The sequence below is a fragment of the Heteronotia binoei genome, chromosome 11, assembly GCF_032191835.1.
Source record: "Heteronotia binoei isolate CCM8104 ecotype False Entrance Well chromosome 11, APGP_CSIRO_Hbin_v1, whole genome shotgun sequence".
Lineage (NCBI taxonomy): Eukaryota > Metazoa > Chordata > Lepidosauria > Squamata > Gekkonidae > Heteronotia > Heteronotia binoei.
Genome location: NC_083233.1, coordinates 25,112,198 through 25,400,555, shown reverse-complemented (window position 1 = coordinate 25,400,555; position 288,358 = coordinate 25,112,198). Strand labels below are relative to the sequence as shown.

Below are 288,358 nucleotides of genomic sequence, written 5' to 3'. Positions count from 1 at the left end.
ATATCCCCAAGTCCCTTAGTCTTTCCTCATTGGGTTTGCTCTCCATGGTTTCTCAGAAGTAATCTACAGTGAGCACTGTGGCACTTACTCTCTACACATGCACAGGATTGCTGTTTTAGTTTAAAGAAAGAAGATGATATTGGATTTATATCCCGCCCTTCACTCTAAATCTCAGGGTCTCAGAGCAGCTCACAATCTCCTTTATCTTCCTCCCCCACAACATAACCCTGTGAGGTAGGTGGGGCTAAGAGAAGCTTTCCCAGAAGCTGCCCTTTCAAGGACAGCTCTGTGATAGCTATGGCTGACACAAGGCCATTCTAGCAGCTGAAAGTGGAGGAGTGGGGAATCAAACCCGGTTCTCCCAGATAAGAGTCCACGCACTTAACCTCTACACCAAACTGGCCTTCCTTTCTCACATAAGACTTTCTATTTAATCATGGAATCATAGAGTTGAAAGGGACCTCCAGGGTCATCTAATCCAACCCCCTGCACAATACAGGAAACTCACAAACACCTCTCCCTAAAATCACAGGATCATCATTGCTGTCAGATGGCCATCTAGCTTCTGTTTAAAAACCTCCAAGGAAGGAGAGCCCACCACCTCCCGAGGAAGCCTGTTCCACTGAGGAATTGCTCTAACCGTCAGGAAGTTCTTCCTAATGTTGAGCCAGAAACTCTTTTGATTTAATTTCAACCCATTGGTTCTGGTCCGACCTTCTGGAGTCACAGAAAACAATTCCACAGCATCCTCTAGATGACAGCCCTTCAAGTACTTGATGATGGTTATCATATCACCTCTAAGCCACCTCCTCTCCAGGCTAAACATCCCCAGCTCCTTCAACCTTTCCTCATAGGACTTGGTCTCCAGACCCTTCACCATCTTCGTTGCCCTCCTCTGGACCCATTCCAGCTTGTCTATATCCTTCTTAAAATGTGGTGCCCAAAACTGAACACAATACTCTAGGTGAGGTCTTACCAGAGCAGAGTAAAGCGATACCATCACATCATGTGATCTGGACACTATACTTCTGTTGATACAGCCCAAAATTGCATTTGCCTTTTTAGCCACCACATCACATTTTTCATTCATTCATTCACATTTTATTTATATCCCGCCCTCCCCGCTGGAGCAGGCTCAGGGCGGCTCACAACAAAATTCATTAAGTTATACATTGAGTTAAAATACATTGAGTTATAACTAACAATATAAACCAACAGATAATTAAAAACTATTAAAATTCTAAAAACAATAAGTTAATATTAGTATGTTAATATGTTGGTGCTATTCAGATGGTGAATTTACTTAGCAGTTTACTCAGTGAAAGCCATTCAAAAGAGAACGGTCTTGCAGGCCCTGCGGAATGGTTCAAAGTCCCACAGGGCCTGCATTTCTTCTGGAAGCTGATTCCACAGCTGTGGAGCCATAACGGAGAAAGCCCAAGTACGGGTACGCTGAAGTTTTATGTCTTTTGGCCCGGGAATAGTCAGCAGGTTCTTCCCTGTTGACCTCAGTGCTCTCTGGGGTTCATATGGGGAGAGACGGTCCCTAAGGTATGCAGGTCCTCAGCCATATAGGGCTTTAAAGGTAATGACCAGCACTTTGTAACGAATCCAGTATATAACTGGCAGCCAGTGCAGTTCACGCAGCCCCGGCTGTATGTGCTCCCACTTTGGGAGCCCCAACAGCAATCTGGCAGCCGCATTCTGCACTAGCTGCAGCTTCCTGGTTCGGCAAAGAGGCAGCCCCATGTAGAGGGCATTACAGTAATCTAGTCTCAAGGTGACCGTTGCATGGATCACTGTTGCCAGGTCCTGATGCTCTAGGAAGGGAGCCAACTGCCTTGCCCGCCTCAGATGAAAAAAGGCAGACTTGGTAGTAGCTGCTATCTGGGCCTCCATTGATAATGAAGGCTCCAGTAGGACTCCGAGGCTTCTGACTCAGTGCGCTGCTTTCAATGGCGCCCCGTCGAAGACCGGGAGAGGTATTTCCACACACACCCCCAGAGCGCCCCGACCCAAGCAAAGGACCTCTGTCTTCGCTGGATTCAGTTTCAACCCACTCAGCCTTAACCAAGTTGCCACGGCCTGCAGTCCCAGGTCCAGATTCTCTGGGACGCAGCCAGGCCAGCCATCCATTAACAGATAGAGCTGGGTGTCATCTGCATACTGGTGACACCCAAGCCCATACCTCCTGGCAATCTGGGGAAGGGGGCGCATATAGATGTTAAATAGCATCGGCGAGAGGACTGCTCCCTGAGGCACCCGACAATGTAGTGTGCGTCTCTGGGAGAGTTCACCCCCGATTGCTACCCTATGTCCCCGATCCTCGAGGAAGGAGGAAAGCCATTGAAGGGCCGACCCCCTAACCCCAACATCGGCGAGGCGGCGGGTCAGTAGCCAATGGTCGACCGTGTCGAACGTGTCCGACAGGTCTAACAACATCAGCACCGCCACACCCCCTCGATCCAGATGCCGATGGAGGTCATCTGCTGAGGCGACCAGCACTGTCTCCGTCCCATGGCCCAGGCGAAAGCCGGACTGGCAAGGGTCTAGGACGGAAGCATCATCCAGAAAGCCCTGCAACTGCAGTGCCACTGCCCTCTCTATGATTTTACCTAAAAACGGTAAATTCAAGACCGGTCAGTAGTTTGCCAATTCGGCCGGATCTGCTGTACTTTTTTTCAGGAGGGGACGGACCAGAGCCTCTTTTAAGGACGCTGGAAAGCACCCCTCCAGGAGGAATCTATTTATGATGTCCCATAAAGGACATCTGAGCTCCCTCAGGCAAGATTTAATTAGCCAAGAGGGGCACGGGTCCAAATCACAAGTTGTTGGGCGCGCAGAGGAGAGAATTCCATCAACTTCCTCCAGGCTGAGTGGGTCGAAGTGATCCAGGACTAAACCGGAAGACAGGCACGGAGCCTCCAGTTCATGTACTGTATCCAATGTGATGGGCAGGTCCAGGCGGAGCGACGTGATTTTGTCTGCAAAAAATTTCGCAAAAGCCTCACAGCCTATTTCCAATTCTCTAACATTTGGCCTGCCCTGGGGCAGTGTGGTTAAACATCCAATTATTTTAAACAATTGTGCCGGGCACGAATTTGCAGACCCATTCTTGGCTGTGAAGTAATTTTTCTTCGCAGCCTTGACTGCCATCTCATAAGATCTCATAAACACTCTATAAGATGTTCTCGCCACTTCATCACGAGTGCACCGCCACTGCCTCTCTAGTCGTCTAAGCCCTTGTTTCACACTGTTGACTCATATTCAGCGTATGGTCCATTAAGACCCCGAGATCCTTTTCGTGCATACTACTGCTAAGAAGTCTCCCCCATCCTATATCCATGCATTGGATTTTTCCTACCTAAATGCAGAACTTCACATTTATCCCCATTAAAATTCATTTTATTGATTTTAGACCAGTTTTCCAGCCTGTCAAGGTCATCCTGTATCCTTGTTCTGTATTCTGTGTTTGCAACCCCTCCCAATTTAGCATCATCTGCAAATTTAATAAGCATTCCCTGTATTCCTTCATCCAAATCATTGATAATCATTAATACAATTCAAACCATTAATACAATTCAGACTATCCCTGAAGTTTCCAAGGGTAGCCGTGCTGGTCCATAGTAGAACAACTAGATTCAAGCCCAGGAGCACCTTAGAGACCAACAAGATTTGGGGGAAGGGGGCACAAGCTTTCCAGCATTAGAGCTCCCTCAATTAGATAAAAGGAGCTTTGACTTTCAAAAATCTTGTTCTCTAAGGTGTTGCTGGACTCAGATTTAGCTATATAAATCAGTTGACTCCTTTCATCAACTTAATTTATGAACTAACGTCATGTGTCCCCTGCCTTCCTCCCCAAAAGGACACTGAAGTGGTTTGACACACTCTCCTCTTCTCTTTTATCCTCACAACGAACCTATGAGGCGAGTTAACTCAGAGTATATTACTGGTTCAAGGTTTCCCAGCAAGCTGCCAGGGCAAAGTGGCCATATGAATCAGGACCTCCCAGATTTGATTTGGACACCCTAACCACCAGCTCCTAGTAAACACACTGTATTTTAATGTATTCTTTTTTCCTAGTGGCAAACTAGAATTATGTTTATAATGTATGTTACATGTTCAGAAGTAAATTAGGTGGACAGGAACACCTCTGGGAAAGGCATGTTCTCAGTTTAACCTAGACCTGCAAGCAACAGAGCAATGAACAGCCTCCATTTATTGCCTTATGACACTCTCACCATCATTCTTCCATTCTGACATGTTACTATTTTGTTGGTTTTCTAAGCAAATGCTATCCAAACCAAACGTTCTTTCAGTTTGTTAATTTCACTGTGAGTTGTTTTTTCTAAACTAAAACCTCAGTATTCAGGTTAAATTGCCGTGTTGGCACTTTGCAATAAATAAGTGGGTTTTGGGTTGCAGTTTGGGCGCTCAGTCTCTAAAAGGTTCGCCATCACTGGTATAGGGCCTACCGTAAGCTCCAGGAGGATTGGCTACATCAAGGGTGTGTGGCCTAATATGCAAAGGAGTTCCTGCTATAAAAAAAGCCCTGGTCATCTTCCTTCCCTGTACTGACCTTGCTTAGCTTCCAAGATCTGATGAGATCAGGCTATACCATACTGCCTCCCCTCCCTTTCACCTAGGTAAAACCAGTTGATTCTGCCAATGAGTCGTTGCTCCTCTCAAACATCAAAGCTGAGGACAACTCTTTTTGCAAATTTTCAAAATCTGACAAATTTCAATATGTTGAGGTCAAAATTTCATCTCAGGATTGAGCATTTTAATTTCAATGGGTTGGATCCTGCAACTCCCTTTTGTCAAAAGTTCGAATAGAGAAGTAGTTCCTTCTACACTGAAATTTTTCTTTCACTTGATGAAAATTTAGATGAAGACTTGGTAGAAGGTAGGATCTAATCCCCTCACCTACACTGGATATTGAAATTCTGCTGTTGGGAAAAGTGCATACCAATGCAATCCTGAACAGAATCACACCCTTCTAAACCCATGGATGGCAGTGGATTTAGAAGAGTCGAACTCTGTTTAGGATTGTACTGTGACTCCTACAGCATGTTGGTTGCCCAGTTTTGCTGGCTGCAGCATTTCTGCTTTCAGATGGTGTCAAATCTTGATAGCTGTATGGTTGACGCTGTCAAAAGTGGGCTGCTGCCATTGGCTGTCAAACCTTGTCCAATTTCCACAGCTACCTGTCAGAATCTGTCAAATACTGATTGCTAGTGCATTATTAGATATGGTCAAATGTTGACTGCGATCGCATGCCAGCTGTCAGGTTTGGTCAAATGTGCCTGGCGACTTCAAAATCAAATGCAATTGCCAAAAAAAAAAATTCCTCGCTGAATATTCGCACATTCGGCAAAACTTCACTATCAAAATTCATAAAAAGAGAAACCAGGGAGGGGCAAGATTTGATTCAAGTTGAATGTGTTCCCTTCGGCTGTTTAACACGGAACCAATTTGTAAAAGGCACGGCTGGTTCGTGTTGTTGCTTTGAAACGTTATGTTTTGACTTTTTCTCCCCTTCATCTTCACCTTGATGTAAAGCATCATCTGAGCCAGTTCACGATCAGGTGTATACATTTTTTCGGTCTGGAAACAAATACAAATTGGCCTTATTTTCCCAGAGTTGGATGAAAGAGTCTGGGATGGCGAGCAGCATTATTAATAGGCAAGCAAGCAATAGAAATATCAGGCTCATCATCCCAAATCTCCTAACATGCTCTTTTTGTCCTTCCCAATAAATCCTTGCAGTGTTCACTTCCCGGGTGGGTCAGGATCATTTTACTATCAGCGCAATCAAGGAGAAGTCTGGACAATAAGGTCCCGTTTCTATTGTATATCAGCAGTCCAACCACATTAATCTCAGACTGACAGATGATCCTAAGGGACCTGTCTCTCCCTCCCCCTGCCTCTGCCTGTGGGTCGTTTAAATGCAGGTACCTCCAGCTTTTATGTCAAGGCATTTTTCACGAGATTCACAAACCACCGCAATGCTTTTGGACAATGTCACCCGTCCTAAATTCTCATTTGCACGTAAACTTGCATACATTTTAATCCAAACCCCTACAACTGGCTGTTGTGGCACCTTTCTCTGATGAATAGGAAGTTACTAGCTATGAAAAGAAAGATTCCTTGTGGTTTGCAGACCTGCCCCGGCATGGCAATTGCAAGCAACAGGTGGCTGGTGGCTACGTTCTATCGCTCTGGGAGAGGCACGTTGGGCTGCTCTGTTGAAGACAAAGATAAGAACATAAGAGAAGCCATGTTGGATCAGTCCAATGGCCCATCCAGTCCAACACTCTATGTCACACAGTGGTCAAAAAACCCAAGTGCCATCAAGAGGTCCACAGTGGGGTCAAGACACTAGAAGCCCTCCCACTATGCCCCCCCAGCATCCAGAATACAGAGTATCACTGCCCCAGACATAGAGTTCCAATGATAAGCTGTGGCTAATAGCCACTGATGGACCTCTGCTCCATATGTTTAGGATTGCTTAAGACAGCAGTCCTAAACTAATCCACTTAGAATCCTACTCAGGTATACTCAATGGGGCTTACTCCCAAAAAAGTGTCCATAGGACTGCTTTCTATGAAGCCCAGAGGATTCCAATCAAAACAGTTTAGCAAAGGCAGAACGTACAGGCATTCTTGCTAAAGGCAGAGCCCACAAGGAAAGGCAATGTTGGAGCCCGTCTCTTGAAATCTATTAGGACCTTTTAATTAACAGCAATTACTATAATTAGATGGAAGCAAGAGAAGCAGGGAAAAACACAGGATCAACATCCCAGAGTCCCCTTGTCAACAGACTCCTCTCTTGGGCATCAATGACCAATTCATTTTCAGTCTCTTTCTGTAGTTTTAAGGAAAGTAAGAGCTCCAGCCTGCTGGTGTGGGGTTTTTCCCAATAAGATGACAAGGTTAGAAGCTAAAAAGATCATCTAACCTGACCTTGTATACCTCATAAGGGGTGTTAAATGCACAGAATTCATTTTGTTGTTGCTATTGTTTGTTTTAATTTGCATGCAGCTAGGAAAAGCCATTTTCACTCTGGCTGTGGCCAATTTCCCTCCACCAGTTTGGTGTAGTGGTTAAGTGTAGGGACTCATATCTGGGAGAACTGGGTTTAATACCCCAACTCCTCCACTTGCACCTGCTGGAATGACCTTCGGTCAGCCATAGCTCTGGCAGAGGTTGTCCTTGAAAGGGCAGCTGGTGTTAGAGTCCTCTCAGCCCCACCCATCTCACAGGGTGTCTGTTGTGGGAGGAAGATAATTTTACTTTTTATTTTTTATTTTATTTAATTTATATCCCGCCCACCCCGCCAGAGCAGGCTCAGGGCGGCTCACAACATGGAAATCCACAATAGTAAAATATACCAGCTATAAAATAATCCAGTCAATAAAATTATACATTCAGAATTAAAATCAGCATTGCATATCGTTTGGTGCTAAGATCTAAGTATTATTCCATTTTTCAGTGTGATGGCATTCCATCTGCGCTGTACTACGTTAGTTAAAGGCCAGCTTGAAGAGGATGGATAAAGGAGATTGTGAGCAACTCTGAGATTCGGAGTGGAGGGCGAGATATAAATCCAGTATCTTCTTCTTCTTCCTTTTTTGGTTTATTTCTTTAATGGATTTTTAACATCATGTTTCTATTTGTGTCTTGCATCTGCAATTGATGCAACAACAGGCATGGGTTTTATCACCAGCTATCTGTTGGATTTCAGTGATGTGGATGAGAAAGTTTGGGATTTGAACTTTTACAACTTGGTCACCAAATTCGATAACAGCCCTAAAAACCATTTGCAGATTGGACCACGGATGTGTACGCGCACGTCCAAAGCCGTATAATCCCCCTGCCTCCAAACAGTTTGCAGTATCAGTCCAGGAAGTGCCCTGAGCCCGAATCTTCCAGACACTGCCAGAATTGTCTACAGCCATGTCAATGTCACAGTGCCAAAAGGATTCTTTTTAAGAAGCGACAAATAGTTTTTATAGCTAAGCGGATGGGCCGGAGGCAGTAATAAGCATTTGGAAGCGGGGTTTCCTCGGTTGTGCACGAGCATGTGAAAATGGAATTCAGAACAGGATGACAGTTTGCTTACTATACGATAATAATTCCTGGGGACACCTGCACAGGTGCTAGAGAAAGTCCGTTCTCTTTCTCTCTTCCAGGGAAATTTTGCAATTATTTTTTAATGACTGGAGCGATACCTGAATGCCACTTTAAGGAAAACTCATAGCAATTCTAGCCCCAGTCTGCTCTTGCTTCAAGTTCTGGATCCCTGGCTGGAAGTCATTTTCAAAATCCTTCAGCCACACTAAGACGCTACAATGGGAAGAAGGAGAGGGAAAGAAATATTTCTTCCCTGACCCACACCATTGCTGATATTACTTGTGCTCTCATGCAGAAGTGAAACTAATCCTTTTAATGTGATCCTACCAAGAGGAACTGCCAAGCCTGTTCTTATCCCGCCTCATGTCTAATCCTTTATTGGATCTTGCTAAGCTGTTTGCTTCAATAATATCTTGTGGCAGCAGGTTCCACAGCTTAATTATAGGGTGCAAAAGAACACCTTGTCTCCTTTGCCGTTTAAAAATAGCACTTGTTTTAATAAGATCATTCTCTCTATCTCTCTCTTGCCGGGTTGGGGAGGGGAGTCACTTTTAGATAGGCAGCCATGAAACCACTTGGGTCTGCTATTTTATTTTCCGGCAAATGCCGCTTGAGGAGAAAGCGCAGGAGACATGGGTTCTAATTCTACTACACTCTACTTGTGAGGCTTGTCCTACTGTTCGGGGGGGGGGGGGTCAGAGTTCCTAGCTAGAGCTAGTGTTGCCAACTCCAGGGTGGGATTTCCCGGAGAATTTAGGGCTGCAGCCTATAGAGGGCAGGGTATGGGGAGCAACTGAAGAAACAAAAAGCTGTAGAACAGTACGCATGCATTGGAGCTTTGTAGACAGGTTTGGCAATAAAACAATTGTGGATAATTCCTAGTGCATTCATTCAGTTTTGGAAACAAGGCAAGGTGACTTAAAACTTCAAAGTCCAGGTCAAAATTCAGATAAGGATGATTTTTAAAGCGTCTCTTTTTAGGAAGCTCTTCTGCTGATTTCTGCCATCAGGAAGTTCTGATCATGAATTATGCATTGCCAGCTTAACATTATACGCCAAAGCGAAATAAAAGAAAAGTCTGATAACACTTTGAAGACTAATCACAACATATAAATGACATATGAATTTTCATGAGTCACAGCTAAGCTCCATTGTCCATTAAAAAAAAAAATAGCAATGTCACCACGACAAAGGTTAGCCCGGGAATCATTTTCCGTAGAATTTCCAGAAATCTCTAGAGCTACCTATTGTTGCTTCCAAGTTGCACCCAGAAGCGACACAGCAACATCACCAGCATTGCACCCAAATCTGCATGGTGGCTTAGCAGTGGAGCATCTGCTTGGCACACAGAAGGTCCCAAGTTCAATCCTTGGCATCTCCAGTTAAAAGATCTGGCAGTAGTTGATGTGAAAGACCTCAGCCTGAGACACTAGAGATCCACTGCCAGTCCAAGTAGACATTACTGACCTTGATGGATTGATGGTCTGATTCATTATCAGGCGGGTCCATATGTTCTCTGCCTCCAGCCCTCCTGCCAGTTGCCACACAATCCTAGCCACAGTCTACTTTTGATATAAGGGAAAATCGTACTGAGATATCTTATGGAGAAGGTGTGGGGGGGGGGGAGGGTGCACCAAGGCTCATGGTGTGAATTACACCATGAGTTTTTCAAGTGTACACTCACACCTAAGCTTTTTTACATCAGCTCTTCCCTTCCCACCTCCTCCCACACTGATTTACAGCTGAAAGACTCATGATGTCAGGGCTTTTTCTGTATCAGGAACTCCTTTGCATATTAGGCTACACCTCCCTGATGTAGCCAGTCCTCCAAGAGCTTACAGTAGGCCTGGTACTAAGAGCCCTGTAAGCTCTTGGAGGATTGGCTACATCAGGAGGTGTGACCTAATATGCAAAGGAGTTCCTGCTACAAAAAAAGCCCTGCATGGTGTAATTCACACCAAGCCTTGGACCCTTCTCCCTTCCTAACCTTCCCCATAAGATTTTACAGTACAACTTCCCCATTGTGTATCTGTCTGAAGAAGCAGATTGTGACTCATGAAAACTCATATTGAAGTAAATGTTTTCAGTCTTTAAGGTGCTGCTGGGCTTTTGTTTTATTGAGCTGCAACAGACTAACACAGTTACCCCTTTTCATGCATCAAACCCATTGTATATTGTACAATTGTATATTAACCGCTTCTCACATGCATGATTCTCAGTTGAGGACAGCAGTGTCAAGGGATAACTTGCATGTGTCAATGAGCTGCTGCTATTGTTATCATATAGCAGTGTGTGTAGTATAGCCAGGAGATCCTAAGATTGCCTAGCAGCTAGAGGTTCTAGCTCTTTTAACATTATGCGCCACTAGGTGGCGAGCTAAATTTGTTTCTGAGGCAAGAGACATTTCAAAGGTGGTTAGCCATTGCCTGCTTCTGCATCACAACTCTGATATTCCTTGGAGGTGGCCCTTCCAAATACTAGCCTAGGCCGACTCAGCTTAGCTTCCAAGATCTGACAAGATTGGGCTAGCCTGGGCTATCCAGCTCAGGGCAAAAGAGCTGTCATTAGATTTAACACTGCATATAGATTTTGCATATTACCCTAAACAAACTGCATTTCAATGGAATTGGGTTGCACAAACACAGCTGGGAGTCCTCAAGGGTTGCCTTATCATAGAAGGCGAACTCGATGGAGGAGCATGAATGAGCCAGATGTTTACACAATAGAGTTCAGTGTCATGCATGAAGCCAATGAGTTTAGAAAAGTGTCATTCTCCCTGGGATTGCACTGCTGTGTTGCATTTCCAAGGGCCAAAGGAAAGGTCAGCAACTTTTGCTTTTTTTGAAGTCAAGCCAGTAGCCAAGGAGGACACTTGCAGCTAGATTTGGAAAATCCATGAGAATGTCCGTTGGACTCGAATGCAAGCGCTTGAAAAACAGCTTTTACGGTCTTTACAGCAGAGAAAATATATGTCTTCATAAAAATCTGGAACAGCAGGAAGGCGCAAGGCCATGGGAAACAAAAAGTCCAGTAATGGACTTTTGAAGGCAGTTCCTTTCAAGCATAAAATCCAGTCTTGATGCAAATGATCAGGCCCACCCCAGGGCTGCCTGCTAGGGAATTAACATAAACGCTTAATGTAGCAGTGGACGTGTTTGAGATCAGCAGGAATCTGGAGAACAGCCCCAAGAGTGGTCAGAGAGGCTGTTGTGCAAAGTGCTGGTCACTTAAGAAAAGTTTTTTTATACATCAAATTAATTCAGGGTACATTGGAGGCCGAGAATGGCTCCAAGGACAGAAGCAAAAGCCCCCTAACTGGGCATCTTAATGTTTCATCGATCGCACAGGCAGTCAGCAAGCCTAATATTACTGAAAGGAAACACCAAGACCAATTTCTTGTTAGGCTTGTTCCAGTCTTGGAGCCCTTTCCCCCCCAGCACTTCTGTCCAAATTTGCACAAGCTGCCGCAGGGCTGTGACTTGCCCCGCCTCTTTCCCATGGCAAGCAGAAACTGGTTTTCAGAGGATGTTGCTTGCCCCAGGAAAGAGGCGGGGCAAGTCACAGCCCCGCGGCGTGGGCAGAAGTGCCGGGGGGAAGGGCTCTGAGACCAGAACAAGCCTAGTGAGAAATTGGTCCAAGTTATCCCTTCGATGCTCCCCAAAGAAACCTACTTTAGCTGCTGGTGTCATTGCAAAGCTATCCCTTGTTCTCATGGCTTGGTGCTAAAGCCACCACACTGCTGGCATTTCGCAAACTGTATCAAACATGGTTCCGGAGGGCATTTTAGGAAAGGAGATAGGGCTACACCATAACAGAGTGACCCAGGAAAATGCACTGTTTCTACTAATGTAATAGTAGACATTCACTATTCGACATGTCACTACTTGCTTTGTTCAGATTGCAGCTCCATTTCAAATTTCTGCAATTCCTAGTCCTATTCCATTGTTTCTTCGATGTATCATCCTACTGATTGCACTGCTATGTAATCTGCAGTTTCAGGGGGCAGCAATGTTGGTCTGTGGTAGAAAAGCCAGGTTTGAGTCCAGTAGCACCTAGGAGACAAACAAGATTTTTCAGGGTAGAAGCTATCAAGAGTTGAAGTTTCCTTGGTCAGTCATGAGACACCACATGGCATAATTATATTGTATAATCCACCTTGAGTCTCAGTAAGAAAGGCTGTCTATTAATAGCAGAGCTTTTTTTGAACAGGAACAGTTCCGGCTGGCTTGGCACCAGGGGTGTGGCCTAATATGCAAATGAATTTTTGCTGGGCTTTTTCTACAAAAAAGCTTTGTGTGGAACACTGGTGATGTCAGTGGGTGTGGCCTAATATGCAAATAAGTTCCTGTTGGGCCTTTTTCTAACAAAAAAACCCCTGATTAACAGCATAAATAAATAGAATAAATTGTGCTTCACAAGCTAACAAGACATTCTTCTTTAGAACCCAGTACATTTTAGTCAGTCAGCTTCTTGACTGACAGACAAAGGCATTCTAGCCAGAACTTCTCAATAGTGTGTGGCATTTCATTCCTTGCTTCAAGATGATGGGTATCTCTACTCTGATCATTCAAGTTCTTTTTATATCCTATCCATTGGGTGGAGGGGATTCTATGAGAAGGAACAAATAGGCATCTGTCCACTCCAGTTAGAAATCTATATCCTTACTTTTCTCCACAATGAGAAGTCAAAGCAGTTTGCAAAACTGGTCTCTCCTCTCTCATTTTATCCTTACAATGATCAGCCTATGAGTAGGTTTGCCAACCTCCATATGGGGCTTGGAGACCTTCCACTATAAAAGTTAGTCTGCAGACAACAGAGAGCAGTTCCCCTGGAAAAAATGGTTGCTTTGGAGGATAGACTAGTCTATGGCATTGTATCCTGCTGAGGTCCCTCCCCTCTCCAAACCCCACCCACTCTAAGCTCTACCTCCTCTAAATCTCCAGGTATTTTGCAGCCCCAAGCTGGCAACTCTACTTATGAGAAAGAGTAGGGCTGCCAATCCCCAGCTGGTGGCAGGGGATTCCCTAGTTTGGAGGCCCTTCCCATACTTCAGAATTAGCAGAAAGTGGGAGGGTGTTGAATGTCTGTTGGGCACTCCATTATGCCCTAGGGAAGCCTGTCCCATGGGGTATAATGGAGAATCAAGCTGTGGGTATCCAGGGCTCTTGGGGGGCTGTTTTTTTTAGGTAAAGGCACCAAATTTTCAGCATAACATCTGGTGCCTCTCCTCAAACCCGTCGCCCCCAAGTTTTAAAAAGATTGGGACCCAAAAGAAGGTGCTCCTATCCTCCATTATTTCCAATGAAGGGAAGGCATTTAAAAGGAATGCAGTCCCTTCAAATGTGGTTGCCAGAACTCCCTTCAGAGTTCAATCATGTTTTTATTATTATTATTATTATTATTATTATTATTATTATTATTATTATTAATTAAATTTATGAATCACCTCATTTGGCCAATGCCAGGCTCTAGGCGATGTACAATCAAAAGTACACATAAAATCAATAAAAACCAGTAATTTAAAAAAGTTGCAACCTTGCTCCTGGTTCCACCCCAAAGTCTCCTGGCTCCACCCCCAAAAGTTCCCAGATATTTTCTGAGTCAAACTTGGCAACCCTGAGAGAGGAAGAGGTTGAGAGAGTGTGACTGGCCTAACCAGCAATGGAAGACATTGAAGAGAGGTAACAAGGCCTGGTGGATTGGAATTCAGTATGAGGAGACCCCCGGCTATCTAATATGTGGTAGGGAAAAACTACCAGAAAACCAACTGCCCCCTAATACTGGAACTGTCCCTGCCCAGATTCCTGAATGAATGTACCTTTTGAATTTGTCCCCTCAGGCACCAAAATCTTTTGGTCCAGGCATTCTGTGGATTGCAACTGAATCACCCGAAATGATCCATTTCCATTTATGCCAGCTCAAAGCTCTGCCTCACTCAGCTTTCCACATTTTAATTGGCCCACTCTTCTTCAGAGAACTGGTGTTCTTACACCCCCTTACCTTCCCTGCCTAGGCAAACAACCTCCAGGAATGTGTTTATTCAATTGTAACCTAGACAGTGATATTTTCCTGTCCCTGGTATCTGACATCACCATGAGCTGGCACGCGAACAACGCAAGACACCCACTCGTACGAATCACTCCTGATTACAACAATCTCCCAGCAGCGCATTCTGTGTGGGAAGGCTCCTGCTAACAATACCATGAATGGGCCATTAGTGAGAAATACCAGCTTCTGACAAATGAATTTGTAAAATTGAAATGCCTTCTTAGAAAACTCATATTCCAGTCCACTGCCATACCAAACTAGGAAGATGCTATTTGGCTATTATGCCTGCTACCTGAAAGGTCAGGCTTAAATGGTCAGGCTTTTTTTAGTGTAAAAGTCACCTACGTGAATGACACATGCTACCGCTGTGAAGGGCTTGTTAAGAAATAGACAAAGGGTTGCACAGGAAGAGGATTTCCCAGAATAACAAGAAATATGCACCTCTGTTAACTAACTTCAGCATAAGGGCAGGCAGACACCACAAAGAGATATAGGTTTCATAGCCATTTCGCCACTGGCATTTCCAGAGGTGGATTGGCTTTTAAAGACACCGGGGAAAATTCAGTGGGCCAACAGTTAGGGGGATGCCTCCTACGGGGTCACTATGGGGTCACCTCCCCATTCACCTGGGCCACCCTGACCCCAATCTAGGGATGGAGGTGAAAGGCAAGGCATGGGGAAGGAGGCATCAGGCTTGGCCTAATAGTAAAGGAGCAGTGAGGGCCCAAGCCATTCCCATTCCTGCCCTCAGGGGTACATTGAAGCAAGGCCGTTTTCCAGGATCTTTTCTTTTTATATATATCCCAGTCCTTCCCTGGTCACTTCCTTCAATGAATTGTGGGAGTTGTAGTTTTGTGAACAGGGCCAGCGCATCCCAGGCAGCCAAGTAGGCAGCCGCCTAGGGCATGCCAGCATCACATGTGCACACCCCGCTGCCCCTTTCCCACTGCCACTGCTGCTCATCCTTGCTGCTGCCCACCTCTCCGCTACCCTCCTCTGCCTCACTGCCTATCAGGACTGCTGTGGATGGGTGGGCAGTGATGGTGGCGGGGAAGGGGCAGCACTGTTACCTCCATGGGTGGCGGCTGTGGCAGCAGTGGATGAGACAAGGTCCCTTCCAAATGCAGCCAGATCTGGTTCAATCCTGATGGGCAGCAGGTGAGAAGCTGAGGTGATGAGAAAGGCAACCACCCTACCACAGAGCTGCTTTCTTCCTCGACCTCGTTTTTCATTCACGCTGCGCCCGAGTGGTGGTGGCAGCTGCTGGCAGCTGGGGAGCCCGCACCATCCTTGGCATGCAGCGGCTGGAAGGAGGCAGCGAGAATGAAGAAGGCAGTTTCTCCCTGCACAGGCAGTGGGGCCCACCAGCTAGGGAGAGCTCTGTGTGGGCAGGAATACCCGCTCAGATATTTTAGACAAGAGCTGAGTCGCAGCTTTCTTTGCAAAAGGAGGTGGGGGGGAGTTATGAAATATTCATCCTTCCAGCCAGTGTTTTCTTTCTGAAAGAAGAGCAAGAGGCTCGGGTTTGGGAGGAACCAGTGGAGGGAGGGGGAGGTGCCCACAGAGTGGTGTGGAGAGAGCTGGGGTCAGGGAATGGAGGGGCCATAAAGGCCCAAGAGGAGTTTGGGTGGGGGTCCATGCCCCCCAGCCCCTCCCCTTGTGGTTACAGGCCTGTCCCCACAGAGTAAGCAACCTTACCAAACTCCCCCCTCAAATCTCCAGGATTCCCCCCCTCAACCTGCAGTTGGCAACCCTACTTGATGGTGCTGCCCTTCCAAGGGTACTACAATGCATATGGTCAGTGTGGGAAAAGAAGACAAATTGGGGTCACAGTGATCAAAATGTGCAAAAGCACAGCCCCAGGAAGGCTGAGTGGGAGGGAGGGTGGCACATGCACTCAGAGGCAGCAACCTGCCGCCACCACACTCTCCCTCACCACCAGAGGTGCAGGGCAGGGCACGTGCTTAGGGCTTCCAAAACCCTGGCACCAGCCCTGTTTGTGAATGTGCTAAGAATTCTCTGAAGATAGATCCAAGTGGGTAGCCATATTGGTCTGAAGCAATAGGACAAAGTTAGAGTCCAATGGCACCTATACGTCCAGCCAAGTTATATTCAGGGTGTAAACTTCCATATGCGTGCATGCATCAGACTGAATGAAATGAGACTTACCCATACATAAATGCAAGGCAGAGGTTGAACAGCAAATTGGCATGCAAGCATACAATTATAATGAAATATTTTAATAGGTGCAAACGAGAACAGTAAGCTAAGCTTATACAGTCATGATGCACACAAAAGCCTACATCCTGAATAAAACTTTGTTGGTCTTAAGGGTGCCATTGGACTCTTACTTTGGTCTAAGAATGCTCTGCAAGAGATTCGCTACCCTGTCACACAGCACCTCCAAGGTTCCTTGAAGAGAACACATTTTTGTTCACTTCTGTTTCTGTTATACAGCTAATGCCTGCCGAATTAGGCGCTCAGTTTTAAGGTTTAATCTCACAGTGTACTTTTGAATATCATGCTCCTTGATTAATATTTCACACTTGAGGGCTCTGCTCAAACATCCAAACAGTTCTGAAGCTTCAGTGTGGTATTGCCTTGCTTAAATTAAAATCAGAGTCTATGATGCTCAGGCAATGACGGAGGCAATGCCAGCATGTGTTGTAGTGGTCAGAGTGTTAAACTTGATGCTGAGTCTCACCATTCCTAATCTTTTTACCATGAAGGCTGCTCAGTGACGTTGGGTCTGTCATTCTGCCTTAGCCTAACCTACCTCACTAGGTTGTTGTGCGGATCAAATGAAGAAGAGGAATATGTCTAAAAATGTAATTAATACATTTTTTAAAAAATCAAAAATAAACTTTGATACCTTAAAGATTGCCTCTGAGCCTTATCATGGTTATTTACGATTGTGCAATAAAAAGAGAACTCTGTACCCAAGTGACATGAGCCCCAAATCTTGTTAAGATGCTGAGGTGCTTAAAAAATAATGTGAGAATTTTTCCCTCACTGTCCATGTATTTTAGATGACTGAACTATTACCTGAATAAATCAGAACAGTAGTTTTGGACTGCATTCATATTACAGGCTTGGTGTGATCTGGCCATGTCTCTAATTACACCATTTCATTTTGTAACAGGAAATTTTGATCAGACATTCCACCCTGAACCGGCATCACCATGTGCTTGCCTCATGGTCGGTCATTCAGATTGTTGCAGCAGCCTTTTTTCCCCCACCCATGCACATAAGCATGTATCGGGCTCCTTTTTTGACAGCTCATAAGTACATAAGAACATAAGAGAAGCCATGTTGGATCAGGCCAACAGCCCATCCAGTCCAACACTCTGTGTCACACAGTGGCAAAAATTTTTATATACACACACACACACTGTGGCTAATAGCCACTGATGGACCTGTGCTCCATATTTTTATCTAAACCCGTCTTGAAGGTGGCTATACTTGTTGCTGCCACCACCTCCTGTGGCAGTGAATTCCACATGTTAATCACCCTTTGGGTGAAGAAGTACTTCCTTTTATCCATTTTAACCTGTCTGCTCAGCAATTTCATCGAATGCCCACGAGTTCTTGTATTGTGAGAAAGGGAGAAAAGTACTTCTTTCTCTACTTTCTCCATCCCATGCATTATCTTGTAAACTTCTATCATGTCACCCCACAGTTGACGTTTCTCCAAGCTAAAGAGTCCCAAGCGTTTCAACCTTTCTTCATAGGGAAAGTGTTCCAGCCCTTTAATCATTCTAGTTGCCCTTCTCTGGACTTTCTCCAATGCTATAATATCCTTTTTGAGGTGCGGCAACCAGAACTGCACACAGTACTCCAAATGAGACCGCACCATTGATTTATACAGGGGCATTATGATACTGGCTGATTTGTTTTCAATTCCCTTCCTAATAATTCCCAGCATGGCATTGGCCTTTTTTATTGCAAACGCACACTGTCTTGACATTTTCAGTGAGTTATCTACCACGACCCCAAGATCTCTCTCTTGGTCAGTCTCTGCCAGTTCACACCCCATCAACTTGTATTTATAGCTGGGATTCTTGGCCCCAATGTGCATTACTTTGCACTTGGCCACATTGAACCGCATCTGCCACGTTGACGCCCACTCACCCAGCCTCAACAGATCCCTTTGGAGTGCCTCACAATCCTCTCTGGTTCTCACCACCCTGAACAATTTAGTGTCATCCTCAAATGTGGCCACTTCACTGCTCACTCCCAACTCTAAATCATTTATGAACAAGTTAAAGAGCATGGGACCCAGTACCGAGCCCTGCGGCACCCCACTGCTTACCGTCCTCCACTGCGAAGACTGCCCATTTATACTCACTCTCTGCTTCCTATTACTCAGCCAGTTTTTGATCCACAAGAGGACCTGTCCTTTTGCTCCATGACTCTCAAGCTTTCTAAGGAGCCTTTGATGAGAAACTCTATCAAAAGCTTTCTGGAAGTCAAGGTAAACAACGTCTATCGGGTCTCCTTTGTCCACATGTTTGTTCACCCCCTCAAAGAAATGTAACAGGTTAGTGAGGCAAGATCTTCCCTTGCAGAACCCATGCTGAGTCTTCCTCAATAACCCGTGTTCATCAATGTACCTACTCATTCTGTCCTTGATAATGGTTTCTACCAACTTTCCCGGTATTGAAGTCAGACTGACTGGCCTGTAATTTCCCGGATCTCCTCTGGAACCTTTTTTAAAGATGGGGGTGACATTTGCTACCTTCCAGTCCTCAGGAACGGAGGCAGATTTCAATGAAAGATTACAGATTTTTGTTAGAAGATCCACAAGTTCAACTTTGAGTTCTTTCAGAACTCTCGGATGTATGCCATCTGGACCCGGTGACTTATTAGTTTTTAATTTGTTTATCAGTTGTAGGACCTCCTCTTTTGTCACCTCAATCTGACTCAGGTCTTTCAACATTCCTTCCAAAATTAGTGGTTCTGGGGCGGGCAAAAAGTTCTCATCTTCCACAGTGAAGACGGAGGCAAAAAATTCATTTAGCTTCTCAGCCATTTCCCTATCCTCCTTCAGTAATCCTTTTACCCCATGGTCATCCAAGGGCCCGACTGCCTCCCTGGCTGGTTTCCTACTTCTAATATATTTGAAGAAAGTTTTATTGTTGGTCTTTATGTTTTTTGCAATATGCTCCTCATAGTCCCTTTTTGCCTGCCTGAACACAGTCTTGCATTTGATTTGCCACAGCCTGTGTTCCCTTTTACTAATCTCACTTGGACTGGTTTTCCACCGCTTAAAGGAGTCCTTCTTACCTTTTACAGCTTCCATTACTTTGTTAACCACGCAGGCCTTTTCTTACGCCTCTTTGTGCCTTTCCTAACTTGTGGTATGTATTTTATCTGAGCTTCTAGGATTATAGTTTTAAATAGCATCCAAGCTTCCCCAAGGGTTTTGACCGTATGTACCTTTCCTTTTAGTTTCCTCCTCACATGCCTCCTCATCTCAGAGAATTTACCCCTTTTAAAGTTAAATGTGGTTGTGGCGGTCTTTCTGGGCAACTCCCTATTTATACAAACGGTGACATCAATAACATTATGGTCACTGCTCCCAAGCGGCGCAATCACTTTTACATCTCTCACCAAGTCTTGGGCATTACTTAGGACCAAATCCAGGATCACCCCACCCCTGGTAGCTTCTGAGACCATCTGCTCCATAGCACAGTCATTGAGAGCATCAAGAAACTCAATCTCTTTCTCTCGACCAGAACACATATTGACCCAATCAATCTGCGGGTAGTTAAAATCACCTATTACGACACAGTTTTTACGTTTAGCCGCTATCTTTAATCCTTCCATCATATTATAATCGTCCTCTCTCTTTTGATTTGGTGGGCGATAACAAATTCCCATAGTTAAATTTCCTTTTGGGCCCTCTATTTCAACCCAAAGCATTTCTAAAAGGGAATCTAATTCTCTGACCTCAGTCTTACTGGACCGTATATCCTCTATGACATACAGAGCCACCCCATCTCCAACCCTTCCCTCCCTATCCTTCCGATATAGCTTATATCCAGGAATCACCATGTCCCACTGATTCTCCTCATTCCACCAAGTTTCTGAAATTCCCACAATGTCTATGTTTCTCCCAACACTAAACATTCCAATTCACCAATTTTACTTCGAACACTTCTAGCATTTGCATACAAACATCTATAATTTCCCAGGTGAGCTAGGCCTGCCACCTTCCTCCTGCTGCCTCGAGACTCTGGCAGACAGTCCATACTGTTTGTCACCTTCACAGTGGACAACTCTGGTCCATTACCCGGTAGAAAAATAGCAGCCAACCCTTCATCTCTTTGAGACGAGTCCTCCCAAACCAGAGACATTTCATCTCCTGTCAGCTTTCCCCCAAGATTTAGTTTAAAAACTGCTCTGCCACCTTTTTGATTTTAAGCACCAGCAGCCTGGTTCCATCCGGAGACAAGTGGAGACGGTCTCTTTTGTACAGCTCCCGCTTGTTCCAGAAAGCATCCCAGTGCCTAACAAACTTAAACCCTTCCTCCTTACACCATCGTCTCATCCACACATTGAGACTTCTAATTTGTGCCTGTCTCTCCTGCCCTGCACGTGGAACAGGTAGCACTTCTGAGAAGGCTACCTTGGAGGTCCTGGCCTTAAGTCTCCCGCCTAGCAGCCTAAATTTTTCCTCCAGGACCTCACGACTGCATTTCCCCACATCGTCGGTGCCAACATGCACCACGACCACAGGCTCCTCCACAGCACTGTATATCAGTCTATCTACTACACGCGTAATGTCCACTACCTTCGCACCAGGCAGGCAAGTCACCATACGGTCAGTACGCGGTTTCGCCACCCAGCTGTCTACTTGCCTAAGGATCGAATCACCAGCTACCAACCCCCCCCCTCCCCCTGCCCAGGGTTGGTTCCTTGGCGCGAAAGGATTTCTGCTCACCAACCGAAGAAGAGGTCCCTTCTGAGGGCGCATTCCCCTTATCCTCAGCACGGTGCCCTGTTCCCTCTCGACCCTCACGCTCTCTGGCAGCAACGGGGCTGCTATGTTCAGAGCGGGGCTCATCTAATACGCCCCCGAGAGTCTTCCCCAAGTGCCTAACTGACCGTCTCTGCTTCTCCAGGGCAGTCACCTCGGCCTCAAGGGTACGAACTCGTTCTCTGAGGACCAGGAGCTCCTTGCATCGAGCACACACCCAAGACTTCTGTCCTTTGGGCAGATAGTCATACATGTGACACTCAGTGCAAAACACTGGAAAGCCCCCAACCCCCTGCTGGCATTCTATCTTCATTATATATATTATATATTATATATATATATATATATATATATATATATATATATATATATATATATATATATATATATATATATATATATATATATATATATTTTAAATATACAGTCCTCTTTAAATGCTGTTTGTTTAAGTGGCTCCCCTTCTGGAGGGTCAACTTACCTTATTGGGAGAACAAGGAAATTAGGGATCTGGGTTCCTGGTCCTTTAGCTCTTGCCCTTTGGCAAGGCGCAGCTTAAAATGCAAAGAGGGTGGAGCAGAGGCACTCCTCAGCAATCAGCAGCAATCACTCTGAATCTCTTTTACCCTTAGCCCAGTCAACCAAACAAAGAGCAGTAAACCAAACAAAGAGCAGTTCCCCAGCTATCACACCTCAGAATTTTAGGCAGCCCCATGATTGACTCCCCAGACCCTCTTCCAAGTACTCCAGCCCCTCTCAGCCTCCTCCCCCCTCAGAAAGCCAGTTTGGTGTAGTGGTTAAGTGTGCTGACTCTTATCTGGGAAAAACAGGTTTGAATTCCGATTTCTCCAAATGCAACTTCTGGAGTTAACTTAGGCCAATCACAGTTCTCTCAGAGGTGTTCTGCTCAGGAGCAATTCTGGGAGAGAGCTCTCAGCTCCACCTAACATACAGTGTGTTGTGGGGAAGGAAAGGAGATTATACACCACTTTGAGAGGCCAAGTGAAGGGTGGGGTATAAATCCAATCTCTTCTTCTTCTTCTCCTTCCCTTCACCTGTCTTCCTTGGAATACATGGGGGGGGGGTAAAGTGCATATTTACATGAGAGTAGTCCCATTGACTGCAGTACACTTCCCCTTGTGTCAGTCATGGAGTGCTCTCCACAGCAACTCTGACTTAGAAACAGGAGAGAGGGGTCTGGGGGGTCATTAATAAAAAACCACTCCACTGGGGACTCCTGATCCAGATAGACTACTTAGGCACAGTAACTGACAATGCCAGAGGTGAATATGCACTCATATGCACATCACTTCCTGATTCAAGGGGGGGGGGGAGGAGGCAGAAATGGAAGGGAAGATTCAGTCTTTCCAAACGGCCTGACTTCACAAGAGGGGAGTTCAGACAGCTGGAAATGTGGGGTGAAAGCACTAGCATCCATGAAGACCAGACCTTCCCTGGTGTCCATTAGCTTCAAAGACAGGGCAGAACGAGGTAGCAACAAGTGGGGCATAGAAGGTAGATGTTGCAAACTGTTTATGTGACCACAGCCTTTGTCATAGGTCAGATTAGGCTCCATTACCTCAGGCATTTTAGTGGGCAACTGCCTCAAACAGCCACCTTATCAGACCTGGTTTACATAGATCAGAATGGGGTGGTAGAGTACTGGGGGGGGGGGGGAGTAGAATGTACTGCTATAGAATTGTAAGGTATATATCCCTGCTTTGAATATCCTATATATTTTAAAAGCACACTTTTATTTTGCAGTGCTCTTGCCCTCTCTTCAGGTCATCTGATTTGTATTTTCATGGAATAATGGTGATTCTATAGTTTTTTTTCAGAGTGGGAGGGGATGAGAAGTGTGTTCAGGTAAGGACTCCTGCAGTCCTGACAGTGAACATCTTCAGTGAATGATGAAGACAGAGAGACAGACTAGATAGATGATAGATAGATAGAAAGATAGATAGATAGATAGATAGATAGATAGATAGATAGATAGATAGATAGATAGATAGATAGATAGATAGATAGATAGATAGATAGATAGATAGATAGATAGATAGATAGATAGATAGATAGATAGATAGATAGAAAAAATCCAAACCATGAGCAGGGCTAAATGGTTAAAGAGCCTCTTTCATCTTCTCTTTTACAACTCTGCTGACTCAGAAACTAGTCAAACCAGTTTATTTCTTTTCTTTGTTTTAGCAAGAACAAAAAGAACCAGCAAGGGGGAATATAGAACAAAAGAGAAGCTCATCAGAATGGGGAGGGAGGGAGTTTCTACTTTTAGCCAACAGAGAAGGTAAGTATATAAATTGCCCTTCCCCCACAGGCATCCAGCTGTAATTCAGAACATTTAGTAGTATTACCTATGAATCACACAAGCATACAGCTGGTAGCAATCCTACTTCTATTTCTGCTCAGCTACTAGTTCACCTTCCCTTTTCTTGTTCTTGGTTTCTGCTTTCACAGAAGTTGTTGGAAGGATTGGATGCCATTTTGTTGATTTTCACCCTACCCTCCCTCCTCAGTATAGCAGACAAAGATCACCTCCTTTCCAACTCTTCTGGCCCTGCTGGTGGACTTCCTGATGGCAAGTGGATTTTTGGTCACTATGTGACAGAGTGTTGGACTGAATGGGCCATTGGCCTGATCCAATATGGTTTCTCTTGTTCTTATATTCTTATCTTAACCACAAAACAGTCCTGCAAGGCAGATTAGTCTGAGAGACAGTAGAACTGATCTAGGGTCATTCAGTGAGCTTTACAATAGAATTCAATTAGCATATTGGATTCAATCCCCAAATCCAATATGCTAACCCCAGAACCCAACTGATGGCACTCTTCTAGCCATGAAGTCACTAGCGGGTGTTAGGAAGCCGCTGTGTGCTTATCTGGTCAATGTTACTCAAGCTTCCATCACATCCAGCTAGACTACTGTAATGGAGTCTACATGGGGCTGCCTTGAATAGTGTTCAGAAACTGCAGCCAGTGCAGGAAGCATCTGTCAATGTACAGTAGTGGACAGCAAGCTCCCTTAGAGGCAAATACTCCCAATCTACCACAATGTGCCCAGTTAAAGACCACGTTTCCAGACAGATGGAGGAGTGGAGAAGCCACATCTGCAAGACAAGTGCTGAGGTGAGGAATGTGTCAAGGAAAAAATATTCTCACCTGCTCCTCTCCCATGCCATGTGCAGGCAAATGCTGGAACACATCTTCAATCCAATGACCCAATGAGACATCAAGCCTTGCCATGTACCCTCCATACTGGGCAGTGACAAATGCTTTACTGCCCTATATTCAAGAGAAGGTTCTGGGGGGAGGAGCATTATTATGCCTTCTCCACCTCTCCAAGTAGCATGAAGTTCCAGAGGCAGCCATTGTCTGGTTTGTCTGTCTTTGGAGGAGAGAGCATGGGAGGTTTGAGTTGTTCTTGCAATATTTACTTGATTTGCAAATATGCAAGTGGAACACAAATGAAGGAACAAGGCAGCAGATTTGATAGCCCACAACAGATCCCTAGAACAAAGATTCTGTCCCCACCAAGGGACTTACCCACGCACAATCATCTGCCTGTTCTTCTGGTCTTTGCCAATACCAGCTCTACTCTTTCTTCTCAGACACCTGCCCAACTAGGGCACTCAGGAAAGCCATGTCCTATTGAGAAAACCTTCATAGTCATTAAGGGTCCTGGTCACTCTTTGGTCATGAGCTTGAATTTCAGTTCCCTTCAAAGTTGCCAGCACAAAGATGACATCTGGAGGGAGAGACTTACCAACAGGAAGGGAGCCTTGGTGGAAATTGCCACATTGACATCACTTCCAGCATGACCCAGTAGTAATCTCATCATGTAAGTTTAGCCATAGAAGCTTGAGTGAATGCTAGAGTATCACTCTAAATGGTGACATCACTGCTGTGTCATGTCAGAAGTGATGTTGCCACAGCTCCAGCACAGATGATTCTCCTCCCCCCATAGGCCCATCAAGCAGAGGAGGGAGAAGAAGGTGGAAGGTGTCACACTAATTCAGGAGACCTGACATCCCTAGTCCCCTTAGACCAAGTCTTTCACATCACTCAAACACCAATCTCCCTCAACTATACTAAAGCAGGTTCAGTTTCTTCTTGCTGGTCCCCAACTCTACCCCCATTCCTCCGACAATCCCAGTTTTTCCCTCCTCCCTTTTATCTTCGCAACAGTCCTGTGAGGTAAAGTAGGCCGAGATCACTTCATGATTTGAGCCTGGGTCAAGGCCTACCCTGACACTCCAGCCCCTACACCACTCTAACTCTCTCAGTTCTGATATATAATCCTCCACTTGTGGGAAGGGCGGGTTATAAATTGAAAATAATAAATAAATTTAACAGTAATACTGACCTACCTTACAAGGTCACTGTAAGGTCTGCTGATATTATCTAAGCTGAATGTTTTGAGAATTCAGGGCCGTTGAGGATTATTATCTATCTTAGTTCCACCTACACCTAAATTCAAAGCAAAAACTGGTGGCATTTTGGAAGACATGCAGATCCGATACAGATTTTTACAACTCTGAGAACTTGAAACCACACCTTTCCCTTTGCTTTCTGGGGAATATCAAGGAACATGCATGACTGTAACCTTTTAATCTGCTAACAGGCCTATTAACCTGTGAATGAATCCTTTAAGGAAAGCAGCAGAAGCTCCATCATTCACAGGGATGGTACTTGAAGAAGGGGGGGGGGGGCAGAATAAATCCCACTCAGTAAGAAATAATCCCCCACACTGGCAGGCAGATGAACAAAATAGCCCTTTTCCACCTCTAATTTCAATAATCCCCAGTAATGCTGCGATGGATATGTCCTGATTTATAAGACTGTAGCTAGCAATTATTTCCAGAATCCCTTCATCTCGGTTGTAAAAATTCACTCCAGGCTGATAATTAAAGAGCGATTCCTTCACCTTGGCATCCGTTTTATATATTTTAAAAAGAGAGAGAAAGAAAGAAAAAGCTGCAATTCTCCCACTATTGAATCACGCAGATGTAAAATGTGAGTTTGATTCCTTAAATGAAGATAATTATTCAAAACCAGATCAAAAACTAGCATACCTTTTCCTTCCTTTTTAACTTTCTGAACCAAAATAGAAGCAACGGTTTCTGAAATGGTCAGGCATCTACACCCCTCCTCGCACCACCGAAGAGAGCTGTTGATGCTGCTTTCCTCTTCCACTACTAGATGTTCAAATATCGGTGCAACTGCTGCTAACTCCATGATGTGCTATTGTTCAGTAATGGTTAGATTCTCACCTGAAATCCATAAATGGCCACAGAAATGTGTTGTTGCTCTGGAAACTGCTATCAAAGCAGATCCTAGCAACTTGAGTGCCGAAATGAATTTAATATTCAGGAAACAGATTCCAATACTGGATAGGAAGGCTACACATTCATAGGCCGGTGATCCAATTTCCTTGCGGAAATTGGCATCTCAATTTCAGCAAACTCAAAACTCACTCGTCAATATCTGACTTTTAAAATCAATTCTCATTAAACTTGCTCTATCTTCTGTTTATATTAATAGTGGGACTGGGGGCAGTGTTACATGCCTTCCAGTCACAGCTGACTTCTGGTTATCCTGTGCAAGGGGCTTTCAGAGCACAAGAGCAGAGGTGGTTTGCCATGGCTTTCCTCTGCAGAGTCTTTCTTGGTGGCCTCCCATCCAAGTACTGCCCCACTTAACGCCTGAGATCTGACAGGATCAGCCTATACCATGCTGCCTTCCCTTCCCCATAGGGTGATTGGGTGGATGTTTTTTATCAGGATACAGAACGGGGAGTGGTTTTCCTGACTACTATCAAACTACATTCAAAGTAATTATAGGACTGGGATCTCAGCTTTGTTAATTGGCCTTTAAAAGCAGTTGGAAATGAGATTTATGGAATGAGGACAGGGAACTAAAAAGAAGCCTGGGATGCAATTTTTGATGGAGAAACATTAAACTCTTTTCTCTTCATTGGCATGCTGCAGAGACCAAGCATGTTATAGTCATTAGCAGGGCATTTTTTGTAGGAGGAAATCCTTTGCATATTAGGCCTCACCGCCCCCACCCCCGATGTAGCCAATCCTTCAAGAGCTTACAGTAGGCCCTGTAATAAGAACCCTGTAAACTCTTGAGATTGGCTATATAAGAGGGGTGTGGCCTAATATGCAAAGGAGTTCCTGCTACAAAAAAGCCCTGGTGGTCAGAATATTGCAGGAACTCCTTTGTATATTAGGCCTCACACACACACACACACCCGAGGCCAAATGACACATCCGCCTGTTACAGAACTCCAGCATCCCATGTAGTTTGACTCTGAGTTTGGAGAGTAAAGGTTTATATTCTAGTTTCCTATAAGGAAGAAACAGTCCTATATGAATGTGAGGTGAGTAGGTGATAGGAAGATTTATAAGTTTCAGAGGCCTGGAGAAAGCAGGGACAAGTAGACTGACCATTTGCCTACTGACAGCAGGTAATCCCCTGCCCTCAATTTCCCCACCCTTGATGATTTGAGCAATGGAAGAAAAGGAGGGCGATAGAGTGGATGGCAACACTCTAGGAAATTCCCCAGTCTCTAAGAAAAAAACAGTAGAGATTGGTGTGATTTCTAGAGTGTCATCAGGAAGTGAAGGCATGTCTTCCACCTTGAAGTGATGTCATGTCTGCAAAAATTCCACCCTTCCCTGGAATTACCCCCAAAATCTCCCAGCATTTGCCAGTGTAGGATTGGCAACTCTATGGCCAAGTGACCCTGTGTTACAAAAGTCATAGATAGCAAAGACTTCTGGGATCAGAAAATGGCGAGCTGAGCTGCTTTCCTTAACGGGGGGGCAGGCTGGTACTTCTGTTCGTGGTAGTAAAAGGAAAATTAATACCTACTGCCTACTTTTCTCAGCTAGAGAATTGTCCAAGATATGCACAGATACTTTGAGGAGACTTACCTTGGCTGAAAGGGAGTCCCAGGGGGGGCTCCTTTGAGGGATCTCCAGAGAGAAGTTGCATATTCATCATCTGCAGAAGTTTCCAGAGTCATTTATTTGACATAAGCTCGACAGGATCCGAATCTTCTTTTACAACTTTAAACGTCTAATTTACAAAAGACTGGTGTTGAGCTGGATAAACTACAAAAAAAAGGTACTGATTGCTATCTTTTTACTCCGGGACTAATTAAAGCTAAACAAAACAAAATTAAAAGGTGGGAGTTGGAAATAATGGAAGCCTGAAAAGAGGAGAAGAAAAGGGGCTAAATTTGAACTTTGTAAATTTAAAAGACAGTGCTAAAAAGAGAAAGGAATTTATTGTTTAGTCTATCTGCGGTTGAGGAGGTAGCCCCATCATCATAGATCTACAGCACTCATAGTCAAACAGGAAGTACATCAGACATCGTGAGATTTCTCTACCAGTGAAACGAGACTTGGTGGCAGGAAAAGCAGGAAGTACCAGAGGAAGAAGAAGGAAGTTGGAGAAGTAAACAGCCTACTCTAGGATTATAAGATCAGAGAGAAACATCGGCGGCCATTGCTGGGAGGACAAAGTGACTGGGACAATAAAAATTGGTGGAGTTAACTGAGTTGGCAATTATAAAATAAGGACTATTGGATAGTAGTAAAGAAGATTTGAACTGGTTAAAGGGAAAAGAAGAATTTTTTTTTAAAGTGAAGCAAAAGTTGCGATCGCCATTTTGGAAAAATAAAAACTTTAAACATTAATATCTGAGCCTGGGAGGCTCAGAGGACGGCAAAATTGGGTTCATTGGAAAGGGCAAGCTTCACTCTATTAAACTTGATGGTCCAAAATTAATTTGGTGAGATAAAAATTTTCAATCTTTTTTATATGTCAGCCAAAGCAAACTCATGCTAGGTCTGCTTCAATGGAGAAAATGCAAGCTCAATTAGAGGCAATGGAAGCCAGGATAATGAAGGGGGTGAAAGAAATGATAACTGCCTCTAAAAAAGAAATAAGAAAGAATATTGAGGACTCAAAAAAAGAATTAAAAAAAGAAATAGAGAATCTCAGAAATGAGACTGTAGTAATAACAAAAAAAGTACAAGAGGTGGAAGAGAAAGTGAAAACACATGATTCCACCTTTGTTAAAATTACAAGGAAAGGTGATAATACGTTACTACAAGTTGATGGAGACACAGATCCGTCTGAGAGGTGTACCAGAAGATGAAGAATCTGATCTGAAAGAATACATAATAAAAATAATTGCAGAATTTTTGGAGGAAGATCCTGAAGAGAATAGAAATATGTATGACTATATGTATAGAGTGAATTCACTCTATGCAAAAAAAAAACAATCTGCCAAGAGATGTGGTCATAAGATTTATGACAAAAGAAATGGTGGGAAAAATCATGAACAAAATTTTTTAAAAGACATTGACAGTGGGAGGTAGTAGAATTAGAATTATGAAAGAGTTGCCAAGACAAGTGTTAACTGAAAGGAATGCATATCAAAAACTGACAGAAAAATTACACGACAATGGAATGAGATACAGATGGATAATACCTGAAGGTTTGAGCTTTGAACTTCAAGGGAAAAGGATTACAATTACAAACACAGGAATTGTGTAGATTCTATGGAGAAAATAAAGAATTTGTACCATGATGGATTAAAAATTGATATCTTGCAATGTAAATGGACTAAACTTACCATAAAAAAGAAGGGCAACATTTCATTGGATAAAAAAACAAAATTGTAACATAGTTTGTTTACAAGAAGTGCACATTAGACAAAAGGATTATAAATTTTTATGGAATAAGCAATTGGGACTAGAATTGTATACATTGGCTGAACAGAAGAGAGGAGTAATTTTTAATATTAAAAAAGAATTAGACCCGAAATTGGTTTTTAAAGATAAAGATGGAAGATATATAGCGGTGGAAATTACATTGAATGCTAAAAATAACTTTATTGTTGGGACTTTATGCTCCAAATGGTGCAATGGACAATTTCTTTAAAAATATTACGCAACCTCTTGATGAAGTAACCTATGGGCAAATTTTGTTGATGGGGGACTTTAATGGAACAATTCAAAATACAATAGATAGATCTGGGAAGAAAAAAATTGATAAAGAAGTGAAATTGCCAAAGTCTTTTTTTTGAGCTGGTTAAACAAGAGAATTTGGAGGATATATGGAGGAAGTTCAATCCTGAACTATGCCTTTTTTTCAGCCAGACATAATTCTTTTTATAGAATTGACATGTTATGGGGTGCCAAAGATTTGGGACTTATAATAAAGAAGATAGAAATCTTACCCAAAATAGGAGCTGACCATAACCCAATAATGTGGATTACAAAATTATCTAAAAAGTCAAGAAAATGGAGATTAAATGAAGATTTACTACAAAATAAAGAAATAGTGACATCTTTAGAAAATAAAACTAAAGCTTACTTCCAAGTCAATGATAGAGAGGATATAAAATTTCAGATGGTATGGGATGCCTACAAGGCAGTAATGAGAGGAATATTAATAACATTGAATAATAAAGATAAGAGAGCAAAAGATAAACAGATTTTGGACATTCAAAATGAAATTAAGAAAAAAGGTGAATTAAGAAAAAGGCCAGGAAAAAAGAAAATTATAAGGGAGATTACAATATTACAAACACAAATGAGACATTTGTTAAATAAGGAAATGGAATGGGATTTGAAAAAATTACAACAGAAATCTTTTGAGGGATTGTGGCTGATGGAAAAGAGGTGGTAGATCAAGAAGGAATAAAGAGAGAATTTTTTAAGTATTATGCTAAATTATTTAAGGGTGTTAAAGTAAAGAAAGAAAGGATCGAAACGTATTTGCAAAAGATCAAAATAGCACCCTTAACTGAATATATGGAAAAAATTTTGAATGATTCAATTGAAAAAATAGAAATTGATGTAGCGATTAATGTAATGAAAATTGGAAAGACACCTGGACCAGATGGATATACGGCAAAAAAATTTTAAAAGCTTAAAGAAGAATTAGTACCAAAACTTCAAAAATTGATGAACGCGATAAGATTAAATGGGAAAATACCAAATACATGGAAAGAAGCTGTAATTTTGTTGATTTCAAAGGAAGAAAGAGATGTCATGAATGTAAAGAATTATAGACCAATTTCATTATTAAATAATGATTATAAGATATACACAAGAATCCTGGCAGAATGGCTTAAACGCTATTTAAGAAATTTTATAAAGGAAGATCAAGCGGGTTTTCTCCCTAAAAGGCAAATAAGAGACACTATTAGAACTGTTGTAAATATTGTAGAATATTATGAAAGACATCCAGAGAAGGAAGTTGCATTATTTTTTGCGGATGCAGAGAAAGCTTTTGATAATTTGAACTGGGACTTTATGTTTGCAGTAATAAAAAAAATAAAGTTGGGGGGAAACTTTATAAGAATGATAAAGGCAATATATACTGAACAATATGCAAGGCTATGTACAAATGCAGATCTTACAGAAGAAATGATAATCAGCAAAGGTACAAGACAAGGTTGTCCACTTTCACCATTGTTGTTTATAATGACTCTTGAAATCTTATTGATGCAAATACAAGGTTTTTAGATTTTTAAATGCTTTGACTTTTTAAATGTAATAATTCTGCACTTTGTTTTATTGTTTATCATTTGCTGTGAGCCGCCCTGAGCCATTTTATGGAAAGGGCGGGATATAAGTTATAAAATAAATAAAATAAATAAATAAATAAGACGATGAAGAAATAGAAGGAATGAGAACTAAAGGATTTACCTATAAATATAGAGCATTTGTAGATGATATAATGTTTATAAATGAAAATCCTACACTTAACTTCTTTTTTGTTAGCAAAAATACAAGATTTTGGAGAATTGGCGGGACTTTATGTTAATAAAGAAAAATCAAAACTTTTATGTAAAAATATGCAAGTAAATAAACAAAAGGAATTGCAGAAGCTAACGGGATGTTACCTCTAGAGTAAAATATTTGGGTGTGGAAATAGCAATTAAGAACATTGATTTGTTTAAAAATAATTATGAAAAGTTATGGCGTAAAATGGATGAAGATATGATAAAGTGGAACAAGCTTAATTTGTCATTGCTTGGGAGAATAGCTGCAATTAAGATGAACATTTTGCCGAGAATAATGTATTTATTTCAAACTATCCCGATTGTGAAAGACAGTAAACAATTTAATAAATGGCAAAAAAAGATTTCAGAATTTATATGGGCTGGAAAGAAACCAAGGATTAAAATGAAAGTTTTAATAGACGCTAAAGAAAGAGGAGGATTTCAATTACCAGATTTAAGATTATAGTTTGTTAGTGTGGATAAAAGACTGGGTGACGCTACTGAATAAAAAGCTTTTAACATTGGAAGGTCATGGAAATAAATTTGGCTGGCATGCTTTTATGTACTATGGGGAAAAAAAGATGGATGGTTTTTTCTCTCACCATTACATAAGAAATAATTTGCTAAATATTTGGATGAAGTATAAGAAATATGGCGATGAGAGAAAACCACTATGGATAGTGCCAGCAGAAGTAATAAAAATAACAGCTGAGTCAGGAGAGGGAAAATGGATGTCATACAATCAACTATTAAAAATACAAAGCGGTAAAATAGAGTTGAAAACTGCCGAGGAGCTGAATTATAAATATGATTGGTTCCAAATGCAACAAATAGAGAGTTTGGTGGAAACTGATCTTAAAACTGAAGGAATAAGACGAGAACAAACAGAAATGGAAAAAGTTCTGCTTGGAGATGAAAAATTAATTTCGAAAATCTATAAATTACTTTTAAAATGGCCTACGGAAGATGAAGTAGTGAAATCTCAAATGATTAAGTGGGCAATTAATGTAAATAAAGAAATACAGATGGATACATGGGAATATTTGTGGAAAAACTCTATGAAACTCTCAACATGTCAGAGTATCAAAGAAACTTGTTATAAGATGATGTACAGATGGTATATGAACTCCTAAAAATTGGCAAAGATGAATAATAAGATGCCAGACATATGTTGGAAATGTAAAAAACATTAAGGTTCTTTCTACCATATGTGGTGGACTTGTGAAAGAGTGAAAAAGTATTGGCAGATGCTTCAACAAGAGATTTCTAAGATCTTGCGATACAAATTTAACAAAGTTGCAGAGACTTTTCTGTTGGGATTACAAATGGAAAAATTTCCAAAAGAATATAGAACTTTAATCCAGTACTTGCTTTCAGCTGCTAAGACATTATATGCGCAGTTGTGGAAGCAAGAAAAAATAACAGAAAAATGGGATTGATTGTAAAAGTTATGACATGGAGTGAAATGGACAAGTTAACAAGAACCTTGAGAGACTATGATTTAGAAGTATTTAAGATGGAGTGGGAAAAGTTCAGAAGATACATAGAAAAAGAGTGGAAAATAAAAGGACATTGGACAATTTTTGATAATTATTAGGTACAAGAGGGAGGAGGATATTAATTTTGGTTCTTATTAATTAAGAGTACCTTTAATATTAATATTTTAAGTATAGAACACCGGCGGGGGTCAAGTAATGGGGGAAGGGGTGGGTAGAAAGTAATATATGGGATAGATTTTAAAAAGTAGTTATTAATGATGTAAGAAATTGAAATTTATTACCATATGTTACTAATAAAATGGTTTGAAACTGACAAAAGTCATAGACAGCAGTCACCACTTCAGAATTTTCTAACAAGAGATGTTGACTTCCGAGTTTATGTGTATTTGATGGATTTGATTGGTATGGGATATATATGGCAGAGCAAGACATAAAAATGGACCTGGTATTTCAACTATTGTAGGAGATATCTTAGCCAAGAGTTTGGCGGTTGTGGTTGGCTGGCTGAAGCAAAGTCAGCTAAAGTTAAATCCATCAAAGATGGAGGTCCTATGACTGAACTGGGAAGATTCAAGACTAGAGTACCAACTCCCAGCTCTCGACAATGTGCTCAGCAGCAATGCCAGCAGTGAAGAGTCTGGGTGTGATCTTAGATGCCTCTCTTTCAATGGAGGCTCAGATCACAAATGATGCTGGACTAGCATTTTTCCACCTGTGCCAGGTCAGACAACTGGTTCCCTTTCTGTCTTGCTTCCAATTTAGTGACAATGATCCATGCAACAGTCACCTCCAGACTAGATTACTATAACTCACTCTATACGGGGCTACCTTTGAGACTGATGAAACTTCAACTGGTCCTGAACTCAGTTGTTTGTGTCCTTACAGGAACACCATCTAGAGCCCAAATACAACCAGTGTCCCACCATCTGCACTGGCTCCAAGTGAAATACCAGAACAGGTTGTTGTTTTTGACCTGAAAGCCCTACATGGTCTGCAACCAACATATCTACAGGACCCACCATGTCCCACCAAAGAGCATTACACTCAATGGGCAGTAATCTCCTGGTGAACTCTGACCCAAAAAGCATCTGACTAGCCTCAACTCGGGCTAGCTCTCTCAGTCCCACCTCTTAGGATGTCTGTTGTGGGGAGGGAAAGGGAAAGGAGATTGTAAGCCACTCTGAGTGAAAGATCCAACAAAGAAGAAGAAGAAGAAGAAGAAGAAGAAGAAGAAGAAGAAGAAGAAGAAGAAGAAGAAGAAGAAGAAGAAGAAGAAGAAGAAGAAGAAGAAGAAGAAGAAGAAGAAGAAGAAGAAGAAGAAGAAGAAGAAGAAGAAGAAGAAGAAAATTTTATTTATATCCTGCCCTCCCCACCGAGGCAGGCTCAGGGCGGCTAACAACATGTCCATACAGTAATTTATACAAAACTTTAAAATCAACATTAGTCTTAAAACCATTCTAATTTACAATTAACATAAATTGGCAATGACAATAGGCATTTCTGGTGCTATTCTGTTGGTTAGCATGATGGCGAGAGTCACTTAGATGAACTCATCAATCCATCAATCCTTCAATCAGCAGTTCGCAAAGGCCATCCTGAAAAGGGTGGTCTTGCAGGCCCTGCGGAATTGGTCGAGGCTCCACAGGGCCCGCACCTCTTCCGGGAGCTGGTTCCATAGGTGTGGAGCTGCAATAGAGAAGGCCCATGTGCGGGTGTTCTGCAGTTTCACCTCCTTAGGCCCGGGGATAGCCAGCTTGTTCTTCCCTGCTGACCTCGGTGCTCTCTGGGGCTCATATGGGGAAAGACGGCCCCTCAGGTAGGCAGGTCCTCGACCATATAGGGCTTTAAAGGTAATAACCAGCACTTTGTAGCGAACCCGGTATGTAACTGGCAGCCAGTGCAGTCCGCGCAGCCCTGGCTGTATGTGCTCCCACTTCGGGAGCCCTAATAACAGCCTAGCCGCCGCGTTCTGCACTAGCTGCAGCTTCCAGGTTCGGCACAGAGGCAGCCCCATGTAGAGGACATTACAATAGTCCAATCTTGAGGTGACCGTCGCATGGATCACCACACAAAAGAAGATGAAGATATTGGATTTATATCCCACCCTCCACTCCGAAGAGTCTCAGAGCAGCTCACAATCTCCTTTACCTTCCTCCCCCACAACAGACACCCTGTGAAGTGGGTGGGGCTGGAGAGGGCTCTCACAGCAGCTGCCTTTTCAAGGACAACCTCTGCCAGGGCTATGGCTGACCCAAGGCCATGCTAGCAGGTTAGGCTTCCCAACCCTCCCGCCCTGGCAGGGGACCCCAGGATTTCCACCCTCTTCCCCCGCTCCCCAAAAAAATGGAAGCGGGGGGAGAGGGGGGAAACGGCGCCGAGCTGCCGGATCCTGGAGCCGGCGAGGCCGCCGCGCCGCTGCCCCCCTCCCCGCCCACCGCAGTTTCTCCTCTGAGATGGGCCCAGGCTGAGCCCATCTCAGAGGAGCAGCCAAGAGGCAGCAGCAGCGCAGGGGAGGGTGAGGCAGGCCAGGAGCATGGCGAGCCGCGAATCCGGGCCCTTCTAGGACCTGGACTTGTGGCTCGCCACGCTCCCGGCCCGCCTCCACCCCCCCCCCTCCGCTTCCACCCCAGAGGCGGAGCGGGCGAGGCGGCAGCGGCGCGGCGGCCTCTACTCTGCTCGCCGTGGCAGCCTGAGCCCATCTCAGCAGCCACGGCTGCTGAGAAGAGGCGGCAGCCTGAGCTCAGCCTGAGCCCATCGCAGCAGCCACAGCGAGCAGAGAAGAGGCGGCAGCTGCGGGGCGGCTCGCCACGCTCCCCGGCGCCGTTTCCCCCCTAGTTCCACCCCAGTGTCTCCTGGCTCCACCCCCAAAGTCTCCTGGCTCCACCCCCAAAGTCCCCAGATATTTCTGGGGTTGGATTTGGCAACCCTATAGCAGGTGCAAGTGGAGGAGTGGGGAATCAAACCCGGTTCTCCCAGAAAAGAGTCCACACACTAAACCACTACACCAAACTGGCTCTCCTGCTGCTGCTTCTTCCTCTTTTGCAGTTGTACATTATATTTTGAAAGAGAATACGTCTAAAAACAAAGTATGAAATTTCCCTTTATTCTCTGTGACCAACATAGCAGCTGCCTGCTTCCAATAGTTGCATCTTATTTCTTCACTTGAGTAGGCCTTTCTCTTTCAATTCATTTGAGAGGTATTGCTGGTTCCAAATAAAATGTGATTATAAAGCCACAAACCAATGGATTACACACACACATACACAATGCATCACTACAAAGTTATTCAATGCATGTGTCTTTGCAACTGTGATGAACTGAGAAAAGTTCATGCAGTGAGATGAAGCTGAGAGCACTGGAAAGTCTGGCCGTTTAAGAGATTTCAGTGGATTTATTGGCACAGGCTTTATCTGTCAGAGGAAGACATAAAAAGAGGCCAGGCTTTTCCTTTGCTCAGCAGAGAGTATTCCAGGAAATGAACAAAAAGTCATCGTTGGAAAAATACATATGGAGGGGTATCCACAGCAATTAATAAAGCAAAATTCCAGAAATGTGTCTGGGTGTGATACTTGATAATGTTTGCCAATCCACGGCTGGGGAACAAGGTGGGATTAAGCTAGGCTGCCCTGCCTTCATATGTCTTGTGAAACTATAATTAAAGCAAACCGTGGTTATTAACCACCTCTGGTTTCATATCCTGATTTGGCTACCCTAACTATAATTACTGGGGTGGCTTGAATTTGGCCAGTCAACAAATCACTGTTCATAAACCATGGCTTCCAATGATGTCTCCAGTGATGACGTCTGACATGAGCACTTATCCTTTAATCTAGATGCCTGTTGCTTTGCTTGCAGTCAAAGAGCTAGGTAGGAAGAAATTAAGAACAGGGATGCTGAGAACCTCAAGCCAAATGTCAAATGTGGATGTCTGATTTTCCACAAACATGACTCACACAGCTCCAAAACACCTTTTTGTCGTTCGTCTTGTTGTCGGCCACAGAGCCTTCTGTTCTCAAAATACAAATTTACATGGTATTTGCTTACAGATCACTGGCTTGCTGCAAGGTTTTGTTCATTTTGCATTTTCACAGTTGGCGTTGGATCTCTGAGGAGAACTACAACTCCCATAATTTTGGGCAAAAACATGCCGCGCAGAATGCTGCTGACTGAAACAAATAAGCAGTCCTTCGTGACAATAGCAAGGACGTAGAGAAAGTGGGTGTCATCATGCTCATCAGTACGGTTCTTGATATCGTCTTCCCCATAGCATCTTTTTCTCCAATCAAAGAGCTAGTCATGGTTTCTAGAAGAAGAAGAAGAAGAATTGCAGATTTATACCCTGCCCTTCTCTCTGAATCAGAGACTCAGAGCAGCTTACAATCTCCTATACCTTCTTCCCCCACAACAGACACACTGTGAGGTGGGGGGGGCTGAAAGGACTCTCACAGCAGCTGCCCTTTCAAGGACAACTCCTGTGAAAGCTATGGCTAACCCAAGGCCATTCCACCAGTTGTAAGTGGAGGAGTGGGGAATCAAACGCGGTTCTTCCAGATAAGAGTCCACACATTTAACCACTACACCAAATTGGCTTAGAAAAATACCAAATGTGCTTTAAAAAATGTACAGAACACACATGCATGGAATGCCACTGCACTGCTTCTCTATGCAGGAAGTCACATGCTCAACAGACTCAGACTGTTCCCAAGCAACCAAATTGCCCAATGGAAAATCAACTTCCTGTTCACAAGCAGCAAGCAAAACATGATCCAAACTGCCAGGTGCTTCAGAACATTCTAGAACAGATCACTGTTATGTCTGTAGGCCCTTTCAGGACATCCCACCTTTTTTGTAATTAGCCTCATGGAAGCCATTTTGTGACTGACCCAAAACTGCCCACAGGCTTATCAAGTTTGGGGACCCCTTACTTAGAAGAACACCAAGATTGGGGATCCCTTACTTAGAAAAACACCAAATGTGCTTTAAAAAATGTACAGAACACACATGCATGGAATGCCACTGCACTGCTTCTATATGCAGGAAGTCACATGCTCAACAGACTCAGGCTGTTTCCGAGCAACCAAATTGCCCAATGGAAAATCAGCTTCCTGTTCACAAGCAGCAAGCAAAACATGATCCAAACTGGCAGGTGCTTGATCATCCCTAATTAAGAAAGGCAGTGAGAGTATCCTCCCGAACTGGGATCCTCCCATGCAAATCGGAAGAGCTGGCTAATTGTTCCAGGGGAGAAATTCCAGATCCTCCTCTTGCCTAAGCAGGCCTCAAAACAAGACAGCTCAATCCCCCTCATTGCTGTCTCCAGTCTTCCAATATCAAACAGGTTGCACAAATTGCAGCGGCAGCTGGGAAAAACCGAGAGCAGCTAACACACTGGGTCTCTGGAGAATAAGCTACTTTAAACAGTGAGGAAGCAGCTATCATCCTATCATCTCATGTGGGTTTGGGTGTTGAAGAAAAGAATTAAGTATATAATTTCCTATAGTTTCTTTTTCAAAATACCCTTTCATTTCTACAGAAATTTAGTTTCTGTCTCCTAAAGACACACTCCGTTGTGCTTGGATTTCTTCTCATCAGAGAGGTGAATGAGACAATCTTTCTGGAAATGTTCTATTTTTACTAGTATTCCTTGCTCAGATAGGCACGCAGCAGCAGCCCCAATCAAGGCCCCACATGCCATGGGGCTGTGTGCCAGTGAGGTGCCCCAAACACTTCAAAGAAGGAGGGTTGCTTTGCATTTGCACCCCTTGAAAACTATTGAATGAATGGAGAAATGCTGGTAAGCAGGAGAGCTCAATTTGCACAATAAATGCATGAGGCAGTCCTCTTCTGAGGTACATCCTGCTGACCCAGGCTGGGACAGCAGACATGTTCTGGGAGTCTGTGATGCCAAGACCTGCATGGCTCAATCTGTGCTAACCTGGAAAGGCTTCAGGGGCACTACTTTGCCCACTGGTTAAATGTATATGTATCCCATTAGTACACATGGAGCATCCAGTGGGGCATATAGTACCCCTTGGGGCTATTTTAAGTCAGAAAAATGGGACTGTGCTGTGGTCCTGATCTAAATTGGGCCCACGTGCACCTAGAAGGCATGGACTCCAAGGGCACATCTGCTTGCCTGCTCCAGGAACAAACCTGGAAAAATTATATCATGTACTTAGGCTCTCTAGCTGTCAGATTTGCTGTATTCCTGCGGACTGCCTTCTCTCATGATTGTGTACCAGTGTAATACAGCTTGCTTCTGCCTGCCACTTGCCAATGTATATCTTACCAATCAGAAGATGCTGTGAGTTGCTATTCAGAGCTGGGAACAAGACAGGGGACCTTGCTGAATAGCATTAAGGGTACTGAACAAAGGTCCCCCCTCCCTAAAGTAAGGTGCTTTGAAGTACTATGACCATACTAGGCCGACAGGCAGACAGATAGATGATGATAGATAGATAGATAGATAGATAGATAGATAGATAGATAGATAGATAGATAGATAGATAGATAGATAGATAGATAGATAGATATCAAGTCACTGCTGACTTATGATGACCCTATGGAGTTTTCAGGGCAAGAGACATCAGAGGTGGTTTGCCATTCTCTGCTTCTGTGTGGTGACCCTGGTATTCCTTGGTGGTCTCCCATCCATATACTAACTAGGGCTGATCAAAATAATAAACAGGGCAATAGGTATTGTATGTATGTGTATATATTTGTGTGTATATATATGCATGCGCACACTCAAAGGCTGTTGCTTCTGTATCAAGAGCTGAAGGGAATGTTTGTGTCTAGAGGAGAACACCAGTTACTGGTCTATAATGTGGTTTTTGGCCCTGCAAGACAGTGATGGTCCTGGGGAACTGCTGGAAGCTTTTTTTTTTCCCCATCTGACACATTGAACTAGATGCACATCATTTCTCCCATCTAGCACATAATTGACACTTAGGCTGCCTCCTACCAGAAGCTTGGACTAAGTTGATCTTGATGGTTTCTATTGCATAATCTCCAAAACAAGTATGAATTATATCTAGGAAGATGCAAATTAGTAATGTGGAAGATGTTGTTTAGCAATCTTTTCTTTAAAAAGAACAACAGGCAAGTATCCTATACAAAGGGGACATTAAGAAAGGGAAGATGGAGTAGCTTGTAAGAGGCACTAAAAATTTTGTTCAGGCACAGCCTGATGATCTATAAACCCACAAACAACACCAAAAGGGGACTGGCTTTCCGATGTGAATTATCCAGATGGAGGGCAGCAAGCTCAATGTAGTTCAGGACCAAGGAGAGCTCCCAGGGAAGGCAGACGTTGATCCTGACAGATACCCAAGTCCTTGCTTCTGTGACCAACTATCTATACAATATGAGTATCTGCTGCTAGAATCAGGACCTTGCCTTCCAAAAGGGCTATAAACCTTTCATTTTCATCTGGCCCTTGGCATTTCCTTGTAAAGGAATGATATTATATTATATTATTTATATACCTCACTTTCCCTGTAGCTCACGGCAGCTTGCAAATTCAAATTTAAAGCACCTAGCATACAATAAAAACTCTCAAAAAACATTCCCCCAGTGCCTGCAGCCTACTCCCCATTAAAAGCCCATACAATCATTTATTTGGTTATTGTACTACATATTAATTTTACGGTTGTAGTTTTCTAAGATGGGGAGAGTTCAGGATGCGGAAGAAAGCTAGCAGCCCATAACAAAATTACTGTAAATGGAACCAACCTGCTAATTTAGAAACAGACATTAAACTTCTTTCGTCTTCCCCCTGAGTCACTGTGTGCACCCAAGTCCTGCCAGTGACCGTGGATGGGAAGCCACATAACTTTGGCCTCTAACACAAGACCATTCAAAGAAGTCAGATAAGAAAGGAGAGTGATTGTATAGTTGCAAAGGCAGCTGTGGGGAGGGGGTAAGAAGGCCTTTTGATGTCATGTTTCAAAGAAATAAGGAAGAAGGATCTTTGTGAAATGAATTTCTCAGGGGATAAAAAAGAACTAACTGCTTGCACTAGCAGATTATTGCTTTCTGGAGGGAAAATACACCTGAGAGAAAGAGAAACTTCCATAAAAACAATATTGTTTATAACTTTCTTGGGAATTGGTGGTAAGAGATGCTGTTTCTGAGCCAGCAGCACCCTAATGCTAAATACCATGATGTCCCCAAATGCTTTTGCATCATCATTGAAGTCTCTAGGAGAGTCCTTCACTTAGACAAGCATATGTTACCATATCAGAATGGATGTATCGCCTTGCTGGCTCAGGTCCTGGTCTATCTAGCCTGACATTTCCTCCAAGGAGCTACATGGTACTCTCTTCCTCCATTTGATCCTCATGACCAGCCTGAGAGGCAGACACCAGCCCCAAGCTACCTACTGACCTTCTTTAATGAACAGGGATTTGAAGCCAGGTCTCCTCAATCCTAGTCCAACATTCTAACCATCACATCATACTGGAAACAACTTTTCCCCATTGCTTTTCTTCCAGCAACCAATATTCACATATACTGTAATTCATACTTACACGGTTCAGGTTCTGAGGTTGCCCACCACAAAAGGCTCAGCTATGTAACAAACTGAGCACCATTTCCCCAAGAGGTTCTTCTCTAGATCAGAATGTCAAACTATGTTCTGCTCATGCATGTATATTACCATTCAGCCTAAACCACCTGATTTAATAATCCCATGCACAAAAGTTCTGTAGGGCTGTCTCTTTATTGTCAAGTCGGTAGATTCAATAACGAGACTTTGTTGATACAAAGTAGTTAGTTTATTGATATCATAGCTCTCGACTACAAGGAGATTGAAAGACTAAAGATCATACAGTAGAATGCAATCATATAAGGTACACTTCAAAGGGATTCTTGAGGGAGGGGTACTATGCAGGGCACATTCACACATTGATGTTACAATTTCGTTCTCAGGCCTGCTTTGGCCTTGAGCATCTCCTCCTCCGATGCCCGGCCTGAGAAGGCTCTATAATCTCTTTCACATATTCCCATTTCAAAGCACAACTACATAACAAAGCAAAGGAGGGGGGTGAGGAGAGTTCAGGCTAGCAGCATTGGCATACAGTATGGCTTTTACCCAGGATGCTTCGCTCCTGAACCAAAGATTGAGTGCAGGCTTGACCAGAGTTAAAGCAGACTTGACATTTATCCTACGTGAAAGTCTTGTTGATTGCTGGGAACTTCATGGCTAGATATCCAACCAAGCAGTGCTTTATTTGGCAAGTGTCACCTCTGTTTGGGGCAAATCACTTGGCTCTTGCATATCTTTTATATAGTTGCCAATTTTGGCCTTTAAAACACCTCTACCCAAATGTCAACATCAAAAAAGCTAAGATCATGGCATCCAGTCCCATCACACCTTGGCAAATAGAAGGGGAAGACATGGAAGTAGTGACAGACTTCATATTTCTGGGATCCAAGATCACTGCAGATGGTAGCCATGAAATTTAAAGACGTTTGCTCCTTGGGAGGACAGCTATGGCAAACCTAGGCAGTATAATAAAAAGTAGAGACATCACCCTGCCAACAAAAGTCCATATGGTCAAAGCTATGGTATTCCCAGTAGTAATGTATGGCTGTGAAAGTTGAACCATAAGGAAAGCCGCGTGCAGAAGAATAGATGCTTTTAAGCTGTGGTGCTGGAGAAAACTCTTGAGAGTCCCTTGGACTGCAAGAAGATCAAATCAGTCAGTCCTAAGGGAAATCAACCCTGACTGTTCCCTGGAAGGTCAGATGCTGAAGCTGAAGCTCAAATACTTTGGCCACCAAATGAGAATGGAGCACTCACTGGAGAAGATCCTGATGCTGGGAAAGACAGAAGGCAAAAGAAGAAGGGGATGGCATAAGATGAGATGGCTGGACAGCGTTACTGATGTAACTAACACAAATTTGAGCAGATTTCGGAGGATGGTAGAAGACAGGAGGGCCTGGCGTGACTTTGTCCATGAGGTCACAAAGAGTCGGACTCGACTGTGCAACTGAACAACAACAAAAAGTTCCCAAATGTGGGGAGTTAAAGTCACAAACACCATGGCTGATGCTTGGAATGACAATTCCCAAGGGGCAATACGATAAGGCACATGCACGAGTTACTATTAATGTGCATGGAACAATGTTATGACCTGCAAGACCACTTATAAAGCAAATGCCGAGGAATACTCATAACCACCAGACCATTTCTGAATCAAGTCAAGGGGAGTTCACTCATCTACTCAGAACTGTGCTGTTTCCACACATGAGGGTTTCGTTTAGTTAATGCTAATGGTCAATGAGAGCCACAGTCTCCTTGAATGACTCCCTTTTTTATGGTTCTTATATATACTAGTGTAGATAACTGTAGATAAGTGTAGATAACTGGGGAAGGCAATGGCAAACCACCCCGTAAAAAGTCTGCTGTGTAAAAGTTGGGAAAGCAACGTCACCCCAGAGTCAGAAACGACTGGTGCTTGCACAGGGGACCTTTCCTTTCCTTTCCTTTGACCAGATGCTGATATAAGGGAACAATGTGAGAAAGTGTGGTTGAAGATGTTCGAATCAATTCTTCCCATGGTCACATGGGCCTCATAAAACCCTGCAGCATACAAGGGGGGGGGGGGAATGTCATAAAGTGACAAGCAGTGAGAAGATGGTGAAACAGCATATCTTGTTGTCAAGGCTCAGAGCAAATTTGTATGCACTGTGAGTGACAAGGTGCTGCAATAGAAATCTCTGGCTTAGATTCCATGGGGTTTCTTCTTATATAGCTGTGGGAGGGGCAGTGACAAATCCCATTACCTTGCTCTTCTTAGAATCATTGAAACAGGTACACAAAAGGCTATGTGCATGCTGTAATTCTGTGCAATGCAGTATTGAAAGTATAGGACTCCAGTTCATTTTTCCCTTTACCTGTCTAGAGTGGATAAATGCAGACATGGGATAGAATGTGCTAATCAAATAAATAAAAAACTCCATTTCTTTTTTTTTGTTTAAGGCAACCTAGTTTTTAGTCCTTATGGTTATGAAGGTCACTTTTAAGAATGATAATTGGTGAAACCTTGAAAATTCATAGAATTGCTGAATACTCATGTTGATGCTCAGAAGGAAGAAGCTTTGTTCTCTTGTAGTTCTTTGCTCTTCTCAGAGCAAAAGCAGAACATGCATGAAAAGTGCCGTCAAGTCACAGCCAACTTGTGGTGGCCCCATAGGATTTTTCAAGGTGAGAGATGTTCAGAGGTGGTTTGCCATTGCCTGCCCCAGCAACCTTGGACATCCTTAGGGGGGCCCCCTATCCAAGTACTCGTCAGGGATAACTCTGCTGAGCTTCTTCTGACAAGATTGGCAAGCTAAAGAAAAAACAAAGCTGGATAGATGGTGCAAGGCAATAGACTCATGCAGATGGGAGCTTCTTTTGAACTCCAGCATGAGAAGACATGGAAGTCATGACAGACTTCACATTTCTAGGATCCAAGATCAGTGCAGGTGATCACTGTAGCCATGAAAGTAAAAGACATTTGCTCCTTGGGATGGCCAGCTATGGTGAACCTAAGCAGTATAATAAAAAGCAGAGACATTACCCTGCCAACAAAAGTCTGTATAGTCAAAGTGATGGCATTCCCAGTAGTAATGTATGGCTGCAAGAGTTGGACCATAAGGAAGGCCGAGCACAGAAGAATAGATGCTTTCGAGCTGTGGTGCTGGAGAAGAATCTTGAGAGTCCCTTGGATTGCAAGAAGATCAAATCAGTCAGTCCTAAGGGAAATCAACCGTGACTGTTCCCTGGAAGGTCAGATGCTGAAGCTGAAGCTCAAATACTTTGGCCACCAAATGAAAAGGGAGCACTCACTGGAGAAGACAGAAGGTAAAAGAAGGGGATGGCAAAAGATGAGATGGCTGGACAGTGTTACTGATGTAACTAACATGAATTTAAGCAGACTTCAGAGGATGAAGACAGGAGGGCCTGGCGTGACTTTGTCCATGGGGTCGCAAAGAGTCGGACTCAACTGTGCAACTGAACAACAACAACATGATGGATAGACTATTGAACTTTGACCAGGAGGCCTTTGCTGACTCATATGGGCCACTGCATGGTCTCATGGGTATTTTATGGTCTAGACTCTCATCCTCACAGGAGGATTGCAAACATATAAGAAGGAGGAGGCCATGATTGAAATGTGTAGTGAGAATCCCCATACAGAGTACAGAGAACCCAACTACTTTTGGAGAATACCATAAGCATGCTATGGTCCATCCATCTTGAACAATATGCTTGATCGGCCAGGCATATCCAGTCTATCTGGCGTGAAGGCAGACTTGGTAGAGGAGGCTAGAGGGAAGGACAGAGGCATTGCCAAGAGATAAGACAGAGTCAAATTATTTACAATCAAATACCTTTCTCCTCCCCTCCTAACAGCATAGCCTGTGGGGAGCTACAAGATGGCAGGAGGAAGCAGGGAAAGGCAAAAGCCTTCAGAAGGGCCCCCACCCAGCCCTCTGGAACATGGAGAGAATGAGAAGGATGGAGTTTTGGAGCTTGTCTATAATCTACATGGAAAAGTTGGGGGGAGGTACTTTATCTAGATATTTATATTGTACTTTTCTCCTTAATGGGAACTCAAACCAGCTTACGACTTTCTTGCTCCCATGTTATCCTCACAATAATAGCCCTGTGACATGACTGATTTCTGAGGGAGAGAGTAACTGTCCTGAAGTCCCTCACTGAGCTTCCATGGCAGAAAAGTAGGGTTGCCTGCTCCAGGTTGCGAAATACCTGGAGATTGTGGGGGTGGAGCCTGAGGAGGGCAGGGTCTGGAGAGGGGAGGGACTTCAGTGGGATATAATGCCATAGAGCAGGGGTGGCCAACGGTAGCTCTCCAGATGTTTTTTGCCTACAACTCCCATCAGCCCCAGCCATTGATCATGCTGGCTGGGACTGATGGGAGTTGTAGGCAAAAAACATCTGGAGAGCTACCGTTGGCCACCCCTGCTATAAAGCCCACCTTCCCAAGTGGCCCTGTTTATTACCAGAGGAACTGATTTGTGTCACTTGGAGATCAGCTGTAATAGTAGGAGATCTCCCACCACCACCTGGAGGTTGGCAACCCTACAGAATGGGAATTCCAGCTGGGGTCTCCCTGAAATTAGTCTGACACCTCAACTGCTAAGCCATTCCACCTCCCAGCGAGGATGCCTTCATGATGTAGCAATCATAGCAATGGAGAAAACCACCCTCAGCTTTTTGGCAGAAAGCGCTCCACTCCCCCAAACAGCTGCATGCTTAGCAAAGCACCAGCAGCTGCGGGAATCTGCTCCCCTCCCCAAAAGATTTCTTCCCCAGAAGGCAAGGCATACAGGACAGCAGAGCAGAACTGGAGGTTACGATGTGAAGCCATAGGCTTATTCAGTCCAGTGAGTTGGAACAGAGTTAGCACAGATAACTTTGTCTTCTTCCATGAAGACAGGTATTTGCTGGCTACTGGGATTCTACTTATGGCTAATTCTCAAAGCAAAACTGCTAATTCCACAAAGCCATACTGCTAGCAGCTTTCCTGGTGTCCCCCAAGTGTGCTTAGAAAGAGGGAGGGGCCGGGTGGGAGATTTGATTGGTTGTGCTGACCCACAGGAGGGTCAAAAGGTTTTGTCAGATGCCTGTTGAGTTTTGTCCAGACTTCATCCCAGTGCTGCCATCACTATGAGTGGGCTTCAAAAAACGGGAATAACACTTCATGCTCTCAGTCCATTCCTTGGCTGCATATGGGATCTGTTGCCTGTTCCACAGGCTTGTGAGACATCATCAGGTGAAAACACACAAGGAGAAAGCTTTCCACAGGGTCAAACATTTCCCCTACTTCCTTCAATTGTTTTTCACCATTGCCCAGAACAGGCTTCATTTGCCCTCCCGTTTCTGATTGGTTAGGATAGCCCATGTGGCCAGCCCAAAAAGCATTGCCCTCATTGAAAATTAATTTCATTTGCCTTCAGTGACATCATCCCAATCAACTTACAGCACAAAGACATCATATTCACTATGTGATCCCTGACTGGTTGGGATTTTTTCAGGGGCCCCTAACTGTTTTCAGTTTGTGAGCGCCGTTGGAATTTTGACATAGCAGGGTGGGCACTGCTGCAGAATGTCTACCACAAAATGGCTGCCACAAGAAGTGGAGCCAGCCACAAAATGGCTGCTGTCACAGCTTACCTTCAGTCACATTGTGAAGCTCCCTGTGCTGTAGTGGTAGTTTCTGCCAAAGCAATGTTTTTTAAAATCTGCACAGTCAGACAAATCTCCAACCTGGCCAGAGAGCCAGTTTGGTGTAGTGATTAAGAGCATGGATTCTAATCTGGGAGAACCAGATTTGACTTCCCACTCTTCCACATAAAGCAAGCTGGGAGACAGTCACAGCTCTCTCAGCACTCTCAGCCCCACCTACCTCACAGGGTGTCCCAGTCACAGGATGGCACAGCCAGTCAAATCTCCCACCTGGCCAGAGAATCAGTTTGGTGTAATGGTTAAGAGCATGGACTCTAACCTGGGAGGACCAGGTTTGATTCCCCACTCCTCCACATAAAGAAAGCTAAGAGTTAGTCATAGCTCTCTCAGTGCTCTCTCAGTTCCACTACCTCAGAGGGTGTCTATTGAGGGGAGAGGAAGAGAAAAGAGATTATAAACTGCTCTGAGACTCCAAGTGAAGGGTGGGGCATAAATCCAAGGTTGGAATTCTAGCAGGAGCTCCTTTGCATATTAGGCCACACACCCCTGATGTAGCCAATCCTCCAAGAGCTTACAAGGCTCTTTTTTGAAAGCTCTTGGAGGAATGGCTACAACACAACAGGGTGTAGCCTAATATGAAAGGAGCACCTGGTAGAATTCCACCCCTGCATAAATCCGATCTCTTTTTCTTCTTCCCACCCACTTACTAAACACATTTGGTGAGCACCAGGAAAGGTGTTGGCACACACCATGGCTCCCAAAGGGCACCACGTTGGGACCTGTGCTCTAATCAAAGGAAAAATTAGTGTCCAAGAAGAAGCAGATTAGGCAACAGGGCATGATGGCAGCCAGCATATGCTGCAAAAGCACACATTCTCAGCAGTAGGGATTTCAGGGAGAAGATATTGTTGACTCCCAAAAGCACAGCCCTAACAGAGAGCTCTTCAGATACAAATCTGATCCTGAAGTCCTCTGGGTTTGCAGTTTGAATGATCTACAAACAAACTGAGCATTGGTTCAATTGCCGTTCTCACACTTTGCACCTGCTCCAAAGCACTCATCTCTTGGGCCAGCCTCTACATATAAAAGGGAAAGCCTTTGCATATTCATAACTTTAAAAAGAACTTGCATACCAAATGCCGGTACATGAATTTTATATTTTTGTCAGTGCTTCAGTTCTCCATTTTTCATAGCTGCTTTTGCCAATTCATGAGTATTGTTTACAAACGTTACGTGGTATTTATATGCTGTATCTAGCCTACTTATACTTATGAAGTATGTCAGTTATATAAAATGCATAATGCTAATTAATCAGCGCCCGAATGATGTAAAAACACGTGCACATCTTATAGGGGAAATTCAGTGCAAGGAAATAAGAAAAAATAATGAATCATGTGTTTTAATCACACAAGGGGGGAGTGAAAGCAAAACAAGGAATCTCCCGATCAAAACAACAAAATGAGACATTCAAAATTATGTCATTTGCCAGGATTCAACCACCATGTAAACTTCCAGAACATGCTGCAGAAGATCATGAGGCTCAATGTGAAAGAAGACAAAAATTGTGGAAGGGAACATTTTGAAGCAATCATCATATATCCTTTAGGGTTGCCAACTTTCAGGTGGGACCTATCGACATGGCCATAGCATGGGAGTAGACCAGGTAGGCAGCCACCTAGGGCTCCACCTGGCCTAGGTGGCCCCTCCCCTGATGCACCTCCAAGCCGTGTGCACTCCTCGGAAGGCAGGCACTCCATGCAGTGCACTCCAAGGGAAGGCAGGCTCCATGCAGTACATGTGGCACCTGTCTGCTTTTGCATTCCCTGGGTCTGTGCTTTGAAAGCACAGACCCAGGGAATGCAAAAGCAGACAGGCGGCATGTGCACAGTGTGCTCCTCAGAGCCAGCCTTGGAAGGCAGGCTCTGAGGAGCACACTGCACATGCATTGCCCAGCAAAGCACAGACCCGAGACTTCCAAAGCACAGAACCAGGAAACTAAGCCTCCCTACCCCAACCCCGCTCAGCCTTCCCAGGTCCTGGGAAGGCTAAGCAGGGTTGGTGGGGTGCTGCGGCAGATGGCACACACTATGGAATCACAGATCCACTGAGTTCCCTCCTCTCCCCCAGATCCTGCCCTCTCCAGGCTCCGCCTCAAAATTTATTGGAATTTCCCAACCCAGATTTGGCGTCTCTTCCTTATTTTTGTTTGTAATTGAGTGATTTCAGAAACTTTGGAGTACTCAGCTTTCCACAAAGAGAAAGAAGAAATACCCTTGAAAATCTTGTCCCAAAAAAGTGTGAAGCAGGTTGGGACTTCAGAAGTTTTCGTAAGAACCGTCAGCATCTCCAAATGTCACTTTTTTCACACTGGGCAAAAACTCAACAGCAGCAGCATATATCCTGGCAACATTTGCTCATTGTGTTGGAATTCTCTTGACTACATTTAAAACTAGAGCTAAAGCAGTGCAGTAATGGACAAGATGACACTGAACTGGAGAGACCTAGCTAAATACAAATCCCTCCTGAAATCTCATGCCTTGGACCAGAGTTCCCTCTAAGCTGAGTTAGTGTGAGCTAGCTCACAGATTTTTATCCTCCAGCTCACAGATTTTTGTCTTAGCTCAGGAAGGATGACCCCAGAGCACAATAATTTATGCAGTAGCTCACATCTTTAATGCCACTAGCTCACAACTTCAGTGCCAGTGGCTCACAAAGTAGAATTCTTGCTCACGAGGTTCTGCAGCTTAGAGGGAACATTGCCTTGGACCAGGTATTATTTCCCAGCCCTGCCTACCTTAGAGGGTGTTCTGGAGATTTTTTTTTTTAAAGGAGCAAGGAAGAAAGAAGCAGATACAAATGTGCTTTTCTTACAAAAGCTATAGAGATGTTTAATAAATGATGTGGCTTTCCCTCTCAGTCTGAAGAGCAACTTTGTTCTTAACCACTTCAGGTCCATCTTTCAGCACAAGGCCTGCTGACAGAGCCATTATGCACGCTAACCAAACATTAGTCCTCCTGCCATTTAAATCCATTCCTGCTGAGGTGTCAAATCGATGTGCAAGTGATGATGTGGGCCATGGAAGCCAGAGGTGGCCAAGAAGAGGTCAAGGAGAATGTGTTAACATTCAGTCACAGTACAAGACCCTCTAAATCAAAGAGCAATATTCGTAGGTGATAGGAAAAACCAGAAGCTTGTTCCCTGGGCCACAGTATGATCCAGTAATCCTCTGTTCCCATCTGTACAGCAGATAAAGGGCAGAGGTGCAAATCTCCCAGAACATTTTGCTGTCAGTGATGGCTTTATCAGAAACACCTCCCTTCCTCTGAATTCCTCGCTGACTAGCAAGGATGATATGATATGAGTTAGCTATGATTAGAATGTGCAAAGCTCCAAGAAGAATTCCTAGTTTACAACCTGTTTCTGTGGGGCAGAACAGTCTGTGAGAATTTATGATTATAAAATGGTACCTCCATTTTAAAGGGTTGTAATATGTGTGATTGATAACACAGCTAGGGGACAACAATAGGAGACTGTATGTCCTGCTTTGTAGCCCATCTGAGGACATCCGATTAGCTATTTTGTGAAACCAAACTCTGGCCTAGATGGTCTGATTCAGCAGGGCTGCTCTTGTGTTATTGGGTACCACCAGTGGTGGGATTCAAATAAATTAACAACAGGTTCTATGTCCTAATGACCATTTTAACTATACCAAAAGATATACCGAAAGGTAGTTTAATAATTCACGCATTAAATTATGGAGTTTACTGTGCTAATCCAACGATAATTACACTAGGGTTTGTAGAATCTTTCGGGCTCAAGTGCCGTGTTCTACTGGAGAAAGTATTTCTTCCAGAAAAACTTTCTCCAGTAGAACACGGCACCTGAGCCCGAAAGATGCTACAAACCCTAATGATGATGCCAGCTGTGAAAACCTGAAATCTTTGATAATTACACTCTTTCCCCATATGTGAGTTCAAGAATGACTCGGGGATGCAAACAAAACAGAAGTGTTGTAGAACAAATGGAAGAGTGTGGAATCAAACAGGGCATGGGGCAAACACAAAAGTGTGGAACCTGTTGCCAGAGGAGGACTGTGGCTCAGCGGTAGAGCCTCAGATTGGCTTGCAGAAGGTCCCAGGTTCAATCCCTGGCATTTCCAATGAAATGGGTTGAGAAGGACATTGACCTGAGATCCTGGCTCAGTGTTAGAGCATCCGCTTCACATGCAGAAGGCCCCAGGTTCAGTCCCTGCTATCTCCAGTTCAAAGGACAGCTGGAAAAGATGTCTTTCTAGCTGGCACCCTCTCAGTAGTCACAGATGTACTGCATTAGATGGGCCAAAGTTCTGACTCTGTATCAAGAAATATTATACATTACACCCTGACATGGTGTAGCTGCTGGAATGGCCTTGGGTCACCCATAGCTCTCACATAGCTGTCCTTGAAAGGGCAGTCCTGGGAGAGCTGTCCTGGGAGAGCTCTCTCAGCCCCTCCTACCTCACAGGGTGTCTGTTGTGGTGGAGGAAGGTAAAAGAGATTGTAAGCCACTCTGAGATTCAGAGTGAAGGGCGGAGTATAAATCCAATATCTTCTCCTTCTTCTTCTGCATCTGAATCTAGTAGCATTATTTCCTTCTATTATGATTACCCAACAGGTGGGTTTCAAACCCAGACCAGCAACGATGTCCACATTTTATTCTCAGAGATTTCCCTTTTTACAGAATCCCCAAAATGTGAATGTATGCAAATTAGAGGAGCTGGAAGAGTGGATTAGTTTTTCTAAAAAGCTACGGCTGCTGTCTCACAAGATCATACATCCCTCAATTGAATCCCAACTCAAAATGACCAGAAAAAAAAATGCACAACTTGCGGTTTAATCCCTCTTGCCCTTGGGTGAGCAATGTGCACAGCCATGTGACAACCCAGTGTGCTGCCCAGGAGAGGCTTGATCACCTGTACAATACCTTTCAAACATATTTTACAAGTCTAACATCAAAGACCCTGGAATGAAGCATCTTTCCGGCAATACCCCAGTCACACAGCAGAAACAGAAAGGTTCAGAGATGTTGGAGACGAAAAGAAAAGAAAACCAATTGTTCCCCTTGGATGTGCTCAAACTTAAAAGCAAAAAAAAAAGAGAGGAAAATACCCCCTCCCTTCCCACCATAAAAAAAAAAAACTTCACCTCCTGCTTGGACAATAACAGCATCATCTAACAAGAAACAGAGAATCTTGTGAAATGACCCTACATTCTATTTACAAGTTTCAAGAAAAACCCCCAAAGGGGGAGATCAAAATTGAGCCTTTGCTTTTGATCTCTTTTTCTCTATCCTCTCGCTCAAATTAATTTAATATGTTAATTAATAAAGTTCCTTTGCACTTCTGAAATGCCTTTAATCCAAAGGTCTCAAGGCACTTCAGCAGGCGTCGATTCTCAAAATACACAATGCGGGGTAAGTTTCAGCGCAGTCTTCCAAACAGGTCAAGAGAAGCAGAGGAAAAGGTCAGCACAGCCAATTTCCTGGACGTTCTCCAAGAGCAGAAAGGAGAGAGATTCTGGGGAGGTGAAGTGGGCTTCATCAAATCTGCTTTTCATTCTGAATTCAATAGGTGATGTAATAAAAAAAATAATAATGAGAAGGAGAAGGGGAAGGGGATGGGGATGGATGGAAGCCCATGCTGATGACCCACCCCCCAACCACTTATTTGATAACTCTCCACTGTGCTTCCAGCTACGTGTACTGCCAAGAGTCACTGGGGAAAAGGCAGTGAGCGGCAGTGAGCATGGACAGTGGGAGAGTTCAGAAGCAGGCAGGGGAAGGACATACAGGACATACAGGTGGGAAGCATGTGGGAAGGACAGAGGAAAGGAGGGCTTGGGGCCTGGTGGTGGGTAGAAGGGGATAGTGACCCCAGGAACTCTCTGCCCAGGGCTCCTCAAAACTTGGGACCAGCCCTGGGCAGACAGACTGACAGACACCCTCTACATTAGCCAAACAGACCAATCCTTATGACAAAGAATAAATGGACATGAGTCTGACATTAGAAACCACAACATTAAAAAACCAGGGGGAGGGGAGCATTTTAACCTTCCAGGACATTGAGCTGCTAAACTAAGAGTAGTAGTTCTTCTACAAAGGAATTTCAAAAGGGCGATTAGAGAGACTGCTGGATTGAAACTGATAATGCAACTCAAGACAATGCATCCTCCTGGACTGAATCAAGACCTAGGTTTCCTGTTCTATTACCAATGCTGATTTCTCCACGCCTACTACCCGTCTGCATGTCATACCTAATCCAATCATGCTTGCTAGTGTCTTTCACCTGCTATTGTCATTTGGCATCTGAAATCACTCCATTCTCCAAGATGTAAGGACAGATGGGCTCACATTTTAGCTGTATCCGAAGAAGTGAGCAGTGATTTATGAAAGCTTACACCCTGCCACAAATTTTGTTAGTCTTTAAGGTGCCAGTGGACTTTTGCTCTTTTGTACTGTTACAGACTACCATGGCTGCCCATCTTGATCTAGACAGACAGATAGATAAATAATTACCTCCCCTACCAGCATATGGAAGCTACTATCAATGAGCCTGTTCTCCACAGAACCACAGAAAGGTATGGCATAAGTAAGGGATGGGGGGTGGATTTCCTGGTGGGTTTCAAATGGTCACAAAATCCCTCTGAGCCTCACCCAATTTGAAAATCACATCAGCTGCTCTTTTCTCAATAGGGGACCCTTCTGTGAATAGCCAGAAGACCCTGTAGAATAGATATCAGAGTATGCCAGGCTAACCCTAACAGGTATCATTGCTGGGATGCAGGGCTTTTTTTGTAGCAGGAACTCCTTTGCATATTAGGCCACACACCCCTGATGTAGCCAATCCTCCACGAGCTTACAAGACTCTTTTTTGTAAGCTCCAGGAGGATTGGCTACATCAGGGGTGTGTGGCCTAATATGCAAAGGAGCTGCTGCTAGAATTCCACCCCTGCCCATACCCAAAGGGTTCAATGCAGCAGAGGTCAGGCAGCACCACATGACGCATTCTATCCAATGCCTATTAAGGAATGGTCTGGCAGATCTCCTTCTTTCCACGAAAGGCAGGACACTTAGTCTGAGTCCCTATCTGCATGTCTGCTGTACAAGATCTACTGCAAACAAGTGCGACTTGGCGTGATAACGGATGGCCAGAAAATGGAAGAGAAAGCCACAGCTGAGTTATGTTCTCCTTTCTTGTTAGCACTAAAACACATCAGAAATGCCATGCACCGATGCCACAAAAGTCCAAATAAATGGAGCCCTTCTCTCCTTGTGCAGAGAGAGACTATTAAACTGCCACGGCTTCTCAGGATGGACGGTGCAAACTGAACAGCAAAACACAAATGTGTCACATCCAGCAAGGCATTCCCAAAAGCTGTGCAAACGCTGCTGGTTTTCTATTCAATCCGCCATCATGAATATTTATTAGGGGATGTTCGCGACGGCGAGGATCTCCGTTTAAAGTGTTTTGTGTCTCATGCTGTCGGCACAGGCAGTGCAACAAAGCTCAAGACAAGCATCTGGACTGTAGCGCAATGCGATGAGTTCTCCACATTGGAAGGAAAACCGATTTCCACCCGAAACATCTGCTCAGAACAAAGAGAGGAGTTTGAACAAAGAGTGAGTCAGCAAGGCTGCTAAGAGCTGGAAGAAGAAGGCAAACATCTTCTCCAGTCGCAGAGCACTGGAAACCAAAGAACCCAAACTTAAGCAGAAGCTTCGCTGATGCTTTCAGAACTACACTGCTTAAACTGTGCCGTTCAGTTCTTTGAGAGCCAGTTTGGTGTAGTGGTTAAGTGTGCAGACTCTTATCTGGGAGAACCAGGTTTGATTCCCCACTCCTCCACTTGCACCTGCTGGAATGGCCTTGGGTCAGTCATAGTTCTCGTAGGAGTTGTCCTTGAAAGGGCAGCTATTGTGAGAGCTCTCTCAGCCTCACCCACCTCACAGGGTGTCTGTTGTGGGGGAAGAAGATAAAGGAGATTGTAAACTGCTCTGAGACTCTAATTCAGAGAGAAGGATGGGGTACAAATCTGCAGACTTCTTCTTTGATCCCCAAGGAAGTCCAGAAGTAAACTCATGTGCCTCCTATTGAGAGCCTGAGTTCACAACTGATGCTCATCCAGGACCCTCCTTATCACATGAACACATAGAATCATAGAGATGGAAGGGATCTCCTGGATCAGGAAACTCACAAATACCTCCCCCTAAATTCACAGGATCTTCATTGCTGTCAGATGGCCATCTAGCCTCTGTTTAAAAACCTCCAAGGAAGAAGAGCCTACCACCTTCCGAGGTTAGGAAGATCTTCCTAATGTTGAGCCGGAAACTCTTTTGATTTAATTTCAACCCATTGGTTTCAACCCATTGTTTCTGGCCACAGAAAACAATTCCACACCATCCTCTAGAGGACAGCCTTTCAAGTACTTGAAGATGGTGATCACATCACCTCTCAGCCACCTCCTCTCCAGGCAAAACATGCCCAGCTCCTTCAACCTTTCTTCATAGGACTTGATCTCCAGACCCCTCACCATCTTCGTCGCCCTTCACTGGACCCATTCCAGCTTGTCTATATCCTTCTTAAAATGTGGTGCCCAAAACTGAACATGAAGCTGCCTTATGCTGAATCAGACCATTGGTCCATCATAGTCAGTACTATCTACTGGCAACAGGTCTCCAGGGTGTCAGGCAGAGGTCTTTCACATCACCTACTGCCAGATTCTTTAACTGGGGGTGCTGGGGGATGAACGTAGAACCTTCTGCATGCCAAGCAGATGCTCTACCATTGAGCCACAGCCCTACCCTTCATCTAAGATCTTCCATTGAGATCCAGTCCTGTGATCCCCCACTCCTCAGAGGCTAGGAGTGTAGTTATAAAAGACAGAGCCTTTTCTGTAGAGGTACCATGTTTATGGAATACCCTTCCCATTACCTTTATTAGGTCCATATATGGGGTAGGTCCATATATGTTGACGGACCTGGTTGAAGGAGCTGGCCATGTTTAGCCTGGAAAGAAGGTGACTGAGAAGTGATATGATCATCATCTTCAAGTACTTGAAGGGCTGTCCTATAGTGGATGGTGCAGAAATGTTTTCTGTGGCCCCAGAAGGTAGGACCAGGACCAACGGGTTGAAATTACTTCAAAAGAATTTTTTGGTCAACATTAGGAAGACCTTCCTGACAGTCAGAGCTGTTCGTCAGTGGAACAGGCTTCCTCGGGTGGTGGTGGGCTTTCCTTCCTTGGAGGTTTTTAAACAGAGGCGAGATGGCCATCTGACAGCAATGAAGATCCTGTGAATTTGGGGGGGAGGTATTCATGAATTTCCTGCAGGTTCTTGCAGGTATTTGTGAATTTCTTGGAGGTCCCTCCTTTCCTACTCTATGATTCTATGCTGCTGGGGACTCTGCTGGAAAATTGGTCTACAAAATACACCAGAGAACCACAAAAGGGACACCAAGGAACAGCTGAAGAGGCTGCAGGAGATCAGACCCAGCAGAAATAATCAAAGTTGGGTCATCTGGGAGGCAGGAGCATGGATACCTAGACGAGAACACAGGGCACTGTCTTACATCCACTCACAGCCATAGTCCATCAAGGGTATTCATGTCTACTCTGACTGGCAGTGGCTCCCTTGGAGGCGAGAGAGGAGAGAATCGAGTGCTCCCTTGCAGAAAGAGTGGGCAGAAAATGTGAGTGATTGCACTGCAAGTTCTTCGTCTAGATTATCTCAGCAACCTTCCGTATGAAGCTGTCAATGGGATGCATTAAAAAAATGCTAATATTACAATAATCCTGTAAGGGAGGCCTTTGTGCACTTTTGATATGGGATTGAAAAGTCTAGCAGCTTAAGCTAACCTGTGAAGTAAAATGAGGAAAGGGGGATAAAATGTGGGGGGGGGGGGTTGCTTCAAGAGGATGGGGTAGGTTATAAAGCTAATGAAAGAAAAACACTATCCCCCCCCCCCTCCATCTTGTTTTGCTGACGAAGGCACTCAGACAGATGCAACTATTGTTTATTGAAACCTCTTTTGAGAGTGTGGCTGAGGTGAAATGGGATGTGTGGATCCTCCTGCTGCTTACAGGCTGCTGCAATCCTAAGAATGCTTTCCTGGGAGTAAGCTGCATGAAATAAAACCAGGCTTCCATCTGTGGACACCTGCTTAGGTGTGCCCTCTGAGCCACAACATTAGGTCAACTGACACACATCAATAAAGAGAGAAGGAGGAAGAAGAAGAGAATAATAGAGTTGGAAGGACCTCCACGGTCATCTAGTCCAACCCCCTGCACAATGCAGGAAATTCACAAATACCTCTCCCTAGATTCAAGAGAAGAGAAGGAGGAGGAGGAAAGTTGGATTTACACCCTGCCCTTCACTTGGAGTCTCAGAACACAATCTCCTTTTCCTTCCTCTCCCCACAACAGGCACCCTGTGAGGTAGGTGGGGCTGAAAGAGCTCTGTGAGAACTGTGACTGACCCAAAATCACCCAGCGGCTGCATGCGGAGAAGTGAGGAATCAAATCCGGTTATCCCGGATAAGAGTCTGCCCTCTTAACCCGTACACCAAACTGGTTCTGGCAAGCCTAGATGTACTTCAGAATTAGAGGCAGCTTAATTTCTTTGCCCCCCAAAAGATGCACCACACTTTCCCCGTCTTTCACCACAAACATCACAAATACACCTTGCCTTTGCAGCAAATCCTTCCTCCTCCAGATTCAGGTATATTGTCTCTTTTATTATTTAATGGTTCTCTTTTGTTATAGATACTCTGGGATTTTATTGATGCTGTCAAAGCACCAAACGGGAAGAGTGTTTTTTGACAATTCTTTGTATCCGCTGCTGTGACTGGTTTTCATGATTTGTTCATGCTGTTTTGCCATCAGACAATTAGTTATAATTCCTCATATCTCCATCCATTGGATTGCTGTGTGCTGCGTCACATGTTCTCACAGAAAAGCAGAATGCATTTCTTTTCTGTGATGCTCCCTGTTGCTTGTGGGTTAGGAATGGGCTACTTACTCAGATATCTGTTTTAGGTTCATCAAAAAAAAGGTAGAAAGTAAAGGTAGTCCCTTGTGCAAGCACCGAGTCGTTAGTGACCCATGGGGTGATGTCACATCATGATGTTTTCTTGGCAGACTTGCCATTGCCTTCCCCAGTCATCTACACTTTACCCCCAGCAAGCGGAGTGCTCATTTTACTGACCTCAGAAGGACGGGAGGCTGAGTCAACCTTGAACTGGCAACCTGAACCCAGCTTCTGCCAGGATCAAACTCCGGTAATGAGCAGAGCTTGGACTGCAGTACTGCAGCTTACTGCTCTGCGCCACAGGGCTCCTTAGGCTCATGTAGCAACAATCAATTTACTAAGAAGGAGATTCAGTAGGGCTGCCAGCTCGGGACTGGGAAATACGTGGAGATTTGGGGGTAAAGCCTGGGGTGGGATCTCAGCAGGGTATAATGTCACAGAGGCCATCCTCCAAAGTAGCCATTTTCTCCAGGGGGATTGATCTTGGTTGTCTGGAGATCTGGATCAGACCCAGCGGTTCATTTAGTCCAGCATCCTGTGTCACACAGGGGCCAACTGGTTCCGTTGGAAGGTCAACAACAGGGCAAAGAACAGAGGTGTCAAAGTCAGTTGCTATGAGAGCCGAGTCTGACAGAAATGACACCTTGTTGGGCCAGGCTACATGCGCCATAAAATACAATGCCAGGTGGTGGAGATATAAACTTTATAAAGGATACAAACACAAAGCTTTTTTAAAAAAAACCCCTTAAAATAAAAAATGCTTAAAAGATTAGCACTTTTGCAATATTTTGCTTATTTGTCTCTGATAACCTCTTTCTCTGAATTATTGCATCAAAATCTGGAGGCACTGTCTGTGCTGTAGCAATCCTGAGTATGCTGTTCAGGTGTGTATCTGTAAGTTGAAAATCTGCTTTTGATTTATTGACATTCATTACAGAGATCTCATGGTCATTGCTCTGAGCCTAAGACCCAGAAGAAATCATGAAATGGCTGGGCATGACGTACATAAGGTGCTTCATGTGCTGGTCAGCCAATGGAGAAAAGAGAGACTTTGCTCTGTAGCTCCTGTGCGATTGAGCAAGCCTGGCAAAGCAAGAAGGAAGCAAGAGAGGGATAAGGAAGCAGATATCAGGTCTGATAGGAACCCTCCAGGGGCCTGATCCATCTGATGACTCACACATTTGATACCCCTGGTATAGAGGCTAAGACCTTCCCCTGATGTTGCCTCCTGGCTCTGGGATTTCAGAGATTTAGTGCATCTGAATGTGGAGGTTCCCCTCAGTCACCATGGCTAGTAGCTCCTGAGAAACTTATCCTCCATGAAGCTTTCTAATCCCCTTTTAAAGCTGCTTATCCCCTTGGCCATCATGACTGAATTCCACATTTTAATCAGTCTCTGAATCTACTGTCCATCAGCTTCATTGGATGCCCTCAAGTTCTAGTCAACCCCATGCATAATTTTATTTACCTCTATCATGCCTTAGTCTGCTTTCTAAACTGAAAAGTCCCAGACTCTTCAGCCTTTCCTCACTGGGAAGGTGCTCCAGACCCCTAATCATCTTGTTCACCCTCTTCTGTACTTTTTCCAGCCCTGCAAGGTTTTTTTTGAGATATGGTGACCAGAACTGTGCACAGGATTTCAAATGAGACCTCATCATAGCTCTGTACCAGAGTGGTCAAACTTGCTTAATTTAAGAGCCACAGAATAAATGTCAGATGTTTGAGAGCCACAAAGATGTGAATGTCAGATGTTGGTTGGTTGGAAGGAAGGAAGGAAGGAAGGAAGGAAGGAAGGAAGGAAGGAAGGAAGGAAGGAAGGAAGGAAGGAAGGAAGGAAGGAAGGAAGGAAGGAAGGAAGGAAGGAAGGAAGGAAATAGCAGAAGAGGTGGAAACAAAGCAACTTTACATGCATTTTCTAAGCCACTAGCTGGTTTGACTTGGAGAAGAAGAAGAAGAATTGCAGATTTATACCTCGCCCTTCTCTCTGAATCAGAGACTCAGAGCGGCTTACAGTCTCCTATATTTTCTTTCCCCACCCCACAACAGACACCCAGTGAGGTGGGTGGGGCTGAGAGGGCTTTCACAGCAGCTGCCCTTTTCAAGGACAACTCCTTCAAGAGAGAAATGGCTGACCCAACTCCATTCCAGCAGGTGCAAGTGGACGAGTGGGGAATCGAACCCAGTTCTCCCAGACAGAAGTTTGCACACTTAACCACTAGAAGTGATTGAAAGAGACAAATGCCTTCTCCAAGCCAGCCAACAGGGCAGTGGGGGCTTCAAGAGCCACACAATATGTGTGAAAGAGCCACATGTGGCTCCTGAGTCACAGTTTGGCCACCCCTGGTCTATATAGAAGCATTACAATACCAGCTGTTTTATTTTCAATCCTTTTCCTAATAATCCCTAACATAGAGTTTGCCTTTTTCACCACTGCAGCATACTAGGTTGACACTTCCATCGAGCTATCTACAACCCTGAGATCTTTTTCCCTCTCAGACTCAGCAAGTTCAGACCCCATTAGCTTATACTCGAATTGGGACTTTTTGTCCCAATGTGCATCACGTTACGTTTTAATAGCAGGAGATCTCCAGGTGCAACCTGGAGGTTAGCAACACTAAGATACAGTGAGGGGAGCAGGTGATTTCAAGACAAAGGAGCTCCTGCAGTCTCATTTCTAACTAACGAACAGAACTGAGCAGGGACTCCACCCCGTGAGACTAAACCAACACACACAAATATCAGAGGGGGGAAGCAGATCGTTCCATAGTAACATATTTAATAAGTAGTCTACATTTTCTAAACAACATCACACTTACAGCTTGGTGTACCGATTAAGAGCAGCAGACTTTAATCTGCTGAACCGGGTTTGATTCCCCAATTCTCTACATGCAGCCAGATGGGTGACCTTGGATAAATCACAGTCCTCAAAAGAGCTGTTGTCTCAGAGCTCTCTCAACCCCACCTACCTCACAGGGTGTCTGTTGTGGGGAGAGGAAGGGAAGGAGATTGTCTTCCCAAGAGAAGAGCTTTATTGGAAGAAGATGCCATACAGAGAAATGGGAATCATATCCTTTTGGCTTGTTCTAAGGTAGGCTGGAAAGGGAAAGTTTGAGAAACAACACACTTTTCGTCTCGGAACAGAACTTGGATGCTTCTCCCCACCTCTTATGAGTCCATTAATAAAGTTTCAGGAATGACTTCATCCCTACTTTGTTTGAAAGTAAAAGAAATGCCTATTATGGGTTGTTTTTTTCCCCCCTTACCAGATGCTATTATCCTTCGGATGGTGATATGCTGCTTTCTCCCAAAATAATAAAAGCCTTCTTGGGCTAAATTGTGAAGAAAGATCTCTAAGTCGAATCTCATTCTCCAGCAGCATGGAAGTACTGCTGCAGAGGCAAGGCCTATATTAGCAATTTGCTGTTGCATTGTATTAACATTGTATTTTACAGAGAGAGGCAGCTTCAGAGTTGCCTGGGGAGTCTTCCAAATGCTCCCCATATGTGGATTTGCAGCAGAAGAGTAGCCCATTAAGATGAGAAACCCCCCTTTTTTAAAATAAAAAAAGCTAAACTCATATATGCATTGAAAAGAGCCAGCTGAAAAATGACATGCCCTTGGAGTTTTGTTCAGATAAGAAGGAACTTTCCTTGTGTGCTTTAGGCCTGTAGAAAAACCCACCTGACCCCTCCATGAGTTGACTGAACACACAGGGAGCAAGCTTCAGCATAAGCATGATGGCCCTGCGCATTACCTCTGCATGTGCATGCTCCTTGTCAGGGCGTTTTTGTAGAAAAAGCCCTGCAGGAACTCATTTGCATATTAGGCCACACACCCTGACATCACCATTGTTTTATGCAAACCCTTTTTGTAGAAAAAGCCCAGCAGGAATTTATTTGTATATTAGGCCACACACCCTGACATCACTATTGTTTCACCCAGGGCTTTTTTGTAGAAAAAGCCCAGCAGGAACCTATTGGCATAACAGGCCACACACCCTGACATCACCATTGTTTCTTCAAAAAAGCCCAGCAGGAACTCATGGCATAATAGGCCACACCCCCGATGACAAGCCAGATGGAACTGTGTTCCTGTGCATTCCTGCTTTAAAAAAAACCTCCTGCTCCTTGTCCATGATTGGCAATGTTCAGAAAGCAGTATTTCCAATCATCAAGGGGGAGGGAGCATAGTCATGGACACTTCTTCCTTACGTTCCCACCATGCAGAAGACCTAGTGATCTTGCAGAGGCAGGGCCAGCGTGTTCATGCCCACTGCCTCTCTCCTCACCTCCAGTCTATGCATGGTGGGGTCATGCGTGCAGGGCAGAAGGGATGCTGTGGGGATGGAGAGGGCTGTCAAGCTGCAGCTGACTTATGGAGACCCCCATAAGGCAGGGGTGGCCAATGGTAGCTCTCCAGATGTTTTTTGCCTACAACTCCCATCAGCCCCAGCCATTGGCCATGCTGGCTGGGAGTTGTAGGCAAAACATCTGGAGAGCTACCGTTGGCCACCCCACCATAAGGTTCTCAAGGCAAAAGACAGTGAGAAGTGGTTTGCCATTGCCTCTGCAGAGCAGCTCCAGATTTCCTTGGTGGTCTCCCATCCAAGTATTACTCTGCTTAGCTTCCGAGATCTGAGAAGGTCAGGCTAGCCTGGTTCATCCAGGACAGGACAAAGGGATTCTAGAAGTCCTCGAATCTAACCGCTAATGCAGACAGGCAATCTTGTAATTAAAAAACACAGCAAGAAGGTGAGAACGGTGCCTATCAGCAAATACTCATTTACGACAAGAGCTTGCAGTGAACGGTCAGCTAGACACGCTGGAGCACCCTCTCGATCAGCTCATGTCCTCCTTGCCTATCGTGACTGCTCAATCACTGAGCAGGCAGCTTAGGCCAATTGCAAACAGCTTAAGCCTGCTTGCTGGGTTGTTTCCCACGCAGGCAGACAGTCATCCACGGTGCACATTAACCCCCCACCTGTCACTTATGCCTCACTACGCTCTGCAGCCAGTTGTTTAAATGAGAGGAAACAATCAGTCATATATATAAATGCTATGTAATGCTCTCTTTAAACATCTCACTGTTTGGTGTTCATCTGAGTGTGGCTGATGCGCATTGACATTAAGGGCTGCTGATCTGTCTGGGTCTGCAGCGGCTTGTGCGTGAGCATTGCTGCATAGCCCTACAGGAGTTGTAGTTCTCCACCGCCAACCCAGTGTCATCGAACTATTTGACCCAATCGTCCTCCCCAGGCTCCATCCCCAAATCTCCAAGAGTTTCCCAACCTGAATGTGACAACCTTACCCCCCCATCCCTCCACCGATGGCCGCAACCCTACATGCAACTGATTAATGCCCCTCTTCCACTTTCCACAGGCTCCGTCTCCCTAATCTCCAGGAATTTCCCAACATGGAGTTGGAACCCCTATCAAGGATGTATATTCACACTCCTCCTTTGCCGCTACAGACGGTTTGGCATGCAGGGGAAGGGTGGTGTTTTTGCTTCACACGGATAGGAAGGGAAGCCATGGAGGCTCCTGTTATGTATTGTGTCTGTTACTGCGTGTAGGCCTGAGTTTGAAGCATGCTTCCATTACTCTCCAGGATAGGGTTGCCAAGTCCAATTTAAAAAATATCTGTGGACTTTGGGGATGGAGCCAGGAGACATTAGGGGTGGAGCCAAGATCAAGGCTGTGACAAGCATAATTGAACTCCAAAGGGAGTTCTGGCCATCACATTTAAAGAGACGGCACACCTTTTCAATGCCTTCCTTCCATAGGAAATAATTAAGGATAGGGGCACCTTCTTTTGAGGCTCATAGAATTGGACCCCTGGTCCAATCTTTTTAAAAATTGGGGGGTATTTTGGGGAGAGGCACTAGATGCTATACTGAAAATTTGGTGCATCTACCTCAAAAAACAGCCCCCCTAGAGCCCCAGATACCCGCAGAACAATTCACCATTATTTTCTATGGGAATAAATCTTCCTAGGGAATAATAGAGTTCCCAGCAGACATTTCCCTCCCCTCCCCCCGCTTTCTGATGACCCTGAAGCGGGAGGAGGGCCTCCAAACCAGGCGATCCCCTGGCCCCACCTGGGGATTGGCAACCCTACTCCAGGATCCTTATTATGGGTTGCCTTGAGCCATTTTTTGAGCTGTTGCCATCATGAAAATAGCGAATTGAGACTTGGTGTTCGATTGTGAATGTACTGTGGGAAATGTGTATTGACAATAATTGGAGGAGGAAGAACTCAGAGTTGCCTTCCATTTGGAGTGTTCTTATAATTACTGAAGTTGTCTTCATTCAAGAAAAGATTGTGGCGTATACCTTTGCTGGAAGAAACTTCGAAGCAGGATATCAAGTCGACCCGGTGTATATTGGAATTGTGCTTCATTATTGGAAAAACCCTTGTGGGACTTCATTTGTATTTAAATTGTTCTTTATTGAATATGTATTTGTGAACTATATTTCATCTGTAAATGTTGTGAATTGTAGTACATTACACTTTAGTAATTTTTGGTCACAATAACCTTTTGGGTTGTTTATTGTTACATCACCTGGAGGTTGACAACCCACCTCAAATAGTTATTGTACTAATGTAGTGTTGGGGCACTATGTGCATCACCCTGAGCTCTTTAATGGAAGAGCATAATAAAAATTTAAGGTAGCCATTCCCAACATGCTGCCTGTGTGCGCCATGATAGGTTCCCCGGCCCATTTGCTTCATCGACTAGGAGGGTTGGAGTTGGTACATGGGGGCATGCTATGTCAGCAACTTCACTGACATTGCTGGAAACCCTGGAAGTGACACAGGGTAGCTCTGGGAATTGCTGGAAACTCTTGTGCTAAAACCACAGAGTTTCCACCAATTCCTAGATCTACCCTGTCACTTCCAAGTTTCCCCTGAAAGTGACATAGTGGGAGATCTGGCAGCCCTATTCACATATTGCACAGTGTCCAAGAGATTACAACTTGCCCAAAGCCACCGAGTGAGTTCATGACCATAGTGAACTTTGAACCACATACCCACAAATTCAGGCCTCAGTGTCTTCACCACTGTCTAGTGCATGTTTAGCCCACTCTCCCTTCAAAAAGCTCAGGGCAGAGTACATGGCTCTTCCTTCCCCATGTTCTCTTCACAAAACCTTTTGAGGTAGGTTAGGCTGACGGAAAGTCACTGGCTCAAAGTCACTCAGCAGGCTTCAGGTCAGCAGGAGTTTGAACTCTGTCTCCCAGATCCCAGCCTGATATTCTAGCCATACTGGTTTCCCACTATGAAGTGCCAAAGTGTACAAGTTTGCCAGATGGCAGAGTCTCTGAGCTACCTTCTGGTCAAGGCGCTGACACTTGCAGTGTGAAAACCAATATGTACCTCTCTCTTGGAGATTTCCATTAAAATTAAAACAAGGAGCTCATAACGAGTCTGCTTTTCCCTCGTTGGTATAACACTAACAAATATGGAGGCATGTTAAACCCAGCCTGAAAGTGACTGAGATGCAATAAATTTTGCAATAAAAGTCTGCTTAGAGACCTTTGATACAATAAACACTTAAGGTAGTGCTGGAAGAACCTGATTCCAATGGTCGAGAAGGGAAGGCAGAAAGGCGCATTTTAAGAATGCTACCCAACCTGTCAACACTTTTGTTTAAAATGCAATGCCACAAGGATACCAGTAGGGTATAGCTGCAGTCTTCACTAAATAACAAACACCAGGAAGGGAGGCAGTGGAATAATGAGGATGGTTAAATTTTAACATGGCAAACTTTGAATCCGTATCTACAAGTGATGTTAATTTTTCTCCCCAAAGAACTTGGGTGCTAAACAGGATCAGCCATTGGATGGGAGACCACCAAGGAAGACTGAGGTTGCTATGTGGAAGAAGGGAATGGCAAACCACCTCTGCTTGTCTCTTGTCAGGAACATCCCATGGATGGGGGTTAACATGGGTTGGTTGCAGCTCAAAGGCATGTTCTTCCACAGCCTGAAAACTGGCAATGATATATTGAAATCTCATGTTAACTTCAGCCATAACTCAATGTCTCTAGCTCAGCAAATCTGGTCTGGTCAGCCACTGGACAGAAGACTTCCTGAGAACCCTATGTCTGCCATTTTGAGAAAAGAACGTTTAAGTGTAAAAGAAATAACCAAATAAATATTGGGGGTGGTTCTGTGATCATTCCATGATTATCAGTTACCATGTCTTCATGACCAATAAAATGAACTTGAATGTGAACCTACAATACTGGGGGTTTCCAATATTAATGTGAAAGGTGGAAGAGAAGAGCCTTCATCATCTGGTCTCTTTGGGCCTCTTCATGACTTCCATGCATATACTGTCCAACTGCCCTTGCTTCCCAAGGACAATTCCTGTTTTCTCACACTTGACTCTGGTTCCTACTTTGCCTATTGGGGAGGTTAGGGTTGCAAATCTCCAGCTAGGGGTGGGGGATCCCTCCACTTTGGAGCCCCTCCCACCACTTCAGAGCTACCAGAAAGCAGGAGAAGATGGCCATGAGGCACTCATCTCCATGGCAGGAATTTCCATCCTAAAAGACAAGAAGCAGGAAATAAACACAGCATGCTTGCATAACCAGGAAGTGACAAAAGCATGTCAGTGATGTCAAGGGTGACACTCTGGTTTGGGGCCAAAATTCTGTGCCAGATTAGCTTCAAAGCATAGAGTTTTGCCTCAAAACCAGAGTGTCTCCCCCCGCCCCACATCACCGATGTATCTACATCGCTTCCTGGTGACATGAGCATGACACATTTATTTCCTGTTTCTCCCTCGTTCCCAGAAAGGTAAACCTCATCCCTCACCTGCTGATCTAGGTGAAGTCTGCTGAGGGACCATATGAAGTTGTTTTATACTACATGTACCTTTCGGTCCAGTGAGTCCAGCATTACATACAACAACCAGTGTACCCTCTAAGCTGAGTTAGTGTGAGATAGTTCACAGTTTTTTGTCCTCCAGCTCACACATTTTTGCCTTAGTTCAGGAAAGATGGCCTCAGAGCAAACTAATTTATGGAGTCGCCAAAGTTCTTGCTCACAACGTTAATGCCAGCAGCTCATGAAGTAGAATTTTTGCTCACAAGACTCCATAGCTTAGAGGGAGCATTGACAGCAACTCGAAGATACTCTGCCAAGTCTCAAAAAGGGAAAGTCTTTTCCCAGGATCTGGTATATGTGAGGCCAAGGACTGAACTTTTTGTATGCAAAGCCAGGGTTCTATTCCTAAACCACAACCTCTCTCCCCCCCCAACCCCAGTCTGTTGTAAGTTTGGACCCTGAAACCCCTACATGAGAGGATGGAACAAAAATGTGTCACTCAGGGGGAGCTAGGAGATGGGAATTGGGTTCTACTGGAAAGAGCCCATTTGAACTAAATGCCAAACAAAGGAGATGATGCAGTCATAAAAACCCAATCAGAATAGGGAGATGAGGGTTACATGACAAATGACTTGTTTCTTCAAGGTTACAAAGGCACGTTGCCCCCAGCATGCTTCTGAGTGCTGGCCCTAGGGTGCATGGTGCCCTGGCAGACTCCCTGCCCACCGCCCCCCTGCTACCGCCATTGCCTCCCGCCCTCCCTCTGCAGCGCCCCCCTCCCTCCTTCAAAGAAGCGCAACAAGGCTGGGCCCTACCAGCTTCAAGGCAGCTGACAACTGCACATTTTTCAAAGAGACCACTAGAGGAGGCTTCTCCCCCCTCCTTTCTGGAACCAGAAGTGCTCCTCCAGCACTCTCTTCAAAACACACAGATGCCGGCTGTCTCGAAGCTGGTAGGGCGCAGCCTTGTCGCAGTGAGCTTCTCGGGGGGGGGGGGACGCAGTGGAAGGGAAGGGAGGGGGCTAGCAGTGGCAGCGGCGGCAGTAGCAGGGGGGAGAGAGGCAAATTTAGGCGGTTGTCTTGGGTACTGAGAGGGGGGAGCCCAATCCGTCGCCCTAGGCAACCACCTAAGTTGCTTAGTAGGCAAGCTGGCCCTGATGCTTCTTCCTCCTCCTCTCCCAGAGAGTCTCAGTAAGTCCTCCACGGCTTGTCATTTAGCCCTGGAAACCCTAACGCCTATTGAGCTCTGTCCCCTCCCGAAACTCCCCACTCCCAATCCATTGCCCTCAAATCTCCAGGAATTTCAGAATTTGGAATTGGCAACCCTAAGTTATGACTATTTATTCTGGGACTGAAGAAAGATGATCTCCGCCAAAGGCAATGCGATGCTGTTTGCACTTCCTTCTGAGTCAAGACAAGCTGCAAGCATTCCGTGTGCTCAGCTAGTTTTAAAAATCACGGTAATGACCAACTTATTAGCACCCCTTGTTTCCAAAGCCTGTGCGAGCCTGGCTAATATGCAGGAAATGAATACAGCAGGGGAGAAAAGCCTTCAGTGATATGTAATGGAAAAGAAATGTGCCCATACAGTGATAACTGAAATAAAAAATACCCTACAGTGTCCCTGTTTCCTAAACCTTGAGGGATGCCAATCTAGCGCTCTAAAGACCAGAGAAGGACAAACCCCTCAATACCGAACCGACACAAAACCTTCCAGCTGCCCAAAATAGACAGCAAGCATGACCTAGAAGTATTTGTAAAAGGTCGGGGGGGGGGAATCACCTGACCCACTCCAGCCTATCAGTGTTCAGAATTTCTCCTGTTGGTGTTCCTGCTCTCATGGAGCTGGGGAAGGGAGAGGGTGCACCATCCCCTCCAACATTTCACAGATGAAAATAAGCAGGGCCTTTTTTGTAGCAGGGACTCCTTTGTGTATTAGGCCACACACCCCTGAGATAGCCAATCCTCCAAGAGCTTACAGTCAGCCCTGTACTAAGAGCCTACTGTCAGCTCTTGGAGGATTGGCTACATCAGGGGTGTGTGGCCTAATATGCAAAGGTGTTCCTGCTACAAAAAAAAAAAAAAAGCCCTGGAGATAAGGATGTGCTTGTGAAACTCCTGTTATCATACTGAGGTTCGCTTCATGAGCCTCAGCCACTCCGCTCCTACACATTATTGGTGGCTCTTCTCTGCCGGCTGCATTCATTTATTACGCAACATCCTGTCTACTGCTGATTTAAAAGCCAAGAGGGCGATTGTTCTTTTGGTTAAAGATAGACTTGAGAGGGAAGGAAGCATAATTGTCCTCCAAGCTGTCACCAACAGTTCAAAACTGCTGCAGCAGCTGCAATACGTGGAATGGTGACTGTAAACTATAGGGGACCTGAGCCAAACCAGTTCCAGGTTTGAAGCATTCCAAGTCCAAATCAGCTTGTGTTTCTCTGTCCGCTAAGCACCAGATCCGTTTTTGTTTATCGACAGGAAGGTATCCTCCCTCCAGGAGCTGATCAAAGGCCCAGCCACTTTGGGGACCAATCCTGCTGTTCTGGCCACCCTCCGGAGAATGGGCAGACAGGCAGCAATGTCGACAACTTGCTGCTGCTCAGCAGTGGGGCTCAACAGGCCCTGATGATACCCCAAGAATACCATTCGCTGACACCAAGCCGTGTGCCTTGGTGTTCGTTTACGTCTGTGCAGTGGAAACAAGGCACAGCCAATTTCCACTCTGCAATTCAACTTCTAGAAACTCTGGAAAAGGGGGCTGATCCCAAGAATGGAGACTCGCATTCTAAAATGTGAGCAGAGCATCTCCAGATTCCTAAACCTTCTATTCACCCCGGGGTCAGCCAGGTTTTTAAGGTGCCCTGGGCAGCAGTTCCCAAGGGCCCCCTTCCCCTCTCCACCCATCGTCAGGCATTCATGCCCTCCTTCCTTGCAACTCCCTTGTGTGCCCTTCTCTTCTCTGCTCACAAGCCTCCTGCTGCCTGCAGTCCTTTCCCCTGTGGCTCCAGGCAGGGCACGCAGCACGGAACATGCAGCGCTAGCAAGTGAGTGGGGAGGCACTGTGGCCCTCACCCCTAAGGGCAGAAATGACACCAGCACAGATTCGCATGCCCATTTCTGAAGCCTGCACAACACTGCCTTAGTGCCTTCCTAGAGAGAGAAAGCAGGGGTCGCTCCTAGTAAATGGGACCAATTCCAAATGAAATGTCTGGAGCACAGGCAGAAGGAACCACCTGCCTTTCCTAGAGTCCTCCTGTTGGGGACTTGAGTCCTATCCCTGTGAGTACGGCTTTGCACTGACCAGGCACAATTCAAAGTGCTGATTGTTACTTTTACATCTCTCAATGCTAAGGGGTTGGACCAGGGTAGCCACGCCAGTTCTGGGTTGGGAAATTAACTGGAGATTGGGGAAGTGGAGACTGGGGAGAGTGGCGTTTGGGAGGGGAAGCAGCTCAGCAGGGAGATGATTTTTTTCCCCCTAAGTAAAGCACAACAAGGTGATACTTTGGAAAACTGAACATAGTTCCCTCGCACTGTGCTAGCCAATTAGGACTGATTCGCAACATTCCGTTCTGGTCGCTCCTCTCCCATGGAGGGTTTCCAGTCACTGAGAAGGAGCGTTGGGCTCGCTCGGCATTAGCAATATCGCACACGTCCGACGAAGCAGACTGTATTATCTGAGTTTTTTAATAAGTCTCCCACATTATATCTGAACTGGACACAGGACACGTCTGGGTTATAAAACCGCACACCGTTGCTTTCATTGACTTGCATAGCAGGATGCCCATTATATTTTAACAGAGATGGGAGCGGGTGCTGACTCTGTGTAAAAACTCGTAAATGCAGATGGGCCAGAATCTTAAAAACGCCTTTGGTGCTTTCTTCTGTCATGTTGATCTACAGTTAGAATGGTCTCCGCTAGCAGCATGACAGCCTCATCTCGGGAAATGGCTCCAAGTTCCTTCCTCCCCACTCCCCACCCCAGTGAGATTTCAGAGGGGAAAAAAGAACGACTAGCTTGAGTAAGGCTAAAAATACGCACCAGGCAATGGAAACCCACTTTTCACAACCCCATCATCCAATATGCTTGGACCTCCCCCACCCCCCAAATACACAACGGCCATAACCCAGAATCACTTTGCAAGCCCAGCTTTCTCCAGTATTGCACCAGGATCGAGGATCTTCATCACTCCGTTGCATTCATTTCATCGGATTGAAATTCCAAGAGGGTGTTTGCTCTACTCAAGTCAAGTCAAGTTTATTACGATCCGAGATCAGAATTCAAAATCAAAGTTGTCAGCAAACATTTACATTGGTTCCAAGCAGGGCTTTTTGTGTAGCAGGAACTCCTTTGCACATTAGGCCACACACCCCAGATGTAGCCAGTCCTCCAAGAGCTTACAGGGCTCTTAGTGCAGGGCCTACTGTAAGCTCCAGGAGGATTGCCTACATCAGGGGTGTGTGGCCTAAAATGCAAAGGAGTTCCTGCTACAAAAAAAGCCCTGGTTCCAGGAAACAAAATTGCCACCTTATCAACCCATCGCAATTAGGTGGGGATATGAGCTCTGGGTTGAAAACCAACTGGGGATTTAGGGAAGAGAAGCCTGGGGAGGGTGGGGTTTGAGGAAAGGAGGGACCTCAGCGTGGTATAATGCCATAGGGTCCTGTGGAGAAACGCCATTTTAATCCATGTTGGTGCTTCATTGGGAGGGATTGCTAAACTGCCAAGCAGGCTTTGGCCTAGCCTTCCCCTCCTTTCCCCCCCCCTCCCTTCCAGAGCCAAACCAACAACCCTAGGGGGAAAGTCTCCTAGAGAGGCAGGAAGTTCTTTTGTTCTCTGCATGTGAGTTAGGAGGAAGAGTTTTTCAGTTCTCAGCTGCAGCTCGAAAGAAGAGGTTGCCAGTGGGAGAGCTCCTGCCTGTGCATGCGGCCTATTCAAAAGAGAATGAGGCCTCCAGGCAGTAAGACAAAGTAAGTCATCCAAAAGGGCAGGGCATGTTTAGATCAGGGCCAGCAGGATGCGTTTATAATCAACTTTTCTTTGTTATGCTGTGTGCTGTGCGGGTGCTGTGCTAACTTTTTAAATGCAACTGTTTTTGTTTTGTTTTTCTTTCCCTTTCTTTTTCTCTTGTAAATAAATATTTTTTTGCTGTTTTAAATGCTGGCAGTCAATCTCTGTACCACATAGATCCCCAACCGCTCTAGACCACGCTGTGTTGAGAAGGGGGCCCCGGGGAAGGGGAGAAGGCATGCAGTTGGATAAGGTGCCAATCCTCCAGGGGTGCCCCAAAGAAGTGCTGAGGTCTCTGTGAAACCCAAGTGCAGGGTGGCAGAGGACCTTGAGGCCTGGCCTCATAGCTGGAGAGGGGGATTGGGAGTCCTGTTCCTCTCAATCTGAACCCCTAGACTGAGCAGGTGGTGGCAGCGAGCCCAAGGGGCAGGAGGAGAAATAGCTCCCTCCAGGAGTTGGCGACTCCATAGGGAGCTGACGGGACCGGGTCTGAAGGCAGAATCGGGCCGGTTCCGTCACAGGTCCATCCTCCAAAGCAGCTGTTTTCTCCAGGGGAAGTGATCATGATTGCCTGGAGATCGATAGCAATAGCTTGAGATCTCCAGGTGCTACCTGGAGGTTGGCAATCTTAATTAGTTGCCAGCCTCCAAGTAGTATGGAAGATCTCCTGGAATTACAACTGACCTCCAGACTATAGAGACCAGTTACTGTGGAGGAAATGGATCCAAGTAAGCAGCCGTGTTAATCTGAAGTAGTAGAACAAAATAGAAGTCGATGGCATTATTCCTCTGCTGAAGTCCCTCCCCTTTCCAAACCCCATCATCCTGAGGGTCCCCCTCCAAATCTCCAGGAAGTTCTCCCAGAGTTGGCAACCATAATTGCAGGCAATCTACCACTATGAAACCACAGAATGCGTGCCATAGGGGTCATGTGTGCACATTCACATGTGTGTTCATGCATTTTCTCCCCTCCCCCACAGACTTCTACAGGCTACAGATCAATGCAGCCTCAAAGGATGATAATTCTGTTGGGATGGACCGGCCCTTGAACTTACAGGGAAACTTTCTGGTGGGATGTTGCACTGCAAGGTCACTGGCAGCTAGGAGTAAACACCACAGCACAGCAGGAGGGGGGTGGTATTCATTTTGGGTCCAACTAGCAGCAGTGACAATAGGCTCACCTGTCCCTTCCTCTTGGGCCACGCTCAGCGAAGAAGAAGAAATTGGATTTGTATCCCACCCTTCACTTTGAATCTCAGAGTCTCAGAGTGGCTCAAATTCTCCATTACCTTCCTCCCTCACAACAAATACTCTGCAAGGGTAGGTGGGGCTGAGAGAGCTCTCCCAGAAGCCCTTTTAAGGAGAGCTCTGCGAGAGCTATGGGCTGACCCAAGGCCATTCCAGCAGCTGCAACAGGAGGAGTGGGGAATCAAACCCAGTTCTCCCATATAAGAGTCTGCACACAACCACTACACCAAACTGGCTCTCAACTGGCTTCTGGGTTGGGTTTTTTTATTAAAACATAGCTCACCTTTCCTTTGGCCTCAAGGTGAATTACAAATCCCAGATTAAAAATATACAGAATAAAATAAAAGCTCAAATATCCTCTCCTCTACTCAAAGATACCCTGACAAAATAAAATGGCCTTGAAGAGCTTCCAAAATAGGGTTTCCAGCTCTGGGTTGGGAAATACTTGGAGGTGGAGAGGGGAATTCAAGGGGAAGGAGAAGGAGGGTGGGGTTTGGGGAGTGGAAGGACTTCAGTGGGCTACAGTGCCATAAAGACCACCTTCCAAAGCAGCCATTTTCTCCAGGGGGATTGATCTCTGCCACCTGGAGATCAGTTGAAATTCCAGGAGCTCACCAGCCATGCCACCACCTGGAATTTGAAACCAAAACAAAGAACCATGATGAAATTAATGAAAACAAAATATAAAGCATTCCAAAAGACTTGTTTAAATATGAACTTTCAAAATAGTGATTATCACAATACAATCTAACAATTATTACACAAGGGTGAATACATTTAGTCCTTTATAACGAAGTGCATCAAAGCAGCAGAATTCATTTGGTAACTCAATTCGCTGAAGTGCTCAGTGCAACAAAGTGCTTGTAGAACAAAGTGCCTGTGCAGTATATTGCAAAGAGTTTCTTTTCTGAAGACTCCTCAACGCCCCTCTTGACGCCCCTCTTGACGACATGACAACCACCTGGAATTTGGCATCCCTGCTCCTAAACCGTCTTGAGATAAGTCTCTCCTCACTTCCACCAGGGAACTGTTCCATAGAATGAGAGCTACAAAGGAAAAAGAATGGGTTGATGCCAGGCCAACTTATAAGAACATAAGAGAAGCCATGTTGGATCAGGCCAATGACCCATCCAGTCCAGCACTCTGTCACACAGTGACCAAAAAACCAGATGCCAGCAGGGGGTCCACCAGCTACTGGAAGCAGGGACACAGCTAGCAGATGGCAACCTGAGGGCTGTAACGGGCACACAGGGATATACTGGAAGAAACAGTCCCTTAGGTTATAACTTCCCTGTCCATCCCTGCAACTCTTCCTAAAAAAAATAAAATTAACAAGGTATCACAAGCGAAATTAGAAAGAGTGGTTTAACGAGGACAGAACTGGAACACAGGGACTGTCCCTGGTAAGTCAGGCAATTTGAGGCATCTATAACTCTACCTGAAGTTCTGTGAGTGTCGTCAAAGTCACCACCACCATCAACATCTTGTGAGGCCTGAGTATTTTCTCCTGTCACAGAGATAAAATGTATGCATTTGGCTCCCTGAGTAAGATGCCTTCCTGCTCTTAATGCAAGCGAACAGCCGTCGTGATGACTTATTTAAGAGCGGATCAAAAAAATACCTCCATGGGGGTGGGTTTTTTTTGGGGGGGGGGGAGATTTCAAGAGACAAGTAATCTAAGAATCCCTCAATAAAGCTACATTTTCTGACACATCGTTCTACACAAGCCCTCTCCTCCCCCCCTTCCCCAGAGTGCTTCCAAATCCAGGTTTTATTGGCCTTCATTGTGGTTTTCTGAGGTGGGAGGGGATTGTGAAGAGAATTTCCATGCACTTTATACTAAGAGCTGTTTCACACGTTATAGGCAAAGGTCAGTCTGTACATTTCTATGACAGATTAAACAACTCTTTTGTGGAATGATTACAGAGGAGACAAAAAAGCTACCCAGACATACCAAATCCCAACAATAGGGAGGGAAAAGACTTTCATTCTCTCCACTGTGAAGGGCAGTGACACCAGCAAAGTAGGTTTGCCAGCCCTCTCTCCAATCGAGGCAGGGGATCCCCTACCACCAGGCCACACACCCCAGTGCCAAACTTCTGGTCAGTTGGGAGCAGGGCTTTTTTAGAGCAGGAACACACAGGAACACAGTCCCAGCTGACTTGGCACCAGGGGTGTGTGGCCTAGGGTTGCCAAGTCCCCTGTGTTCTCCATATTGTACCATAGAGTTTCCCCTCCCAAATGGCTACAGCATCTGGGAAAACCATAAAGTTTTCCCAAAAACACCAAGAGTTGCCGCCATGTGCCATCGCTGGCATGATGACGTCACTTCCGGGTGATGTCATCGCACCAACAATATCGGGGGAGTCCTAGGCTATGTCTCCAGTGATGTGGTGACACCACTTCAAGTATGCACCAATTGCCATCACGTTGTCAATGTCATAGCAACACTCTGGTGTTGCAACAAATTATGTTAGAAGCCATTTTTACCATAGAGTTTTTGCCCAAATACCAGAGAGTTGCCATGATGCGAATGGGAGGCGGGGCTAGGTCAGGCCAAATCTCTCGTATGAAACCACACACACACACTTATGTCCCGTTCTCCAAATTCTCTTGCTGGTTGCCAGACACGGTCAGGCAACCCTATAACACAGAGAAGCCATGACAGCAGCCAGGAATTCAAAATAAATAGAACAAAGATAGATTTTCTATAAATAAATAAATAAGAAACTGCTTTGGAGAAAGGTACATAGGCAGATTACTGTGAACAGCACAGCAGCATGTAATGTCTGGTTGTGTGTGTGCACTTTTGTGTGTGTGTGTGAGAGTAGGGGCATAGTTGGTCCTGTAGGAGAACATTAAAGAGCAAGCGCTGGGATGCAGTGGTGCACTCAGACATTACAAAGCTGCATTTTCATAGCTCCATTGCAGAAAACCCCACTCCTGGTGTATTCCATTAATACAGATAAAAAATAGAGACACATGGCAAACAATATTAACCCCATCACCAATCAAGCTTAAAAGCTTTTCCTCTAGAAAAACATCGGGAGATTGCTGTTAAATAATTGCCGCGTGGGTTCAGAGCTCCTGGGGGCAAGAAGAAGATCATTCTGCAACAGCAGAACGCCAGCTGCCAAAATGCCTGCCTCCAACATTCTGAGTGCCCGGTGTTTCCTATAAAACTTTCCCCTCGATCTCTAGGGGAGAACCGAGCCATATGGCATGAGAAGGTCAAAGCTGTATGCTAGGCAGATTCCTCGCAAGGCCTTAAAAAAACCAAAGAATTTAAAACTCAGTGCCTCACAATTTATGGGCAAGCGAAGCCACCTTTGAAAGCAATGGAGAAGTCTGTTGTTATTGTTGTTTTAGAAAAGAAGGACAAGAAAACAGTTCTAATGACACAAAGGACATGAGACTGATTTCCAAGATCCCGTCCCCCCCCCCCTCCAAGATTTCTCATTATAAAACATAAGAGAAATCAGGGGTAAGGAACACTGATAGTCTACTTGGCAATACTGCAGAGAAACTGTGAGAGAAGGCAGCAGATACATGTGTGAGGCCTACTCAACAGTCAAGCGCATTTCAGTAGTACAAGCTTAATGCTTCTTTCCAGTTTTTAATTCCAACAAAAAGGTGTCAACATTCAAATATGGTTCCCAATATTCTCTCATCAAATGCTGGGAGCAGTGCCTAAGAAGGGTGGAGATTGGGTAATGTGATGTCACTTCTTGGTGACACTCTAGGTTACCTCCACTAGTCTCTATGATCTCTGAGTAGTTGGGTTAGAATGGATAAAAGGAAGTACTTCTTCCCCCAAAGAGTGTTTACAGTGCCCTGTACCAAGGATCGTAGAACCTCTAAGATATTCTGAGAGCTCACTGCCGACTCAGAACCTTCCCCAGTTTCTCTTCAGAAGCTGGAATCTCTGGAGCGACTCCATCCCACTCCCAGCTCCCATTGTGAAGGCAAGACACTGCTGATTCTGGTTGTCGTTGCCAAGGTTACATGATGGCCTTGAATGACCAGTAGCTGTGAGATCCTGCAGAATGCTTGCCACTGTTCTTTAACTTCACAAATACCTTGTTTTTGCTCCTGAATACCTTGGCAGTCAGTAGATTTGAAGCTGAAAGGGGTAATCTCTGGGCCCTTGCGTAGATAAATGTGCCATTAAGTCTTTGATGAGATAACAGAAATTCAGAGTCATCCCACACGATATGGATGAACACTGTGGATGGAAAGCATCACTGTCGATTTCTTCAGCTAGCAGGATACTGCACAGATGGCTGAATGTCTTTTGTGTCATCCTATGGGACATGCACAAAGGTGACAGCTTCAGGTGGGAAGCCATGTTGCGTCTGAGGCAACGGAACAAAATTTGAGTCCAGTGGGACCTTTGAAGCATGTTTAATTCTGGGTTTAAGCTTTCATATCCAAAGAAGCATGCATGCACACAAAAGTTTATACCCAGAATTAAAATTTGTTGGCCTTAAGGTCCCACTGAACAACAAAAAGGTATGTTAAGAGATACTTATTATAATTATAAAATTACATGAACCCTGTCACAGGGTAGAAAAAATGTAAAATTGAAAATTAATACTTGAGCAGGTCTGAGCTATCGGCATTTGGTTTCTTCACATTTTATGCAGAGAAAAAGCTCTGAGAATCCTGACCAGAGTTACACCTTTCTAAGCTACTGGCTTCAATGGGTTTAGAAGGGTGCCTAGGATCATACTGTCACTATGTGCTCAGTGGCAGATCAGCCAATCACAGTTCCCCGAGTCTGTCTAACTCACATGCTTGCAAACAGGGTATTATTACAATCACACCTTATACTTCGGGTGAACCATTAAAAAACACTAAATAGGAGTCAAGTGGCACATTAAAGATTAACAAAATCTATTCCAGCACAAGATGTGACTAGACTCTTGTTTAATTGTGCTACAACAGACGACCACAGTTGCTCCTCTGGAATTATTAAAAAGATTGTGCTCTGGAAAAAAAAATGGATTCTACGAAGAAGCCCTTTAGTTGTTCTTGGATAGAAAACTGTGAGAAATCGCTTAGTCTAAACTGAAGTGCTTTCCAAGTGATGTCCCATATCCAGTTCCTTAAAACTCTACATATGTCCCTTGTCTGAAACCACCAGAGTCTGACCCATAAAGATAGACTGCAGCAGGCAGACTCAAGTTGACGCCTCTTCATTGCTCCTTCATTCAGCTGCAAAAGAAGCTGTTTCGAAGTATCTGACTTGAAACAATCTTCTTTTTTTGCACAGCAGTTCTAACTCTCACCTACTCGCATCTCTGGGCCTCCAGCAGTATCGAGTTCAAGCTTTGCATTCTCCCCTTGAAGACTCTGCAGATCTTCTCTCCATTCACCTTGACAAGATGACCCGAAAGTGTTCCTTCCATCTGATGTGCAGGGTAGGTGGCCTCCTCTGCTTAACGCTGGATTTGGCAGGGAGGATCTGAGCATTTAGGATAGAGGTTCACTGCCAGTTGGTGTAAAACGGAGACTTGAGCTAAGAGATGCTCTCTAGAAAACTCATTTAATTCTCCTCGTCAGCATCCAGATATGAAAGGAGGGGGAAAATCCCCCAAAGCAGTTTCAGTTCAAAGAGGAAAAGCTCAGCATCCAGAGCCTAGGACTACTTCACAATTTGGGGCACATTGCAACCTGCGGCTCTAGTAATTAATCACATGAGTTAATCACACACTGAATTGTGGGTTCTTCGTTCCAGTTCCTGTAGCTTAAAGACCAGCACGTGGGTTAAAGTTGTGGAAAAAGGTGTCAGTGTATGGCAGGCAAACTACTGGCAATTTTAGCCACTGCCCAATCTGGACCAAATGTTGCCCAAACAGATAGAAGGGAACAAGCTTATTACAGCAGGGTTTCCCAAACTTTTCTTTCCCATGGCCCGGTTATTTTTACACTTCTCCTTCGTGGCCCACTAAAATTCGGGGGTGGAGCCAGGAGACAGGAATTATGTCATTTCTTGTGATGTCACTTCTAGGTCAAGGGCCAAGTGATGTCACTTCCAGGGCACACTGAACCAAAACTCCACCAAAACCAAAACTCCATCTTTTCCTGTGATGTCACTTCAAGGGCACTCCCCCAAACCTGCCTCTTCTTCTGAAGTAACTTCGTTTTCAGAAAAATCTCTCTGAAACTCATGCTGAGCCAAAATGGGGGTGAAAAGTGGGTGGTCTGCAACTTTTTCATACATTCTCAGGGTCCTCTCTTTCCACCCTCACACTTATATGCACGTATCTCTTTGTGTGTTCTTCTCCAGCTTGCAAGCACTCCTAATGCCCATGTTCAATTGCCTGAACCACCTATACACCCCTTCCTCAACAGCACTGGCCAGTATATGCAGTTGGGAGTGCTGTTGCCATTGCCATCAGGAAAGCCAGTGCTGTGTACCACCCGCACTGGGCCCTGGCAGCTGCTATACCTCAATATTTTATGTTGACACATTTAGTAGGCCCTTCCTTCAGCTGCTACTACTGGAACCCTTCCTCAAGCTACAACCAAGCTTGCTTGGTTTCAAGAAAATCTTTTGACAGCTATTTGTATTACTTTTCCTTGACTGAAACACTGGGAAATTGCTGTGAAAGGTAGCAGAGAATTGTACTGCAGTTAATGAATTAATTTCAAGTTATATAAAGTTCATACAAGCTTTTCTGCAGTTATTCCAAAAAGGATATTTATGAGGGGCTTGCAGCTTTTTACTGGCTGTGCTTCCCCATGCCTTTAAAAGCAACCTGTTGTGCAGATATGTAGCCAGTGAACTTCTTTCATCCTTTTTAATATCTAAAGGAGGAGTTTAATTTTGGTGTCAGACAGTTGTTAAAAGCAGGACCAGTAAAATGGTGCCAAGTTCATAGTACCATCACTTCCAGTGCTGTTGAGATATACAGCAGTAATCTCCAATAATCTCTTTCTGCCCCACACCTCTCTCACTCACACACACAGAAATCTCATAGAAAGGCCAGCTGGCTACAACTGGGGGTGCCAGTTTTTCATTGACAGAGCTCCTATGTCTGCAGCAACAGTATGATGAACAGAAAAGTTTCATCCAGTAAAAATGGAAGGAAGAAAAGAAAGGGAAAGAAGGAAAAGAAAGGAAAGGAAAGGAAAGGAAAGGAAAGGAAAGGAAAGGAAAGGAAAGACATGGAAAGGAAAGGAAAGACATGGAAAGAAAGAATATAAGAGAAGCCATGTTTGATCAGACCAGTGGACCATCCAGTCCAAAATTTTCTCATACAATGCTCAAAAAGCACCAGAATGTCCACCAGTGGGGCCAGGACAGAAATCTCATAGAAAGGCCAGCTGGCTACAACTGGGGGTGCCAGTTTTTCATTGACAGAGCTCCTGTGTCTGCAGCAACAGTATGATGAACAGAAAAGTTTCATCCAGTAAAAATGGAAGGAAGGAAAGAAAGGGAAAGAAGGAAAGGAAAGGAAAGGAAAGGAAAGGAAAGGAAAGGAAAGGAAAGGAAAGGAAAGGAAAGGAAAGGAAAGACATGGAAAGGAAAGACATGGAAAGGAAAGGAAAGACATGGAAAGAAAGAATATAAGAGAAGCCATGTTTGATCAGACCAGTGGACCATCCAGTCCAAAATTTTCTCATACAATGCTCAAAAAGCACCAGAATGTCCACCAGTGGGGCCAGGACACTAGAAGCCCTCTCACTGTTGCTTCCCCCCACCCCCAGCACCAAGAATACAGAAAGAGCATCCTTTGCAGACGGAAAAAGAAAGAAGGGAGGACAAAGGGGGGGAAAGCCTTACCCGCAATCAGATTATCCCAGCTAGCAACAATTCTGCCCAGGGGTTGTTTGGTAAAAAAAAAATAGCTACTGGAATGCCCACTCCCCACCCCTCCCAGCTGAAAAAAACACACACCCCTTCTTTGCAGCCCAAGCCTCCTGGGAAATCTCCCCAAAAGAACATACTGCAAGGCACATGAAAGCTCATACCTTGAAGAACACTTCATGGGCCTAAAGTGCCAGTGGATGCCAGCTTTTCTCTCAAACACTGGGAGAGGGGGAGAAGGAAGGAGAGGCAGCCAAGCTCCTCTTTGCACAACACAGAGACATGGGAAGGAACGAAGTCCAACAGAACTCAGGCTTTGCAGCCTGTGTCAGTCTTCAAGGCTAGCTTTTCTCTGCACAACACAGAGATGGGGGAAGGAAGAAAGCCAAATGAAGCTCAGGCTTTGCAGCCTGTGTCAGTCTTCAAGGCTAGCTTTTCTCTGCACAACACAGAGATGGGGGAAGAAAGGAAGCCAAATGGAGCTCAGGCTTTGCAGCCTGAGTCAGTCTTCAAGGCTAGCTTTTCTCTGCACAACACAGAGATGGGGGAAGGAAGAAAGCAGAGCAGAGGTCATGCTTTGCCAGGGGCGGGGCTAGCTTTGGCTTTTCTTGTGGCCTGGTAGTGAGGCTTCTGTGGCCCGGTACCGGGTCCCAACCCTGCAAATGGGAAACAGTGTATTACAGGGTTCCAGAAAGGAATAACACAGGACCTTGTAGTCTACCTAGGTGGATCTTAGTAGGGATACCCCACAACAAATTTATGAAGAAAGCTTTACTGTATACACAATAAAATAAAAAGAATTAAAATATAAAGAAACTATAGTTTTTTGTAGCAGGAACTCCTTTGCATATTAGGCCACACCCTCCTGATGTAGCCAATCCTCCAAGAGTTTACAGGAGGCCCTGTAAGAAGAACCCTGTAAGCTCTTGAAGGATTGGCTACATTAGGGGTGTGTGGCCTAACATGCAAAGAAGTTCCTGCTACAAAAAAAGCCCTGAAAGAAACTACACTAGACACCTGACAATTAATTCTCTAATCACGCATGCACATGCATGCATGCACCATCTAGAGGCCACACTTAAGAAAGAAAGAAGGGAGAACATTGGCAAGTTTTTGAAGGGACATACCATCTTAAATCCTGAGCCTGAGATCTGGAGAGGTCCAGGGACAAACACAGCTGAGGTCCAAGCAGCAGAGCAAGGAGAAAAAAGGAGAAAAAGCCTACAGTGTAGCACAGGGGTGGGGAACCTTTTTTCTGCCAAGGGCCATAAGGATATTTATAACATCAATCGCGGGCCATAAAAAATTATCAACTTAAAAAATAGTGTTCCGGCAAGGAAGAACGATTCAGGCCAGCAAAATTAATACAAATAATTGTTTTTCTATTTGAAGTCATGTGGGGAGAGCCTAATCTGGCACACACACACACACAAATGGCCTGCTGCCCTAGGCAAATACATAGGTCCAGGTTTTTTTGTAGAAAAAGCCCAGCAGGAACTCAGTAGCATATTAGACCACATCCCCTAATATTTGCATATTAGGTCACAAACTCATTAGCATATTAGGCCACACCATCTGGGATAATCAAGTGCAAACTGAACGGTGACAGTAACTTTTCCAGGTCCTGCAGCAATTCTGGTTGGCCAGCCAGGCCCCAGGGAGGCTGCCGCACAGTACATCTGGGCCCTGTGATCCCTGCCTGGCCCTGGGGAGGCTGGGCCCCACGATCCTTGCTGACCAGCCAGGCCCCAGAGAGGCTGCCACATGGCTCGGTTCTGCCCAGCAATCCCCCGAGGGCCACACCAAGTAACCTCAAGGGCCGCATACGGCCCTCAGGATAGAGGTTCCCCACCTCTAGTGTAGCAGGACTTCTCCACAGGAAACCAGAATTCTGACCAGCAGAGATCTGGCCCAGGGATCTAAGGAACCATTTGTGAGGGCATGTGGTCCTTCCAAGGGTCGTTTTGTATAAAAATAGATGGTGGAGCTCATTCAGGGATTGTTATGCAGCTGCACCTTCTATTCAAAGGACAAGGTAGGTGGGAAGGAGGAGGTGGAACTGTCAGGTTCAGGAGCTGTGCTCCTGTGAGCTCCCGCTCAATCCGAGGCCTGGGTCCTTCTTTTATGAACACAAGATGCCCAGAGAAGGTGGGGTTTGGCTGTCCCGGCTTTGGATTGTAAGAAGATGTTTGATGTTCACTGGCTGCGATCACACATACTAAATAAGTGGCCGCCCTGAGCCACTTGTGGGAAGGGCGGGGTATAAATCTTAAATAAATAAAATAAATAAATAATGCACTTTCAATCCACTTCCCAACTGGATTTTTACTGTGTGAACTGGCAAAATCCAGTTGGAAAGTGCATTGGAAGTGGATTGGAAGTGCTTTATTTAGTGTGTGTGATCACAGCCACTGGCTAGTTTAAAGTTAACTGCTCTCAAACCTTGGCAGGCAAAAGTGGAGAGAAATACCCTGATTAGGCTATTGTGAGCCAAATTTGCACAGGCACAAAGAGTCTGGCTGAGGCAACATGATTAACATATTTTAATTAGAAAAAAGTTTGAGTCCAGTGGTGCTTTGATGACCAACAAAGTTTAATTCTGGGTATACGCTTTCATGTGCGCACACACTTCATCAGTATGGTTCAGTAGCTGAAGAAGTTGGACTAGGTGACCCTGGAGGTTTTTTCCAACCCTGATTCTATGATGAAGTCTGCATGCACACAAAAACTTACATCCAGAGTTAAACTTAGTGGTCTTAAAAGTGTCACTGGACTCAAACTTCATTCTGTAGCTTCAGACCAACAGGGCTACCTGCCTGAAACTATACTTTAATTAGGTTGAAGTGAGCCAGATCTGTCTGGACACAAAAGTTTGGGTGAATCAAGATCGCTCCTGAAAAGAGGATGGAGGGCAATTTAAGTGCCCTTCTTGATTGCGTTTTTTAAAAAGGGAAAAGAGGAACCAGGCATTGGTTAATGAAATAGCAATTCCCTCTGGCTGAGCAGACACCTCTGGGGTATGTCAAGACACTGGGTGACCTCTCCACCGCTGAAAGGGTCTTTCGTTATTGAGAACGATATGCCCCTGAGCTGGAGGAGGTTGCATTTATCTATTTATTATTTTCAATTTATAGCCCCCCCTTTCCCAAATGGGCTCTGAGTGGGTAACAACAGTCAATAATACAAGGTTAAAATCAGATACATAAAATAAACAATATACAATCTAAAACAGGGGTGGCCAACGGTAGCTCTCCAGATGTTTTTTGCCTACAACTCCCATCAGCCCCAGTCATTGGCCATGCTGGCTGGGGTTGATGGGAGTTGTAGGCAAAAAACATCTGGAGAGCTACCGTTGGCCACCCCTGATCTAAACGTATCGTAACAGTTAATCCGTTTCCAACTGCAGCACACCCTTCCTCTTTTTGCCTGGGCTTTCCAGTGTCATGACTGTACCCAGGTGTCTGAGTCTCCCAAGTTTGAGATCCCCTTGACAGTTAGGATGTAAAGGGGGTGCCTATTAAAACAACCAAGTCCAAAATAACAGGAGGTCCCTATTATCCAAGGGGGTCTCAGCTGGAGGAGGGGATGGGGTCCTCACACCACGGATGCTCAGCTGGTCTTCATCATCATCATCATCATTTTTATTTATATCCTGCCCTCCCCACCGAAGCAGGGCGGCTAACAGCACAATCAATACATTCCTTATACGATATATTTAAATAAGACTAATTTAACAGTTAATTAAAATTCTATTAACATTCTAAAACGATAAAATTAATATTAATATGCTGGTGCTATTATATAGATGGTAAGTTTGCTTAGCAGTCTCTTTCTTAGTCGGTGAAGGCCATTCGAAAAAGGATGGTCTTGCAGGCCCTGCGGAACTGTTCAAAATCCTGCAGGGCCCGCATTTCTTCCGGAAGCTGGTTCCAGAGGTGTGGAGCCACAACAGAGAAGGCCCAAGCGCGGGTACTCTGTAGTTTTACCTCTTTCGGCCCGGGAATAGTCAGCAGGTTCTTCCCTGCTCACCTCAGTGCTCTTTGGGGTTCGTATGGGGAGAGACGGTCCCTAAGGTAGGCAGGTCCTCAGCCATATAGGGCTTTAAAGGTGATAACCAGCACTTTGTAGCGAATCTGGTATGTATGGTCTATGAGCAGAAACAGGCTAGCCAAATTGGGGAGGGGGGCGGGGGGAAGCAGCAATCATTACCCTCACAGTAAGTACCTGTCTCTATGGTTTCCATAGATTTTTTTTTTTTTTTTACAAGGGCTGGTGCATTGCCACAGCAAGAGGCTGGCACTCCCATTCTGCACTGCAAGTGATGCCATTGTGCGGTGACAATTATGGGTGACAACAACCAGGCAGGACCCCCACTCAAGTTGGCAACTGAGCCTGTAGTTGGCCCCTCTAGTGCTTCTGAGGTTGACAGCTTGCCGCCACTTTTGCCATCATTCGCCACACCTGACCCGGCAGCAGAGAAGGAGGAGGAGGCACAGCTGCAAGCAGGGAGTCCGCCTGACTTACCCCCACAGGTAGCTCAACTGAGGGAACAACTCCAGTGGAGGGACATACGCCTATAAGGAAGGCAGTCGCTCAGTCCTGAGTTTTAGCAGGCACTTCCCCGCTTGCTAATTCCAGCATCACCAGAGGCCCATTTAGCCCGCTGCTCAGGGCTGGGCTCTCCATGGAAGCAACAAGTCACTTTTGTGATGACATGCGTCCACCCCAGCTCTTGTGCTCTTGCTTGAACTATTCGGCTTTCTGACTCCTGGCTCCCAACGACCTCACTCTCCACCCCCTCAGCTACCTGACTCGGCTACCCAACCCAGCTTCAGTTGGAACGTCCTGGCTCGACCCCAGACTGAACTTGGACTTTGCTCTCACCTGCACCCAGCCTGCTGATCTCTTCATGGTAAGGATCTGCCTCCCCCATCACCCTACATCAGCTACCTCTGCATACTTCTTACTTAGGACTGACTCCTCACATATTCCCCACAGCATGCATACACTTGCTGGCCCCAAATCCCCAGTGAATAGATGGAGGCTACTTTTCACACACAAACACTACCTCTTTGTGCTGTATTAGTGTGCCTGCTAGGAAAAAAGTCACACATCTAAGGTTGCCAACATGAGAAGGGGGGGAAATGATGTGCCCCTTTAACAGAGGTTTAATGTGTGGGAATGGGCAGTTGAAGCTTTTCATAACATGGAGGTCAATAATACTATTTGGTAAATACCATTCCCCTAGGAGCAGGGCATCTTTTCTCCAGATTGTTGGCAACCCTAAATCATGCACTGACAGCAAATGATAATAATAATAATAACAACAATCGTAATACGCCCTGTTGCAATTTTGATTTTGCGTATTCCAGCCAAGTGGGTCAAAACCTTGCTAGGCCAGCCCTGGATAGCCCAGGCAAGTCCTTTCTTATCAGCTCTCTGAAGCTAAGCAGGGTTGACTCTGGCAAGTACTTGGATGGGAGACCTCCAAGGAATACCAGAGGTGAAGGCAGGGGCAGGCTTTATTCAGACACCTCCCTGAATATCCTCCAGGCCCCCAGTAGGGGTCAGTCACCAGAGGTCACCATGACTTCCAGGTGCAGACACACACTTACACATGTAAAAATGCAAGGAAGGAAGGAAGGAAGGAAGGAAGGAAGGAAGAAAGAAAGAAAGAAAGAAAGAAAGAAAGAAAGAAAGAAAGAAAGAAAGAAAGAAAGAAAGAAAGAAAGAAAGAAAGAAAGAAAGAAAGAAAGAAAGAAAGAAAGAAAGAAAGAAAGAAAGAAAGAAAGAAAGAAAGAAAGAAATCTTGCTAGGTCTGTAATACTCCAGCCCACTTGCAGTCCTAATAGCCTCAGCCATTCTACTGGGGCTCCTCAGTAGATACTCACACCAGCAAAGGCCGTCTCTGCAATGCTGTGAGCCTGTGAGAGAACAGAAGGTCGTTGGCCTGCAGGGATAGGGAAAGCTTGATTGGTTTGCTGGGAGCGTCTCTGAGAAATATTGAGTGATGCCCCTGAGACTGCTGATCGGCATATTCCGGTACATTGAAATGGATGAACCTCCGTCTCCCAGTGTCACAAGGTTGCCAAGCATCAGCATTTTCCAGCCATCGCAAAAGGCCCCTGACTTTCGGGGTGGTGTGCAAATGAAGCCGGCAGAGGCGTCTGCTCGGAGCATCCGTCAATTGAAACCCAGCCATGCATTTATTCCAAACTTTCTGCAGTGGGGAGAAGGTTTCTTTCCTTCTCAGCCTGGCTTATTTTCCAATTAGGCCCCCTGACCCCTTCCCTCCCCAGGCTCTAGGCCAGCTGGTTAGGAATGTGGGGCACCTGACCAGGTTGTCCCTCAGTCCCACAGGCCAGCTGCTGAGTAGAATCTGATTATAACAAGCCGCTTGCCCTCTGCTCTGTAAACCTCACCTGAAGAAGAAGAAGATGAGGGGGGGAGGGAATAAATAAGGGCCGTTTGGGTCCAGAGCGTTTTGCTGACACGTTGCATTTGCTGGAAGGAAGACGGCAAAAGAGGCTCTCTCGAAATAGACAAGCAATCGGAGTTTTCCTCACTTGCGATTGGTAGTTGGTCGGCAGGCTGTGAATTCCAATGAACCAGCAAAAGCAGATTTGCAAGTCTCGGGAGAATCAGAGAGTTGTGAGCCTCGCAGGTGAAGACTTGAGATTTTATTTTTAAAAAGCATAAACTTTATCTACAGGTTGTTTGAGGCTAAATAGTATTTTCCCCAAGCAGGCATTCAGCCATTGCTCACCCACCAAGATGCTCGTGGCATTTTGCCATCGCAAAATGAGACGCTGTCAAGTATCTAACCATCCATAGGCTGTGTGGAGCAAGGCTTTCCATCTCTCCTTTTCTTTTGTAGCCTACTGTGGCCCCTGAAGTTTTGTTCCTGGTAGGGGTGGTCAGTGGGTCCCCAGGAACAGCACAGGGAGCCAAGTGAGGTCTCCATTGGGAGGAGGTAATCATGGAAATTGCTACATCCTCTTCTGCAGGGCCATTTCATCAGAGGAACTGATACATAAGAACATAAGAGAAGCCATGTTGGATCAGGCCAGTGGCCCATGCAGTCCAACACTCTGTGTCATATAGTGGCCAAAAAAACCAAGTGCCATCAGGAGGTCCACCAGTGGGGCCAGGACACTAGAAGCCCTCCCACTGTGCCCCCCCAAGCACCAAGAATACAGAGCATCACTGCCCCAGACAGAGAGTTGCAACAATACGCTGTGGCTAATAGCCACTCATACATGACACTGTAGGGACGGTTCTAAGTTTTGAGGGGCCCTAGGCAAACAGTGCCCAGAGGCCCCCATCTGCCCAACACAAGCTCCCCCATAGCTTTACCCTCTCTCATTTTGTGCCCCCCCACCTTCTCCTACTTGTAAGCCCTTTCACTGCACACCCTCCCTGATAGCACTAGCTGGGTCAGGCAGCTGGAAGCAAGACTGCAGTGGTCATCAGCAGCATTATGCCTGTGCACCATGTACCTTTCCCCAATGGCGCTGGGCCACTGGCAGTATGAGTTATGGAGCACTTTAAGTGAACAGATGGGGAAGGGAAGGGCTTTTTTGGTAGCAGGAACTCATTTGCATATTAGGCCACACCTCCCTACGTAGTCAATCCTCCTGGAGCTTACAGCAGGCTCTGTACTAAGAGCCCTGTAAGCTCTTGGAGGATTGACTACATCAGGGGCAGGTCATTTTTCGTAGCAGGAACTCCTTTGCATATTAGGCCACACATACCTGATGTAGCCAATCCTCCTGGAGCTTACAGTAGGCCCTGTACTAAGAGCCCTGTAAGTTCTTGAAGGATTGGCTATATCAGGGGCAGGGTGTTTTTCATAGCAGGAACTCCTTTGCATATTAGGCTACCCCTTGGGGAAGGGCATGCAGACAGGGGGCATTGGAGAAGTCAGCAGCAGTGAGCCCACCAGGAGCCCTGGCAGCTGCCATCCCTGCCCCTGTACTTCAGGCGACTGAATGAGAATAGAAGTGATGTGGTTGGCCTTTCCCCCCAGTTGTATGAAGCTGTGAGAGAGAGAGTTGCAACATTCCATCCATGGAAAGCTAAACAGTGCCCTGATGGCAACTACTTGCCTCCATATGTTTAGGCTAACTACTAACCGGCCACTTGAAAGTCATGTACGTTGAAGAGCTGAGGCTTACAGGATTCTGGGATGGGAGGCAACAGACACAGCAAAAAAGAGTCCCAAGGCAGCTGAAGATTCCTCGTGATCAGTGTTCCCTCTAAGGTGAGTTAGTGTGAGCTAGCTCACAGGTTTTTAGCCTCGGGAAAAATGGCCCCAGAGCAAACTAATTTATGCAGTGGCTCACAATGTTAATGCCAGTAGCTCACAAAGCAGAGTTTTTGCTCACAAGACTCCACAGCTTAGAGGGAGTATTGCTCATGATGGGCGCTTTCAAGGACTAGAACCGACTTCCGCAGATACATGAAATTTAGTCCCAGTTGGTAGATGGACAGATGAACAGACATTAGGATATAGAATCGGCATGATGTTTTTAGAGTTTAGGACTAGGTCTGGTGAGACCTGGGTTCAAAGAAGAGCTATAAGGAAAGGCTAAAAAGTCTGTGATGTTTCAGTTTAGGGGGGAAATCTGATTCAGGGGACAATAATAGAGTTCATAATACTACGCGTATTAATTGATTATAAAATGATGCATGGATGAAGACAGTGGATAGATTTTTTTTCTCCCATGATACCAGAACACCTAAAGAAACTGAAGAACAATACATTCAGAATGGATTGAAGTCTCTGAATGGAATTCCCCTCCAGCATACAGTTGCCAGCCCTGTGTTAGCAAATGCAGGGAGATTTTTGATGGCAGTGCCTGGGGAGGGCGAGGCTTAGGGAGGAATTTCTCCTAATGGTCTTTACCATAGAGACATGGGACAATTCCTAGAGCATCAATATGAAGGCCATTGTCCAGCCATTTTCTCCCCACTCCTCAGTTTCTCAAAGGTGGGGGATTGGGGCCAAGGCTTACTTACCATGAGAAGGCAAATGGCAAGCCTCCTCATGCGAGTAATTAAATTGTGGGATTCACTGCCTGTGGACATCGTGATAGCCATAAGCATAGATGTCTTTATAGATTACAGATTTATGGAGGAGAGTCCATCACTGGCTATTAGCTATGGCTGAAACTTCCACATCTAAACTCTAAATGTCTGGATACCAGTGTTATTAGGCACCATCGGGGGTGGCTTTGGCCTCTATGCCCTGTTTGTTGGCCCTTCCGTGGAATGGTTTGCCACCGTGTGAAACAGGATGGTGAGCTAAATGGACCACTGGTCTGATCCAGAAGGACACTTCTTATGTTCTTATCCTCACTCTTGGACCATTCGTTCTCTCTCAGCCTAATTGACCTCATGGAGTGGGCAGGGGGTGGAGACCATGTAACCTACCCTGAGCTTCTTAGGAAAAGGGTTGTATGAAAATACGATAGAGAGAAGGAGGAGGGGTTAGAAAATGCTGTTTCCATGAGAGGCTGGAAGGCCAGACAATATAAATGATAGGCATGTGATGGAAAGTGCAAATGAGAGCCTGATAAAATGACAATGAGATCCAGAAAAAGCCCCAGTAGAATGAGAGGAACCCATTCTCAAATGGGTATGAATGGCAAAGCAGCATGAATAGCATCAGGGCTTTTCCCTCAGTGCCTTTCCCCAATGGCACTGGGCCACTGACAGTATGAGTTGTGGAGCACTTTAAGTGAACAGATGGGGAAGGGAAGGGCTTTTTTTTATAACAGGAACTCATTTGCATATTAGGCCGCACCTTCTGATGCCAAGCCAGCTGGGACTGCGTTCCTGCTCAAAAAAAAAGCCCTGAATAGCATTGCTGTTGCTGTTGATATTTTTGTGCCCGGCACAAGGAACTAAGTCACTCCCCTTCTCCCTGCTGCACATTCTTTAACGTTCCGTATGACCCTGTGTCTTGTAGAAGCTTGATAGATCTGAGGATGTAATTGAAAAATATGAAATCTAATGATTTCCCACTAAATATTGACTGTGTTTATACGCACTAGTGAGCTATTGGACGTGCTTTGTATACAAGGTATAGATCATGCGCCCATTAGAAGTCGCAGTCGCACTCCTCAGCTGGCATAAATTGGTGTAAGTCACTGGTTTATCATAGAATTGAGAAGTTTTGACACCAATGTCAGGCTCAGATTTTCTCTCTCTCTCTCTCTTTCTCGCTCTGTCTTTGTGGCTGTTGTCCTGGAAAGGAATAACATTTAACACATGATTGCCAGCCAGTGCAGGATTCTGGAATCCCTTTGTTGCCAAAGGCTATATAAATCGCCCGTCTCACCTAAGCTCCATCCCCAGATCTGTTGTTTATGCAAACTTCAATACCAACATAATTATCATCATAGCACACCAGTTTTAAGACCCAGCAAGCTCCCAAAGAGTGCCAGAAAAGACGCTGGCTGTTGACAGCTGGCCAGGAAACCAGGAGGGGAAAGATATCAAAGGGTTGACATTTCAGACAGCTCTCTGCTGAGGGCAAAAGGGGGCTTTTTGACAGGCCAGATGCATGGATTCTGGGCAAAGTCTCATTTGCCTGGAGATTGCCAGCCCAATCCAACTCCATCACGTTCTTCCCATTCAGTTTAAAGGAAATACAGAGGGATCTGGATATACCATACTGGTGGCTCACAATGAAAAGTCATACCCCCAGTGGCCTGACAGTTGTGGAGCAGAGAAACAGCCTCAAATGCTAAGTCCAAGTTCTCAGTGAAATATGCCTATCCCCTCCCCCACAAAAAAAAATTGGTTTTGATTGACCACTTACTTATAAACAGCCTTGGTACTAGGAAATGAGTGCTGTCAGGGCTTTTTTTTTTTTTTTAGGAAAAAGCCCAGCAGGAACTCATTTGTATATTAGGCCACACCTTCTGATATACCATTGTTTTGCGCAGGGCTTTTTTGTAGAAAAAACCCAGCAAGGACTCATTTGCATATTAGGTTACACCCCTGAAACCAAGTCAGCCGGAACTGGGTTCCTGCTCAAAAAAAGCCCTGAGTGTCGTTCGTGCAGGGCAGGGTGAGGGCCTGGCTTCTTCACCAGCAGTCTGCTGCAGCAAGGGAATGTTAGGAGCTATACAGCCATTCATAGCTCCAGTTGGATCTCCAATCACTCTGTGAAGATTGGGTAGCTTGCTGGCATTTCACTGTATGCCTCTGAAGTCAAGGGAAAGGGAGAAGTTTGAGTGGCAGGCTATTTCATAGTCTCTGCTCACCTTTCTCCCTTTGGCAGCAGCAATTTGTAAAAGCTCAGGCAAAGGTGGGGAATAAGCCGCCCAGCAAACTGTTGTGGTTAGGGAGCTGGACTTGGGAGATTCAGGTTCAAATTCCCAAACAGCAATGTAGGGATAACAACTCCCAGTTCAGAAATACCTGGAGATTTGAGAGTGGAGCCTGGAAGAGTGGGCCTTAGAGAAGAGAGGGACCTCAGTAGGGTATAATGCCATATGGTCTACCTTCCAAAGCAGCCATTTTCTCCAGGAGAAGTGGAACAAATGTTTAAAATAAATAAATAAGGTCCCTATGCTGTCTGGAAATCTGTTGAAATTCCAGGACATCTTCAGCCCCCGCCTGGAGGCTGGCAACCCTATGGAACTCATTTGGCAACCTTGGGCCACTGTTAGCTTAACCTACCTCACAGGATTGTTGTGATAATAACATGGAGGGGAGAATGGTTTGGTAAGCCACTTTGGCTCCCCACTGAGGGGCAGGAGAGGGGGAGCAGGATATAAATATTAAGCAAATAGAAAGCATTTCACCCCTGAAGCTTCGAGCCATTTCCATAGTATCACTCTTGTTATTGGGAAAGTTTGCAGCCACTATTGCCAATAATCATTTGAGGCCACTCCTCATAGTATATTCAATGAGCTGACCAAGGTGGCTAATAACAAAAAGTATTAGACAGAACTGGGCAATAGAAAAGGCCTTGTCAGCCATCTCTCTCCTTCAGCATCACTCACACCGAAGCCTGTTAAAATTCTCTATCTCTCTCCTTTCAGTAGATGTAGGGAGAATGACTGTGGATGGGCTCTGGCAGGACAGAACCAGTCTACATTTCAGTGGCTGATTGGGGAAGCACAATGAGGAGGGCATCAGTTTGGTGTTTGGGCCCTATGTGTCCTACCATAGGTGATGGTTGCAGGTAGAGGCTGCAGGCATAGACCACACTGATCCAGTTGCTCCAGACTCAAAAAGACATCTGATCTATCAAAGGCTAGTCCAGGCTGGTACTTCATCATGCCAAGATGATTCAGTTGGCTTTCTCCGCCCCCGCCCCCCCCCCCCCCCCATGGCTAGGCTAGACTACGAGGATGGCATGAAGAAGACCTTACTCCATCCTGCCGTACATCACTTTTTCCACATATTCACATTTTCCCCTGTGAATTCTGAGGGCAAATATTACATAGCTTTTCTAATATTGGGGACATATTGGGCAATTTTCTAATATTGGGCACATTTTCGAATACTGGACACATATTTCTATTCAGTAGTTACCAAGTAAAGATTTTGCACTATTTGAAGCAGTGTTTGAAGCAGTGTAAGCTGCTTTTTTCTAAAGTCTACCTCTTTCTCTGTCTGACAGTAGTGATACCATGGAACTTAGCAAAATGTGAACTAAGTTCCGGTAGTGATACCATGGAACTTAGCAAAATGTGAAGTTATTTTAATTCAAGCCGAACAAATTTCCAATTATGATTTAGACGTTTAGGTTCAGATTTTCTGTACATCAAAATTTAAATTATGAATGTTGGAAATGAACAGAATTTCAACCTTTTTTTAGGGGGTGGGAATCATGTTCCTTTTCTACTACTGTTACATAAAACTCATTCTTTAACCAGCCAAATCTTCTGTCCCCTCCCCAGTCAGGACTTTTCCACACCAGGTTTTTGATGCAGCTTAGTTTCTTAACTGCCTCAGGGTTCCTCCTGCCTCACAGACAGTATCATTTGGAGTTACTGCTCTCCCTTTTAAAAAAATGTTTTCTCTGTTATTGTTTTTTCCAGACCAAAACCCGCAGGAAAACGGAAGAAAAACTGGGACAGCGGTGACCAGCATATAATACTGTCTGTAAGGGAGCGGCAAACCTGAAAAAAGCAAAGGTACATTTTAAAAAACAGTGTGGAAAAGCCCTTATTGTATGTCATTTTGACTCCACCTTTCCTTTAAGCACCTGTTTCTTTCCCATATTGCCCTCATAACAACTGGCTAAGGTAGGTTAAGCTGACAGTGACTGGCTCAATATCATCTAGTAAGCTTCAGACTACAGTCTCCTCAGTCCTAGCCTAGCCCTTTAACTACTACACAACTCTGCCATGTAGTAATCTCTCACAAGGAAAGCAGGTATGGAACAAGGCTAAGAGCTGCAGAAGATCTGGTCCAAAGGGGATAGGCCAAGGGCCCTATGGATCCCACATCTGCCTGAGATTTGGAGTATTTTGGGGGGTAAGGGTTGTCCATTAAATCAGATTCCTGTTTCTCTCTCCTGATTCTCCAGTTGGTGAATGGGTATCCTTTTGCATTAAGCAGCCATCCCTGGGCAGGGGGGGGGGGCGGTTCTTGATAGGCAGGTAGACAGCTGGGTGGCAAGCCCACATACTGACCACATAGTGACTTGCCTGTCTGGTGCGACAGTAGCGGACATTACACATGTTCTAGATAGGCTGGTAAACAGTGGTTATGGTACATGTTGGCGCCAATGATGTGGGGAAATGCAGTCATGAGGTCCTGGAGGAAAAAATTAGGCTGCTAGGCAGGAAACTCAAGGCCAGAACCTCCAAGGCAGCCTTCTCAGAACTGCTACCTGTTCCACATGCAGGGCTAAAGAGACAGGCACAAATATAAGGACAGTGATGGTTGCCGTACTCGCACCTTTCCTCTCCACCCCCTCTTGGGGAATCCCCCCACCCCTGATGTGATGTAATGACTGAATAAGAGCACTTTAAAGATGCCATCAGGGTTTGTAATTTTTCAATGTAACTGATGTTATATATATGTATTTTAAAACGTTTTATATCGCCCTGAGCCTGGCGTTAGCCAGGATAGGACAATTCATCAAATGTAATAAATAATAATAATAATAATAATTAGGAGTCTTAATGTGTGGATGAGACAATGGTGTAGGGAGGAAAGCTTCAAGTTTGTTAGGCACTGGGATGCTTTTTGGAACAAGCGGGAGCTGTACAAAAGAGATGGTCTCCACTTGTCCTGAGAAGGAACCAGGCTGCTGGCACTTAAAATCAAAAAGGTGACAAAACAGTTTTTTAACTGAAGCTTGGGGAAAAGCTGACAGAAGATGAAATGTCTCTGCTTCAGGATGGCTCATCTCAAAGAGATGAAGGGTTAACTATTACTTTTATACAGGGCAATGGATTAGAGTTGTCCACAGAGAGGGTGACACACAATATAGACTGCCTGGCAAGGTCTCAAGGTAGCTGGAGGAAGGTTGAGGGTCTAACATACCTCAGAAATTATAGATGTTTATATACAAATTATAGAAGTGTCTAAGGTAAAATAGGGGGGTTGAAATGCTTAGTGTTGGGAAAAAACATAGACATTGTGGGCATTTCAGAAACTTGGTGGGATGAGGAAAATCAGTGGGACACAGTGATTCCTGGCTATAAATTATATTGGAAGGAAAGGACAAAGGGTTGGAGGTGGGGTGGCTCTGTATGTCAGAGAGGGCATATAGTCCAGTAAGATTGAGAAAGTAAGAGAATCAGATTCACATAGAAATGCTATGGGTTGAAATAGTGGGCCCAAAAGCAAGCTTAACTCTGGAAGTTTGTTATCACCCACCAGATCAAAAGATAGAGGATAAAATGATGAAAGAATTAAAGGAAGCAGCTAGATGAAATAACTGTGTCACACACTGATTGGGTTAATATGTGTTCAAGTTGAGAGAAAGAGATTGAGTTTCTAGACACTCTCAATGATTGTGCTATGGAGCAGGTGGTCACAGAAACTACCAGGGGAGAGGAGATCCTGGACTTGGTCCTAAGTAATGCCTAAGTTTTGGTGAGAGATGTAAAAGAGATTCACCACTTCAGAACAGTAACATAATGTTACTGGGAACAGCAATATAATGTTACTGAGTTTGTATACATAGGAAGTTGCCCAAAAAGACCAACACAACCACTTTTAACTTTAAAAGGGGTAACTTCTCTGAAAATCACCAGGCCCAGATGACATACATCCAAGAGCTCTGAAAGAATTCAAATGTGAACTTGCGGATCTCCTGACAAAAATACGTAATTTTTCATTAAAATCTGCCTCCATTCCTGAGGACTGGAAGGTAGTAAATGTCACCTACATCTTTAAAAAGGGTTCCAGAGGAGATCCGGGAAATTACAGGTCAGTCAATCTGACTTCAATACCAGGAAAGTTGGTGGAAACTGTTATTAAAGAGAGAATTATTAGGCCCACTGATGAACAAAAGCTATTGAGGAAGACTCAGCATGGTTCTGTAAGAAATCTTGCCTCACTAACCTGTTAGTGTTCTTTGAGGGGGTGAACAAACATGCGGACAAGGGGGACCCAATAGATGTTGTTTACCTTGACGTCCAGAAAGTTTTTAATGAAGTTCCTCATCAAAGGCTCCTATGTAAGCTCAATAGTCATGGGGTAAAAGAACAAGTCCTTTGGTAGATCAAAATCCAGCTAATTAATAGGAAACAGAGAATGAGTATAAATGAGCTATATTCAGTGGAGGGTGGTAAACAGTGGGGTACCACAGGGGTCAGTGCTGGGTCCAATGCTTTTTAACTAGTTGAAGTTAAAAAGTTAGTTGAAGAGGAAACTGAAAGGAAAGGTAAATACAGTCAAAACCTTTGGGGAAGCTTGGAGGCTATTTAAAACTACAATCCTAGAAGCTCAGATAAAATATATAATACAAGTTAGAAAAGGCACAAACAGGTATAAGAAAAGGCCTGCATGGTTAACAAACAAAGTAATGGAAGCTGTAAAAGGTAAGAAGGATTCCTTTAAGCGGTGGAAAACTAGTCCAAGTGAAATTCATGAAAAGGAACACAGGCTGTGGCAAATCAAATGCAAGATTGTGTTCAGGCAGACAAAAAGGGACTATCAGGAGCATATTGCAAAAAACATAAAGACCAACAATAAAAAATTCTTCAAATATATTTGAAGCAGGAAACAAGCCAGGGAGGCAGTGGGGCCCTTGGATGATCAAGGGGTAAAAGGATTACTGAAGGAAGATAGGGAAATGGCTGAGAAGCTGAATGCATTTTTTGCCTCCGTCTTCCCTGTGGAAAATGAGAAATGCTTGCCCACTCCAGAACCACTAATTTTGGAAGGGTGTTGAAAGACTTGAGTCAGATTGAGGTGACAAGAGAGGAGGTCCTACAACTGATAAACAAATTAAAAACTAATAAGTCACCAGGTTCAGATGGAATACATCCAAGGGTTCTGAAAGAACTCAAAGGTGAACTTGTGGATCTCCTGACAAAAATAGGTAATCTTTCATTGAAATCTGCCTTTGTTCCTGAGGACTGGAAGGTAGCAAATGTCACCCCCATCTTTAAAAAGGGTTCCAGAAGAGAACTGGGAAATTACAAGTCAGTCAATCTGACTTCAAAACCAGGAATGTTGGTAGAAACCATTATCAAGGACAGAATGAGTAGGCACATTGATGAACACAAGTTATTGAGGAAGACTCAGCATGGGTTCTGTAAGGGAAGATCTTGCCTCACTAACCTGTTACAGTTCTTTGTCCACGTGAACAAACACGTGGACAAAGGGGACCCAATAGATGTTGTTTACCTTGACTTCCAGAAAGCTTTTGATAAAGTTCCTCATCAAAGGCTCCTTAGTAAGCTCGAGAGTCATGGAGTAAAAGCACAGGTCCTCTTGTGGATCAAAAACTGGCTAATTAATAGGAAGCAGAGAGTGAGTATAAATGGGCAGTCTCCGCAATGGAGGATGGTAAGCAGCGAGGTGCCGCAGGGCTCAGTACTGGGTCCCATGCTCTTTAACTTGCTCTTTAACTCATTCAGAGTTGGGAGTAAGCAGTGAAGTGGCCAAGTTTGCAGATGACACTAAATTGTTCAGGGTGGTGAGAACCAGAGAGGATTGTGAAGCACTCCAAAGGGATCTGTTGAGGCTGGGTGAGTGGGCGTCAATGTGGCAGATGTGGTTCCATGTTGCCAAGTACAAAGTAATGCACATTGCGGCCAAAAATCCTAGGTACAAATACAAGTTGATGGGGTGTGAACTGGCAGAGACTGACCAAGAGAGAGATCTTGGGGTCGTGATAGATAACTCACTGAAAATGTCAAGACAGTGTGTGGTCGCAATAAAAAAGGCCAATGCCATGCTGGGAATTATTAGGAAGGGAATTGAAAACAAATCAGCCAGTATCATAATGCCCCTGTATAAATCGATGGTGCGGTCTCATTTGAAATACTGTGTACAATTCTGGTCACCACACCTCAAAAAGGATATTATATAGCACAGGAAAAAGTCCAGAAAAGGACATCTAGAATGATTAAAGGTTTGGAACACTTTCCCCATGAAGAAAGGTTAAAACGCTTGGGGCTCTTTAGCTTGGAGAAACGTTGACTGCAGGGTGACATGATAGAAGTTTACAAGATTATGCATGGGATGGAGAAAGTAGAGAAAGAAGTACTATTCTCCCTTTCTCACAATACAAGAACTCGTGGGTATTCAATGAAATTGCTGAGCAGTCAGGTTAGAATGGATAAAAGGAAGTACTTCTTCACCCAAAGGGTGATTAACATGTAGAATTCACTGCCATAGGAGGTGGTGGCAGCTACAAGCATAGACAGCTTCAAGAGGGGATTGGATAAAAATATGGAGCAGAGGTCCATCACTGGCTATTAGCCACAGTATATTATTGGAACTGTCTGGGGCAGTGATGCTCTGTATTCTTGGTGCTTGGGGGAGTGGGGGCAAAGTGGAAGGGCTTCTAGACCCACTTGTGAACCTTCTGATGGCACTTGGGGGGGGCGGGGTTTGGCCACTGTGTGACACAAAGTGTTGGACTGGATGGGCCATTGGCCTGATCCAACATGGTTTCTCTTATGTTCTTAGTTCATTAATGATTTGGAGTTGGGGGTAGTAGTGGTGTGGCTAAGTTTGCAGATGACACTAAATTGTTCATGGTGATGAGAACCAGGGAGAACTGTGAGAAGCCCCAAAGGGATCTGTTGAGGATGGCTGAGTGGGCGTCAATATGGCAAATGAGGTTCAACGTGGCCAAGTGCAAAGTAATGCACATTGGGGCCAAAAATTCTAACTATAAATACATGTTGATGGGGTCCAAACTGGCAGAGACTGATCAAGAGAGAGATCTTGGAGTCCAAAAATACATTATAGCATTGGAAACAGTGCAGAAAAGGGCAGCTAGAATGATTAAAGCAGGTGTCAAACATGCGGCCCAGGGGCCAATTCAGGCCCCCAGAGGGCTCCTATCAAGTCCGCAAACAAGTTTGCTTCCTTCTCCCTCTCTCTTGCTGCCTTTAGAGACTGTTAAATAAAATATTGCAAGAATGCTAATCTTTTAGCATGCTTAAAGTTTTTTTTTAAATTTTAATTGTGTTTGTCTGTGTCATTTATAACGTTTATGTCTCCACTACCCAGCATTACATTTGATGACACACAAGGCCCAGCCCGACAAGATCTCATTTATGTCAGATCTGGCCCTCATAACACATGAGTTTGATACCCCTGCATTAAAGGGTTGGAATACTTTCCTGATGAAGATAGGTTATAGCGCTTGGGGCTCTTTAGCTTGGAGAAATGACAACTGAGGAGTGATATGATAGAAGTTTACAAGATTATGCATGGGATAGAGAAGGTAGAGAAAGAAGTACTTTTCTCCCTTTCTCACAATACATGAACTCGTGGGCACTCAATGCAATTGCTGAGCAGTCAGACTAGAACTAATAAAAGGAAGTACTTCTTCGCTCAAAGAGTGATTAACACATGGAATTCACAGGAGTTGGTGGCAGCTACAAGCATAGATGGCTTCAAGAGGGGATTGGATAAACATGTGGAGCAGAAGTCCATCAATGGCTATTAGTCACAAGGTATAGATGGAACTCTGCCTGGGGCAAGTGATGCTCTGTATTTTTGGTGCTTGGGAGGGCAACAGTGGGAGGGCTTCTAGTGTCCTGGCCCCACTGGTGGACCTCCTGATGGCACCTGGGTTTTTTGCCACTGTATGACAAAGTGTTGGACAGGCTATTAGTCACAAGGTATAGATGGAACTCTGCCTGGGGCAAGTGATGCTCTGTATTTTTGGTGCTTGGGGGGGGCAACAGTGGGAGGGCTTCTAGTGTCCTGGCCCCACTGGTGGACCTCCTGATGGCACCTGGGTTTTTTGCCACTGTATGACAAAGTGTTGGACAGGATGGGCCATTGGCCTGATCCAACATGGCTTCTCTTATGTTCTCCCTAATATAAATCGTATTATAATTATAAACTTTCAAGCAAGGTTCTATCTCATTCTCATTACTGTAGGAGCTGGCTGGCTTGGTGTCATGGTCTTCTAAGCAAAACAGTGGGGCTAGCCCTTATCAGGGGCACAGCTTCTAGGGTAAGGACTGCTGAGAAAGAAAAAGAGCTAGATTAGAACAAGGCACAAACAGAGGATTTTTTAAAAGCATATCTTGCAGTCCCACTCATTGTGGTGTCCAAGCAGGAGCACTGATCTAGGTAACACCTAAATCATGGACTCTTCTTCATGATCAGGGCTTTTTAAATGAAGGCCTATTGTGCAAGGTTACAGCTCCATCCTCAAACACTTTCTAGCCGAGTTCACCACTACCTTTGTTTGCCAGGCTGAGACAGGATCATGGGGAGCTTCAGGAGTGAGTCCAGGAGTGCATCTGGGTCCCTAGATTCTGATGTGTCCAAGAGCAGGGTATCCTCCATAACTCCTGTATATGCCTACTTTTGACCCCATCATTTACTGGTGTGCCTATGAGTGACCATCTGAAAGGAATGCAGTAGGAGGCAATAGCAACATTGGTGCTGTTTCTCTGAGCTGAGAGATAAAAAAAAATTCCATATGGTGACTCAGACCACACACCACATATTTTCTCCTCTGGCTGGCAGCCATTCACTATGGTCTCAAGATGCCTTCTTTCCCAATGATGTTAACACAGCATAGTAACTGCACCTGGGACTTTCTTCATATAAAGGATGTGCTCTGCCATGGAGCAATTGCCAGATGGTAAGCAGGCACAAGTAATGAAAGGGGTGGTTTTCACGGAAAGTGGACAACAGAATCCTCAACCAGCTGACTCAGTTGGAAGGTCTTTCCACCTCCTCTAAGAGCCTCCCTGTTAACAGAGGAAGCAGATTTGCATATATGTTCAACAAAAGGAATCGGGTTGTGCATACAAGTGCTTCATAGGCACACTGCAAAGCACAGGAGATATGAGATCAGTGGTGTACATGGAATAAAAAGGTAAAGTCAGTCCCCTGTGCAAGCACCAGTCATTTCTGACTCTGGGGTGACGTCGCATCATGTTTTCATGGCAGACTTTCTTTACGAGGTGGTTTGCCATTGCCTTCCCCAGTCATCTACACTTTCGCTTCATTTTACCTACCTCGGAAGGATGGAAGGCTGAGTCAACCTTGAACCGGCTACCTGAACCCAGCTTCTGCCAGGAACAAACTCAGGTTGCGAGCAGAGAGCTCGGACTGCATGAAATACACCAAGGTTAATCTGAACCTCACCGAAAGGAACAGAGAAGAGTGTGTAAGCAGCAGCTGCACTTCCAAAGGTCGACTTGTTGATCAGCACACATAATTCTTTTTCAGTTGACAAGCAAACCCACACAGGCGTATTTAACCAAACACTTGTTTTTTCCATTTTTATTCAATAATTGCCTTTAATACTAAAATGCATTAGATTTTTTTGAAGCAGAGAAATAAAGTCACATCGAAGTGGGGAAAACAAAGTTTGCATCAGTTTTCTCTTTTTTTAAAAAAGAAAAAGAAAAAAAAACAACGTGGCAGGTACACCGTTCTTTTGAAACAAGAGTTGTAATAATTTAATAAAGCTGCTTTATCATCTTCATAAAATAGACAGCATGGTGATTCTTTTTTTCCCCCATTTCCCCCGTTTACAATGATTCAATCACTGTGAAAATGTACATAACATACATATCAGCATATACAACGAATTTTGTTCTTCGGACTGTCAGCAACAGAGACACCACGAGGAAGTGTAGTCAAGTACCGCTGAACTTGTTCCTCAGTTTTTGCAGGCAAAACAAGTGTCCATGGCAGCATGGTGCATCTCTTCTGTCCTTGCTGTTGCTACAGGACTCCAAACACCTCTGCAACTTTAGACCTTTGCATTTGATTTCAGCCCGGTGGCATCTGTTGCTGGAAAACACAAGCTTCCACCAGGCCAGCTCTTTGTCATAAAGATTACACGATCCCAGCTTGAATCAGCTGAACATCAGCTGATGCCAGTAACCAATCCGTTTTCACCAATGCCACTGTGAAGTTGGCCAGGTTCCTCCGCTAAAGTTAACGTACACTGGGTCAACAATTATCAAAAGCTGCAAACGCAGCCGTACCAGCACGATAATCAATTGTCTCCATTGATCGACAAATGTACTTTCATTTGTAATGAGGTTCCTATTTTTCCCCCTCCTCTCCGAGAGTAATTTCAACATATTAATTGGATAATGTGTTCTTTACAACTTGTTTCCTATTTGGAAAAAAAAGAAAGAAAAGAAAAGAAAGCAAACTAAAAGTAATTCACTTCGGCACAACGTGTGGGGTCCACGGGCCATCTCTAGCTTCGCAGTTTAACTAGAGCAATGGTGACGGCTTCACCTTGACGATACATTAAATGTTCATGTTCATTTCAGCCACAAATCATCAAGCCTTCCCAGCCCAAACCCTGCATTTTCAAAAGAGGGGAAATGTGTGATCTGACGCACAGAACAACTGGCCAGGCTATTCTAGCAAATAGGGTAAAGGGGATGGGTTTCCCTGAAGAAAGGAAGCCATAAATTCATTCACATTATGGTATATACCTTTGGAGCCAGATATCCAGAGAATAGGCATTGATTAAATTACAGCTGTGTATAAAAAGCATGACTGGAAATCAAATCCTTATTATAACTGGCAGAAAACAGAAAGCTGATTCAACAGGTTAGCAGAGCAGTTTGACAGCGGGAAACATGTAGGTTGGGGAGGGGTGCCAAACCAGCTCATTCAAATGACTTTCCTTAAACTAAAATCCCAGAGAAATGGAGTTTTAAAAGTCACTCAGAATTCTGTCTCTGAACATAAGAACTTAAGAGAAGCCCTGTTGGATCAGGCCAATGGTCCAGTCCAACACTCTGTGTCACACAGTCACCAAAAAAACCAGGTGGTACAGGCAACCAGGTGGTACAAGCAACCTTTGATGGTTCGGATGGACATGCCGATGCCCCAATTCAGAACCCAGCATGCTCTTCCGAGCACCTATGGAGCTCTTCCATTCATTTCAAAGGAATTTGGCCACAAATCTGTATCTCCACTCTGAATGAATAGAGGAGTTGATGCCAATGGAAAGAGGGGGAAATTTGCTTGTACATTCAAATCCGCCAGCATGGAGGAAAACTGTTCATCCAGGGCACAACAATTTATGCACACTGAACCAATGCTGCACTGAACCATGAACCCTGCTGCAATGGTGAGTGCCTCTCAATGTGTATGGCACCACCAGCCATTTGGAGGGCACGGAAACCAGTCCCTTCTCTCAACCTGATGAGCACCATCAGCAGCAAGTATCCTGAACGAAGGGCTAGTGCACATGGTTAGAGAGTCTGCAGCTAGGCCTGCCCTCCACTGGACCGGGGCCAATATATTTTTTATAATCGTTTCCCACCAACATTAAAACCCTAAAATCGTTTCAAAGTATATCTGAAAAAACAAAATTTAAAAGAAGAGAATAAACCTGTAGACTGTGGGTTGGATCTAGACTAAACCTCCCACTAATGGGTGAGATGTGGTAATTTCCACTGGTTCCTGCTGCAGACCTTCAATTTGCCTCTCCTGCTGTTCCTGAAAGTCTCCTAGGAGCAGCATTTGGAGAGGGACGGTGGCTCAGTGGTAGAGCATCTGCTTGGTAAGCAGAAGGTCCCAGGTTCAATCCCCGGAATCTCCGACTAAAAAGGGTCCAGGAAAGTAGGCATGAAAAACCCCAGCTTGAGACCCTGGAGAGCTGCTGCCAGTCTGAGTAGACAATACTGACTTTGATGGACCAAGGGTCTGATTCAGTAGAAGGCAGCTTCATATGTTCACATGTTCATTTTGGGGAGGTCAGTGAGCTGCTGTAAGATAGGGGGAGGCAGGAACATTCTGTACCACTGAAGCGCCACACAAGAGGACCCAGGGACAAAGGACCGCAGATTCCGAATCAGGAACAGCAGTTAATTCAAGTTAATGTCACAAGGCACGATCCGCAGGATCTTGGGAATCGACTGATCCTAAAGAGCCCATCCCTTGCTGCCTCTTTCTATACAGCAGCTAGGAGCGTCACACTCTCTCAAACTCAACATGACGTTGGGAGTTTGGAATCCTCTGCCAGTGTTCCGTCTAAGCTGTGTGCGAGAGCAGCCACTCATTGACACAGGAAGCCCCGTTCGGCAGCAATTGGAAGCCACGCAGAGTCTTGCACTGCCCATTGCCCATTTTAAGATTGCAGCAGTTCTCTTCTGCTCAGGATGTGAACAACTCTGCTCAATAGGAGAGGAAAATGAGAGGGAACATTGCTCTCTACCAGTTACCTCTTGCCTCCATCCCTTTTCCAGTTCGCTGGGTGAACTGTGCCAGCACTCAAGACTGGGACTCTTAGTGCAAATGTAAAGAATATGCAGAGCCCAAGCCATGGAAAAGCAAGGGTCAAATGAGCATGCTTCAGTGTGGTTTGGGGTCTAAGGGGTGCCCAGTCTGGGCTACAAACCTATTACCACAATAGAGACTATTTATGTCATTTTTAGGGATAAAAATTGGACTCTTTCTTTCCTGACCTATGGAATTATATGTTTAGGATGGAATCACATGGGAGATGGGGCGTGATACAAGGCATAGTCTGTATGAGACTTAGAGGGATGTGGCTCTGGCCCCCAAGGGTCTCCATATGCCATCCAACAGTATCAGTGAATCAATCTACTCAGGGGACCATGTTTCCAAGAGTTTATAATCTTGCAGCAATTAAAGTGGTGTGATTTCATTACAAATGTCTCTTCTTTTGTTAAAAAAAAAGTTTCAAATGACAGGACAAATAAAACACCCCAGTGGTGTATAAATTAGAATTCCAAATGGGAAAAGCAGGCCGTCGAGCCCTATCCATTTTCTTCACCTTTTTTCTAAAGAAAAGAAATTACTCCAGCTTATTTGATTTCCAGGGTGATAAAGACTGGAGGCTGTTTTTCCTGTAGCCATTTTTTAATTTAAATAAATCAAAAGTGACTAAAATTTTTTTTATCAAGATAGGTTAGAGCAAGGAAGATTGTTTCTCTGGAAACCATTATTTTCTGCTGATTGGCAGAGCAAGTGTTGAAATAGCAATATGTTTCCTTTTCAGTGATCTCTGGACTTGAAGGAGTATGTTATGGGGCAGAAAATTCTATCACACGTAGGGTTAATGACAACAACAGGCAGCAGGACTGATGTTTCCAGCCATCTCTGAGAAATTATCCAGTGGGGAACAAAACAAGATTCAATTCCATTCAATACAAGGTATCCCTCACTTCTATAAAACATTTCTTAGATTCAGGGGTGTCAAACATGTGGCCCGAGGGCTGAGTCAGTACCCTGGAGGGCTCCTATCAGGCCCCTGAGCCACTGGCTGTCATCTGCTTCCTTCTCCCTCTCTCTTGCTGCCTTCCACAAAACAGTTTGCTTTGCAAGGCTGCACAATTGCACAGGAGCTACAGAGCAAAGCCTGTTTTTTCCCATTGGCTGAGGCTCCTCCCTCGGGGAGGGAGAGCTTGCTTTCTCAGGCTCTCTCAATCACACAGCAGAGCTACTGCGCCAAACCTCTCTTCCTTCTATTGGCTGGGGTTTCTCCCCCTCCTGGTCCCCTGGGGAAGGAAGGAAAAAGCCAGAGCTTCCTTTGCCCAGTTCCCTGAATCCCATGAAAGAAATACCAAGAAAGCACCTTTAAGATCAACAAGTGCTAATATTTTAAGGAGCTTGACACCCCTGTCTTACATGAAGCCTAAGCAGTCTTATCTTCAGGGGAGGGGGGCGTCATAATTTCACAAACCTGTAGCCACACAAAATAAGCACTAGGTAAGCGGGGGGGAATCATTTGCTGGTTACTTTTCTCCAAACAGGAGGCACACACACTTCATCTGCAGTGCTATTACATTCAGACTGCCTGCTCTTCAATGTCTATTCTCTATTGTTTACTTGATCTACTTCCATGATACATGGAGAATACAGAAGTAATGTTGGCACTCTCCACCATATATCTTTCCCAACATGGAGGTACAAATGCGCACTTCTGGATCATTGTTTCCCAATCCTCCCTTCCCTTCTCCTAAGCTAAACAGGTTTTCTGAAAAAAAAAATCTGGAAAATCCCAGGGTGCCTGAGAGACCCACTAGTAGGTCATAAATTCTGACTCCCTTCTGACTCCCTTAAGCTCTATGCAACCACTGACAGAGGAGGCTGCCGTCTGCATCTCTGTATTATTCATTGTTCTGTGTTCCCTCCACCGCCCATTCTATCAGCTCCCACTGCTTTCCCAGGTCTCTACAGAAGATGTAACTGCACCATTCTGTTACTGCTAATGCAGAGACAAAAATAGACTATCTTTCTCTCTGCAGAGGCTGCCGACTGTGTCTCTGTATGAGCACCTGTTCTGGGTTTGCCTCCTTCCAATCAAGAGGCATGTCTAGATGAGTGATTATTATTACTGACTGAAATGGGGTGCATCCTTTGATCTTGCGCACACAAAAATAAAACTTCAGGGGGTGTGAGAGTGAAGCAAGTTTCCGATTTAATTCAGGGGAAAGAAATCTTCATCTATCATAAATTTTGGGAAACCTGAAAAAGTTAGTAATGAGCAAGAACAGCTATTTTTCGCACCACCTCCTACATGTAGAGGCAGCTAATGTTCACAGCGAAAGATACAGACAATTTGTTCACTGTGAGCATATTCCACCTCAAAAAGAGTACAGTCTTGAGGACAGCCAGCTGAAACAGTGCTCATCTGACTGCAATTAGGAATCCAACAATTTTGGAACAACAGATTTAAGGAAAATGCTAATTTGCAATGTGCAAAACTGATTGACAACCAAGAAGGGTCAAAGGTCCTCCATCATGTTTAAATGCACATATTACATGTGCACATGGCTTTTTTGGTAGAGAAGGCCCAGCAGGAACTCATTTGCATATTAAGTCACACACCCCTGATGTCACCATTGTTTCACAGAGGGATTTTCTGTAGAAAAAGCCCAGCATGAACTTATTTGCATATTAGGCCACACCCCCGATGTCACCATTGTTTCACAGAGTGGATTTTCTGTAGAAAAAGCCCAGCAGGACTAATTTGAATATTAGGCCACACACCCTGATGCCAAGCCAGTTGGAATTGCGTTCCTGTGCATTCTTGCTCAAAAAAAGTTCTGCACATGCACATATTGAAGCTCACAGGGTGACCTGGACCACTAGTTCTCTCTCTCTCTGTGTCTCTCAGCCAACCCTGTCTCACAGTTGGGTTGCTATGAATGTGGGGGAATCATTTCTTTGTCTTAAGCACTTTGAAAAAAGGGCAGGATACAAATGCGATTGATAGATCTTGCTACAGGCTAATAGGCCAATGCACAGTCAGTATGTTTAAGCACGAGAGGGCACATATGGAATGCTTACACCAATACCCATGGCTGGTATCACTTATAAATTGGACCTCAAAATCATTCTTGTCTTCTGGGTAGATCTGGAGAAACAATGCACCATCATTCCTTGAGACACCAAAAAGAAAGCAAGGAAGAAGGAAATTGATCTCATAAAAGTTTCAGTACAGCCCATCTGACAACCGCAAATGAGATGCTAGAATAACCCCTAAAAGATCTTGGGAAGAAAAAACGAACGGTGCCATGGAGGGGGAGTACGTGAGAGAATCATCGGGCCAGGCGGCAAAGAGCTGTGGCAAACTTGTATCTTCATTTTGCCGTTTCCCTAAGTTTGGGGGGAGGTTGTCTCTTTGTAGGAAAAAAAAAAAGCAAAGAAATGAATGAATACACTCGGAAGCCTTTTCCATCACTAGACAAACAGGAATTTGCAATATCAAATACAATAAGAGTACAGATAAGCAAGTGGCGGTGGAAGGGTTTCAAAAGGCAGGGGTGGTCATAGCAAAAGAGCAAGACCTTAAATGAAACAGTGGGCCTGGAGTGCCAGGCGAGGAAGAAACCTCAGTGGCTACAGTCTACAGCTCCATGGGATTTTGATGCACACATAGCAATTACGAGCCCTGAGAGCACCCAAGCCCCACTGGGCATGTAAGACCTTCCATGTCTGCACCAAAACCACTGGATCAAGGCCAATGAATTGCAAGTTCACAGTCATGCCATGAGAAATGGCTGTTCCCAGGGGGTGGAGTTCTAGCAGAAGCTCCTTTGCATATTAGGCCACACACCCCTAATATAGCCAATCCTCCTGGAGATTACAGTAGGCCCTGTACTAAGAGCCCTGTAAACTCTTGGAGGATTGGCTACATCAGGAGGGTGTGGCCTAATATGCAAAGAAGCTCCTACTAGAATTCCACCCCTGGCTGCTCCAGTGTCTAAATTAGAGGCATGTCAAGGTAAATATTCTAGTTTACCAGATACAAGATAGGGTTGTTTGTTTGGTTTTTTTAAGATCCAGTTCTTCACCGAGAATGAAATTTCACATTAGAGTGTTTTTAATACAAAAATATAAATTCAAAATACTTCATAGCTAATACTTCCCATCCGCTGAACTGCTGCTGTCCTGCCACTCCCTAGCCGCAGAAACCCGGAAGCTGCCCCGGTTTGCTTTGACAAACACCCCTGCCGCCTGTTGAACCAAGTGGGATTGTCACATTAACGATAGCTTCATTTATAAACAATACATTGAGGGAAAGCTTTTAAATACAGCAAATTTGTGAACCGTCAGTAAGCTGTTAAAAACAATACACACGTCCAGTCGTCTCGCTTCCCTTCCTCTCCGGTGTCGCTTAGAGTACTATGTCTTTTAGCCTCTTCACTCCAGGCGAGTCTTTCTCTCTACATTCTTGCAGAAGAGGGTTAATTTCATGCATTATGTTTTCACTGTCTGCGCCCCTCGGCTCTGCCTCCATGGGCCGAGAAGGGCCATTGTTTACAAACGGCTCCAGGTCGCGATTTGTCGGGCAGTGCATAATGTTGTAGGACACTGATGGTTTGCTAGACAAGGGGCTCTTCAGATGAACAGGCGACGTGACAGGGCTGATGGCCTCACAGCCATTCCCTGCCTCTCGGACTGCACCGTTGACCTTCGGGCTGCAGATGGGAGGATCCACAGTTCTTTTGCCTTTCAAGTTGACCGGGCCCCTGGGCTCCTCGGGGACAGGCTCGCTACCATCTTTGCCAAATGTTGCAAAAGTTCTCTTTGTGCTACAGTCTTCATAAAGCTCTGTATCCACAGTGCTGGCTTCTATAGAGAGAGACATGACATTCCTTCCGTGCTCGGGGGATTTCGCTCGGCTGGGGACAGGGTTCCGAGGCATCCAGCATCGGTCGGAATGGCCGAGGATCCGGCACTCTTCTCTGCAGTGGAATCCTTCACTCTGCTCTGTGGACAGAAAAGAAAAAAGGCTGATGACATCTAGAGTTTCTGCCCCATTCAAAACATTTACTTAGGAAGGCTGCCATTCCAAAACCTGTTGCCAAACCAAACGGACAGATCCAGCCCTGACCTGGATAGCCCAGGCAAGTTTGATCTCATTCTCAGAAGCTAAGCAGATCCAACTCTGGCAAATACTTGGACGACAGAATACCACCACCTGGAGGCAGGGCCAGGCTTTATTCAGCCACCTCTCTGAATATCCTCTGAATATTTAGTAGTGGCCAGTCACCAGAGGTCACCATGAAGAAAAAGACAGCAGATTTACACCCCGCCCTTCTCTCTGAATCAGTGAACCTCCTGCATCTTCTCCCCCCACAACAGACACCCTGTGAGGTGGGTGGGGCTGAGAGGGCTCTTCCAGCAGCTGCCCTTTCAAGGACAACTCCTGCGATAGCTATGGCTAACCCAAAGCCATTCCAGCAGCTGTAAGTGGAGGAGTGAGGAATCAAACCCAGTTCTCCCAGATAAGAGTCCGCACACTTAACCACTACACCAGGTGCACATACACACTCACTCTGTCTCTCACAAACACAAAATGGACAGGTCCTTCTGGTTCATTATGGGGACTAAGGCTCAGAAATCCTTAAGAGCTTCCCTCTTCTCCAAGTAATCCTAAAGCTGTATTTCTTAGTAGGCTTAGAAGAATACACCCAAGATATGAAGAGTACAGTATCTTGTATACTCTAGGACACAGCAAAATGCTTTCCGAAATAAGGCTCAAGCTACCATCAACCAATAGCATCGACACACCAAAGACTTAAAACTAGTCCAGTACTTATTCCAGGTCTATGAGTAAGCCCTGAAATTGTGATTCTGTGAGAAATGGGGTCTCCAAAACAGAATTCTCAGAAAACTTAGCTAACTACAATTCCCAGGTATCTCAAGGCAATCTGAGGAAGCCATGCTTCAGATCTGCCTAAGCATCTAGTAAGGATCTACCCAGTGAAATGGCCATTTGCCCCCTTTTTAATCCCATGGGAGCATCTCTTGCTTTCTGCAAGCAGTTGTAGGCATTTATGTTGTGACATTTTGAAGGGCCATTTTTGATTGCAAAGGCTCCTCCTCCCCACCCCCCACAGGCTTTCATTGTTATTTGCACAGGCTGAAGTTTAACCTCCAACAGGTTAGGTGTCATTTGGCATTTTCTGCTGCTGTTGCCACTGCTGTCAGAACAAAAAAGCTAAAGGAAAACAAGCTATGAAGGGAAATAAATTAAACTAGTTTTGGTCTGTGAGCCTGGCTGCCTGGAGTCAGCACTTTCCTTCCTCCCGTTGCCGGCACTAAAAGGAACAGTGCTTCAAACCATCTTGGGCGTGAGATGTCCTCCATGTCAGGCTATGATTTTTGCTGGCTCTTCTCCACCCCCACCCTGCATTTCAGTTGATCTCTTCATGATTCCCTACTGTAATGCAGAGATCCTGCCTATTCCCAGCTGCCGGTGCGCTTCCTCAGCGTCTTGTGCATGTACAGGATGGAGAGAGAGATACTCACTGATGACAGATGGTTTTGCATTGTGGCTAAAGGTGTTATCAGATAAGTTAGGAAAAATGATGCAGCCAATCCTCCAAGAGCTTACAGTAGAACCTGTAAGAAGAGCCCTGTAAGCTCTTGGAGGATTGGCTACATCAGGGGGATGTGGCCTAATATGCAAAGGAGTTCCTGCTACAAAAAAAGCCCTGATTATGATGTCACTGTACTAAAAGTTATCCCTGCTCTTCTCCTTAGCCAGCTCAAACAGGCCTTGCTTGCCCGGGGCTCTCCTGTCTTGCGTTGGGTTGCTTTTGGCTGGTGGGGGGTAGCAAATGGTAATGAGTTATGCTAATGAGCTCCACCACCTATTTTTCTACAAAACGACCCCTGCACAGAGGTGAGCAGCCGTTAAGCAAAAGCAAAACCAGCCTGTGAATGGCACCTGTCTTCCAGCAGTGAAGATGGGAATCAGCCAAGGGATCTGCCATGAAGCCTCTTTTTATATGACATCTGCCTTTGCCGTAAAACCCAGCTGAAGTCCTCTGGCATGGTGCAGGAGTGAAATTCCAGCAGGAGCTCCTTTGCATATTAGGCCACACACCCCTGATGTAGCCAATCCTTCAAGAGCTTACAAGACTCTTGGAGGATTGGCTACATCGGCGGGGTGTGGCCTAATATGCAAAGGAGCTCCTGCTAGAATTCTACCCCTGGGCATGGGCCAGGGCTCCTTCCACTGGACCATACCAGTCCTTGGCTTACAAAAGTCTTCTCTGGAATGCCGCCACACCCCTTCCTGAGCAACGTCCTCAATAAGCCCCCTCCCTGGTTCATTCTCATGGTGGTCTTTTCTCAAGCCAGGCGAGCCTGGGCCCTCGGGAGTTAATGCTAGCCACACGCAACGGAACGACTCCCTCAGGTTTGACGAACTGAACCCCCACCCCATTGCCGACTCAGCCAAGATCTGCATCCCGCCTGTCTGGGGACAGTTCATTTGGATGCTTTGTTCATCTGTGTATGTAACCTCGGCTTTTCTGCTCCATTTGTATTTCTACCACATCCTAGCGCGAAAAAAAAAAAAGAAAGAAAGAAAGTCACTGATAAAAATTCTCGGCACATAACCCAATGCAGCAAAAAATATGAGCAGCTTTAGCACTTAGAGCGAATCGGCTTGTAGAAAAGCAAACCTTAAGGAAGTTGTGGGGAGAGGCAGAGAGAGCCGAGGAGAAACCAGCCAATCGGTCGCAACCCCGCATCTCAAATGTTAGCTGCTTTCTCTGCCCGTTACAGCAGCCACTCCATTGTGTGAGTGGCAATCGTAAGTGCCTGTGTAGGGGGTCTGAGACTGGGGTGGGGGGGAGGCTGCCTGCTCTGTGAGCATGAGGCTGCAAGCTGCACACATACACACACACATAGGGGCATGCATATCCGAGCCAGCACTGTGAGCTGTCTAAATGTCGCTGCCTGTTAACATGTTGATTTTGTTCCTTTCGGCTATTTGAGCAAAGAAAAGAAGGGATTAAGTACTGCCAGTTCCTTCATCGTCCCCTGATTGAACATCATAAGTCAAGGCTGGGTGTGATATCCCATGATTCTGGACAAGCGTAAAACTTGGTTTGGCTTGTGCAAATCAGAATCACAGTTTACTGAAAATGTGATAGAAATGCGAAGTGTTACAGCAAAAGCTACAATTAAACATGTAAAATACTTTTGGAACAGACAACCACAAAATACACCACCAACAAAAAAAAACGATAAGGAAGGGTCAATCTCTGGATTTCTTTTTAGAAGGTCATAAAAAGGAAAATCAGAAACTAGCAACAATAAAGGTAAAGGTAGTCCCCTGTGCAAGCACCAGTCGTTTCCAACTCTGGGGTAACGTCGCATCACGACGTTTTCATGGCAGACTTTTTATGGGGTGGTTTGCCATTGCCTTCCCCAGTCATCTACACTTTCCCCCCAGCAAACTGGGTACTCATTTTACCAACCTCAGAAGGATGGAAGGATGAGTCAACCTTGAGCCAGCTACCTGAACCCAGCTTCCACTGGGATAGAACTCAGGTCAGACTGCAGTACTGCAGCTTTACCACTGCGCCACAGGGCTCTCTAGCAACAACAAACATATCTATGTTAGGAGTATTGTCTGTGAAAAGGGGAATTCACCTAAAGTCTGCCGACTGAAGATGCCAGTTTCTCCAGGGGAACAGATCTCTGTACTCTGGAGATCAGTTGTAATTCCAGGAGCTCTCCAGGTCCAAGGTTGGCAGCCCTATCTAAGATTTTACATGGAGTGGAACACAAGACAAGAACTTTTTCAACGTAGCCCCCCAGTTCCAGAAAGCTCTCTTGGAAACCCTTTCTACAAGCCATGAGAATGAGGTTGTTTAAGAAGGGAGACTGGAGGGACGTTTGTGTTCCTTTTATTGTTTAGCGGTGGTGATTTTGAGCACAATGCGGTTTGTAGGGCTTCAGTCTGGGGGTCTTCTATATGACAATTTGTTTATTTTGCTGTTAGCCTCCTTGAGCTCTTCGGGGAATAGTCAGATTATTTACGTTTTAAAATAAAATAAATAAAATTTGAAAAAGCATGTGGTGATCCTGTTCTCTCTTCTTCCCTTGATGCCTCTGTTTGGTTTACAAACTTAAGTTAATTTGGTTCTTTGATACTGTGCTTTGTTTTTTTTTATATTGCTTTAATATGATTTTAAGTGCCTTGAATATCTATTTATCGAAAAATGGGTTAAATATATATTTTAAGTAATCTCTGATCTTACAAAACCAGGTTTCCAGTCCCTATGATCACAAAGATAGGCTTTAAGAACTGTGGGCAAATCTCCAGTGCCACAAAGACGACAGCAGTGCTCTGGTGCAAGGGCTCTGAACTGCCCACCCCCTCCCCCATGACAAGTAGAAGCAGCATAAAGGGTTTGATATGTAAAGTGGCTATTAATGAGCAATATTTATTTGTATAACTTATGCAGGTGACAGAATTTAACCTGGGGGGCAAATAATTTGGTCTACTTCATTGCACAATTTAATGTTCTATAAGTTTTCTTAACATCTGTTAGAACATACATTGCAAACATTTTGTGCTTCCTATCCTGGATTGTAAAAGACCTCTGGGAACTGTTTTGAACTGTAGGGAAAGCAGGATAAACGTATTTTAACGAAGGGTGCATTGACGCTACACTAAGTAATGCATTTTGCAACTGGGTTTTTACTGTGTAAGAATAGCAAAAATCCAGTTGCAAAATACATTATTTAGTGTAGGGCCAATGCACCCTAATGGTGATAACAGATGGGCAGTTAGGGGTGACTCGGAGACAGAAACTGACCCTAAAAATCCTTGCAAATGTGAACATCTTCTGTCCAGCACCATCAGCACCATCCCGTACACACCCCATCCTCCGGGGGCCTCAGAGCAGCTCAAAAAGCTACCACTGTCAAAGTGGTAGCAAATTTTTGAGCCACAGGCCAGTCACCTCTTCAGCATCTGGACGGGAAAGTGCGCAAGCGAGGTGCCTTGGCGGTGTGAAACTACCAAGCCACCCTAAGATGTTTCCAGCTTTTTTTTTTTTTTGTAACAACTAGCCAGAGCACTTGAACGTATGAACGTTTGGCTCCTTGGAGGAGAAAAAGAGCAGTCCAGCTTCTGAGGTGCTCCCCGTCTGATCGTGCCAAGTCACCTCACAGATGGGATGGGGCCACCTCTCCAGGGAGCGTGTGGAGGGTTCAGAATGGCTCTTTTTGAGCTGGCCCAATTTGGGACACCTCCAATCTGCCCCTAACTGCACATCTGTTATCACCCTAAGTGTATTCAATTGACTTTTATTCCGCCCTCCCTCCAAGGCTGCATCTATGGCACTCTGGGTGAGAACAGATGGGCATTTAAAACCACCCGGGGGACGGAAGGCAGGCAGACCAAAAAAGCGCGTCCACTCATGCACATCTGCCTGCTGTCCCTGCCCCGCCCCGGTCCCATCCCAGGCTGGCCGGGAGCTGGCTTTGAAAGTGGTACCTTTTTGTTACAGCGCCTCTGAGGCGCCTCCCGGCCATCTGGAAAGCCAGGAGGCACCCGGAGAATGCCCGGGGAGCTGCGAGTGGGGCGCAGGAGTGTTCCAGATGCTCCTCAACCGCCCAAGGCCCACCCCTTCCCGCAGCGCCATCCAGAAGCTCCGGGGCGCTCTTCTTCAGGCCGGCTTTGTTCGGGGCACCTTCAAGCCGCCCCAAACCAGCCATCTGTTACCAGCCTCTGTCTTCCTCATTTTATTCTCACAACCACCTTTGAGGTAGGTCAGGCTGCAAAAGAGTGACTAGTTCAAGGGCAAGGAATTTGGCTTTTTGGTCCTGGTCCCTCACATTAACTCTTCACACTGCACTGAACATCAAATGAAATTAACTGGGAGCCAGTGCAAATGTTTTGACACAGGCAGTATAGGTATAAAAAGAACGGTACCAATCAACAGCCTGGCCACCGCATTCTGGACTCCTTGCAGAGATTCTGAACAATCTTCAAAGGCAGCCCCTACATACAGTGCATCACAGTAGCCTAACCTACCATGGCACATTAAGATTCCGAGTCCAATGTTGCTGTGAAAATCAGTCTGCCCATCACATACCACAGTAGTGAAACAAAGGTGGGTTTCTGCATGTATATCAGGTGTCCCATTGCTGAGTTCCACTCTCCTAGCAATTATGAGGCAGTCCATCTCCTTGTATCTCCGCGTGCCTGTCTGGTATTCATCATGGAGGCTCACCCAGATCCACCACGGCATCTACAGAGAATCACTTCCTTCCTGCCATTTTCACCCACTGGAAATGATGGCAAAGACAGACATTTCATAGCTCTCCCAAAGGGATCCTTTGTCACCTCAGCTCAATTTGCAACTGCCTCTGAACAACATACCTGCAGGAGTGTCTCTCCAAGTATGCCCCCTGCAGAGCATTGAGCTTGGCAGATCAACAACTGCTGGTGGTCCCCAGTCCAAAGGACATCCACTTGGTCTTGACCAGAGCCAGAGCCTTTTCGACTCTGGCTCTAGCCTGGTGGAATAGTCTCCAAAGTGAGAGAGCCAATTTGGTGTAGCAGTGGTTAAGTGTGTGGACTCTTATCTGGAAGAACCAGGGTTGATTCCCCACTTTTCCCCATGCACCTGCTGATGTGACCTTGAGTCGGTCACAAGTTCCTCTCAAGAGCAGTTTCTGCCAGAGCTCTCTCAGCTCTACCTACCTCGCAGTATGTCTGTTGTGGGGAGGGGACGGGAAAGGAGATTTTAAGTCACTCTGAGACTCCTTTGGGTACTGAAGGCCGGGGTATAAATCCAATCTCCTCCTCCTCTCTGTGGGACTTACTACAGTTCCACAGGGCCTATAAAAATGGAGATGTTCTGCCAGGCCTACAGTTGAGGCAGCAGGTGCCCAATAACATTGGCCCTCCCCTGCTTAGCATTAATTGCTATGTGTCACTATTACAGGCTGCCCATCTGCCCAGAACTTGGGTTAGCTGAGCATTAATAGAGATAGTTCTTTGAATTTCTATCAATATGAAAGACCACCACCTGGATTGTAGGTTCTATATTTGTAATTATTTTTAAACTGTTAGAATTTTTGTTGTTCATTGTTGTGGCCTACTCTGAGTTCTGCTGTGCAGGGGGAGGGCAGGATGGGAATTTAAGTAAACAAACAAACAAACCGCATTGCCATTAGGGGTAGGGTTGCCAGGTCTTACTTGGCTCTCGGTGGGGGATTTACTTTGTGTGTGTGATGATGTCACCCAGAAGTAGGGTTGCCAATCCCCAGGTAGGGGCAGGGGATCCCCCAGTTTGGAGGCCCTCCCCCCACTTCAGGGTCGTCAGAAAGCAGGGAGAGGGGATGGAAATGTCTGCTGGGAACTCTATTATTCCCTATGGAGATTTATTCCCATAGAAAATAATGGAGAATTGATCCGCTGGTATCTGGGGCTCGGGGGGGGCTGTTTTTTAAGGTAGAAGCACCAAATTTTCAGCACAGCATCTAGTGCCTCTCCCCAAAATACTCCCCAAGTTTCAAAACGATTGGACCAGGGAGTCCAATTCTATGAGTCCCAAAAGAAAGTGCCCTTATCCTTCATTATTTCCTATGGAAGGAAGGCATTGAAAAGGTGTGCGGTCCCTTTAAATGTGATGGCCAGAACTCCCTTTGGAGTTCAATTATGCTTGTCACAGCCTTGATCTTGGCTCCACCCCTAATGTCTCCTGGCTCCACCCCCAAAGTCTCTTGGCTCCACCCCCAAAGTCCCCAGATATTTCTTGAATTGGACTTGGCAACCCTACCCGGAAGTGATGTTATCAAATGCCAGGCACATTATGGGAGGATGTTCTAGCCTTTGGGAAAAACTCTATGATTGTCATAGAGTTCCGCCCCTCCAAATACTAGAGTGCCTCTCACAATGGGCCCAGTGCAATAACATCACTTCTGGGGGACAGCATTGAGCTGGGCACATCACAGCATACCAGTGCTCTTTGGGGGCAGGGCTCCCCACCACCACCACCAGTCAGTTCGATGGTAGCAGGTTGGAGGCCCCAAAATTGGGGAAAACCCCGCCCCTGGTGGATGGCTAGAAACCCTAGTTAGGGAGATGGCCACAATCCCCACTGTAAATGCGACATGAATGCAGTGCCCAAATGGGGTTTAGCTGGCCCAATGGCAGGGAACCATGTGGAGAAACAAAAGAGCAGCTCCCAACAGAGCCAATCACTCTTAGTTATGCACTACCACTAGGTTTGTCAACTTCCAGGTGGGATCTGGGGATCTCTTGGTATTACAATTCATCTCTAAGAGAAAGAGATCAGTTCCTTTGCAGAAAATGGCTATTTTGGAGAGTAGACTCAATGGTATTGCACCGGTCTCTTCCTTCCCTAAACCCCCCTCCCTCCCAAGGCTCCATCCCAAAAATCTCCAGGAATTTCTCAAACCAGAGCTGGCAACATGGTTTTTATCTGTATTAGGCCATTTTAGGCTTACATTTTGTTCTCTTTGACTACCAATTTACTGACTTTTATGATGGGTTTGCCTGACAGAATGGCAGGTTCTGTTTGATTTTGTGCTTTTCATACTGTATTGTGGTTTTATTCTGTACTAGCGCAGAGTGGTAAAGCTGCAGTACTGCAGTCGGAGCCCTCTGCTCACAACCTGAGTTCGATCCCAGCAAAAGCTGGTTCAGGTAGCCGGCTCGAGGTTGACTTAGCCTTCCATCCTTCCGAAGCCGGTAAAATGAGTACCCAGTTTGCTGGGGAGAAAGCGTAGATGACTGGGGAAGGCAATGGCAAACCACCCCATAAAAAGTCTGCCGTGAAAACGTGAAAGCAACGTCACCCCAGAGTCGGAAACGACTGGTGCTTGCACAGGGGACTGCCTTTACCTTTTATTTATCACATGTAGTTACCGAAGCTGCCTCAGGAACCCTTTTGGGTTAAAGGTCCAAAGTACAAAATCTCTGAATAAATAAATCAGTGCCATGTTTTGGTCTCTTTAAAGACAGGCAAGGTGAAAAGCAAGGGGAGCGGCATGGTAGCAGTTGAGCACAGTCCTCAACCTGAAAGAAAACACCTCAAGCCAGCCAACTCCAGAACAAATATCTTTCTTGCAGAGAAAACAATGAATAACCCTGAGCGAGCCCAAGCTTTCAAGCCACCTCTATTGCCACCTCAGGGGATTGTCACAAAGGCAGCCGGTAACAGTCCCCAATCACAGACACGTTGTGTCTGTATTGATTCGGGAAGGTCTGAGCTGTGAACCTCTCAGACAGGTGGGCAGGCAGAGCAAGCAGCAACATCACTTCAGAAAAGCCTGAGCGCAAAGAGAACGGAGCTTTGTTCATCTGCATAAAAACAGAGCTGAGCTTGAGTTATTAAAACAAGAGCTGGAAGGGCATGGGGGCAGAAGCCCAACGAGGAAGAGCCCCCAGGATGAAATGATGCCAATTCACCGAGAAGATATTGAAGCAGTAGTTAGAGGAAGCAGCAAACGGGGCCCAGCAGGAGCAAAAATCATGACAGAACTGCCCACGGTTAGGCCCACAGTGTGTGCTGGGCCTCGCTGCCTCACAAGTGCGGCGTTTATAGAAGTCTATTACAGAAGCACATTACTAACTCCCTGAGTAAACTGTAGAAGAAAAAGAGGGGAGGAAAAACAAGCCTCCTTTGCCAAGCAAACTCCACAGCAGCCTTCAGTCTTAAGTTTATTAAAATCTCTTCCTCACAGGAGCAAAGACAGATCAAGCCAGGGACAACTCCCCTGTTTTCAGTTATCAGGGTTTGCATCTCTTGCGTCACATTAAGGCCTAAGTAGATGGATTCAGATCTGTGTTCAAATGTTCCCAGCATATTTTAAAAGGCTAATCACTGCAACACAGAACTGTAATTCAGATCAAGGCAACGGTGCAGGGCCAGGAGGAGTTTAACCCTGCCAGCCTTGCACGTTTTGCCAGCTGAACCTCTCGTTATTGAGCCTCAGGAGGAGAAAACACTGGATCTGCCCCTTTTTGCTTGACATTTTTACCTTTCCAAGGCTAATAACAGGTGAGGGTAGTGTTGCCAACTCCAGCTTGGGAAATTCCTGCAGATATTGGGGGGAGACAGAACGGGGTGCCTAGGACAATGAAGTTTGAGAAGAGGGAGAGGCGGCCCTGCCGCTAGGCAAATTAGGCATTTGCCTAGGGTGCCAGGCTGGGGGGCACTAAATTGGGCCCTCCCCCCCTCCTGGTGCCCTAGGCAAATGCCATAGCTGCCCCACTTCACCCCCACAGCACTCCATCCTGCCACCCGCACCCTTCTGTTCCCCCCAGAAGGGAGATGAAGTGAAGCTAGCCGGCTGGCGCACAGCTTCTCTGCAGCGAGCACCACAGAACAGAGGCTGGGAGCCACCAAGGTGCCCTCCCCATCCACAGTGTGCCCCTGGGGGTGGAAGGGGGTGGGCCACGGGGGCAGCGGCATGGAGGAGGGCAGCAGGGGGTGGGGGCAGTAGGCTTGCCTGGAGTGCTGCATGCTCTAGGGCATTGAGAAGAAGACAGACCTCAATACTGAGAATAGGGCAGACCTCTTAAGGATGCAATGCCATAGATTCAGCCTTCCAAAGCTGCCATTTCCTCTAGAGGAAGGGATCTTTGAAGTCTAGGGTTGTCAGGTCCCCCCTGGCCACCAGTAGGGGATGAGAGTAGGGTTGGAGATCCAAATTGGAAACCTCCTAGAGATTTAGGGATAGAACCTGGGGTGGTCAGGGACTTCAGCAGGATCCAATGCCATAAAGTCAGCCCTTCAAAACATCCATTTTCTCCAGGGAAACTGATCTCTGTAGTCAGGAGTTAGTTCTGCAAGACTAGGTTGGCTGTTCACAACACCGATTGATTAGCGATATGCAGGGATAGTTTTGTAGAAAAATAGGTGGCGGAGCTCATTAGCATAATTCATTAGCATATGCCGCCCCGCCCCCACCAGTCAAAAGCAACCTGAAGCAAGAAAGGAGAGCCCTGGGTGAGCAAGGCCTGCTTGGGCTGGTTAGAGATCCAGCAAGTCCAAGCAGGCCTTCCTCTCCTAAGGCTCTCCTTGGCCACCCAACCCCATACTCAAAAAGGACAGCAAGCCACCCACTGCCCAAAATCACATCAGAAGTGGAGAAAGGGTGGCGTGGGCATCTCCAGGGGTTAAAGAGGGCTGCTGGGGGTGTGGCAAAGCCCCTGGTGACTGGCTGGCTGCCTGCTCTCCTAATCCAGGGATTGTTATGCAACTGCACCTACTATTAAATGGACAAGGTAGGTGGGGAGGAGGGGGAACCCTCAGAAAGGTTCAGGAGCTGTGCTCCTGTGTGCTCCTGCTGAATCTGAGGCCTGGCGATATGTGATGTCACACAGACACCCCCCCCCTCGATCTCCACAAGCAATTTTGTACTTGACAAATAAAAGTATGTTCTATTAACAAGGCAATTAATAAACAGAAATACGAAAATCAAACTGCCAACTATGATCAGCAAAGCCACAGATGGAGAAATGCACAGAGAAGATGCAGCCACAGACACCCTTCTTGGACTGAGACTGCACATGAAGCTACCTTATATTGCATCACCTGCTACCGGAACCATTTTACTGGAGATGCCAGGGAGAGAATCTGAGATCTTTGGCACAAAAAGCAGGTATTCTACCACTGTCACAGGCCAGGCCTAGGGTTGACATATGCTTGCTTGGGGGAGGAGAACTCTTGCCCCCAGCGGACTTTCCGGTTGCCGCTTAGCCAGGTGGTGGGAGAAGACAGGGAGAAGAAATGGGGGGCATCCACCAGGTCCCTGATGTCACTTCCTGCACAACTGGAAGTGACATCAATGTAGTGCCATCACTGATCTAGAAACTGGTAAAAATGCTATGGCTAGACATCATTACGTCATCAGCCAGGCCCCACAATTTAGAGGTGAGAACCCACCACCTCTCTCTCTGTAAAGATACTATTTTTTTTATTTTAAAAAATTACTATACATCACTTTGGAAGCCAATGTCTGTCTAGTGCTTCTAGAAAGAGTGAAAGTATAGTAAATAAGTAAATGCCCGTGCAATGCTTTAAAAAAGAATAATTTTAAAAGGTAGGCAGTCTGCCTAGGAGCAAGACTCATGGCTGAACCAGCACTTGATTCTTTATCCATCTGTCATTCACAGTGCAAAACTGAGAGGAAGCTGGGTTCTTTCTGGAACTAGGAGACATACCGTGGATTCATTTTTATGTATTATATCTATCTATCTATCTATATTATCTACCCTAAAATGGAAAGGGACAGCAGAGTGCCCCCCTCTCCACAAAATGCATCTGCTTAAATATGTATCGGCTTGAGGTTGGATGCCATGTGACCTTTTATTTCCGGCAGAACCCAAATTTACTATAGCTCGGCACAACAAGAAAACAGATTGAAAAAATGACCCGTTCAGCTCCCCGAGCCATTGAATTATCGCCAGTGGAATCTCCAGCACCAGCCACTGAGGCAAAGTTGAAACGTATTGAGGTACAAGCGCTTGGGGATTTAATATCTCTGATAAATGCTCCGATGACATGTACGGTTATGCAGCCTGGGCAATCACAATAGACCGAGAGCTTCCATTTTTCGGTGAGAAGCACAATTCATTCCAATTCATGTCAGAAGGGTTTTGGAGAGTGGTATTAAGTAGAAGTCATTTGGGCTGTTACATAGGGAGAGGAAACTGAAGCAGCAGGGTCTCTTTGAAATGGAAAAAGGGAAGAGGGAAGTGAAAAGTCTACCTAATATTGACTATCACTGAAGTAAGTAACAGACAAACCAGATTTTATTAGGAGCTTGCTTTAGGCAAAACTGAGGCTCCAAGTTCAGTAATGGGGCTCTCCTAAATCACTGGGGGATAAAATCTCCATGTGATTTCAGCCATACCCCTTTCCTGGCTGTCTCATGACTTTATACTTACAGTGAATGTTGGACTCCAACAAGCTACATATGCTCAAAATGCTGGAATCGCTAATGATCTAGAACAGAGACGGCCAAACTAATGATCTAGAACAGGGACGGCCAAACATGTGGCTCTTTCATACATATTGCGTGGCTCTCAAAGCACCCACTGCCCTGTCACCCAGCTTGGAGAAGGCATTTGTCTCTTTGAATCATTTCTCTGGAAGCTTGGAGAATGCATTTAAAGTTAAAGCTGCTTTCTTTCCACCTCTTCCTCCCTCCCCCTCCCCATCTATCTATCTATCTTCCTTCCTCCCTCCCTTCCTGTCTTGCGGCTCTTAAATATCTGATGTTCATGTCTTTCAGCTCTCAAACATCTGACGTTTATTCTATGTGGCTCTTATGTTAAGCAAGTTTGGCCACCCATGATCTAGATCATCAGTAAAAGAAAAGATAGAAGTAAAAGTAGAGAGAGAGAGATTAACCAGGGACTCCGATATTGTTTTCTCTCATTTGTTTCAGCCTTTGACTAGCACTTTCAAAAGTGAGATAAATGTGTATTAAGAGTCTGGCCCAGGACCTGATGATGACACTTTTAACACCCCTTGTCTTGGAAAACAGAAAAGCTTGGAGTGAACGAGGTGGCTGAGGAGTAAATCACGCATAGCAGTGATTAATCACAGGACAAAAATAAATCTAAGCTGACCTGAAGGTTTTTGTTTGTTTGTTCATTCTAGGGTTGCCAGGTCTGTGTGGGAAAATAACTGGAGACTTCGGGGGTGAATCTGAGTGAGGGCGGGGTTTGGAGAGGGGACGGGTCTCAGCAGGGTATAATGCCATCGAGTCCACCCTTCAAAGCACCCCTTTTCTCCAGGGCAGCTGATCTCTGCCAGCTGGAGCTCAGTTGTAAAAGCGGGAGATCTCCAGACCCCACCTGGAGCCTCTGTTCTAGAAATCGGCAGCTGCAGTGTCACATCTGGGTTTTCACTCAGACTGACAATGGCGTGGAACTAGGGCAGTGGCCCCCAACCTTTTGGGCACCAGGGGTTTTGCCACTCCAGGTTGTCCCCCCACCCACGCCACATCCTTGCCCCCCATGGGAGTCTTTAAATGGCAGGAGACTGGGGCTGTTTCTGCCTCCCCCTCCCATTTAAAGACCCTGCCGATCAGCTGATTGGTGGAGGTCTATAAATGAGGGATACGCTAAGGTCACAGCAATGCTGCCCCTTCTGCCAGCCCAGGACCCTGGCAGATGAAAGAGGTGGTGTGGTCTCACTCCAAGGCAAGGCTGTGCAGCCTCTTTAGTCCGGGGCTTCTCTCCCTCGCTCCGGGGCTCGGTTGCTAGTAGGCCATGGACTGGTACCGGTCTACAGCCTAGTGGTTGGGGACCCCTGAGCTAGGATTTCCAGCTCTGGGTTAGGAAGAACCTGAGGATTTGGGGGGGGGGGGGTAGAGCCTGTGGGAGGGGACCTCGGCAGGGTACAATGCCATACAGTCTACCATCCAAAGCTGCCATTTTCTCCAAGGGAACTGATCTTGATCATCTGGAGATCAACTGTAATGGGGGAGATCTCCAGATGCCGCCTGGAGGGTGACAACCTTACATGTAACAGAACATCATTTCTGCTCCCCATGTTCTCCCACAGGGCCCAGAAGTGAGGGCAAGAGGGAGGGCCAAAGGAAGCATATGCCATCTCTGTTCCCGGCTCAGTATTACCCTCACTGTGAAATTCTGACAATCAAATATTATTCTTATAGGGTGTAATCACAGAGATGTAGGACACAAGAGCTTCTGGGTAATGCTAGAAAAGAGCTAGATAGGTATTTATCATAAGAACCTTCTTACAAGAACACCTCAGCTCCAGTGTTCCCTCTAAGGTGAGTTAGTGTGAGCTAGCTCACAGGGTTTTTTGCCTCCAGCTCACACATTTTTCTCTTTGCTCCGGAAAAATGGCCCCAGAGCAAGCTAATTTATGCAACAGCTCAACAATTTTAATGCCAGCAGCTCACAAAGCATAACTTTTGTTCACAAGACTTCACAGCACTGACGATTTGGAAATCTGGCAACTCTATGGCACTACCATGATCTGTATGTTACCATGTATGGATGCAAGCAAATAGCACGATCATTTTAAAAATTCATTTCAAAATCTTCCTAGAAGCTAATGAATTTTACAGCGCTTTCAGCCCTTTCTCATGGCAACAAAGAAAAGCTTAGTTCCAGACAAATTAAAAGTAAATTGATTGCCCCAGGGGGATGTATTCAAATATCACTTTTCCATGTTCAAGATCTCTTTCCTTAAAACACTGAGGAAGTGGAAAGAGGGAAAACGCACCACCAAAACTATAACAGCAAATCATTAAATCCCTGTTTACAAAAACTGGGTAGCAGCAGGGGGAAAAAATATCAAACTTAAAATAAAATGCAAATATGTCACTGGGGTGCAGGCCTAACATTTGTGTCTGAATTTATGAATAATAAATATGAATAAACAGTAAACATAAAGGGATCAAATGTTGCTTTCGATTTTCACACATGTTTCCCCCTCTCTTCCAGAAAGCTTAAGGGTGGCAACTTTATATTTGGCTTGAGTGGGGGGGGGGGGTGGATTTGAGGGTGGAAGAGGAAGAAGAGAAGAAATTGGATTTATACCCCATCTTTCACTTGGGAGTCTCAGAGCAGCTTACAATCTCCTTTCCCTTCCCCTCCCTACAACAGACACCCCTGTGAGGTCGGTGGAGCTGAGAGAGCTTGTGATATATGTGGACCCAAGTGAGAACTGAATGCATGTTCCTGCCGGGCTCATTGGAGCCAGACGGCCAGAGCTTGGGGACTTGGGAACAATGGGCAGCAGGATCCAAAACCCTGCTCCAATCACAGGCCCCCTATTGGTTTGAATGGACCAATCAAACGCTTGCGTGGGAACACGGGTGTGTATATAGTTGGCCCTGTGGGCCCAGTTCAGCAGTCTTCTGCTTAGCCTTACTATATAATCAATAAAGAGCTGATGTTTCACTACCACCTCGTCTCATCGATCCATAGAACCCACTATGAGCTCTTTCAAGAACCGCTCTTGAGAAAGCAGCTCTTTCAAGAACTGTGACTGACCCAAGGCCACTCGACAGGTGCATGTGGAGGAGTGGGGAATCAAACCTGGTTCCCCCAGATTAGAGTCTGCCACTTAACCATTACACCGCACTGGCTCCACATACCCCATTGATTTCCTCAGTGAGAAGCCAAAGCACAGCCGAGGATCACTCATAAACCGAGCTCATAAACTGAGAGGCTGCCTCTCTTCCTTATCTCCGGCATGTTTAATGCCAGGAAACAAGATGCGAGGGAAATACTGCATAATATTTCTCAACTCCTGTCCTTCTCCATTTGTTAATAACAGAGTCTCAGGCTCCGCAGGAACATTATCCAACCACAGCTTCCCGTTAGAGAATACTAATAGGCGGGAACAGCGACAAAGACCTCTCGTAGTCAGAAAGAACCTTTTCCCTCATCTTCTTCAGCTCTGTTTTTAGGCTTTTAGGGAAGCCCTCTCCTCCTCCCCCCCCCACCCACCCACCACCACCAAAGGCTATTCCCCTATTAGGAGGAGATCAATAATGTCTGGACAAAACAAGCTGCACTTCACAAGGAATTCTTTTAATGAGGGGAAAGAGCATTTGAATTACCCCAATTTATTAAGCAGCCGTCGAGTAAGCCCAGGCTCTGAACCCGGCTCAGCGAGCAGAAATTTTCATTCAGCTGAACACAACAGGCCAGATCCCCGAGCTGTAGAAGTCAATGTAAGCTCATCAAAGTCAGTGGCACTTTGCTCACTTACACCAGGTCATAGATCTGTCATATTGGGCACCCCCCTCCATAGCCTAGATAACCACTACTAATGTTGTTCCCTTGTAGTTTATTGTATTCATGTAACGAATGAAAACTGACAACATAACTGATATATTGGGCCTGTAAGGAGCGAAGCAAGGGAGAAATAATAGCAACTTGGAGTTGGAAAAATCAATGAGAGAAAAGAAGAGGAGATTGGATTTATACTCCACCCTTCACTCGGAATCTCAGAGCAGCTTACAGTCTCCTTCCCTTCCTCTCCCCACAACAGGCACCTTGTTAAGTTAGTGGGGCTGAGAGAGCTCTGAAAGAACTGTGACTGGCCCAAGGTCACCCAGCAGCTGCATGTGGAGGAGTGGGGAATCAAACCCGCTTCTCCAGATTAGAATCTGCCCTCTTAACCACTATGATAAACTGGGACCAATTTTGCATGAGGCTTGTTCCAGGTGGAGAGTACTTTTGCTCCAGGGGCTTCTCTCTGTTTTCGCACAAGTTGCCCCAGAGCTGCGAGTTGGCGCGGCACTCTTCCGAAGTAAGCAGCATCCTCTTCCAAGCGGTTTCTGCTTGCTGCGGGAGAACGGCACACCAACTCGCAGCTCCGGGGCAAATTGTGCAAGAATGGAGAGAAGCGCCAGGATCAAAAGGGCTCTCCACTCGGGACAAGCCCTAGTGCAAAATCGGTCTGGCTTTCTAGGGTGTTCTAGAGATACTCTGTGAAACCTGTCCAAGTTTTCCTCCTCAGTCATGAATTTGCAGATTTCTCACTTAGTGTCTACTGCCCACCCTGAAAATGGAAACAATAATGGCCCACCATACAAAAAGTATACCCTGCTTTGGGGTAGTGGTGGAATTGCAAAGCCTCCAATTGGTTCATCAGTTCTGAGGTCATGGAAAGGCCCTCTGCTTATGCCATAACACAGCACACATCCATGGGAACAGCATGATGAATCTGGAAAAGGCAGACTCAGAGGAAGGAGGCACTTGCTATCAAAAGCATTACCATTGCAGCTACTTCATATGGAAGATAAAGATATATAAACAAAACAGCAGATCACATTGGAAAATCTTTTCTATACTATATCAAAGAGTGAAAGCGTGGGATCGGACAACTGAATGCTGCCTCATTTGGAAACAAAGCTCCCTGTCTTGAGAAAACAGGCACCATACCCAAATGGTTTGCCATTTGCCCACCAGAGGCAGGTAAACCTCCAGTGCTCGCCCCCACTCTCATGAAATTAAGGAACATTCGGAAAAAATTACTGGAAAACATCCTTCATAGTGAAGCTCTAGGAACTGCCCCATGTCTCTATGATCTCTACCACAGAGATCAGGGGGAATTCCTAGAGCATTACACAGAAGTGATTCCACATTCTCCCCAAACTCTACCGTCTCAAGGCACTGTCCCCCAAATCTCCCGGCATTTGCCAAAGCAGTACTGGAAACCCTAATCCACAAAATAAGTTGTGGGGAAAGGTTCTACGTAGCCTTCTTGCTGATATGCTACTTTTCCATGTGAAGGGACATCAAGCATTCAAATAGGCAACCTCCCTCCAGTCCTAACTTGCAGTATAAAAAGGTATACCCTAGGGAGAGTTTTGCTATGCAATTAGCTGCCTAATTGGATCAAGCCTTAGACAAACAGTGACTCTGGGATGATGAAACATTTGTTTTTCACCTCTGTGGGGCACCCAGAAAGCACTACCTGGGCCTTCATTTGGAATATTCAAAGTGATACGTCTTGGAAAAGAATGGTTTGAAAGCACAGTACAAATGTTATGTCATATCATATATGGCACGTATTTATTGTTAATTTCACCAGCACAACGCCTGGCCTCATTTCAGCAGACAGCAGTTCTAACGATCAGCTTTCATTTCTTCTCTTTTATTTATTTGATACATGCAGGGCTTTTTTTGTAGCAGGAACTCCATTGCATATTAGACCTTGCCCCTCCGATGTAGCCAATCCTTCTGGAGTTTTCAGTAGGCCCTGTACTAAGAGCCCTGTAAGCTCCAGGAGGATCGGCTGCATCAGGGGTGTTTGGCCTAATATGCAAAGGAGTTCCTGCTACAAAAAAGGTCCTGAGTACATGTATAGGCCATGCTGCCATTGATTCCAGGCAGGGTTGCCCACTGCCAGGTGGGTATCAAAGCAGGGGAGTTCCAAACACCTCACAAACCATGCACGACATAATAGTAAGAACATGCAAAGGGCTCGGAGTTCCCAGCTTCCAGGTGTGCCCTGGAGCTCTCCTGAAATTCAGACTACAGAGATCAGTTCTCCTGTAGAAAATGGCTGTTCTGAAGGGTGGTCTGTACAGCATGATATGCCACTGAGGTCCCTCCCCTCTACACGATGCACCTGAAAATTTCCAGGTATTTCCCAGCCTGGAGCTGGCAACCTGAACTCCACTGGGATTGCAATTCAGAGTTCCACTGACAATATAATAAGCACTGCACAGGAAAACAAAACAAATCCAGGAACTGGATTATTTTCACAACTGCTTCCTAAGGACCAGTCAAAATGGCTGCCTGAAGAGACACTTTCTGGGAGAAAAGAAACCAAACAGCGCAGAGGGAGGGGTCGGGAGTCGCCGCTGCAGGCTCAGTCTTCCCCACCAAATGTATGATGCCAGAAGGCCTCCTAGGGAGGAGAGGGTGTTTTTGGTCACCCAGGTCCTCATGCTCCTTCAGGCTGCCCCTGCGCTCTCTAACTGCCCAGAGTTTCAGCCTGATGTGTCTTCCTCACATCCTGGAAGCAAGGGTTTAAAATAGCTTCAGCGCCCAGCACATGGCCTGCCCAGCCTCACAAGGCTTTGCATTCTCACTCTGTTCAAGTTGCCTTGGCAACCACATCAGTACTGGACTCTGTCTCTGGTCCCTTCCCATGTCCTACACCCTCTTTTTTCTGAGGGGCTAGGATGGGATGCCATCCACTTAGCGTTCCCAGCCCCCAGGTCACAGCAAGGGTTCCCCCACTTTTGAGGGCTTTGATCAGCCTCTGGCCACCTGGCTTGGGGGGGGGGGGAGGAACCCCAACGCCAAACAGGGATAATGCCACACAATGCCCCCGACATGATGTCACCCAGAAGTGATGTCATCACATCACTGCCATCAGGGGTGGAATTCTAGCAGGAGCTCCTTTGCATATTAGACCACACACCCCTGATGTAGCCAACCCTCCAAGAGCTTGCAAGGCTCTTTTTTGTAAGCTCTTGAAGGATTGGCTACATCAGGGGAGTGTGGTCTAATATGCAAAGGAGCTCCTGCTAGAATTCCACCCCTGACTGCCATCAATGGGTGACACTGTAGAGTTTTTTGGGCCAAGATGTATGTTTTCGAAGGCAAAAACCCATACAGTTTTGCCCCCAAACTAGAGTATCACCACCCTGAAGCTGGCGACATGATGATGTCACTTCTGGGTGACATCATTGTGCTGCACACACTTTCTGTGCACGGCAAAAGATCCCAGAAAGGACCTGACAGCCCCACACTGGCTCCCAGACAGGATCTGGCATCCCTACTTCCTCAGGAAGCAGCTGGAGTTCTCCTGGAATTACAGCTGCTCTCCAGACTACAACAACAACATCTTCAGACTACAGAGATCAGTTCCCCGGGAGGAAATGGCAACTACAGATGGCAGACTCTATGGGGTCACATCCCCAGCGAGCTCCCTCCTCTCCCCCAAATTCTGCCCTTGCCAGTCTCCTCCCCCAAATCTCCAGGAATTTCCCAAGCCAGAGTTGGCAACCCTAGGCTAAAAGCCTTGGAACACTCCAGAGTGGGTGCAGTGACTCTTCCCTGCTCTCCAGCTCTCCACACACCTGCAATGATATTGCCAGGGCCAGCAGCCTTCCAAAGTGCTGGAACCAGCCCCATTCACAGCAGTTGGTTCCATCCAGGCCATTAATGGAATTCTTGCTGACTCCTCTTTAAAATGCCCACCAGAAGCTGTCAACCAGTGAAAGCCTGTGGAGGGGGGGGGGTGGACATAGGGAGCACCGCTGGTGAGTAATGTTACATCCCTCTCTGGGGAAACCAATAAATGATGTTACTCTGTTCTAGAAATCACCGGTAATCCCGTGGTGAAGCTGGAAGCAGCAGCAGGCAACTAGAGCTGTGGGGCAGGAGATCTTCCGCCCCAAGCAAAAATCCCGTCATGCAACCTGGAGAAATGGCCACTGAGGGAAACGCTGCTTAGACTCCTAGCATATCCAGGTCCAGCCAGGTTTTTTTTTTAAATGGAGGGCCAGAAGTGATGGTGGGACACCAATGTCGTCTTCTCTGCATCTTATCCACGGCAAGAGTGTTCAGCTATCTCTATGCTTAATAGGGTATTCTGTACCAAACACATTGTCGCCGAGTCTGCTTGCATTAATAAGGTGAACTTTAAGAAGGGGGATGAACTCAATAATCTGATAGGGCTTTCTCATCTCAATCCATTATGATTCTATAGTTTACATACCCAATTCCCATTAATGCTAATGGGGAGCTACTGTATCGCGTGCCAGGAGAGAAGAAATACAGGCCTTTTGACTTCATTACAGAAATTTAAAAATCATTACCATGGGATACTGAGGGATTGCCCTAAATACTCTCTCTTTGTTATATATTTCCTTGTTAATGCAACCATTTGAAAGCACCATACCCTGCTGAGTAGGAAACATTTCCGAGGCTGTTTAAAACACATTCGCCACAATTGGAAGCAACTCTTTTGTCTCCATTTATGCCTTTGACATCGGGCTGCCTTCAGCTTAATGGGGACCGAGTAGATAAAAGCAAATTAATCCAAAAGGTGACTTTTTCCCTATCCCATTGTCAAATCGCACACAGACAAATTCAAGTATTCTTTGCCTCTGTCTGATTCGACGTAAGCCAAGCATTCAAATCAGAGTTTGCAACAATGAATCCAATTATTAGAACATCCTATTCAAAATTATGCGTCGATCAGAAAATGGCTGCTTGACTGTTCTCTTCAAAAATTACAGACAACAGAAAGGGGGGGGGAGGGTTTGCACGTGTGGGTAAGATAAGCGAACAGATTCCAAGGTTAAATGAAGCAGTGACAAGCCACGCATTTAACTGGCATAAACTGGAATCAACTTGCTCAGAACATATTCCCCATGCATCCTTCCATACTTTCCCATTGGCACCTATGAAACCATTTATGCCCATTGAAGTCAGAGTGGGAAAAACGCTGCCTGTGGTTTGGCGCATGTAACAGTAGCCGGCGTGGTTCACGAGTTGGTAGATTTGTGTAGGACTCTTGGAATCACTGTGGCCCACCCAGTAGGGTTGCCAGGTCTGTGTTGGAAAATACTTGGAGATTTTGGGGGTGGATCTGGGAGAGGGCAGGGTGGGGGGAGAGGCCTCAGCATGGGACAATGCCACAGAGTCCACCCTTCAAAGCAGCCATTTTCTCCAGGGAAGCTGATCTCTTCCAGCTGGAGGTCAGTTGTAAAGAAGGAGATTTCCAGGCCCCACGTGAAAGCTGGCCACCCTAGATGCCAGTGCGCTGAAAGTGATGTGGGGCCACCGATGGTTGAATAGGGAAGCCACAGCTATGCAGGAAGACCTTCAAAAGCAAGGAAAGACAGACATGAAAGTTGGCAGGAGGCTTGTCGGCACTTTGTGTGGAGGATTTGGAGCCAAAAAGCCCAAGCTACAAGCCAAAAGGAAATTCAAGAGGACTGACTGACCCCAAGATCCTATGGAAAGACTGCAGATAGCTGTGCTTCCTTGAAGAAAACAACTGTCTGAATGGCACCTTGGCAACATGACAGGTCAGGGATCTCCAACTTTTTTGAACCTGAGAGCACCTTTGGAGTTCTGACACAGTGTAGTGGGTGTACCCACAAAATGGCTGCTGCAGGAGGTGAAGCCAGCCACAAAATGGCCACCAGAGTTTACTTTCAGTCACATAGTGAAGATCCTTGTGCTGTGGTGACAGCTGTTGCTACAAATTTTTTAAAAAAAATCTGCACAGGCTATCAAATCTCCAGTGGCCAATCAGAAACCTTGCTGGGCAAAAGCTCCACCGATTTTCTCAAAACATTTTGAGGTACCAGGAAAGGCACTGGCAGGCAGCATGGTACCCACAAACACCACGTTGAGGATCCCTGTGACAGGGATCCCTGTGACAGTTGAGTCCTTGCCATGGAGGCTCTTACCTAGGAAAAAGCTAGGGGGAAACTTACATGCAAATATTGATGCTACCATGAAGCTGATAAAAGGGGAATGACTTTATTTATGGTAGTTATGCTCCTCAGGGGAAGAACAGACATTCTTGCCTGTCTCCCAAGAAGTTCAGCTTGGAAACAGGGTCCAAAGTTTCTAGTTCTCAGACATTTTAGAGAGTGGTCTGGAATACGATGGTAGAACGTAAGAAGAAGAGTTGGTTTTTATACCATATTCACTACTTAAAGGAGTCTCAGAACGGCTTACAATCTTCTTCCCTTCTTCTCCCCACAACAGACACATTTTATGAGGTAGGTGGAGCTGAGAGGGCTCTGAGAGAACTGTGACTGACCCTAGCTGCTTTATGTGGGGGAGTAGGGAATCAAACCTGGTTCTCCAGATTAGAGTCTGCCACTCTCAACCACTACTCCACATTGTCTTTAGGGGCATAACCAGAAAATTTTGGGTGGCGAGGCAGTTGGGAACTCTGGGAGGCAGAAAGCGGGAGAGAGAGAAACCTCCCACCATGAAGCAGGAAGAAAACCTCCCATTTTGTCTCTCCAACTGTCAGAGAAGAGTGGGCTCATTGGGAGTTGTGGGGCCATGAGTTTGGGGGGCATGTGCCTCTATGTGCCCCGCCATGGCTACATGCCTGGCTTGTTCTCAGCTGCCTAAAGAGGGAAGAGCTGCAACAGAACTGCCCTGTTTGGGGGATAAATGCCACTCATGTTGCAAGATACTATGCATACCCCCTCTTCCTCAGTTTTGCTCCTGCCACTGGTGAATACCACGCTACTCCCAAGCACAGCATCTGAGAGTAGCAAGACAGTGTTTGAAAAATACATGATGCTCAAACATAATGTACACTGGAGCTCTTTTAGAAAGGAGGGGATGTAGTCCATGTCCGTCATGCGCATCCCCAACTTTGATCCCTGGCATCTCCAGTTAAAGGATCACGGAGAGCAAGTATTGAGACAATAAAAGACAATGTGTGGCTTCGGGTTTCGTGATATTTATAATGTTTTAATGGGCTTTTTTAACTTTTGTCCTTAGCCACCATGGAAGTTTTTGCTGAAAGGGGAGATTAAAGAAAAAACTTTTTTAATTAATAAGTGCCAGGAGGTGGTGGAGAGAAGACAGAGAGACAGTAACTTGCCTAAGGCCATATTGTGAGCTGAGGGAATATTTGAAGCAAGGACTTGTTTACTGCTTGTGTTCCTGGAAGCCCAACCAAATGCACATCTCCTCTGAAGTCAGCCCCCAGAGTTCCATGGGGCTTACTCCCCAATAAACAGGAATGACAGCCCCAGCCGCTACCAAACACTGCCTACTGATTCCTCCTTCCCTACCAATAAAGACGATGTTTCATCCGTGTTAGAACACCCTCCCTCTCCCTCATTTCCCACATTTCTCAAAGGCAAGGATCGACGTCCCGTTGAACCAAAAAAAGAGTCAAAAGTGTATTCATGGCCCCCCTTCAATGGCAGCCCACGGTGAACACTGGTCCTCTGTTGTTCTTCCTCTAAATATGGTTGGGGCGTGAGCCAAAGCCAAAGGAAGGGAGCACCTCTCCGAGCAAGATGGGATTCTCTCATGTCAGATACAGTCAGTCTGACGAATGAGTCCTCCCGCTTGCCAATTCCTAAAGCCTCACGCTGTCTATTTCAGCCACTGAATATGCTTAGAAGCTCCGTGGCTGCAGGCCAAAAGTCTACAGATCCCAATCAAGTATCAATAGCTTAAGTGTAAGTGATTGTGTAGGAAGAGAGGGCCAAGTGTGTTTCTTTCTCACTTTTCGTCTCCCCCCGTTTCAGGAGCTTGGGTTACGAGGCTCGCAGGGATGCTAGCAAAGACTCAAATGAATTCTAATTCAGAACTGCACCCACCACAGGGCAAAAATCAAAAGGAACTACATTGGAGTGACTAGGAGGAGAGACCGCTGGGCGAGAGCAAGAATTGGCAAGGTTTTGGTCTCACTGCAGGGTTCTACTGGGAGAAGTCGGGAACCTTCGCTCCAGCTATGTCCATGAAAGTGAGGAATTGTTGGTTTTTATACTTGCTTCCTAAAGCATCGTTCACACTCTGCCCGGACCATTCAGACAGGAATGGGAGATGTCACTTCGGGGGAGGGGTGGGCAGAGGACTAGAAAGGAAGAAATTAAACAATGTCCTACCTTTAAAAAAAAAAAAAACCTGAGAAATGGTGAAAACTGGGTGGTGAGTTCCTGGAATTGGCTACCATTTCTAGCAGCTGAGCCCTTCTCTAGATCGGCTGCTTCTGGGTGACTCGAGATACTGGAAGAGTCAGAGACTTTTCCTGCCACTTGGCTGATGCTAGGATCATTACAAAAAATAACTGCTTTGCCAGATGAGATCAAGGTCTTTCATATTCAGTGTGCTGTTTAGCACCAGTGGTCAGCCAGATGTCTTGGACATTTACAAGCAGAAAGTGAAGATGACGTCAACTCTGGATGTTTGTCCCTGGCACACAAAATCCAGAAATATGCCATATCTGTACATGTACAGGGAGGTTCAGGAGTTGAGGTGAGGATTCTGTGCTCATTCCTATTTCCCAGGGCTTTATTTGTAGCAGGAACTCATGTGCCTATAAGGCCACAACCCCTGATGTAGCCAATCCTCCTGGAGTTTATAGAAGGCCTCGTACTAAGAGCCCTGTAAGCTCTTGGAGTATTGGCTACATCAGGGTGAGTGGCCTAATATGCAAAGGAGTTCCTGCTACAAAAAAAAAAGCCCTGCTATTTCCTAATACATAATTTGGATTCAAAAACAGTGGTTCTTGTTCAGGAGTAACTGACCTTTTGTTAAACGAGTGTCAGTGAAGTCCTAAGAGCTATTAGCCTAAATCAGTGGTTTGAGAAGTGTATAAATATGCTTAGGAGCTGCCTTACACCAAGTCAGATCATTCGACCATCTAGCTCAGTATATTCTGCTCTGGCAGTGGCTCTCCAGGGCTTCAGACAGAGAACAGCTTTTTTCCTCCCAATACCTGCTATCTAAGATCCTTTTAACTGGAGATGCCGGGGACTCAACCTGAGATTTTCTGCATGCAAAGCAGAACAAAGCAGATGCTCTACTGCGGAGCCACAGCCCTCCTGATGCCTTAAAGTGCTTAGCTGTTGGACTTTACCCTCAATCGGCTCCAAGAGAGGGCGGGGGGGGGGGGAAGACTACTATAAAAGAATTAATTTTTTAAAAAATTCTGGAGAGCTCAGACCTGAACTCAGGAACTTTCCAATGTACTTATTTAAATAGAAAGCCAGTTTTAGCTCTATCGGAATTCACGGCAGGCCTTCTCCTGATCTCCCCAGTTAAGGAATTGACAGGAGTTTTCATACAGGGAGAGATGACACCGCCACATTACGGGAGCAGCAGGAGTTAAAATACACTCTCAGGGAAAGAAAGGGACCCCAGCTGGAGCTGGTGAATATTTTAAGGTTGCATCTAGTTCCTCGGCAAGCGACACCAGCCGGATCCCCCATTTGAACTTGGAAACAAACTTTCCTCTTTGGAGCAGGCGAACGGGCCTATGGAAATTCTGCTGGAGCGTCTCCGCGGGGAGTCTCCCCTACGCCTCCTCCCTGTCTGGCGCTCGCAGATGCAGTGCCGCCTCATGTCACTATGGAGCCTCATCATTTAGAAAACACTTAGCCGTGCAGCGAGCAAGAGAATTAGAAAAGCATTAAACTTCGAAAGGGGGGTTGAGGGTTCAAACTTTGACAAGCTGCGTCAGATACATACTAAGTACAATTAATTAAATCGGATGAAGCATGAATGGCAGGGAGGATGGCGAGCGGGTGACACTCTCGTTTCCGCGCAGCGTTCAGCTAACAGAACCGCACGCCACAGCCGTGCAGGTGAAGAGCTGGGAGAAAGGCAGGATTCGAGGGGGATTCATAAAAGCAAGCGTTGGAGTACGCAAAGCAGTGGAACGGAACGTCAATCTGAGACAAAGCTGGGTGATTAACGTATTATCCAAACGATGTAGTGCAAGCTACGGGGGTCAAACAAAAGCAGGGAACCAAAGGCACAAAGCAGGAAGCTCTCTCAAATGCAGACGTACAAAAAAGGAACAAAACGCCAAGCGGCAGGAAGACGGAGGGGAAGCGCTGGCCCAAGCCCAAAACTCATCCTTTGCCACAGCGGTCGCAGCGGCAACAGCTTTGCAGAGCTGGAACGTCATTTCTCCTCAACGTTCCGAGGGGGGCAAAGCTTTAACAAGCTTGACGACTGAATCAGCACAGATAATTAAGCAATTAGAACCGTTAGAAGTTGACAAAGCACCAGGCCGGGTTGAATTATGCCCACAATGTCGCAAAAGCAGGAGGGGGGAGCTGGGAGTGCTGGAGGGGGGAAAGGCTTTTGGCAACAGTTCTGCTGATTGCTTGGCCAAGGGCAGGGGTGGCAACAAGGCACACATGAGAGGGGCTGTTTTCCAGGATGCTGCTAGAGGCAAGCGCAAGGGAAGGGCTGGAAAAACTTCAGAGAGCCACCGCTGGGTTTTATGTGATGTTTACAAGCCCTCATCCATAGCAAAGGGATGATGCACAAAATACTCATCCTGGGCGAGGTGATGGAACATTTTTGGAATTTATGGTTCACTGGGAAACATCCTTTATGAGTTCAGGGAGGGAAAACACATCTGAGTCATGGTTTAATTGGGGGTCTTCCTGAAGAGTCAGGCAGGATGCTTGGACGTATTGCCCATCCTGACACTCGTGGCATGTCGGTGGAGAAAACACCCCCTATTTCTTTCCCCCAAATTCATCCATGCTATGAAATAGCTTTCAATAGCAACCTGCCCAGAAAGCTCACATGCTTTTATGGCTGAGAAACAGAGCCAGTTTGGTGTAGTGGTTAAGGGCAGTGGGCTCTGAACTGGAGAAGTGGGTTTCATTCCCCACTCCTCCACATGAGGTCTTCCAGATGACCTTGGGCCAGTCACAGTTCTCTCAGAGCTCTCCCAGCCCCACCTACCTCACAGGGTGTCTGTTGTGGAGGGAGGAAGAGAAGGTGACTGTGAGCTGCTCCAAGACTGCTTCAGGTAGTACTAAATACTGGGTTCAGTGCATGAGGAGGCTCTTGCATAGTGACTAAAGCTCTTTATTAGTGATTCAGCATGTCTACTAAGTGACTACTGCTAAGCACCAACACATACAGTTGGGACAGGAGAAACCCAGCCCCCAAGAAACAGAAACACTTCTGTGATTGTGCCCTTTTTGGATCCTTCATTAGAATATGAATCCTCATTGACAGATCCTAGGATATTCTGGTACTGCCTCCCGATTGGCCAGTTTGAATTCTGCAGCCAATCGGGATGCAGATCTTTGGATCCTCTCAGTCTATTGCGTTGCGCCTCAAGCTCAGGATGCTATACCCAACATGCTCAGGCATATCTTCACATACATAACAGGTAGTGAAGGACAGGGTATAAAACCAGTTCTTCTTCTCCTGCCGTGCACCTGCCTGAGTTGCATATCTTACGGAGCATGCTCATTCATTTTGATAGCAGCCCCCATTCTTCAACTGTGAAAGCAACTCCATTTGTCTCTGCAGCCATTCATTGCCATTGCAAGGGCAGCACCATCTGCTTCATCTCTCCCCCCCTCCCCCCAGTTTGTTCAGTGGAACTCCCTATTTGTGAAGGAATGGCACGTCCTAGCTTTTCGCCATCCCCACCGACTTGCAAAGCAAAGACAGCTTCGTATGCTCAAGCGTATGCTCAAGACTCGCACAGGGCTGACCTGTTTGTGAAGGGGAAATATTGTGAGCAGATCAAAGAGTAGAACATATCAAAAGACCTGGCACCCACAACATCCATGGGTAGGGCAGCTATATTTTCCCATTCAAGGGCCACAACCTGAGCATTACAGGTACAACTGAGCATTAGGATGTATTATGAGACGTTTCAAGCAAAGACACGGGCAGGAAATCAATGTCTGAAACATATAAATAAATTAGAGTGCTGCCAGTTCAAATCTCACCTGCACTGTGTATGGGAGGCAAGCCATTTCCCTCTTCGTTTCAGTCCCCCATCAGGAATTTGGGAATAAAAAATATCCAAGTACCTTACAGCAGCAGTCCCCAACCTTTCTGGCATCAGGGACCGGTTTTGTGGAAGACAATTTTTCCATGGACAGGGGGTGGTGGTTTTGGAATAATACAATTATGCACTTTATTTCTATTACTTTGATATGGTGGTGAAGTGTGCGGACTCTTATCTGGGAGAATCGGGTTGGATTCTCCACTCCTCCACTTGCAGCTGCTGGAATGGCCTTGGGTCAGCCATAGCTCTGGCAGAGGTTGTCCTTGAAAGGGCAGCTTCTGGTGAGAGCTCTTTCTGCCCCTCCCACCTCACAGGGTGTCTTTTGTGGGGAAGGAAGATAAAGGAGATTGTGAGTCACTCTGAGACTCTGAGATTCAGAATGGAGGGCAGGATACAAATCCAATGTATGTATGTATGTATTTATTTATTTATTTATTTATTTATTTATTTATTTATTTATTTATTTAATGGACTTATATCCCGCCCTTCTCACCGAAGTGTCTCAGGGCGGCTTACAACATAATAATTCACACAATTCAATTGGGCTGTCTTACAGGCCCTGTGGAACTGCCCTAGGTCCCGCAGGGCCCGCACCTCCTCCGGCAGCTGGTTCCATCAATAAGGTGCCGCTATTGATATTGTATTATTATTATTACTGCTTTGTAATATATAATGAAATAATTATAAGAAGAAGATATTGGATTTATATCCCGCCCTCCACTCCGAAGAGTCTCAGAGCGGCTCACAATCTCCTTTACCTTCCTCCCCCACAACAGACACCCTGTGAGGTGGGTGGGGCTGGAGAGGGCTCTCACAGCAGCTGCCCTTTCAAGGACAACCTCTGCCAGAGCTGTGGCTGACCCAAGGCCATGCTAGCGGGTGCAAGTGGAGAAGTGGGGAATCAAACCCGGTTCTCCCAGATAAGAGTCCGCACACTTAACCACTACACCAAATTGGTTCTCCAACTCATGGCCCAGTTGCTAACAAGCCACAGACCAGTACTGGTTCACGGCCCGGGGGTTGGGTACCCCTGCCTTACAGGGTCGCTGTATGGAGTACTTTGCATGAAGCGCTTTGCAAACTTTAAAATGTGTACACACTTGAAAGAGAGTGTACAAACATTACTGTATCATCATCATTGTTGTTGTTGTTTAGTGTGCGGACTTGCAGTTGTCAAGCGGAAGACAAACTGGGTTACTGCTTGGATGCACAGTTGGCTCCGCCGTACTCATAAGCAGCAACGTTGAACTGGGCATTTTCAGTACAGGAGTCTTACCTATGGAATTTGCTTCCTCTGCATGACTTGACAGAGGCAGAGCTTGCCAGCCTCGGGGGCAAGGCAGAGGCAGGGAGACCATTGGGGTGAGTTTCCGCGGTAGCGTCTATCGGGTAGCAAAGGGAATGTTGAGGCTGAACAAAACCCACTTTGTTTTGACTGTCTCGTAGGAGAGCAATTGTTCATCCAGTTGCATATTTCTAATTAATAGAACATTCCCAGATGCTCCCAGTCAGGAGAACAGCACACCTATATAAATATCCCCTAAAGAAGGAGACCCAGGTGGAAGGTGGAGCAGACGCAACACATTTCCTGAATTTTAAGGAAAGACTCAGTATGGGTTTCTGCTACAGCACAGCGAGCTACTAAAGCCCAACAGTGTGCTAATGGGGAACACTGGCTGACATGGGAGAAACAAGTCCTGGGAGACAGAAAACATAGCAGTCATATGAAAAAAAAAACCCCAGGGTTGTTATTTTATATATAAAAAAATGACACATCTCCAACGAAGCAGCAGAAAGGTCGGTTTTGCAGCTGCTCTCCCTTCCCTACTGCATAAAATGAGCTTGATGTGAGTTTCAGTCCCAAGATGGCTACACACGCAAATGGCAACACTAGAAGGGTGGTGAAACTGAAGAGCAAATTAATTTAATTTGGCTCAAGTCAGGGGAGCAGTTAGATTAAACATGTACTTCAATGGGTTTTTGATAAGACGGAGAAGACTCAGGTTGGAGGGGGAGCAGCCGGTGAATCAACACATTGGCGTGGCCAGAAGAAAAGGCGGCTCTTGGTCACACCCATCAAAGGAAGAAGGAGAAGCTGTCCCGAGGGGATAATTGTGCAGCCCTGCATCTTGTCCAAAAATTAAGCATCCTATGAAAGGATACTTGAACACCTGCTAGTTCAGCTCACGTCCTGTTCACCAGGACATGCAAAGAGACAGCCTATTTTTTTGACAGACTGTTGACCCATTTATAGCTGTTTGACTGCCAGACAATTTTAGGATCTCCTGGATATAGTACATACACTGCCATATTATAATTATAATTATTACCCTTGAAAACTCCATGGGGTCACCATAAATCATCTACGACCTGGTTGCACTTCCAAAAGAAGAAGAAGACCTCAGATTTATACCCCACCCTTCTCCCTGAATCAGAGTCTCAGAGCAGCTTACAATCTCCTTTATCTTCTTCCCCCACAACAGCGGTGAGGTGGGTGGGGCTGAGAACGTTCTCACAGAAGCTACCCTTTCAAGGTCAACTCCTGTGAGAGCTATGGTTGACCCACGGCCATTCCAGCAGCTCCAAAGGAATGCACCCACACTAGTAAGCTGCCATGTACACACACAAGATTACCCAATTAGCTCCATGGCTGAGGGGGAGATTTGAACCGTAGTCTTCCAGATCCCAGGACAATGCTCTAACCACTACAGCTCACTGTTTCTCATACCTCTCCCTTAGATTTCCCCTCTTTAAACCAACCTGTTTTTTGTGGCTTCTTTTTGTAATTGTGACTTGCTGACCCGATGGCAGCTCATTTGAACTGAGAAAGACCTGGTTTTCCCATAAGGGGTTGTAGAAGTTCTGTCCACTACTGCTGAATTTAAATGGATAATTGGAAAGAGCAGAGAGGTGAATGAACAAACCTTCTGTTATAATTCATTCTCCTTTATTTCCACAGAGGTCAGAAGCAGCCAAACCAAAGGAAAAAAATTAAGAGGTTCTCAAGTCAATCTGTGAGTGTGAGAGGCACATCTTTCAGTATATTGCATCCAGCAAATCAGAGAGCAGAGGATTTGGCCCTTCCAGCCAAAGTAGACCTAAAGTGTACATTACCCAAGCAAGACAAGGCTATAGTTGCTGAGATCAGCTGAATGCAGGGCAGGGCATATTCAGGAGAGAATCAGTGGGCAGGAGACAGATCCATAGCCCTTCCTCACCTGCCTAATGCTTCTTCCCCAGGTCATTCCCCCCACCTCACTCTCCTGCTGCCATTTATTTCAGTCTCTGGTCCCTACGGAGAGGGTGGGGACTGATGGGAAATCGTCTGGGAGAGGCGTTAATGGATAGAATCCAGGCTGAGGAACTCTTCCAGAATGCCTGTTCTCCTCCAGGAATGCTCCTTGTCCCATCCTTGCATTAGAATTACAAGCCAAACAGAGCTAAACTAAAGAAAGCACTGGGAAAACTGTGAATAGGGTAGAGGGGATTTAACAACACCCCTGCCTTCAGTGTTTTCCCATTCAAAAGATACCTCCCCATGCTGCTTTTTTTTGGGGGGGGGGGGTTAAGCACAGAAAGGGTGCTAAAGGGTGCCCAATTTGTTTCCATTTCAAAGCTATCAGTGTGGTGGGCAGAGGATGGTTTTGATATACAAAACTGTACTGCAGGGAGAGGATTATTAAAGCCCGCTCTCCCTTCCCTGCATAGCCTCTCACAGTGGCAATTTAGTTGGAAGGGGGGGTTGAAAGGATGGGCCTGGGCCCTACCATAGCTACAGGCCTGGTTGGGTAGATCCAGACACAGCTTGTGCGGCTTAATGCAGTGGTTCTCAACCTCTTTGAGTACAAGGACCTCTTTTTAACATCAAAAACTTTGTGGACACCCTCTCGTGACAGCAGTCATCCTATTCATATGCATCAGTAAGAAAATATATAATGATAAAAAGATCAAAATGACAATGCTTTGTGCACATATGGATTCACAGACACTCCTCCCCCCACCCAAGAACTCCGCAGCTCCTCAAGGGTCCCTGGCCCCTAGGCTGGAAACCAGGGGTTTTATGCATAAATCTGGAGACCCCATTTTGTCTCATGAGGTGTAGTTCTACCTCCAGATGACGATACTCTGGGGAGAAGAAGCCCTAGCTGGTTTCCAGACTCAAGTTCCCAAAGAGGTATTCTATTCATTGCAAACATCATTTAATTGCACAACTACCATCATCTGGGGCGGTTTGCAAAATTCAAGAAATAAAAACTAAATGCAATGATTTTAAGGAGCAACAGGGAAAGAAATGAAGCAAGACAATAATAGATGGGGATAACAGAAGATCATGATATAAGGCAGGCCTTGTTTCCCACCACCATTACAAAAAAAAAAAAAAAAAGGCAATCTGGTAGGTGCCAGCTCATAAGATAGGATGCTATCATAGTCCTTGGGCCATCAACACAAAAAGATCCTTTTTCTTCCAGCCGTAGTTCTAGCCCCTCTGGAAGGTGGACTTTTCAGCAGGGCTATGCCCTAAAATCTGAATAGGCTTACAGGAGAAAGAGGACTCATACAGGGAAAACAGTCTCTACTTGCAGTATACAGTAAAGATGTTGAACAGAGTTTTGTGTATCTTCCCATAGGGCAAATCCCAAGCCCTTCAATTACACAGGTGTGCCATGTACCCCTGGTAGGGGCTCCCATGTTTGAGAAGGAGCCATGCCTCAGTGGTACAGCACATACAGTGTGCACTAAGTTCATTCTTGGGCATCTCCAGTTAAAGGGCCTCTGACACAAAATGCTGGGAAACAACTTTCTCTTCTCTGCCTGACTCTGAAAAGCAGCTGCCAACCAAAGCTGATGATACTGAGCAAGACAATGGAATGCTCTGATTTTGTCACCTTCTTATGCACACTATCACACGGGCAGCTCAGGTGCTCACATGTGGAGAAAGAATGCACCAATCCATCCATTCCCTTCCACGTTTACCTACAATCACATGTTACTTTACAAGGAGAAGGGGCAGATGACCTCCCAAGTTACATTTTTCTGGCATTTTAAGGAATGCCAGCTCTTTCTACCAATATCAACATGACATTTCTTTGTCTCTCTGCGACACACACACAGACACCTGCAGGTAAGACTGGAGACAGTCCAGTGTTTATAACGATTGTTTCCTTAATAAATGGACCTGGTTCTCAGAGAAGCAGTAAGATTGATGCGGGTTGCCATGGCAAATACACATTTTCCTATTTAGCAGCATAATCAACAGTCTCATACAATCCGCTGATTTCAGAGCGAACACATTTCTCATCCCAAAATGTGCTGCGCAGGTGGCACGGCTCACCTCATTATTAAGTTATCCTAAGCATTTTAATTGGAACCATTTCTCCTCCTCCCCCTCCCTCTCCCCCCCCATCAGTCCAGCAAATGCAACCTGGTACTTTCCCCCAAAGCATGACATGTCTATAAATTACAATCCGACTGGGGCACTTTTTTCTTGCCATTTTAAGCCCAGTTGCGCTGCAACATTACTCACGGCAGCCTCCGTCAAAGACGGCCATCCGGAAATCTCAATTTAAAAACAAATGCATCGCGCAAAGCTGGTCTACGAAGTTGGTCATATATATATATATTTAAATGCTATTTCAGCTTGGAGATCCATACACTGCAGTTTTATTTTGGTTCTAATTGGTGTCACGAAGGAAACACCAAAAGGTTAACAAGAGGCTGTTAGTTTAGAACGTGTGCTTCCTGGTGCCAACTCCAAGCGCTTCAGTCTGTTTTCAGACTCATTAGCTCGGTAGACTGATTACAGTTTGAGATCAGGAACGGCTTGCTTGCTGCGTTAGCAGAAGGCTCCTTTTTATTCCTACACCTACCCTACTGCTAAATATGAAACGGATGATTTTAACTATTTCCAAGGCCCAGCCTGCTGGACTAAAAAGGAAGATCTTTCCTCAAAAGTGATCTTTAATTGGGTCTAATCTCGTTTTTGGAGCTTGTTCACAAGAGAGCAGGACCCAAGATGCTTAACCTAGTTGTAGATAATTTTTTTTTAAACTTTATATGTACCGAGAGACAACTGTCTTTGGGACAACAGGGAGATTTCATAAGAATGATCTGGCACCATCTCGTCTTTCAACTGAACAGCCAGGCAGGCAGAACACAGAAAGGACAGGATGATTTGTTCTTCCAGAGGTAGCTTAGGAGACTCAAAACAGAGTTGGCTGATAGTTTTGGGGGTTTTTTTTTTTTTTGGGGGGGGGGGTTATGAGAACAAGACATGCTAGCGCGTTGAGGAGTGTTTGACATGGTACTACAATCCTATGAAGAGATACTGCAGTCTAAATCCACTGAAACACATGTGCTGGATTGGGGATACTCTGCATGGGATTATAAAGTGAGAGTCTCAGATCTTCAGCAAGCTTTTAACATGATGATGGCTTATTTTCCCAGCACCCTCACTGTACATGGTGCTTCAGAGACTTTAGAGTTTAAAAAATCCTTCGACAGGCCGGCCCATAGCCAGAAAATTTTAGAGGGGGGGGGGCCAGGGAAGAAAATTTTAGGTGCTGTGGGGGGGGGTTGCAGGGGCTAAAATAACATCGGACCTCGAGGACTACAAGCAGGACTTTGCAGTGCTCACTGCCTAGATCATGAACCGCATCAGGAAGGTGCCCAAGTTACAGGGGAGGGGGGCAACTTACAAAAGAAATGGCAGAGCTTGTCTCCTTCTCGAGCTATGCTGCACTTGTTCAGAGCGGTGGTGAGCAAAGGGGACAGAATGGAGGCCCTCCAAAGGAGGGGCAATACATATGAAAGGGGGGGGATTGAATTGAGTGCCCTGCCCCCCTCAGCCCCACTGTAGCTACAGGCCTGTTGACAGGGTCTATCATGTTGGATAATGTAACTCTGCATGCAAGAGGATCTGGGAAAGAAAGGGTTAAGAGAATTCTCTCACTGGGGTACACTTGACAGCTCCATCATCTCATTGGTTAGATGTTGAGCCACTTTGGCCATTCTTTCTCTTACCCGGACTTGGAGCTGTAGCAAGGTAACCTTTTAGAAGTTTTGAACCTTTTACCACTTGAGTCAGATCATCTTTGTCATTTGTTAGAACAGCATTTTCTCTTAACTGGGGAACATGGAGAAACAGGGATACTGCATGAAGCTTCTGCGATTCCAAGGCAAAAAAACATTTATTTATTTTTTTACATTTAATCCAGTATATCAAACTCCAAAGAATCAGATGAATCACTGGTTTGTCTGCTGCCATAACGTTCTCTTAAAAGAAAAACAGCTATTTTTCTGCTATTGTTTTCTTCCATCCAATGTCAGAATGCGTTCTATGGACAAGAAAGAAAGCAACTTGCATAATCAGGACAGCAGCAGAAAACAACGTGTATGAAAGGTATGCCAGAAAGTCCCAACAGGGATTTTAAAAAAATGAAAAGCCAGTTTGGTGTAGTGGTTAAGCGCGCAGACTTTTATCAGGGGGAACCAGGTTTGATTCCCCACTCCTCCACTTGCAGCTGCTGGGATGGCCTTGGGTCAGCCATAGCTCTCGCACAGCTGTCCTTGAAAGGGCAGCTTCTGTGAGAGCTCTCTCAGCCCCACCCACCTCACAGGCAATACTCCCACTAAGCCATGGCATTTTGTGAGCAAAAATTGTACTTCATGGGTTACTGGCATTAAAGCTGTAAACTACTGCATAAATTAGTTTGCTCTGAGGCCATTTTTCCTGAGCTGGGACAAAAATCTGTGAGCCAGAGGCTAAAAACCTGTGAGCTAGCTCACACTAACTCAGCTTAGAGGAAACATTGCTCATAGGGTGTCTGTTGTGGGGGAGGGAGGAAAAGGAGATTGTGAGCCTCTGAGATTCAGAGTGGGGAGTGGGGTACAAATCCAATCTCATCTTCTTCTTCTTCTTCTTCTGAGGCTGCAGTGCTGAATGGAGCTGTAGTAGAGGTGGGCAGACTTAACCTGTTGGCCATCAGCCATTTCAGAAGCTCAAACTCTCACATACATCCGGCCGCCCACCCCAGCCCAAGGCCTTTGGGGTTCCAGATGACCTTCTTTTAAAAACTCATGGATTTTTACACCCGTTTGAAGGCAACTGTGCTGTACACTTTCCTGATTGGAGGGGGGAGGTATAATGTATGTGTTAACAGAAACGAAAACACAAAAGAAAAGGTGAACTTCTAAATGAAGCCCACTTCCCCTTTCCTTTAATTAGCTGGTGCTCCCTTGGTACATGCACTTTCAAAACCCGGCCGGTCCTTTAGCTACTCAGACAGCTATATAGCACATAAGATGGGCATACTGGAATTTTTCATTTCAAAGGGAAAAAACAGCAGGGGGGAGAAATATATATATTAAAATGGAAAACACCTTGCGGGTCTCAGCCAGAAAGGCCACATGCCCGACTTTCATTTTCCTTTCCAGGTGGCCTTTAAACAGAAGGGAAATCATCAGCAGGTTCCCATCTGGGATACCATTTCCTGCAGTCGCTGGCAAAGAGACACAATTATAGCTGCAATCTCTGGCTAACTCCTGTGACCTTGGATTCATTAACTCCAATGAAAGACACATTCCAACATTATGTTATTTTATATAACAAGGTGTGAGGAGAAACAAATTAGACTAAGTTTTCCCAGTGCCTCTGATACTTAATAAAAGCTCTATGTGCAAACAAAGGAGATTACAGACCTGCTTACCAGTGTGCCCTTAAATCCAATTGGCTACAATTTATATCTACAGGCATGAGTTTTTAACACTTCTTGCTGCCGGCAATGGATGTTGTTGTCGTATTAAAGCAGGAGTTTGGAAATGGCACCTGATGCTGAAAGAACAAACTGCTCTTCTTTTGCATGCAAGGGTCAATTCAGATAAGGTGAACAAACTGGAGTTTACTCGTAACAGGCACCAATTGAGTTAACGGCTTCCACGACAGGGCTTGCTCGTTCTAGGAAAGGAAAGGAAAGGTCCCCTGTGCAAGCACCAGTCGTTTCCGACTCTGGGGTGACGTTGCTTTCACAACGTTTTCACGGCAGACTTTTTACGGGGTGGTTTGCCATTGCCTTCCCCGGTCATCTACGCTTCCTCCCCAGCAAGCTGGGTACTCATTTTACCGACCTCAGAAGGATGGAAGGCTGAGTCAACCTTAAGTCAGCTATCTGAAAATCCAGCTTCCACCGGGGATCGAACTCAGGTTGTAAGCAGAGTTTAGGACTGCAGTACTGCAGCTTTAACACTCTGCGTCACAGGGCTTTACTCGTAACAGGCACAAATTGAGTTAACGGCTTCCACTACAGGGCTTGCTCATTCTAAAGATACTGCAAATTCTGAACTTATTCAACTGTGACAATCAGATACAAGCTGGCCTGTTTGAATTGGTACTGAATGGATTCAAATGCCTGCTGAACTAAGTTCGCATCAAGGTTTTGTTTTCTCCCCCCTGAACTGCATACATGAAAATGTTGCCAATCCAAATAGATCAGCCATTATTAACATCACAAAAGACTAGATGAACAGCAAATGGAAGGTTGTTGCTTTTTAACAAAGTGTTTATTTATGACTAGTTGATACGATTTGTGATTCATTGAAATGTCTATTTAAACAATTCCCTGCCTAGTGGAGCAGCAACACAGCAAGGACAGGGGAGCATAACCCAAGCTGAGTGAGAAATGTGTGCCTGAAAAGTTTATTGTAGCAGACTGCACCATTAAGGAATACTGTGACACAAGAAGTCAATGAACCGATAAAGAGTTGATAAAAAAACTGGCTCTATGTTCATGACTGGCTAACAGGGCATATGCCAGCCCTGTAGGTGTCCAAGTATCCCTGTCTTGCCTGGGATTGGAAACAGGTCTTCAACTAACTCTGGTTTGCTACAATGCCCTAATCTGGGTCCCTTCAAATTTGAGGGTTACTTCTTTTTCTGCAACTGGAATTCTCAGCCTTGCTCCCTTCACAAACTCTCCTTGCTTTTGGACATTTGAACTGAACCTAAAAGAGTTGGGGAGGGATGGTGGCTCAGTGGTAGAGCATCTGCTTGGTCAGCAGAAGGTCCCAGGTTCAATCCCTGGCATCTCCAAAAAGGGTCCAGGCAAGTAGGCGTGAAAATCCTCAGCTTGAGACCCTGGAGAGCCGCTGCCAGTCTGAGAAGACAATACTGACTTTGATAGACCGAGGGTCTGACTCAGTATAAGGCAGCTTCATATGTTCATATGTTTGATTCAGAATCCTAAGTGTTCTAATGCACATGGCTCTCCTTCAGGTTTCCTCATTCACTTCAATTGAGAGGGCAGCTCTGCAGCATCTACAAAAAATACAGGGATGCCTTCTCCCTCGAAATGTATATGTCATCATTTGGGTGAACAGAAGGGGGGGTGCATGAGCATCACAGCCCCCAGCAAGTACGGGATCAGGCAAGGATACTGTTATGTAACACAGGTCCACAGTCTTGTAGATCAGGCACCATATTAGTAAGGCTACAGGCTAGAGGAGAAAACAAGCAATTGAAGCTGAGATACTAGAAGCACCGTCTAAAACAGGGGTGGCCAAACTTGCTTAACGTAAGAGCCATAGAGAATAAACATCAGATGATTGAGAGCTGCAAGACATGAGCAGCAGATGTTTGAGAGAAGGAAGGAAGGAATTTAAGGAGAGTAATACCGTCACCAAGCTGGCCAATGGGATGGGGGAGGGGCTTTGAGAACCACACAATATGTGTGAAAGAGCCACATGTGGCTCCTGAGCCACAGTTTGGTCTCTCCTGGTCTAGAATATTATTGGTCAGAGAAATCAGGTGATCTCATGTTATGACCTGCTATAAAGCCCTCAGACCTGCTGAATTCCTTCCACCTGGGCAACTTACTGTTGAGGGAGACCTGCCACCCTAGCTTTCTATTTCTCTAAGTGGCATCTTCTAACCAACTGACCAACTGCACGATCCAGGCATTTTCAGCACTCAGCTCTCAGTGTCTGCCAGATTCACCAAGGCTGACAAATGTCTCCTCCCATCTAACTGCTTCCTGCCTCGCCATACTGCCACCCATGTTCTAAACAGAAAATCTGAACACACACACATTTTGTCAACTGACCTATTTATTAACATTAAAAATCCGATCAATACATGTCTTTGCGCTCAGTAACGCAACATGAAAGGGCCGCCGAAGAAATTAAACACGTCTTTGTCTCTTTGCGCTCAACTGCAATGAAGGAGCTAAACTTTTGGAACAAATGGGTTTGCAAGAGAGCAGAGGCATTGGTTGTTGTTTTTTTTCCTTTTCCTTTCCCCTTTTTTAAAAAGCACTCAGTGTGAGAAAAACCAAAGGAGGAATAACTCCATGAATTGCAAAAGAGGGTATCCAGCCATGGAGATGCTAATTCAGGCCCTGAGGGATCTAATCAACCTCTTTGTTGAAGTAAAGATAAAACTTTCTGACAGCAAATGCTATTCTGATAAAATGGAATTTTCAATTATGCTATGAGCATCTGGTCCGTGCCATCGTTTATGGAGCACGGCGCCGCGCAGCTTTGCAGTGTCAGAAGCGATTGCACACAGGCAGCTTCCCGCTTTGCTGAGAGGCTGGGAAGGGGACCTATTTGGGGAAGGAAGGTATGCATTTCCACGTGCGATGCTTAAACCGGTTTGTGCTTGAACCATTTTGTTGTATAAATGTAAATAAAACCTACAGCTGAAGAGAAAGGGCGTTTTGCTTTCCCTTCCACAGTCTGTCCTACATTAACAAGAGACAGCTATCGTGTTCCGTTGGTTAGACCTGGACTGTGGAGACCCAGGTTCAAATCCTCACTCACCTAGGGAGTGGCCTCAAATTCTCACTGCCTCTCTCAGCTTCACCTTCCCTGTAAACTCGTCCCTAAATCCTTGGAGGAAAGATTAAATCATATCAAATAAGTAAGCCAAGTTGGCATTTCCCAGGCAATACCATAAAGCCAACGATGACATTGTGAGACCTCCATTGGATTTTTGAGAAGTTGAGATAAGCGCATAGGTACTTGTATCAGTCTTTTCTCTATTGTATCAGTCTACTTGTATCAGTCTTTTCTCTATTTGAGGAGGATGAACACTCCTACTTTTTTAACTTTGGGGATTTTTCTGGAAATCTGAGGCATCCTCCAGATTTGAACAACTATATCTCCTTGCACTGGGCCTCATTTTTTGATCCACACTCGAGTCTGGGGACAACTACAGAATTGGCTGGCCTACAGCAAGCCAAAACAGATTTACCAAGTCTCTAATGGACTGTCATCTATGTCAGGTAGGCTGTGCTCATCTTGGTAGCTCAGAAGTTATACAGGACTATACAGGACTAGAGGTTTTGCAACTCCTGCTAGATTACCAACAGAAGACAGTGGTTCCTGCATACTACTGTGTCTACTGATCAATACATTGGAACTCTGCGTCTCCTGATTTTTAGAGCCAGCTGGCTTTCTCTGTCCAAAGGCAGGGTCTAGAAGTTTGCTGATCAACAGTAACATCCGTATACAGCCTAACCAGACCCAGATAAGTAGCAGAGTTCTCGAGGAGAGATAACTCAGGAGACAAAATTCCACGGCCTTGAGAGACTGGGCAAAGTGCTGGTGGAATGCAGCTATAAATTCAGCAGACTTCTATCTATCTATCTATCTATCTATCTATCTATCTATCTATCTATCTATCTATCTATCTATCTATCTATCTATCTATCTATCTATCTACCTACCTACCTACCTACCTACCTATCTATCTATCTATCTATCTATCTATTACGTTCAATTTCTATCACACCCTCTCTGCAAGCGGACTCAGGGTGGCTAACAATCAGTTCTACACTACAATTCAAAACCAATAAAATACAATTTAAAACATTTGGTGGTGCTGTACATCTTTGGTATGGCGGGATCTTTCTTTTTGCGGTTAGTGATCCTACAACGTTCATAGGTCCTCAGTGGTGTAAGGTGGCAGTTCTCTCCCAGTTAGATGTTGAAGGCCTGTCAGAACAATTCCGTTTTGCAGGCCCTGTGGAATTGAGAAAGATCTCGTAGGGCCCTCGTGGCATCTGGGAGGGCATTCTACATTTCTGGTGCTGCCACCGAAAAGGCCCTAGCTCCACACTCGAGTCTGGGGACAACTTCAGAATTGGCTGAAGGCCCCAGCTCGTGTAGAGCACAGCCTGGCTTCCTTTGGTCCAGGGATGGACAATAGGTTTTGTGTCCCTGAACACAGTACTCTTTGGGGACCGCAAAGAAAGGTGGTCCCATAGATAGGCAGGCCCCCCACCATAAAGGGCTTTAAAGGCGAAAAACCACACCTTGAAACAGACTCAGAACACAATAGGCAGCCAGTGCAGCTCTTTCAGCACTAGTTGAATGTGCTCCCATCTAGGGAGCCCCATTAACAGCTGCACTGCAGTGTTCTGCACTAGCTGTAGTCTCCAAGTCAGGGTCAAGGGTGGCCCCAAGTAGAGAGCATTACAATGATCTGTTCTCGAGCTGACTGTAGCATGGATCACCATAGCTAAATTGTCATGTTCCAGAAAAGGAGCCAGCTGCTGTACCCGCCGAAGATGAAAAAAGGCAGATTTGGTAGTGGCTGCTACCTGGGCCTCCATTGTCAGAGAGGACCCCAGGAGCACTCCCAAGCTCTTGACTTTAGGGGCCGGTATCAGTGGCACCCTGTCAAGAGCCGGCAAACAGATCTCCCTTCCCGGGCCACCCCAGCTCAGATAGAGGACCTCTGTCTTCATCGGATTCAGAGATTATTCAGATTATTGAGATCAGATTATTCAGATTATTGAGAAGAATGGGAGGCAGATGAGAGAGTGATTCTCAGCCTTACAAGGCTGTCGTGAAGAAAAATGGGAGAAGGAAAGTATGGTGTTCGGAAGTTCTCAGTACACACAGAGATGATCCCTAGAATTTCCCTATTTTAATGGATAACAAGTTGCATGATTTGTTTTCATCTGATCTTTGGGGTGAGGGGGTCTGTGTGGTCTGAGGGAAACCCCAGAGTGTATCTTTTGTCTGGGGGCCTGTAGACTTAGAAGTCCAAGTATTTAACCAAAATGCAGATCCTTACTAAAACAAATCACAGACAGGAGTAATGGAGAGAAGGTCCATCTCTCCAAAAATAATAACAACGAAAGGTCAGCCTGGCCCCTGCTGTATATAAATGCCTATTAACCCCCTTCCCTACATCATTGTCAAGTTGATCACCACCTTCCCCCCCCTTCCCTTCCTTTCCCTTCCACTTGTGTTTCTTGCATTTTAGGCCATAAACCTGGGGCCAAGGGATGTGTCTGGTTTTTATTCCCTTACAGCACCTGTCACCAATGTTCTCTCTAGGCTGAGCTAGTGTGAGCTAGCTCAGGAAAAATGGCCCTAGGGCAAACTAATCTATGCAATAGCTCACAACTTCAATGCCAGTAGCTCACAAAGTAGATTTTTTACTCACAAGACTCCACAGGGAGTATTGCCTATCACTAATAAATAACAACAACAAAAATATGGCATTGTGAATGGTATAGCCAGGAGACCCTAAGATTGCCTGGCAGCCAGAAGTTCTAGCTCTTTTAGTATTCTGCACTACTAGGCAGCAAGCTAGACTTATTTGGGGGGCTGAAAGAGCTCTGAAAGAGCTGTGATACTCCCTCTAAACTGTGGAGTCTTGTAAGCAAAAACTGCACTTTGTGAGCTACTGGCATTAAAGTTTTGAGCTACTGCATAAATTAGTGTGCTCTGGGGCCATTTTTCCTAAGCTAAGACAAAAATGTGTGAGCCAGAGGCTAGAAAAATTGTGAGCTAGCTCACAGTAACTCAGCTTAGAGGGAACACTGTTACTGACCCAAGGTCACCCAACTGGCTTCATGTGGAGGAGTGTGGAATCAAACCCGGTTCTCCAGATTAAAGTCTGCTGCTCTTCACCAGTACACCATCCTATGCAAGGAGGTAGTGATTCCTCTGCCATGCAACCAACTCAATTTAGCTTGCTTTCTTTTTAAAACAGCAAGCAAGTTTCTAGCCCTCAAGGATATAATGGCAGGCTTGAATGTATGTGAGCAGATTTTCCAGGGATCAAACAGCAGGGCTTCAGTCTAATACATGGGCTCTCAGCTCCCCCACCCTCACAATGAGCAGAAGCAGACTAAATTTGGCAATGCAAGAGACATATGGTATGTATAACATGCATAAATTATACAAGTAGCACAATCCAGGGTTTTTTGCTGCACAGAATCTGGATAGTCTTAGTTAAGAGATTTGGTGGGTGTTTATTTTTGAAGTGCTACATATACACACTCAAAGAGTTCCATATTCGACACTGGTAACTTTTTAAACCGCCAGTTCCTAGCAGATATTAGATTTAAGAAGGCGTCATCAGGTTCCTCCGGAGCCTTGTTTTCCCCCAAACAAACCTGCGACGTGAAAGTTCAGTTGATGAAAGAGCTGATAAATAAATATGTCGAGTACATTCAAGGCAATCGCTCTGCACCTTCGGAAATAAACAGATTATTAACTCCGAGGCAGGTACTTTCCTGCCTGCACGCCAAAGGACCGGCGCATTAGTGTGGGTTCCGGTATGTTCCATTTGGTATCAATTAGCAGGGGAAGGAAAACAATTCAGTGCGGTAATGAACTCCAAATTGGGTGCATATTAGAGCAATTAAAAGCAATTTTCCCAGCTGATGAAATTATTCTAATCAATCATTAAGACCATCAAAAAGTTTAAAAGAAAAAAAAAGAGCACCGGGATCAGTTCCGATTCTAAAATAAGCCGAGCAACAGGGCCTGAGATGATGCTTCAGCACCACCGCCTCGCCTTTCCAACACCACGCGGACAGACTCTGCTTTGAAAAAGACTCTACCGCTAGGGAGGAGAAGCCTCAATAATTCAGAAGGGAAAAGGAAAAGAGCCAGGGACTTCCTGTAAAGGCAGAAGGCAAGCATGGAGGGTCAGGCCTTGGAGCCATTCCATTAAAGCACAGACGACAGCAAGTTATTCCAGCAGTCACAGGCTTTACCACAATGGGAACATTTACCCAGGCCTGTCAAGACTCTCAGTGCTGAAGCAGGGGGAGCCTACAAATTTGGGGACTAGACCCTCCCTCCCTGCCTGCCATAAAATCAATCTCCTGACTCCCCCATCAGCTTGAATCAGTTCTGCTTTCATTGACAAATCCCAAACAATGACATAGGAAATTCAACCGTCCCAGAGCATCGCTGAGACGTCGGCTGTGTCAAGAGAGATTTCTTGTAGCTTGCGATGAACGCATATATTTATGTCATGTCTAAAATAGGGCTGTGGAAACACACACACACACCCCAGACAGGTTCCTCTGTGAAGCTCATCCTCCCAAGGCAAAACACAGGATGGCTATCAACAGGGATTGTTTTGTAGAAAAATAGGTGGTGGAGGTCATTATCATAACTCATTAGCATATGCACCCCCAGGCAAAAGCAACCTGATGCAAGGAAGGAGAGCCCCAGGTGAGCAAGCCCTGCTTGGGCTGGCTAGAGATCCAGTCAGCCCAAGCAGGCCTCACTTGCCTGGGGCTCTCCTTGGCCACCCCACCCCCAGTCAAAAGGCCAGCAAGTCACCCGCCACCCAAAATCACATAAGAAGTGGAGAAAGGGTGGCGTGGGCTTCTCCAGGGGTTAATGGGGGCTGCTGGGGGAATGGCAAAACCCCTGGTGGTTGACTGGCTCCCCGCTCTCCTAATCCAGGGATTGCTATGCAGCTGAACCTTCCATTGACAAGGTAGGTGGGGAGAAAGAGGAGGAACTGTCAGAAAGCTTCAGGAGGTGCGCTCCTGTGAGCTCCTGCTGAATCTGAGGCCTGGCTATCAAAAATCCACACCACCCATCCAAATCTAACTCATCCCATACTTCCTTTCCCCACAGTATTTCATTTCCCATCCTTCCATGCCTCATTGTGTAAGCATTTAATAGGCCATGTTGCAATTAGGGATGGACTCAAACCGGCTGATGAACTAAAGTTTGTCATTTATTTTGGGTGGTTCGTAATTCACAAAGCAATCTTTGTGAACTGAAAAACTGCCATGAACTTCCAATAATTTTGATGCAGTTCTGATGCAGTTCATGGTTGCTTGTGAAGAGCAGGCTTTCTGCTCTTCATGAAAAAAACAGCTCAGCTGTTTGATTTAAATGGCTCGGAGCCATTTAAACCACTGCTTTCTGCTCCCTGTGAAAAGCCAGGGGAAGCAGAATCAGGGATTTAAACTTTAAATGGCTCCCAAACCGATGCAAGCTGGTTCGGTTTGTGAACCAGTGAACCAGTTCATGATTTGATTCATGGTTCACCCACAAACCATGAACCGAACTGCAAAAATGCAGTTCATGCCCATCCCTAGTGCAATTCCACGATGATAATATGTAAATGTAAATCCAACCACTCTAAAGTGGAGCACACCAGTGGCAAATAGGCTAAAAGAATAGCTATGCCATTCTGTTCTGTGACAACCTGAATCGGAACAGGGAGAATTCCTACCAGGCAGCAATTTGAATGTGTTGCTTATTTTAATGAGAATTTTGCAAGGCAAAATCAATAAATATCAAAAGCCAGAGATTTCACAGCATCCCTAATGTTGTTTTGTTGCTCCAAGTAATGCTGTTGTAATGTCTCAGTGAGAAGGGTGGACGTATACATAAAGTAAATCAATTATTAATTTCATTTCAAGATTTGTTTGCTCCCTTTCTTCCCAATTTAGGGCCACCAAGGTGGTTAACAGTTCAAACAAGGCACAATAAAAATTAATCTTCATAACCATTAAAACCAAACCTAAAGCACCTGTCTAAAATGCATAAGGCAACAGTGCAAACACAAGAGAGGAAGGAGGGATCACTGAGGGAATGCCGGACAAAATGAAAAAGTCTTCACCTGGTGGCAGAAGACAGAGACAGAAGGGAACAGACCATTCTTCCTAGAGAGAGAATTCCATGGTTTTGTGGCCACAATCAAGAAGGCCCTTTGTCAGGTCGACACCCACCTAATCTAAGAAGGTGGAGCATCTAAAAGGTGGAAGATGACCTTAGCAGTCAGTAGAGTTGCATATATTCAGGAGGTGTCTGGAGATTTCCTGGGATTACAAATGATCTCCAGGCAACAGAGATCAGTTCCTTAGGAGAAAACAGCTGCTTTGGAACTCTACGGCATTATACCCCAATGAAGTTCCTCCCCTCCCCAAGCCCCGCCCTCTCCAGACTCTACCCCCAAAATCTCCAGGAATTTGCAGTCCCGGAAACAGCAACCCTAGCAGTCAGGTAGGTTATGACTGACTCCAATGACCACCAAGACCCCCTCCCCACAATTTCAGCAACCCTCCAGCTATAAGCACAGAAGCAGCCTCCCATGAATCCAATATAAACACGCTGTATGCATCAATGAAAACTATTTTAGATATTTGCAGCTACAAGAGTAGCAACTGGCTTCGGGGAGATTAAGGTGACAGGGATCACCCCCGAGGTTCCATTAGAAAGTTATCACAGCCTGTAGTACCACATCACATTTGCATATCTTGTTCACACATAAATTCCATTTACATAATATTTGCATGGAATACATTAAGGCATTTTGCACCTCCTCCGCACAATATTAGGTGAGAGACTAGCAGTAGCCACCTTTATTGGAAAGCTTTCGAGATCATCAGCAATCTCAATTTACAGGTACTTAGGCACCATGATGAAAATGTTCATTCACGCAAGAAGCAGCAATACAAGGGCTCCAATTTATGGGTTTCAAGAAGCAATTCCTGACATACTGGGAATGCAGCAGAAATCATATACAGCCTTTCCGTCAGACCAACCAAAATAGGAAGCAGGGTTTAAGCTCTTGAGTTCTCTAGAGACTGGGAAGAAGAAGAAGAAGAAGAAGAAGAAGAAGAAGAAGAAGAAGAAGAAGAAGAAGAAGAAGAAGAAGAAGAAGAAGAAGAAGAAGAAGAAGAAGAAGAAGAAGAAGAAGAAGAAGAAGAAGAAGAAGAAGAAGAAGAAGAAGAAGAAGATAGAAGATATTGGATTTATATCCCGACCTCCACTCCGAAGAGTCTCAGAGCGGCTCACAATCTCCTTTACCTTCCTCCCCCACAACAGACACCCTGTGAGGTGGGTGGGGCTGGAGAGGGCTCTCACAGCAGCTGCCCTTTCAAGGACAACCTCTGCCAGAGCTATGGATGACCCAAGGCCATGCTAGCAGGTGCAAGTGGAGGAGTGGGGAATCAAACCTGGTTCTCCCAGATAAGAGTCCGCACACTTAACCACTACACCAAACTGGCTCTCCAAGAAGAAGAACTGCAGATTTATACCCTGCCCTTCTCTCTGAATCAGAGCGGCTTACAATCTCCTATATCTTCTTCCCCCACAACAGACACTCTGTGAGGTGGGTGGGGCTGAGAGGACTTTCACAGCAGCTGCCCTTTCAAGGACAACTCTACAAGAGCTATGGCTGACCCAAGGCCATTCCAGCAGATGCAAGTGGAGGAGTGGGGAATCAAACCCAGTTCTCCCAGATAAGAGCCCATGCACTTAACCAGTACACCAAACTGGCTCTCCCAAAGAAAAAGAGGAGGAGGAGGAGGGACTGATTATCTGTCCGTGCTTCTGAACTGGAACTCCATTTTTCCATTTTTTTTTTAAATACTGGATCTGTAAAGACTGTTCATATGCAATTTGTAGCAGCTTTCTTTATTTTCGTGGTCCTTTCCTCCCCCAATGTCACCATTGTGTATGTGTGAATTGGTCAAACAATGAACACAAGTATTCTTTGATGTGATCATACCACTCCATCAAGATTCTTTCTGCATAGTGTTCCATTATGTGTGGATAAAATGCACAAAACCAGTATCTCAATGCTACACCAAGATATTTTTTAAAATATTTTATCGATGCTTATGAGAGCATCAGGAACATGATAGGGGGAGATGCAAATTAACTGGAGACTGCAGCATACTGTGCGTGTACCAGTTCTGAAATTAGTTACAGGGGTTTTCTTAAGCCAGAATTCAGAAGTGGTGAAACTCAAGGCCAAGCAAAATTCCAGACTGCTAAAAGAACCAGAGAAATCTGCTAATCACTCGGGAAAATGCACAGTTGCTGCTTTAGACCCCTGAGTCCTGATCAGACCTTCTTGAAAATGCCCCAGATAATTTACAAAAACTACTTTAAAATATAAGGAGTATAAAATATAGATGATAACACTTGAAACTATATTAACATTGTAATCCAAAACAAATTTATCCAAAAGTAAGGCCTGCTAAACAAAGTGGGGTTTACTTCCGAGTAAACGTGCATGGTAAACACTATAAAAGTATATCATAAATGTAACTTACAAAAGACATAACTGATCAACCTGAAAGCTGAGCAATCGTTTTTCCTGTGCCTTCCCCTTCCTCTCATCCCCCTCCATAAACCTTTCTTTTTAAAAACCCTTGTCTTCCTTATAACAGTATAATAAATGCTACCTCTTTCAGAAAGAGTCTGGGTCTGGAAGATTTTAAACTTCCATAGCACAGATCTATAAATGTTTAATTTTTTCATCTCTACCCATAAGAAGGTTGTCCGGAAAATACATTATTGCGGCAGATATCACAGCTCTCTCATTAAGCATGGCTGGCAGTGGGGAATTGGAAAGTGGCCACCACCAACTCCCATTTAGAAAGTTTTACCGGGTTAACTGAAGTCATTTCGCAGCGTATGCCCAGAATTAAGATTCAGGAATCTTTTTCTTCCGGTGGAAGAATTATACTACTTGGACAGTGAAGGAACAAAGCCCAGTGGACATCTCTTGCATGCCAATAAAAAATTAGAGTTCAACAAGGGGCACATTTGTATGCCCAGGTTGAGTCACACGTCAGAGCACACATATGTAAGTCTGGGGTCCTCTTCCTGTGTAACAGTCCAGCGTATAGGGTTGCCAGCTCCAGACTGCGAAATATCTGGAGATTTTGGGGGTGGAGCTTGAGAAGGGCGGAGTTTCAAGAAGGGAGGGACTTCAGTGGGGTATTATGCCATTGGGTCCAAAGCAGCCATAGTCCCCAAGTGAACTGATCTCTGTTGCCTGGAGATCAGTTGCAATCCCAGGAGATTTATAGCCACCACTTGGAGGCTGGAAACCCTACCAGCATAAGTAGCTGATTCGTTTCTCTTCTCACATGTGGGCTGCCTGATTTGATCAGGACTATGATCCGTGTGGAGAGTGGGCTTCAACCTCCCTTCTGCATGATTTGATGGTATGGAACACTCCGGAGGGTCTACTTGCCCTGCTGGGAAATCCATGTGTTCCCAGTGATAACACCCACCAGGATAATTCAGGCCATAAAAACAGGTACTCCGTAACGTGAGAATTGGCTTGCATTTTGCTGACTTTCTCATCAGCAGACTATTCAACACTTGATGCACAGCAAAACATGGAATATGTGAACAGGTCCCTTGAAGAGGAGGAGGAGGAGGAGGAGGAGAAGGAGAAGGAGGAGGAGGAGGAGGAGGAGGAGGAGGAGGAGGAGGAGGAGAAGAAGAAGAAGAAGAAGAAGAAGAAGAAGAAGAAGAAGAAGAAGAAGAAGAAGAAGAAGAAGAAGAAGAAGAAGAAGAAGAAGAAGAAGAAGAAGAAGAAGAAGAAGAAGAAGAAGAAGAAGAAGAAGAATTGATACCCTGATATCCCATCTTTTACTACCCAAAAGCATCTCAGAATGACTTACAATCACCTTCTGGTCCTCTCCTCCTAACAGTCCCCCTGTGAGGCAGGTGGGGCTGAGACAGCTCTTTCCAGAACTGCTGTTGAGAGGAACAGCTCTGAGAGTTATGACTGACCCAAGGTCACTCCAGCTCCAAGGTCAAACCCACTTCTCCCAGATTAGAATCCACACACTTAACCACTATACCAAACTGACACTCAGAGTCACATTGTAGTAGATGAGCCCAGAGAAGCTCAAGGAAAGCAAGCAAGAGGTGACTGGTTCTGAATAAGGCTAACCTGCATGCCTGCACTACTACTATTTCCATTCTAATTCCAGGATTTCAAAATCACCACCCAGACAAACAGAGGTGCATCCCTTAGAAGGAGGCCCTATACAAACAACAGCAATGCAAGACGCATCTTGGAAGTCCTGTACCAACCATGCTCCCAACCTCCTCCATCAGGCTTTTCACATATTTCAAAGAAACTTAATTACACTTGTAAGGCTTGTTCCCCCCACACACACCCTTTTGCATTTGCTGGCATGTTTCACAATCCCTAAAATGGAACATATTGTCAAGGTCTCCCCCATCTGTAGGCACAAACAAACTATGCCAGTTTCTTCTAGATTCTGCACACCCTACTGGAGCACACAGCCAACTGTGTGCAAATATAGCACCCGTAAAGAAGAAAAACAAACCACTAGATACAGAATCCAAAAACAGCTCAGTAAATCACAGACAGAACATCCACGGACTGTGGATTAGGATGGACATCATGTGGGATAACGGCCTAAGGAACAAGTCCATCGGGGCCTGTCACAATGTGGGGGTTTCCCAGAGGGCTCCCTTTCTACTCATAAGGGAGGGAATGGAAGTTGGGTGCGCCTCATCATTCCTTCTCCTCCTCTCTGTTCTGTCCACAACACAGCTTTTCCTCTTCAATAGGGGTGGACTGGGAAGTTAAAGCAGGCCAGCAAGACCTGGTGAGGCTGGCAGTTCCGTAGGGATCCCTCAACTCAGACCTGACCAGCAGCAAGGTCTGAGCAGACCTACCATTTAATTCTCAGCGAGCTACTGCCCTAGTGGCCCACCAAGCAAACCCAAGTTCCAGCAACTCTGTTGATATCTCAGGGACCCCTTAGCTAAGACTCTTCACAGAAAACAATAAAGCAGGGGTGTCAAACATGTGGCACAGGAGCTGCAGATCAAAGCCTCTGTTTTCTCCATGGCTGTGGCTCCTCCCTTGGGGAGGAGGAACAGCTTGCTTTACCAGGTTCTCTCAATCGCATAGCAGAGCTAATGAGCCAAGCCTCTCTTCCTTCTATTAGCTGAGGCTCCTCCCCCTCCTGGTCCCCTGGGGAAGGGAGGAAAGAGCCAGAGCTTCCTTTGCCCAGTTCCCTGGATTGCACGGGAAAGTTACCAAAAAAGCACAGTTAGGACCAACAAGTGCTAATGTTTTAAGCATGCTTTATTTTAAGTTTATTTCAATCCTTAATTGTGTTTGTCTGTGTCCTCTATAAAATTTCTATCTGTGCTACCTGGCATTACATTTTATGACATACATAGCCTGGCCTGACAAGGTCTCATTTATGTCAGATCCGGCCCTCATAATAAGTTTGATCAGGGCTCTTTTTTGTAGGAAAAAGCCAGCAGGAACTCATTTGCATATTAGGCCACACCCCCTGGCATCACCATAGTTTCACACGGGGCTTTTAAAAAGAAAAAGCCCAGCAACACTCATTTGCAAATTAGGCCACACCCCCTGGTGCCAAGCCAACTGGAACTGTGTTCCTGTGCGTTCCTGCTCAAAAAAAAGCCAGGAGTTTGATACCCCTGCAGTGAGGCCTCAAGGGCCACTCAGCACAGTTTGTTCCAGGGCTCTCCTCCCTTCCCGCTGGACTACCTAGCTTGAGACTGTCCACTTTCTCAGTCAGTATTGGCTGATTGGCAGCAGGTCTCTGGTAGGAAAAAAAAAGTCTTTTTGCAACCTAAGATCCTTTAATGGGAGATGCTAGGAATTGAAACTGGGACCTCCAAAATGCAAAGTTTTTGGTAGGCTGATGCCCTATAGGGCTCCTTTGCATTATTATTATTGACCAGGAATGAAGTGAAAAGAGCCCCAGGATAAGCCGAGCAGCGGATCCTGGAGCAATTCTGGCAGCAGATCTCTGAGGTCTCAAGCAGAGAATAGGGCCTGTTTCAGTACCTGTTAAAGGAGATCCTCTTGCTGGAGACATCCAGAATTGTACCAGGGAGCTTCTACATGCAAAGCAGATGGTCTGTGACTGAACCAGAGCACTTCTTCACTAAGACAGGGAGATACAATTGCCTGATACGGAGTTTGGGTTCAGTTATAGACCACCTGCTTTGCATGTAGCCGGCCCCGGTACCTCCAGCTAGAAGATCGATAACAGGTATCAGAAAAGGCCTTTTTCTCTGCTGGAGACTCCAGAGAGCCACTGCTAATCAGAGTGGATCTCAGATAACATGTATGACAAATAGTCTGTCAGTGGAAAACCGCCACCTCCTCAAGCCTTAAGTGCATTTTGGAACTTGTCTGACTCAGCATTTAAACTTGATACCATCAAGCTATTCAGCATAGTATTCAGAATACTACTTTAGTGGTTCCTTAAGAAATGTTACAGGTACAACTAATGTCAATTTATAAAGCAAACTAAGCAAGGACACCCCCCTCCAAAAACAAAAGCTAGAAGAAAAACACATCTCATCCTCTCATCTATAAACTCTGTCCCCCAAAGTTTTCTCTGACTGGAGATCTCTCACATGGATATTTTAGTAACCATGAGAGCAATCCTAAGCAGTTCTACTCAGAAGTAAGTCCCATTTTATTCAATGCAGCTTACTCCCAGGAAAATGCTCCTAGGACTGCAGCCTGTATCTCTGATCCTTCTGTATCCATCTCACATAACACTATCCTAGGCTGTTTCTTCCTCAGGCTTTTTCAGGTCTCTCTCTCTCTCCTCTTAGCTGTCAAAAACTTTCCCTAACTGGCCAAAAGGCCAAAGAATTCTTAAACTTCCACCCAACCAAGCATGTTTGCTGCTTACTAAGCCAGCCCATCACAGGCAAGTGAAGTAATCACCAATCCCTCCAAGTTCAACACTTTCCTCAGGCAACAAAAATGCAGTGTTTCCAAACCCTTGCCTTTTTCCCCACTCTCCTTTCTTTAACAATTTTCCCCCCTCTCTTTTTTCTTTGATTTTTAAAGTCTGCCAGTTGAACCAAATCTTACTTTTTTTTGTCAAAACCAATATTAGAAAAGACCTTCCTCAGTTTGAGATCACACAATCTCACACAAATACACAGAAACACCATGGTTTCCCTCTTTCTAAAACAAGGGGGAGGGACGGTGGCTCAGTGGTAGAGCATCTGCTTGGGAAGCAGAAGGTCCCAGGTTCAATCCCTGGCATCTTCAACTAGAAAGGGTTCAGGCAAATAGGTGTGAAAACCTCAGCTTGAGACCCTGGAGAGCCACTGCCAGTCTGAGTAGACAATACTGACTTTGATGGACTGAGGGTCTGATTCAGTATAAGGCAGCTTGGTAAGAGATGGGTTGATGTCATTATTGTTTTTAAGGATATAAAGATTAAGAACATCCAAATTATGGAAAAGTGTTTCAAGATTAATATTCAAAATATTCTAATAATGATATTACAGGAAATCCATTAAACAAAAATGTATTCAGATTGGGAATTTACACCACCATCATTTTGGACAACAGAAGTTTCTCCCAGTCATGTCAGTTGAAAATTCTGAGGGGGAAAAAGTCTTTTCTGTGGGGTGTTAATTCCCTATTGGAAGAGGTCTTCCAAAGATAATCTCAAAAGGTGTCAGCTAGTGTCTGTCACGGAATGGCCTTGGGTTAGCCATAGCTATAGCAGAGGTTGTACTTGAAAGGGCAGCTGCTGCAAGAGCCCTCTCAGCCCTAACCCACCTCACAGAGTGTTTGTTGTGGGGGGAGAAGATAAAGGCGATTGTAAGCTGCTCTGAGTCTCTGATTCAGAGAGAAGGGCGGGGTATAAATCCACGATTCTTCTTTGAAGTCAGGGCATAGAGACAGGAAATTCCTAGACATCACTTATCCAGAAGTGACATCAAGACACTGCATGATGCCATCTTTCTGTTTCCATCCTTCAAATTATCCCAACAGACCAGCACCACCCAAGAGCTTCCCGCCTGCTGCCCTAACTGACCAAGAAAAGGAAAGTTAAAAGTCAGCATCATCAGCTCCATTGTGTCACTTCCAGAGAAAGCCCAGGCATAGGGTAGCTTTAGGAATCACCAGTTGTGATTCCTGCATGCCTGCCCAGTTGCTGATTTTCATCTAAAAGGATACCAAAGAAACTTGTCCCAAAAGGACTAAGGAAAATGTTGTGTGGTTCATTGCACCAATCTACATTTTGCCCAGATAGGGGTTTTTTTCCCTAAATAAACCATTCCTTGTTAAAGACTGTCTGTTGCTACCACAATAGTTTATAAATTTCCACCCACATACATACAGATGCATCCCCATGTGTGTATTGCTATCAAAATACCAGGATCAAAAGCGTAGTGTCCCTTAAATACATATTTATATTTCCCCCGTATGTTTTATAAACCCCAGCTAGCACGATATTAAATTGTAATAGCCAAGAAGAGGAAATAGGTTTTGAAAGGGACTGAGAGGAACAGCGGAACGCCTCCGTCTTGGGCAAAACGGCTCACTGGGGACTTCTTGTTATGAGTGAAACATTTTGCAGCAGGTCAAACCAGCATCATTTATCAAGCAGCAAGAACCAAACATCATGCTTTGATTAGAAACAGATGCCTGTGCTTCTAAAGCATTACTTCTTTTTTATGAATGGGCCAAAATTCTGCATCCGCAAGATGCAGTCTGAAATGACTTTAGCATTGGATTCTAGCCTGGAGGATACGATGGCTCCAAGTATGTGCGGGAAGTGATGGCGACATCCCTCAATAAAAATAAAAATACAGGCAAGGAGGAGTTAGTGTATCAACAAAACATATTTCCAGCGTCAGGACTTGCACATGAAACTGTTCGAACCAAGAGGACAGTGTGTCTGAGTATGTACAAAGGACATATCCTTCATCACTGGGTAACCCCCACACACATCTGCAAAAAGGCTTCCATAGTTTTTAAGAAATCAAGCTTTTTGCACCGCTTTTCTTCTCCAAGCAAGACCGCACAAGATTTCTATCGCTGCTATGTTTTTTGGAAGACATTGGATGTGCTATTTTTAAAGTACTTACGCTGTCCATAAGCCTCTGTTTAAAAAAAAGCACACAACAGTAAGGCCCAGCAACATGTTGGAGCAGCAAGTTCATAGGACCATGTGTACCATAGCTCTTTAGAAGCCAAGCATGAGAGAAGGATAGGATAGCAACTGCCAGCCCCATGCTAGGCCACTTAATTCAAATGGTCAATGTGAAATTCAGGGGCAGCCTTTTGTCACAAACCCCCACCTCCCTTAGATTTGTCTTGCCAGTCACAGTGGCTTTCTGAATTAAAAAATGCTCTTCCACCAGGCACTTTTGAATTAAAATTTACAACAACGGAAAAAACAGATATTAAACCATCTGGCCCAAAAAGAAGCAGGCACTACTGGGCCCACCTTCAACACTCTACTGTGACCTGGAACTGTTAGATCAAATAGCACCTTCCATTGTTTTATGATATTGTTTTATATGTTTTTATCTATGGCGTGCTTTATATTTGTATGTGACGGCTTCTTAATTCTGGTTTTTATGACCTTTCAATGTGAGCCGGCCTGAGCCTGCTTCGGCAGGGAGGACGGGATATAAGTCCAACAAACAAACAAACAACATTCTGGACTCTCCAGCCAGAATTTTTACCAATGCCACCCTTCCTTTAGATCTTCTCTGAGGTTTTCTGAAGATCCTTCACTTTCTTCCAAAGAATAACACAGTCCTTCTGCATTCACTATTCCATTGAGAAGTTAAAATGTTCACAAACATTCCATAACATCCCAGTCCACAGGCTCAGGCTAACAGGGAAGGAAACACAGGTGACAAGGAACAAGTAGCAAAGCCAGTTGCGAGCCTGTTCTCTCTATATATATGTAGAACTGCACAATGTGGCACTGGCAAACAATCCAACCTACCTTGTTCAGGCATTTGAGACCCCATGGAAGTGACGCTAGTGTTCAAAACATCGTTCACAGCCGTGTCACAGTACAGGCCACGCTGGACATCATGTTCACTGTCTGTCTGGTCGCTCTCTTCATGCCCGCTGTCTTTCAGGCTGTTCCCCTCCAGGTCCTTGAATGTTGAACTGCTGGGTGTAAGAGGGAAAAAAATGACTTACTCCACCAAACCACATCAGAGGAGGTGAAAGTCCCTCTTGGTCCAGAGGGTGTTGGAAGCCTCCAGCGCGATCCCACAGTGTTTCCGTCACCCAAGAGGGGCAATGAGAAGCCATAAGGGGGTCATTTCAGGACAAGAGAGCAGCAGCTACAACCCTTGATCTGAATACTCGTCACATACTAAAGCTAGCAAGAACTGGAGGCAGCCTCAAGGTATGTGAGAGGGGGAGAAAAATACAGATGATTCTTGCTCTTATTCTTGCTAGCAAAAGAAAAAGTCACTGCTTGTGGAACAAAGCGAGAAGAAGGAGAGAGTCTGAGCAAAGCGCAGCCAAAGCTGCACTAAAGGCAAGATGGGCCGGGGAGGGGGGGGGGGGAGAGACACCTTCTGTGCGAGAAGAGTAATCAGAAGAGACAAAGTACAACCGCAACTCAGCCTATTCAGCACAGTGTGACACGTACAACTCTGAACTCCTCCAACGGCGGAGGAACAAAAGTCTCCTATGATTATGAACAATGTAAGGCTGAGTATTACCAGGTTTGCTTAAGCAGAACTCCCAAGCTGGGTTAAGCAAATGTACAGGAAACACCGAGTGATACACAGCAGCTGGGAGAGGTATCCACGTAACTGATGTAATATTTAAGTAACACATGTCCTTTAAGGCTAGCTTTCCCTGGCAGGCAGCTTGAAATGTACATGGTCCTGAAGTACATTTGGAAAGCACACAGCACAGCCAACTTGCTGAAGCTAAGAAAGTCTGGGGATGGGTCAGTACATAGATAGGAGAGCTCCTGAGAACCTCATGTACTCCTTATTGGGTTCTATGAAGGACAATGGTGATTAAGAGTAACAAACAAATGTAGGAGAACTTGAATCCTCAATGGATTTTGAACTAGGGAGCTGAAGGATATCTAGCAGGTGGAGATTCTGTTCAGGGCAACGGTGGGAATTTTTTTTTTTAAGAGATAGCATGGCATCTGACATTAAGTTACTTTCAGTAATAATGTGGACATGACAGACAGTAGCTCTAAGAATCACCAGAAACTCTATGGTAAAACCATAGTGCTTCCAGCAATTCCTAGAGCTACCCTATGTCACATCCTGATTTATATGGGAAGTGGTATAGAGCCACAGTTAGTGGCATCCCCCCCATGTCCCCAGTGGCATCTCACCCCCTAAGTGAGAGAGGGACTAAAACATGGGGGGGAGAAATGTGCACATACAGCCCCCCGATAGGACAAATACTGCCCCCTGAAGCTGTTTCAGGTCAGCTCTACAGCACAGGGCAAGAAGACTGAAGCCTCTTCTCCACCCATGCTACAGTCCCAATCAAAATCAAGCCTCTGCAGTGTTTGAAGAATTAGAAGAAGACGACTGCAGATTTATATCCCACCCTTCTCTCTGAATAAGATACTCAGAGAGGCTTACAATCTCCTATATCTTCTCCCCCCACAACAGACACCCTGTGAGGTAGGTGGGGCTGAGAGGGCTCTCACAGCAGCTGCCCTTTCAAGTACAACTCCTGCAATAGCTATTTCTAATCCAAGACCATTCCAGCAGCTGTATGTGGAGGAGTGGGGAATCAAACCCAGTTCTCCCAGATAAGAGTCAGCACATTTAACCACTACACCAAACTAGTTCCCAGCAGCTGCCAAGTGACTGTGGGCAACAAGAGCTGGGTCAGGAGAACTACAACCCAAATGGCTGAAAAACGTACTATCTAGTTTGGTCCTCAAGGAGGCAACCAGAAAAAGAGTCAGAGGGTAGTCTCTTTTTTTCATTTTTTTTTTGCATATCTTGCTCACAGGTGGGAGCAATCACGTGATCTGCCCATGTTGCCTGCCTTTACCTTGTCCCTCCTCTGCCAATCTCACCCCACAAAGGCCCATGTCTGATGGCCCATGAGGTCAACCAAACCAGTCCTAAAATAGTTTTTTGCTTTTCTTCACTACTGCATATGGCACCAGCTGTATGTGATAGCTTCCAGAGCTCCAGGTCTGCATGCCGTGACTCATTATGGTGTCAAAAGGCCAAAATGCCATTGCAACAGCAGCTAAATGAGATAAATAACAGCCCTGTGAGTGAAAGCTAGGGGGTGGATTGGCTTATTGGACTAGACTTTGGTTCAAATTCCCACTCTGCCATGGAAACTTGCAGGGTGAACTTCAGCCAGTCACACGGTCTCATCCTAACCTACCTCACAGGACTGCGAGCACAAAACTGAAGAGAAGAGAACAATGTTCACCTCTTTAGGAAAACAAAGTTTTAGTCCAGTTGCACCTTGCAGACCAACAAAATTTTATTCATGGTATCAACTTTTCTGTGCAAGCACACTTCTTCAGATACATATCCGAAGAAGTGTGCTTGCACACAAAATCTTATACCTTGAATGTTTTTTGGTATTTTTGTATTTATATGCGCATGTATGCATGTGTGAGTATGTGTGTCTGCACCTGGAAGTCATGGCGGCCTCTGATGACTGACCCCTAATGGGGGCCTTGAGGATATTCAGGGAGGTGGCTGAATAATGCCTGAATAATTCCGGAATAATGCCTGAATAATGGCTGAATAATTCCAACTCCTGGTATTCCAAGAACGTCTCCGATCCAAGTACTTGCCAGGGTCAGCCCTGCTTAGCTTCCGAGATCTGATGAGATTGGGATTGCCTGGGCTATCCAGGTCAGGACTACCTTGAATAAAATTCTGTTGGTCTTAATGTTAGCATTGGACTCAAACTTTGTTCTGCTACTTCAGACCAATATGGCTATCCACCTGAATCTCTCTTTAGGAAAGTCAGACATTAACCCTCAAATGAACCCACATCTTTCCCAGACAAAAGTTTGCAACAAATATAGAGCAGTAGACAAGGTGTCACATTAAGGTGCTGGTAAAGGAGGTCTCAAACCAGACTTCCCATCAGTCCAGCCTTACTGTCTGTTCCACCAATGTTCTATTTCCATCACAAAACTTGCAGACCGAGATTGTGCTTCCAGAACAATGATGTGGTATTAGTTCCTCCACCTGACTTCATGTCTTATGACCAAGCCTTATACACTAACCTCTAAGACTACTTCTCAGCCTGAATAGTTGGTCTTCCCGGAGAAGACCATTCCCAACTGAGCAGCTGTCACCATCCCCTTTGCTGCTGCTTCTTGGATGCTCTATCTCCTACTTGACCTGAACTGTCCTGCCTCTCTCTGATCCTTCAGTTACTATTCTCGGATGTGTCTCTCCCTCCCACTTTGTATTAGGCTGCTCAACATCTACTCTCAGTCAACTGCCAGTCAGCTACCTGCAGAGCCCAGTCACAAGAGCTTGTACAGGATATAGCTCCTAAGGACTCCTACAAAGGCCAAAGCTCAAGGATACTTGCTGATCTCTGCTGGGAAGGAAATCACTACTGTGGCTGTCAGTTGGGGGACATCCAAAGATTTCTAATGGCAAGTCTGACTTCTCCAGTCTAATAATATAATAATAATAATAATAATAATAAATTTTATTTGTATCCCGCCCTCCCCACCGAGGCGGCTCAGGGCGGCTAACAACATCTATACATGTACAACAAGGTAATAGATAAGACTTAGTTAACAGTAAAAACATCTAAACATTATAAAAACCCATTAATAATTTAAAAAATTTAAAATTCACAGTTTGAGTTAAATTAATCTGGCAGCATAATAATATTCTGACGCTGGTGCCTGCCAGTTTAAGTATCTAGAGCTTCTGGATCACAAAGCACAGGTCTTGCAAGGTGAAAAGTCAGTTTGCAGATCAGCAACTCCTGAGAATAAAGTAGCCCCAAAAGCACCAATGTGTATGTTCTGTCCCTTCTATAGAGCACCTCACTGGATCAAGACCTTAAGAAAAGTCAGGTGTTCTCATTTCCTCAAAACCTGAAACTGATACCTGTTTACACCAGACATAATCTGGTGCAAATGATTGAGTGAAAGCATTCCGTCTGGAGATCTGGCCTAAAACCACAAAATCAGCCGATTTTGTGTTGAAACCAATCAGGCCATGGGAATGGCTCATGCTTCAAAGGTTCAGAGAATTGTGTATGTCCACCCATATGCAAAGCCCTTTCCAGGTCTCCATGGAAACAAACTGGACCACCTACCATGGCATCTTCTGCAGAACCAGGAGGTGGGGGGGCGGGAAAGAGTGAATGGGGAGGAAGAAGAGCTTGGAGAGGGCCGCAGCAAATGCACTCCAATTGGTACATCTTCCTGCCTGGCCTTTTCAATAAAGACATCCCTGCAGAAGCCCTTTAAAACCAAGACTTAACCAGCATGCCTGCACAGCAGAGAGCAGGGGAAAAATTGATTCAGAAAGACCAAACGAATTAATTAAAAAGCAAGGTTTTAAGATTCACACCACAAACTTAAAGCAGCAATCACGCTTCCCCAAAAGCGACGTTTTGCTGGATTAAAAACACACCGGAGAATTAATGGCTGACATTTTAATTCTCTGATGACTACATCATGTTCACAACATTCATTAGGGTAAGTCTGCAGCTGTGCCCTTTTTGTTGCAGTTCTTCCCTTCCCCCCCCCCTTAGGTTTATCCCTCGACAGCTCAAGGATGCTCTTGGCACATTCTGAACACGTGAAGCTTTCCCATCAAACCATTTGTCCCTCTACCCCGTAATGGTCCACTTTGACTGCAGCTCTCCAGGTTCTCTGACAGAGATCTTTTCTAGCTTTGCCACCCAAGATCCTTTAACTATGGCAGCCTCAGACTGGATTTTAGACCTTCTGCAAGAAGCCATGAGCACCACCATTAATCTTGGAGCTTTCAAGGAGAGCTGTTGTTATTCTTTGGGATGGGCTTAGATAGGCCTCAGATTCAGCAGGAGCTCACAGGAGCGCAGCTCCTGAACCTTTCTGAGGGTTTCCCCTCTTCCTCCCCACATATCTTGTCCATGGAATAGTAGGTACAGCTGCATAACAATCCCTGGATTAGAAGAGCAAGCAGCTAGCCAGCCACCAGGAGCTTTACCATGTCCCCAGCAGCCCTCATTAACCCCTGGAGAAGCCCACACCATCCTTTCTCCACTTCTTATGTGATTTTGGGTAGCAGGTGGCTTGCTAACCTTTTGGCTGGGGGGGCGGCCCAGAAGAGCCCTAGGTGAACGAGACCTGCTTGGGCTGGCTGGATCTCTAGCCAGCCCAAGCAGGCCTCACTCACCTGGGGCTCTCCTTTCTTGCATCAGGTTGCTTTTTGCTGGTGGGGGTGGCATATGCCAATGAGTTATGATAATAAGCTCCGCCACCTGTTTTTCTACAAAACGATCCCTGGGCTTAGACATTGTTTACATGCTATATTTGTTTACAGACTGCCCTGTACCACCTTTCATGCATGGATGTCAATCACTTCACTGGGAGGGGATTATGGGATAGCTGTGGGTCTAGGACACTTCTGGTGCCATATCCCAAGACCCAGACTGGGTCTCAGGACACCATGGAAGAGGAGGAGCTCTCAGAGGGTTCCAATAATTCCATCATACCCATCATTCATACCCTCAGATACTAATGACTCATCTTCAGAAACCCCTGTGACCTTCTTTTACCTTCTCTGTCCTCCCATACATGGTGGTGGCATTATGAATGCCAAGACTCTTACAAGCATCACTAGTGTGCTCAACTCAGGGCCACTATCATAATGTTTTGATTATAAGCAGACTGTTCCTGAGAGTACAGAATTTGAGCCACCTGCCCTTGTGATACACTATTTTAAAGCTCCTTGATCAATGCAAGCGTAACAGCTTGTGGTACCCTTCTGGGCTTCTGTACTCTGTCCATGGTCCTGAAGACTTCTGATTCAGTGCAACTTAATTTTTGCTGTTGCCTAATTTCAGGAGTGGAAGAGAAGACTGCCAATATGCCATGTTCCATAAATTGAACATCCACATATTTTGCACTTTTAACACACTTGCTTTTCCAGCAACGAGAGTTCATTTATATGAGAGGCCTACTGTATCACAAGGGCAGATGCCCCTCCACTTGCCCCCCCCCAAGATTCCCATAGAGTCACTTTTTTTATGGCCAGATTCCCATGAAATAATTCTCCTTCCCCTCTAAACCAGAAGCTGCCAGTGCAATTCTAAACAGACTTACACCTTTCTGAATCCATTCAAAGTCAATGGGCTTAGAAAGGTGTAACTCTGCTCAGGATTGTACTGAACCTTTCCATTGGAACAGATCACACAGATCAGTTCAACGATATGTAAAAAACAGAAAAGATGAATAGATTTCTTCCCTGAAAGGACAAACTCCACACTAGATTTCAAGGAACAATATGACACAGGCAGTATTTTCCTCCACCAACAATTACATGATTTGTGGTTAAATATCATGAACAATGCAGACAAGTACCTTCCCTTCTTTTCTGAACAGAAACTGCTCATGCCATATGCTTACAAGTGCCACACTGATTGATTCTTTAATAATGCAAATAGAAGGGAATTCAATGGGCCACGTACAAAGCTGGTGATAATAAGCTGGATCTTTCTCCTGTTCATGACCAAGCTTGCTGCCCCCCCTCCCCACTTCCTGCATGCATTTGCATCGCATGGGCACACCACCTTTGTGCATATAAACTCTGCATACATGAGCCCTGCCCTCCCTGCCCGGGAAAGTTAAAAAAGGAGCATTTCTGACCAAAGAAACAGGATGTGTATAGTTTGTACCTGAGTAGGAACTGTGCCCATGTAAGGCAAAAATGCACAGGGATCGAAAAGCTAATGTTCTGGTTCCCTTTTATGCACACTGGCTGTGGACAGGTGAACCCAACTCCGGAGCAAAAGCAAATAGTTCTCATTTCTGCGGCCACAGCCATCGGCTTCTTGTAAGCAGGAAATTAGAAATCATTTTTGTCTGCTCTAAAGTGCTTCTGAAATGTTAGTAATTATTATAAACAAAAATTCTCCGGAGACCAGAGATTCATCCCAGAGTTTATGCTTGGATGAAACCAGGCCACAGACAGATTTATTTTAATAACGCAGGAGGAGCGGACGGTGGATGGGAATGAATTGCAATACAAATGTTATTTTTTTTCCTTGCCATTCAGACTCGAGAAAAAAAAAAGTGAGAACGCATGAAGCCCAATTACCTACTCCCATACAAGTTCCTTTTCTCTCCTCACATGGCAGGGAGCTCTCTCCATCTCCATCTATCATTTTATTTTTCACATTCAAACAGCATAAACTCTATGAATGTTTAAGTTGTCAGGGTAACAGGGCTCTGCCAGACTCGCCACCACCCCCCTATATGAATGAGACACGCGCGCGCACAAAATCCCCTAAAAGCCCCAAACAGTACGATTTTAATAGGATGCACGTTCTGTGTTTTTTTAAAAAAAAGAAAATCAAAGGGACTGAGGATACAATAGAAAGATGGGGAGAAAGGAGCTTTAGACAATGGAGATTTGGTTCAAAATCGATTGCTTCCACACACAAAAAAACCCAAACACCCCTACATACCTTTTTATTAAATGGGCTCTGCTGTTCACATAGTTGGAATCAAAGGAATAGTTTTCAGTCTGAAAAGAAAGGGAGAAAATAGACATGGTTACACACATTATTCATCTGCTGTGTTGAACAGTCTTGTGCTCTGGAGCAAAGGCACCGTAGATCAATGGCCAGCTCAGAACTGAGGCTCGTGTGACAACTGCGGCCTATAAGTGCCAGTAGCTTAGTGCAGACAGAATGGTGCTACAGATTCATTTCCAGCTCTCTGAAAGCTAAGGCCCACAGTGTTCTCTATGCAGGGTCAGCCATCTCCAATTGTCTTACCTTATGACCTCAGCATATGACCTCAGGAGTGGACTGGGACATTCAAATGGCCTGGGAGTGAACGACACTGCGTGGCTGTGCTGCAAACCAGTGTTGCAGGATCAGACCTGACCAGTGACACCAGCAAAGGGCTTTAGGTCTCCTGTTGAACCCTCCTGCACCCAAGAAGTAATGGATGAGCCAATCGTTGGCAACACCAGCCAGGGCTTTATCGAGGAACCCATCGTGGTGCTGGCAGAGCTACTAGGGCTTGCTCCTAGGTGCCAGTGGCCCTCCAGAATACTGGCCAAACAGGAAGGTCCCCTGAAACTTAAATGATCAGTCCACCTTTGCTAGCCCTTACTATGCTGGAGGGGACATGTGACTTGCCCTAAGAAAAGCCACCATACCCCAGGCCTTAACAAGATCAGTTCGCATGCACACCAGGGTTTAGCTACCCTTTAGTTAATAGCTATCTGTAATCACCCAGTGTGAAACCAGACTAAAAGAAGTACTTCCCTTCAACCCCACAAGGTACTTCCTTTATATTAAAGAAACATGGTCCACAGATCCTAATCATGATTACCAGAATGCTGCATCAGAAACATTCCCCAAATTGCATTAAACAGACTCCGCACACAGGGCCCAGATCAAAACTTAGCTCTGCTATCCTGCCTCTGGCAATAGCCTTTGGTCCTCCTCTTAAGCTGAAACAAAGCCTAAATATGTTTAAATACATTGCCTGGTATTCATCTCTTCTTATCCTAGTCTCTCCCACTGCTTATTGTATCCCCAACACACACACTGGTCTCCATTAGACTGTAATTTCCCAGGGGCTGGGGCCTGCCATTTGGTTTCAGTTATTCTGCAACCCAGCATGCAAGTGGGTAGCATTATTGTCCCTTTGAATGGGAAGCTAGTGTGTGAAAGCACTTGGCTGGTGTTTTGATACAACCAGATGGAAATAATCAAAATGGTTCCCCTCCCCCCAAAAAAACCCAAACCCTCCTCCCATAACTAGCAAAGGCCATGGCTATCATTTATTTCATTTCATTTAAAAATATATGTATCCCTCTCTTCTCCCGGATGGGGAACGAAAGCAGCTTAACACATGGTTGTCCCCTCATCCACCACATTCTGACAACAACCCCCCTGCAAAGTATATTAGTGTGAGAGGACATGGTAGGTCCAAGGTCACCTAGCAAGATTTCATAGGAGAGTGTGGATTCACATCTGGTTCTTCCAAGCCCTAGCCTGACATTCTGACCACTGTACAGTACCTGGTGTTCCCAGGGCTTTTTTTGTAGGAGGAACTCCTTTGCATATTAGGCCACACACCTCTGATGTAGCCAATTCTCCTGAAGCTTACAATAGGCCCTGTACTGAGCTCTGTAAATTCTTGGAGGATTGGCTAAATCAGGGAGGGGGGTGGCTTAATATGCAAAGGAGTTCCTCCTACAAAAAAAGCCAAGGATGTCCTATGTAGGCATAACATCTCATAGCTAGTCATGGCTGGGAGTTACATTCAAGAGAAACAAGTAGCTTGCTGCTTGGTCCCTTCAGCCTGAAAGCTAAAGTGAAGAAACTGGGCTTGGAAAATGCACATCTGAGATAACACTTTTTTGATATCCGTTCCCAACCAGATTCTGTTCAACTGCAATAGGAGCTTGTCCCTAACAACTTAAAGAACCATATAGTGTGGGAGAATTGATGTTGCAGAATGCACACCCTTGAAGCCCAGTAAGAAGACCTGCCACAATACCTCTGCTAAAGCCAGGCTCTTCTAAGATTTAGCAGAGGAGCTGGGCAGTGGTAGTCAGATATTCATGGAGGTGAGCCCCTACAGCCCTCTGGGCAAAAGAAACCTCTGTAGAGGCGTGACTTCGCTGGCAGCTGTCCCTGGTGCTGAAATGAAGGGGACAAGTCTTGAGAAACATCTGCCATGACCCTTCTGTTCAAGTTGCGTGCTTCATGACTGAAACAAAGGGGCTGCAGTGATGATGGGTGTCCCCAGAATAGTTCTCCTGAGCTGGAAAGAGAGGGAGGGGAAGGCAAAATAGATACGTGCTAGCTAGGCACAGGGAAGCTATGTAGAGCACTCACACAAACACAAGAAGGTGCCTTATTCTGAGTCAAACCATGGTCAATACTGGCTAACCTGAATGGGATCAGCTCTCCAGGGTCTCAGGCAGAGCTTTTCCACATCACCTACTACCTAACCCTAACTGGAAATCTTAAGGATTGAATCTTAAGGGGAGGGATGGTGGCTCAGTGGTACAGCATCTGCTTGGTAAGCAGAAGGTCCCAGGTTCAATCCCCAGCATCTCCAACTAAAAAGGGTCCAGGCAAGTAGGTGTAAAAAACCTCAGCTCGAGACCCTGGAGAGCTGCTGCCAGTCTGAGTAGACAATACTGACTTTGATGGATTGAGGGTTTGATTCAGTATAAGGCAGCTTCATATGTTCATATTTTTTAATCTGAGATTTTCTGCAAGCAAAGCATATGGTCTACCACTGAACCACAGTGTGTGTGAAGTGGACTATGTTTAACCAAGAAAGAGCATGATTTAAATTCTTGTTAGCCACAACATTCTCAGGATGATCTTGGCCCACTGGCTGACTATTCTCATCACAGACAGGTTGTGAAGACAAAATTGGAAGTAGCAGGCCAGAAACCATGTGTACCACACCCTGAACTCCTCATGGAAAATGTGGGATTAAAATGTCACAAAATTAAAGAAGCAAACCAACAAACCCTCAACACTGCAAGTCTTGTCCAGGCCCCTTCCTAGTACCAGCATTTCACCAAGCAACCCTCCACAGATTGGCAAGCTTTGGTCAAAAAGATTAGAAACGTGGTTTTGAAAAAGAAAAGACTCGCAGACTCGGAATCCAAATAGCACACTGCTCATCACCAGTTATGCCAAGGAGCAAAAACACCTGGACACCACAGATGGGAAAGAGGAGCTGGCAGACACAGCATCACATAGGCTGGCCCCCTCAAGCACAGCAGTGTGATGTTTGACTGGCAGTCCCTCCCTGAGATCCCTCATGCAGAGCCTGTTTTGCTGAGAGCCACTACCTGAAGATCCCAAGGGGCAAACCAGAGGCCTTTCTGTTGACAAGCCTTTGCTTGATGATGGAATTACAGTCCCCTATCAGACAGAAAACCAATACCAAGTTGCCCCAAAGCCTACCTCTAAATCCGTTTTTTTTTAGATTAAAAAAAAGCATTGGAAATCTCCAAGCCCCGTTGATCATTCCATAAACATTTGGCAGAAAATGGCTGGCAGGCTGGCTGGCTTGGCGACCATGGCGCCATTCAGAGAAGAAACAATGTGACCACACTCTGTTACAAAAACTAATTGCTTTTTAATTCCCCAGCAGACCCCGTTGGTGTGTGTCAATTTGACTGAAAGTTCAAAAGGTGTTTCGTTATTAGTGTATAATTAGCGTGCTAAAATATTTACCACATAGATATGTAAATGGTAATCAAGGTAAAATCCCCAGCTGGGGGAAAAAAAGTTAAAATAGGACCTCAGTGATGCGTCTGAAATCCTTTTATTGTATTAAACGGGGGTGCGCGGCACATGACGACAGACTGAGCTTCCTTTTTTAGCACTGAAGTGAACTGAGAAAAACAATGCGTGGAATTTACAGGCTGCGGGGCGGGTGGAAGGGGGCAGACCGAACTATGAAGGTTTTTCTAGCAGCAGTGGAACATGTAAAGGCTTTGCCATCTCTTTCGGATGGACAGAGGCTGTGTCAAACCTATGAACCTTTCTCAGGTGTGGTGCTATGGAGATGCCGCATGTCTCAATCCTTGCTTTCCTATGTGGTTCCAAAAGGACAAAGCACTCCCGTCCATTTTTTCACACAGAAGATGCCAGGAGCATCTTCATTTACTAGAAATCCTGCCCTTCCAGCTGCTTTTCCATTCTCGGAAGAAAAGAGGGGGCGGCATTCTGAATGGAAAAGCAGCAGAACAGGAACGAATTAAACACACACACACCCTTTCTACCATTCTGCCTTCCAACAGGCAATCTCCCAAGGCTAATACTCAGGGCTTTTTTTGTAGCAGGAACTCCTTTATATATTAGGCCACACACCCCTGATGTAGCCAGCCCTCCAAGAGCTTACAGTAGGCCTTGTACTAAGAGCCCTGTAAGCTCTTGGAGGATTGGCTACATCGAGGGATAGCCTAATATGCAAAAGAATTCCTGCTACAAAAAAGCCCTGCTAGTACTGATGGTGAAAGTTCCAAGGGAGTGACAGCCCCAATGGTATGTCCAGTTTAGGTTGCAGGTGGGAGGGACCAAGCAGGAGCTTATTTATTTCCATATTTGTACCCCAGTTTTCTCCCCAGCAGGGACCCAAACTGGCTTACAACAACATTCTCCTCTCCATGTGGTCCTTGTACCAGCGATACTGTGAGGTAGGTAAGAGAGTGGCTGGCCAAAGGTCACCAGCAAACTTCCAAGGCAGAGCAGAGATTTGAACCTGGGTACCACCAGATCATACTCAGACACTTGAATCGCTACAATGTCTTGACTCAGTTGAACCTGGCAGGCCAAAGCAAAGGCCCTTGTTGTCCCTGCCTCAGCTATGTTTGTACGCTTATTCCAGACCAAACTGTGCTAAATGGCAGTTGGGATCACTATAGATTTTTCATTCTTGCAGTTTCAATTTGGATTCGACTTGGATTTTGCTCTTCCTTTGTGCTCTCTGAAACTGCAAACCTTGCTTTCAGTGCCATTTTCTAGCTCCTCAGTCAGTTTTTCCCGTTAGAGGTACACATGACGAAATTGTGCATGAATGTCAGCTTTATATCTGTTAAATACATACTGGCGGTAGAAAGTTCCGTGTAGGGCTTTCAAGGCAGGAGACAAATAGAGGTAGCCAGCCATTGCCTGCCTCTGCATAGCAACCCGGGGCTTCCTCAGTGGTCTCCTATCCAAATACTAACCAGGGCCAACCCCGTTTAGCAGGCCAGATTTAAAAAAAATCATACAATATGCAAAATATATTTTCAGATACAAAAGTGGAAAGCAAAGAACCAAAACGACAGGCAAAAATATATAAATGGAAATTAAAAAACAGCACAATAACTCGCTTGGGATGGGAAGAACCAGGGCTTTTTTGAGCAGGAACGCACCGGAACACAGTTCTGGCTGGCTTGGCATCAGGGGGTGTGGCCTAATAGGCAAATGAGTTCCTGCTGGGCTTTTTCTACCAAAAAAAAACCCTGGGGAGAACCAAGAGGGAAATCCACCCCTCCAGTTTCCTGGGGCTGGTAGGGTCCAAAATCTGCAATCCCTCCCCTCAAGACACTCTCTGTCAGAGCCTCAGAATCCAAACACAATCTCCTGACCAGTCTCCTGTGCGAGATGATGAAAGCATGACCCCACTTCCTGTTTTTGTAGCTGCTTCCCTTCTGCTCTGGCTTAGTAATGTATGATTCATTAGCACAATGCACAGGCCCTTAAGTGTGGTTATTCCAGTTGTGCCACTGTTTAACATAGTGCATTTTTCCTCCTTCAAAACCCCTTTGTTTCTCCTTTTCATAAGAACAGGTACGAAAACCAGAACAAAAGGGAACAGAACAGCTTTTGTGACACAGTCTATTAGGCTGCGAAAATGGTTCCCAGAGGGAAAGCAACAGGCATTCTGCACTGCTTGGCTTGTTCAAAACAGAGCTGGACAAAGCACTAAGGAATATCCAGTGAGGAACAATGTGTGTTGGCTAAGAAGATTTGACAGCTGTTCTGTATCAAAATCTGTGGTTCTCTTAGTAATAAAGATCTCTTTTCTCCCCCACTCACAAAAAAATTATCCTCCCAACCCCACTCAGTTCGAGGCTGAGCCTAAAGTGTGTTCCTTCATAATACTTATACAACAGACTGAAAACTAGTTGTAGCCTATCACCCTATGAGGCACCCATTCACATGGTTCACATGTGAACCATTCACATTCACATTCACATGTGATGCCATGGAAAGTTCACAAACATTTTAATCGCTCAAAGTGAAGGTATTACAAATAGGGCAGTGGCAGGTGCTTCAGCTTCCATAAGGGAGAGGTCATTTGTGATTGAAGAAAAATCTTACACAAAGCTTGTGAAGTGGTGGGGTGCAGGCGGAGATGGTAGGAGGCAGAGCCTGTGAGAAAAAAAGAAGGGAGAACACTAGGGGAGAAGCCAAGAGAACATCTGAAGGAAAACCAGGGCTTTTTTGTAGCAGGAACTCCTTTGCATATTAGGCCACACACCCCTGAGCCAATCCCTCAAGAGCTTATAGGGCTCTTAGTGCAGGGCCTACTGTAAGCTCCAGGAGGATTGGCTATATCAGGGGGTGTAGCCTAATATGCAAAAGAGCTCCTGCTACAAAAAAAAACCCTGAGGAAAACTCACGCTAAAAGACAGGAGAACTACATATTCTTGGTAGGATGATGGCAAAAAGAGAAGATACTCATATGATGCCTCAAGCCTTTGCCATGTCCCAGGTTTACCACTGCTTTTCAGGGTGCAGAAGTAAGGCCAGCTCCCTCCCTCCCGTCCTTAGATCTCTCCTCCCTGGAAGAGCTACTTTTCCGTCCCTCCCTGTGGCCATTATGAACAAAGCAAAAAATAAACATATGCATCTTTAATGGTGCAATAAATAAGGCACGAGGGCTGCATCTCCTGCTAGCATAATCACAGTGGCAGGACGTGCAGATTGGAGCAGGGGAGGGTGTGCGGGTGGAGGCTACGCTTCGGTACCGAGATAATAGAGCGAGAGCCACACTGGCTAAGTGTGACCTTTTCCAAAAATCCAAAACACAATATCTAATTTAAGAAAAACAGGCACCTCCCAAGGAGAGACACGTTACCCAGAAGAAGCTGAAGGGAGTCGGTATCATCGACGGCATGGTTTGGTTATTGCTTTCAGTTTGTAATTACTGCTGCACGCTCAAGCTGGAGACTGAGCATTGGTGGGGGGGAGGGAGTCAATCAGGCCGTGCAGTTTTTTCCTCCCCATTCCTGCGAGATGACTTTGAATATCAAATGCCCAGGGTCTCAGCAGGAAAAACACACACGCTTATTTTGTAAAATTACACGGCCTCCTCTTTCTGACACCAGGTTATCGGGAGAGTCACCAAGCTTACTGGGAGAATGGGTTTGCTTCGGCCGGATCCGTGTGAAGGTGAGAAGGTGGAACAATGCTAGACCTGAGCTTGCTGTCAACTGGAAGAGTGGTCAGGGTAGGGATTTGCAGGGGAGGAGGAGGAGAAGGAGAAGAAGAGGAGGAGATTGGATTTATACCCTACCCTTCACTAGCCAAAGGAGTCTCAAAGCGGCTTACAAATCTCCTTTCCCTTCCCCTCCCCACAACAGATACCCTGTGAGGTAGGTGGGGCTGAAAGAGCTCTCCCAGAACTGCCCTTGAGCAGAACATCCCTGAGAGAACTTGTGGCTGACCCAAGGTCACATCAACAGGTGTATGTGGAGGAATGGGGAATCAAACTCGTTTCTCCCAGATAAGAGTCCACACACTTCATTACTACACCAAGCTGTGAGAGAAAAGGGCATGCTTGACCCTCCCTTCTTCCGCTGCTTGTCCTCTGTACTTTGGAGCATTCCAGTATATCACACACACACACCTGCCACAGGAGCAGTCCAAATTGGTGCAGTCCAGACACACGTTTCCCACTCTGCCAAACCAAACTTGACACAAAGGCGTGCCATAAATGCAATTTCAGTCAGTTAATTTAAAAAGGAGCTTCAAGGAGAGACATCTCAGATCAGGGTCATGACCCTCAAGAAAGAGAGCTAACTCTTCCACATACACCATCTCCCCAACGGAAAATGTAGATGCTTCATTGCTTTAACCCCAAGTAGCAGAAAAGATGGATACAAAACAAGTATCTGTCTTTTTCCACCTATCAGGGCTTAAAGAAGCCACAAAAGGGACATTTCAGATCAGGAAAATATTGTGGGGAGACATATTTTTTAAAAAAAAAAGTATTTCCCTCAAGACTTAATCCCAATCCAGAACATTTCCATGGCTGCTTTTTAGTCCAATTGCACACCTGAAGTCGCACTCCTCAAATTCTAGCACCACTTGGCCCTGGGAATGGACCCTGAGAAGCAACAGAACACAAGCTTGGGGAGCCAGTTGTGCAAAAACAGAGCAATTGGGTGACCTCTGCTACGTGTACAGATCATGCACAATGCCTCATACCTTCTAGAGTTGAGATGTACAATATTCGAACTAGCCAGCTTCAAGCTGTGTACCTCATCACCTCTTGATGGATCATCCATCCTCAGGACTTATCCTGGCAAAGGGTTCTACTCAGTGACTTCTAATGCTTACCCCACTCCACAGTGTAGAAGAAGAGTTGGTTTCTATATTCTGTTCTTCTCTACTCTAAGGAGTCTCGAAGTGGCTTACATTACAATCACCTTCTCTTCCTCTCCCCACAACAGTCACCTTGTGAGGTAGGTGGGGCTGAGAGAGCTCTGAGAGAAGAGTGACTGGCCCAAGGTCACCCAAGCAGGCTTCATATGGAAGAGCCAGGAATCAAACCCAGCCCTCCAGATTAGAGTCTGCCAGTCTTTAATCAGTACGCCACACTGGCTGTAATGCTGATTGGTCCTTCCCAAACCATGCTGGGTTCAACACAACCTCTCTCACCATTTGTCCATATAGCTCCAGCTTCAACACCACTCGGCAAAATCTTTTTTTGTCCACTCTCAAGACTCCTGGTTCTTGTGGGTTGCATTGCTGACTTTAAGACATGATGTGTTTGCTAAAGTCTATCCACCCAATAGTCAGGGCTTCTTTTGTAGAAAAAGCCCAGCAGAAACTCATTTGCATATTAGGCCACACCCCCGGGTGGCACCATGGTTTCACACAGGGCTTTATGATAGAAAACGCCCAGCAGGAACTTATTTGCATATTAGACTATGCTCCTGATGCCCTGTGGCGCAGAGTGTTAAAGCTGCAGTACTACAGTCCTAAACTCTGCTCATGACCTGAGTTCGATTCCCAGTGGAAGCTGGGTTTTCAGGTAGCCAGCTTGAGGTTGACTCAGCCTTCCAGCCTTCCGAGGTCAGTAAAATGAGTACCCAGCTTGCTGGGGGGAAAGCATAGATAACTGGGGAAGGCAATGGCAAACCACCCCGTAAAAAGTCTGCCGTGAAAACGTTATGAAAGCAACGTCTCCCCAGAGTCGGAAATGACTGGTGCTTGCACAGGGGACCGTTCCTTTCCTTTCCTGATGCCAAGCCAGCCGGAACTGCATTCCTGTGTGTTCCTGTTCAAAAAAAGCTCTGCTGGTAGTCAATTCCAGGCTGTACCTATGTTTGCCAGCTGGCTCTCGGTTTCAATGCTTCCGATCCATCCACAGCTAGAGGCCAGAATGTACAGTTGCCCATTGTAATCTGGGTTCGTGGTTCTCAGACAACTCACCTGGCATGTGCTGACTGCAGTCCAGGCTCCCCAAAGTAGCTCCCCACATACTCAGAGTTCACGTGAATTGTCTCTACTCCTATATTCTACATAAACACATCTAAATACAAACAAAAGCTGCTTTCTGGCAGAGTCAGACACAACTTTCTGCTTAGGATATTATCCCTTCCGGCTGCCTGCCTGAATTCCTCTCCACGGGACAACAGTTCGAAAGGACCTTCCATTGCATTTTCTTCCACCCTAAGAGGGATCTAAAAAGCAGATGGCAAGTTTCTTTTTTCTCCCCCTTTTAAAGGGCAGACGTAGCCCATAAACAAGCTGTGAGAGGAGATGAACCATAGAGGACGGGAAGCAATTGCAGGCGAGGGCTTTCGCCTACTGTCTTTCTCTTATGGGAACCTATCGGACGATCTTGTGCTGTCAGATGGAGAGCTGGCTCGGGCAACACTGGCCTCGTCCCCACCTCCTCGTGCCAGCTGCTAATGCCCAAGTCATTTTGTTCCCACCTGCGCAAAGCTGCTTCCAGTGCCAACTCTACACGCATGTGTCGTACATCTGTGCACACACAGGCCTGCCTATCCCGCTGGGGGTGGAAGGGACAGGGAAGAAGTCCAAAGATGCTCTCTGTGTGTGCCTGAAGTTAAAGGGATGAGCAGATGGGAGTCTTCCTGCTAGACAGGAGAAAATGTGAAATGCCCAGCCAAGGCTATAAATAAAGGACACACATTTGGGGTGGGGGGACACAGAAAGAGCCCTGTAGGACTGTTGTATTCTCAAGACAGAAGACAAAGGGCAAATACTTTTGCAGACACCCAGAAACTCCCGGGATTTTTACTGCTTTAAGGAAAGTGGTTTTGACTCTTTTTCGTTTATCATAAAATTACAAAACAGCCCCAATAACTTAACTTTACAGCTATAACCTACATTTTGAAAAATCCAATAATCTTTCCCGTCACTCACGCCATACTTACAGTCATTACCTATCAAGTCCGTAAATGCTTATCAAAGGAAAAAGAAAGCTAATATCAATATGTATGCGTATAATCTTTTATAAATGTGTAGCTTTATATTTAACGGTTCGGTAGATTCCACATACTCAGTAAGAGGCCATCATTCCTGCATGACACTGTTATTTTTTTTTCATAACTACTATATTTAAGCCAAACCTGGTGAGGGAGCTTATCTGTTATTAAGACATCCCATAATTTTTACATGCAATTATCTTGAGTAACTTGAAATATGAAGGGTGTACCCCTATAGAGCCGGTTTGGTGTAGTGGTTAAGTGTGCAGACTCTTATCTGGGAGAACCGGGTTTGATTCCCCACTCCTCCACTTGCACCTGCTGGCATGGCCTTGGGTCAGCCATAGCTCTGGCAGAGGTTCTCCTTGAAAGGGCAACTGCTGTGAGAGCCCTCTCCAGCCCCACCCACCTCACAGGGTGACTGTTGTGGGGGAGGAAGGTAAAGGAGATTGTGAGCCGCTCTGAGACTCTTCGGAGTGGAGAGCGGGATATAAATCCAATATCTTCTATCTTCTTCTTCTTCTACACATCTTTTCACACAAGGAGACTGTATTCTGTTTAGTCAAAACTGTTATCCTCTTATGTTTCCTCCTGTAAACAGCAATGTTTTCTTTTATCTCTGATCTGCAGAGGAAGACGGATAGCAGAATTCCCTAGAGTAACAGGGTGACTTGTCACTGACACAAAAAATCAAGCAAGGATGGGGGAACTCCGGTGTGCATGCAAAATTGAAATTGGCGAAATTTCAGAACCAAAAGTTCACTGTTTGGATTCTGTTAGTAAAAACAGGCCTTTCTGCTGCAGCAGGGGTCCCCAACCAACGGGCCATGGACCGGTACCAGTCTGCAGCCTGCTAGTAACCGGGCCGCGGAGTAAGGCAGAGGCTCCCCACTGCCCCCGCCTGCCCAGTACCTGGGCAGATGAAAAAAGCAGCGCAGACTCACTCTGAGGCAGGGAGGCATCCTCGGAGTGAAGTACAGCAGCCCTGCCACCCTTTCCACCAGCCTGGGACCCGGGTGAAGGAAAGAGACAGCACAGCCTTGCAGGGGAGGCAGCCTTGAAGCGAGGCCACACCACCTCTTTCATCCTCCCAGGTCCCAGGCCAGTGGAAGGGGCAGCGTTGCTGTGACCTTAGCCTACCCTCATTTATAGACCGCCCACCAATCAGCCTGAGGTGGCAAAAAAACAGCGCCAACCCTCTCCTCACTGGTCCGTGGAAAAATTGTCTTCCATAAAACCGGTCCCTGGTACCAAAAAGGTTGGGAGCCACTATGCTAGAGACTTTTTAGTTTTAATTTAAAAACTACATTTTAACTATTAACAATTGAAAGTCAATATGGAGTCCTAAACAGAGTTATACCCTTTAAAAGGGGTATGCTTTTCAGTGAAGGATTGCACCTTTCAATGTAACTTTGTTTGGGCATGCACTGCAAAGCTACTAAATCCAGGAGCATACAAACTGTAAAAGCATTCCGGTCAGAAGCCAGGACACTTGACGTTTTAGTGACCAATCAGAGTCAGAAGGACCCAAGTGCAAAATACCTCCCTCTCCCAGTTCTTTGCAGCTTTGTTACACAGAGGAATAACCCCCCCCTGAAACTGCAAGTCAGTGTAGGCCCATTTCCACTTTTGCTCATGTCTCCTGCTCATATTAAACTATGGGTGAAGACATATGAGATAAAAAGAGAGATCACACTTTGTCCCTGAGCCATGAGGCAAACACAGTTTCCTCCAAGGTTTACACTGGAAATGCTAGAAGCACACAGTCGAGAAGTCAGAAGCTCCCTGCCCCTCTACCTTTTCCCTCCACCTTATCCATTCATCATTTGAGCTATCCCAAAAAGGCAGCTTTACTTAAAAGGGCCAAGGGGGCACCTTCTCAGTGATGTCATTGCTAGTCAGCGAATCAGCACAGAGTACAGCCAGTTTCAGCTTCAGAGTTAACGCCAGAGTGGCCCCACTGCTCTAAAACAGCGTGTGCGTTTTCACCCTCCTGAAATGAGGGTATCCAAGTGAGAAGGATTGACTGGCTCCCACTCTTAAACTGAAACTCTAAAAAGAAAAAAAAAAAGGTGTATCTGATCTTATGAGGGAACGCCAGAAATTGTGCCTCTCTCCCTCCTCCCCAACAAACACACACATACAAAAAACCCCTTCAGGATTTGATTTCTGCAGACAAGCATTTTAACAGCAGTTCCATCAACCAAAAAGCCTCGAGCCCCCATGCAGCTAACTAATATATAATTTCTCAAAGTGCTCTTAGCTGTTGTCTTAGCAACACAAAACACAAATATATCAACAGAAACCCTCTGAATCATGCATCCAGCGGGGACATTTTAGACATACTAATCTGCACTTATTTATTTATTTGCTTATTTAACCCATTGCTGCTTTCTGCCCAGGAGAACAATGGGGCTCATTAAAGATAAATGCCTCCATAGTAACTGAAACGGTTTTCCAGAATTGGGTGCCAGCAAGCACCTTTGTGATAAGAGACCTGAGAGCTATGGAGGACTAACTAAAAAGAGTTCATAATTATTTTTTTGTGTCACATTACGGGTTCTCTCATCTTTTTCTCTTTTTTTGCAACAAAACAGTCACAGCAAAATGAGGGATTCTGAATTAATAAAATAAGAACGCAAAAACATAAAGATGTAGCACCCTTTTCCCACACCCTGTCATGTGTCCAACCACATGAATCCAAGAAGCCCACAAGCAATGGCCATTCTCCCCTGTTTTCCTCAACTGGCACTCACGGATAGCAACTCACTATCAAAATGTTAGACTTACAACGTGCCCACTAATGGCGAGCAAACTCTCAGTAATTATTGCCGGTGCCTGCTGACGCTCATCTGGTCAACAGATGGAAGCAAACTGGGGGAGGGGGGGTAGTTATCTTAGGCACAGTGTGATGATGTCACTTCCAGTGCAACCAGGAAGCACACACATCACACTGGGGCAACGCTCTGACACTCGCCCCAAAACTCCAAGAAAACCACATCTGGCAACTCTACTAAACATGGAGGTTTTGTTTAACCATCATTCCCAATAACCACTGATAGACCTCTCCTCCATGAATTCATCTGGTGGTAAGAAGTGCCATCAAGTCACAGGTGACATGTGGATGACCTCATGGGGTCTTCAAGGTAAGAGAGGTGGTTTGCCATTGCCTGCCTCTGTGTCACCAGCCTGTATTTGTTGAAGGTCTCCCATCCCAAAAAAAAAACCAGGGCTGACCCTGCTTAGCATCCCAGATCTAATAAGACTGGGCTAGCCTGGACCATCCAGATCATCTAAAAAGGTAAAGGTAGTCCCCTGTGCAAGCACCAGTCGTTTCCGACTCTGGGGTGACGTTGCTTTCACAACGTTTTCACGACAGACTTTTTATGGGGTGGTTTGCCATTGCCTTCCCCAGTCATCTACACTTTCCCCCCCAGCAAGCTGGGTACTCATTTTACCGACCTCAAAAGGATGGAAGGCTGAGCAAATCTGAGCTGGCTACCTAAAACCAGCTTTCACCGGGATCGAACTCAGGTTGTGAGCAGAGTTCAGACTGCAGTACTGCAGCTTTACCACTCTGCACAACGGGGCTCTTCCAGATCATCTAGTTCCCCATGGAAGATATCCACTCAGGTGGCCATCTGCACATCTTGTTGCTGTGAGTTCCACAAATTGTATGATCATCATGCCTTGTGTGATCATCATGTGCATATGAGCACTGGCACTTTCAGAAGACCACTTAATATCTACCTCCCTCCTGGTAACTTTGACTTCCACTCCACTCTCCACTGAGATAGTTGTTTTATATTGCTGCCCACTAAATGGATTAGAATTGTTATTAGTTATTTAATTAGATACTATTTAATTGCTTAGCACTGCAGATCTATTATATATATATATATATATATATATATATATATATTTAGCATATTAATTGTTGGGGATTGAAATTGGGGGGGGGGGTATTTATTAGTATGTTATTGATGAAATTAACTATTATTTGGCTAATCAATTAGAGGGGAGTTTTAGGGTAGGTCTTTTTAATTAAATTAACTATTGATTAAATTAGGAGTGTGCCAGACAATTGGGGTTTTTGAAGTGGGGAGTGGGGGGGTTACGTTTTAAGATAATATAGGTGGGGGGTGAGGTCTTGGTATTAGCGACGGCCACACCGGACGCAGGTGTGGCTGCCCGACCTGGGGATTCCAGTGCTCCTGGGGAGGGGAAGGTATGACGGTGGGAGCAGACAGAATTATAAGGGAAGGAGACAGAGATAAAACAGTGCTCGGCCTCCTTCCAGTCTGCGTCCCATCCCGATGGTGAAAGGTAGTGGGACTAAGAAAAATAGCCTGCCTCAGTCATTGGTGTTATGTAATGCCAGGTCCATAAATAATAAGACCTCGATCTTTAGGGAGTTCCTGCTCAAGCAGGATATGGACCCGGCTTGCGTGACTGAGACCTGGGTGCAAGATGGGGAGACGGTGGCTCTCTCCCAGTTGACTCCCCCGGGTTACTCGGTCTTTCACCAATCACGGACTAGCGGGCGGGGGGGAGGGGTGGCACTATTCATATGGAAAGATTACTCCTTCCGGGCTCTCCGGGCCCCAACAATCAATGGTATTGAATGTGCCGGACTGGCATGGGATGTTGGGGAGGGGTGGGCGATCTGGCTGGTGTACTGTCTGCCTAACGCAGACCTAGCCGCAAAGTAGTCCTTTGCTGGAGGCCATGGCAGGCTGGGCGTTGGAATACCCAGGGCTGATGGTCCTGGGTGATTTCAATGTCCATGCCAATGACATGGCCTCCAATCTGGAGATGGGCCTAGTGTCTTCCATGGCGACACTGGGACTCTCCCAATTTGTTACAACTCCCACACACCAGGCTGGTCACATATTAGATTTGATCTTTGCGTCTGGGATTTTGGTGGATGATATTGCCGCAGAAGCGGTGCCATGGTCAGATTACCTTGCCCTCAAGGCCCATGTGAAGGTGCCGCCCCAACCCTGTATGGGCGGACAGCCTATTTTGGCTCGCCCATGGAGTCTGAGGGACCCTGAGCGGTTCCAAATGGTCCTGCAGGATCCCTGGCCCCCTGGTGATTCCTTTGATGACCTGGTTGAGGCTTGGCATGGCCGGCTATCCAGGGCCATCAACGAGATCGCACCCCAACGTCCTCTGCGCCCTCGTGTTAGGCTGGCTCCATGGCACACCGTGGAGCTACAGCAGCTGAAACAAGGGCTCAGATGACTAGAGAGGCAGTGGCGGCATACTCGTGACGAAGCGACGAGAACATCCTACAGAACGTTTATGTGGTCTTATGAGATGGCAGTCAAAGCTGCAAAGAAGGACTACTTTGAGGCTAGGTCTGCGTCTGCAAATTCGCACCCGGCACAATTATTTAGTATAATTAGGAACCTTACAATACTGCCTCAAGGCAGACCAAATGTGAGAGAATTAGAGATAGGCTGTGAGGCTTTTGCAAAAAATTTTGCAGATAAAATCACGTCGCTCCGCCAGGACTTTCTCGCCACATTGGATACAGTACAAGATCTTGAGGCTCCGTGCCTGTCTTCTGGTTCAGCTCTGGATCACTTTGACCCACTAGCCTGGGGGAAGTTGACGGAATTCTCTCTACTGTACGTCCAACAACTTGTGATCTGGACCCATGCCCCTCTTGGCTGATTAAATCTTGCCAGAGGGAGCTTACATGTCTTTTACGGGACATTGTAAATAGATCCCTCTCAGAGAAGCGATTTCCAACACCTCTAAAAGAGGCTATGGTCTGCCCTCTCTTGAAAAAGAGTACAGCAGACCCGGCCGAATTGGCAAATTACCGACCGGTCTCAAATTTACCATTTTTAGGTAAAATTATCGAGAGGGCAGTAGCGCTACAGTTGCAGGGTTTTCTGGATGACGCTTCCATCTTAGTTCCTTGCCAGTCCGGCTTCCGCCCAGGCCATGGGACAGAGACAGTGCTGGTCGCCTTGGTGGATGATCTCCAGCGGCATCTGGATTGAGGCAGCATGGCAGTGCTGATGTTGTTAGACCTGTCAGCCGCGTTCGACACGGTCGACCATCGGTTACTGACCCGTCGGCTCGCTGACGCAGGGATCAGGGGGTTGGCCTTACAGTGGCTTTCCTCCTTCCTTGATGGATGGGGACAAAGGGTGGCAATTGAGGGAGAGCTGTCCCAGAGGCACTCGCTAGATTGTGGGGTGCCGCAGGGAGCAGTTCTCTGTCTGATGTTATTTAACATCTACATGCGCCCCCTTGCCCAGATTGCCCGGAGGTATGGGCTGGGGTGTCATCAATATGCGGATGACACCCAGCTCTATCTACTAATGGACAGCCAGCCTGACTGCGTCCCAAAAAACCTGGACCTGGTGCTGCAAGCCATGGCAGGTTAGCTCAGGCTGAGTGGGTTGAAGCTGAATCCAACGAAGACGGAGGTCCTTTGCTTGGGTCGTGGCGCTCTGGGAGGAGAAATTCCTCTCCCAGTTTTTGACGGTGTGTCACTGAAAGCGGCACACCGGGTCAAGAGCTTGGGGGTCCTACTGGAGCCTTCATTGTCAATGGAGGCCCAGATAGCAGCCACTGCCAAGTCCGCGTTTTTTCATCTTAGACAGGCGAGGCAGTTGGCCCCCTTCCTTGAGCACCAGGACCTAGCAACAGTGATCCATGCAATGGTCACCTCAAGACTGGATTACTGTAATTCCCTCTACATGAGGCTGCCTTTGTGCCAAACCCGGAAACTGCAGCTGGTTCAGAACGCAGCAGCTAGGCTATTGTTAGGGCTCCCGAAGTGGGAGCACATACAGCCGGGGCTGCACGGGCTGCACTGGCTGCCAGTTGCATACCAGGTTTGGTACAAAGTGCTGGTTATTACCTTTAAAGCCCTATAGGATCAAGGGCCTGCCTGCCTGAGGGACCGTCTCTCCCCACACGAACCCCAGAGTGCACTAAGGTCAGTGGGAAAGAACCAGCTGAACATCCCTGGGCTGAGGGAGGCCAAATTGAAGAACACAAGGGAACGGGCCTTCTCTATCGCAGCTCCACACCTGTGGAATCAACTTCCGGATGAAGTGCGGGCACTGCAGAGTCTTGAGCAATTCCGCAGGGCCTGCAAGACTACTCTTTTTAAGATGGCCTTCGCTGAATGCTGAGTTAATGATAGATTCGCTGCTGTTGTATTCTGCCATCAATTTATTAAAAACCTGGAATTTAGCACCATAAATGTTAATTTTAAGTGGAATGTTGATTTAAACGATGGTTTTATAATGTAGCATTTATTGAATTATATGATTTTATTGTATTATATTGAATTAATATGTTGTGAGCCGCCCTGAGCCTGCTTCAGCGGGGAGGGCAGGATATAAATAAAAAGTATTATTATTATTATTATTATTATTATTATTATTATTATTATTATTATTATTATTATTATTATTATTATTATTATTATGTATCCTTGTCTGACTTGAACCGACTGCCAATCAACATCATTGAGTGACCCTAAGTTCTAGTTTTACTAGAGAAGAGTGGGGAAAGTTCTCTCTAGACCCACTTTTTCAGTGCCATGCATAATTTTATAAACCTCAGTCATATTTCCCCCTCTAGCCACCTTTTTTCTAAGCTGAAATACACATATACTTCACTTTCTTGATCATTTTGATTGCTCTTTTCTGCACCCCTTCTGAGCACTCCTGGACCTTTTTCAGATGGGGTGATCAGCTTCAAGCAGTATTGAGGGAGACAAGGCAGCTGCATGAGGCAAACATTTACATCTGTAGACTGGTTGGGAGGCCACCTAAGCATGATCAGCCTGTTCAGAGCTGCAGCCCAAAGATGTCCCCAGTCTAAACCTCACTAGGCGTCCAGCTAGGCAACCCATTCTCTCTCAGCAACATCTTCAATACGGGACTGACTATAGCACTGACCTAGCTTTCAAGGCTGCTGCTAGGATTTACAGCAGGAGCATGGAAATGAAGCACTCCGAGGACTTGAACATATGAAGCTGCCTTATACTGAATTAGACCCTCAGTCCAGCAAAGTCAGTATTGTCTACTCAGACTGGCAGCGGCTCTCCAGGGTCTCAAGCTGAGGTTTTTCATGCCTACTTGCCTGGACCCTTTTAGTTGGGAGATGTCGAGGATTGAACCTGGGACCTTCTGCTTACCAAGCAGATGCTCGACCACTGAGCCACCGTCCCACCCCACTTGAAAGCATTAAAGTAAAAAAGGTAGTCCCCTGTGCAAGCACCAGTCATTTCCGACTCTGGGGTGATGTCGCATCACGACGTTTTCACGGCAGACTTTTTACAGGGTGGCTACCTGAACCCAGCTTGAAAACATTAAGTACATGCAAATTCTTATTACTGCTATCCTTTGTTTTAAGACAGCATTACATTTTATGTGCCTAATGTAATTGTCCCATATACAGCCCACTAATGTTACACACCACCAGGGCTTTTTTTGTAGCAGGAATTCCTTTGCATATTAGGCCACACCAGGGCTTTTTTTGAGTGGGAACACATAGGAAAGCAGTTCCGGCTGGCTTGGCACCGGGGTGTGTGTCCTAATATGCAAATGAGTTCCTGCTGGGCTTTTTTCCTACAGAAAAGCCCTGTGCAAAACAATGGTGATGTCAGGGGGTGTGGCCTAATATGCACATGAGTTCCTGCTGGGCTTTTTCTACAAAAAAGCCCTTTTTCTGATGTAGCCAATCCTCCAAGAGCTTACAGTAGGCATGTACTAAGAGCCCTGAAAGCTCCTGGGGGATTGGCTACATAAGTGGGATGTAGCCTAATATGCAAAGGAGTTCCTGCTCCAAAAAAGGCCCTGCCCAGAGTGCATCTTTAAATATCTGTGTGCGCACACCTAAGAACTCCCCAATTCACATTTTACATGCTTGCTTAGGGCAACACAGATGCCTTCTACAGTTTGGGAAACCACCTTCCCTTTTGGGCACAGAATTCCTGCCTGTCTATGAACAGTTGTAAACAGAGTGTATCAGAACAAAATTACATATTCCGTATTACCTTCCTTTGCCACAACCTTTTGTCTGCATGCTTGATGAATAACATTTCTGCTTCCTTCTTTATTACCAAACAAACAAACAGAGACCTTTACCCAGAGCCAAAATCCCAGATCCATCCCATTTGTATTAGAGTAGATCCTCCCGGGGGGGAGGAAAGAATAACAGCAGTCCCCTGTTTTTATCTTGGCGTTCCAGTATCGAGGTGCATGTATTCATCATGAGAACAGGTGTTCAGAGCTTACGTCAGGCCTGCAGGCATTCTCAAAGACTGCCACAAAAAATGTCAACTCGTTCGTAAAAGCACACAGGGCCTTCCCAGTGGGGAAAGCCAAGCTTGTAATATCCCTTCAATCACGCTGTTCTCTCCTTCCTTAGTCCGTCCGCCAGGTTCTCTGTGGGGCAATCAATCACGAAACAGCAGAGCCTTGTGTACATTTTTATTCCAAACTATTGGGATAATCATGCCGGTCCTTAATTGCTATGATTACATGTAATGTGAAGTACATGCACTAAATCAAAACAGCTGGCCTTATTTGGAAAACATGGTAATTTCAGAATGCAATTCAGGCCAGCTGTGGTCCCAGATCCTGACCAGTGAAAGGGTTCATATAAGCTAGAAAAGGCAAGTTACTCGTCATTTGCTGGCAGAGAGCTGCATCACATTTCGATCAGTGGGTGTTCTGTCTTCTCCTTTGTGTGACAAATTTAGGATGGCACACATTCCAGAAGAGAAGAAGAAGACTACAGATTTATACCCCACCCTTCTCTCTGAATCAGAGACTCAGAGCGGCTTACGATCTCCTATATCTTCTTCCCCCACAAGAGACACCCTGTGAGATAGGTGGGGCTGAGAGGGCTTTCCCAGCAAGGACAACTCCTGCGATAGCTATGGCTGACCCAAGGCCATTCCAGCAGGTGCAAGTGGAGGATGGGGAATCAAACCCGGTTCTTCCAGATAAGAGTCCGAACACTTAACCACTGCACCAAACTGGCTCTTCATAGAAAGGCAGGAATTCTGTGTCAAAAGGGAAGGTGGTTTCCCAAACTGCAAAAGGCACGATTGCTTGATCTACGTCAGTGTTGCCCTGAGCAAACTGGAGGCAGCAGAGCATCTGCTTTGCGTGTACAATCCCAGGTTCAGTTCCCAGAACCTCCGCTGAAAAAAGCATATGGTCTGAATGGGTGGATCAACGCTAGTGATGGTGGAAAGAGCCATCAAGTCGCAGCTGAAAGATGGCGACCCCCAAAGGGTTTTCAAGGCGAGAGACTATCAGGGATGGCTTGCCCTTGTCTGCCTCTGCGTAGCAACCCTAGACTTCTTTGGTGGTCTCCCATCCAAATACTGACCAGGGCCGATTCTGCTTAGTTTCCAATATGCAATAAGACTGGGCTCACCTGGGCCATTCAAGTCAGGGTGGATCAGCATTAAGCCTTCTCTATCAGCAGGCAACCTTCTAACAAGGAGATTCTGGACAACTCCCTTAAAGTTAATCCCAGAGGCATCTTGGACGGTGAAGGGCTACCTAGATCAACAATCCTTACTTGGGGTAAGGTCTCTTGATATATATTCTGCTTCATCCTCCCATTTATCTTCATGCAAACTTGTACAATCATTCCACTTTTCCTCCCTTGAATGGAACACCCCACCCTCTTTGGAGCTGTTTTTCTAATGTGTGAGGTGCTAAAGAATCACAACCTCTTCAGTTTTATCATAAAGCAGGAGAGAGGGGAACGACACACAAAGGCCAAGCTCCTAACCGGCGGAGAGATGAAGGAGAGGATTAGTGAGCCGCTGATTCATCTCCAGCTTTCAACATCGCTCAAGAGATGAGTCCCTTTCATTTTCAGTTCTTCAAGGATCAAAGAGACTCCAGCAAGTGAACCCCAGTTCACCCTTTGTGGAAGTGAAGAAACCACTCTCTTGGTTGTCCTGCAGTTTCTCCAGACATGTTCATGTGGTTAGGCTCATCGTGATAAAATTCCATCTCGGGCATGTTCTTGAACTCACAGGGGAGTGCATTCTGGCTCAGAACTAACTCATTTGGTAAAAGCTGAGTGTTTTGAAGATGTGCTGCTCGGTTCTAAACGATCGAGGTTGAAGAATGTTAAGGATCTGAATCAGGCTGGAAATAATACATCGTTCTTGAAAAAACGAACCATTAGCTTTGGTACTCTGGTAACTTCACAGGTTGATACAAAGTCTCCGGGAATTTGAAGTAAATTGCACAAAAATCAGATCTCCTTACAACTGGGCAGAGGCTTTCATGAATTTATCAAAGAAAGGGTCTCCTTTCTTTGAAAGCCAAAGCAAATCCCATAGCTGTGAATGCTTACTCATTTTGTATTCCCACTGGTTGGTTTTTTCCCATGTGAGTAATCGCTTACCAATGAGAACAGAAGGCCCACAAATCAGATCTAGCGGGGGGGGGCGGGGGGACGGGGAGTCTGATTGCTTTCATTCTTTTTTATGTTTCTATCTTGCACTTCCTCCAAGAAGTTCAGAGTGGTGTTTAATCACAATGAGCTTGAGAAGTGGTTTAGTCTGAGAGGGAGGACGACTTGACTCAGGCTATCCAGAGAGATGCATAGAGATTTGAACCAAGGTTCCCTGCATCTAAGGCCAATGTTCTAGAGTAGACTCTCCTTCACAGTACAATTTATCCAGCATCTTCCCCCCACAATTCATCAGGTCAAAGAAGCTGATCACAGTGGCCACTGAAGTGACTTGGGGTAGATCTGGGAATTGATTGAAATGCAAATGACTTTTCACCGGCATCCAAGGCAGTGTGACTTTATCGTAGAATTTTTCTGCACAGAATTTCAAAACCATAGAGTTTCCATAGAGTTTCCATAGAGTGAATTCTAGAGCTACCCTTTGTCACTTCCAAGTTTTTTCTGGAAGTGATGAAGTGACGTAGCTGCTGTCAACTTGGGGTTTCTTTGACCTACTACTGCTTGGAGAAAGGTAAAGGTAGTCCCTTGTGCAAGCACTGAGTTATTATTACTGAGCCATGGAGTGACGTTCCATCATGACATTTTCTTGGCAGATTTTTTCACGGGGTGGTTTGCCATTGCCTTCCCCAGACATCTACACTTTCCTCCCAGCAAGCTGGGTACTCATTTTACCGACCTCAGAAGGATGGAAGGCTGAGTCAACCTTGAGCTGGCTATCTGAACCCAGCTTCCACCAGGATCGAACTCAGGTTGTGAGCAGAGCTTGGACTGCAGTACTGCAGCTTACCACTCTGCACCATGGGGCTCCTCTGCTTGGAGTTGCAGCAGTAAACTAAAGGCTTCTGCCATAGTCAGCTTGGCAGCCTTACGTGATATGTCATACAAGAGAGGAAGCAGAGGGCAAATTCTCTCCATTCCTCATGGGCCAAATAAAACAATTCTCTCTCCTCTTCCCCCCCCCCCTCCACTTTTGTTTTTAACAAAGAAGTGCTATTTTAGCCCAGTAATTGTGGCAGAGTTGAGTCTCTGTCCAACAAGCCTTTCCACCCACTAGATGCAGAATCGCATCAAAGCCCCTCAGACTCTCTTCCAGTACATTTCTAGTGCCAGGCTGTCAGTCCCGAACAAAGCGAGGCCTCTAATTATTCCCAGAGCAGACAACAACACTGTAAGTTCTCCCTGTAAGCCCCAACCTTGACCAGAGGAACAGAGAGGACATCCTACCTGCCGCGACCATCTCTGGACCCCAGATTCTCTGTCGAGACTGCCAACAAGGGAGCCAATTAGTGCCAGTCATGGTTGTGATTCACCATCGCCATGAACTCACTGGGGACCTCTACCCCCATAACACAACGGATGCTGAAGCGGCAGCACCAGCGAATGACTTTCCACCGCCACCCGAGGCAGTAGAGTCCAGTGCCTGTGACTTTATCAGGAAATTTTCCTACACAGAATTTCAAAATATGTATAAAGCATGAAAGGTAGTGTGCTCAGGACTTGTGCTCCAGCCTCACCTGTGTACACATAGTTAGGACTAAGATGGCCAACTCCAGCCTGGGAAATTCTGCAAGATCTGGTACCTTGCCTGTAGAAGGGAGAATGCAGATCACCAATTGGTGCATTATCTCCCCGTTTTCTTTGTGTCTGGCCCTGGCAGCTTCCACAAGAACAAAAAAGGAGGGGGGGGGAGTTTTCACAGGAAACATTGTTTTCCCCTAACAATTTCCTCATTACAGGATTGGCTCAGGTGTCATGTAAGACAACAACCAAGTTTGCTGGGGAGTGACAGGAGAAGAAGAACAACAACAACTCTCTGTCTGGGGCAAGTGATGCTCTGTATACTTGGTGCCTGGGAGGAGCAACAGCGTGAGGACTTCTAGTAGTGTGCCTGGCCCCACTGATGGACCTCTGATGGCACCTGGGGTTTTTGGCCATTGTGTGACACAGAGTGTTGGACTGGATGGGCCATAGGTCTGACTCAACATGGCTTCTCTTATGTTCTTAAGGAGGAGGAGGAAGAGGGGATTTATACCCCGCCCTTCACGGTCTCAGAGCAGCTTACAATCTCCTTTCCCTTCTGTTCCCCTACCCTGTGAGGTAGGTGGGGCTAAGTGAGAGAACTTGTGACTGACCCAAGATCACACCAGCAGCTGCATGTGGAGGAGTGGGGAAACAAACCCAGTTCTCCCAGTTTAGAGTCTGCATTCTTCATGGCTACACCAAACTGGCTCTTCTGGTTTATTTTGTGCCTGTCCCTGGCAGCTTCAACAAGAAGCCGTATCAGTCAAGTTCGGATATCCCTCATTGGCTCCAACAATAGAAGGTGGCAGTGGCTTCATTCTCACCAAGCAAGTGATCAGAACTCTGCCTACACACTTTGCCTTATCTCTGGATTTACAAATGGTAAAAACTGACTGGGGGGGGGAGGAAGGAAGACTAGGAACTTGAGCTAGATAACAGCTGAAACAGATACTGCAGGCTAAGGTTGGGGGGACATGGAGGTGGCCATTAGCATTGTCACCCCTGGGAACATACAAGAAGATGTATACCTCTCTAAGAATTGCCAAAAGCTCTGTTGCTTTACCTAGAGTTTTCAGTGCTTCCTAGAGAGGTGTTGTGTCACTTCTGGGTTTTCCCAGAAATGACATCATGCCATTGGCCCAATGGCCATTTTAAAAAAAAATTCTCTTGCAGCCACTCTGAGCGGTGGTAGGCAACAGGAACTGGAGGTGAAAGATCTCTGTCCTTACTGACAGCCCTGCTCCAAGCCCAGAATCCACACAAAATGTGGATGACAGGAACCCATGATGACAACTTTAACCTCATGCTTTGTTTCACTGCACCAATAAGCCTCAAAGATTTAGCCTTCTGCCCCTCTTTCACTGTGACCTCTATAAATTGTTCCCCAAGCCTACAATTTGTCCTCAACTCCCCTCCCCATCCTTGCTTGTCCTTTTCCTCTTAGAGCCGGTTTGGTGTAGTGGTTAAGAGCAGCGAACTCTACTCTGGAGAACCGGGTTTAATTCCCTACTCCTTCACATGCAGCTGCTAGGTGACTTTGGGTCAGTCACAGTTCCCTCAGAACTCTTTCTGTCCCACCTACATTACAGGGTGTCAGTTGTGGAAGGAGACTGTAAGTCACTCCGTGACTCCCATGGAAGGGTAGGGTATAAATCCAGTATCCTCCTCCTCCTCCTCTTCTTGTCTTCTTCTTCTTCAAGCAATCTGGATGCAAAAGAGAAGGAGTGGCAGTTGTGCGGTGCCTTAGGTAGTCAACAGATGCCCCATAGTCCTGCAAGGGGGGGAAGGTGGGCAAGCATCCAGCTTACAGCGCTAAGACTGCTGACCCTCCCCTTCCACCCTGCAACAAGGCAGCAATGGCTGCCCCCACTCTTCCCCTCCCCGCAGTGCCACAAATGGGACCCAGGTGAGTCTGGATCCTTACATCTCAAATTTTCAATCCTGCCTAGTCATAGTGTTGCCAGCTCTGAGTTGGGAAATTCCTGGGGATTGTGTGAGCGTAGCCTGGGGGGGGTGGTGTTTGGGCATGGGAGGGTCATCAGGGGGGTTGTAACACCATAATATTTAGCCTCCAAAGCAGCCATTTACTCTAGCAGAATGGATCTCTGTTGTCTGGAGACCAGTTATAGTTCTGGGAGCTCTCCAGCCACCCATTGGAGGTTGGCAAGCCTATAAGATGAAGCTTCTTGATGCTATGGCCATTCCCACACACAAAATCCTGCCCTCCACCTGATCTTATCAAGTCCTATTCTTTGAAGAGTGCATTGCAAGCCCGCACCGGTTCAACACCCAAAACAAGAAAAAAAGACAGACTGGATGTAGTTGGACCATCTATTATTAAGCAGCATTTTAAGTGCCAATCACCCAAACAGGTTCAATAACCATTAAAAGGTTCTGATCTTGCCTATCTCCCTTGGAAACCATTTTTCTCTGGGCTTATTGCTACCCCTGGTAATACCCAAGATTGCAAACCGAACAGTAGTAATCAAGAGTCACTCTCTCTCCCCCTCTCTGAAAACAGTAAGTGCATTCAGCTTTTGATATCGATGTTTTATAATTACAGGGGATACAAGAGATCTTCTCCCTTGCCTTTGATCAATGCATCTGTACCCAATTTTTTTTTTATTATTTTGTTTTCGTCAGACATCGCAATGGCTGTCCAACTTCAGTAGAGCAACGCAAGGAGAGGAGCAGAGAGAGGGGGAAAAAAGAAAGATGTGCAAATGCAGTGTCCAGAAATATAAACAGAATACTTATTCCTGACCTTTTAAGTCCTAATTCCAAATTTAATGAACCACAATGAATGTTTCTCAGAGTCAGCCTCCATGCCTGCTTAACTCTGGCAACCCTCTAATTATTGCTGAAGCTTACATAAAGGGCATCGGATTCGGACAGAGATTATTAAAGAGAGTGAGAGAACTCAGTCGAGTTTCCATTTTCTCCCAATAAAATAAAAAGCGTTGCGGCAAAAAAAAAAAAGGGAATTGTATTTGAAGCAAAGCAGAGAGTTTATCCTTTGGCCTCACCCACTGTACCATAATGAGAAAAAATATCACAACAGATTACATACATGTCAGCACAAGCATATTTACTAATCCATTCCGAATTCCATCTCCTTCCCAAAAAAAAAAAATGGGTGGGGGAGTCTTTTTTGCTTTTGCCCATTTTTACTTAGAAATGGCTAGGAAAAGACACACAATGGAGATATAATTACACTCTCCAAAACTGGCCACTATCACTAGCCATTTTGAATTGGCCAGGCTAATGGTACTGAAAATCAGAAATGTCATTACGAGGTGGACGCACATGGTAATGGGAAAAACGATAGCCCTGTACTGACTCTACTGTAGACGTGGTAGGAATGGGATGGTGCCAGCTTTACCACTCCTTCAGCTTCTATGCGCTGAACATCATATTTGCATCTGAGTTTACATGAAAAACCCCCAACTGTACAATCCGTACACCGCAAAATTGGAGTATACCGACGGCATGATGCCCCCCCCCCCCATATCTTGGGATATGGAAATGTTGATCCACCTCCATGCTGGCCAGATACCCAATGCATCAATCCAAGCAATGCCACCAGACTCCTTCTCCCCATGTGTACTGCCAAATGGTAGAGGACCTCTTTGATTCCTTCGGAATCACTGTTTCCAAAGTTCTTTGCTGGCTGGTATTACATGGACCCATTCACCAGCCCAGCACTACAGCCCCAGGTGGGCCCCCTATTGCCATGTTACAGGCCACTTCCCAAAAAGTTTAGCTTTTTAAAGAACTTTTGCTTTAATTTACAGACCCCTCCATTTTCTTAGTTTCTTTGCATCTTCCAGTCCACACAATTCATAACTAAATCTTTTAAATCTCACTACTAGCACTGACACGATGCTCACCAAACAATGGAAATGTATGTGGACATGTATAGAAGATGGAGCAGAGGCAGCTGCTGGCAAAGTCCCACTAGCATTTTCCTCCCTTAGCACCTGCTTTTTTCCTGTCTGCATCTCCTTGGGCTGTTTCATCTGTTCACGGTCTCCTCTGCACCTCTACCCAAGCTGCCCCCAGCCTCTTCCTTCTTCAGCCTGTCTTGGTTGCCATGTTGATAAGATGCCCAAAAAAGAAGGATAACCAGACTTTTTCACTCAGCCACAGCTATATTCCCCCATACCAATATGCCCAAGGTTCAATTGGCCATTGAAAGTATAAGAGATCTGTGTTTCTAAGAAATCAACAGCTTACCAAAAAAAAAAAAATAGCGATGAATCCAACCTGGACTCTTTATGACCCAAAGTTGTACAGAGGATGGAACTAGCAGCAGGACAATGAAAAGCAGAATTAGGATCACTCGATGTTCATACTCTTGGTTTTCTGCTCAACTGGATCATGCGCAGGGCTTTTTTTGAGCAGGAACACAGTCCCGACTGGCTTGAAATCAGGGGGTGTGGCCTAATATGCAGATGAGTTCCTTGCTGGGCTTTTTCTACACAAAAAAAGCCCTGAACATGTGTAATGGGTAAATCTTTTGACAATGTACTTATCCGGTATGTTTTTCTTTTTTATTTCGTCTTGTGATTTAATAAGTCTTAATTTTAAAAAATTATCAGCTAGGCACTGTAAAGGGTTTTAAGAAAACTTAACTAGCCCTGCACACACTTTCTGCAGAAGTTCCTAATCCTCAAAGAAAATTATTACCTCACCTGTCCACACATACCTCTGTTCCAGCGCACTCCAATTCACAGTAACAGGTTTAGACTGGAATAGTTCTGCATAGGATTGCACTGGCAGTTATTTCAGGACATCAGCAGACTAAATTGCCATGTGAATAGAAGCCCACTGTCTTCCCATTTCCAGAAGCTTCTGGAATTACTGGGAGAAAGATGGCACTGCAAGGATGATGTAACCCACTTCGTGTTTCATTTAAGTGTACACCTCAATGCTTGCTTTGGTTTGTATCCCCTGCTTCCTCCATTCCCCCCTCTCCTGCAAACACACACAATATGAAAAGATGACAACCGCGTTCATTTGGATCCTGACACAGAGAGACAATGGGGTGGGGAGGGGGAGAGCGAGCGAGAGCAGGCACTGAAATTATTCAAATGGCTATGAAGCTGGCAGAGAACATAAAGAGGCAAAGTAGTTTTATGCAAGTTAATTGGATCAAATGGGAGAGAGAGGCTGTCCTGACGGATGGAGTAAGTATAATCATTGGCATCTATGAGGGGGGGGAATGGGGCTGTTGGAAAGAACTGAATGTATGTTCAGAGAAGGCTGTCAGGCTTGGGAGACAGCTAAATAGTTGTCAAGCCTGCAGTATTCAAAATACAGAAGATGCGGGAGTTACAAGCATGGGATTTAAGCAGAAGATGGAACAAGGATTTCTGCCTTGTGCTCTGTCAGCGTCTACATGGAATTCATTTACTCCAGGTTTTTTATCCCACCTTGCCTCCAAAGGCAACATAAGTGGTTCTTCTGCCCTGCCGCCTCCCCAATTATCCTCTCAACAAACCACTGAAATAGGCTGTGATGAAAAACAGTGATTGGCCCACAGTCACCCAGTGAGTTTCGTGGGACAGTAAGGATCTGAACTTCTGTCTCCCACTTCCTGGTTCAATGCTCTACTCCCTACACAAAACTGCTGTGTTAACTTGATACACAGATAGGGCTGCCAAGCTGCTGGTTCAGGCAGGGGTTCCCCTCCCCCTATGGCGCCAGCAGGATGACGTCACTTCCGGCGAAAGTCCCCTGCTCCAGGAGGAAGGGGACTTGGCAACCCTATAAACAGACCTTAATTTGAATTTATCGATGTAACCCAACCTGAAGCAAAGTGGGCAAGGGAAAGAAGCCCTGAATCACAGGGACCAATTGCTTTGCTTAGCACCAGTGCTTCACACCTGCACCATTGGTGCTTAAAGTGTTTTCACATATATTATCTTGAATCCTCACAACAACCCGGCATAGTAGGACGGTTTTATCATCCTCTCCATTTTGATGACACAGGGCAGAGGCTGAGACAAAGTCCCTTGCCACTGAAGAAGCTTATGGCAAAGGCAAGATTTGAATTTCTCAGCTTGTTTTCCCTTAGCCATTTGTCCTTTTCACATTACCGTTCTAAAACAGATGTTATTTGTCGTTGGCCTGATTTCGAGTAAAGTGTTACAGAGAAGGAGTGAATTTCATACAGTGAATTTCTTTCCATTAATGAACCATCTCAGAAGCACTATGGTCATTTCAAATAGTGCTGCTTTTTCCCTCCGCTCTTTTTTGCCACGTGATCTTCCTCAGGCTTATTCTTTTTTAAATGTTCTAACGTGAGCATTATAGTGCTAAACTGCTATAGAGCTTCAGTACTATAGCAGCACCATTGAGATGCATTGACCCCCCCCCCACTGACTCCATTGACTCAGTGCACCTCAATTGTGCTGTTAAAAGTACTGAAGTGCTATAGCAGCTATAGCGCTCATATTAGAATGTTTAAAGGAAGAAAAAAGTCTGAGGCGGATCGTACAGCAGGAAAAAGCAGTATTGTAGGAAGCACTATGGACATTTTAAACGGGACACCAGTGACTCAGAAGCGCAACAAAGGGATTGAAAATGAGGAAAAAGCAGTTTTCATCAAAAGCAGCTCAACCACGCCTTGCTAACCTGACACAAGCAGGTTTGTATGAACACGTAAATCAATTCCACTAGCAGCCGGTTATTAATACAGGTCTGTCTGAAATGACAGCAGGGAAATCCATTAGCAACCAGTTACTAAAACACAATACAAAGGCAGTTTAAAAAATGCCATTCTCTCAGCTCGTTTCCTCTTAGCCATTCTGCCATATCAGTTCTTGCAACAACAACAACAACAACAAAATCCTCAGAAACTGGGATGTGTGAAGTTGGGCAGGGTTACCAGGGGGTGTGTCCAAGACAATGCAGAGTTAACACATAAAGCAGTGTAAGCAAGGCTTGCTCGTTCAGAATTCACTCGTGTGCACATGCAACACTGCAGAACACCCTGTGGCAGCCAGAATCAGCAGCCACCAAGAGTAAAAGAGTACAAATACAAAGGAAAGAAGGAGATGAATAATAAGGACTGATGTGGCCTGAAGGGCACTTATTAAGAAAAAGGGCCAGAAGACACTGACTGCTCTATTTCCATCAGGGGGTTCCTCTTTTTTTGCAGCCTACTCAATTTTTCAACACAGGCAGAATTTTTCCTCCCAAGTAATCTGAACCTTGCTACAGAATGAGGTTTTGGGTTTTGTGTGTAGTGTGGTGCAGTGATTAAGAGCTGTGGACTCTAATCTGGAGAACTGGGTTTGATTCCCCACTCCTCCTCCACAGGAAACCAGGTGGGTGACTTTGGCCTAGCAATTCTCTTAGAACTCTCTCAGCCCCACCTACCACACAAGATGCCTCTTGTGCGGAGAAGAAGGGAATCTGATTGTAAGTTGCTTTGAAATTCCAGAGGAGGGGGGGGAGAGAGAGAGAGAGAGAAGGAGAGAAAGAGAGAAAGAGAGAAAGAAAGAGAGAAAGAAAGAGAGAAAGAGAGAAGAGAAAGAGAGAAAGAGAGAAGGAAAGAGAAAAAGAGAAAAAGAGAGAAAGAGAGGAAAGAGAGAAAGAGAGAAAGAGAGAAGGAAAGAGAAAAAGAGAGAAAGAGAGAAAGAGAGAAAGAGAGAAAGAGAGAAAAGAGAGAAAGAGAGAAAGAGAGAAAGAGAGAAAGAGAGAAAGAGAGAAAGAGAGAAAGAGAGAAAGAAAGAAAGAAAGAAAGAAAGAAAGAAAGAAAGAAAGAAAGAAAGAAAGAAAGAAAGAAAGAAAGAAGAAAGAAAGAAAGAAAGAAAGAAAGAAAGAAAGAAAGAAAGAAAGATTCAATCTGGGTCTCCCTAACTAAATCCTACTCTAATCACTATTACAAATGTATGGGTCTTCCATCATGGAACTCAAACCCACTTCTGCCCTCCCCAAGTTGGCACCTGAAATCTCCAGGAATTTCCCCATTCAAATTTGGCAGTCTCAGCATCACCCTACATGTGGGGAGCTGGCTTCCTATTGGTTGCCTCCCCACTCATCACTAATACATTGTAATCATAAAAATCCAAGGCAGATATGTGCCTAGCCTTCCCCATGTACTTTCCTGGCTCCGGCAGTCTTTCCTCCGCCCGTTTAAAACTAATGGGGGATGACGCAAGGAACCTTTCAAGATCATCTCAGTGTGCTGCAGTTCTTTCCCTGCCTCTTTGTGTCATGAATGAATGCTTCAATTAAAAAAAAAATTACAGATTCGCTGTTCTTTAAAGGTTTGTCTCGAGGGTTAAATAAACCTCATTGTCATCCATTCTCTGGGGCTGAGGGTCAGAAATGATACGTTCATTTTGTAGGGCACGCTGCACGTAACACAGATTTGATGTAACGGGAAACGCCTCGGATAATTATGACAAAAAGCCCATGGAAGAACTGAAATGCTCCACTGCTTCTACAAGATGGTCTAGAATAAATGATAATGCGGTTGTAGAACAGGCTAATCTACCTTTACAAGGATCCTGGATCCTCCCTGTTGAAGCATGTCCCACACAAACCACTAACAGCATATAACCGTAAGCCCTCTGAGTCTCTGATTCAGGAAGAAGGGCGGGGTATAAATCTGCAATTCTTCTTCTTAATATGCATACATTATTTACTCATTCCATTTAAGGTATACTAATTTAAGATTTTGGCCACCAAATGAGAAGGGAGCACTCACTGGAAAAGACCCTGATGCTGGGAAAGGCAGAAGGCAAAAGAAGAAGGGGACGGCAAAAGATGAGATGGCTGGACAGAGTTACTGATATAACTAACATGAATTTGAGCAGACTTCAGAGGATGGTAGAAGACAGGAGGGCCTGGCGCGACTTTGTCCATGGGGCTGCAAAGAGTCAGACTCAACTGTGCAAATGAACAACAATGAATTTAAGATCGGTTAATAGGTTTGCCAAATCCCTAGAGATTTGGGGACAGTGACTGGAAAGGGCAGAGTTTGAGGAAGGGAGCTCACTGGTAGACTATCTGCCTTGCACACAGAAGTTCCCAGAATCTCCAGTTAAATGCATGGAATAGAGAAGGCAGAGAAAGAAGTACTTTTCTCTCTTTCTCACAATACAAGAACTTGTGGACATTCAATGAGATTTCTGAGCAGTCAGTTTAGAACTGATAAAAGGAAGTACTTCTTCATCCAAAGGGTGATGAACACGTGGAATTCACTGCTACAGGAGGTGGTGGTGGCTGCAAGCATAGACAGCTTCAAGAGGGGATTAGATAAACTCTCTGTCTGGGGCAGTGATGCTCTGTATTCTTGGTGCTTGGGGGGGCACAGTGGGAGGGCTTCTAGTGTTCTGGCCCCACTGATGGACCTCCTAATGGCACCTGGGTTTTTTTGGCCACTGTGTGATACAGAGTGTTGGACTGGATGGGCCATTGGCCTGATCTAACATGGCTTCGCCTATGTTCTTTAAAAGATCAGTTAGTAGATGATACGACAATCCTCTACCTGAATCCCAGAAAACCACTGTCAGTCTGAGCGGATAAAATTGACCTTGATGGACCAAGGGTCTGATTCAGTAAAACGCAACTTCATGTGTAGGCACAGAAGCAAGGATGTGATGCCAGGAAGTCCAAAATATCCCCAAGGGAATTGATCTGTGTAGTGTGGAGATCAGTTGTAATTCTGTGAGAACTCCAGGCCCTGCCTGGAGCTTGGGAACCCTATCTGTTAATGAAGCCATAGCGTACATGCTATCTTAAATGGAATAGAAATGGGCTCCGTTAGATGCAGTGCCTTTATACGCTTGGTTTTTAACCGTATTATCATATTGTACAGTGTGTGATGATGTCCTGGCTGTATTTTGGTAATTTATATGGAAAAGCATTTTTAAAAAGAAATCCCTGAAACAAGGATTTCAATCTGGGTCTCCCTGGACTAGGGTTGCCAGCTTCCAGGTGGGGCCTGCAGGTCTCCCACTTTTACAGCTGATCTCCAGTTGGCAGGAAATGGCTGCTTGGAATTGTGCCCTGCTGAGCCCCCCCTCCCCAAACCCCACTCTCTCCCAGATCCACCCCAAAGTCTCCAGGTATTTTTCAACACAGACCTGGCAACTCTGCTTCTCATACAGACCACCTTCAGGCCGTCGTGTCTGTTTAAATGATTTCCAGTGGACAAAGATTATCTGGGCCATCGTTTAAGCACCCGGTGAGCTTACCAGTGATCTAATCACGCGGGGATTCAGGGGCTAGCCTTGCAGTGGCTTTCCTCTTTCCTTGAAGGTCGGGGACAAAGGGTCGCGATTGGGGGGGAGCTATCCCGGAGGCACACACTTAATTGTGGAGTGCCCCAGGGAGCGGTTCTCTCCCCGATGTTATTTAACATCTATATGCGACCTCTTGCCCAGATTGCCCGAAGGTATGGGCTGGGGTGTCACCAGTATGCTGATGACACCCAGCTCTATCTACTTATGGACGACCGACCTGTCTCCGCCCCAGAAAAACTAGATCGGGCATTGCAGGCCGTGGCTGAGTGGCTCAGACGGAGTGGACTGAGACTGAATCCTGCGAAGACAGAGGTCCTCTGTTTGGGCCGTCGTGGACCGGGGGGGGGGGAAATCCCCCTGCCGACTTTTGACGGTGCGCCGCTGACGGCGGCGGACAGGGTCAAGAGCCTGGGGGTGCCGTTGGAGCCGTCCCTAAAGATGGAGGCTCAGATAGCAACCACTGCCAAGTCCGCGTTCTTTCATCTTAGACGGGCAAGGCAGTTGGCCCCCTTCCTGGACCGCGACGACCTAGCAACAGTGATCCATGCTACGGTCACCTCGAGATTGGATTACTGCAATGCCCTCTACATGGGGCTGCCCCTGTGCCGGACCCGGAAATTGCAGCTGGTGCAGAACGCCGCGGCCCGGCTGCTATTGGGCCTCCCAAGGTGGGGGCACATTCGGCCGGGCCTTCGGGCTCTGCACTGGCTTCCAATAACATACCGAGTCCGGTACAAGGTGCTGGTCATTACCTTTAAAGCCCTATATGGCCTGGGACCTGCCTACCTGAAGGACCGTCTCTCCCCACACGTTCCCCAGAGAGTACTGAGGTCTGGGACTCAAAACCTTCTCACCATCCCCGGGCCCAAGGAAGTCCGTCTCAAGACAACCAGAGACAGGGCCTTTTCTATAATGGCCCCCACATGGGAAAAGCATTTTTTTAAAAAAAAATCCCTGAAACAAGGATTTCAATCTGGGTCTCCTTGGACTAGGGTTGCCAGCTTCCAGGTGGGGCCTGCAGGTCTCCCACTTTTACAGCTGATCTCCAGTTGGCAGGAAATGGCTGCTTGGAATTGTGCCCTGCTGAGCCCCCCCCCTCCCCAAACCCCACTCTCTCCCAGATCCACCCCAAAGTCTCCAGGTATTTTTCAACACAGACCTGGCAACTCTGCTTCTCATACAGACCACCTTCAGGCCGTCGTGTCTGTTTAAATGATTTCCAGTGGACAAAGATTATCTGGGCCATCGTTTAAGCACCCGGTGAGCTTACCAGTGATCTAATCACTATACCAAATGTGTGGGTCTCCTATCATGAAATTCAAGGTGGCCTGCATAGAGAGGGTCCCCAAGGAGGTCTCTCAGCCAGGTACTGAACAGACCCAAATTGGCTTGACTTCAGCAAGGGTGCTGTATTAGAAACCTTCCAACTTTGCCCTTGACAGCCACACTACTTCAAAAGCGACAATAAAGGTGAGACACTATTTTAATATGACTCGGTCACCCATGTCCTGTGCTTGCATCTTCCCTTTCTCCTATGAATAATGCATTTGCATGGTAGTTAACAATCTCGACTGTAATTATTCTGCTATCAACATACAAGGAAGTTTATTCTAACCAGGGGTGGAATTCTAGCAGGAGCTCCTTTGCATATTAGGCCACACACCCCTGATGTAGCCAATCTTCCAAGAGCTTATAAAAAAGAGCCTTGTAAGCTCTTGGAGGATTGGCTACATCAAGGGGGTGTGGCCTAATATGCAAAGGAGCTCCTGCTAGAATTCCCCCCGATTCTAGCCCATTTTACAGACATGGAAAAGAGAGAAGGAAATAACAGATTTTAAGAGAACATGGTCTCAGAAAGGCCTCATTTCCGACTAGATACACACTTTGTTCGTTTCACTGTGGCCTGGGGTCAAAAAGGTTTGTATGGGTAGGTGCCTGATCTAGGGTTACCAGTCTCCAGGTGGAACCTGGAGTTTCCCCAGAATGACAACTGATCTTCAGACTGCAGATACCAGTTTCCCTGGAGAAAATGACCATTTCAGAGGAAGTGTTCCTCAAATTCCCCTGTCCCTAGGCTACATCCTCCAAATCTCCAGGAATTTTCCAAGCAGGAGTTGGTAGAGCTCAGAGCCAGCAGACATGCTTTGTTTGCCGCAAGAACCACATTCAGTTCCTGGTATCACCACTTCATGGATCTTAGCTATTATATTAGAAAAAAGACGTTCTCTGCCTGACATCCTGGATAAGTAGATCATTGTGAACGAGAGTGAACAAAGATTGAATTGGGCTTCCAGAAACCTAATGCATTTTGCAGAGATTCATGAACGTGCCATATACAGCAAGACATATGGAATGTGGACTTTTTTAAAAAAAGGACCCTATTATCATTCTCCAGATAACAGCCTGCGCCAGAGTTAAATTTTCAACCCACATATCTGAGTCTCTGTCACCCAGCTCCCTTCTATCTTTGCTTCCCCACTACATCTTCTTTTATAATCCCCTTTCCTGCTCTAGTAGCTTTCTAATAAATAGTTCAGTTATTTATTGCAAAAACACCAAGCCCTCCACGTCTCATTGGGTCCCTTCAGTTAATGGTCCGTGACAAAGGATGAAGTCCCATTAACAAGGAACTACAATTTAAAAAAAAAAAAAATCAAAATCTGTAATTGGCTTGTTTGGCTGTACTTTTTTTTTTTTTTTTTTTAAGGAACCAAAGTACAAGTTCCAAGTTATTAGCCTTTAGGTTTCTGGAGAATAGAGGGAAATTATTCTTCATTTTAAAAAACTCCCTTGTCTCTATAGAGTTCTCTTCCCACCACCACCACCACCCCTTTCTTCTCTTTCCTGGCTTCCTCTTTTTAAAAGATCTCTGTTCTCAAACAAGCATCAGTTTAAAGGGGTCTTCGAAGGCCCTGGGGGCGATTAAAAATAGACATGACTGGGAAAAAACCAATCATTGTCTTGAATCATATTTTCGGGTCATTTTCTCTCCAAAGCTTATGTAATCTCTCTCAGCCCTGGCTTTTATCTTGGCTATTTTTAATAATCAGCCACCAAGACTTCTGTTGGGTCTTTTTGCTTTTCAGAGCAGGGACAGCCTCCAGAGTACAAAGTGTAGCATATTATTCTTAGCAAAGTCATTTTGTAAAAAATAATAAAATAAAACCTACAATGCAACTAAATACTCAGTAGAAAGGAAAGAAAACAAGAGCTCTCAGGGCTTAATGTATATGTTGCATTAAATTTATTATTATTATTACTATTACCAATTAAACTGCGTAACACCTTTTATTTATATGATGCTTCCTCCAAATTACTGCATGCACTTCATGATAGGGTTCTTCTACATTTTTGTGCATACCTGGTGACCAGTCATCTAGCACTAACAGCTCAAATATATTTTATGCTCGGGACACACATTCACAGATATCTTGTAGTACAACATACAACATGTAGGAGTATGACCATTAATATCTCTATTGAACTATGACATCATGCCCACCCCATGAGTCCCAACAACCCTTTTTCATGTTCATTCCGCAAGCAATCCTCACAATCCCAGGAGGGCTTTGTGCACCCCCAGTGCTATGAAAATTAATATTAGCATACTCTATACCAGGGGTGGCCAAACATGTTTAACGTAAGAGCCAGACAGAATAAATGTCAAATGGTTGAGAGCCACAAGACATGAACGTCAAGTGTTTGAGAACCACAAGGAAGGAAGGAAGGAAGGAAGGAAGGAAGGAAGGAAGGAAGGAAGGAAGGAAGGAAGGAAGGAAGGAAGGAAGGAAGGAAGGAAGGAAGGAAGGAAGGCAACTTCAACTTTAAATGCATTTTCCAAACACCAGCTAGCTTGGCTTAGAGAAGTGATTTAAGGAGACAAATGCCAAGCCAGTCAATAGAGTGGTGGGGGTTTCAAGAGCCATGCAATAGGTGTAAAAGAGCCACAGTTTGGCCACCCTTGCTCTACACAAAAGGCATAGAGTATATTAATTGGGTGGGGGAGGCAGGGTGCCGATTCCAACCCAAAGAAATTGGGAAAACTCAACCAATTTGCAGAAGGTCCTCTCTTTGCACTCTGCAAATATTTGGCAGAATTTATTCTGGTTTTCTCATCATGGGTAGAGCAAAGACCCTGAAGCTCTACCTGCAACAGCTAGACTTTATGTATTATAAAATACCAATCTTCATGTTTCATGATTCATAAGGTCAGTAAGCATTCTAAAATGTGAGTCCCCATCTGCACTGGTACACAACTCAACCTCTTTTTTCTTCTGTAGACAAGATTTTAGGGCTGGAGTTCTAAACTTTGTTTTGCCTGTGAGAACTTTTGAAATGCTGAGAAAAGATCGTGGGCACCACCACAAAATAGTCACAATGGAGGACACAGCTGACCACAAAACGGCTGCCAAGAGGACTGGAGCCCACAACAAGATGTCAGGAGGTTCCAAACCTATAATGGAAGCAGCTGTTTCTCCAACCGGGGACTCTCTATAGACCCAAAAACTCTGGGGTTCTTCTTACAAACCTCCTGCTCCAGTGAAATGGAGAAATGTCAAGGCTGCCTTTTGGGGAAGAAAAAAGGAAGAAAGAAAACTCTAAGGCACCGTAGAGTTTCCCCCCAAATTGCTAGAGCATTCCCATGCAAAACCATACAGTTTCCCCCGAATTGCTAGAGCATCCCTGATCGACATGCCCAGTGTGATTCCGGGTGATGTCATCGTGCCGTATATGCCATGCATGATGGAGCTCTTTGAGGGGGTAGGGATCCTCCCTAACAGCCCACTCTGTGCCGGCGGGTTCAGGGGCCCTGAAATCGAGGGAACCCCTGCCCCCAACGGGAGCATGGGAAGCCTAGCATGGAAAGGATTCTGGTGTTCATGAGTCCTTCCTCTCTTCTCTCCTTCCCATCTCCCCACACACACTTCAGTTCAATAACTGACTTCCTGTTCAGCCCAAAACATAGTTTGCCTTTGCTTTTCTGACAATTTAGGGATTGTGCTAAGTAGCAAGTAACTCGGTCGCATGATGACCAGAACACGAGCACAGGACTCATTCCCAGAGTACCATACCACGGTTTATCATCACACGATGTGAGCCACCCAATGAGCTTCCAGATCACAGGATACCTTTTTTTTAAAAAAAGATTAGCCTCTGAAAGTGAGCTAGCAGTGACCTTTAAGCATTAAATAATGGAAGGTTTCCTCTCTTCTCTATTCATACGTATGCTCTGTAAACCCCCTGAACACATTTCACAGCATCAGGGACTCTTCCACCCTGAACAAAGATCGAGGCAGATGTCCAAAGGAATCACAAACAACACGAGCCGTTAAAGGACCATAAAGGCTGTCATGGGAATGGACTTCGGCAGGCAGAATGCTCAAGCACACTGGTTTTAGGTAATAAAAAGAAAATGTAATGTAATTTTTAATTGGTTTCGAAAGGAGGGGGAAACAGATTGCAGTTCTGGTGCTGGAGTTTTAAAGTCTAACCCCTTCTCCTGCTCAGCCTCGCAGCCTATCTAACTAATCCTGTTACCCTGGTTTCTCGCCTTCTCTTCCTTCTCTTTTTTTCTATTTTCTCTCTCCTTCAAAACTTTGACTGTAAGTATGTTAGAGAAGAGACCAGAGGAGTGTTTATGACAAATAATGATGATGATCAGGCCTCAGATTCATCAGGAGCTCACAGGAGCACAGCTCCTGAACCATGAGAGCCAGTTTGGTGTAGTGGTTAAGTGTGTGGACTCTTATCTGGGAGAACCGGGTTTGATTCCCCACTCCTCCACTTGCACCTGATGGAATGAACTTGGGTTAGCCATAGCTCTCGCAGAGGTTGTCCTTGAAAGGGCAGCTGCTGTGAGAACCCTCTCAGCCCCACCCACCTCACAGGGTGTCTGTTGTGGGGGGAGAAGATATAGGAGATTGTAAGCCACTCTGAATCTCTGATTCAGAGAGAAGGGCAGGCTATAAATCCGCAATTATTATTATTCTTTCTGAGAGTTCCCCCTCCTCCTTCCTACCTTGTCCATTGAATAGTAGATGCAGCTGCAAAACAATCCCTGGATGAGCTCCACACCTATTTTTCTACAAACCAACCCCTGATGGTGATGGGGGGGGGGGGGGTGAAGAAATGCAGGAAAGGGAAAACAATTTTTAAAGTCAACCATTCACACTCTACTTCTCTCCCTCAAGGTTACACTTCAAGGTTTGAGTAAGTCAGTTTCCATATGTCTATATGGCTCTCAACATTCTGAAGGCAATAAGGCCCCTTTTGACTGTAATTCCACATACACTGCAGGACAATATACATCGTTGGAAAAAAGCACAAGCCAACTCCCCCATTCCCCTGTGCATCTCCTAATAGCTGATATTCAGCTGCCCGCAGCATTCTACAGCTTCTGGAGGGCAATGAGCATGCTCAGTGATCATCAAGCTGTGGGTAGAAAGAGGTATTTTTATGGTGGCTCACAAGACGCAGTGCATTTGCTAATCAAAGGAGTCATGACTAGTGTTTACACGGGATTTCCAAGTGCTCGAGCACTTCCACTTATATACTTTTATCCTCCCATCTTTTAAGGAAACTAGGATGGCTGACATAACTTGTGTTTTTTCTATATATATACCAACCATGTGAGACAAGCTATTGCTGGTCTAGGGTTGCCAAGTCCTTCCGCCACTGTGACAGGGTTGGAATCCTCTTGTGTGCAAAAAGTGCGCATGGTGCAATGTCACCCAGAAGTGATGTCATTGCACCAGGCATGGCACATCAGGGACACTCTAGGATTTGTGGGGAAAACTTTATGGCATGATGGAGCTTTACCGCAAATTCTAGAGCATCCTCAGAGCAACATGCCCGGCACAATGATGTCACTTCCAGGTGACGTCATCATGCAGGGCATGTCACATGACAACAAGGCCTTTTGGGGGCAGGGATCCCCCCAGTGGCCTGCTCCATGCTGGCGGGTTGGGGCCCCCCAAACAGGGGGATCCCCTGGCCCTGGAAAGAGTTTGGCAGCCCTAAGTTGGTCAAAGGTCATCCAGTGAACTTCTTAGCTAAGTCAGGTTTTAAACCTAGGTCTAAACCTACTCCAGACTCTACAACAGGCTTCTGAATGTTCAAACTGGCCCTTGGATGTTGTCAGAAGTCAGGTCAAGATGCTGCTATTCCAGTGGACCTTTGATCTGGGTAGCTATTTGTAATTCTAGAGCTGCAACATATTGGTCTTTTTGTTACTGTATTGTTCACATTTTATTCTTTTATCCTTTGGATATTTTAGGGCAGGGGTGTTAAACATGAGGCTCGGGGGCCGAATCAGGCACCCAGAGACCTCCTATCAGGCCTCCGAGCAACTGGCTCTTGTCTGCTTCCTTCTGCATCTCAGCTTGCTTTGCCAAGCTTGCTCAATTGCACAGGAGCTACAGAGCAAAACCTCAATTTTCTCCATTGGTTGAGGTTCCTGGTCTTTCTGGTCCCCTGGGGAGGGAGGAAAAGAGCCAGAGCTTCCTAGTTCCCTGGATCCCATGGGAGAAATTCAAAGAAAGCATCTTTAAGACCAACAAGCACTAATGTTTTAAGCATGTTTTATTTTAAGGGTTTAGAAAAAAAAATTTAGTCATGTTTGTCTGCGTCCTTTAAAAAGTTTATATTTCTGCTACCAAATATTAAACAGGTACAGACATGGCCTGGCCCAACAAGGTTTCATTTATGTCAAATCCAGCCCTCATAACAAATGAGTTCGACACCCCTATTTTAGGGGTTTCTGAAGGTTATTGTTTACTGTTGGCTTTCTTGTGCATGGGTTTAGCATAGAAGGCAGCATGAAAATATTTTAATACATTAATGTCCTTCACATGCATTACTTCATAGAAACAAGCATGCAAGGTAAGTCAGTATTACAGTCACACACTGTTGCAGAAGCAGGCAGGAAACAATGTGCCTAAGGCCATCTAGTCAGCACACAACAGTGCCAGATATTCAAACCAGGGACTTCATGATTTGTAGATCTGATTCTTTGACATTAACACTACACCAGATCAGCAAATATTACTCTACAGTACAGTAATCCCCTTTCAGGCAAGAAAGTTTACTGAGTAACCTTGGGCCAACCATTCTCTCTCAGTCTAACTAGCCTTACAGGGCTGTTGGAAGGATATAGGACTACCACAGCAGAAAATATCACTGCATGCTAAATTGGGGGTGGGGTGGGATGTTAAGTGCCAACAAGTCATAAGAACATACGAGAAGCCATGTTGGATCAGGACAGGGGGGAGTTTGGGGAGAGGAAGGGCTTCAGCATTAGGGCTGCCAACCTCCAGGTGGTGCCTGGCAATCTCCCACTATTACAATTGATCTCCAGTTAACCAAGATCAGTTATCCTGGAGAAAATGGCTGCTTTGGAGGATGGACTGTAGGGTATTATGCTCTGCTGAGGTTCCTCCTTTCCCCGGACTCCATCCCCAAAACATCCAGGTATGTTCTACCCAGAGCTGGCAACCCTATTCAGCAGGAGTGCATCACAGAATTCACCCTCCAAAGTAAGGTTCCCAGCCTCCAGCTGGGGGTGGGTGTTCCCCCAGTTTGGAGGGCCCCAAAACACAGGGGACTACATTTACATTTTTAAAACACCAGCACAGAGCTGGCCAGTGGAGGAATCCCCACACCCCTGAAGAGCTTCGTCAGTGCCCAATGTGCCCAGCCTGATGACATCATCAGGAAGTGACATCATCATGCTGGGCACATCATACAGGGGACGCTCTAGCATTTGGGTAAAAAAAACCCTCTATGGTGCCATAGAGTTTTTAACCCAAATGCTAGAGCATCCTCTGTGCAACATGCCCAGCACAATGATGTCATTTCCAGGTGATGTCATCATGCCGCATGCTCAAACATCCCCTGCTGGGAGCCAAGTAAGACCTGGCAACCCTACTCCAAAGCTGCCATTTCCTCCAGGGGGACTGATCTCTGTACTCTGGGATCTCTGTACTCTGGGACTAAATGTCCCACCTGGAGGATATCAACCCTACTGTGAGCAGAAGGATGGGATAACAGAGAAAGACAGAGAGTGTCATGGACAGCAGTGGCAAAGTAAGGAGTAATTAAAAACAAAGTTAATAATAGGCCATTGCGTAGCACAGGAACCTTCATTAAAAATCCAATTTTCCCTTTTAGTAATGCCCTGGCAATATCTTATTTATTTAAAAAAGAGAAAAAAGGGGGGGAAACAAGTATAAGGGCAAAACAGCAGTTATTAATTACCCTTGATTAACCTGATTCATACGGCTTGTTTATGCAGCTGTCATGACAACTGCTTAGCTGAACCTGCCAAGAATAGCTTTGCTGTCCATTCAAATCAATCCCTGATAATTAACAAGCTAGTTTACTGGGCTTGAGTGATAATAATAACGAGTGCCACTGTACAAAAGGTCACGCAGAACCATTTTCCGGACAACGGATTTACACATGGCAAGTGGGTGAGTCGCATACAATGTGTCCCACCGAGTCCAATTTCTTTCTCTCCTCCATGTTTATTAAACATCAAGGGACACAACGAGATGCCACCTCACACAAAGGAGCCTCTTTGATCTCTGGGATGCAAGCGGAGGGGTCAAAGGTGGGCAGGACAGAATTATGCAAGTTTTGAAAAAAAATAAAATAATAAGAGGGGAAATGCAGGCCAATTAAAACTCAGGTCCCTGACCACTGACTGCCCCTCTGTGTCTCTAAGCAATTATTCCATAGGGCATCAAAGGGGGCCCTTGCTCAGGTGAGCCATGGGATTTCCTCTGAAGTCAGCTGCAAAAAAGGAAGAAAGAACAAAGTAGAAACTTAAGGAGAACCAAGGAAGGAGAAACATTTTGGTAAAGCCTTTGATTAAATCTCTAGTACTCGTCATCTGTACTAGCCGTGTCTGGTAGTAAAAGTGAGCAGGAGCGCCGGGTACAGAAGGCTGCAATGGCCAAGGAGTACCATTGGGTTGCCACCCACCCTGGAAGAAGAAGAAGACTGCAGATTTATACCCCACCCTTCTCTCTGAATCAGACTCAGAGCAGCTTACAATCTCCTTTATCTTCCTCCCCCACAACAGATACTGTGTGAGGTGGGTGGGGCTGAGAGGACTCTCACAGCAGCTGCCCTTTCAAGGACAACCTCTGCCAGAGCTATGGCTGACCCAAGGCCATTCCGGCAGCTGCAAGTGGAGGAGTGGGGAATCAAACCCAGTTCTCCCAGATAAGAGTCCGCACACTTAACCACTACACCAAACTGGCTCTCACAAAACTGGAAGAAAGTCCTACTCCTTCATTCTAAATGAGGGGAGAGAGTCTGGCCCACTGTGACTCACAGGGCCCATTGCAAATGCTCAAAAGAATTTTCTTTATTGCACAACGGGGGGGTCTACAAATGTGGTCAGCTCGCTAATGACAAGTGCATTTTTTTCTTCTGATGATGTAACCCACCAGTCTGCTGATTCCCCTTCCTCCCTGACTTCAGAAAGGATCAAAAAGTTGTAGGATTCCTGAACCTAAGGCTCAGTATAACAGAGGATGGGCATGTGTTCCCTTCCTGGAGGTTCTCAGAGACCTTCTCCTCCAGGAGAATTGATCTCCGTACTCTGGATCTGGACCTTGGAAGTTCTCATAGATCATCAAACCCTCAACTTGACTTTGTATTCAAGACCCGCCCCTCCACCTTGAGAGGGAGGCCAAAAAAAAGGGAGTGACCAAGGTCAGCCACCTGAGATAGTAAGTCTTCATATGCATTTTTTAAATACAAAGTGTGCCACCGAAGATGAGAAGAGGGGGATGTGGCTAAAGGGGTGAGGATTCAGGATCAAAGCCAATAGCACCTGACCTGACCATTAGATGAAGGAAACTCTGCTGAAGATGGCAGTGTCAAAACCCAGAGCTGTACAAGCTGGAACAGGCAGCAGTTTTATCAGTGTGTCTGAAATACTATGTGAAAACCTAAGTTGTTCAGAGCATATGGTTCTTTTGACTTTTGGCTGCATAGCATGTGTTTAACAGGATGCAACAGTACTATCAAAGTACCCTGTGTGTGTATCAAAATCACAAATGCTTCTCTCATACCATTTTCAACTCTCTTTTTAAAAATAATGGACTGTCTGTCATCTCCAGCCTAAGTTTCCCATTTCAGTCATCAGATATAAAAGGCAATTGGTAGTTCCCTGTGTAAGCACTGGGTTGTTACCCCATGGAGTGATGTCACATCATGACGTTTTCATAGCAGACTTTGCCTTCCCCAGTCATCTACACTTTCCCTCCAGCAAGCTGGGCACTCATTTTACTGACCTCAGAAGGATGGAAGGCTGAGTCAACCTTGAGCCAGCTACCTGAATTCAGCTCAGGTAGTGAGCAGAGCTTGGACTGCAGTACTCCAGCTTACCACTCTGTGCCACGGGGCTCTAGAAACAGGACTAGAAACTTAGCCTTAAAACAAAAATTAGGAAATTCACACTGTGTTGAACTTAACACTACAACTGAGACATGCACTAAAGACCATGACTTTTCTGTCCAAATGGTCTTTGGTTAACACGTAACAGTTTGTATTCTACAGCAAAGGAATTCCCGTCCCCCTTTTCATACAAATCTGCCCAGTTTCTACAATTTAAGCCCAAGGTTTATCCTACGCTTGGTGGGCATTAGCAATAATGTAATAAGGTTTTTTCCATAAAATCAAGAATCCCCACTTACATGACTAGACTAATACCCGAAAGAAATTAAAAAATCCAGTTCAGATCCACCATGCACGGTGCTTATTCATTTCTGATTCCTTCCAAATAGAAAGATAACAGATTTTGCTCTCTTGCCTGACCACAGAAGTCATAGAAATGCATTTCTGCAACAGGGAATTATTTTTCCTTCTACTAATCGCTAAGTAGCAATTGCAATTTGCCAAGTGCTTTACAATCTTGGTTGCGTGCAAAAAGCTCCACACTAAGCAACTGCTCATGTCCAGCTTTAGGAACTCGAGGACAGAGAAAGATGTTCAAGGCTGCATGGTGAATCTAGCAGGGGACGGCCTTGAATGTAGGTTTTCCAAATCCAACTTCCATTACTTATCAACTGCAAAAGAGTGGCCTCTTTACTGGACTAACATCTCTTTGATCTTATTACACAGAATGTAGTTCTGTGATTTCTATATCAGGTATCATCATAACTTAGACCTGGTCTAGACTTGCAGTGGGGCGAGGTGGCAGAGTGCTGAGGTAGAAGAACAAGACAGTGCTCCTTCAGGGTGCTACAGGAGTTTTTTTCAAAATTCCTTGTATTCATAATTTCCTGTAAATGGAAAACTAGCAAAGCATGCCAAAGGCTAGGCTAGAACCTCTCTCTCTCTCTCTCTCTCTCTCTCTCTCTCTGATGTGCTAATTTTTGTCCCGTTTGCAGAGATTTTTTACGTGGACCAACATTAACAATGTGAATCTTCCCACCTGCAGTTCGAAATGATTCTGTCCATTCTACCACTTCACAATTCCACCATCTTATTCTGTTACCCAGCTAGATCAGGCCTTAAAATCAGCAAGAAATGTGGAATCCACCCAAAATGTCTTCTGTGCAAGTTCCTTTAAAATAAACCAAAGTGACTCCCTAACATTTTACCTGACCATTAAATCCTGCTTCTAACTCCTTGCTGTTCTTCACTTCTTTTTGTGATGCTGCTATTGTGCATTTTAGAATTGTTGACAACCACCAATCCAGGTTTCTGATGAAACTTCACCAGTGTGGCGTAGGGGTTAGAGTGTCAGACTGTTATCTGGGAGGCCTGGATTCAACTTGCTGGTATTTTAATCCAGACTTAGGCCAGTCACACTCTTGCAACCTAACCTAATTCACAGTATCATTCAGAGGACATATAGGGAAAGGAAACCCATGTAAATTACCAGGGTTGAGGGACAGCGAGAGGGTGGAGGACAGAGACATGGAGGGTGGCAAGTGATGATAACATCACTACGTCACTTCTGGGTACAACACAGAAATGACAATGGACAAATGAAGCTGCCTTATACTGAATCAGACCCTTGGTCTATCAAAGTCAGTATTGTCCACTCAGACTGGCAGCGGCTCTCCAGGGTCTCAAGCTGAGGTTTTTCACACCTATTTGCCTGGACCCTTTTTTGGAGATGCCAGGGATTGAACCTTCTGCTTAACAAGCAGATGCTCTACCACTGAGCCACCATCCCTACCCAAATGGGTAGCAATGGGTAACTCTAGGAATCCTAAAGGATTCTGAAAGCAGCTACCCATGTCACTTCCCACCACTGCTCAGAGTGCCAGCAGCAGGCAACAGAGGGGGTTCAAGGGAGACCTCCCACCACAGTGAGAAGCCTGGCTACCCTATATACAACCCAGGGCTCCTCAGAGGAAGGGCAGTAGAAAAAGGCAGTAAACAAATGTAATCATCGTAAGCACCTCTGGTTTTGCAGTTCTGACCCTGCCAAGCTATCATAATTTAATGTGGATTGATGCAGTCCTCACCCTGGAAAACACTCTCACTAACTCACCAAGAATTTAGTCCAAAGTTCAAAACCTTTTGAAGAAGACCTTAAATTTCAGCTCTTCTTGGTTATCAGCTATGCTGGTTTCATACAACCAGGCAGGGCTTTTTTGGTAGCCCAGCAGGGACTCATTTGCATGTTAGGCCACATACCCCGACATCACCATTGTTTCACACAGGGCTTTTTTATAGAAAAAGCATGATAGAGGCTCACTTGCATATTAGGCCTGATGCCAAGCCAGCCAGAACTTTGTTCCTGTGCCTTCCAGCTCAAAAAAAGTCCTGTTATTTGGCAGATTTCAGAACACAGAAGAGAGAGAGATTAAGCTGTGAAGATGCCACTTAATATGCTTCTTGCCATGAAGTGAAACTGCAGCTTAACTGTCTCATATTTCCAGTGTGTTCTCTGAGACATGGGAAGTTGTAGTTCAGTCACTTAATGCAGTGACAGCATTCCCCAGAGTGCCTTGCTATGCCCATTCAAGATGACTCTTCCATTCAAACATGGTCATTTGCTCTTCAGCACTGGACCTCCCATTTTGGCTCTCTAACAGAGACACATTAGCCCTCAGACCATTCTGCAAGAGCTAGGTGTTACTGCCAGATATATTCATGACCTAATCTCAAACCTCTAAATTAGGGCCCAACAACCAGAAATCATGGCACACATTCAGTCATCTGACAACTGGCTGACTACTCTTTATTCGTTCACTTGTTTATCTATTCCATTTCCACCATGGAGGCTCTCCATGTTTTAGTTGCTCTTCATATTAAGATTCTGTTAAGCCATTTCTTGTTCTGTCAAGTTTTTACCTGTACACCCAAAACTATTACATACAACATCTTGACAGGCTAGAAAAAGTAAATATGTGAAAGGAAATGTGGGTACACGGCAATAGTATTCGCTGACAGAACCTTTTAGGAGTGGTGCTTCTCTAAGTAGCTCCTCAAGAAAAGTGTCTGGTGGCCAGGGTTTCATATACAAAAGGCCTGGCTGTCCAACTATCAAGGCCTCCTCACAGCAGTACTGAGCATTCTGGGATACCCCCATAGAGCAAAAGCGCCTGAGAATGTGGGTTATGGACAATTTCCTTCCTCCTCAGTTTTCTGTGACCACAAATCCCCTTTCAGCATGGAATTCGATTAGGCGAGGCTAGCAGGCACTATAGATGATTCAAGCACAGTGTAACGCAGCTTATAGCGGGAGAATGGAAAGAGGGCACCAAGAGAATTTCACAAGGACTAGGCATGTCAATTATTTCCAATTCAGAATTGCTCCAGCTCAGACGGTTTGGAATTTGTGATAGCGAAGTCCTTTCACTTTAATAACCGCATTGGGGGGGGGGGGGAAGCATATATACCCCGATTTCTTTATCGGCTCTTATTTTTTAAGAAATACGCCAGATCTTCCATTTTAGGCAGCTTTAATAGCACAGCGAAACAACTTTAATAGCAAAGTCATTTTCTAAAATACACCTCTTATGAAATGGCACTTTCCTGTCATTTCAAGTTTTTATTTTAAATGCAAGAAATGGTGTGAACACCAAGTGGAAAGCAGAACCCATTAATGCCAAACCGAGTCTGTGCCCGCAAACCTCAAAACTGTTTGTTTGGGCCGCGGGTGGACAATCTGGAGCATGGAAGCTACACGCGGCATAGTCAGCCAGCAAAGGGTAGAGGATTGGCTAAGGCACAAAGTCTGGACTGCCCTAGCGAGAGCTGGAATGAAGCTTGCACCCCCTGCCTAGTTTCTGGATTGGATTTTTCATTTTATGCTGTCTAATGGGGCAAAGTGCAAGATTTCTGCGTGCCACTGATAGCCTGCTTGGTGTGGCGCAGCCGAAGTAAAACTCACTTTGTTGCGATCAGAGGTATTTTAAATATTTTTCAAGATGCTCAAGACTGGACCGTCCAATCGGACTTACCTAGGATGCAGTAGGTGGCCATGACCACAGCCCAAATCTTTAGGCTGACAACCACTCCTGTGGCTGCCTCAACAGCAAGAGGGCCAAGCATTGCCAGGAGAGGTAACGCATAGCTCCTATACATTGTTGAGTGGCCTCCAGATCTCCCACCCCCAGTGAATGTTGCCTGCCAACACCCCATCAGCTAGAGGCCAAGAAAAATTTAAAAACATGACATCATTTCTGGGGGAAATTAGGAAGTGACATCATACCTCTCTAGGAATTGCCAGAAACTCTGTGGCACATGGTACATAGAGTTTTTGGCAATTCCTAGAGAGGACTGCCACTTCTGGGTTTTCGCCAGAGGTAATGATGCACCATCATTGGCAGCCACCACACCCTACACACACACACCATGGTATGCTGCTGGTTGCCAGGCCAAGCCTGACAATGCTGAGGAGGCTCCAGGTCTTCTCTAGGCTGAGGAAGATAGACTTAGGAAGAGAGGAGAAGGGGAAAGGTGTGGTTAACCTGCTCCCCTCTCAGCATCTGAGGACTTTGTTGGCCCTAGTGTCTTGGCTAGAACCACAAAAGCAGACCGGAAGGGCCAAGCAGACACAGACCCTCTAGCTCTCCACACAAATTGAAAAACTTCACATTTCCAACATTAAATATATCCCTAGATGCAGTATGAGTTCCTATTTTTGTTTTTACTGTTTCTTAGGAAAGGAACAGTATAGATGTTACATCCTCACAATTACGCTGATTTCACCATTGTTTCCTATGGAAACTTGTCCCATTTTCACCCACTGGGAGAAAATCAATATGGCAGCAGTAGGTCCCATTTCCTGACAATGGAGTCCAGCCTGAGCACATGCATTATTTCCAGCCTCTTCCTATGCTGGAGGTTAATTCCCTGCTCAGTGAACTGAAAGAAAAAGCATACTAAGGCAAGGGGGATGTACTAGGGTTGCCAGGTCTCATCAACACACTGGCAGGGGGTGGAAAGGAGCCTTCCGGGAGTGGGGCAGGGCTCAACCCAGGACTTTTTTTGTAGCAGGAACTCCTTTGCATATTAGGCCACACACCCATGATGTAGCCAATCCTCCAAGCTTACAGGGCTCTTCTTACAGGGCCTACTGTAAGCTCCTGGAGGATTGGCTACATCAGGGGTATGTGGCCTAATATGCAAAGGAGTTCCTGCTACAGAAAAAGCCCTGGCTCCACCTCAAACAGCAACATTACATAGCAACATCTCCCAATATGATGTCACGTCACCCACAAACCACAGCTTTGTCCAAAAACCAAGATCATTGTTGCACAATGTCCCCAATATGATGACATCACTTCCATGTGATGCCATCATGTTGGAGACATAACCGCATGATGTCACCGTTTGGGCCAGCCTGGTGGCCGGTGGACAGAAGCCCCAAAAATCAAGTGATCCTCTGGTCCCATATAGAGAATGGAAACACTAGGCTGTACACAGAGAAACTAGTGCAGTGTAGTGGTTAGAATATCAGACTCTAAAAGGGGAGACCTGTGTTTAAATCTTCACCCAACCGTGATGCATGTACACCAGTCATTCTCTCTCAGCCTAACCTATTTCAAAGCACTGTGAGGGTAAAATATTTTAATTGCCCTTTTTATGTCTTTGTATGTATTTGAACTCTGACCGATTTCCCACTAGCCTTACACCGCTCTCACACTCCTCTTCTTTGCGGGGCTTCCGTCGGATTTCACACTGTCTACCCCAGGGCTGCAACTAGCTTCACCTTTTTCACGCGGCAAACAGAACCTGCTTTTTAGAGGATCTTGTTTGCTGTGCGAAAAAGGTGAAGCCAGTTGCAGCCCCGGGACAGATAGTGTGAAATCTGACGGAAGCCCCGCAAAGAAGAGGAGTGTGAGAGTGGCGTAAGGCCAGTGGGAAATCAGTCTCTGTTTTTGCTTTAACAATGTGCTTTCAGGGAGTTAATTCTTAATGGTTTTTAAATGTGCTTTTATTGTGTAAAAAAGGTAAAGGTAGTCCCCTGTGCAAGGACCAGTCATTTCCGACTCTGGGGTGATGTCGCATCACAACATTTTCACAGCAGACTTTTTTACGGGATGGTTTGCCATTGCCTTCCCCAGTCATTTACACTTTCCCCCCAGCAAGCTGGGTACTCATTTTACCAACCTCGGAAGGATAGAAGGCTGAGACAGCCTTGAGCCTGCTACCTGAACCAGCTTCCACTGCGATCGAACTCAGGTCATTAGCGGAGTTTAGGACTGCAGTTCTGCAGCTTTACCACTCTGCGCCACGGGGCCGTTGTGTATGTTTTAAATTATTTTAAATTATTGGCTGCTTTGGTAGACCTTGTGAGGACAAAAAGGCAGGATATAAATTCTGTATATAAATAAATAAAGTGGATGATAGGATTATTATCCTCGGCTCCCGGGAGTAATGGCAGGGTCGAAATATTGCAAAAAGACAACAGAGTTGGTTCATCACTGAAGAGACACAACCAGGCGGGGACCAATTCAAGAGCATCTGAGAAGCATCCTTGGGCTCACTGTCATCTGCCAGACCTGTCTTGTTGCTGCTTGGGTCCAGAGGGTGCTGTCTCTGATCCAGGTCTCTGCTCAGGTGGCATATGCCCCCACCCATTCCTACCACCCTGGAACTTGCCACAGCGGCACAGGAGAAGGGTGTGACAGAATGGCTTGAGCCAACCTTAGGCAGATGTAATGCACATGCAAGTTGGCAATGAACATAAAACACTATTCCATATTGCCACACAGCAGGGGACCAGGGAGGGCCTCTACTGGTTGCCACCACTCTGGTAAGGGTCTGTATGGGAGGGCCCAGAGAACCCACACAACCCCTGTTGTCTCCCTTATTAGCAAGTACTTTTTAACCGTGACCGAAGAGACATGAGGACCCAGGAAGTCTAACAGTAACAACAGGTTTATGCTAAGTGCTCAAAACAATAAGTGTTTAGTGCAAGGTGATTATAGAAACACAGCTAAGGTTAGGCTTGCCAATCCCCGGGTCCCAGCAGGGGTTCTTCCACTTTCCCAGGCTCCTTCCCACCCCCAGTCAGCTGGCCGGCGGTGGAAAGCCGGGCCCCCACAGGACCATGTGCCTTTCCACCTCCGGAGGCTTCAGGCTCCGATTGAAAGGCTTCCTTTTGGGATGGTGTGTCTGTGTTACTTTGAAGAAGTTGGCAGCAACTTGTGAGTGGAGAGGCCAATCCCTTGCTTCAGAATCACCAGAAACGGGGGTGGGGGGAAGGGAAACGTCTGCTGAGCACTTCATTATTCCCTATGTGGAGATCGATTCTCATAGGGTATAATGGGGAATTGTTCTGGAGGTTTCGGGGGCTCTGGGGGGGCTGTTTTTTGAGGTAGATGCACCAAATTTTCGGTATAGTATCGATTGGACCAGGGGGTCCAATTCTATGAGCCCCCAAAGAAGGTGCCCCTATCCTTCATTATTTCTTATGGAAGGAAGGCATTTTAAAAGGTGTGCTGTCTCTTTAAATGTGATGGCCAGAACTCCCTTGGAGTTCAATTATGCTTGTCACACCCTTGCTTCTGGCTCCACCCCAATATCTCCTGGCTCCACCCCCAAAGTCGAATTGGACTTTGCAACCCTAGCTAAGGTTGGTACAAAGAAACAAAAACCCTGACACAACTACCTAAACATCCCTTTCTTTAACCTCACTCACCCTCCTTGGATGCGGGATTCCCTCCTGCTGCCTTCTCTCCTGCAGCCTTTTCCAGAAAGAACAACTTCCCTTTCTAGCTGGGCCTTTTATTGCTTTCCTTCCAGATCCTACCCCTCTGGGCTAGTTTTCCCTCCAAAAACTCTGCTACCCAATCAGAGGAACAGAAGGGATCCTGGGATATGTAGCCCCACTAGCAACTCCAACACAGACTTCCCTGGAGCCTGTAGGCCTAGGATCATGACAGATAGGAAGAAAGGCTTTGCCCACACGTTTCTAGAAATGTTAAAGCTACCTGCAGCTATATGCATTTCTAGCCATTTAAATGAAGCATTTTGAGGGTCAAGTCTTAGAAACAGGATCAGCTGCCTTCACAGTTCATTTGTCTGCTATCAGATACAGAGAAATTAGGCTGATGAACTTGTACAATGTGTTGTTTGTTCTGCCAGGGTTCCATCTTCGTGTATTCAGGAGATGTTGACTTGCTGAGGTGATTCAGATGTTTCACTGTTACATATAACACTTTTTTGCTGTGTGCAGAATGAACTGGCTTGAACGCTGAGAGTCTCCCATTCTCTAGACTCAGGGCTTTTTTGTAGCAGGAACCGTTTGCATATTAGATCACACACCCCTGGGGGTAGCCACTCCTCCAAGAGCTTACACAAGGCCCTGTAATAAGAGCCCTGTAAGCTCTCAGAGGATTGGCTACATCAGGGGGGTTGTAGCCTAATATGCAAAGGAGTTCCTGCTACAAAAAAACCCTTTTAAACTTGATAAGCACCACACTTGCCCGAAAAATTCACCATTGGACAGAGGAGGGTAACAGAAAACAGGTCTGAGGCCTGCTCCATACTCCCTCTGCAGGAAGCCCTAAGTAGCTTCCAGTTTTCTTCATCTCTAAAAGGTATTCTCTCACACTCCCATAGGGATAGAAGAAGGGAGGGAGGAAAAAGCATTTTTTGCCTATAAGCCTACTGAAACCAAGCCAAGTACAAGGTGTTCCTCACCGCCAGTATGACCAACATTGCAGTGGTTATCAGGATCTAGTTGAGGCCCGAAGGCCAGCAATCACTTAGCCAGAACATCCACCATTTAGCATTCACCTGACAACTGAAGGAACTGTTGGGTACCCCCTTCCAAGCATTTAGTCAACTGTTAGGGTTGCCAAGTCCAATTCAAGAAATATCTGGGGACTTTGGGGGTGGAGTCAGGAGACTTTGGGGGTGGAGCCAGGAGACATTAGGGGTGGAGCCAAGATCAAGGCTGTGACAAGCATCATTGAACTCCAAAGGGAGTTCTGGCCATCACATTTATAAGGGAATGCACACCTTTTAAATGCCCTCCTTCCAAAGGAAATGATGAAGGATAGGGGCACCTTCTTTTGGGGCTCATAGAATTGGACCCCCCAGGCCAATCTTTTTGAAACTTGGTGGGTATTTTGGGGAGAGGCACTAGATGCTATACTGAAAATTTGGTGCCTCTACCTCAAAAAACAGCCCCCAGAGCCCCAGATACCCGCTGATCAATTCTCCCATTATCTTCTATGGGAATAAATCTCCATAGGGAATAACAGAGTTCCCAGCAGACATTTCCCTCCCCTCCCCCCACTTTCTGACGACCCTGAAGCGAGGGGAAGGTCTCCAAACTGGGGGATCCCCTGCCCCCACCTGGGGATTGGCAACCCTACACATTGTGGTCTCCCAGCAGTCTCTGCAACGTGTATGAGAGCATACTACTTACAAAACAAACCGTCCTAGAAGATCAAAGTTGCCCATAAGGCATTTATAAAACAGGTTTTAGCCGTACGGCTTCTTTTTCATCTATCCTCCCAGCCGCATCCATCCCTCACTGCTTAAAAAAAAAAATAAACACCTTTCTTAAGCCTGCAAGAAGTAACCACACAAAAGCCAAACTGAGAGCCATCATTTCCCAACCGCTTTTTCCTCCCCCTGCGTAGATTGTTTCAATTTGTCAGGAATGAATAAGCCATTTCGCTCTTGATCTATAGAGTCACTCCGCACTTAAAGCGAGTGTGCCTGAAACTCAGGCGTTAATGACAGCGATGTTTTGATGATCAGAAGAAAAACCTGACACAACTATTCTCAGTGAAAAGTCATTCTGTGTTCCTGAAAATACGCCAAACAAACAAGCCGCCAGATACAGTCACTAGTTGGTTTGCATGTTTTATTATGCTTCTGGGCTCCCTCTGCTGGATCTGCGGCATGTGACACTTTGCATCCAACTAGATCTCTTTTGCAGAGAGGGCCACAGTGGGCATGTCGTGCATTGCAACCATGAAAGGGAGACAGCTGTGGTGCAGAGGTAGAGCGTCTGCTCTGCATGCAGAAAGATCCCCGGTTCAATCTCTGGCATCTCCAGTCAAAGGATCTCTGACTGCAGGTGTCAGGAAAGACCAGAGACAAGGGTAGTTGTTAACAGTGATAGTAGATAATACTAAGAGAGATGCACCTAATGGTCTGACTTGCTCCATATACATGTGTATTATCTTTACCTCACTACAATCAGCTCTGGCACAGCTTAGCAAATATGCCAATAAAGTGTTTTCCAAGGAAAATTGTTCATTCACTACCATTTTCAGATTAGCCCAAAATCCCCCAGTCTCCATCCCTGCTTGTTAGTTCTCTTTCTGCCAACAGCTCACATGCTCTTCCATTCCTGAGAGGGCCATCTCCATCCAAGCTGGCCTTTCTCTTCCTTCCCAAAAGTAGTCCCGTTGGTCAAGATTCCATGGTCTCCACTGCTCCCTCCTAGCAGCCATGTTTGTAAACATTCTGTTACATCATAGAAATGCACTTGTGGCTCCACCACTGGTTGGAGACGGGTCAACGGGTTGACACTTTTATACAAAAAACATTCAGTGATCTCAAGAAAAGAGAATGGTAAAAGAGTATTCCATGATGGGATATTCCAGCAACCCTATCTCCTAAACACGTTTACTCACCAGTAAGGTCCACTGAGGGCATTTTTCCATGGTCAAGTGATTTTTTGCAGCTACCAATGTGGGTCCCAAGTGGATCTAGCTTGTCAGAAGAGCTGTCAGGAAACATATTCCACTACCCCCCTACTAGCGGCAATATTTTTCCCAGTTTATTAAGAATATGGCAGCATTTCATTCAAATCACCATGTGTAATTCTATATGGCTCCATTAAAGACTCTTCAGAAGTGTATTTTCATACATCCAAAATGGTTACTCTTACAAAGGCCACCTATCAGACAACAGGCTATTCCTTGCAGATATCCTGCGCTTAATGTATGGAATGGAACAATGGAAGATATGAAGCTGTAGTATGCCAAACCAGACCACTGTTCCAACTAGCCAACACCATGTACTCCTTTTTGGCAGCAGTCCTCTGTGCTCTTGGGGTCTAACTACAAGTTACATTTTCCTCAGGGACATCCCCAGGTTGGGTGGAGACTTGTGTTCTGAAACTTTATACTTCTTAGCAGGGCTTTTTTTTTTAAAGCAGGAACGCACAGGAACACAGTTCCGGATGGCTTGGTGTCAGGAGGTGTGGCCTAATATGTAAATGAATTCCTGGTGTTTTTTTCTACAAAAAAGTCCCATGTGAAACAATGGTGTCAGTGGGTGTGGTCTAATATGCAAATAAGTTCCTGCTGGGCTTTTTCTACAAAAAAACCGCCCTGCATATACTCAATTCAGTTTCGGCCTATGGCACACAGGGAAAAAGAGCTTCAGCCTCCTTCCCTCCATTCTATTTTCCTCACCTGAATGTGAGGGCTCCCAATGTACCAATGGACTATATGGAGGTTTCCCCAACAGAGCTCTTTCAGGTCAGGAAAACAACACAGAGAAGTGTTTAATCCCCCTCTTTCTATGTACGGCAGTACTAATCCAACCAAGCCTCGGCATGCCTAGGTATAGCAGAAGTTCAGAACATGACGCTACACCCAATCCAGGGATGTCCCCTAAGAAATGTAATATAGTTAGGCCCTTAGACCAATCCTAACTCAGCCATAATATCCAGGGTCCTTTTTAACAGGACGTGCCAGAGAGTGAACACAAGACAAAATGTGTGGTCTAGGCTTACCATTTACCCATCCATGGCTGGTACAATCCCACCTTTGGCTGCAATCAAGAAACTGAGGCGTGGAAGAAGAAAAATACTGGAAAATGACCTCCATAGTGACACTCTAGGAAAATCTCCATGTATCTGTGGTCTTCACCATACAACTTAGAGAAGGGCTGCCAGGTGGCTACTGGTAGGGGATGGAAGGGGATAGAATTGCCAGGTCTAAGTGAGGAATCTCTGGGAGATTTGGGGGTGGATCCTGAGGAGAGACAGGGACTGCAGTGGGGTACAACGCCACAGAGCCCACCCTCCACAGCAGCCATTTTCTCCAGGGGAAATGGTCCTGTAGACTGAAGCTGAGCTGTAATTCTGAGGGATCCCCAGGTCCCACCTGGAGGCTGGCATCCCTAGCAGGCACACTCTCCTCACCCTCCCCAGGCAGTATCCTTAAAATCTCCCAGCATTTGCTGAGGCAGTGCTGGTAACCCTAGTACTCCTCCACTGAGCTTCAATCCCTCCCTTGTTTTTCTAACCAGGGCCCAGGAGAAGTTTGCACATTTACGGAAAACACAGGGAAGCTGCTTTAAATCACTTCACAGAGCAGCCATTACCTCATCCTCGGGTTGACCAAAAACATCCAAAAAGACATATTTGCTGTAGCAACTGCTTTGGGAGCCCAGACCCTGTGGCAACAAATGCATCACAGCAATGTCAATCAGCCTGCATAATGTGTAAATTGTTCTTATCTATCTAGTACCTTTTTATACCACTCTTCCTCCAAGAAGGGCAGGGTAGTGTACCCCATTCTCCCTTACCCATCTTGTCCTCCTGACTACCTTTTCAGGTAAGTATATTTGCCAATCCCCAGTTGGGGTCAGGGGATCCCCTGGTTTGGAGGTCCTCAAAGTTATCAGAAAAGGATAGGGTAGGGTTGACTGTCCACTGGGCACTCCATTATAGGGTATAATGGGGAATCGATCTGTGGGTATCTCAGGCTCTAGGGGGATATTTTTTAAGGTAGAAACATCAGATTTTCTGCATAGCATCTAGTGCCTCTCCTTAAAAAAAAAAACACCAAGTTTCAAAAAGATTGGGCCTGGCATCCAATTCTATGCATCTCAAAAGAAAGTGCCCCAATCTGCCATTATTTCCTTTAGAAGAAAGGCATTTAAAATGAAAGTGGAATTCTGACACCATATGGTTGGTACAGCTACAAAATGGTTGCCACAAAATGGCTCCCATGGGAGGTGGAGCCAGTCACAATATGGCTGCTGCAAGGGCTTTTTTCTAAGGGAACACAACAGAACAGAGTTCCGGAACCATTTCATGTAAACAAAATTCTCAAAAAATGTTTAGACGTTCATGATGGGCACCTTTGTGTTTCTCCTTCACTTTCCTCTTGAGAGTTCCAGCACCTCTTTTTTCCAGGAAAAAAAGAAAGGAAAAGAAAGAAAGCCATTGTGAAGATCCTTGTCTTATGGTGGCAGCTGCTGCCAAAGCAATGTTTAGCAATCTGTACAGCCAACCAAATCTCCCACTTGGCCCCACCCACTTTCTAAAAACATTTGATGGACACTAGGACAGGCATTTGGGAGTTCCTTGGCACCCATGGGCACCACTTTGGGAACCCCTGGAATAGACAGCGATGTTTGGTGTAAAAAGTAGTGTTACAAGCAAAAAGCCCAGCAGGAACTCATTTGCATATTAGGCCACATCCCTGATATCAAGCCAGCCGGAACTGCATTCCTGTTCAAAAAGCCCCTGATTACAAGAAAGAATCCATGTTTTATCTGTGTGATGTTGGAAGGCCTTGTAACACCAAGAAATCTAAATCTAGTCTTGCAGATTTTCAGCGGCACTTCTGAGTTGCTCTAATATGAGAAGGAAACAAGGGTTAACTTCAAAAAAAGACAAATCAACATTTTGTGCATCTTGTAAAAGTAGTGCCCTTTAATTTAAAGACTCCCCTCCCCTTGCAGGTATGTAAAGAAAGGCTGCAGCTCCTCAGAGAGCTAATGGTGTTTTTCACATGCTCAGAAGCACCGTTCTTTTCTCCTACTAATTTTCACATTCTAATGCTAAGCTCTGCCATCAGAGAAACAAATTCTACAGCTGAATCCGTTTTCCGATTAAACTCTGCTCAGGATTCTTTGAAATGGCTGAGCAGCTCTTAAAATGCAGCATTTGCACACTGAAACGTCGCTTGCATTTTCCTAGCTGTTGAAAGACTAATTTGTTAATTGTTCCCTCTGATTCCACACATTAGAGTATATGTTCTTTTGCAGACCAATAATCAATTACCTAATCAATGGCAGAGAATTCAATGTTATTTTGCAACAACCCAAGAGATTGCAAACGTTTGTGTTTTCCTGAATCATTTAAGTCCAGTAATGGACGCAGCCAGGTTCCAAGCAGATTATCTCTCTGTTTGTCTATCTGTCTATCTATCCAGGGCTTTTTTTGTAGCAGGAACTCCTTTGCATATTAAGCCATACACCCCTGATGTAGCCAGTCCTCCAAGAGTTTACAGGGGTCTTATTACAGAGCCTACTGTAAGCTCCAGGAGGATTGGCTACATCAGGGGTGTGTGGCCTAATATGCAAAAGAGTTCCTGCAACAAAAACCCTCTATCTATCTATCTATCTATCTATCTATCTATCTATCTATCTATCTATCTATCTATCTATCTAAAAAGCACTTATGAATACACACACAGAGAAAATTATTTGATTCTAGATATTCATTTGCAAGCCAACAATATAACCTATGGATGTAGGGTTCCCAATTCCTGGGTAAGAAATTATTGGAGATTTGGAGATGGAGCCTGAGGAGAGTGGTGTTTGGAGAAGGACCTCAGCAAGGTATAATATCACAACGTTCACCCTCCAAAACAGCCATTTCCTTGAAGGGGACTGATCTCTATGTTCTGGAAATCAGCTGGAGGCTGACCAACCTATATGAGTGGATGGGTACAGCATTCTTGAGGACCTCTCTATTCAACACACAATGATCCAAGACGAGAACTATATTTTGCTGAATATGCAGACCCCCTCACAAATGGTGAAGCTCCATGATGAAGAAACCCATCTTAGCCACATGGGCTTCACAGCGACAGGATTCAGGCTATCATTACAGACATAGGAGCATGTTACAAAAACTGAAAGAGATAGAACATTAGGGATATCTCTGTTTCCTATGACATGAAAGCATTTTTCTGCTCCCTAAACCTTTAGGAATGCCACTCTCCAATAACATCTGTTCCCTGGTCTTGCTCATAAGCAGATCCTTACCCACAAATAGGTCTTTACGGAAGAGCAGGGAGCCCTCGCTCTGAGACAAAGCCTTACTTTGAGCTACTATAGAGGAGATGCAAGATGGAGTAATGTGGCACCTTAAAGACTAGCAGATTCATTACAGCAAACGTTTCTGAGGACTAGCGTCCACTGCATTTCATTGCCTTTTTTGAGACCCTGCCCCCACCACAGTTTACAATCTTTTTCCTCTATGCACATGTACATATCCTCCCAGCAGAAAATGCAATTCATGCATCTGATGAAGTAGAGTCTAGTTGACATCAGCCTTTAAGGTGCCAGAAAGGGTTGCTAAGTCCAATTCAAGAAATATCTGGGGACTTTGGGGGGTGGAGCCAGGAGATTTTGGGGGTTGGAGCCAGAAGACATTGGGGTAGAGCCAGGAGCAAGGTTGTGACAAGCATAACAGAACTCCAAAGGGAGTTCTGGCCATCACATTTAAAGGAACTGCACATCTTTTAAATGCCTTCCCTCCATTGAAAATAATGAAGAATAGGGGCACCTTCTTTTGGGGCTCATAGAATTGGATCTGCTGATCCATTCTTTTTGAAACTTGGAGGGTATTTTGGGGAGAGGCACTGGACACTGTGCTGAAAATTTGGTGCGACTACCTCAAAAAACAGCCCTTCAGAGCCCTAGATACCCACAGATCAATTCTCCATTATACCCTATGGCAGGGGTGGCCACTGGTAGCTCTCCAGATTTTTTTTTGCCTACAACTCCCACCAGCCCCAGCCAGCATGGCTAATGGCTGGGGCTGATGGGAGTTGTAGGCAAAAAACATCTGAAGAGCTACCGTTGGCCACCCCTGCCCTATGGCAATCAGTCTCCATAATAATAATGTATTGCCCAGCAGACATCCCCCCCCTCCCCACTTTCTGATGACCCTGAAGCAAAGCAAGGGTCTCCAAACTGGAGGATCCCCTGCCCCCACCTGCAGATTGGCAACCCTAGTGCCAGAAGGTTCCTTTCTGGCCTGACTGCAACAGACTTAACACAGCTGCTTCTCTGTCATTTGTCTCACTTTCCTTTGGGTTGGCCAATGCAGGGGGAACCAAACACCTGCTACATCCACAAGCCGGCTGCTACGTCTGGTGGCACCCCATACAACTTTCCACTGCCTTCGTCCGCCATCCATCAGAGATCCACCCCCTGAACTAGGGCTGCCAACCTCCAGGTGGGGCCTGGAGATCTCCTGGAATCACAAGTTATCTCCAGACAATGGAGACCGGTGCCCTTGAAGGAAATGGTCACACTGGAGGGTGAACTCTACACACTATACCCTGCTGAAGTTCTTCCCCTCCCCAAAACCTGCCCTCCTAAAAAGCCATCCCCAAAATCTCCAGGTAGCTCCCTACCCTGAGTTAGCAACTGTACCCTGAACCCTTGCAGAATCAAAGTCCTTTCTACAAAATGAGACTCAAGGTAGCCCAGAGTTCGCGTTTTTCATTCGTTTGGTCTAGCAGGAGAGAAAAACATTTCCCAAAAACAGGATATACCAAATTTAAAAATACAGAATTGTTCTGTTTAAAAAAAAATACACAAAATTGTTCAGTCTCTCTGTCTAGCAGTTACCACTCTGAGCCATCCTTCCCACCCCCCTCCGTTGACCTAGATTGAAGTCCCATCTGCAATATCTTTTACAAAAATAAATCCAAAATTACCCTTGACACAGACAAGTGCTGGTCTACAGGACAAAGACAACCGTCATTATTTTAAAACCATCATTTCCCTAATAGACCTGCCGCCCGGCCTACATGCTCTTAGGCCTGCAGATCTTTAGCCTTGGTGAGAAAAATGCCAGAGGGGGGTTAGCTTAATGGCATTGCGTATACCTGACTTGGGGGAGGGGGGGTTAATGCAATCCGCCAACATAGGGATTCTAAAGCCTGCCCTGTGGCATACACCTGCCACTACAAAAGATGGTATAATCCAACACGTTCAAAGCTCCCACGAGAGCCATGAAGGATTCATGTCCGGATCTCTCGTGGCAGTTTCAAGACAGGCAGGCCGAGGCTTCCCCAGGCTGTTGAAAGGCAGAAATCAACTCCAATTTCCATAGAGTCTGTTTTTAACAAGGGAGTTCTCCTCCCACATCGGGCTCTTACTTACAGCGCACTGACTGCTCTCCGTTGGGAGGGAGGGAGATTTTAATAAGGCATTCCAGCTCCATTGCGTGGTTCCCCCGCCCCCCCCCCCAAAACCACCGTCTCATTAACAATCGTTGCCCTAAACACGGTCGCTTTAGTAAGGACTCAAGAATTCCTAGTTAGACAGAGAATCGCTTTCAAGCCAAGTCATAATCACTTGTCTGGCTGACAGAAGCTATTAGTTCACTTCAAATCTTTGGCTGTTTAAAATGCTGCCAGGCCAGTACAGCTGTCTTTTTTACCCCTTTGGAGGGGGGGGGAGAGTTTTCCAATTGACTTTCACAATGACTTTGCTTAAATGCATCAGGTGTGTGCTGCATAACCCTGCTAACCCATGCTCCAATCCTGTGCCCATACAATTGATATATACAGGGGCTTTGGGGTAGAAAAGACCCAGCAGGAACTCATTTGCATATTAGGCCACACCTCCTGATGTCACCATTGTTCTACATAGGGCTTTATTATAGAAAAGGCCCAGCAGGAATTCATTTGCATATTAGGCCACACTCCCTGGCACCAAGCCAGTCTGGACTGCGTTCCTGTGCGTTCCTGCTCAAAAAAAAGCCCTGGATATATACAAGTTATTCTCCAGGGTTGCAGTCCCAGATCCCAGCAGGAGTTCCCCCAGTTTTCAGGGCTTCTCCCCACCACCAGCAGACTGATTGGTAGGAGAAACCCTGCCCCCAAAAAGTGACATTGCACAATGATCCAAGTGGGCAGCCGCGTTGGTCCGAAGCAATTGAACAAAGTAGAAGTCAAGTATCACCTTGAAGACCAACAAAGTTTTATTCAGAATATAAGCTTTCCTGTGCTCTAAGCACACTTCATCAGTCTGATGAAGTGTGCTTAGAGCACACAAAAAGTTACATTCTGAACAAAACTTTGTTGGTCTTCAAGGTGCCACTTGACGTCTACTTTGTTCTATTGCACGATGATGTTACCTGGAAGTGATGCCATCATGTTGGGGATGCCGTGCAGCGACACTCTGGTTTGAGGGCAAAACTCTGTGGTTTGAAGCTGATTTTATTATGATGACATCATTCCTGGGTGATGTCATTGCATTGGGGAAGTCCTGGAATGCCCCCCAAATCCCACCACCAGAGCGACAAGGGAACCGATCTACCCTATATTCTCCCCTTCTGGCCCATTACCAAATTAGTTTTTAAAATATATAATGGAAAGCACAGCAGACAGGAAGTTTTCTGTACAATTGGTCACTGCTTTTATAAGCCAAAGGCTTTGCTGCACTCTGATGACTTTTGCACACTTGGCTTGCAACCAATTTTAACTTTCATTTTCAGGCCAGGTTTTCCTGTACATCAAGCATTGCAGTTGTCCTTGTTCCTGCTTCCCTTTCCTTCTAATTTCTCTGCAGCCAGAAAAAGAGAAGGAGGACAGGGAAACACAGAGGGTGATTCTGCACTCATGTTGGTCCAGGGCAGGCTTTTGTTTTGGGGCGGAGCAAGCTGGCAATTTCGTACCAGTTGCTCCGCGCCGGCATTTTGTGCGGGGCAAACCCGCGATTTGCCCTGTCACAGTATAAACCTGAAAAAACAGGTTTACACTGCGGTGGGGCAAATCGCAGCTTGGCCTGGCACAAAATGCCAGTGCAGAGCAACTGGTGCGAAATCGCCAGCTTGCTCCACCCCAGACCAACATGAGTGCGGAATCACCCAGAGACAGCTGTACTCTTTAGATGAATCAGTATTTTCATTAGCACTGCCCCTTGACCTGGTTGTGCCACTCTCAGTTCTGTCCCTGGCCACTGGGGACTCTCTACCCCCTTGACCCTGAGCTCCATACTTTGACCGATTCCCCACTAGCCTTATGCCGCTCTCACTCTCCTCTTCTCCACGGGGCTTCCGTAGGATTCACACTATCTGCCCCGGAGCTGCAACTCGCTCTGCCTCTTTCATGCAGTAAAACAAGATCCTCTAAAAATTGGTTTCTGTTTGCCACGCGAAAAAGGCAGCCCTGGGGCAGAGTGTGAAATCCAACAGAAGCCCCACAGAGAAAAGGAGTGTGAGAGTGGCATAAGGCTAGTGGGAATTGGTCTTTGATTCTACTGGTCCCCCTTTCTTTGGGTGGGCCCTAAGCCAGGCTCCCACTCCCCTAGTAGACTGGTGCCTTTGGAGACTAGGCAATATAACCCTGCTCACTTCCATGACTGCAGCCGTGAAAAATCCTGAAATATCAGGGCAGGGGTTTATCTCCCCTCTCTGGAAATGTAATGTATGCGGACTCAAGTGAGAACTGAAGGCATATTCCTGCCTGGCTCATTGGAGCCAGACGGCCACAGCTTGGGGACTTGGGAACAATGGGCAGCAGGATCCTAAACCCTGCTGCCCTGCTCCAATTACGGACCCCCTACTGGTTTGAATGGACCAATCAAAGGCTTGTGCAGGAACTCGGGTGTGTATATAGCTGGCCCTGTGGGCCCAGTTCAGCAGTCTTATGCTTACTTTCTACTATGCTGAATCACTGAATAAAGAGCTGATGTTCACTACCGCCTCACCTCTTCTATGCATCGGACCCACTATATTATAGGAAAACTTCACTTTTGTTCTAAAAATAGACACTCACCCTATTCTAGACAGGAACAATGGACCCTAGGAATACCAGCCATGGAAATGCCAGCCTCCAGGTGGGACCTGAGGAGTCTCTGGACTTATAGTTCATCTCGAGTCTACAGAGATCAGTGCCCCTGGAGAAAATGGATGCTTTGGAGGGTAGACTGTATGGCATTGTACCCTGCCCTTCCCAGCCTCAAATCTCCAGGAGTTCCCCAGCCTGGAGCTGGCAACCCTACCCCTATCCCCCACTGGTAGCCAGGGGGCCCCTGGCAGTGCTAGACACATGTATAAACACATGTGGATCTCTCCTCCCCCTCTGTTAGTACATCTCGTTTGGCCTCATCAACATAGGAATTCGTGGGACAGCCTTGAAATGGCTTGCCAGTTTCATGTAGGGGTTAAGTGTGCAGACTCCCCACTCCTCCACTTGCACCTGCTGGAATGGTTTGATTCCCCACTCCTCCACTTGCACCTGCTGGAATGGCCTTGGGCCAGCCATAGCCCTCTTGGAGTTGTCCCTGAAAGGGCATCTTGTGGGAGAGCTCTCTCAGTCCCACCTATCTCACAGGGGTTTGTTGTGGAGGAAGAAGATAAAGGAGATTGTGAGCCACTCTGGGACTCTGAGATTCAGAGTGATGGGTGGAATATAAATCCAATGTCATCATCTTCTTCAGGTCCAGGACAAAGGGTGGTGCAAGGAGAGAGGATTTCACCACAATACCCTTTGGGTATGTGGGGTCCCTTGGGAGGCAATCCTTTCTCCAATGTTATTTAACATTTACATGAGCCCCCTCACCCAGTTGGTATGGTGTTTGGAGCTGAGTTGTTATCAGCAGGCCAATGACTGTCCCAATACTGTCCCAGCTCTTTTGGCCAAAGGTCAGGAGGCCATCATTGGATGATTGAAAAAGAGCCCCTGAGACTGAATCCTTCTAAGACGGAGGTCCTATGGTTGGGGGGAGAGGGGGATTCAGAGTTGAGGTGCCAACTCCCAGCTCTTGACAATGTGCCTTCAACACCTAGTGCCAACTGTCAAGAGCCTGGGTGTACTTCTGGATGCCTCTTTATCGATGGAGGCCCAAATCACAAATATTGCTAGACAGGCATTTCTTCAGTTATGCCAGATCAGGGAACGGGTTCCCTTCCTGTCTCACCTTCACCTAGCCACAGTGACCCATGCAACGGTCACCTCCAGGTTAGACTACTTTAACTCACTCTATGCAGGGCTATCTAAGATTGCCAGAATTAAGATTGCCAGGAAAAACATCAACAACCTCAGATATGCATATGATACCACTCTAATGGTAGAAAGTGAAGAGGACCTAAAGAACCTCTTGTTGAGGGTGAAAGAGGAGAGCACAAAAGTAGGCTTGAAACTCAACTCAAAAAAACTAAGATCATGGCATCCGGTCGCATCATACCTTGGCAAACAGAAGGGGAAGACATGGAAGTAGTGACAGACTTCACATTTCTGGGATCCAAGATCACTGCAGATGGTGACTGTAGCCATGAAATTAAAAGACGTTTGCTCCCTGGGAAGACAGCTATGGTGAATCTGGGCAGTATAATAAAAAGTAGAGACATCACCCTTCCAACAAAAGTCTGTATAGTCAAAGCAATGGTATTCCCAGTAGTAATGTATGGCTGTGAGAGCTGGACCATAAGGAAGGCTGAGTGCAGAAGAATAGATGCTTTTGAACTGTGGTGCTGGAGAAGAATCTTGAGAGTCCCTTGGACTGCAAGATCAAATCTGTCAGTCCTAAGGGAAATGAATCCTGACTGTTCCCTGGAAGGTCAGATGCTGAAGCTGAAGCTCAAATACTTTGGCCACCAAATGAGAAGGGAGTACTCACTGGAGAAGATCCTGATGCTGGGAAAGACAGAAGGCAAAAGAAGAAGGGGACGGCAAAAGATGAGATGGCTGGACAGTGTTACTAATGTAACAAACACGAATTTGAGCAGACTTCAGAGGATGGTGGAAGACAAGAGGGCCTGGTGTGACTTTGTCCATCAGGTCACAAAGAGTCGGACTCAACTGTGCGACTGAACAACAACAAATGCAGGGCTACCCTTGAGATTGACTTAGCAGCTATGACTGGTCCAAAATGCAGCAGTGCGAGTTCTTACAGAAACTCCATCAACAGCCCACATCCAACCAATACTTTGCCAGCTGCAGTGGCTCCAGGTTGAATACTGGATCAGGTTCAAGGTTCTAGTATTAACCTTTAAGGCCTTTAACAGACTGGAACCGATGTATCTACAGGACTGCCACTCCTAGTATACCCTCCAAAGAGCATTATGCTCAGGGGGAAAGAGCTTACTGATGATCCCTGGCCTAAAAAGTGTCCAGCTGTCCTCAATCAGAGCCAGGGCATTTTTTGGCCCTGGCGCTGGCCTGGTGGAACTCTCTGGCGAATGAAATCCATGCCCCATGGGACCTAATGCAGTTCTGCAGGGTCTGTAAGACAGAGATGTTCTGCCAGGTCTATGGGTGAGGACAGCAACAGTTTCCATCTAGCCTGGCTCCCTCCTTCCTCCCACCCCTCCATGGGATAAGGACACAATCTGTGTGCCTTTATGTGTCATGTGTAAACTGTAAATTGTTATTGAATTATCTATGGTGTTTTAACTATTTTAACCTGAATGCAAAATGTTGTCTAATTGGAAATGTTGTCCCCTGCTCGGAAGCCCTGTAGAGCTAGACGCTAGCTCTACTGACAGTCCATCCAAAAGTCCAACTTTTTTGGACTCCAAGAAAGATGAGATGGCTGGACAGTGTTACGGATGTAACAAACACGAATTTAATTTTAATTAAGAAAAGAAAATACGGCTTAGAGACTATGAATTCTAGAAACGCTCCTCCAACTGGTGCCTACAACTTCATAAAGGAAGGCTTCCTTCATTCTTGGAATCCCTACTTTGAATAAAACGGAACTGACATGAAGGTGTGTTTGCTAGCCAGAAAATGCAAAATGAGATCATTCAAGATTCCAGTCACAAACAAACTGAAAATCTTGCCCTTAATCCTAGATGGGGGGAGGGGAGGGTTGCCAGTCCCCAGTTGGGGCAGGGGATTCTCCCAGTTCAGAGGCCCTCTCCTCACTTCAAGGTTATCAGAAAGCGGGGTGGGGGGAGGGAAATGTCTGCTGGGCACTCCAAACCGATTCCCATAGAGAAAAATGGAGATTTGATCTGTGGGTATCTGGGGTGGGGGGCTGTTTTTTGAGGTAGAGGCACCAAATTCTCAGCATAGCATCTGATGTCTCTCCTCAAAACACACTTCATGTTTCAAGAAGATTGGACCAGGGGGTCCAATTCTATGAGGCCCAAAAGAAGGTGCCCTTATCCTTCATTATTTCTAAATGGAGAGAAGGAATTTAAAAGGCGTGCAATCCCTTTAAATGTGATGGGCAGAACTCCCTTTGGAGTTCAATCATTCTTGTCACACCCTTGCTCCTGGCTCCACCCCCAAAGTCCCCAGATATTTCTTGAGATGTACTTGGCAACCCTAGGGGAGGGGCTTCCTGTGGTTAGCAAGTGCAAAGTTGAAACTTGGTTTTTCACATGTTACGTACTACATGTTTTATGCGCCCGTGCATATCTGAATGTGCATTCATACTATGTGCATTTCATACTATGGAATCAAACCCTGGAAAAACCAGAGTCATAAATGACTATCTGATAGAGTACTTTTTTGGGGAGGGAAGGAGAGATCACGACTTTACCCTAAACTCTTAAACCTGTATGCATTCACTATAACTACAAACTAGAGCCTATGACACAGACTTTCTTCGTGCTGTGGCAAATGCAACGTTGCAATGATAAATACACCTGTCTACGAGTCAGATACACATGAGTGCTGGGCCAGCAGATACAAACTTGCTTCCCTTTCATGCCTTCCCTCTCCTTGAGCAATAAGTTTGTGAAGTTCCCAAGACTGTGCATACTGATGCACACATGTTGAAAGATGCACATTATGACAATGACTCATTGCAAGATACATGCAGCCTCCCGGCCTCATCAGACATGGAGGGTTCCAGGCTTTAAACCCACTTCTGAAATCCTCAGCTCCAAGGTTCACACTCCAGTCCAGCAGTTCAGCAAATGTTCTTTATTATTACAGAAGAGGCGAGGGGACCTCTAATCGGGGCTTTTTTTGTAGCAGGAACTCCTTTGCATATTAGGCTACACCCCCCCCCCCGATGTAGTCAATCCTCCAAGAGCTTGCAGTAGGCCCCGTAAGAAGAACCCTGTAAGTTCTTGGAGGATTGGGTACATCGGGGGGTGGGGGTGCAGCCTAATATGCAAAGGAGTTCCTGCTGCAAAAAAAAGCCCTGCCTCTAATAACTGGAATTACTTAGGTAAAAAAAGAATTAAACAACTTCTGGATGTCCGCAAGCCACAATAAATCATATAAAATCAAGCCAAAGTTCAAAGGCAGGACAGCATTCTTCCCAAAAGACGTGCATGATAGTAAAAAAAAAAAACCATCCTTTTCCCTGCTTGACTTTATCCTGAGAGAGAAAGCCTTAACACACTGCCCCTCCCTCCAGTCCAGCTGTTAATTAAGATGACTCAGCTCTGCAGCTCTAGCAAGATGAAAACCGGACCTTTCCAGCAACGACTTGGGTTCTCTCCATATATGCCTCCTTTAGTTCCTCGGAGCTGCTGTTTGGGTGCCGGAGCCAGTCTCTTCCTTACAATACATTACATTACAAAGTGCTTCTGTCCCCGTGAGGCATAGGGTTGCTAAGTCCCCAGCATCCTGCAGCGGGGGACTTTCGCGCACATGCAAAGCACGGCACAATGCGATGATGTCACCCAGAAGTGATGTTATCGCAATGGCAATGAGTGCGGGGCCACTCTAGGCATAGCATTATCCGGGACTCTCTAGCCATTTCAGAGGTTAAAACTCTATGGTACCTATTGTACCATAGAGTTTTCCCTCCCAAATGGCTAGAGCATCCAGGAAAACCATAGAGTTTTCCTAGAAACACCTAGAGCGGCCACCGCACAATGTCACCGCCACAACGACATCACTTCCAGGCGATGTCATTATGCCAGTGACGTAGGGGGAGGTTCCCCCCGCCACCCCAATCTGGGCTTGTGGGTTGGGAACCTCCCGGACCGGGGGCTTGGCAGCCCTAATGGGGCCACTGCGAGTCCTGACAACAAATACACTCCAGGAGTTCTGAGCTCAGACCTTAGTTCACTGGTGTGCACTGGAGCTGATTTGGATCAGGACCATGAGGTACAGGGTGAGGGAGCTTAAGTCTCCCCCTGCAGGCCAAATGGCCCTGGAAAGCTCTGTTTATCCCACTGGTGTAGCACATCAGTACACATACATTTCTAGGGTTGCCAAGTCCCCTGCGGCCTTCACAGAGTTTTCACGGAAACACCTAAAGCAGTCGGCTGGCACGTAGCATTGCCGGCATGATGACGTCACTTCCAGGTGACGTCGTTGTGCTGCCGATGTCAGGGAGGTTCCCGCCACCGGCCCAATGTGGGCCAGCAGGTTGAGAACCTCCAGGGTGGGAGAACCCCCGCAGCCCTATACATTTCACCAGTGAGTTAAGCAGCTGCTTCCCAGGGCTGTTTTTGGTCAGGACCTTGCTGAAATCGGGCCCCATAAACCTGGGGAATAAGCTCCAAGAAAATAACTCCTAGAGGCCATCTGTCAATAAAACATGCAGAGGACGCAAGGACTTTGCAGCATGAGATGAGGCCCTGCATCTGCCCAGGAAACACAAATGGCACCCCATTTATCCTGAACATCCAATAAGGGCAAGCAGGGATACTGAAAAGAACAGTGACCAGCAGACTAAACTTGGTGACAAACTGCAGTGTTTTCCGTCTGCAGCAAGATCTTTAAAATGAGGATTTTGTCAGGGAGAGCAATTACATTCAAAGGTCCCTAATTTGGTTAGGCTGACCTTAGAATGGAATTTAAAAAAAAAAAGAAAAGAATCCGATTTCCATCATGCTGGCCTCTAGTGCTAGTAAAGGTCAGTGTGTGTACAGTGATCTAGAAAGACACTCGAGATCCATTAACCAGAAGGGCCTCTCATCCGCTTGCAATTAGGCAGTGGCTTATGGAGGAGGGGGAGCAGAAGAGAATGATAGGTGAGCTGGAAATCATCCTGAAGGACAACAGAACCAGAAAGATGTATTACATTTTTATCTCACTTTTCCTCCCTCCAGAGCAACAGTTGCTCCTTCTGCATTTTACCATCACATGAACCCTGTCAGGTAGGTCAGGCTGAGAGAACGCGACTGGCCCAAGAGCACCCAGCAACCATTCATGGTTGTGTGGAGATTCAAACCTGGGTCTCCTACATCCTAGTCCAATGTTCTAATCGCTATTCCATGCTGGAGCTCTAGACGCTAGTGATTTAATATGCTTCCTAAGACAGAGAAATACTTGCCTCCCTCCCCCCCCCCCCCGCCATCATATCCTTCTTGACCATTCTACTCCTAGCCACTTCAGGAAGTGAAGAAGAAGAATTGCAGATTTATACTCTGCCTTCTCTTTAAATCAGAGACTCAGAGTGGTTTACAATCCCCTTTATCTTCTCCCCCCACAACGGACACCTTGTGAGGTGGGTGGGGCTGAGAGGGCTCTCACAGCAGCTGCTCTTTCAAGGACAACCTCTGCCAGAGCTATGGCTGACCCAAGGCCATTCCTGCAGGTACAAGTGGAGGAGTGGGGAATCAAACCTGGTTCTCCCAGATAAGAGTCCGCACACTTAACCACTACACCTTTGCATATTAGGCCACACACCCCTGATGTAGCCAATCCTTCAAGAGCTTACAGGGCTCTTAGTACAGGGCCTACTGTAAGCTATAGGAGGATTGGCTACATCAGGGGGTGCGGCCTAATATGCAAAGGAGTTCCCGCTACAAAAAAAGCCCTGAGTAAGATTGAGGAGGATCGACTGGCCCATGGAGAAGTAGGGAGTTGAAGCTGGGTCTCCTAGCCCAATATTCTAGTGACGGTGATGGTGATGGAAAACGCCATCAAGTCACAGCTGATTTATGGGGACCCCGTAAGGCTTTCAAGGCAAGAGATGTTCAGAGGTGGTTTGCCTCCAGGTCACAACCCTGGTACTCCTTGGAGGTTTCCCAGGGACAATCTTGCTTAGCTTCTGATGAGATTGAGCTAGCCTGGACTATCCCAGTCAGGGCACATAGCACTCTAGCTCAGTGATACTCATTCATTGGCTCTTTGACACATCACCCGTGGCTTTTCTGAGCACCATATGCCCTATGTTTCCAGAATGTGGGCAAGGGCTCACAGATGGCAGGCCGTTCCCACCTTGAAATGGCTTCTGCCAGGGAACTGGAGGACAGGGAAGCTTGTGGGCCTCATGCAAGGGACAGAAGGAAAAAGACTCACCCTTGTCCATGGCCTCCCCACTTTCATCCAAACACCTGAGCAGTTGTTGGGAAGAAACCAAGTAGGACGAGAGAGCAAAACCACCCCCGTGGTAGCCAGCAAGGAAAAGAGCAAGTTGGCCCCAGCAGGGAGATGCGGGCGCTTTGACTCTACCTCTTTCCCTGCAACCAGCTTGCTGTCCTCCAGGCACCTTGGCAATCACCCTCCCTGGCCTGAGCTGCCAGTGCTTGTGCTGAGGAGGGAGTGAGAGGGTTGGCAGGGGGTTCAACAGTCATAATTATATCTTGTCCATGTCTGCATGTGTCTGTTTGGGGGGTGCCCAGAGCATAAAGAACTCGTGTAGCTCTTTTGCCGGATGGTCAATGGGCATGAGCCACACAGCGAGTACCCGCAGCTCGAGCTTATTCAAATAAAACAGCCCCGTTTCCAGGAATCAGTGGCGGACTGGCCAGGGTGTCAGCTTGTCCCATGGCAGGTGGGTCCCTGATAAAGTGGGCTCCCTTAAACATTAGACAATATGTGAAAAATGTTAATGTCCTTTTAGTAGCTAGAAAATAGAATAGAAATGCCAATATTATTACTGTAATTCCACTAAAATTTACATGGCATTTAGGGTTGCCAGCCTCCAGGTGTGACCTGGGGATCTCCCATTTTTACAGCTGATCTCCAGCTGGCAGAGATCAGCTCCCCTGGAGGAAATGCAATCTGTATTTGCATTTAATATCTACTGCATACTGGCAGTAAAATGTACAATATATGCACACTGTAATTACATGTGTGTGTGTGTGTACGTACACATACATACATTAACTTCACAAAGGTTTTAATTGTACCTTTTCCCCACTTTTATATTTTTTGAAAAAATTATTTATTTATTTATTAGAAAAATTAAACGATAGCCTTATAGCTGTGGGTGGGCCCCCTATGTTTCCTGGCAACCAGTATTTTTAGACCCAGTCCGCCACTGCCAGGAATCATCTGCCAGAATTCAAAATGACCACTTCCAACTCTGCAAACCAATCAGTTGCATCCAGAGGCTTGGAGCATACTTTGGAAAGATCATGCAAAAACCGGGGAAATATCAGAAGTCTTTGAAAGAGCCAATATGGAATAGTAGCCAGACTAGGATGGGGAAGACCTGGATTCAAACCCCCCTCCATAAAATTCCTTGGGAGATCTTGGGTCAGTCATCATCTCTCCATGTAGCCTACCGCACAAGGCTGATGTGTTGCTAAAATAAAGGAATCCCTATATATGCTCCTTTTTATTGGAGCTGCTTGCTAATCAATGGCAAAATAAACTCCGAGGACCAAAATGCATCCCTGCATTCCTCTGGCTGTAAGAAGACATCAGCAAACACTAGATGAAAATTCCATCATGGTTTTCATAAACCAGCCTGTTTATGGTACGAGATGATGTCGTATCATTCCAGCCAAGCAAAAGCTGTTGTTTCACTTAAGCAAGAAAAGAAAAAGAAAACAAACTCATGTCTTGGTTATTTTTAAAGCCATCATTCTCTTGAGGCTTTCAAAAGCACACATCAAACAAAAAAAAAAGATCCTTGGCATTAACATACCTCAAGCATAAAAAGCAGCTGCTTGAAGCTACCGAAGATGTGCTAATTAGAGAAGTGACCTGTGGACTCAGGTCTCACTCACTGTAAATCTTGAGAAACCGTGATGAAATACGGTGACCTCCCAAGGAGAAAACAGGCTTTGGCAGGATCTTGTACAAAAATAAGTCTTCCAGCAAGCTGCAGGGCACCGCTTAGAATGATTTAATTACTGAATCCAAGTTTCAAAGCAATCCTGTAGGACAAACAGAATGCGGCAGGAAAAAACAATCTACCGGGTTAGGAAAGGTTCGTCCTGTTGGGTCTTCATCAGGATTAGAACACAGATCCTTCATGGCTCTTCTCAGAATGGGAGGGGCAGCAGGAAAGCCAGATACTGGCTTGGTTCAGACAACCAATGCTCCCCCAAACCATGAGTGTGACATTTGGACCAAGCCCAGGGGTGGAATTCTAGCAGGAGCTCCTTTGCATAACAGGCCACACACCCTTGATGTAGCCAATCCTCCAAGAGCTTACAAGGCTCTTTTTTGTAAACTCTTGGAGAATTGGCTACATCAAGAGGGCATGGCCTAATATGCAAAGGCACTCTTGCTAGAATTCCACCCCTGACCAAGCCAATGACAAAATCCCTTTCACTCATGCACTCCACTGCAAAGGCTGCAGTGCACAAGTAAGACCCAAGAAACTGTGACCGGAAACCACAGCAGGATTCATATAGCCGTGGCTTATTTTGTAGGGGGGGAAATCCAGCAGGAACTCATTTGCATAATAGGCCACACACCCCAGACACCAAGCCAGACAGAACTGCATTCCTGCTCAAAAAAGCACTGCTTATATCCCTCATCAGTTTAAATTTTAAACTTTGACTTGAATGAGCTGCTCTTAAAATAAGATCCGTGGTGCACTGAATGGAAGATGGGGCACCTTCTTTGGAGCTCATAGAATTGGACCCCCCAGTCCAATCTTTTTGAAACTTGGGTATTTGTTTGTTTTTTAGGAGAGGCACCAGATGCATTGAAGCACTGAAAAGTGTCTGGTTTGTGCAGAAGGGTGGAGTTGTTGCTTTAAAAAAAAAAAAAGCTCTATAAACAACATTACTCATAGCCAATCTCCTTCCAATTATTTCTCATGATAATTGCCTGGCATTCTACTAACTCCCCCCCGCCAAACACACACACACGCCTGCTTTCAAATGGCATAATTTCTTTAAAAAAGAAAAAGTTTCGATGCCAGACACAAGCTGATTTCCACAAACTGAGCATATTAGAGGAAGTGCATTCATTTGAGCTGGAATGCACCAAAAAAAATGCGATAATAACAGACACGTTGACAATTTTTCTTCTAAAGAAAGGCACTGAACGGGAGGACAAGCTGGGTGGGTGGAGGAAGACCTGACAAGCAAGCAAATGACAGGAAAAAACGAGCACTCAAAGGTTGCTTTCACTTCCTGCCACATACCGGTCCTTTGCAAGCTACAGACACATTAACTTTGGCAGCTCTAGCGAAATTGTCAGTGGGGAGAAGGTAGTGGTGCGTGAATTGCTTCGAACAAAATGGCATCCGTTTTGCTTAGACAGACATCTTAGGGTTGCCAATCCCCAGCTGGAGGCAGGGGATCCCCTAGCTTGGAGGCCCTCCCCACCCCCCAGTTCAGGGTTGTCAAAAAATGGGAGAGAGGGTTGAATGTCTGCTAGGCACTCCATTACACCCCATGGAGACTGTCCCCCGTAGGATATAATGGAGAATTGATCTGTGGGTATCTGGGGCTCTGGGGGAGCAGTTTTTTTAGGTAGAGGCACCATTTTAGCACAGCATCTGGTGCCTCTCCTCAAAAAAAACCCCACCAAGTTTCAAAAAGTTTGGAGCAGGGGGTCCAATTCTATGAGCCCCAAATAAGGTGCCCGCATCCTCCATTCTTTCCAATGAAGGTATTTAAAAGGAGCATGGTCCCTTCAAATGTGATGGCCACAACTCCCTTTGTAGTTCAATCATGCTTGTCACAACCAGGGCGTCTTTTTTTTTTTTAAGCAGGAATGCACAGGAATGCAGTTCAGGCTGGCTTGGCATCAGGAGGTGTGGCCTAATATGCAAATGAGTCCTTGTGAAATAATGGTAATATTGGGGGTATGGCCTAATATGCAAATGAGTTCCTGCTGGCTTTTTCTTTTAAAAAAGGCCTTGGTCACAGCCTAGCTCCTGACTCCACCCCCAAAGTCCCCAGATATTTCCTGAGTCACACCTAGCAGCCCTAAGACAACTAGAAGTGTGTCCACAGATCAGGGAGAGTCCATAGGCCTGTACTCCAAAAATGGAGAAAGGTAGAGGATTGAAAAAAGGCAAGGGCCACTGCGGAACAAACAAATGAGCTGCTGGGAAATCTCTATAGTGTTTTTCCCAGTGAATAACAGCCTTGGGGAGCCCTATTTGGGATTGGTGCAGTGGGGCCAGCAAGTATGACAGTTTTCCTGATTAGGTTGACCAGATTATCCATTCTCCTGCACCTAGCTCTCAGCCTCCACCAGCAGTCTTCGCTCCAGTAGAAGTAAATATGGGGGTTGGGAAGAAGAAGAAGAAATTGGATTTATACCCCGCCCTCCACTCTGAATCTCAGAACGGCTCACAATCTCCTTTATCTTCCTCCCCCACAACAGACAGGGTGAGGTGGGTGGGGCAGAGAGGACTCTCACAGCAGCTGTCCTTTCAACGACAGCTCTGCCAGAGCTATGGCTGACCCAAGGCCATTCCAGCCGGTGCAAGTGGAGGAGTGGGGAATCAAACTCGGTCCTCCCAGATAAGAGTCTGCACACTTAACCACTACACCAAACTTGATCATCCAACACTGTGGCGTCACTTTCATTTGTACCCAGAAGTAACATCATAACTCAAGGAATTCCCCAACTATCTATGTTTTTGACCACAGAGACTGGGAAACACCTAAAGCCTCATGACATCTCTTTCAGATACAGCTGGAAGGGACATCACAATGCTTTTCCACTTCTGCTCCCACTAGTGCTAAGAGGCCATCTGGCAACCCCAAGTCCTGGCCTCAGACACAGAAATAACAGTTGTTAAGTGCATCACTGGGGAAAATATAGAAGCTGCCTATATGTTCCCTCCAACATGGAAAATAGCAGTTGGGGTGGGAAACTAGTGACAGTGGTATGGTTCTGATCAGAACTCCCACCCAGGGAGACAGAATGGAAATGCACCAGGGTGTATGAATCTTTCTGGTTTGATCTTGTGATGCAATCTGAGTTTAATGCTGCAGCTTCAACTGGAAATTCCTTTAAGGTGGAGCAATGAAAGGATAACCAGAAGAAGTCCAATAGTTCTTCCTCATCAACAGAGTAAAGGTAGTCCCCTGGGCAAGCACCAAGTTGTTACTGACCCATGGGGTGACATCATGACGTTTTCTTGGCAGACTTTCTACAGGGTGGTTTGCCATACCCTTCCCCAAACAGCATGGCCTCCTATTTAGTAGACATTTTTATGTTTTTAGTAAACCGCCGCCTCTATTTGGTCTGTCTTTTTAGGACACATTGTGTGTGACTTTGCACCAATTTCTGTAGTGTTCATACACACCCAGAGCTGCTGCCAAGTCCTGGGTAGGGACATGAGATTCTTACCCCTGCTCTGAGAAGTGGCAGGAGAAAAATTTTAAAAGGCCATCAACCTAACGCCATGATGTCACTTACAAGGAAAACCCAGATGTCACAGCACTCCCTCTCTAGGAACTGCCAGAAACTCTCTCTCACCAGAGAGTTTGCAGCAGTTACTAGAGAGGACTGATATCACTTCCTTGAACAAACCTCCATTTAAGACATGCAGAAATCTGGCTAATGGGGTTGCATTTGCACACTCCTTCCCTCATCACATCAAGCAGTTGAAAACTCCCTGATTTCAGAAGTCTTAAGTTCATTCAGGCCCGTAGGGGCCAGGCCTCTCCATTCAACCCTCCTTCTATCTGTATGGCTCCTCCATTGGAGGGCCTCCAATCTGCTCCCTTTGCTCACCGCCACTCACTGCTGCTCTGGACAAGTGCAGCATTGCTCAAGAGGGAGACGAGCTCCACCATTTCTTTTGTAAGTTACACCCACCCACACACACACACACACATACAACTTGGGCACCTTCCTGATGCCATGCGTGATCTCAGCAGTGAACATAGCGAAGTCCTGCTTGTAGCCCTCAGAGTCAGAAGTCATTTTGGGCTCCACTGTCCCCCCACCTAAAATTTTCTCCCCTGCCCCCTTCCTCCTGAAATGTTCTGGCTACAGGCTTGACTCCAGTTCATCACAGTTTGGTGTAGTGGCCAGTTCGGTGTAGTGGTTCAGTCCGCAGACTCTTTTCTGGGAGAAGTGGGTTTGATTCCCCACTCCCCCACTTACAGCTGCTGGAATGGCCTTAGGTCAGCCATAGCTCTGGCAGAGCTGTCATTGTCATTCCACCCACCTCACATGTGGGGGAGGAAGATAAAGGAGATTGTGAGCCACTCTCAGATTCAGAGTGGAGGGCGGGGTATAAATCGAATTTCTTCTTCTTCTCTCTTGTCTGAGCCACCTTTGTGGGAAGGGCGGGATATAAATCATAAAAAAATAAAAAAATAAAAATAAAAATCAGTTAGGAGGCACATGCACTTAGTCCCCGGCCTCTGGTCTTCTCCCCCTTCTGTTTGCTTGTATTCAGGGCTCCCATAGGGGAAGATGTGGCTGTGGCACATCACAGCCAGTTTGGTGTAGTGGTTAAGTGTGCAGACTCTTATCTGGGAGAACCGGGTTTGATTCCCCACTCCTCCACTTGCAGATGCTGGAACGGCCTTGGGTTAGTCTTAGCTATCACAGGAGTTGTCCTTGAAAAGGCAGCCCCACCCACCTCACAGGGTGCCTGTTGTGGGGGAAGAAGATATAGGAGATTGTAAGCCACTCTGAGTCTCTGATTCAGAGAGAAGGGGGGGGGGTATAAATCTGCAGTCTTCTTCTTCTTCACAATGGTCAAATGCAAAATTGGGAGTTTGGGTTTTATGGTGGAGAATCCCAGTTTATGGGGTAGAAACAAGTTCTAGCTTGTCCAGGAATAACCATATTTGGAATTTATGAAATAATAAGATGTGACTGAAGCCTTGTGAACCCAGGAAGTCTTCACACATGAGGGGACGGAAAAAGAATGAGAGAGTGACCATTTACCAGGTTTTGCCATCACAATAAAAGAGATGTGTTCACAGTCTCTGACTGGAGTAACACAGACACAACATACATACAGCAAATAGTGGAAAACCCTCTAGCGATATAAAGAGGCAGCACGGTTCAGCAGCAATCCTAGGTGGGAAATAAGAGTGTCACATAACACAGAAGTGTCCTATTTCTATCTGCGAAAGCATTAAGGACATGGGGTTCAGTGGTAGAGCACATACTTTGCACTTAGTTAAAGGATCTGAGATAGCACATCTCAAGAAAGACCTGTTTGCCCAAGAAGACCCCAGATTGACATGCCAGTCAGAGCAGACAATGCTGAACTGCAAAAACCAATGGCCTGAATCAAAACCAGGGATGGCCAAACTTGATTAACATAAGAGCCACATAGAATAAACATCAGATGTTTGAGAGCCTCAAAATGTGAATGTCAGACGTTTGAGAGCTGCGAGACAGAGAGGGAGGGAAGGAGGCAAATAGATGGAGGGAAAGAGGTGGAAAGAAAGCAACTTTAATTTTACATTTTACAAGCTGCCAACTGACTTGGCTTGGAGAAGTCATTTAAAGAGAGAAATACCTTCTCCAAGCCAGTTGAGAGTGATGGGGGCTTTGAGAGCCACACAATAGGTGTGAAAGAGCCATGTGTGACTCTCAAGCTGCAGTTTGGCCACCCCTGGTCGATATAAAGCAGCCTCATGTATCTACAGCAGTCTGAAGCAAGATGCTAAAGAAGATGAACATATGAAGCTGCCTTATACTGAATCAGACCCTTGGTCCATCCAAGTCAGCATTGCCTACTCAGACTGGCAGCAGCTCTCCAGGGTCTCAAGCTGAGGTTTTTCACGCCTATTTGCCTGGACCCTTCTTAGTTGGAGATGCCGGAGATTGAACCTGGGACCTTCTGCTTACCAAGCAGATGCTCTACCACTGAGCCACCGTCCCTCCCCTAAGATGGATGAGTCCTCTCCTTTACAAGGCCAAAGGCATCTTGATAGAGTTTATTCTGAAAGAGAACTGCATGAGCTGACCAGACAATATGAAACATCCTTCCCAGGAAACACATACTAGGAACCTTAGACACAAACCAGACTGGCAGATTCTTCTACTGACTCAAATCTCCACAGGGTCCCCATCAAAGACTCAAGAACTTTGAGGTCATCAAGCCCCCGGGGCTGGTGTAGGCTTAGGCAGTCGTCTCCTTGCTAGGTAAGCAGAGATCATTTAGCATTTCAAGCCAAGCACACCCGACAAGAACCTGTGCTGGAAGGAAAGAGGAAGCAACTCAGAGCCACCACTGCAGACCCAAGTGCAGCTGCATAATACTGTGCCAAGCCGCCGGTCCGTCTCGCTCGGTGCTGCGTTTCTGCACAGAAGAGCCCACAATTACATACAGCTCGCTTCTAAATTCATAAGAATTTGGCTCGTTACATCAGACGATCACCATTAGCATTAGCGTCTCCGCTCATTTTAAAGCAGCCGGATGGTGTTTCAGCATGTTCGTGTGTATTTTTTTTTTAATTGCTTCGAAGCAGAAAAGGAGAGGAGAGGGAGGGAGCATTTCATTCTTCTTCTCCTGCAAAACACCTTCCCCTGCAACACCAAATCCTTGCAGGGCTCCAGACCTACATTTGCAAGGCAGACGTGGGTCTGAAACCCTGAAAAAGCAGCTGGGGGGGATTTTGAATGAGGAAATGAGTTGGCAAGGGAAGGATTAACCATCCTGTTTTCCCTCTGCTACAAGGAGCTGCCTGCCATGGGCATTTAGAAATGGAGAAAGAGCCATCACTGGGGCAGTTTGCATAGGGCTATAACATCATGCATCCAGAAGCCTGCTCTCGGCCCAGAACAACAACAAAGGAAACTACTTATGCAGGCAAAGATTTTTAATTGGCAATCTTTAGAGAAACAAAAATTCATCTAAATTCAAATGCAAGTAACGCCGTGCCCTTTAATTTATTGTTTTTAATTATCACAACTCACCTTTAAATTTTAATTAAAGGCATAATCAATTTTTGTTGATTCCTGTTATTAGGTTTTTAAGATTCAAGGGGTTTTTTTTGAGGATGGTTAAAAAAAAATAGCTGCTTTAGAAGTGCATTGGGAAAGTAATGGACATTTCCCCCCACCCCCCTCCCATCCGAACGAACAGAATGAAATCCTCCTGGAGATTGAAATCTCAGATTTTGCCCATTTCAAGACAGCTTCCCATTCCAATTCGTGCCACTCAGATGACTCGCGTTTGCCGAAGTGCAATTCCTCTCCGTGTTCATTTCAAACTGTCTGAAAAATATGTCGAAATCTACAAGCAGGGCCCAGACTTGCCTCCCGAACCAGAAACAGTTTCTACTTCCCTGAGAAGAATAAAACTTTTGATTATTCATGAGCATAATCTAACACATTTAAGTGTATGCAAATTTCCTATGTCTGTTCACCGCCCTAAAGACAGCTGGGAATCTGTCTAGGATAAGCTTACTGTTTGTTCCCATTCCTGCAGACAGGCCTACTAAGAGCAAGGAGATGTCTCCACGAGAACATACACTTAGCATGCAGAACACCACAGGTTCAGTCCCTGGTATTACTAATTACAAGGACCATAGGTGGTCAGGCTGGGGAAGACCATAAGGGAACCAGTGATGATGAGAACAGACAGCACTGAGACAGCCTTATGCAGCACTGGTGTTGATGTTCTGCAAGAGTGGGGCAGAGGAAGGGAGGGTCTTCCCAGATGTATAACGTCTAGCTGACCGTCTCCTTCCTGTCTACAGGCACTTGAAGCCAGTGGGCTTCCTTGAGCATGAGCCACAGGGTTTTTGCCCCACATTCTGCAGCCATTGTGTGGAGCTGACTCATGGAGTTACTAACTTGCTAGACCACCACCACCCCCCGGCGAAGGTCCCCTGCTGCCAGGCCCTACTGTCCAGCAACCAACCAGCTACCAATGGCTGGCAGAAGGAACTTACCCCGGAAAAAAGGGAGGTCCAGCTGACATGTAGCAACATGCCTACATCACTGCATATATGACTCTGAAGTAACATCATCACATCATAGTGACGCTCTGGTATTTGATCAAAAACTCCATGATAGAAGCCAAATTTACCACAGAGTTGCCCAAATGCTAGAACATCCCCCAACATCCCTGACGTAATGATGTCACTTCCAGATCACTTGGGCAGTTACGTAAGCATGTAGCTGCACATCGGCTGGGCCTCTCTCCCGCTCCCAGTAAGTCTCCTCCCACCAATCCCCTGCCAGTAACCAGGAAAGAATCCCTACATGGAATTCGGATCTTGCTCCAGATGTTAGGTACGCAAATTGCTCCTGTTCATACAGCCTGGTAACTATTACATATTTGGAGGACTACAAGTAAGTAACATTCCTGTTATGGTTAGTTGGTAGGCTGCGGGCAGGGCTTTTTTTGAGCAGGAACACAGTTCTGGCTGGCGTGGCATCAGAGGGTGTGGCCTAACATGCAAATGAGTCCCTGCTGGACTTTTTCTTTTAAAATGCCCTGTGCAAAACAATGGTGACGTCAAGGGGAGTGGCATAATAGGCAAATGAGTTCCTGCTGGCCTTTTTCAACAAAAAAAAAGTTCTGGCTCTGGGTATGCATGATTACTATGATAGACTATGATAAGCAACGTTTGAAACCTCTGCTAAACTAGGGAATTCATGTTTGGTAATATTTACAGCTTCTGTATGTGATAACTGGGGGAAGAATGAACATGAACAAAGTTTCTTGTAGGTCAGCTGAGAGATAGTCCCTTCTCTCCATCAAGGAAACCACCTACTTTTGCCTTTGTTCGTTCACTGTGCTAGCTATACAGTCCTTTCAACTCACGCCAACCGTTCTTCTCTCACAAGCATCCCATTATGGTCAAAACACAAAATGGTGGCGTCGCACGCATAGGGAATGGACGCCTGAAAACAGAGCTCCTTACTTACCCCTGCCAAATCCACTTAAGCAAGCGCCCAGCGTTGTTGTTTGTTTTCTTTTTTTTCTTTAATTAGTATGGGAACAGTAGATGGTCAAAAATCCAGATCAAAAAGAAACCCAAGGAACTCTGTTAAAGACTATTTTCCCAAAAAGCCTAAGGCTAAGGCCTCAGGAAAAGCAAGCAGCCCTGCAAGCAAGATGGCGTCGGGAGAAGGGGAAAACACAGCAGCAGACCTAGCTTCATTTCGTTCTGAGGTAATGGAGGCTTTTCAAAAACTGGAAAAAAATATGACTGACAAAATATCTGCCATGATCCAGCCCCTTTCTGCTCAGTTGGAGGGTTTCAAAACGTCCTTAGAGAAGGTGGCAGAGACTGCAGATTCTGCTTTTAACATGGCATGTGCTGTGCAGGAGGACACTCAGTATTTTTATAAAAGAGATGAATGGGCCACTGATAAAATTATTGCACTTGAGAACCAACTGAAAATGGGGAATGTTAAAATTCGCGGGCTCCCCGAGAACTCTGCCTCTCCCTCTGACCTAAAATCTCTTATAGCCTCCTGGCTATCAAAGGCATTGGGTTTTTCTGAATCTGATCTTTGTGCCCTGGAGGCTGCATATAGAATTGGCCCTTTGCGCACACAGAAAACTTCGTTGCCTAGGGACATTTTAGTCCGTTTCTCTTCTGCCTCAGTTAAATCCAAGCTGCTGCAAAAAGCCCGGGCTATAAATCCACTTCTGCTAGGAGATTACAACATCCAAATTCTACAGGATTTGTCTTCTGAAACCTTGCAAAGGCGGAAAATTTTGAAGCCAATTATTGAAATCCTGAACAGGGAAAACATCAGATATCGATGGGTTGCTTCGTACAAGCTGCAAGTTACTGTACAGGATCGGTCGTTTGTCGCTGGAGGCCTTGACTCAGGCCTAAGCATGCTGAGAGATTTGAATCTTCCTGTTCCCACCGGCCTTATAGAAGCAGTTTCACATGTTCACTCAATAACTTCAGACACTAGATGGCGTCGTGTGCCTATGAACCGTCCTGATCGGCCTGTTTCTCCTAGAAGCTAAACGCTGGAACTGTTGCTATGCAGAAATCTTCCCTTTTTTGTGTGGATTCTTGACGTCCCCCCTTTTTTTTTTTTTCCTGACATATAAGCTTTGCCTACTGAACTGCTGACTTATAAGCTTTGCCTACGTGTAACTCTGTCACGGCTTAGAAATATGCTGATGATTGTTTCGTGCCTATGAAGCAATGTTTATATACGAAATTGGGGGGTCCCCCCCCCTTTTTTTTTGGTTATTTATATCTTTTGAACACAATGTTATGAATGTGAGGGAGTTATTAATTCAAATCAACTCATTAAAGGAAATCTTCTTGGTTGATTGGGTATGCATGATTGGAAGAATGGGGTGACTTGGAATATATGGTTTGAGTAGGAGCTGGAATGGGGAGGCTGGGTGTTGAGTGAGGGAGTGGGAGAGAGGGAGGGAGAGAGGGTGAGTGAGGGGGGGTAGATCAGAGTGAGAAACTTGAATAGTATGATTAGGGTTTTATATCAATATATTTCTTTCTACTATGAGTTAATGAATTGTCAGGACCTTTTCCCTTCCTGTGTGAATTGTTGAATGGAAATGAATCTGTGAGACAGAGGGTGGGTAGGGAATGTATGTGTGTTTCAGTTTGTGCCTTATGCTACTATGAAGGTTTGGAAACTTGTTTCCCTCACCATCATATCTCCCTACATAGGCTTATAAGTGGCTGAAGGATAGTTGGTGGGGAGTGTTTGGGGAGACCAGTATTTAATAGCGTTCATAGTTCTGTTTAAAGTTTCATTGTATTTTTATCATAGTGTCTTAAGTCTTACAATAACTTTGTGATCGAGATCTGATGCTGTTACACATGGTATATTAGTTTGCCTGTAATTATCTTTAATTCACTAACCTGAGTTGGTAAAAGGCACAGGTTTTATTATATGTGGCTTTCTAGGCATTTTAGCCTTGACTCGATCAGCTTTGTTTGGCCTTTCATTATAAACTTTCTATACATTCGGCTCTGTTATTCTGTTTATAAATTTTATTTTTGCTGGGTTGATAGTGTTAAATATAAGCATTTTTGGCAGAGAGGGAGAATGGAGAACTTCAGTTTTTTTTAATTAGCTCCATTTGGTAGTTGTTGCTAGTTGTGTGGTGTCTTCAGTAACGAAGACTTCCGCTTCAAATTTATCCTTTTAAGTAAATAGTTGTTGTTTTCCCAAGTTTGGGTTAACAGAGTTGGAGGGTGAGTTAGTGGCTAGTGTCTGTTAATGCTAGACCACTGGTGTTGGTTATGGTTTTTTGTTTGTGTTACGGGCAGCATAACTGTATTGAATTATTATGGATTTAGTTGGAAGTTTTTTAAAGCCTTTAATCTGAAATCTGTCCTCATACCTTTGAAATTTGATCTACAGGATTCGCCTCTAGCTATCCTGGTGGCACCTGGGTTCAAAGCTATGAATTGCAATAATTTTGATAACCTTGGTTATTTCCTCTTTCAATTATGGCAGAGTGCCACTTGAAATTTCTATCTCTAAACTGTAATGGGCTAAATAATTTAATTAAGAAAAAACGGGTTGCCTCTGCCATCTCTCATCAGAAACCAGATATAGTTTTTTTGCAAGAAACTCACCTTAAGGGTAACCAGCCCAAGGTCTTCCAGTCAAAATTTTTTGCTCATCAATTTCAAGCTTACGGGTCCTCCAAAGCAAGAGGTGTGGCCATCTTAATAGGTAAATCAGTCCAATTCACTTTTGAAAATTCCTCAATTGACCCTAGGGGTCGGTATATTTTTATCAATGGGGTCTTTAATGGTAGCCCTTATACTCTGGCATCGGTGTATGCTCCAAATGATGGACAAATTGCATTTATTAAAGATACGTTGTCACAACTTCAAACTTTTCATAAAGGGCCCATTATTTTGGGAGGAGATCTCAACTATGTTGTCAATCCTTCTTTAGATAGATCTCAAAAAAGCCTGCTACCTCTATCTGCCAATAAATGGTCTCAATCAAAAGATTCGAATGGCCAAAATGATTTAGCTCAAATCTTTCAATCCTATAATCTGTCAGACATTTGGAGAAGCAGGCATCCAAAAGAAAGAGACTATACCTTCTTTTCTTCTCGTCATCAAACTTATTCCAGAATAGATTTTCTTTTAGTTTCGGATTCTATTTCTAACCTTTTTTTTAAAGTAGACATTGGCCCAATGATTTGGTCTGATCATGCATGGTTGGAAGGTTATATGTCAGGAATCACTGAAAGATCTTTTTCTTTTAATTGGAGATTGGATAGTAAACTTCTGTCTATGAAATCGGTTACAGATTCCATTGAAAAAGACATTAAAGAATTTTTTCAATTCAATACTGAGTGTGGAGTACCTCAGCATATAGTTTGGGACTCGTTTAAAGCTGTAATTCGTGGCAGATTTTTGGCTATTGCCTCTTCGTATAAAAAAGAAAAAGACAAAATTAGATCAGATTTGGTTGCCAACATTACCAAATTGGAAGAGAAATTTAAAAAATTTGGTAGCAAAAAAACTTATTCAAAACTTCTTATAGAAAGGAAAAAATTAGAATCTTTTGACGTCTCCAAGATTCAAAAACAAATGGCTTATATAAAACAAAAATATTGGTTTCGAACTCCTCAATCCCTTAAACTCCTATCATGGAAGGTTAAAAAGAGAATATCCTCAATGGCTATTTCTTCCATTCGTTCTAAATCCGGTACCTTGAAACATTCCACTAAGGATATTGTAGGAGTTTTTAAAAAATACTATTCATCTCTATATTCCTCCCAGCATCCAGCATCAGACCTTATTTCATCTTTTTTAGACACTCACTCAGTTATTAAGCCTGTTTCTCCTGAGGTTAAATCCCTTTTGGACAAACCTTTTACTGCACTTGAAATACAGGAGACTATCAAGTCTATGAAATCCAATAAATCTCCAGGCCGAGATGGCTTTATACCAGAATTTTATAAATTTTTTAATACTTTGTTGGCTCCCATCTTGGCGGACGCCTGTAATCAGTTTGTACAGTCTGGTTCTTTTCCAGCTACTTGGTCACAGGCAAAAATCATTCTTCTTCCAAAGAAAGACAAAGACTTGCTAGACCCTAGTTCATACAGGCCGATATCGCTCCTTAATTGCGATTACAAGATTTTTACAGCAGCCCTGGTGGCTAGGCTTAATACTTTTATAGGGAACTACATTCATCCTGACCAATCGGGCTTTATCCCACACCGTGAGTTAACGGACAATACTAGAATGGTCCTTGATGTTATTCAATACTGCCGGAAATTTAATATTGAGTCTTCCTTTATCTTGTCTATTGATTTTGAAAAAGCCTTTGATTCCGTTGAAGTTCCTTATCTTACAACCTTACTGCAGAAAATGAATTTTGGCCCGAATTTTCTGAAGATAATCCATTCTTTATATAAGTCGCCTTCTGCTATTCTTTCTATTAATAATTTGGATTCTGAAGAATTTAATCTTTTCAGAGGGACGAGGCAAGGTTGCCCCTTGTCTCCTCTGCTTTTTGCAATCGCAATTGAACCTCTTGCTAATGCTATCCGTAATACCAATATTATTGCTGGTATCCCTATTAGAAAGAAACAAATTAAGGTGTCTTTGTTTGCAGATGACCTAGTGCTTTTTGTTACAAAACCTAAGACTTCTTTACCAGCTGTCTTTGATTTATTATCTGTATTTTCTTCTATATCGGGTCTTCGAGTAAACCCATCTAAAACCATTCTTTATCCCATCACAATTTCAGATGCTCTCCAAGATTCCATCTACTCAAATTATCACTTCAAAAAAATGGATAGATATTGGACATATTTGGGGATCAATATACCTTTAAAATTGGGAGATATTTTTAAAGTCAATCATCATTTATTGATTAAGGACATTCTTACTATGCAAAAGAATAAAAATTCTTCACTCATTCCCTGGAATGAAAAAATTCAGATTATTAAATCTTTTATTTTTCCCAAATTTCTGTTTTTATTTCGAGCCATTCCTATTCTTATTCCTGAGGACTTATTTGTGGGTTGGCGTCGTTCGTTCTTAAGATACATTTGGAACAAGGGCTTATCTAGAATAGGGTATGCAACTCTTATTCGTTCTAAATTCTCAGGTGGTCTGGCTCTTCCGGATCTGCATAAATTTTATGAAGCTGCCATTTTAGGAGGCCTTGTCAGATACCATGATGCTGATTTAAATTCAGGCTGGAAGGTCCTAGAAGATACCTATCTAAATAACAAATCGTTTCAATCTACATTATGGGAATTTCCAAAGAAGAGACCTCCTAATATCTCCTCCAACCTTTTCCTTAAAGCCATTTTTCAGATTTGGGACAAACGCCGCCTCTTTTTAGCCCCTCCTATGTCTCCACTATCTCATTTTATGGATGTTTCTTGGTTTCAACCGGGGTTTTTTTACAAGTCTTTTCCAATTTGGAAAAAATATAATCTTTATAGGTTTGTGGATATTTTGTCCAATGGAAAAGTGCTCGACAAAAAATCTTTAGAAGAGAAAACTGGTGGGACAAAAATCCCATGGTTTGAATACTTGCAAATTAACAACTTGGTGACATCACTCTCAAATAAATACAATTTCAATCGACCTCTTACTTTCTTTGAATCCTTGCTACAATCTCCTTTTTTAAAGCGGAAGGGACTGATTTCATTTATCTATAAGGGTTTGCTAGACATTGATGCTGTTGATTTGTTATCCTATCAAGAAATTTGGCAAAGGAATAGTTCAATTAATTTTCAGGAGGATGTTTGGCAACAAATCTGGTCATCTCCTTCGTTTGTTTCAAAATCATTGAATATACAATTACAAACTCAAAAAATTTTGTTCCGGTGGTATTTAACACCTCAGAGATTAAGCCATATGGCGATAAATCAATCCTCCAAATGTTGGAAAAATTGTGGAGAGGTGGGCACATTTATACACTGCTGGTGGTCTTGCCCGAGGGTGCAGTCGTTTTGGGCAGTAATTGTGGCAAAAATCAAGGATATCACGGGCTATAGTTTACCCTTAAGATTGGAACTCATTTTGCTTGACTGTTGGAAAGGTATTTCTATTACTTCTCTCAATAAATCCCTGATATCCCTTTTACTAGCTGCTGCTAAAATGGTGTTAGCCCAATTTTGGAAATCTCCCAATATTCCTCCAGTTAAAGCCTGGTATGCTAAAATCTGGGAGGTCTATGCTATGGACAAGATAGCAGATAGTTTATGCAATATAAATAATTCAGAAGGTAACGATTCTCTGATGTACAAGTGGCTTCCATTTCTTAAATTTTCTTTTAGTCCTGTAGATCAGATGCGTACATGTATTCCTGGTAGATATTATGACATTATTAATTTGATGTAATTAACATATGGACAGAGTACTTATTTTTTAATTCAGCTGCCAAGTATGTATGTATGTGTGAATGTATGTATGTGTTGTTTTGTTTGTATTTTGTGTATATATATATATTCTGTTTTCTGCTGGTATGCTATGCTTATACACAAAGAATGATTGCAAAAAAAAAAAAAAAAAAACACAAAATGGTGGCTGCCACTCAAGGCTTACACTGGTACAAGTTAACCGCTTCAAGCACCACAACCCTTCTAAGAAAAAACGGGTATGCAGACAGTGATGCCATTAAATGGCTATCTCACTCGTATTTCTTGAAAGGAAAGATTTAGAAAGACCTCTCTTTAAAAGATCCTTGTGCTGGTTGAGATCCTCACAATTGCTTTTCCTCTCTGTGCCTTCTATTCTAGCCCACTTCCAGAGGAGGTCTGGAGAGATTATCTTCTTTCTTAATGAAAGCAACATAAGGAAGGACTCTTTCGGGGAGAATCTTTTCAACTGTAATACTATTCAGTTATCTGTGGATTGGTAGAAGCTGACTACATTCATAGTTTTTTTAAGTGTAGTTCTAACAGGATTTATTTTTTTAATGAAGTGATTGTTCAGTCTCCTCAAACATATGGGAAGAAAGGATGCAACTGTTTAAGAGCAAAACACAAAAGATTTTTAGCTCCCCTGGGCAGTGTTCCCTCTAAACTGAGTTAGCGTCAGCTAGCTCACAGATTTTTAGCCTCCAGCTCACACATTTTTGTCTTTGCTCAGGAAAAATGGCCTCAGAACAAACCAATTTATGCAGTAGCTCACAACTTTAATGCCAGTAGCTCACAAAGTAGAATTTTTGCTCACAAGACTCTGCAGGTTAGAGGGAACATTGCCTCTGGGGTACAACTGTAAGATGCACGTTATTGTTCCGGATCTCATATGCTCTAACTGTCCCTTTGCCAGAGACAGCCCCATTACTGGTATTTGTTCCAGGTAAATTACTGTCCCTATTTATACCTTCAGGAAACATTTTGGAGAATTTGTTTTTATATAATTTTGCTCCAGCATGTGAATCAAGGTTTCTGGCTTTCGTACTTCAGCTCCTGTAACCTGCATCTCGATGATGGACTAGTGCAGGGGTTCCCAGCCATTTCAACTCTGTGGCTACCTTTCAAATTGTGGTGCAGGGTGGTGGGCATAGCCACAAAACGACTGCCACCAATCGGCTGCTCCAGGAGGTGGAACCAGCCACAAAATGGCTTTCCTTCTATCACACAGTAAAGGTCCTTGTGCTGTGGTGGCAGCTGGTGCACACCTTTTAAAAATCTGCACTGCCGATCAAATCTCCAATGGCCAGTCAAAAACCCTGCTTGGCAAAAACCCCACAGGGTCCTACCCATTTTCTAAAAACACTTGGGGGTGCCAGAAAAGATGCTGGTGGGCACCATGTTAGGGACCCCAGATTAATGTATATGCATATGCAGGGCTTTTTTTGTAGAAAAAGCCCAGCAGGAACTCATGCGCCTATTAGACTACACACCCTGATGCCAAGACAGCCAGAACTGTGTTCCTGTGCATTCCTGCTCAAAAAAAAATCCCTGTGCATGAACACTAAGACACCAAGCAATGTACTATCAGGTTCCAGGCAGTGATCCTGGATGCAAGTATAAGGGTGTGATACATATGAATGAAAGTCCTTTCATTCACTTGCAACATGCTGGAAGCAGTGTTCCCTCCAATCAATGTGAGCTAGTTCGAAGTTTTCTAACCTCCAGCTCACACATTTTTGACTTAGCTCAGGCCTCAGAGCAAACTAATGTATGCAGTAGCTCACAACTTTAATGCCAGTAGCTCACAAAATAGAATTTTTGCTCACAAGACTCCACAGCTTAGAGGGAGTATTGGTTGGAAGGTATGCCTTAGGGCTCTGGGTGCCCGATGCCAGCTGCCTCCAAATTTCCATTTTAAAAACACGATGCACACTTTTGGCCCATGTAGATGAAAAAGACAGAACTGCAAGAGTATGCGCTGAACCTCAGAAGGTATGGGAACTGCTGTGCCATAATAAGATTTCAAGTGAACAGGGCCAAATTCTCTGCATAGTCCCTGTGACTTGCATAAACAGACCAAAACCTGGAGAACGAGCAAGAACTAACGAGTCAGCTCCGTCTGTAGAATGTCTTCCAATTCACAGAACTCAGATTTGCATTCGTGCAGAATTCTGATATTTACTTCTGTGTAGAGAGGACGTCTGCCCCTGCCAATCCAGAACACGCATTCTTGGCAACTACCCATTTATAATTCGGCTCCAGCCAACCACAGGCATGAAAAGTCTATTTGTAGCACACAAACGAATCTTCACAAAACAACTAGTCCTCAGGGACTTTTTATTGCAAGGATCTTGACTGTTAAGATAAAAAAAGAGCCTCTTGTTTTAAAAGAGCACTTGGGTAGCCAATCCAAAACCTTTCTCTTGCTTAAAAAAAAAAAAAGACAGATAGCTGTTTGTTTGTTTAAAGAAATAGACACCCACGCACTTCTCTGACACAAAAACCTCACGCTAAGTGGCATATAAAGCTTACCGTGTTTACCCTTGCATCCTATCCTGCATCAAACAACGTTTTGCTTTAGCGTTGTGGCAATAAGGGGAAAGTCACACGTTCGAAGGGAACATTAGGAAAATCTTCCTGACACTCAAATCTATAAGTCTGTTGTTCAACAGCCTCCCCAGGGAAACAGCAGAGGCTCGGCTGTAACAGTCGTTTAAAATGAGAACGGACAGAGTCCTAGAAAATACACCGTAGGGAGACTGGCTGGATGAACCCAACACACACATAACGCACATCCTTCCCCTCATCTCCGGCTGCTCCAGTTCTATTATCTGGTTTCTGGCTAGGAAACGGGGCAATTACAAAAAAAAACCCATTTCCACCCGGTGGGTTTGGTAACGATCTGCTTTGAGAACAGATAATTACTGATGACCAATTGTTATGATTATTAATAAGATAATGCTGCTGCTGCGATGCAGGTAAGAAAGAAAAGCAAGTCTTAGTACTTGTATCCGAAATACAGGAAACAGGAAGCAAAGACCCTCCAGGTAGGATAGACCTACTTTAGAAATCTACAGCAGCATTGTCTGCAGATATTGTTCTGCCACTTCAAAGTTTCTCCGCTGGTAACGTTAACCCGTCCTTAAGAACGTATGAGCAGACCTGCTACATCCAGCTAAGGGTCCATCCACCATTTCCCCAGATACCCAAATGCGTGTCCCCAGAACATATGAACATATGAAGCTGCCTTATACTGAATCAGACCCTGGGTCCATCAAAGTCAGTATTGTCTACTCAGACTGGCAGCGGCTCTCCAGGGTCTCAAGCTGAGGTTTTTCACATCTATTTGCCTGGACCCTTTTTAGTTGGAGATGCCAGGGATTGAACCTGGGACCTTCTGCTTCCCAAGCAGATGCTCTACCACTGAGCCACCATCATAAAAGGTTCATCAAAGAGGCCGCCACTTGATCTGTTGCTGTAAGCCTCCTCTAGGATATAGGACCAGTTCAGCTTTCCCGTCCTCCATCCTACCAGAAGAAGAATTCTGTGTAACTCAAAAGCTTGCTGTGCTGCCCTCCCAAATTCAGTTGTCCATTTGACACCAGGACAGACGTAGCATCTGAGTTATTATTCAGAGGTCAGCACCATTCAGGTGTAACTGAGAAACCAGATTCTATTTTCCACATCGACACTGACAGCAAAATGGAGCGTTAATTCTCTGGAATGGTGCTATATTACATCTGCTATCCTCTCCTAATTGCATTCCAGGGCTCTCCCTCCCTACCGGTGGCTACAGGCTGTTGCATTCATTCTTGGCTCAAGGCGCTTGTGCAGTGATGCAGAAGTTGCCTCCATGCTGCCTCCAAGCAGGTAACCTTGAAAAGGCCAAATGCTGACTCTCCCCTGTTTGAATCTGGAGCTCGCAAGGGCAGGAAACAGTGCAAGAGAGGCAAAATCTGGAAATCGGCATCAAGGTTGCAGAAAGGCAAAGCCCCTACCTGATTGATCAGAATGGTGCCTCCTTTCATAATAATTAGAATATTTTATATGACCCAAGCGCTAGACACAATTCAGAGAGGCAGCGTGGTATGGTAGTTCAAGCGACTGTTTTGATTCCCCACTGGGGCACAGAACTCAACTCAGGCCAGCTGTTTGCTCTCAGCTTTGCCTACCTGACAAGATTGTTGTGATCCCGCCCTTAGCTAGATGGCCCAGGCAAGCCCAGTCTCATCAGATCTCAGAAGCTACGCAGGGCCCACCCTGGCAAGTACTTGGAGACCTCCAAGGAATACAAGGGCCAGGAGACAAAGGCAGGCTGTATCAAGCCACTTCTCTGAATGTCCTCCCTGCCCCAATAGGGGTCACTAGAAATAACCATGACTTCCAGATATGCATACACATCCACATATACACACACACACACACATAATACTAAAATATATATTTATATTGTTGTGATCCCAAAAGGAAACCCATGCACAGCACCCTGAACTCCTAGAAGGAATGGCAGGATAAAAATGTAGGAAGTTATGCATTTTGGTAATACTATGATTTTCCTAAAAACCAGGTGAACCAGGGCTTTTTTTGTGGAAAAAAATTGCATATTAGGCCACACCCTCTGACATCACCATTGTTTCACACAGGGCTTTTTTGTCGAAAAAGCCCAGCAAGAACTCATTTGCATATCAAGCCACACCTCCTGACACCAAGCCAGCCGGAACTGCATTCCTGTGTGTTCCTGCTCAAAAAAAGCCGTGGATTGAACAACCCAAGTTATCTCACAACTTTCCAGGACTCTCTGGGAGAACTTACACTTCCCAAGATTCCTTGAGGGATGAGTCATGATAGCCCCATGTTAGGCAGGTAGGCTTGGACACTGTAGTTGCTTGGCTACAGCAGCTCTCAGATCACAAATCGACACCCGCTTTGATGCTCCAATGAGAGCCGCCAGGTCCCCTTGGTCTAGGGTTGCCAACCCCCAGGTGTCACCTGGAGAACTCCCGCTATTACAACTAAAGGATCATTTCCCCTGGTGAAAATGGCAACTTTGGAGGGTAGACTCTATGGCATTATACTCCACTGAAGCCCTCCCCTCCCAAACCCAGCCCTCCTCAGGCTCCACCCTCCAAATCTCCAGGTATTTCCCAACCCAGAGATGGCAACCCTACCTTGGCTACTGGCAGCGCATAGGATGTAGGGTTGCCAGATCCAGGCTAGGAAACTCCTGGAAATTCTGGGATGGAGGGAGGGAAGGACTAGGAAAATGCCATCCATTTTCTCCAAAGGAACTGGAGATGAGCTGTAATTCCAGGGGGTCCCCAGGCCGCACCTTGTTGGCTTGCTTCCCATGACCACCGCTTTTGCCGATGGCGGCAACAACTGCAGCCACAAAGCCAGTTCGGTGCCACTCTTCCTCCTCAGCTTTTCAGGACTGCCACAAAGATGGGGACAAGGGGTGGGAGGACAACAACTAGCCTCTATTACAGTGAGTGAGAGAAGATGCGGGGGGAGTGCTTGGAGAAAGGACACTCTATCCTCATATTTACACCCAGGAGGACTGTATCTGCCAGATTTTTTGCTCTCCCTTGGCAAGGGAGCCTGCGCTGCTAACAGTTACAAGACTGGCAGAAACGGAACACGTGCATCGATTCCCAGCAAGGACATGTAAGATGGGGGAAATGTCACTTGTGCAGCTATTAAATGCACAAGAGTCCCACCGTAGGTACCGAAATAGTAGCTCTGTGTTCTAGAGTCATCTGCGCTGTCTCTTATCAGCCTCCTAGGGAAAAACAAAAGTAAACTACTTCATCTCCTCTGGCAGTAGGTTCAACACCCGAAGTGTAGCTTATAAAATGTAGATTTGACGGCAGCAGGGAGACGGCAGGAAATGTGCACGCTGCTTTATTGGAGAAGATCACTCCAGGGTGTTAGCAGCAGCTCTGCTCCTGACTCAGTTCTTAATATTGTACCAGGCTGTGCCCGGATGCTGAAAACCAGAATATCATCAATCAGCTTGGTCTTCTACTCTCTTAAAGACGAGCAGACTTCTTGTGGCATCAGCTTCCATGGGGTACTTCACAGAATCACGGAGTTGGAGGGGATCCCCAGGGTCATCTAGTCCAATGCCCCTGCACAATGCAAGAAATTCACAAATACCTCCCCCTAAGTTCACAGGATCAGCATTGCTGTCAGACAGCCATCTAGCCTTTGTTTAAAAACCTCCTAGGAAACAGAGCCCACCACCTCCCGAGGAAGCTTGTTCCACTGAGGAACATTTCTAACTGTCAGGAAGTTCTTCCTAGGAGAGCCAGTTTGGTGTAGTAGTTAAGTGTGCAGACTCTTATCTGGGAGAACCAGGTTTGATTCCCCACTCTTCCACCTGCACCTGCTGGTATGGCCTTGGGTCAGTCATAGCTCTGGCAGAGGTTGTCCTTGAAAGGGCAGCTGCTGTGAGAGCCCTCTCCAGCCCCACCCACCTCACAGGGTGTCTGTTGTGGGGGAGGAAGGTAAATGAGATTGTGAGCCGCTCTGAGACTCTTCAGAGTGGAGGGCGGGATATAAATCCAATATCTTCTTCTAATGTTGAGCTGGAAACACTTCTGATTGAATTTCAACCCATTGGTTTTGGTCCTACCTTCTGGGGCAATAGAAAACTTCCATCAGAAAGGTCACCTCCAAAAATCCAACAAAGGGGACTTTCATCCATGGACATCATGAACCTGTTCAAGGTCTGCGAGATACTTGGTTGGTTGTCCTGCAACAGACTTCCATGCCTACCCCTATGGAATGACAGAGCCGGGATCGGAAGCGCCACCTCCCCAATCTAAGACTGGACTCAAAGGTGACAGCCATGCACAAGAAGAACTTGCCCCTGTGATATTGCATGCACTCCGAATCTCATTTAAACCACACACACAGCTCTGCACGCACTGCCGCTGCACATGCAACGTTAAAAAATAAGGTGAGGCAGGCAGCGTGAAAATGCAACAATAAAGAAACTGTATACTGTGCACAGTTTGTTTATTTGTTGTCGCACGCGCAACATTGGCATGCCAACTCCATGCCTGCCCAGGTTACGGATCTCTGAAGTACCGCATGCAAGTTACCCAAGAGCCAGTTCAAATGAGCAGCAGAGAAGACTGAGGTGGCAGAATGGTCAGGATAATTTATGAATGAAGGAAGAAATTGCTGGGGGGGGGGTTAATGCTTCCCGCAGGAAAGGTTTCTGCAGGTAGAAAACTAAAAGAGTAGGTAATAGGTGGAGATACTTTCTCCCCATATTAACTTTTCATTTGCAGAAAGTTTGCACATCGGGGATAAAACATTAAAACTGGGTTCTCTCCCCCCCCTCCACCCAGCCTTGTGATGTGGTTTAGTTCCCTTGACCACCTTGGTTTTCTCCTGCCACATTTGGCCACGTGCATAGACCGGGCTCAACCCAGAAGTCTGTCCATCACATCACACTGGCTCTCTGTGCTCTTCAGTATCTGCTGTTTAACAGGTACCCTGCTTTTAGGATAGATGCCTGGAATCGCAGTCATGTGAGACGGACAAGGAACTGTACGAAGTCACAGAAGGCCTATGTGCTGCATAGAGCTGCAAGTCAATGAAGCCCCCCATCCCCCTGGCCTATACATGTAGCAGACTGAGATGGGAATGAGGCTGTCCAGTGCTGAGATGGAGAGGTCCACTTCAGGCGGAGGAACACATCCATCAAACCATCTCATCCTGATGTACACCACTGTGCCTGCAGTACTTGAAAACAGGAGTTCATAACCTGGTGCCTGTTGACACACCATGGTGCCTGCTGATGCCTTTCCCGGCACCCACCTAGTGTTTTTCTAATTGGGCAGGGTCAGGTGGGGTTTTTGCCCAGCAGAGCTTCTGAATGGCCACTGGACATTTGATTGGCTGCACAGATTTTTAGAAGCGCTGATTCAACAGCAGCTGCTACCACAGCTCAAAGATCTTCACTGCGGGACTGAAGGTAAGCTATGGCAGCCATTCTGTAACTGGCTCCACCTCCTGCAGCAGCCATTTTGTGGGTGTGGCGTACCATGCTGTCTCCAATTTCTAAAGGTGCCTGCAGGCTCAAAAAGGTTGGGAAGCCCTGCTTTAAATCGACTTCCAACAAAATAAATTCTTCAGCTGAAATGCCTTCAGTTCTTGATAAGGTTGCCAGTCTTCAGGTGGGAGCAGAGGATCCCCCAATTTTGCAGGCTCCTGTGGGGGGAAGCTGGCAAGTGGGGGAAAGCCTTGCCCCCAACAGCCATGACCCCATTCAATGTCCCTGATGTGATGACATCACACAGAAGTGAAAACATCGTGCCGGGGATGTCTCATGGTGACACTCTTGTTTTGGAGGGGGGGGGCAAAACTCTATGGTTTGTGCCCAATGTTACCACAGAGTTTGCCCCCAAACCAGAGCATTGCTGTGTAACATTCCTGATGTGATGATGTCACTTCCATGTGACATCATCATGTGGAGGACATCACACACAGTGACTTCGTCCTGCCCTCACACTCCTGGAAAGCTCCCTCCCACCCCCCCACCTGTGCAAGGTGAGAACCCAGCAACCCTAGTTCTTGAAAGGACTCAGAGCCTGTGGGCTGTGGTTAGAATGTCAGGTACAATCTGGGAGAGTAACATTCAAACTTAATTCCCAGAAAATACTCCAGCTGGTTTGGACTGGGACAATGGTGTATGGGGACATGGGGCATAAGCCTTCTACCTCATGCCATTTTTCTAACCTGAAATAGCCCCAGTTGTATTGTTGCCCTTTGGGCATCAATACACGTGGTTTCCCTAACAGGCCAAATTACACACACACACAAAAAAGTGCAGCAGAAAGCTTTGGCTGAGCCCTCTACTTACACATTCCTGTCTGAAATGTGCACAAGTCAGCAGCTGAACTGGTGAAGGAAAGGGCTATGCCAAAGCCTTGATGACTCTTCATGCCAAGGAGAAGGGGTATACAGAGCCTTTGGCATGGATCTTGGCTTATGTAGGCAGAAGGAGCTTGCAAAACAGAGGGGTGCCGTTGAAGATGGGAGGTTTTGCCAGGGGCAAGATAGGAAGTTCATAAGGACAGATGGACCCTGGGGGGGACCACAGTTACATAGGCTTATCTCCCTCCCCCATTCTTGCTCACTCTTGCAGAAAGAGAAAACAAGAGGAAATGATGCTGTGGACACTATGATGTCACTTCCAGCTGCTGTATATGTGTGCTCTAGGAATTTTCCCAAGCTCTGGGGTTTTCACAGCACTGCCAGGAGGGCAGGGACATCATCACTGCAGCAACCCCCCCCCCCCCCCCCAGAAAAAAAATGTCAGGGGTTTTCAGTGCAGGGCTGTTTCCCTTTCCCTTACTGGAGGATGGGGGACTGTTACCCCAAAACATCCCATGCCACACACACCGGAACAATCCAAACTACCTGGGTAAATGTAGGTGACAACAAAGAGCAGCACAGAGCAGCCCATAAATATTTCAACAGCTTCCTAGCTTTGTTATGCTGTTTAATGTAGGAAACATGACAAACCTTTGATTGTTTCACTTAATACCAAATAATAATTCAAAAGCGAACAAGCATGCATTAGTCAAGGATGCCCAACAGAAGAGTTTGTGGGTATGGATGTCTACTTTCTTTCCCGAGCAGCGGAGAAAATGGCTTATCTCTCAATGAAAGCAGCAATATTTCACGGCACCATTTTCAAAGGAGGGGAAAAAATAAGATATTTCATCTTTTAAATGTAAAGGACGGATGTCGGGAAACCAGCCTTGGGGTGTTGGCTGCATTTCACAGAAATCAGCAATGATGTTAAAACATTTCTCTCCTTTTACTCACCCATGATAAGTTAGAAATACTGGATGAAATCACAATGGTGGAAGCAAGGGAATTCTATACTTTCCACAGCAGGGGCTCCCCCATTCAGTTCCATAGTGCTAAAGCCCACATAGCAATCATGAGACCAAAAAGGTGCCACTCTTGACTTTCTTTGGGTCACATGATTTTTCAAGTACCATGCTTCGGAAAGTAGGCCTCTCAACCAGCTTCAGAAAGTAGACCTGCCAACCAGCTAAAGAGCAACTGGCTGACTATCCAGCTCTCTTTTACCCAGTTAATTGGACTTTTGATTGAAGAAGAAGATACTGGATTTATATCCCGGCCTCCACTCCAAATCTCAGAGAGGCTCACAATCTCCTTTATCTTCCTCCCCCCACAACAGACACCCTGTGAGGTGGGTAGGGCTGAGAGAGCTCTCACAGCAGCTGCCCTTTCAAGGACAACCTCTGCCAAAGCTATGGCTGAACCAAGGCCATTCCAGCAGCTGCAAGTAGAGAAGTGGGGAATCAAACCCGGTTCTCCCAGATAAGAGTCCGCACACTTAGCCACTACACCAAACTTGCATTTAAACCAATATGCATATGTTGTAAGCCGCCCTGAGCCGCTTCGGTGGGAAGGGCGGGATATAAATTGAAATATAAAATAAAAATAACTAAAAAAAAATTACCCAAACTTCAACATAGGTGCCATTTTGAGTCAGCGAGGGAAGATAACTCGAAAACCCCAGAGACAAACATTGCATCCCCACTGTTAAAAAGAAAGGCCATCTTTGATTTTAAAAATTCCCCTACTATTATAACAGAGAAAAGCCACAACCCTTTTCTCTTTATTCCACTTTTCTTCCGTGATGGAACTGAAAGCAATCCACACAGAGTTCCCAGCGACCCTCTTGTCTAGCTACCGCCCAGATACAGACCTTCTTAGCTTCAGTGAAGTTACTTGATCAGGTGACCTTCTAACCCTACCCTGGGGCCCAATACCTTCAGAAGAGCCTTTAATTTCCAGACATTTAAAATCTCCCACCTACTAATCAGCAAAATTTAACCTGAAGATAAAAATTAAAACTTGATGGCTCTATGGAAAACTCTCTCCCACCCAGTCTCATGCTACATGAAGCAGGGTCACCTGGTAACTGCCACCAAGTCTAACATTGACCAAAATGAATGACATCGTTCTGGATGACGCACAACAAACACTCAGAGTTTGACTCCAATAAAACCCCTCGCCATTGATAGGTATCAGACACAGCTTTGTTCTCACACTGCTTATATCACTTTTGCCCTGCCACCAAATTAGAAAAGGGTCCTTCTTAGGCTGCGTTGGCCATTCCCATTGTTAAAAAAAAATCCACCTTTTCTGGAAAACATCCATAGCTCACATCACAGCTGACTTATGGCAACCCCATAGAGCAGGGGTGGCCAAACTGTGGCTCTGGAGCTCTCAAAGACCCCACCACCCCGTTGGCTGGCTTGGAGAAGACATTTGTCCCTTTAAATCACTCCTCCAAGCCAAGCCAAGTGATTTGGAGAATGCATTTAAAGTTGCTTTTTTCATCTGTCCCTTCTCCCCACCCCCCATCTATTTGCCTGTCTGCCTGCCTGACTTCTGTCATGCAGCTCTCCGACATCTGACATTCATATCCTGCAGCTCTCAAACATCTGACATTTATTCTATGTGGCTCTTACATTAAGCAAGTTTGGCCATCCCTGCCATACGGCTTTCAATGCAAGAGACTTGCAGAGGTGGTTTGCCATTGCCTGCCTCTGCATGGTGACCCGGGACTTCTTTAGTAGTTTTCCATCCAAATATTTACCAGGGCCACCCTTCTTAGGTTCCAAGATCTGACAAGATTGGGCTAGCCTGGCCTATCCCGGTCAGGACGAGACATCCTTTCTTCTAAATTATTCCTCCTCTGCTTCCTTCTAACTGGAATAGTAGTTAATTTCCTGTCCAGAAACACAGGTGGATGATGTCATGAGCAGAGGGCGGCCATGTTTGACAAACATAGTGGGAATAAAGCACTGAGTGCAAAAGCAGACCTGCCTCAGCCCAGTTCATCCTACAAGGGCCACATCTCACAAGCAGCTCTGAAACGACATGTGATCTCTGCAACAGCAATCCCAATTGCCATTCATTACTTAGATTAAGTACCACTGCTTAAAAAGCCCCAGCATAGCAAAACAATGGCAAACTGGCATGCCAACACCGAAGCCAGAAAGTCCAAATGAAAGGACATCATCAGGGCTGGGGACACAGCCCTAAGCTCCCATCTGTTAAGAAGTTCTAATTAAGAATGAATACATGAACTGTCTTGTTGGGTAGACCAAAGGGTTCACCTATAGACCTGTATTCTGTTTCCAACAGCAACCAGCCAGGGGCCCATAAGAAGCCCATCAACAATTCAACATGGTCCCCTGTTGTTAGACTCAGCTGCCTCCCACACAGAAATTCTTCCTAGATATCAGAGCTCCTAACCATCAGTGAATCTATCCTCCATGAACCTGCCTAATCCTTCCTTAAAAGCCATCACCACGTTTGAAAGGTTCAGGTCTATTCAGTCCACCAGACAACCCAACCACAATCAGGCAAATACCTCTGAGCCTTCTTCACAAGCATGAAGGTGATGGACTTCCTCTATCGTTTCTCCCCCGGGATCTGGGGAGAAGCTCAACTCTTCTTGAGTTCCACCCACGCTCACCTCTGGAAGCGGCATCCCATTGATGATGAGATCCGGTTGCTGGGGGGTCTGCCCAGTGAAGGTGTGGTGGTAGACATGGTTGGACCCCGTGTTCCTGTTGTTCTGGTTCTCCACATTGAGGAAGGTGCTTTCAGATCTGCGGCAGCCCAAGGGCAAGGTCTGCTGGTGGTAATCAAAGTAGTTGAGAGACGAGGTGAGGGAGGAGCAACTCACAACGTTCATTTTATCGGTCTCCTCGACATCCCTTGGCACCAGGCGGATGTCATTCTTGCAGATTTTTTTCTTCTTGTTGGATTTCTTTTGGTGCCCATAGGAATACTCTGCAATTCTGCAGGACACAAGAAAGCAAAGTGAGTATCTTACTTCATCCTCAAACTGTACACTAGTCAACAGAGAATCCCAGAGGAACCGGTTCCCATCCACATGCAAGGTCATCGTTCGCCTCTTGTGATAATGGAAAGTCTCGGGGTTATTTTTCATAGGCATAAAGAAGTTTGTTGTTCAAATACATAAAGAAAACAAGCGAGGAACAAGGGGCAAAAAATAAGTTTCCCCTGGGTGTTTTTTTGTGGTGTGTTTTTTTTTTTGTCTGCTGCTTAGAATTGTCAGGATCTAGTTACCAGAGATATAGTTCAGCCTGCAGAAAAGGGGAAAAAAATAATGATGTAAAAATCCATGAAGTGAAAAGGGTACATGAATGCATTTCCATTGGTAATAAGGATTTTAAAAGTTATTTAAAATTGATTAATGCAAATGTGGAAAGCAGGGTGGGGAAGAGAAGGGTTTTTCCATACCATCTCCCACAGCAGCAAACTCTGAACACAAACTTACTCCTTTCCCCCTTCCCTAAAAGCAATTTATCTAATTGCATAATACAGGCCTCTGTTGGATCGCCTGGGGTGACCAAAAAATCATCTCCAGGTGATCACAAGAAAATGCTTAAAATGGAAGGGGAAGGGTGCAGTCAGATGGGATAGTCAAAAATACTAGAAATAAAGCCTGTAACTTTTTATAAACTTATTTGCAAGACTGATGCAATAGCCAAATTACTTCCTACGTTTTGTTTGGCAAGTGGAAATTTCCAGCTATCCCTAGTGACTCTTTTGGACTACATTTCCAGTGAAGCAATATATATCATTTTTCCCCCAAAGAAGATACAGGCCAAAGTGTTATGTTTGGGTTGGAGAAATAATCTCCGTTCTTGACCTTCAACTGATTTACAGAATGCGGTTTTGCTTTGTCTCTTGTACACATGGAAAGAAGATGGAGCATGGGGGGGGGGGGGGGACGGGGACAAGAGGAAAGTTATCAGTAAACAACTACCAGGAATATAATTAAAAACATGAGCGCAGTCAGCGTTATCTCAGTAAGTCTAGATTGAAATAACTGTGGCTCAGTATAACCGTTGGGGACTGTGTATCGTTATCAGCACCACACAGATGTAGATATGCATAGAAGATGCCAGGCATTGCAATCTTCCAAAAGAAATGGGTTTGTCTTGAAGCAAAGTCCAAAAATACCCATTTCCCAAAGCAGTGTCTGTTACTTTCAAAATGGTATTGTTTGAAAGACTAGTAATTGCAAGAATGAAACAGGAAGATGGGCATGCTAGGGCCAGGCTGGCACAGTAAATAAATAATATTCTCACTCAAAATGCATTGGGCCCAGGAGGGAAGGGTGTCAACCACAAAGCCTCAACATCTCTTTCTCCTTGGAGTGAAAAAGTACTTTTTTAACGCAGCATCCCTGACACGTTAAGAGAATGCCATCCAAGTATTGGGTGCTTTAGAGAGAGAGAGAAGAGGGAGAGGGAGAAGAAATTGGATTTATATCCTGCCCTCCATTCCGAATCTCAGAGTGGTTAACAATCTCCTTTATCTTCCTCCCCCACAGCAGACACCCTGTGAGGTGGGTGGGGCTGAGAGGGCTCTCACAGCAGCTGTCCTTTCAAGGACAACCTCTGCCAGAGCTATGGCTGACCCAAGGCCATGCCAGCAGCTCCAAGTGGAGGAGTAGGGAACCAAACCCGGTTCTCCCAGATAAGAGTCCACACGCTTAACCACCACACCAAACTGGCCTGGATAAAAACTGAGAAATACATTGCCCTGCCCCATAGAGCTTACAGTCTAAAAACTAGCAGGGGGGAGGGGGAACGACACACAGAAGAGAGAGAAGGGAGAACAGGAATGAGTGGAAGAAAACAGGTAACAAGAAATCAGTGGAGATGGAAATGTTGATTTTAGGGAGGCAAAGAAGTTCACTCAATAGAAACCTGAAGATGAAACAAGGCAAAACTGATGCATGGTCATTGATTCCAAACTAGAAGGACCAAAAACCCATCATTTCCCCCCCCCCCAAACACTGGATTCCCCCTCCTCGTAAGGAAAATATAGGTTGCAAAGAGGCCATTTCTTCCCCCTCCTCTGTCTACGCTTGTCTGTGGCAGCTACAAAGAACATTTTGTTACTCATCCATCAGATCACGTTTGTACGGATCAAGAGATGCGCATCCCACTGTGTTTTTCAATAAATTAAAGGTAATCCCAGCAGGGGGGTATCTCTTGCACATTGTGTGGGCTATTGAGACTCGAAGAGGTCTTAATTGTGTTGTTTATCTAAATATTTCAGGTTAGCAAATGCAGGGACTCAAATGTTCCCCGCAGGAATTCCTTCTGCAGTCTTATCCGGGGGTCCCCTCCCTGCTATTGACCAATTATTTAATTAAAGCGCGCTTCATTAATCCTTGTGCCATCACACTAAACCAACTGGTTATACAGAAGTGCAAATCTGTTAGGGGCGTAGACACGACTGTGTGTGTGTGTGTGTGTGTTTTTCGTCTTCACATGTTCAGCTCCTATTCTTGCTTAATGGACAGAGCAGGCAAGAAATCCAGTGTATTCTTGTTTAAAAGCCAAGCCGCTCGCAAGAGCAGCGCATGCAACGGCTTGATTTGCAGATGATCTCTTCCCCACCCCCACCCCCCACACACACACATACAAACCTAGGGCTCCACAAAGCTGTACGCTTTCTTAGCGTAGAGGTTTCAGCACAAGGGAAAGAAGCTCTGAACTCTCCTGTCCCCCATTATAAGCCATGCAAATAAAACTTAAAAGGGTGCGCATTCTATCTAAAAGGAAAAAAAAATGGCCAGAGGCATTTGTACATTTCTAAAGGGAGGGCAAAATTAATTTCCATCCCTTCCATCCGAAATGACTTCAGACTGGAGGAACGGAGGAGTCACGGCTCTTTTGCCCGTAACAGGATTAAACCATTTATGGGCTATTGCAGCTGCTCCTTTATGGCGCCCAATTGATATTCATGTGCAGTTTGCGTTTGTCTCCTAACTTGTGCAACACAGAGAATAGCAAGAGACAGACAATAATCGGCCGGCTGTTACATATTCAAGGGGCTCAAATCCGTGTATTACGCTTTCAAAAGGAGGCCGGTTTTGGAAAAGAGGGGGGTGTTCAGATGCAACCCCGCGCAGCAGACTTTCAAGACGATCCGTTCCAGAACCGGGTGCAAGAGAAATAAGCTAGGGGCCTTCAGCTCTGAACCATAAGAGCTCGGCACTACCTGAAGGGGGGGCGGGGCGGGTTGCAGCAGTGAATCAGATATAAAGTTTGCCATCTTGTTATTTTGGGGGGGGGGTGACTCTGCATGGTTTAGCTGCTCAGATCTGGTGAACAAATAAATGGAAGCTCGGGTGGTCTTTTTTTCAAGAGTTTTCCAAGAGCTTCCCTTCCCCTCCCCTCCCCCCAAAATCCTTGGTACATTTCTCACTGAACCCGTTTTTTTCTTTCTTTCATCTATTCTGCCAGATCCCACGTTCCTTTTACAACCACCCCTCCTGGAGAAAACAAGCGCAGATTTTTCAAAAGCAGCCACAGTGACCTCATCTGGTGGGGACAGGCTATTGCCAAGGATGCAGAAGCCCTTCCAAGCAAATAGCCCACCCATTGCAATTTTCAAGAGCACAGGCTTAATTCATCTCTACGCCACCCAACTCCCGACACCCACACCCACCCCATAGGTCCCTCTTCCTTGCCACTCTGCCTTTAAAAAGAAAGGGGTTGAGCCGAGCAGAGCTGCATAGAAGCATGCATTCAACACTCCCAAGCCAAACCCTTGATCACTCGACCCCTTTTAAGGTTTTTGTTGCTGTTTACCCCCTTTTGTGTATTTTGGAATCACTGTGGGACTTTTCCCCTTCTCTCCAACCAAGGACAAGCACCGGTATAGATTTAAGATCGATCATGGTTGGGAGGTTTTCGCTTACAGGCAATTTGCTGCCAAGCACAGAAATTTAACTGGGCAGTCCTACACAGAGTTACCCCCGTCTCAGCCCATGGAAATCGGCTCCGGTTGCAGTAACTCTACCTAGGATTGCAATGCATCCCGCAATTCGGTGAATATATTTAAAATGGGAACGAGATGTTTGCTATTTTTATACAGCGATTTTTTCATGGAACGATCTGATCCATTAGTAGGGTTGGCAACATTTTTTAAAAAAAAAATAATAGTACACATTATGGAGGTTTGCCCCTACATATGTCAAAAGTTCTTATTTTTGCTGATACCAAGAAACAAGGTGACTTTACCTGCAGTTGTAGGTCCTGATCTCTTTGTTATCCCGTTTACACTTGACCGCTACAAAGATCATGGTGACAAACAGAATGGCAGCAATAGAACCCAGGGCAATAATAAAAATCAGGGATAAGTTAACAGATCCTAGGGATTCCTGGGCATCCAGACCCGGGGAAAGGTATATCAAAATCAAGGCAGAAGCTGAAAGAGAAGTTTTCCCATGGTCGTGGGCCACCACAATCAGTTCATATGTTGTCTTTGAATTCTCCCCAAAGGCTCTGGTGGTCCTTATCTCACCATTGACCTGGTCTATCTCGAAAAATCCTCTGTCTCCTTCCGCCATCTCATAGGACAGCCTGCCATTTTCCCCTTCATCATAGTCATCTGCCTTGACCACTGTCACCAAGTAACCAACCCCGGTGTTCCTGGGGATGTACACTTCTGCAGTCCCATTGACAAGAGGAGGGGCGGTGATTACAGGGGTGTTGTCGTTGACATCCAGGACAATAACTCTGATGGTGGCATTGCTTTGCAAGGACGGGTTGCCTCCATCTTTGGCTAAGACCTTGAACTCAAAGGACTTGGTCTGTTCATGGTTGAAGGACCTCAAGGCATAGATGTCTCCCGAGTTGGGGTTGATGGAGACATATGTAAAGACGGGCATGTCCCTTACTTGGGAGGGCACAATCTGATAAGAGACGCTGCCGTTAAGGCCTAGATCGGGGTCCCTGGCAGAAACAGAAAGGAGGTAGGCCCCGGGGGTGTTGTTCTCCTGCACAATGACCTGGTAGTATGGTTTAGAGAAGTGAGGGTGGTTGTCGTTCTCGTCCGTGATCTTGACAGTGAAGGACTTGGTGGCTTGCAAGGAGGGGACCCCATTGTCCTTGGCCTGAATGGTGAGGTTGTACTGGTCCCTTTGCTCCCTGTCCAAACGTCCATCCACCAGGATGGTGGAAAAGCTCTCATACTCTTGCAGACGGAAGGGCACATTCCCCAACAGTTTGCACTGCACCCTACCGTTGGCACCAGAGTCCCGGTCCGAGACCCTAACCAGGGCAATCACATAACCTGGCGGCGCATTTTCGCTGACCTCCACCAACTCACTGTTGACAGAGAGCAAATTAATGAGAGGCGGGTTGTCATTGGCATCCTGCACGGTGACTGTCACTTTGCAGTGAGCGGGAATAGAATTGGGACCCAGATCTTTGGCCTGCACATCCAGTTCATATGCATGTCCTTCCTCATAGTCAATGGCACCAGTGACCGTGATCAGGCCTGTCTGAGGGTTGATTTGGAAGAGGTCTCTGGCCTTCTCAGACACATAACTGTGGATGGAATAGAGCACTTGTCCATTGGTGCCTTCATCAGGGTCAGTGGCATTGAGGCGGATCACTGGAGTGCCAGGAGGTGCATTCTCAGGCACGCTAATAGTGTAGGATGGATCTTCAAAGAGAGGGTTGTTGTCATTGGAGTCAATGACCCGGATGTTCAGCTCCACAGTGCCAAAGTTGGGTGGGTCACCACCGTCCAAAGCTGTGATCATGTAACTGTAATGAGACTGCGTCTCACGATCCAGACTCTTCTCCACCACCAGTTCTGCAAAGCGTGAACCATCTCCACGTGTCTTGGTCTCCAGCCCAAAGAGGTCATTGGGTGTAATCTCATAACTCTGCACCCCAAAGTTGCCCGAGTCTGGATCGTAGGCACTCTCCAATGGTACCCTGGTGCCTGGGCTAGCTGTCTCAGAGATCTCCAGTGCAATTTGATCCGTGGGGAAACTGGGCGCGTTGTCATTGAGGTCTTTGATTTCCAGTTTGATCACACAGATCTCCATGGAACTGGACATGACCTCCAGCGAGATGACACACTTGGGGCTCTGCCTGCAAAGTAAGTCCCGATCAATCTTCTGCTTGGTCACCAGTAACCCTGAGCCGGGGTTGATGTCCACCAGGTGAGGTGCCGAATTGGAGACCACCCGAAAAGCGGTGGGCTGCCGAGGATCCAGCACAAACCCAGCGTCTCGCGCATCTTTGGCTATGTTGGCGATCACCGTGCCAGCTCTCTGTTCCTCCTCCACCGAGTATTTGAGGTTGATCAGGGCACCTGCCCCAGTCCACGAGAGAACGAACAGAAACCGGAGCAGGGGGCACAGAATATCCATCGCTCACGGCTCAGCGCACCCGCTGCCTCCTCCCCTTCTCTCTCCTTGCCTGTTGATTTTGCGGCTGGACGGAGGGAGGGAGGGACCTGGGTTTACTAGTTTGGGGTGGTTTCAGGAACACAGAGGAAGGAAGGAGCAAGGAAAGACACAGGAGAGCGGGAAGCAGGGAGGAAAGGGGGAGCTTTGGACATGGTTTCTTTAACAGCTAATTGCCTCTTACTTCTCCACCACGCATCTTTCAACTGCAGTTCCTCAAGATAGGGTGGACTTCCCCCCCCCCCCCAAAAAAAGAAAAAATCAAGAGAGAAAACCAAAATACTTGTCTCTTTCTCTATCAGGTCAAGGGGAGCTCTAAGTTACAGGCAAGGCAAATCTATATCGTCAATTTTTAAGTGGGGGGGAGAATAAATCACAGAGATTAAGCGGGGTCCGCGTTTTGGGGAGGGGCTTCAAATTATTTGCACCTGGCATGCGCAAATCTCTCCCCCCCCCTCGCCCCCTCCCTCCCTCCCCCCCTTCAAAAAAACAGCACAGACCTTAACGAGGAAAGTGGCCACTCCGGGAAAACATCCTCTCGGACAAGGCAGAGAATAAAGGGTGGGGGGAGAGAAATTAAAAAGGGGGGTTCACAGGGAAGTCAAAGCTCCGGGTGAAAGTAAGGCGAGGCTGCCAAGGGGAAGGGGGGGGCAGGTTGGACGGGAGGGGGGGGGCGAGCCGAGGCAGGGCAGAGTCCTGGTCCAACGGTGGGTCCGAGGCGAAGCCCCAGGTAGGCAGGCCGGGCAGAGAGGGAGAAGGCAGGCCGGCGAAAGCAGAAGCTCCGAAGGGCGGGGAGGGGGGTGCTGTTAGGAAACTGCCGGAGCGTCCTCCATGCGCCGGAGAGGAAGGCAGCGGTGTCATCCCCCGACGATCCCAGGCTGAAGCGGGAGAGGAGGCATGGAAGGAGGCAAGGGGGGGGGGCCGCTGGATCTGGGGCTCGGGCGCCACTCGGGAGTTGCTGGAGCCGGCGGCGAGGAGGAGGGCAGCGAAGGCAAGGCACCCGGGCGGGCGGGCGGGCAGGTGGCGCTCAGAGCGGCGGCGAGGGAGGCGCTCTGCCTGCGCTCTGGGGCTCTCCTCCGCCCATGATTATCTGGCGTGGAGCAGCATCCAAGTTGCCAGCGGCCGCCGAGGGGGGCCCAGAGGCGGCGAGGAGGAAAGTTTGCCGGGGAGCCTCATCGTCCAAGCAGGGAAGGAGCCGGCCGGATCTCCGGAGGAGGCGAGCGGGAGCCTGCAGGGCAGCGGGGAGCGGCGGCTCTCTCTCTCTCTCTCTTGGCCGGGAAGTTCTCAAAGCCGCGGCTCCCTCCGGCGGGCTGCGGGCGCCTTTGCAGAGGCCAGCCCCACAGCGGCGGCGGCTCGCATCGCTCTTGAGCCCCGGCTCTCTTCGGTGGGCCGTGCGGGGTTTTGGGGAGGGGAAGGGAGAAAACAAGAAATCCAACGTGTTGGGCTGAGCGTCGTTGCGTGCCCGCCCGGCTCCTCGGGCCGGCGCCTTCTCTCTCCCTGTCGCGGGCGCGCTCGCTCCTCCGCTGCTGCAAACTGCTGGCCGCACGCGAGCCGGAGAGACACAGCGGCTCCGGGGCCCGAGCTACGGCAGGCCGGCAGCCAATAGGAGGCCGAGGGAGCGCGTTCCGAAGCCGGAGGGGCGGGGCCGGCGAGGCGAGAAGGGGGCGGGGCCCGGGCGGCTGAAATGTACAAGAGTGGTACCCAGGAGGGGGAGGTGAGAGAGCATCTTTCCAGCCGGGGATGCAGGGATGGGATGGAGAGATGCTCATCGGGGGCCTCTCGCGGGAGGGGGGCGGCGGCGTTCTTCAAGGGGGGGGGGTCGTTTGTTTGACATGAGTGGACGCTGGCAGGAGTTACCAGATTTGGAGAGTACTGAAAAATATGTAAGAGTTGGTGATTGGCGGGGGGGGGAGGTGGGGGTGGAATGTAGCTTTTATAGATAGATTCTTCTTCTTCGGCTCTTTTTTGAAAAGCACGTGCTCAGACTTCAGGAGACGCGCGGCCGTTCGCTCGGGGCGAAATCCTGCAACACTTCCCTTTGCCTTGAAAACAGCCCAGCGCCACGCCGGCGGTGGAGGAACCTGCTGCAGACGCAGCATTCCGGCTCTCGGCACACAGGAGGGAAAGACGCAGAGAGAGGTGAAGCCGGGATTTCTGCCAGAGGCCTGGTAGGCGACCAGTCAGGCGAAGCTAGCCACCGCCTAGCAGGGTAGGCAAGATAGAGGGAGACTTTGGGGAAGGCCGACCCCCCCCCCCCTCCGCGTCGTAGCTGAGTTGGGGCTTTGCAAAGCCGCAGCCAGCGTTTTGGCTCTCGCTCCTGTCCTCTGAAACAACCGGCTGGCCACTTAATCGGAGGAGATTTGGAAAACGGGAAGGCAACAGTCACAATGGCCATATTTATTTAATGAGAAAATGCTTATCCAATGTGTATCTGAAGATCAGTAAGAACTCTCCACTTTTGGCCAAGAGAAAAATCACCTTAGTGGCCAAATCTGGCTCTAGTTTGCACCCACCCACGCAGCCAAAGGCAACAACCCAAATGGACATGAGGGTTTGGTTCCACTGATAGCGCTGTGACCTTTTATTTAAAACCAGATGAAGGGTTCAGTGTAACTCAGAAGCTTGCATAGCACTATAGTAGTGGTTGGCCGGTTTAAAAAAGAAAAGAAACTCTGCTTCTGCCAGTGGCTTTATTACATTTGGAAGGGAGGTTACTGGCTTTATTTTAATTCAAATATTTCTGTTGCCCAAATCTATCTTAATCCCAAACATGGGAATGTGCCTTGAATGAGGTCAGCTCTCCTTAATGAATGTAGCACTATAAAAAGAAGAGAAGACACCCTCCCCCCTGCCTCATTGTCTGGGCTTGTTAATTACGGTCACCGATGAATAGAAAGCCAGCCTCACAAGGAGCTCTTCCATGACTCGCTTTCAAACAAGCTGAATCCTTAAATCAATGAAACCAAAAAGTATGCTTATAAATCAATCAGGCTGCCTTGGGAATTGATTCCAGTGAACAAGGGCCTTGTCTAAGCTTCTTTCTGTTTGATTTTTAGTTGAGTTGGGCTCTGCTTCTTGCTTTCTGTGGTTTGTATATTTCAATTCGGGTCCTTTCTTTAAGACATGGGAGGGGGGAGGGACAGAGAGGAATTTTTAGAAAGGGAGAAAGCAAGGAGGGTTAATTGCCAGCCATCTGCCCCCAGAGTGCAGGTATTTTTCCACATTAGAGCAAACAATCTGGGTTTAACCCTCCTGTGGACTCATCAAGATGGGGGGGGGAGTTCCCCCAGCCTGCCTTAGTAGAATCAACATTTTTTCTCTCTGGCAAATGGCTAAGGATGAATCGTCTGGGAGAGCTGTGGACAGATAGTAAAGCAAAGATGTGATAAAAGAACACACACACACACACACACAAAGATGAGATCAAAGTTTAACACTCTAAGGCTGCGTGTGCCTTTGATTCTGAGGACAGTGCAGACAAGCAGACTAATAATTAAGCACTGGGACAATATTGATGAAGCAACCTTTTTTTGTTTTTGCTTGCTGTAATCACCTGAAACATCTTCTGCTTAGATAAGGATGTGCCATAAGACTGCAGAATGCGCCTCAAAGGAAAGCAATTCACTAAACCTCCAATGGGCTTTGGGGAATGCTTTTATAAGAGACTACACTCCTCTGTGAGAACAGAATGATTCTTCATCCTTTCTTCATAAGGACAAGCAGCAATGGTTTTTAAAGATAAGGAAGATAGAGACAGATTGACCATGGGGGGGGGGGGGAACACTCCCTACCTCAGCGGCCACAATGCATCACACAATTAAACACACATTGATTTCAGTGCACTTAACAGTGCGCCAAAGTTACAGCCAAGGTTTCATTTATCTAATCAAGCCCCTTCCCAACAATCTGTCACTCCAGGGCAGCTCATAAGAGGAACAATAAAACCATGAAAAAGTCACAAGTTCATTAAAAACACAAGAGATGAAATATGACGCCAAAGCAGCAATCTACTGCAACCATAAAAATTCACACACAAACACAGCTGGCCCAGAAATGGTCTAGCTCAGTGTTTCCCAATTGCAGGGTCATGACCCAGTACCGGGCCATGGAAGCCTCACTACCGGGTCACAAGACTAGCCAAAGCTAGCCACGCCCCCAGCATAGCTAGCCCCGCCCCATCTCTGTGTTGTGC

General features: G+C 45.6%; 1 protein-coding gene across 2 annotated transcripts; it reads right to left on the bottom strand.

Moving 5' to 3' along the window:
* Positions 1-109,611: 109,611 nt before the first annotated feature.
* Positions 109,612-284,266, bottom strand: PCDH19 (protocadherin 19). Of its 2 annotated transcripts, none has more exons than XM_060249830.1 (5): positions 281,984-284,266; positions 277,384-277,711; positions 175,064-175,122; positions 167,382-167,554; positions 109,612-110,524 (listed from the first exon to the last, which is right to left on the bottom strand). In XM_060249830.1, the coding sequence occupies exons 1-5, from the start codon at positions 284,128-284,130 to the stop codon at positions 109,929-109,931; spliced, it is 3,303 nt and encodes a 1,100-aa protein (XP_060105813.1). In that variant the 5' UTR covers positions 284,131-284,266; the 3' UTR covers positions 109,612-109,928. The 2 variants fall into 2 exon arrangements, with proteins under 2 accessions (XP_060105813.1, XP_060105814.1); XM_060249831.1 differs by having other exon boundaries at positions 167,382-167,551.
* Positions 284,267-288,358: the final 4,092 nt, after the last annotated feature.

Bases quoted from the DNA above. Each gene is read 5' to 3' on its own strand.
- PCDH19 (XM_060249830.1), bottom strand. From the start codon at position 284,130: ATGGATATTCTGTGCCCCCTGCTCCGGTTTCTGTTCGTTCTCTCGTGG. The intron at 277,712-281,983 runs GTAAAGTCACCT...TGTGTCCTGCAG, and splicing joins ATCAGGACCTACAACTGCAG to AATTGCAGAGTATTCCTATG. The intron at 110,525-167,381 runs GTAGGTTGGATT...TTCTGTCCACAG, and splicing joins GTCTCAAATGCCTGAACAAG to AGCAGAGTGAAGGATTCCAC.